The sequence below is a fragment of the Ricinus communis genome, chromosome 9, assembly GCF_019578655.1.
Source record: "Ricinus communis isolate WT05 ecotype wild-type chromosome 9, ASM1957865v1, whole genome shotgun sequence".
Taxonomy (NCBI): Eukaryota; Viridiplantae; Streptophyta; class Magnoliopsida; order Malpighiales; family Euphorbiaceae; genus Ricinus; species Ricinus communis.
The window spans coordinates 6,339,899-6,595,958 of record NC_063264.1 but is presented as its reverse complement, the minus strand read 5'-3'; the positions used below and the strand labels follow the sequence as shown (position 1 = coordinate 6,595,958).

Below are 256,060 nucleotides of genomic sequence, written 5' to 3'. Positions count from 1 at the left end.
GCTCAAAAGGGAATTGTTTTTGGGCAGAAGCCTTCTACCACTTGCAGACAGGAGAATCATTCTGATTTATCAGCAGTTCAACCACCCCAGGCAATCCAAAGCTGTTTCATGTTCCAGCCTGAAGATTTTCCTCCCCTAGGAAAGTTCAAAAATAAAAGATCGGAGATCCTCCCCTCAAGGATTACTCCATCAGGATCCATAGAGCCTCTCACTCCACCAGAAGAAGTCCTAAATTGGCAGACCTCTAATTCCATAGTTCAGAATTATTATCTAAAGAAGATAGATGGAGAATTGGATCAGGCTCTCCATTTGGCTCACAAATTGGACCAGAAGTTGGACACCTTCTCTCAAGAAGTACTCCAACTATATTCTTCTCTAACCACCAAATATCAAGCCTTGGATAGAGAGCTTCGAGTTCTTCAACCGATTACACCAGCTTTCATCTAGAAGAAAAAAGAAATTACAAGGCTCAAAAGGCAGATTGATCAAATTGAACATGACCTTAGAAAATATCAGTCTTCTACAATCCCTTCCTTTACATCAGCAGCCTCTACATTTTTTGCAATTGCCTCCTCATACTATTATGCATTTCCTTTCCTCCCACAGCCAGAACAAGAAGGAACTCTTTACCAACCCTTTGGTACTTTCACACATCTATACCCAAAAGGCTCTATAACCCAACAAAAGAAAATATCTTATCCTCCAGTTTCTAAAGAAAATAAATTGCCAGACCAATTACTCATCAGCCCTTATGATTCTGATTCTTTCTCAAATACCTCTAAGATGGCTGATATCACAGAAATTCTCATAAATACCTCTACTACTGAACCCAATCTAGAAGTAGTGGAACCTAAAGATGGCACAGAGGATGCACAGTCATATTTTGTTCCTACTGGAGCTTCATACCCAAGGTCAAAACTGACAACTGGCATGGGACCTTGGTTCACCTTTGATGATTTGCCTCCATCAAAATGGAGCGATAAGCTTTCTGAATTTTTGGCATGGATTGATCTTCAAATAACTTTTGATGGCGCCACACTTAAAAAGGTTCTTGCTGAATTTATTATGAGATTCACAGGCATTTTAAGGGATTGGTTACAGTCACAGCCTGAGTATACCAGACTCCAATTTGTGACTTTGTCAACTCCATCAGCTGCAGTTACAGTCCTCCATAATCAGTTCATTGGAAGTTATGATCTAATTATACGACAACAAAAACAAGAATACTTTGATCGAAAATGTTGTTCGTTGAAGATCAAGGATCTGAAAAGACATTATTCTGCCATGTCCAAGTTATATTATGTCATTGGAGGGCACGACGGCGATGATACATTGAAACATACTTTTATCACCTCATTACCAGATGAGATACAACCAGAAGTCAACAATATGATCGCCGCAACAAAGAAGCCAGTCACCTCCATTACTCTTGGAGAGATTTGGCAGTTCACTCTTTCCTCTATCAAAAGATTATGTGACCAACAAAAATTGTTCAGAAGACTGTCTCAACGAGATTTGATTGTTCAAAAGGCCTGTAACAAAAGCCACCTCAAGATTAAATGCAAGGCCTCCAATTGTATCTGCTCCAGTCACAAGAAGAAAATCAAACACCATTTTCAAAAATACCCTCGCAGCAGAAGCACAGAATTCAGAGGAAAAAGGCCATATACAAAAAGATTCAGATACTTCCGTAAAAAGAGAAATCAAGACCACAAATCAGACAGATGCTACATTTGCCGAAAGAAAGGGCATTATGCTAAAGATTGCCCTCAAAATCCGAAAAAAATCAGCAAGGATGGTCCAGCAAGTTAGCATATCCATGTCTCTACCAAGTTCATTTGAAGAAGATATAGAGTCTCTCTTATCAGAACAAGACGATCTTACTCCAGAAAATCTCTTTGGAATAGAAGAAGAATATTCATACTCTACTGAGTCTTCAGAAGAGTCCTCTTCAGATTCTGATGATAATGAAATTTCAATTTTGATGATCAGTCTCTCCTCAAAAGAAGAGAAGGATATTCTGACAAATGTGATACAGTACCATTTTTCTCCATCTCCAGTTCCTGAGTTATCTCAACTTGCTACTAAGATTCCTCCAGTTCCTTATGTTCCTATACAAGTCTTACCTTCAAGATATGCAAAACCTGTTTCAGTTATAGCTTTCTTTGACACTAGAGCTCAAAGAAGCATGATGAATCCTGAAGTCCTCCCATCTGAATACTAGAAATCTCATATTCAGTTTTTCAGAGCAACAAATGACCAAACTTTCAAGACTACCTTGATCACAAAATAAAAAATCGGAATATAGTTTTTTCCTGATTGTGTGGTATGGACGCACATTATTGGCTCAGATCTCCCAAACAAAGACCTCTTAATAGGTTTTGATGTTTATCATCAAGCTCAAAGGCTTCAAATTCTTCCTAATAGAATAAAGTTCAAGAGGCAATTTCGTCCATATACAGATACATCTAATCTGTTCTATAGTAGACACAGAACCACAATTCCTGCAATACAAAGAAAAATTCCTTCTTTTTTTGTACAGAATCCCATTCACATTTTCAACACCCTCTACCCTTATGGAAAAATCCTCAGTTCTATATCAACCTTCCTTTCAAGCTCAATGAAGATATCAACCCAACAAAAGCCACCCATCTAGGAATGTCTCCCACAGATCTAGCCCTTGCTAGATCGGAATACCTGACTCTGCTACAACAAGGCCTCTTCGAGCCCACAACCTCACAATGGACCTGTCAAGCCTTTTATGTGGAAAAAAGATCTGAAAAGTTAAGGGGGAAAAAGAGACTTGTTATTGATTACAAGCCTTTGAATCATTTTTTGCAAGACAACAAATTTCCTATTCCTTGCATTTCGAACCTAAAAGTCCACATTCAAAAGGCCCAATTCTATTCAAAATTTGATATCAAGGCTAGATTTTGGCAATTGGGTATCCATCCCTCAGAAAGATATAAAACAGCTTTTTGTATCCCAAACGCCCAATATCAATGGACAGTCATGCCTTTTGGGCTCAAAACAGCTCCTTCTCCGTTCCAAAAAATAATGATAGAAATCTTTGGGCCTATCCTTTACTCCTCCTTTATCTACATTGATGACATTCTCTTATTCTCAGAGACAGCTGAGGAACATCATCAACTCCTGAAACAATTCCTTGCTATCATCCAAAAGTATAGAATTATGCTGTCAGAGAAAAAGAGTATTATTGGCCAGCAAGAGATAGAGTTCCTTGGCATGCATTTTAAAGACGGCCAATGCACATATGGTCCACACTTAACAAAAGAGCTTGATTATTTTCCAGATGAGAATCTCTCTATAAAGCAAATACAATAATTTATTGGGATACTCAACTATGTCAGGGAAGCCATACCACACCTATCCAGTTACACATGTCATCTTTCCAAAATGCTCAAAAAGGACCCTCCCCCTTGGGGAACAGAACAGACTACAGCTGTCAAGAGACTAAAAGAATTGGCTCACAATCCTCCACCCCTCACCCTTCCATCTACAGGAAATCTTATCCTACAGACTGACGCATCCGATCATGCATGGGGGCCATTCTTCTTAAAAATCTCAATAACGAGGAACAACTGTGTGGTTATGCATCAGGACAATTTTCTCCATCAGAAAAGCATTACCATTCAACATATAAAGAGATTCTGGCAGTCAAATATGGGATAAAAAAGTTTGAGTTTTTCCTGATTGGTCAACACTTCTTGGTTTGAATGGATAATTCTTCATTTCTAAAAATCCTTGAGTCCAACCAAAAGACCTTACCAGAACCTCAATTATTGAGATTAAAATCATGGTTTAGCAGATATGATTTTAAGTTCAACATATAAAAGGAATGAGAAACCTCATCCCAGATTTCTTATCCAGACTGTCAAAGCCACAACCAAAACACCAACCTATTGTCCTCCTCACCTCAACAGTTAACTTCCTATAATCTTCATGGCCTCTTTGTCCTCAAAAAACCCTCTGCAACCTCCCTCACCACCAGACCTTCCCACAAATCTCACAACCAAACAGGTTAACAATTTTGCCAAAAATATGATGTTTCATTATTTGGCAACCATCCAACAGACTTTTTTACTACCCATCCAACCCAATATCTTTTATCCAGATTACTCTTGGTGCTTAATCTATCACCTTTCTCCTACCCATCCACAAATTGAAAGTGAATTATGGTTTCTATGGTGCCTTTCCACAGTTTGTTATCATGCTATAGAAGTACCAGTCATGGACCTCCTATACTTCTTCAATATTGAAACAAATACAGGAACATATCCATGGAAATATCTCACTTGGTTCAAAACTCCATACCAATGGAAAAATGATCTCCTCAAAATCATTCACGAAAATAAATTGTTCACAGATAATGACTTCAAGGCTTCAGGATATCATGCCATCTATATTCTTCACAGGCCTTACTTTAAGCTCCCAGAAGATACTTATGCCACCCAAAACATCTGTCATTATTGGAGAACAATTGAAATACCCTTACATCTTGCTCCTCCACCAATGGACTGAACACTCCATTATTGAACAATCCACTTTACCTATACTGCCGACCCCACTAGATGATCCAAGTCTGACCACTGAACAGAAAGATGCCATTATGCAAGATTCTCAACCCATGAACAATGATAGTGGTTCGTGAGCTGGAAATAAAGATTATCTCTCTCCTCAGTAATTCAAAATGTCAAGATATAAAAAGATGAGACTCCAATCTCATCTTTTTCGTCTTATTAGGTGTATTATTTTTCTGCTTTTCTGCATGTGATATGTAAGTGTATTATTAGAAGATAAGTCTTATCCTTTTGTAAGTGGGAAATCTCATCTTTTCTTCTTAGGAAGATATAAAGAGAAGTTGAGAGTAATGGAAATAAACAAGTTTTTTCCTTCATCTATCAAGATAATATTCTTCTTTCTTCTCATGGCTTTCTAAATTCTTCATCTCTTCTTCTCGATCCATTGGCTACGAGCTATTTGCTTGCACGATCTGTTCTTCTATGATTCAAAAGGACTAACTCGACATTAAGAATCCAAAAGAGCACAAAGACCTCTCATGGCAAAGGTGCCTCTATATGGTCTTAGCTTGAGGATTTATCTTTGCCTTGAGTTTACAGTATGAGAATCATTAGAATGAGCAGCTCTCGACTACAATTGAGAGAGAAATTAATTAATTTTAATTTTTTATATAATTGTAGAAATAAACAAAAATAATCAATTATATTTTAATTTTTTTATAAATTAAAAAATTAATCAAATTCAATTTCTATAAATTTCCATTCCTTTCAAAAAAAATATTTATCAAATACAATTAAAACTAATTTTGCATTTATTCACTTTCTTTTCTCTTACATTACCCTCAATCCATATAGTCTATCTACCCTCAATCCATATCATATATAAAAAAAAAGAATTGTTTAAAATAAATTATTAGATATAAACTTTTCAAATATTATGTTATTTTAGTGTTGTTACTTATTAGGTAATCTAACATAATCTTAGTTAAAGAATATATAAAAAAATGTATACTTTTCTTTTAAATACACTTCATCAAATTACTTAAGCTTTTTATTATAGAAAGATAATATATTTTTTTAATTATTTCGTTACATACATAAATCAATTGAAAATTCTTAAGGCATAATGATAAAAGAAAATCAAAGCTATTTACCACTTTGGTCCATTTTCTAAATTTTATCTGAATAGATTAAATTTATAAAAGTTGGTATAATTTTAATTCGATTTTAAATTTAATTAAATTAAGTGACATGAGAAATTAGACGAATTATTTTGATAATATATATTTTTTAAATAAATTAAATATTAGTAATAGTTTTTTACGCATCACATAATTAGATTTTCACATTATGTAAAATAAAATAAAATAAATAAATGAAAACAAAATAAGAAATTAAAATTAAAAACTAATCGAATATCAATAAAAAGAACTTTTATCGTCTGTTCAGGACGGTTTTTTCCTTTCCAACATCAAAACTCATAGCTTGTCGTCTGTAAAATAGAAGAACCTCTTGCCCACCTTCATTAATATTCAGCCCAATCCTCAAGTGAGGAAGAAGACTCGATAAGAAAGAAGGACGAGCCAGTAACGCGAGGGAGGAAGATCCAGCATGATCGCGTGAGCATGATTTATGTCTTTTATCGTCAAAAATTTCAGATCGACACAGAGCCCAAGCAAATAAACTTGTATTTCCGCTACCTTTATTTCTAACCTGACAATTTCTCTATTTGCTGCCCAATTGTCCACTAAAAACACTAATTCAAAATTCTGCTAACACTTCCATGCCCTTAGCCACGTCTAAATTATTGACTAGTATAAGACCTGTCTGGTTTAGAATTCAATGATAAAGATCATCTATTTTGATCTTCCATTATTTATTCCTAAATGCTTCTTTTTGCTTATACTCGGACTGTGAAGCAATTCCTTGTTTATGTTGATTTGATTTTCTTCTTTTTTTTTTTTTTTTCGCTTTTGTTAATCTGATTTTAGGTTGGATGAAGTTATTTATTTGATTTTGTATTTAGTTAGTGAGAATTGGCGAGAAAATAGAAAAATAGGTTTCTTAAATGATGCGGCAATGATGTGAGTATATGACATGGCAAAAGTATTATTAAAATAATTCACATCATTTGCACAATATTATTTGTTTAATAATTAGAATGTTGAAAGTTTTCTATTAGAATATTTGAAATTTATTGAAAATGTGCTCTTTTATTGTTCCTTGTTGTTTTCACCGCCAATCATTGTATTATTTTTGGCACTTCATATTGTCAGGGATAAACTACTTTTTTCTTTATCAATTTCAGGGGTAAACTTGGATATCCACTGTTCGAATACATCTTTACATGTACGTTTGCAATAGGATCGGTGTTGTTGCTGTTGTCTCTCTCTCTCTCTCTCTCTCTCTCTCTCTCTCTCTCTCTCTCTATCACATCGTCTCTATAAATCTCTGCCATTTTCCAATCGCCAAATTAAATTTCTTTCTCAGGTGCGTTTGCTGAAAATCTTTATTTTGAATGACTATATAACGAAATGAAATTAGCCTCAGTTTTCTTTCTATAGGTAAAGAAAACATGGATGTTGAATTGCCAATGGACAAAGTATCTTTTGTACCCAATTCTGCTCAGTAATTTACTTTACCCTTCTTTCTATGTTAAGTCTTAGATTAGTTTCAATGTTAACAAGGTATTATAACAGCTTATGTTACTGAATTCCTGTAGTTTTTTATTATTAATTGTGGACACAGGGATGATGATGACAAGATAAATGCAGTTCTTGTTGCTACTGGTAGTTTCAATCCTCCTACTTTTATGCACTTGCGTATGTTTGGTATGTTCTTTATATGCTTCTTCTATTTCAAATCTCTTCATGTTGTATACTTGTTAATGTTGGATTCAGAATATAGCTTCTTTATTGATTAAAGTTGTACTACTATTACATGTTGTATAGACCTATAACTTTATGTGTTGGACTTAAATCACTTCCATTTTTATGAGTAGAACTGGCGAGGGATGCTTTGCGTTTAGAAGGCTACCGTGTTATTGCGGCTTATATGTCACCTGTTACTGATGCGTACAAGAAGCCGGTACATATTTCCCCCTTTTGTTATGTCCATCTTCATAATTACCATACTAGCTCGAATTTGATTCTCCTCTTACTAGTACTACATCTTGGTTTAATTATCGTCAACTGCCTTGCTAGTGTTGTATGAAATGATTATATGCGAATTTTAATTTACTTTATTTTAGGGCTTGATATCTGGTCAACATCGCTTGCGGATGTGTAATTTAGCATGCGAAAGTTCTGACTTCATAATGGTTGATCCATGGGAGGTATTTGGCTCTGGTTTTTTACCTTCCCACAAATTGCTTTGAATTCCTTTTTTTGATTCACTGGATTCTGTTAACCTTGAAAAGGATCTGTTATGCAGCTGAAATTGATTTAGTTTTTGATACAATTCTTACAGGCAAACCAAAGTTCCTATCAGCGCACTTTGACTATCTTGAGAAGGATCGAGAGTTTTTTTATTGATAATACATCAAGAGGCAAGATTAACTTATTTACTGGCATTATTGGATAGAGAGTTTACTTGATTGGAAGATTTTATGAAGCCATTTAATATTTGTTATGTTGAAATCATTTTCTGAAGACTTGCATTGTAATATTGAGAGTATTGCTCATTGTAGGATCCCTAAAGGTCGTGCTTGTTTGTGGTTCTGATTTACTCCAATCTTTTAGCATCCCTGGATTTTGGATTCCTGAGCAGGTATTTGCCTTGTTTCACTTATTTTTCTAAACTGTTGATGCGAAAATGACTGAAAAGAAATGGCTAAATGGTGGGCCTCATTCAGAGATGTTATCGCCTCCCATGCTGCCTGTCAAAATTTATTTGTCATTAGAAATCACAGTGGCCATCACTTCATGAATGTTGGAGATCGTTCAATAATTTATGTGTAAAAGCTCCATTCACATCAAATTGTGGTTTATGGTGTCAAGTAACAGTTTTACTGGAATATTCTATTAAAGCATGTTGTTGTTTGGCAAGAAGATGTCGATTTGTTGTATTTGGCATTTGTTAATTCACCACTAGCTTAACTTTTCATTGATCATAGGTGAGAACTATATGCAGAGAGTACGGCGTGGTTTGCATTCGCAGAGAAGGGCAGGATATTGAGAAAACCATAACTGATGATGAGATTTTAAATGAAAACAAGGTGAGTACTAATCTTTAAGTGTGCAGTCATGTTATCAGAATCCTTGTTATTGTCTAGTTTGATGTTTATTATTGTTTTTCCACATTCAACAAGTAGTCCAAACTAAGGTACTCAATTACCTTCGTATTTTTGTTTTGAAGTCATGGTGAGCATTCTTGGTTATGTCTAAAGATATTGGTTTAGTCTCGAGGACAAGGTAGAAGAAGAATCGGAGTATTCTTCCAATTCTTAATCTTGTGTTTTCAAAAGGCTTGAACTTAGTCTAAACTTCATACTTTGAACGGTTGGAAAATAATAGAATTTAGACAATCTCCTTGCTTGAGGGGTTCAACAAATTGCATTGACTTAAAAAAGCTTCAACAAATTGCATTGACTTAAAAAAGCTTCAACGAATTTATGTTCTTGTAGGGTAACATCAAAATTGTGGACGAACTCGTACCAAACTTGATCAGTTCAACAAGAATAAGGTAAAAGTACTGACTGATTTACTGACGGAAGTGAAGATTTCATTTTACAACCATTTCAATTTAACAAAAGGCTTCTACATTTTGTTGATACATTTCAGGGAATGCATTTCAAGAGGGTTGTCAATAAAATATTTGACTATAGATGGGGTGATCAACTACATTAGAGAACAGCAGCTGTACATGGACCCTATTGAGAAATGATGGTCGCTTAATCATCATTTTGGAACTGTATATTACAATTTATTGTTATTTGTAATAAAGTCCTGTTAACTCAATTGAAAAGGCAATGGCTTAGGAAGTTAATAATAATATTTGGTCCATTTGGAAAAAAAATAATAATAAACAAATAAGTAAATAAATTTAGTATCTATTAGCAAGTTAATTAAGGCTAAGATGATCGGTGGGTGTGGATTTTGTAGAAAAGGATACTACAAAAAAAAATCTGAAAATAAAAATTATTAATTAAGGCTAAGATTATGAAAATCGGTTTTTGAAAAAAAAATATTTTATATCATGCAACTTATGTATAGTCTTACATATGGGAACTCACCTGAGAGACCATAACTGAAGATATTGTCTTGGCTGCCTCTCCCACTAGTTAAAAATTGGCCAAGTAGTAAGTGAATGCTTTCTCCCACTGGCCAAAGGCCTAGTGGTAAGTGACTGCTTCTTTGAAGTGCTTAACAATTCATGAATTCATCCTTTCCTAAATAGCTCGATTCCAGAATTTGAAGATAGTTGAAAGATGCATATATAATTCCATGAAAGATTGGTGCTAGACTAGCTAAAATGTCAATTCCCCTCCGGCTTTATAGGTTATTGTGATAAGCAATTATCTTATTTTCCTTGGTTTTTGAGAGTCATCAAAATGCTCCTCCACAATCAGAGATTAGAGTTCTTGGCAGCAAATGGCAGAGGCAGTTTTGTTGCCCTACTTCTTCTACCCTTCCTTGTTTGTTTGTTTGTTTTTTTTTTTTTATCAATCCTTGTTTGTTGTTTGGATTCGGTGTTTTACTTTTATTTGTGGGTTTGGGCTATACTCTGTTTGGAGTTTGTGTTGGGCTAGTTTATTACTTTTTTGAGCTTAGATTTAGGCATCACTCTTGAACTTTTATCTATAAATGTGAAAAGTGCTTTCAGACTTAACAACTAACAAATCTTTCGCCCAGACCAATTTCATCTTGGCAGCGTTTGGCATATACCATAGCTAGAAAGAGGAGCTTTTCTTGAACTAGTTCCATATTCAATTTCATAAATATAAACTGTTACTTTCACCCGATATTAAAGGGCATGGTAAACGAACATATAAAGGTTCTAAAGCAGATAAAAGCAACAAAATTTGGAGAAGAATTAAAGCACAGGAGTAGAGCAACCATTGTCGTCTCTTCTCTCACCAGCATTGCCTGTCTATAAAATTCTGGCAACAGCAAGCAACAAAGATGAGAAACAAATGGCATACTATTGTCTCACTAGTGCCCATCTATCCACTCCTTAATCAGCTGTGTCCTTTCTATATAGTTTCTAAAATCCCTTTATTCCTTTTAAAACTTTGAGTCATATTACTTTTCTTGTCTAGCCAGCTCTCGAGAAGATCACTTAAACTGAGCAAATGGATCAAAGTGAAGAAGAGAGTTTGGAGCAGATGAGGCAGCAAGATTAGAGCCAGAAGCAGCGCCGGAAGCACCATCAGGAGCATCCCTGTAATACCCACCAAGCATATTGGAATCAAAGTAGCCTTGTGGAGGTGGAATCATTGGAAAAGTAGGCATGAAAGGATTCATCCCAAGATTTCCATAATCCACAACTCCAACACTGCTACGCTTAAGAATAGGGTCACGAATGGTGCTACGCTCATTCTCCATTTCGCGGTAGCGGTTGAGGAAGAGAGTAAGAGGTTCAACATAGTCGTCAAAACCAAGCTTCCCCATAGCCCAAAGCACATCCTCAGCAGTGATGGTTTTGCGCTGCTCACGCTGGCATCGGTCGTTAGCCTCCCCAGTGATGAAGCTGATGTACTCAGAGACGCATTCTTGAATGGTCTCCTTGGCATCATCAGAGATTTTAGCATGAGGTGGGAGGATTCTGCGCATGATGCGTATCACATTTGCGATTGGCATGTACTGGTCTTGCTCTCGCACCAGACACTGAGATGGTTGGAGTTGCTGCTGCTGAGGGGCTTGTGGTGCCGCAGTTGAGTTGCTGAGGCTGAGAGTGCTGGGGAGATTGATGTTCGAACAGATGGTTGTCTGCACTGAACTCATGCCTGGAATCAAGAAAACATTAAGAGTGAAACCATTCTTCAACATTCTTGTTTGCGCTCTTGCTGTAATGCAAATTTGAAATATATATACACCAACTATCAGATTAAGTTGAAATATATACACCGACAACGAGGCTAAATGTGAACGCATAGGTTTCAGAATGAATGCAATGCAATCAGAAACTAGACTAGAGACAAATTAACAAAATGTGTAGCATCTACGTGTAAATCTCATCTCTTGAATCAATTAAGCCCGTCCAACAACTGATGTTTGGAGACAGCCATTATGAGTGGACTGACCTGACTCAATAGGTCCAAAAAAAGTACTCTTCAATAGAAGCGGTTTCACTCAGTTGTCCTGTTTTGATGCCAAACCAGCACCAAAACTATAAAGGCTTCTGTAGCTAATTTACCCAAAAAAACGACAAGACAGATTAAGGGATAAGAAAAAGGAACGAATGCCACTCTAAGACTACTAATAGTGAAAGAATAAATGCCACTTCACAAGGGTTGCAGGGTGCACGTGCCTTCTCTAGGAAGGAAGTGTGACCTTTGGACCCCACATCCAATGGATTAGGTGGGCTATCTCTCCACCAATTGGGCCGAAGTCAAACCCTTTTTCTTCCTCCTCCCCATGTATGTGTTGTCTATTTCTAGTTATCCATCCATACAAAATGAAATCTTCTGAAATATACTAAAAAAGGAAAAGAAAAAGAAAAAGAAAAATCTAACCAAAGAGTTCCCTTGGCCCCCATTGTATTTTAAATATAAAATATAAAAATCTAACCAAAGAATTTCAAGTATACACTTAACACTCGAGAGATATCATTTTGGAAATTTTTCAGAGATAATTATAGTAGCAAATTTATCATTCAAATCTTTTCATTGGGCCACATTTTAACCAATCATAGAATTTTGCAGATAAATATATAATGCAAAAGCATTTCTTATTTTTGTTACTCATCCATGTTATTAAAATTGTAAGAGAGAGTTTAAAAGAAACACAGAGATCTTAATTAGCTCAATGAAATTAATTAATTCCTTTTTTTCCTTGTTCAGAAAAGGATAGAGACTCCATTGATGGAGTTCCTGAGTGAGTCAGCCAATATTGCATGCATGCATGCCACGATATATATATATATATTCAAATCAAATATATATTAACTATCCAATGAGATAATCATAAATGTGAAGAAAGTATCAAAAAGATGGAAAAATCAACCGTTACTGTTAATTTTTTTTTAAAAAGGACAGATAAAAGGAAATCGAATATAGTCAAAGAGGAGACCTTTTTGGGGTTAAGAATCCGACTAAAAATAGCTATAACATTTCTTGTCCAATTCATCAACAAAAGACCCAACATGAAAACGAAACGTTTTAGTTAATTTTTGGGTAAGGAAAACACAAAAGAAAACACAGCAGATTGAAAAGACAGTTGCATGCAATCCTTTCTTTTTCTTTAAACAAGAAAAAAGGCCATTAATTTGCATACAACCTTTCCCATAGAGAAAAAGAAAACAACAGAAGAAAAACATATCCAAATTGAAGAAATAATACTCATTGCATGTGATTTTATTATCACTGTAGAGCAAACCAGCCCCAAATCAATCTTATATATATATATATATATATATATACACACATATAAACTCAACAAAAAAAAAATGTAAACAACCCAACCAAGAGTGAAGACAAAAATGAAAAAACACAAACATGGTTCTATATCAAACATATCAAGATCAAAACCAAAATGAAATGATGTTTGGAAAGAAAAGGAAACCGAAAAAGATGAAGAACCAGACATGTAAATATATATCGAATAGTATTTGGAATTGGAAGATTATTACCAGGAGAGGTAGAAGCAGTAGCAGAGGTCGTTGGTGTCGGTTGTTTTGCATGCCTGCGATAGCGATGGACCCTACCTCCACGTTCCATAGATTTATTTTTTGCTTTTTTTGTCTCTTCAATGGGGCAACTGCACTGCTCCTTATACTGCTTTCATTTATAGGCTGCTGCTTCCAACACCCATTTCTACACTTGGCACACCGGCGTCTCTAACGAGGAACCCAGTATAGCCGGTTGCAAACTCCTCTCTCATTGGCTACTTACCTTGCCTTTACCGTCAGCAACAGGTGCCCAGTCAACCCCACCTCTCTTTTTCCTTTTTTTGGTCTTTGGAAAAACAGTAATTGAGGCTTGACTACGAGGCCGTAAGGGTCACTAATTATTTAATTTTAATTTGCTGTTTGTTTTATTAATTAATGGCAAACCCAACTATACTGTGGTGACTCAGAAACTGTGCCTCCAATCGGATTTTGCCTTATTTTGATTGCTTTTTCCCGTTGAGAAAATCTGTACAATTTAGTTACTTTTTAAATTAGTATAATTTGATATTTAAAAATATAATTTCTTTTATAATTATCATCATATTTTAATAACTTATAACTTGTAATTAACTTAAATATTGTTTAGCAATTTTATACATAATTTATATTTGCATAAGCCCTCGAGTACATAAATAAAAGTATAATATATGACATTTTCATAAAACTCGTTGGAAAAGAATTGATGACTCAAAAACATCAACAAATCAAAATGCCTTATATTCCTTTTATTGTTCTTTTTTCTTTTCTTTAAAAAAAAAAAAAAATCTTTTCAAGCAAATTGTCAGTTGATAAATACGATAAATTTTCAAATTTTTATGAGCATTTTCTTACCAAAGATTTTATATTGGTTGTCTTCTTGAATTGATACCACAAATGCTCTCCATATCATGGTAGTTTTATCATTACTTATTGACTGATTAAGGTTGTTCAGTAATGTAACACCTCAGATATCGTTGGTTTATAATTTTTTTTAAATTATTTTATTTTAAAAATTATTCGACGCCTAATAGAAATACGCCGCGTGTTAAACTCTTTATGGTTACTTTTGTTACTTACTTTCCATATATATTGGATAAATAAAGTTGACGGAGTTAGTTTCACCTACCCCTTTCCGTTTCTTATTATCTGAAACCTATTTAAGATTTTATTCCTTATTATCCAAACCCTATAGTAGGTATTATCATATATGGATGAAACTATTGAATAATTGTTTTTTAGCACAACATCTTGTAAAAGGAATAAAATGACTTACTTTGATGTTTTATCAATGTTGTTATATTTCAATGGTGATGGTTTTAGATGTAGCAAGTCTACATGGTTATACTTCATCCAAAAATGTTATCTAAATTCATGAGGGGTTTATTTTGAGTGGAATGTCACTGAATTATATGAATAATTACATAAATCATTTGAAACTACAAAAATGAAATATTCCATATTATTATGCATTGCACAATTGAGTATTATCTTTGTTTCCTCTTCATTACAACATGTAAGAACATTTTTATAACACAAAGCACTACTTCTATTTGCACTTCAATATGTTTTCATTGAAGTGCCAATTAAGATATAGCAAACATAATTAAAGACTATAATTACACCAAATCAATATGAATCCAAGTAGAGATATGGCAGAATCCATTAGTTTGTCTGGGAACATCCTATCTTAATGTCTTCTAGTCAACTTTAATTGATTACTTCAGTCCATGGTTTTCTTGGATTTAACATAAAATGTCTTCTAAGGTAACATATGTCTAAACTATACATTAGCCATATGTTAAAGATCTTCATGGTTTTATTCTTTCTGTTAGCAAACAAACAACGGTCATAATAGTCCACCAAAGGCAACTTAGTTTCCATTTCTCATGAGTTTTACCGACGGATTTTATCCGTCGCTAATTGCAACAATAGATCTTATTTGTCGCTAATTGATTTTATTTTTGTTTATAGTGTATGAATTATGAGAATAAATGGTCATTGCAAATTGCAGATCGTATGAGATCTGCAATTTTACATTCATTGGCAGAGATATGATGATCATATAGTGGAAGAAAATTTACCTTCAATGGATTCTTTTCTATCCTATAATTAGTCAAGACATTTGATTGCCATGCTGTAATAATATGTAGATTATTGTTTAATTACCCTAATGCTAATTCTCTATTTTTATTATAATTGCATGAGCTTATTAAAGAGATGGATAAGACTAGCAAACTTTTGGCTGTTGAGATATAAAATATCATAAGCTTTTGTTATAGAAATTTATGTTTCTTATATGGATAAGCATTATCCGTATCAATATAAAATTATTATTATTTTTATTTATAAAAAATCAATACGAATAGTCATTCTTTTATAATCATCACAAAATCAATAGTTTACCAAATACATAGATGAGACCAGACAGATTTATCATTATTTTTTTATTCATAAGAAGTCCACTGAGTTGTGTACTATACAATAAAAAAAAAACTATATTTTTACATTCATCATAAAATTAATAATTCATATAATACAGAGATAAAAACATGAAAAAAATTATTATTATTTATTGATTAATTAGGATTATATGTAATATAACATTTCATATATCAATGATTTATATTTTTTAAAAATTATATTTTAAAAATAGTCGACAATTATTAGTGACGTGTCGAGTATTAGAAAGATTTTATAACTACTTATTTTCTTTATATGTTGCACGGAGTTTAATCTATCATGTTTCGTTCCTAATTATTTCAACTCTATTTTAGATTTTATCAAAACACCTAATAACACAAATTAAATTGCAGTCATCTCACAAGTCAATTACGACACCGTTGCCGGAATCTCCGAATTGCTAGAAACCGCAACTAATCGGACCGCATGCTCTTTGGTGTTTATGTTTTACTACAAATCCAAACAAGTGGTCATAATATCGGCCATTTTCAGATGTTTCCATTTACAGGGTAAAGCACTTAGGCTTATAAAAACAATTGGATACTACCCAAAATCCCACATAGAAAACACACGTGTCAGCTGCTCTGACCGGCGGGCTCAGTGCTCATTACTCCTACACACATACAACCATTTTTATTTATTTATTAAATATTAAATTTCTTTTTCTTTGAGTTTAAATCAAAAGTTTTAATTTTAATTTTAATTTTATTTTATTTTACTTTTTCAAACCCATTTGCCAATTCACATATGAATACTTGGGAAAAAAACCCTTAAAATTACTTCTCAAAAGTAATAACTAAAATAAAATAAATGAAATTGTTTAAGCTTATCAAAATCTTCTTCAGCATCTCAACTCTTGTAGTCTCTGATGATGGTAGACTTCAGCACCTTTGGGGTATTAAGAATTTGAAAACAAAAATATAAACTGCTGAAATATTTGAATATTAGTGAAAATAGCATCTTTTTTTTTTATTATTTTCAATTTATTCAAACATCACTTAATCTTGCTTAACAAGCTTAAAAAAAGAAAAAATGGAAGTGGGATTGCTTGGATTTAGGCATCTAGTGTTTGTTAGAAATATTTGATCTCTTAAGTATCAAATTAAGAAAACTGTATTACAGTTTACCAATTACATGTTTATCAATAGAGTTCTTAATTGCGCTTAACTCTGATAAAATGATCATAAAACAAGATTTCTTGACAATTGATACCTGGACAAAAGAGAGAGTGCATCTAATACAGCATCTCAAGGCTCCAAACGTCAAACCCCTTAGGCCTCAACCTACACCCATTTTGTCCACTCCTCCATACAGGCAGAACAAGCAACCAATAAGAAGTGATCAAAACAAACCCAAGTGTGAAAACATTTGCAGCAACTGGATTAAACTGTTTCCAGCCCTTAACTCCAGCCAAATACCTCAAACCAGCCTCAAGAACAATGCAAACTCCTTGCAGAACAAAGAATTTGGTAACTTCCCAAGTGGGTTTCATCCCACAAGTGATGTAGTAAAACATAAGCTCATGCATTATACCAGAAACAACAAGTGTAGTAATTAAAGCCAAAACTTTTGCTGGCCCATGTCCAACAATACCCTTTAAGCAGTCTTGAGTTGGATTGTAGATAGTATGCCTTAAAATATTTGAAGACAGACGATTCCACCTTCTACCCCAGAAATCTTGTAAAGATGTAGCTAAATAAGGCTTCTTGAATAGTTGCAATAGCTCATACCTTGTTGCCAAGTTAGCACCAAAGGTGAAAAAGAAATAAAATCCAAGAATTATGCCTAGGGCATACAGTAAGAAAATGAGTTCTTGATTGTACTTATCTTTGTACATATAAAGATAGAATATAATTGGCAGTATGAGCGGCCCTATTGCTAGTTCTGGTAAAGATTTTAGGGCTCGAGAAGGGTTTTCTCTTATTTTGATTGGGAAGATGGAAACCAGTACAAAATCCATGTAATTTTCGCAGGCAATAAGGGGACCTTGGTCGAAGCAGAAGAGTAAGAGCTTGAAAGAAGTGATCCAAGTTATAAAGAAAGATAAAATTCCTCTAAGTAAGCTTGAAGATGAGTACCAAGGAAAGACACAGAAAATGTAGAATACAGGAAAAAGAGATAGGACCCTTAACAATCCTTTTGGTAAATAAGTAGCCAAGAAATAAGAATAAGCTAATGAAGCTAAGACAAGAGCTACTGGATTGATGGAGTTGATGCTTTCTTCCCCCATTTTCTCTCTTCTTCTTTTTTTGTTTGGGTTTCTTTCTCTCTCCTCTTGTCTTTGTAGATATAGATAGAAATACTCACTCTACATCCAATTTAGATATATGCTTACTTGTTTTCCTGATATCGGAACAATGCAATTGCTGTGATATAAAAAGAATGCATTTGAGTGTCAGCCAACTTTTGCTTCTCTTGACATTTGCACCTATTTGATGGAGAAATTGGTACTTTTGGACCCACATCAAACAAACTTGATGTGATTCCATAATGATTTTAAGAACTTAATTATGTTCTCCATTCTTTTCTAGTATGGCTGTGGACAATCAATTAATGATACATGATTTTCAGTTTGATAAGATCAATATGAATTTTCTCAATTGTTGAAAGCTTTAAATTTACTTAAATTATGTCCGGTTGAAAATTATTAAGAAATTCATTTTATTTGATAAAAATACATAAAGAAGAAAGTAAAACGAAAATAATAAACTTAAAGATAATATTTGAAATGTTATGATATACATTCATAAACTAAACTAATATGGAATTCATTTAGAAACTCTATATATTTTGATAGAATTTAGTTTAATTATAATCAATTCTACATAAATTTAAATATATAAAATTTTAAATTAATTTTCGTTTCGTTTAAAAATACATAAATTTTAAATTTATAAATAAATTTCATAAATTTTATAAATTTGAATAAAACACGGTATATATATCATTTTTTTTATCTAATAAGATTTAAATTTTATTATCATTTATCTCACTTCAATATAGGTTATAGCACCAAATTGTAAATACTGCAAATATCCTCGCTAATATTTGGAAGAGTATGTGGAGGATTATTATTATTTTATTAAATAAGGCACTAAAATTTAAGGATGTAATCTCTACAAAATATAAAATTTCATTGTTCATAAAAACACATTTCCCTTTTTCTGTATAAGAATTATGAGCCTCTCATTTATCTAAAAAAAGTATATCTCGAAGTCTCATTTAAACAAAAAAAAAATTACTATATTTTTTAATAGCATTGATAAAGCTTTCTAATTCATAACTCGAGAATCAAGTACGCTCTATTTAAAATGTATTTTGGACTAAAATTTATTTTTTAATTTTTAAATCAATCTCGTTATAAAAGTGAATATTATATATAGTTATTTAGAACTTTTAAAATTTTAATAATATTATATATATAATATGGTGAAAATATGTGTTCTTATCTCACTTAAACTTAATTGTCTATTTTTAAATAATATTAACAAAAAAAAAAGAAAATTTTAAAAAAGAAAACACTAAAACATGGGCCTAATAGAACGTGTTTATTGACAAGACCCAAAAGCAAGACACGTAGACTGGATATTTTAATGAGCTAGCCAAAAATCACTATTCATATGGGGGTAATTTAATTTTTGTATAATTACTAGGATTTATATTAAAAGTTATTATGAGAAATATTTGGTAGAATTAAGGATATGTGTAAATAGACTTGTATTTGGTATAGTTTAGCCTTTATTATTTTTTGTGAATCTTGTTATTTTATATTTAGTGAACGATCTCTTTGTCAACATAATTTTATTAGTTTTAGTTGTTATTATTTTTTAACCATCATATTACATTAGTAATAATGATTATTATAAAATTATTTAGATTGAATATATTAGAGATACTATCTTTGCTTCAATATATGTTGATATAAGAAATTTTAGTAATATCATTAGTTTGAGGGATTAAAAAAGAATACCAACACTATCTCATTCATTATATCTTTATTTAGTATTAAAACAAGGGGAGTACTAATTAATAGATTAGACTAGATACTGTTTTATTATATAGTTTTCTCAAATCATTTCATTTGCATATTTACTTTATTAATTTATCAATAAATGAATTCAAGTCGACTCGTCGGGCTCATAGCTTGGTCATCTATAAACTTGTGAGCTAGTTCCTAAATTAGAGTATTTATTAATTTTTATAACACTTATATATGTTTAAACTCATTTACTAGAATATAATTACAAAGCTAATTTAAACTGTTATAAGTTTTCCAATAATTATTTGAAATTTCTTAATGAATAAAATATTTTTTAAGTTAGTCGGTTAAATTTGTTTAAACTTATGTAAATAATTAGGGCAGGGGAAGCCATGCTGTGATCATTGATTTCCCCACATGAGGTGCAGTTGTCATAGGGAATAAATGAATGTCAGGGGGAAGATGGCCACATCCTTATATTCGAACTTAGACTCTCATCTCATTATGTATTATGCTCCCATATCCGCTTCTTCTTCTTTTTAATTATTTATATAATATTCATTAATCTTATATTTATCAAATTTATATTAAATATTTATTATTTAAATGTTAGTTCTTTATTATTTATTAATTTTATTCTATTGAAAAGATATTTATTTGTATCACAATATAAATATTTATGTTATAGTTTTAGCTTGACTTTTTTTCTTGTTTATTAATTGTAAACACAATCTATTGATATTATTTATATTATATTATATATATATGTTTGAATTAATTAATAAAATATGATATTTATTAATGATAAATGTTCATTAATAAATTACTGAATACTATACCTATGGATGATGAGAGTCTATATCAATTATAAAATATTTTAATATCCATCACAAAATAGTAAATTTAATTTTTATAAAAAATCAACACCATTTTCAGATGTGATAAGTAACATGTATAAAAGACTAAATACATATTTATACTTCTAAACTCGTATCGATTAGTCAATTTAACACTTTAACTTCGTTTTTAACTTAACAAACACATGTTTTTTTATGAATATGATGTCCATTATAAAAAATTAACACTTTAGAATAGGGAGACTTAAGTTATATTATAATAATTTTAAAATAAATAATTTATTTTATTATTTTTTAAATTCTATGAAGCCGAAATAATTGAAAAAATTAAAAAATATATGCTAATAATGATATTAATCTTAAATTTTATTTATCTATAATATAAATTTTTACAAATACATACAAACTTTACTTAATATATACTTTTTTATTAATTTTCATAATTAATTTTATCATAATCTTTTCTTTAAAAAAGGACAACCTAATCTAAAAAGAAGTGGGCATGTTGTCCCCGCACGTATCAGCTGGCCCCTGGACCACAAAGCACAGTAGTGGAACAAGGGCATAAATTGGCCCCCTTTAACCGGGATAAGAGCAAAGGTATCTCGAGTTGCTATCGGTAAAACCATATATCTTGATTTGTCACAAAATAATAACACAAGAAAAGTTAATAACAGGATTTCTTTTGGTAGTTACCCCAAAAATCTAAACAGGAAAGATTCTATATTCTGTAGGGTGACATGATCACATCCTTGTGTGGATACTGGATGGATAGCAATACTGACAAAAACACAAGAACTCTCTGCATAAATAGATATGAGCACCAGTAGCTGTAGGCAACCCAAAGATGGAACCCTTGTTTCTTTTTTCTTGTCAAATAACCCTGAGTCACTCCAACCAGCTTTCCACTTGCCTACTGCAGCTGGGGAGACTGAGTGTAATATCTAACAAAAATCACCCAGCCACTATCACTACAAATATACTTACTTACTACGTATTATAATATGCATATATACAGCCAAACACAAGCCCTGCACTAAAACCTTGACTTGCGTTTCCGGCTATTTGATCGCTTTCGACATGTCATTATACCATTTATACTACTTCCTCTTAGCCTTTTCACTTCGCCATTGCTCAAACCATCTGATTCAAATGCTTTGATGTTGGTTACAATGGCATGGACTGTGACCTCACTTCTCGGGGCTATGATGGTCTTTCTTTCAATCATGGCATTTTGACCACAACCGAGAACTTGAATTGCCTTCTCTCTCAGATTTTGTATTACACTGTCCTTTTTAAGGTTAAAACAGTCATTCAAAACCTGCACAAGAATAGGGTGCAATTTTCTTAGGCTTCTGTTAACAGCTATGCAACTGGCGAGCACCGTGGAATTTAAATATATAGCTGCCAAATTTTCAACTGGATCACATCGGCAGGAAAACAAGAAAAGGAAAGAGAAATGAAGACCAATAAAATACATGCCTTTTGCATGCAAGCATAGCATTTAATTTGAACATATAGCTGTCACACTTTCAATCCACTTAGAGCACATTGACCAAAAATTAAATAAATAAAACAAGACTAAAACCATGTATCACATTCGTCTTGCACATACACGGCAAAGCATCTATAGACATGATACATTTACGATATAACATATGTTAGGATATAACAAGAATAATCTTGTTGACAATTTAGAATTGAAAAACTAAAAGGGAAAAGGAAGACTTGCTCACAAACGATGTAAAAGGGCAGAAAAATTTTCGTGTGAATCGAGTCTAGCCACATCTTAATCCATTAATCCATTTATTATGAAAAGAAAAAATTTATTGCGTATAACATTCTACTGTAACTAAAATCAAGGAGTAAAATATATCTAAATCAGTTTCTTCTACCTTCTTTGAAAACACAGAGAAGACGAATTTGATAAGCATTTAATATAAGATTTGGCATTTCCTGGTAGAACGTTACATCCTTCCACAAAAGAGATGGGTTTTCTCATCCCAGTCTAACCAATAGAGGGTTGCCTGATATCTTTTCTGATATATTATAGAAACTAACAAAAAAAATTTACAACAACTAATTAATATACGAAATGAATAGAGAAGGAAAAGGCATGCCTCTCCTTACCTTAAAACCAAAAGGGATATTGATTTGGGTGCATAGACAACCACAGCCATCCCTTAAGTTGAGTTTCAAGAAAATTTCAAATGATTCTGTAGTCACAGTTCTCCTGATGCAAATAATAAAGGAATTGTAAGGGGAAGATAATCCGCGAAAGAACAGTTGCTAAGAAATGTGATATCCAATGCTACAACCCAAGATCAGATTGCATAATGTCGTGGAGTCATTTGATCACCACATTTTGTTCATAAGCAACTAGTAAGCTTCCCAGACAATCTAATTAAATAAAAACACTGTACAAGTGGTCAGAAAGCATTGAAGACATGAGCACAAGGCAATTAGATGTGGCTCATAGGACTGGCACTTCTAAATATGTTAACTTTTCCCTAATTAATTATTGCATTTAGAATGCCCATGGAACTTGCACATGGTTCATGACAGCTAATTTGCACCCGGCTGAAAATAAAATAATACTGCCCTGTCAACATTTATATTCTCATTCATATTTCATAAACAATAATACACCAAAGCCTGTTTGCACCATGGGAATAGAAGATTTGGAATACAAGCCTTCATTCGCATTCCTCAGATGTTTGTTAACTTGGAAGAAAGGTATGGGACTGAGAAATCAGGAATACAAAGGCCTCAATTACCTGTTTATATTAGTTATTGTTCTTCATTCCTAGAATCAAATATCATAATTGTACAGGTTAAAGCATGGGATAGACTGGACAAACCTTTTCAGGTTAAAAGGTTGCTCATGTAGAATTGCTGCTTTATACTTCTGTGTATCTGAGAAGGTAACCTGGGTAGAGCAGAAGTATCATAAGAAAGGGGGCAAAACAACATAATAATCTAAAGATACATTAGCCTTATTCAACTTGATGCAACTTTGCATGAGCAGTTACCAAGTATTTTAATAAGACGAAGTGGAGCAGTTGATAAGGACTTACTCCAAATGGTAAAATTTAATGATATTTAGGTTCACCTCAATGGATTTTATGAATGGCAATGTAGCTTTCAGTGCATGTACGCTTGCTATCCGGAGGGTCCAATTCACAAATCTTTTATCTGTCAAGTGGATAATTCACATCAAAAAGTCACTCCAGACTACAAATAAAATTCAAGATGATCCATACAAGGCCTCTAGCAACAAACTTGGATGACCATTTTAATGAAAGAGAGGCATAACAAGTTCAAGGTTTTAACATGTCGTTTCTATTGGAAAAAAGAAGAACAATAGTAATGAGGCATGGCTCATTTGAATACAACATATCCATCAGAAACTATAAAGCTAAACTGAAAAATCCAAATCATGCATATTGTTAAAATATATGTCAGACACAGGCTTGTCAAAGCAAAATAGGAAAACATAGGCTTCTTTCATATGAGCGAACTAAGACTCTTTGTCCAGAACATGGAAATTACATAAGATTGCTAGGCCCGACTCCAGGCCATGTTTGTCATACTAAAGGTTGGAAGCATTATGAGATTGATAGCATTAGTTTGAATCTCTGCTAAAATACCCATACGTGCATTTTTCTGTGTACTGGGAAAGAGTGATATAATAGCCACAAACACACAGAAAGTTACCTGCACTCAGGGACCGAGTTACAATGATCTGAAGAAGATCAATCCTGACATATGGAGGAATCTGCATACTAAGGAGATGCATGACTCCTGCAATAACCTGTTCTTGTTCAAATTATACACAAGACACAACGAATAACAAAGATATGTCAGAATTAACCATAAGCCAGTTAAGAAGGGGGAAAAGAAAAGATACTTTTGTTCAAGATGTATGTATAGTACAAGCATATAAACTTGAGAGAAAATGAAGTGAAATTTTATAAAAGGCCACCTTATCCTGTTACTATATCCAAGAACGTCTAAGCTTTTCTGATAAGGAAAGAAAAGGGCGAGAAAGAAGATTGAAAAAATAAACCTTATAAAGCATGAACTACCTTATCTACAAACCCATGGATCACCAAACTAGCTTTCTTGTCCTTCGGAGTTTTCTGCAAAGTTTTAATAGAAAATTTACATCAAAAATCTGCATTCCTGAAATAGTAAACCAACAGAATGATAATCCCAATTATTTGCTGGAAACGGAAAGGAATTAGGGACTATAAGGCATTCCCTTGACTAACCAAATATGCACCGATAGTACCTTGATTGCATCTAACAAGTTCACATATATGCATATCACTCTTGATTGCAGTTAAATTCTCTCTCTATCATAAAGGTATGGCTAATTCTACATGATTCTGCAATTGACCAAATGAAAGCAGTATAAAAACAATTCAACTAAAATCAAACATGTTCATTTATGCTTCCAGTACACAAAGGACAGGAAGCATGAATCAGGCAACAATAGCATAGGCCCACTATAATTGATTCGATTCAAAACAGGAATTCCAGAAAAGTTGAGACGGTAAACAGCAGTGGGAGAGCTAAAACCATATTACTGTACGCTTTGCATTTTTAGTAGGAGATATCTAATCCTTCCTCTGCCACCAAATTTTATCAATTCTTTATACACCTATGTCTTTTCCTACTTCACATTCATTTTATTCCAAGTAATCCTATTTTACAAGCATCCTGAATATTTGAGTTTCACCTTTGATACTAGCAAAAGATGACTTCCAACTAAAAGGAAAGAAGAAACATAGTTTCACATAGGATATGATACTTTAGCAAAAGATGACTTCCAACTTGAAGAAAAGGCATATTTGAAACGGTCAAAATCAGCGGCGGATCCAGAAATTTGCTTCAGGAGGGGGCAGATAAAATGGCATACCCATCACGAAGAACGTAAAAGAAAAAACAAAAGAAAATCTGATATTTCTTGGAGGGGCTAAAGTGAAAAATCAAAAGAAACTACAAGGGGATAACAGGAATTTTGAAAGCTACGAGGGGAAATGGCCACCCTTTGCCCATCCTTGATCCCGCCATTAGTCAAAGTTTTATATCAGCAATTTAAATTACCACTCCTGACAGAAAGGTAGTAAAACAAGCTATTTAGCTATACGAGTTCCCAATTAGGTTCCATAACAGGTTTCTGAAGAAAAAGTTTGAGCAAGGGGCCTTCAGTTTATTAATTCTCATGTTGGCCCGGATGACTTGAAAAGAACAGCACTCTAAACGCAAACCTGCTATGAAAACTATGAGCAAATTTGATATGCAAATATGGAGGGAAATACCTGAAGATTCACAATTACAATCTTTCCTCCACCTCGGAGACATTTCAGGGGCAGGTTGCATGCAGGAGTTATTTGCAAACTGCAAATGGTAGTCATGTCACAACATCGAAGAAAAATGAGCAAAAAAGAAGGCACAGTAAAAGGAAATCTGCATTTCTGTTGGAGAAGGAGCTGAGCAAGAAACATAAGAATTGGCTGCCCGTTTAAGTTACACACAGCACTTCACTCATAGGCAGCTGGCCAGTATTAAAACTTAATATTTGTACTACTCATAAAAGATGGATTTTCACCCGACCCTATTCCTTTTCACCCTCCTACAAACCAAGGTTGCACGTTAAACTTCTATTTTATCAACTGTTTTATGTTATTAGTGGTTTTACCAACAAGAAGGTCCAAAGTTCCATTGGAAGCTAGAGAACTAGCTACAGGAAAAAGCATAGCAATATCATTTCACTTTTTACCCTCATCATGGTATTGGAAAATAGAATGTTATTGCAGTTGGCATTTCCTGGCTACAGCAGAAGTGCAAAGAGTATGCTCATGTTCTTTGGTTTATTATATCTGTAGTAACCAAAGGTAGCCTGCTTATTGCATTAAACTGGATATATAATGTCCACAGTAGTTTAAGAGACTCGGTGAATCAATTAATTAAGGCATTGGCAACGAGTCTCACTTCAGTCATTTTTCTTTTAATTGTTTATGTGCCAGCTAGAGAGATGTTCAGTTGTTTGAAAAAGGCCTTACAAAAATTTTAGCAATGGACAGCGGGTGAAGAGCCATAACTTTGATTACACAACTATCGTGAGAACTCAGAAGCATCAGAGTGTGCATTTCAAACAAACACAGCAAGGTGTATCTGCTACAGATTCTAGGTTTGCTTTGTTAAGAAAGTCAACCACCAGCAACATTGTGCATTTCAACTGTAACAGTCAGGTCATGCCAGCTTAAACTTTGAAATGATTTCTTTCTTATTTAATAGAGGATATCACTCTAAAGGAGTCAAGCCATCCAGCACGTATAGCTATGTTAAAGATAGTTTACTATATGATTGGAAATTTGCAGACTGTCAAATGCCAAACTAGAATTCCAGATATTTGGAAATGAAAGACCGTGCTCTAAGTCAGAAATGTTACTGTCAATTAGCAAACCCTTATTACCTTGTCCCTAAACATAACACAAGATCACCCATCCTGCAGTGCTTCTCAGCTGGAAGCATCTCTTTTGGGGGCAATGCATCCTGCAGGGACAGAGGGAGATTCTCAAGAGCAATGCTATTAATTAAACTTTAGCAAGCAATAGTGGAAAAGCAGGCCATTAGAATTAAATAATTCTTGGGATCTTTTAGACTAAATCATTAAATGCTGTATTTGGTTATATGGTTACTGAAATCTGGAGTTCATAATAGCTGTAGCTGAAGCCAACTTGCTCAGTATATAAATTGTCTAAAATTGTCTTTCATGTGGATCCTATCAATCTAAAATCTACAGCAAATTTTCTAAATGCAAAACCTACATTAAGTTTCTCAGTGCAGTCTTGGTGTCGCATAGATGTTTAATCACAGTTTAATATCTAGTACCATCAAAGAAATTTTGCATCTGTTTGACCATAGAATTAGACAATCTGGACACAAATTGAGAGAGAAAAAGTACATAATAAAGGTGAATAGTAATTTCCCTTCATCAGACCAGAGATTGATAAAGCAGTGGAACATGAGAAGTTTAAAATAACTGATCTAGTGTCTCCAAAACCCATAGCTTTCATATTATTGAAGGCTATCCATATCATCTTTCATGCCTATCACGTACCGAATTTGATGCTTTTCAAAATAAACTTTATATTCGACCAACAGAAATAACTTTAAACACCATTAAATTCAAATGGATAACTCTGAGGTACTAATAAGTCATTAATATTATACATTTGTCGAGCCTCAGAAAATTACAGACACCAAATAAAAATAACAATACCTCCCAGTCAAGAACTGTATCCCTTAGTTTTGCTCCACATTTCACATCAGAGCAGCGGCGTGATGTCTCCTTCAATCCAATAGTTTCCACCTCAAAATCCCGAAAATACCTTCACAAGTTTAACAGTGTAATTGAAAATTTTTTACAAGATACACTTCCTTTACTTGAAAGATAATATATAAACAAGTGAGTATTCTGCAAAACCACACAAATGATGGCAAGCACTATGTCAAAGAGAAAAGATCGCATATAACAACAAAAAAAGAGACTGAAGTAGAGATCATTTCTTACTCAGCTCCACATGAAGGGCAACTTTCCATGAAGGAGTTCCCATGTAACTCAGCAAGTTTCTCTCTTGGAATTCCAGACCGAAGATGGAGGCCATCAACATTCTGGCGCAAAAATGTTAGCAGAAAATGGTATCAAGAAAGTCTGTTCTATCTTTTATGAATAAGCATAATAGTGACTCTTTTAAATATGAATGCCTAAAAGAAAGGACTACAAAAGTCAGCACCAGATGATTGAGGCTAGCACAATTATGCAAGGTCAAGGGATAATACATGGCATTCTGGATCAAGAAAAACCAGAAAGCGAGCTAGGAACAAATGCTGATTGTGCTTTAATATTATTCCATAGAACCCAAGGAGAAGGAACAATAGGAGTGAACATGGATGAGTTACAATGTCTAACTCCTTTATTAAGCAACAGAAAGGAAAAAAATCATTTCAAATGACTGATCTCTCTCTCTCTCTCTCTCTCTCTCTCTCTCTCTCTCACCCTCCGCCACTCCTCCTCCCAACCCCCCACCTGCCTGGTGTCCTACATGCCCGACCTCTCCACATGAGATATTTATGTAATGTAATGACTCACATCACCTACTTGAGAGGCATGATTTACATAGAAGCTACTGTATTTCGCAAAAAGCAGCAAGTTATGTGGCTTACAACTAAAAGAAATGATAGAATTAAGTCTACCTGACTAATGATGAACTTTACAATACCAGCCCTCTCAAGTTCAACCAAAGCCATATGAGTGATACTTGGCATTGCTCGATGAAATGGCAGAGATGCTTCAGGTAAAGGTTTGCCCTCACGCTGCATTCAACCAATCAGAATTAAAGTCACCACCCGAAGAAACTCATACATGATTAATTCATCTAAGTTAGGAAAGCAAAAGAAGCACAACGCAAAACAATTATGTTTAGCAGACAGACGATGTTAATTAATCAAGAATAAAAGGAGAGTAAGCCATTCACTGATGATTAAAATGCCATCAAGCAACTTTTACAAGAGTAAAGGAACTGATGCTTCATTGGGTATACAGCCTCTTTCTTAAGTATATAAGGGGGCACTTTTTGGCTTTTTGATTAATTAAAAATTCCGAATGTAATACATCTCCTCTCTCTCATATTTTCTGCTTTCACTAAACAATAGCAGAGAATTCCTCTGCATATATATTTTTCTTCTTTAGAATTAAACCTTGTTCCTGATCTGACATGTTATTAAAACGTGTTCCTCAATAACTTATATGTAAAATTCCTTAGAAAGGAACAAATAAATTATAATGTGACAAAAAAAGTAATAAGTCTCAATGGTTAAAGAGGCCAAGTGACCAACTATCAACTCCCTTGATGAAACACTCAATTACAAATTTATAATAAATTGTGAAGGTAAGTGAAGAAGCACTAATTAAAAGAAGTGATTTTTGAAAGAAAAAGATAAGAGTTCATTAGATTCCTAACTATCAACCAGGTCTCAAAATTTTCACCTGCAACGTCCAGATTCCCTTGGGGCCTCGAAAATCAGGTATGCCACAAGAAGTTGATATTCCAGCCCCTGTAAACACTACTAGATGCTTACTCTGCAAGTGCAAACAAAAAAGCTAAGGAAGCAGATTGAGTTAAATGACATAAATCTATGTGCAATTAACAATATTAGTGGATTTCAGATTTGAACCTTTTGTATCATCTTGGCAAGTCGTTCAATCTGCCAAATCAAAATCAAAGCATGTAGAAGTTAGCAAGAAAAATATGAGAATTTATATGATGATAGATTTCCATTATTTTTTTTTATTTTTTGGAGATTGGAAAAGATCCCAGCTTTGCACATGAACCGCAAATATATAAACCAGATTGATGTGCACAAAATAACATTGCTGAATGTAAAATTTACACTAAATACAGACTTGAACAAATTTAAGAAGTCTACAAAATTTTAGTCGTAGATACGCACTTATGGCATATAAGATCCACTTTACTTGTCTATTGCTCAAAAAGCTTTAAAAGTAGTGGAAATGTCTATTGATGATAATAATATCCAATGCCAATCTCTACCTTCCCTTCCTTCACCCCATAAACCTATTAATAACAATTCTATCAACTTCTCTATCCAAACATAAGAGAATGAACAATTGCACTAGAATGGCTACTCTATTCCGGCCTAAAGGTTACTGAGTTAGACAGCCTCTAGTGTACCTCACAGGCTCCATAAACCCTCCCCCAAGAGCATGTTGCATTGAAGCTCATGCACCTGGACACATCCTTCTTTTCATGCAAATGCAGCAACAAGGCATTACCTTTTTCATCAATATGGATAATGTTGATACAATTGCTCAAGCTATGTGTACTCATAGCTAAAATTGACCACTCTTCTTAGAATCTTAAGCAACTTATCAAACTGAGTCACATGCTCATATTAAGAGGACTTGTCAGAGAATGCTCTTACTCACTACGGCTTGTCGCAGAATGCCCTTACTCACTATGGGAAAATAACACTTCAGAACACATTTGGTTATCAAGAATACAGATGGGAATGAGAATGGTGGCACATTCACTTCTTGATTCTGTCTTTTTGTCCTCATGTGAGTGTAACAATCAAATAATTAAAACTTTCTCATTTTAGTTTTATCAATTCCGTTTCCCACATTTCAAGCTACCAAGCATCCCAATCTCTAGTCTCTTGTTCCTAATACCCAAATGCAGAAGCCATATTTCACGTAAAAATGCTCCCTTTCACCACCATATTGTTCAATGAAATTAAGAGTGTATCAGAAGTCAGAATGTTGCTGCATTGCATTAAAATTCAATCTCAATTAATTAACAACTGATATCTATTTAGACCAGTAATTCAATCCGTCACTTAACTATTCATATTACCATGCATGTCGAAGTTTTAACATCTGGAAATTCAAAAAACAATAATTCGGACATAAGAATTAAAAATCATATAAACCAACAACAGTCTCACTAATCTAGCTCAAAAGCCAGTGAAACAAGCAAAACCCAATTCAAAATTTACAAATGCAAGTACCCAGAAATTTGGATCTCATCAAACAACACAATACAGTACTCTAAACGAATTTTAAAACCACATTACCTGCAAAAAGCCCTGATTTTTCACCAACTATAAGAAGATACTTAAATCCAAATAACACTAACAGTTAGAGGTTTCAGGTGATCACTGAAAGAAATCACTATAACATCAATACAAGACAACAAAAGAAAAAAAAAAAAACCATTTTTATGGAAAATGGAAAAGAAAACACACAAGAGACTCACTTTTTCCTGCAAAACGTAGGATGAATCAAAAAATTCTGCCATTCCAACATTACCCACATCTTCAATGAAGGAAAGCTTCTCAGCATAGCCTAAAGACATGGCTAATTAAGTTTCTCTCTCTAAAACCCTTATCTTTCTCACAGTAGAAAGTTGATCAAAAGACGAGGAAAATGAGAACTGAAAGAAAAAAAAAAGGCCCCTTTCTTGTGTTGCTCTATTCCTCAAAAAGGCATCAGTACGTATTGCTAATTGCTATAGCTTGCCCCTTATGTCGGTATAATTACATCAATGCCCTTCTCTAGAAATCCTGAGTTTCTCATCCTTGTATTACGATTTGGCATCAGAGCTCAGAAAGGCCAGGAATTAACAGGTTTCTTCCTTTCCATAATTAACCTGTGCTGTTTCACAAGGTTCCTACTCCCACTCCATACACCATACGAAACCTTACACAGAAAGGCCTTTCGAGGTCTCTTTTATTAAGACAAAACTCATTCTGAGGTCCCTACACTTTTTATTTTTGTTACCGAGTTCTTATTCTTTCTTTTTATTTTCAAAAGGGTCCCTTTTTTTCAAAGTTAAGACTTAGAATTTTTATGCCAAAAGGTCAAATAGCTTCAGAAATAGTTTTTGTTTCGTGATAAATTCTTTATTATGAATTTTCATATTATTAATATAAGTTAAAACACTTTTAATGTTACATTATTTTTCAATTTAAAATCCTGATATTATATTATTACAATTTAGTTTTAAATTTTTAAATAAATTTTCTATATAGTTCTTTTTATTCAATTTCTTACAAAAAAGGTAAGAGAACAAGTATTTAGCAATTCTAACACATTATTATTAGATTTGATGTCTAATTTATTGCCGTAATTATATCGATGTTATATAATTTTTATTAATAATCTCATTTATTGTATCAATTATCTAATATTATTTTTATTGTTGCTGAAATTATTTTATTGATATATTACAATAATTAAAATTGACTATTTATGAAATAATTATGATCAAAATATATTTACTGGAATAAATTTTAAGGAGTTTTTTTAATAATTAAAATATATTTTCCATCAACATAATTTTTATATATTAAGATTAAATATTGAAGTGTTTTAGCTTGTATATACGATATTACACATTATAATAAATAATATATCGTTTAAAGAAAATTCACTTTTTATAATTATTTGATAATCTTGCTATTAGATCTTTAAAGTTTTATTTTAAGTTTTTGAAAAGTAATAATTTAAAGACCTCTTAAAATACAATAATAAAATAAGAACCTAATAATAAAAAATTTAGAATTTTAGGAACCTTAAAATGCAGCCTGCCCTTGATTGATGAGACCTACATGTCAAGCCATTAATCGGACGATTCTTATTAATTCATTTTAGTTTTAGCATGATGTACTAACTCAGTCAATACTTTTCCTTTTATTTTATTACTCTTTCCTTATTTTTGTAAGAAATCCTTTGGTTGGTTTTTAGTAAAAATCAGTATTTATAGTTAATTAGTTTCCATATATATTCTCAAAAAGGTGTAACAAACATATCCACGGAGATTCTCATTATCTATCAAATTATTTCATTCAAATCTTCATTGTATTTAGTTGTAATTTATTAAAAAATTTGTTTTATTTGTAAGTAAATATTGAATATTTGCAAATAAATTTCTATAATCAGAGAAAATATATGAAATAATATTTACAAGAATAAAATAACAATTTAGTTTTGTTATTTACTTATTTACAGGGTTAAATATGTAAAACTATTTTATATATTATAAGTTGTTCAAGAGTATATTATTTAATTATAAATCTAATTATTAATTAAATTCTGAACTTCATACTTTTTAACAATTTTATCCAATTGTGTTAAAGATTTTAAAATAAATATATATGCTTTCAGGTTATTTTTAAAAATAATTTTCAATGACAATCTTTGAAACTTTACAATGAAAAAAGATAATATGGCAAGTTAATTCTACTTATTAATATGAAAAATAATAAGTCAGTAAAAAAATTTAGTACATATCAATGTGAAATATGTGATAGAATTCACATATATAAAATTTTTAATGGTCATATTATTAAGTGGATGATAAATTATTTTTATTAATTCATAATTTTTATTTTTTTAATAAGATAATTGACTTTTCACGTCATTTTTTTTTTACTTTGAAATTTCAAAAATTGTTTCTGAAATTTTTGAAAACAAATTAAAAGAATGAGTATTTATTTTAAAATTTGGATAAAATTATTAAGAAGTATAAAGTACATGATTTTATTTGTAATTAAGTCTTAATTATAAAAGAATAAGATATATGTTAAAATTATAATATCACAATAAGTGTATGATAAATTAATATAAGAATATTAGATTAAATAAGTCCTAATTGCTAATTAAATCCTGAATTTTACATGTTTTAATAATTTTATCTAATTATTTCAAAATCTTAAAATAAATATCTATGTTTTTAATTTATTTTTAAAAATACTTTTCAGTATTAATTTTTGAAATACTACAATAAAAAAATTGACACGTCAAGTCAATTCTATTTACTAATATAAAATTTAATAAATTAATAAAAAATTTATTATATTTAAATGTAAAATATGTGAAAAAATGCTACATGAAAATTTTAATAGTCATATTATTATGTATAGAATATATTTTATTTTTATTTATTTATAATTATTATTTTTTTAGTAAGCACAATCAACTTCTTATATTATTTTTTGACTGTGGAATTTTAAAAATTAATATTTATAATATTTTTTAAAAATAAATTATAAAAATAAATATTTATTTTAAAATTTTAAAATAATTAAATAAAATTACTAAAAAATATAAAATTAAAAATTTAATTTATAATTAGTCCATTAAATAATATTATTGACAGAAAATAAATAACAATATCTATATGCCTATTTCTTTTTTTTTTTTTCTTTTTTTTTTTGCCGCGGGAGCTTGAGAGTTGCCATGCCGCCCATTTTCTCAGCACTCATAGTTTAGTTTCCATTGTCACACTATGCTGTGCATAAAATAGTGAATCCTCCTTATTTCTATTGGTCACAGTGACGTGACAAATTTGTAAGAGTAATGTAATTCAATTATTATTTATTGATCCTAATGAATAAATTATTCAACAAAAACATTTATTCTTTTACATTTAATTTAATTGTAAGAAAAATTATAATCTCAAGATATTGCTATTTAAAATAATATGATTTATTTTATTGATGGATTTTGTGTTTCTGCAATTAATTAAGAATTTTTTTAAAAAGTAAAAGAAAGAGAAATTGTTTTATGTTAAAAAAAAAACAGAGCACTGACTTAATTAATGAAAAGGTAATATTGCCGATTAAAAATTACCAAAAAGAATTTTTTGAATGAAAAACTTTAAAAAATTAGTCTTTTATCGAATATTATATGATATTTTAAAAAATAACGGCAAGTTAAATATTTTAAAATATTTTTCTTAGTTTTTTAATATATTAATACATAATATAGCCATTATATTAAAAGTATTTATTAATTGAATTTAGTATTACATAAATTAATACTATCAATGTAATTGATGTTACTTTTTTTAGGATTATAAAATATTATACAATCAAGATATTAATTTATTGGTAAATATAACATTAAAACTATAATTTAAAACGTTATTTTCTAAAAATATAATTATTATTTTGTTAGGAAACTAACTTATTAGTTAGTAGAATATTTAAATATAATTAGTATGTTATATATTAGGATTAGAGTCGGTGTTTTATTAGTAATGTAACTTCTTAACTAATAAATTAATAGAAAAATTATAAAATTTCACTTAAGTTTGAATCTCACGTGTCAAAAATAAATATATATTTAAAAAAATTATGTGTCAAAATATAAATAGACATAAAAAGTTAAATATAAAAAATTAGCATATATATATATAAATAGAGAGAGAGAGAGAGATAGATAGATTTATAAATTTAGTTTAAATTCATTGATAAGTAAAATAATAGTCTAAATCCATGAATTTTAAAAAAATTTCTCACCTTTCAATTTCTCTACGTAGAAGGTGGAGAATTTTCAAATTCACCATTTAAAAAAAATGGATTGGTATATATATATTTTTATTTTAATATTATTCCTATTAAATTATATTATTCTAAAACCTATTCTTAATTTTAAATATAGATCATTATTTTAATGTTTAACTCAAACGATATAAATTTTAAATTTATAAATCTTAGAATCTCTAGATACTAGCGGTGTCTATCCTCTTTCCTGCCCATCGTCTTGTTAACAAAGAATACTACGAGTGAAGAGACAAGATGAGAATGATTTTGGATGATTTATTCTTGGATAACAACCTTGTATTTATATTGTACAAAGTCAATAATAACTAATATATATTGCACAATTACAGCAGCTAATAAATACATAAATGTAGCAGTTAATTTACAATGGCAAATCTGGCAATTACTTTAATTTCTGTTTTTTCCTTTCATACTCCCCCTCAAACTGATAATGGAATATCAGTTTGTTGCGATAAAAGTTGTGAGAAGATTTGGTCTGTGATTTTGTAAAGAAATCAGCCAATTGTTCTCGAGATGAAATATGATGAAGAGTAATGAGGCCTTGTTCAAACTTCTCTTGAACAAAATGACAGTCTACTTCAATGTGCTTAGTACGTTTATGAAAAACCGGATTACTAGCAATTTTAGCGGCACTTTCATTGTCACAATACAAAGGAGTGGGGGAGGTAAGGAAAATGCTAAGATCTTGTAACAGTCTTTGTAGCCAAATAATTTCCCCACAAGCTGATGACATAGATCTATATTCTGATTCAGTAGAAGATTTGGACACAGTTGGCTACTTTTTGGACTTCCAAGAAAGAAGAGACTGTCTAAGAAAAATGCAATATCCGGTGGTAGATCGTCAAGTATTTGGACAACCTGCGTAACCAGCATCAGAAAAGGCATGTAAAACTGAAGAAGAACTCGAAGGATAATATAAACCCATGGTTGAAGTAGATCGAAGGTAGCGAATGATACGGTGAACGGCAGTGAGATGTAAAATACTAGGATATGATATAAATTGACTAACAATATGCACAGCATGTGCAATATCAAGTCTAGTAATAGTGAGATATACCAAGCTACCAACAATACTGCGATAAAGAGCTGGATCAGAAAGTGTTCACCATCAGTGCGACTATATTTGACATTAAGCTCAAGTGGAGTATCGACAACTTTATCATCAGTAAGACTAGCCAAACTAATAAGGTCTTTGGTGTATTTCCACTGACTAAGAAAATACCCAGTTGAAGATCTAAAAATCTCAATTCCAAGAAAATATGCAGCAGGCCCTAAATCTTTCATTTGAAAAGATTATTGAAGTAGAGTCTTGAGCTGTTGGCGTTGTGAAAAATCACCCCTGGTTATTAAAATATCATCAATATAGATGAGAAAAAAACCTTCCCTTGAGGGGAGGATTGAATAAACAAGGAGTAATTATTGTGACTTTGTTGATGACCAGCGGCTAGCAACACACCTTTTAATTTGAAAAACCATGCACGTGGTGCTTGTTTCAAGCCATAAAGAGCCTTGCATAATTTGCAAACCATATTTGATGCTGTAGGATATCCAGGTGGTGGATGCATATAAACGGTATCAGATAAATCACCATTAAGAAAAGCATTTTTGACATCCACTTAGGTGATGTCCCAATTTTATACTGCAGCTATGGCTATCAAAGTGCAAACAGTAGTCATTTTTGCAACAGGAGCAAAAGTCTCATCATAATCGATGCCATATTCTCGAGTAAAGCCTTAAGCTACCAGAAGAGCTATATAACGATCTAATGAACCATCAGCCTTAACTTTAACAGTGTAGACCCATCGACAACCCACTACAGGATGGTCTATAGGAGAAGGAACCATTTCTCATGTTTGGTTATTTTCTAAGGCCTTGAGTTCCTCATTCATAGCACTGCACCACTCTGCACTTTCTGCTGCTTGTTTATGAGATCGAGGAATATAAAAAGGATCAAGTGCAGTAAATAAACAAAGACAATCATGAGCTTTAATTACACGAGTGGTTCTTCGAAGTAAAGATTGTGCAGTGGGTGGTAATGGTGGCGAAGTGTGTATTGATGATGGTAGAGTGGATAGTAATGGTGGTGGAGGAGAGGAAGGAAGATTACTTGAATCCAAAGTTGGTGAAGGTAGAGGCATAGTTAGGGGAACTCGAGGCTTTTGTTGGTACGTCAAGATAGTCTGCACATGGTTAGGAAAGCAAGACAAAGGAACACATGTTTGTACAGATGACAAAGAAGAAGAGGAAGTAGAAAAATAGAAAGTATCTTCAAAAAATATGACATATCTAGAAATTCTTAATTTCTTTTCTTCCCAATCATAACATCAGTAACCTTTTTGAGTCTCAGAGTGTCCCAAAAATATACAACGAACAGATTTTGCATCCAATTTTGAACGTTCTGAAAGTGGCAAAAGAGCATAACAAGTACATCCAAAAACTCGAAGTAGATTGTACTTGGGAGGATAGCCAAATAATTTTTGCAAAGGAGAGATGTTATCTAACAATGGAGTAGGTAGATGATTAATCAAGTAAACAGCTATGGAAATACTCTCAGCCTAAAATATCTTGGGTAATTTGGCATGCAGTCGAAGAGCTCGAGCAGTCTTTGAAATATGTTTATGCTTCCTCTCAGCTATGCCATTTTGTTGTGGCTGATGAGGACAACTTCGTTGGTGAAATGATCCCTTCAGAAGATAGATATTTGAAAAATTCAGTAGAAACATATTCTTCCCCAGAATCTGTACGAAAAATTTTAATCTTTTTGTTAAACCGAGTGTTCACCATGGCATGTAAGTTCTTAAAAACTTCCATAACTTCAGATTTGCGACGTAAAAAATGCACCCAAGAAAAACGGGACCAATCATCAATTAAGGAGAACATAATATAATTTTCCAGTTAAAGATGCAACAGGAGATTGACCCCATACATCAGAATGAATAATGTCAAATGGAGAAAAAGCAAAATTTGGAATACGGCTAAAAAGCAATGTATGAGCTTTTGAAAGAGCACAATCTTCACAAGACATATTAATATTTGATTTTTGATTAAATTTTTCCAACACACCATAGGAAAATAAAGAACGTAAATTAGAAGAATTAAGATGTCCTAAAATACAATGCCAAAGCTGCCAATATTTATTAGCTGAGTTCATATCATTGAAGGATGGAGCAAGTAAAAAAGTAGTTGAGTTGGAAGAATGTCCCAAATCCAAGACGAAGAGTTCCCCTTTCCTATGGCCTGTCCCAATCACCTTCCCAGTCCATAGGTCCTGTATGATAGAACCAGAGAAGAAAAATGAGACAATGCAATTATTTTTCACCAATTGGCTTATATAAATGAGATTGGCTGAGAGTTTAGGAACATAGAAAACATTAGAAAGAGATAAAGATGGTGAGCCAGGAGGTCTAATGGTTAGTGAACCAATTCTTTTTACAGGAATAGTTTCTCCATTGGCAATGGTGACAGTTTCACCTCTATCATAAGGAATATAATGATGAAGAGTACTCAGATTACCAGTCATATAAAGTGTTGCTCCTGAATCTAAAATCCATAGAGGTTTTGAAGTAATATTACCAATACCGAAGGCATGAAGAGCTTGAATGATTTGTTGCAATAATTCTGGAGAAAGAGTTGAACACTGACCAGAATTGTTATCAGATGAATCAGAAGGTATGGCTGCAACGGTACCACTGGATGAGGATGAGGCAGCATATGCTTTAAAATTTTATCGCGGCGGCCGTTTTCTGCAATTCTCTATGACATGCCCATCTTTCTTGCAATAACAACAATAAGGAGCTGTTGAATCTTTCTTTTCCTACATTGAGAAGCCAAGTGCCCAATCTCATGACAATTAAAACATTCAACCTTGCTAATGTCATGAGCTTTAGGCTTATAAGTGCTAGCAATAAGAGCCATATCCCGTGTTGAATCATGAGATGATAATGACTTTAGGCGAGTTTCTTCAGCAAGTAATTCAGCCATGATGTCATCAATGCAATGGTTGGTTTTATGATTAAGAATGGATGCACGAATATGTTCAAATTTAGAACGAAGCTTCATCAAAAATTGACATGTTCGATGTTGTTGTCTGAGTTGCACAACTGTTTCAAGAGCTTCTTTAGGAATGTTGTTATTGATCATCTCCATCTCATTCCAAAGTTTAGTCATAGGGAAATAAAATTCTTGGACAACAATCATGTATTTATATTGTACAAAGTCAATAATAACTAATATATATTGCACAATTACAACAGTTAATATACATAAATATAGCAGCTAATTTACAATGTCAAATTTGACAATTACTTTAATTTATGCTCTTTCCTTTCATACGTCTCACGAGGATCGAATCAAGAGGAAGTGTTGGGTGTCTAGCATGAAAAAAGTCAATGATCAGGCTCTTCATTCGTTTCTCCAAGTTTGTACATCGGCATTAATGATCCGTTTCTATCAAAAAGTTTGGCTCTTCGAAATAGCATGGTTTGGACATACAGTTTCTCTTTGATCCAAGCCAGTGGGCTGTTCTATATACAGTAGGCCACATCACATCTTCCATAGTCATTTGACTTTGAATTCACACCAAAAATTTAACCATTCAAATTTGATCATTCTGATGGGTCATGGAAGGCCTTCATTTGTGTAAAAACAATCTCTTTTAACTTTGGATTACAAAAGATATAAATACAAAATGATTTAATTAGATTGAAAAATATCATAGTCATTATAAAAAGTGACCATTACGTTCGGTTTGCCATTTTCATGATTCCAGAAACCACCACTACTACTACTACTAGAGGTGACATCCCATCAGACAATCCTTATTGCCAATAATCTAGAATACATGTCGGCCTTGTCTTTTTCAAAAATTACAATTCACATACTACAGCTGTGTCTGAAATAGCATTTTCTCAATTTGGGTTTTTCCTTAATAATAATAATAAATATTACATAAATAAATAAAAAGAAAAGAGGCAAGTGGTAACTCATCCGACATAGAGGGAAGGGCAGGGAGATGCCCCATGTCTGGACCTTTGTTTTTTTTAGCAGCCTTTTTCTTCAAAGGTAATGATTGACACATCTCAATAATAAAAAGAAAATAATGATTGCTTCAGAGATGAAACCAACGTGGAGAGTGTTCTCAATTATTTTTTATTAGATGGACGTTGATAATAACATAAAAATATATATTAATTGATTTTCTTTTCTTTTTTTAATATTAAATAATGGCTGATTCTGTTAATCCACTTATGGGCAGCCAATAATTGAGCTTCACCTTCCTATTTGGTGGTTTTAGAAAGCTAAAACTCTTTATAGCTGTTAAAATTTGTTCCTTTCAGAGTCGTAAAAGAAATAATTGGTTGAAGCAAACATCAATCATTCCTTTTCCTTTTTTTTTTTTAATATAAATTATTATTTTTTTCTGTTTTATATATCTATTTACAAATGTCGTATTTTTTAAATTTATAAATTACTTTTTTTCACTATATTTTATTTAAAATTTATTTTAATATAAACTTTATTATATTTTTCGATCACAGCTTATTCTTGAATGAAAAATTTAAATAATTTTTATTTATACTTGTCCAAAGTTAAAATAAATCATGACATAAGATGAAGAGATATTTCAAACACATGATTAAAGATTTCTGATAAAAACCTTTTATTTATTTTTGTTTCTATATTTCTTCATCATTCAAAATGTAACACAATTCTTATACAAACATGATAATTCATTTAAAAGAAAATAATACACAATTAAAAAGTTAGATCGCATTGCACATTTCTTTTGATCTTTAGATACATATAAAAAAGACCAATATAAAATAATTTATACAAAAAAGAAAATAGATATGATTCTTTCGATCTCCTTCCAGACTTTCTATATGCTACGTTTATATTCTTTAAAAAGAATATTAAAGGACAAAAATTAAAATTTTATTATTACGTTATCTATAAACATGTCTAATTAAATAAATAATATAAAGTATATATTACACTATAATATATAGATATATAATCAATATAAAATTTAAAACCAATTGTCCCTAAGTGATGGCTCATGTCTATTAAACGTGTACATATACATATCATGGTACATAGAATCTGGAATCTATTTAAGATTTTTCTTTTAAAATAATTTGTTTAGTATTTTTTTTATTACTGTTCTATTTTCAGCTCTATAATAAAATCTCCTCTTTTATTGATTATAATTTATATTTTTTATTCATGAATTCATATACAATATCTATAAATTATTTGATAATAAAAGAAAATATTTATAATAATTATTTGACATTAGACTGTTATTTTAAATCTCAACCATTCAATTATACTTCTTTAAACAACTAGTAACTTGAACAATTGGTTAAAATAATATTAAGTATATATTACAAGATATAATAGATAAATATAAACTTTAATTATTTATATAATTAAATATTTATATTTTATTTTATTAATTTTTATAGTTTAACATTGAGAGTTTTATTTTATATTATTTAATACCATATTAAATATATATTGATAAATTTAATTCTATCAAAGATTTCCTATTCAATACAAATTGTTTACTATAAAAGTGATTTTTAATTTTCAACTCTTTACAGTGGGGAAAAAAGAAAGAAAGTAATGGCTACTTAATTGAATTCTAAATATTAAGGTTCAGCTTTTTAATTCTAAAAAATATATAAAAAATAAATATTATAAAAGATAAACACTTTATAATTAACTAAATTTAATTTTTAATAATTCTAAATAATATTATATATATATAAATATAATTTATTTCATATTAAATTAGGATTTAAACAAAAAAAAAAAAAATTGTTCTATTACCTGTTTCACTTCATACTTTAGGTAACAATATTTGCGACACTGTCATATGACACTAAAAGGTTTACAATATAATTGAGCAGAGTACCGCCACGTAAGACCCTGATACTGGCGGCTGACGTATAGAGCCAAAATGATTGGGCAGCGACAAAATCATAAATCGGTGGACTTACGTCATCAACCACTTTGGTTACACAGTAGATTTTTCGCGTCTATTTTTACACTCACAATATAACTAACTCGACCAATCTCAATTCTTTTCAACTTCTAAGCCAAAACTCAATTTCATTACACTGTAAGTCAATTTTGCTTCTTGATTTAGTGTCCTGCGTTTCTTTTTTCTTTTTCTTTTGTCCCTTGTAGCAGTTGCTCAAATTTAATGTATTTTCATTGAAGAATTTGAGGCAAAGTTCAAAACTTTGTGCATGTATTTTCATTTCTGAGTTAAGCAAAGTTCTTTTTCTGAATTAAGCTGATGTGATTCTTGGAGAAAATAATGAAAATGGGAGAGAAATAAATGTGAAAGATCAAATCTTTTTCTTTAATAGCTACTTTTTGGCTATTTTTGGTGTTTGTATATGCAGGCTTGAAGGGAATATTTGTTGTAATCATAACTATGGCTGGATCAGAGTCAGTTTCTGCACCAATTGGAAATGGGGTCAACAATAATGGTGATTTGCTCCCTGCATCTGATGATGTTTTTGGGGGTGTAATAGTTGATCTGAAGGAGAAGATGGAACCTCAAGTCTTTCTTGCTAAGCTCAAAGCTTCAATTTTGGCTTGGAGGCAACAGGTCTTGTTTGTTGTTTAGAAAACCTCTCTTTCAGATTGTTTTTGAACTGGATTGGATATATCTTTGAGTAGATAGTTGTGTTTCATAATGCTAAAGTCCTTTCTTATTCTTTTTTCCTTATATATTCTGCAGAGTAAGAGGGGAGTTTGGATAAAGCTGCCTATTGAGCTTGTAAATCTTGTAGAGATTGCAGTCAAGGTAATTACTTTCTGCTTCTGTGAGATGAAACATAAGTTGGGATAATTTCCCCATATGATCATCCAACTATTAACCAAAATTGACATAATCCCTTACAAAGTCCATTGTGTCATTTTCCCATATGCTGCAAGCTGTCTGAACACATCCCCCTTATCTGATCAGTGATGCTTTAGATGCAGTATTTCCTCCAAAATCAATTAGCATGTTCATTCCAGAATCAAGATGGAAACCAAGATTTTTCTTTGTCTTTTCTTTCCCCTGTGCAAATTTGTGTAGATTATCATGTATAAGATGGTTTGGTTATGTTAATCATTGGAAATTAGTACTCAATCAGCTTTTGTGTTTTCAGATCCCAACTTGCAGAAAGTGATATTAAGCAATGAGCAGGAATTCTGGTTATTTATACTTGTCCTATTCTAAATCAGGGGATGAAAAGATTCAAGGATGTACTGATCATTATTTGCTTACATGTTATGTTCAATGATGTGTTTTGCGCTGATTTATGCTACACAACAGGGCAAGATATTGACCTCTATTGAGACATCTGTTACGATGATGACAGGAAGGATTCTCTTATCACCATGCTGAGCCAAGTTACCTCATGCTTGTTTACTGGCTTCCTGAAACTCCGAGCACCATTCCTGCAAATGCTTCACACAGAGTAGGAATTGGCGGTATTGTCTTGAATGATAAAAGAGAGGTATTTTTCTACATTACTCCTTAAATTTATCTCTCTTAAATCTCTCCTGTGTTTTCTGTTTTATCTGATTCTACTTTGTCCAGTTTATGTTATTTTCTATTCTCACAAAACAGATCTAACGCCATGCCTCGCCTATGTGTTTGTTCTAACTTAAATGAAAAAATGCCTTTGCTCCATGTTTGTCTCATCGAGAGGCTTTTGGCATATATTATGATCTGTAAAAACTGGCAATTGCTAAAGGGCCACTGAATTTTTTGCTTTCATATTTACTGTGGAGTCTGAAGAATCAATTAGTTAAGAACTGTTCAAACATAAATGGTCCCCGAAAACAGTCGTGATGGCATTGGCAGCATTTATATACACCAAGGTCTGACCTAGAAGATATATAATCCTTTGACACAGAGTTACAGTCTCACAGAAACACATGCACAATCCCTATCTTTTGGGTCTTAAAATGTGGAATCCTCTTGTTTGTTAGATACTCGTTGTCCAGGAAAAGACCGGCGAATTTCAAGGAACAGGTGCATGGAAAATCCCCACTGGAGCTGTAGATGAGGTACATGCATAGAGTGAGCAGTTGTTTTTCATTTTCCAAATCAATTCACTCCATTAACTATTTAAGTGATCTCTTCAACGTACAGGGTGAGGACATCTTCACGGCAGCTATAAGAGAAGTAAAAGAGGAGACCGGTGTAAGTAATAAATGTATTTCTAATGTCTCTAGGCCAGTGCAGATCTGTTTCTAATACCTCATGTTCAATTTCTTTTTGCTCAGGTTGACACAGAGTTTCAAGAAATTCTAGCATTCAGGTTCTTTTTTTTTCCCGGGTTACCAATAAATTGCTTTAAGGAGCATCGATTTTTATCTCATCACTTTTCTCGTTAGTATTGTTTAGCACTTCCTTTAGCCTACCTGAAGTATGAAATAAAGACTTGGTGACTTCAACCAGGTGGATGCCTTCACATAATCTCTCACATATTTATGCCCTTACAGGCAGTCGCACAGAGCATTCTTTGGGAAGTCAGATATATTTTTCGTGTGTATGCTGCGTCCATTGTCTTCCCATATCCAGAAGCAAGAACTAGAGATTGAGGCTGTCCAGGTAATTCCAGGCAATAATATGTGATTTCTTTCTATTTTATTCTTAGTTTGTTTGTTCAAAACACTGATATCGTCTGAGTTTACTGGTTTCTATAGATTCACTGTTTCTTTTATCTCTAAATACATGAGCAACTCCTGAAATCAGCCAATCTATTTTTTGAATTATTTCTTAGCCTATATGCTAGCTTCAATGCAATGAATATGCACAAAGATGATACAGCAACTAATACTCTTTGTGCCTCAGTGGTAGCAAATTCTGCCGGTTGCTGTTCCAAGTGCTCCTCATTTTCTTTTATCTTGTGTGGAATATGAGTTTTGAAAATTAAATAGAATGCAATAACTGATAACAAGTGTAAATTTATTTTCTGTAGTGGATGCCAATCGAGGAATTTGCAGCTCAACCTTTTGCTAGGAAGCACAGACTTTTCAAGCATATTGGTGACTTATGCTTGGCAAAGGTCGACAGAGATTATGCTGGATTTTCTCCAATACCTATACCATTGATTTTTGAAGACCAGATTAGTTACTTGTACACAAACATTCGAGATTTGAAGCAGTCGAGTTCTGCTGATCGCCAATAGAAAGCAGGTTACTATTGTTGTACTTTCTGTAATGTAACTGTATTATCTTATTTATTAATATTTAAACTGATCCTTGCGCACACTTTAATAAGAGAAAGCACTTGCTTGACCCCTGAGAAATTCCGAGGTTTCTGCTATTGATGTGAAGAAAAAACCTGAAGAGTGAAGATATTGAATAGGAAATGTCTAGCAACAATGCCCGATTGGATAAACTTTATGCAGAGTTCACTGTAAGAAATACTAGAAACTATGTTCATCCTCTAGCCCCTTGGAAATGATATGCCCTTTTACTTTTTATGTGCTTTTGATATGTTAGGCAGCTTGAATATGCATAGCATTTTACTTTGTTGGACTTTTTCTTGTTCTTTTTCCCCTGTTTGGACTGTGGCATTAGATAGATAATTTTGCTCGGAAGATTTCTCTGGCTTATTCAGATGGGATTTTATTTCATGCTGAAAGCTTCCAACTGATAAAGATGGATGTTAGATTGCTAATGTGTGTATCCTGTATCAGTAATTCAATATGTATGCACATAGCATGGTTGCATCATGCATATGCCTTATCACTTGTCTGCGCCTGGAGATTTCTGTTTCTTTGTGCAAATACGTTAAGTTTGTAGATCACCTCTACAGAAACACGACAGGTGGTCTGCCATGCGGCACAAAATACGAAGCACAGATTAGAAAGGGATGAAACATGCAAAACTAAATTAGAGAGCCTATGCTTATAAGTCTTAAACCAAGGTGTATTGATTTCTGTAACTCCCTAAACTCGGTGGTTGTCAGCTCTTGTGCCTTGAGAAATTCACTATTCCAAGTTTTGAGTGAGGTCTGTCCAAGGAAAGAACGATATGTCATTAACAAATTTTGCTTTCCTTTCAACACTTTTTCTCTTAGTCCTCTATCCCGAGCATGCAGAGCCGAGGAAACTTTCCAGTGATGATTTCTTTCCTTCACCAACAGGCTGTCTGAATTGCTCCCTTTGTCAATACCCATGCAATCCTCTTCCTCCACCACCTCCATCACTTCCTCAGTACCCTATATATGGAGCACCACCACCTCCAATTCCTGAGTCTCCATCATATGGAACTCCACCACCTCAAGTCAATTGCACACAGTTCCCAGCCCAGTGCTGCTTTTATCCCCCTCCATTTCGATATCAGCCTGTTGCCGAGAACAGTTCTGTTTCTTGTTCACCTTTTTACTTTGTTTCAGCTATGTTATTGGCAATCTGTGTTTCTTTTCTGCTTTAGATTTTACATGCTTTAATATTATTTGTAATAAAGCCTTCCTTACATGCACCGGGCTGCTTCCTATCAGTTGTGTACTACTTCTACATATATAACTGTAGTTCTATGAAACTGTAATTCCTATACAGCTTTAGTTTTCATTATCAAGGAGTACATAGACTATCCGGTATTTATTTGTATATGAAAGCTTTACTAGTCATTTTACTGCTATTTTATTTCTTGTTCATCTGTTTTCTTTTGGGTGTTCATCAGTTTTACCTATAGAATTGCACTTGTACTTCTGAGCAGCTGGCTGGATGGCACAAGTGCCATTATCAGAGGGGCAATAACACCATCACTACGTCTTTCATAATACTGGATTGATCTGTGTAAACAAGTCCTTTCATAATTTGAAGTGGGTAGAGAGAAAGAGAGTATGGTGGATTGTGAGAGAAGGGGTTTCTAGTGGGTGACAAGTAGCAGAAAGAGCAAAGTCTTAATTCCCACCTGTCATTGCGGATCGTTTTTACGTGGGGGAGTGGGACTGTTGCCTTTTGACTTGACTCCCCAATTTGTGTTTGTCTCTTCCTACCTAACTGAGTGAGATGTTTGTCAGATTTAGCAATTAAGACTTATCCCTTTGTAGTTCAATATGCATGTGGGCAAAAATAGATGCAACAATTAGCAGTTCTTGATCAACAATTGCAGTGAAATGACAGTATTTGAACCTGGTAAGAGCCATGGCAAGGTAATAATCCCTGCAATTGCCTTTTTGTCTTAAACTGGCACGAACGATAAGACACCTACAGGACCTGATAATTCGGTCCCAAAAATGCGGTGGTTTTGAGTGTTTTTACTTTATTTTTTCAATTAGCTCCACTTGCTAGCTTTTTTTTTTTTAAATGGGAACCCAACTGTTAATATTGGTTTTAGAAGAAGAAAAGATTTTTAATTATTGGAATTATTTGGAGAATGTTGATTTAAAATCGAGTCCCATCTCAGGACTAGCAAGTCCCTGGCCACCAGGCCAAATTATGATTAAGAAAATCAACATCCAAATCATGTGGTTGTGGCCTTGTGATGTTCAAAATTCCCAACGTTGATAATCATATTGCATGAGATTTTGTGTTTGATGGGGAGGTTTTAGCTCTGATTTTTAGATGCCATACCCTTTCCCTCCTAGTCTCGTTCAAGGGGTAGCTCTCTTTTTCCATATTTAAACTCCTATTCAAGCTCATTATGTCATTTTTGCAGTTCCCTCAGAATGATGTTACTTCACCTTTTGCGATCATGTGAAACTTCACAAAATGTTTATGTGATGAGATGAGAGGGTGATGGGATTTTGCAGATCATATGTCCCCCCAAGTTTTCCTGAAAACAGTTTAAATTTACTGAAATTATCACACTGACATATATTTGTCGTTTCACATAACAGAAACTAAGAATATGTACTGATCTTCTCAAAATGAAAGCACTAAGAAAGCTACAACTATCTTCTGGAGCACAGTAATTTTGAATTGCAAATGACTTGGTTTGAGTAAAAAGGAAATTTTATAGGAAAATTATGTTGTATCTGATACATGGGTCCTTGTTGCTTAACATGAGGCTAATATTTGCTTGCAAAAATATCAGGGCATTCTTGCAATAGTGAGCAACAACTTTTACCTCCTCGTTTCCCATGACATTGGTAGGTTGCTTTTGATGATATTTGAATAGACATCTTTTTGAAACACAATAGAAAATTTGGACCACATTGAATGATTTGCATCTAAGTAGTTCACATAAAAATTTGGAGTGGAGGAAGCATGCTTCCATCCCACCCTGACACCGTAGTTTCTTGTAGCTTACTTGCAATTAATCTTTTGCCCTTTCAAGGGCTACAGACTTTGTGCCTTCTCGTTTTTACCCAACTGACGTGGCGGTTGGCATTATTTTCCATTTGAATCACAGAAACAGTCGGAAACTTTAAAGACAATAAGACATGAATGAATAATAATTCAGTGTAATCTAACATTTCCATGAATGAAGCAAATATTGCACACAATAGTTTTTATATTACTATGACAAAATCTTCCTGATTAGTGACAATAACAGTGTATAAATAGATTTACAGCAGCATCTAGGACAAAATACAAATCACAAACCTCTGGAAATCCTCTTGAATAGAAGAAAAAACGGAGAAAAAAAGGAATAGAAAATTAACACACTAACAACAAGAAGAAACTAAAAAAGGGTAAACACATCCTCAATGAGTAATAAATTAGCCCATGAAGAGCTTGACTTATTCCCCACAAACTTGGTGAATATGAATGTTGATAAAACTTACAGCATGAGAAGTCCTAAGCAGACACTTAATACCTTGGCAACAAATCTTCCACCATTAAATCTCACGCCAGCACTGTCATCAGCTGTTTGATCTGCTGGGTCATCATCAGATGGTGCATCAGCCGGAGAGTCTGATGGAGCTGAAGTGTCATCCTTGCTAGATTTTGGTCCATCTGCTGCTTTCTCCGGAGCAGGCGCTGGAGCAGGGGTTGGTGCTTCTGCCTTGAACAACTCCTTAGGCAACAAGACCTTGTTAATGGTGTATATAGCAAGTGGCTGCTCATCTATCAAAGTCCCAATTATTTTTGCTGTCGCGGTCTTCGTCTTCAATGTCACATCCTCACCATCATTTTGCACTGTGAAATCAAACTTGTTTGCCCCATCAGTAGCCAAAGTGTTCATGACACCATTGTTGGATTTTAACATAGACAAAGATTGGTAGATAGGCACACCAAAGAATTCAAGGAATGACACTTTGCCTGCGGCTGTTAAGTTCTTGTATTTAGGTAGAAAGGCTTTGAATGGATCATCAAGAGGGCAAAACACTGTTAATCCTCCATCAATATTGTCCTGACAATGATAACAATCAAAATTTATGAACATTTCATTGTCAACAAAAGGGAAAATTTACACGGCTATAAAAATATGCCGCTCTGCTCCTATTTCTATTTTATTTTATGGACCACTGCCAGACAGTTTCTAATAAATCCATTCCTCATTTTTGTCCACATATAAGAGCTGGTGTATGCAATGGCACTGCTCCCAACTCCAAAATTTCCTGCCTTTATGAACTTTGGGATCATCCTGAATTCAATTTTTTTTTTTCAAATTTACATCTGTAATATTTGTTTTTCAATTACAGATACAGGCAAATAAATCCCTTCAAAAATTTGAATTAATGCAATTTTCTCTAATAGAAAACTACTAAAAGAAACTATGTTCATGTACCTTTTAAAGCAATACACGTTCCTGATTAAACCAATTTTTCAATCTTAAACAAAACCCAGTTCATCTTTTAATTAATTCATAATGATTATCATTCATTATTGGCAACAAAAGGCAAAAACTTTTAGCTAATGCCAGTGCCTAGTAAGAGTAATATAATCGTTTCTAGAACTGGGAGGTCTCGAATTCAAATCCTAGCCCGAACCCAATTAGCCAAATATATACACACACACCAAACATTTCATAATATCCTATGTAGAATTCTAGATCCATCCTCGCATCACACACTAATTCAGTCAATCATTCTGAAAAGCACTAAACTTTATGAAAATAGTAACAATTGGGTACCTGATAAGTACTAGAAGCTTCAGGATTGGCCAACAAAGTATCAGCAAAGAACTTACAACCATGAGCAGACATCATATCAGTCAAATTCATCCGACTAGGCTCCGGTGTAGGAGCAGCCGCCACGTCAGATGGCAAAAAATTGCTAATCTGGATGATAGAAATATTGTAAGGCACTTCCTCTAAAGACTTAACAAAGAAAACACCGAGATTTCCATCATTATCCTCAGGACCAAACGCCACTTTCCCTCCTTTAATATCAGTGATGTTAACGAACCCAGATGAGCCTGGAGCTGATCCGGTGGCCTGAAACATGGTGGCGGCAAGTGCAGTTCCGTTGGTTATTTGGTGCAGTTTTTTGGCGCCAAAGTAGTCTAAAAGAACGTGAAGAGAAAGCATGTTTTTGATAGTGTAGATTGATGGGTGTTTTGAGAGAAGTGCTGACATGGCAGTGTTGTCGATAGCGCAGACGGTGATGGTTGTGCGGCGGTTGATCTCATCGGCGAGGTGTGTTATTGTGAGGTAATGGTTGAATGTGGAGAATGATGGGTGGTGAGATAGGAGGCGCGTGATGTTGTGCGCGTTTGTGAGAGTGAGAGTGCTGGTGGAGAAGAGGAGGAGGAGGAGGAGGAAAGAAAGTAGAGCCGAGAGCCGCATTGTGCTGGTTGTACGGTGGAGAGAGAGAGGAGTGAAGTAGTAAGAGCACAAGTAGGCGAGAAAGAGAGTGAGTTTTTGAAGGGATCGGTCAAGTGTTTGTAGAGAGTGGAGAGATCTTAGAGTGAGATCTTTTTGGATTTAGTCTTGGATTTTCATTAATTTACAAAATCATGCCACCCTCTTTTTTTTTTTTTTCCTTATTATTATTATTAATATTTATATAAATATTTTGATAACCGAACCGTGATCAAACTGGTTTAAAATCTGAACACCAACTCAACCGGTCGGATTGTTTGCAGTCTGTTAAAACCTTTTTAATTTTATTTTATTGTTTTAACATTATATAATTAAACTGGTCAAACTAGTTGATCCAACCGTTAAATATGATTAAATTAGCCAGTCAAACTTCGGTTTGATCAAACTTTTCGATTTTTACATTCTGACAAATTTATGGTTCCGAATTTATAATTCTTCTTTTTTTTTTTTCTATTGATGAATTTTTGAGAAAAATATAATGAAAGTCTTTGCAATATTTATTGAAAATTGCCGTATTAAATTTAATTTTGGATGCGAATATATTCGTCAAATAGTAACATATCTAAGATTTAACACTAAATTATTTCTAAGATGTTAACATCAATATTGAATATATAGTATCTATGAATCATAGTATAATCAAAATTAAATTTCATAATCTTTTTCAAAAGAAAGTTAAACCATGATCACATATTTTTACAAAATGAATTGGCCTTTTAATTTGATAAGAATTTTGTCATGTCATGTCATGTGTTGTTTAGTATTCTTTGTTGCTTTTGTTTAAATTGTAAGAGGTGTGAAGAAGAGTGAGATTTTGTGCTAGAGAAATAATGCAAGTGTGATTAGTCTAGTTTAGAAGATTTGGCTTTGGAGTGAAGTACATATAAGGTGAACTAAATCCTTTGTGGATATGGTGCTTATGAGCTAGAGAACAAACTCTTTCTTAAGAAAAAGAAAAACTCTTAGGTACATTCATTTGCAAATGAGATCAATTGAGAAATTCTCTATAAAAATCTCCCTTTCTTTGCTTTGTTGTCTTTTGGTTAATGGGAAATAAGCTTTGCCTAATGACATGGAATTGTCTCTAAAATGGGGGGTTGGTTATTTTAGTGTTGTAGTAGAAAGAGCAATTACTATAAGCTTTCAATAATTGAGCTTTGCTTGTATCAAAGCCTTTTTGGTGGACAAACCATATACTTTTTTGCCTGGTTATTATTGTGTCTAGGTTTGTGTTTGAGCTCCTTATAGTCTCCACTTATAATCTTATGGAGATTTAAAAAGAAAATTTAGCTTGTAATAAGGTAAATTATTAAAAAAAAAAAAAACAAGAAACTTTATAACAAGGTTCAATAATTGAGCCTTGCTTATATTATATCAAAGCCTTTTTGGTACAACAAAACCATATGACTTTTGCTTGGTTATTATTATGTCTAGCTAGGGTTAGGGTTAGTTGTTGTGCTCAAATTAGCATATTGAACAAAAACTAAGACACTCGCTAGGAGCACCACCCCAGTGAGTTCAAACTTAAGAAAGTCATTATGAAAAATAACCTTCAAACTTTTGATGTCAGATAATTTATATAATTATTTCTATTTTATTTTCATTTTTTTTATACCACCACATGATAGGATGCTATTTCATCATTTAATAATATTTATTAGTAAAATAAGATTCACTTTGTAAAATAAAGTCGCTTTTCCTATATAATACTTTTTTTAATTATAGGAGGTCATATGAGTAATAAAAAGAAAACAATCATCGTACAGTAAAATATAATATATTTTTTTCATTTATGGAAAGCTAAGTGGCAATAGACTACACAATAATAAATAGTCATTTTCTTATTCGCTATAAAGATGAAAACTCAGAACTCGATTTCTCTCACTCTCAATAACAATCGCTTTTACCTATTAAGATTCTTACTCTTAACTACCGTGAATTATCTAATTAAAATAATTCTTTCTTATTTTAACAAATTCCAGTGTGAAAACAACATACTATTCTTTCATTAGTTAAAAAAAAAAAAATCATTTTCTTTATCTCCCCATAGTGATTTATAATTATGTTGTCTTGTGGTACTAAGGCCAAACTGGGGGAATAAGAAATAAAGAAAGGAAGCAATAAGTTGTAGCCGGCAAAGAAGGGTGTGCATGCAAAGTGGGTACAAACTTCGAGGAGCAAAAATCAAATAAAATAAGAGATTCAGAATTGAGCAAAAAAAAGAAGGCATAAATTGTAGAAAACAGGTCACATGGTTTTAGCATCACTTCATCAGAAGTTAAGGTAAAGGTTCTAAAAAAAAAAAAAGAAAGACAAGTCTCTGCTTTGCCTATTTTTTTATATTTAAATCACAGAAACAAAGACCAAATGAGAAGCATGGTATATATACTATACCCACCCACCTGCGGCACTGCATGCCATTTTTATCTTTTAATTCTTGAAGGGACCCATATGAGATTTTCAGTAGTAGGACCCAACCCTATTTCTGATGTGTGGTGCCTGATATGGTTCCATAGAAATTCTGATAGTCACCACCAATCATTAGCTGTCAAATTTGCTTGACAATTAGATCCTCAGACTGTCAAAAACTCACTAGCGACCATCATGGACGCCCAATATGCATGTAAGGTACTCGTAGTGTGTTATGCCTAGTCTGTTAAACCTAGGACCCAATTGAAAAATAAATTTTCAATACTAAATCAAAAAATAGATTTAGATAAGCTGAAAATTAAGAAATTAAGAAATTATTTAACTTGAAATCCTAATTTAAAATCGATATATTCAAACGACACGGGTCGTATTTCTCATTTAAAAATTACATCCTTTAACTATTATAAAAACTTAAACACCATAAGTAAATAATCCTCTTTCTAAAGGAAAACAATAAACAAACAAAATGAAATTTAGAACACATGGGCGGGTGTTGTAATTTAGAACATATACGGAGGAAAGTTTGGGTATCTTTGTAGTTTATAGAATCAAATAGGGGTATATTAGTAACAAAATTAGAAGAGCGAGGGGGTTTTGTTTTAGTTAGGAAAAATAGTGGGTCCAAAACGTAGTCTTGTGATGCGTGCTCCAAAATAACTACCGCGCTGTCACAGACAAGGCGGAGGATGACACGTGGATAATAGTCAACAGCAGAATCGTTTCACCGACAGTCTTTAGTTTAAAACACTGTTGCTGTTATTTGACGGTTACGATTCTTCAATGTTATAATATGAATATATATATTATTTTCAACCATTGAATAATATGCTTCTTCCTTGCAAGACAATACCATGATTCTCTCTCTCTTTCTATCTTAGATCTGTTGATACTATAAAATCAACAGCCACCAAATTATAAGGGCAAAAGTTTGAATTATGGAATAATTTTTGAAACATTTATGCCTCACAGAAAAAGTTTTCAAATTATATTTCAATTAATTTTTCTTTTCATTTCATCTTAAAAAATTACTTTTGTGGTGACAAATTTAAAAATATATTTCAAGTTAAGTTATGATATTTTAAATATTTTACAATAAAAGAGAATCTCTGTAATTTAAATTTAGTTTGGAGTTATTATCACGGATCGGTTTTAAAAATTTATTTCAATATTATCTTTCTGTTTCATAATATGGAACCAATTTAATATTATTGTAGGATCTTGTTTTCAAAAATTCTAAATTTTTAATTTAATTTAAAAAAATATATATTATTTATAATGTTTCTTTTAAAGTTGAATTCCAAAACACAAATATGAAGAAAACAATTAACAAACTAAAAATAGGCAAAGATGGTCCAATTAACAATAGAAGTTCAACTTTTTAAATATTAATTGATATAGAAATTGATTGAAAGAAGTGGCTAAAAGATAATCTGTAATGAATAGTTGTAAGCATGGAAAAGGTTGGGGTCAATGTCTTTGCACCTACCATCACATGGTTCCACACAACCATAAAACATTAACCAATAAAATAAAATCAAGAAAAATACTAAACCATGAAAACGTCAAATAAGGATTTTCCTGTATCCAATTCTTTTCAACATTTATAGCACCACCACAATTTGACAATGAACCAACACATACATACATGAGCTGTACTTTAGAATGACATTTGAGAATTAGGTTGGCATAATTCTAGGTTTAAATTAGGCTGATGTCTGAAATGGATAATATTCAGAGTTTTAATTTAATCAAACAATCACACTAAGAAAAGCTTTGATAATGAGTACTACCCAGAGGAATGTATTGTGTATCAGAATATAGAAGATAAACAAATGTACTAATATTTGTTTAATGGATGTTTTGTATTTATGCTAATGCTGCTGGTGATTTTGTGGCAGATGAATGTTTTTGTTGTTTTTTCTTTTCTTTTTTTCTTTTTTCTGAAAAGGAAAGAAAGAAATTGGTGGGTTGGGTTGGGTCATAGGCATTGCCCAGTGATTGTTATTGCAATCTGTGGAAGGTCCTCAGTAAGGGAGCAAGGATAAAAATGGGGTCACCTCCTTGCTCCTCCTGACAATCAAAGGCCAATTCTCAAGTGCAATATCAGATCGCTTCCCTGATTTTGTCGGAGGAAAGACTATTTAACTCCAGGGACACCCAGTCTATCTCTTGAAAGACATATGACCCTCAGGCCCCAACTGCACAAAGGAAGTCATTTTCTTGTATAGTTTAAGGTACCTCTTGAGAATCTCTAGACAACAAATTATTATTGTGTAGCTTTGGGTCATAGAATATATGTTTAGGCCTTAGCCCATTAACAGCTCTAAGCCTCATTCTGACCTGGCCATAACAAGTTGGTGAAGCCCAGCCTGATCAGTATCCGTTTCATTTTCACCTGTATGCGCATACCAGATGAAGATCATTTGGCTGCTGCTGCTGCAAAAAACTTTGTATTCACAGCTCAAGTTCTTTGCCTTCTATAGCCATCAGGCTCTCTGGTTCTGTTTCCACGCATTTTACTCTGCATCCATTAAGGGCCATCCTGGACGATTCATGGCGGATACAATGGGGTAAACTTGGTGTGTCTACAGAATCTCAATGTTGGGGATCAGCGGCTATAATGCCTAATACAGTGCCAATAGTGGCAATTTCAAAAACCATAAATTCCTGAAAGAGAAATAAACCATCTACTGGGATCAAAGGCATAATGTCATCCTCAACGAATCAAAGATACTCTGTCTTGTAATGTAATAAAAAGAAACTTATTATTGGGAATCAAAAGGCCTGGCCTGAAAGAGAAGCAAGCCACCTATTCCTGAAGGATTCTACCTCCAATTTTACCAAAAAATTTGTCTATGCAAGATAGAATAAAATCACATGCATTATCGTTTACTAACAATTCTATAGCTTCATATGATTTGTCTGTTGCAACTATAACCATTTGGCAATAGATATTCAAGGTACCAACAACCTGATCATATAAAAGACTGTTGAGTTCATCACCTATTGCATCTCAAAGAAATTATCTACGGAAATCCACATCAATAACAATTCCCAAGTCAATGAAGACAACACACTACCATTGATGCAATCCAAATTACTTCATATGTTCGTTTAATCAGAACAAAGAACAATAACAAGAACAAGAATTGGCAACAATACTGATTTATAGTAAGCATTGTATGATCAGCTTTCTTCCTTTAACAAAACGAATTACAAATTCATAACATGAAAGCACTAAACAAAACCCCAAATTGGGTAATTCAATTTAAAGAACTTGCCTATCCGCAGCCTCAGCAACAATGGGCAATCTAGGAACTTGACCCAGCAGACAAGAGCTAGACCCATAAATCAAACATACTAAAAGATACAAAAACACAGTACTATCCAGACTCATTAATAAATCCAAACCCAATCCATCTCTAGGATTAAAACTCCTCTCCAACAAATCAGGAAAAATCAATAGCACATCAAGCACAATAGCTTGCATAGTATTAAACCTAACATATCTGCTAAAGTTATTATTCCTTACAACAACAAAGTAAAGTGTCAAAAAGACCAAAAACCCATTTAAAGGAAAGGATTTAAAGACTCTTATAGCTGGAAGTAAGGGCTGGATAAGAGTTTGAATTGGAGAGAACTGGGTGATTAAGTATTTGCCATATTGGACACCATCAAAAAAGGGGTAGAAGTAACAGACGGCTGAGATTAATCTGTCACCTGGGTCTGCCGAATCACCGCCGTTGGATTTGGCAGAAACGAACTGCGCTTTTCTGGGTTGGGGTTTTCTGAATGAGAGAAGAGATGGGTTTTTGAGAGAGATGAATAAGGGTTTCTGTGAGAGGTAAAGTGGGGGTGTAAGTGAAGACGAGAGAAGAGCAGACATGGCTACCACTGTTCTCCGCAGATAGAGGGAAGAGATATTCGAGTTCTTTAGCTGATAGAAAGGGAAGAAATAAAAAAGATCTACTCATAAACGACGACGTGTTGGACATAGACTCGCCTTACTTTCTGTTCCAAGACATGCGGTTTAAAGTTTATGACGTGGCTGCTTAGGCTATTGATAAATAAATAAGAAAGGGAAAATCTCCCCAAAGGCGCACATATTTTGAATGAGATTTAGAATAATAAAAAGCCTTAAATTTTGCCAGTTTGTCCTATAAAATAAGGCAAATTCATACAAAATTATCATACCATGAGTTCATCTAGGGATCAACAAAAATACCCGAATGGTCCGGTAAATAATTTATTTTACTTTAGATTCTATAAATAATATATTTTTCTGATAGAACGAATTTAATATAGATTCGTAAACAGATAATTTTTAAGTTATACAAATCTAGTATATAAGTATACATTATTATAATTTTATAAGAATATATAAATATATTGTGAGAGTAATGAAATGGTCTTTTAATACTAATAGAATTATAATACAAAAATATTATTATGAGTTATCTCAATCATGATTATTTTTTCCATTTATCTTGCCTTCCTCTAATTATAATTTATATAACTTTGCAAATATATTAAAAGCCAAGTAGATGGGATATTTAGCATTTTACCTGTAGGGGCAAATAGATACGGTAATAAATGGGAGGGGGTGAAAGAGCTAATTAGGGAGTCCCATTGTCAGCCAATTATGCAAACCACAGCATTGTTGGGTACAAATTCGGAATGAACCAATTACAGACCTACCAACATAGCTACCTGTTCGGTCCGTAATACCTGCTGTCCCGTCATTCAATGAAGAGCTACAGCAAAACCTGCTCAATTTATTACTGCTCCTGCATCTCTAAATAAGCGGTTCTTGCGACTTCAAGCTTGTCACTTTCTGAATCTCCCATCTCTTCAATTTATTTTTCATTCAATTTGCAATGACCAAAAACCAGCTTTTTCGGTGTCATTTAATTCCTACAATCTCAATCTTGCAATGATTTGTATACCACCTATACATTACCCACATGATTAGATTCATTATCCTACTTAAAAACTAAAATAGAATGAAAATTTCCCATTCATGTGCAGAAAATTAATAATTGTAACTTAGTTAATGGTTATGTATTGAGTTATGATAAAGTTTATGCAAGTGTGCAAGTTGTTCCCATGGGAACCTATAAACACTATATAAGCTCAAATCTCTGAACCACCATCATAGTCTAAGTTAGCTTAAAGCTACCCAATCAATGTTGTAGTTAAGCACATTTGCCTCCAAAAAATATGTCAACCTTCTTTCTCCTCTCTCTTGCCATGATCTCGCTAGTCACTTCCATATATTCTAAACATCTAACAAAACAAATATCAGAAGCAACTGAGTGGTGAGAATAATTCAAGCAGTTTCAGTAGAGATTAGGATATTGTAGCTCAAGTTCTGTATGTTTTGAATAATTGTTGCAATGTTTTTATATACAGGAGCTCAAGAAGAAGTCTGCTGGAGAAAGAATCATGCAGATTTGGTAACCCAATTGATGATTGCTGGAGGTGCGACTCCGAATGGGAAACCAACAGGAAAATGCTAGCCGATTGTGCAATTGGATTCGGGCGAAATGCTGTAGGAGGACGAGACGGTGAGTTTTATGTGGTCACAGATTCCGACAATGACGATCCTGTAAACCCATTTCCAGGAACACTCCGTTATGGTGTCATCCAAGAAGAACCATTGTGGATCATCTTTGATCATGACATGGTCATCAAGCTAAAGGAAGAACTTCTCATGAACTCGTACAAGACAATAGATGGAAGAGGGTATAATATACAGATAGCAGAGGGACCATGTATAACCATTCAAAATGTGAGTAGCATCATTATACATAACATATATATACGAGACTGCATACCGGCTGGAAACACAGTAGTGAGGGACTCAACTAAACATGCTGGTATGAGAGGTTACTCAGATGGGGATGGCATATCAATATATGCCGCTAGAGATGTGTGGATTGATCACTGTACACTAGCTAACTGCCGTGACGGACTTATTGATGCCGTATTAGGATCAACAGCTATAACAGTCTCAAACAACTACATGCTGCATCATAATGAAGTTATGCTTATGGGTCATAGTGATGACTTCCTTGAAGACAAGAATATGCAAGTCACTATTGCCTTCAACTTCTTTGGCGATGGTCTGACTCAAAGAATGCCGAGGTATTACAATGTGTTGTTCTATTACCAGTAATATTAATCATGCTTTCACTGCATCATCCTATTTCAAGTTACCTGCAGATAGCTCTAAGCATCTCTATATATTTACATTGTTGCAGGTGCAGGCATGGATATTTTCACATTGTCAATAACATATACACTGGCTGGGAGATGTATGCAATTGGGGGAAGTGCCAATCCGACAATCAACAGCCAAGGGAATGTCTTTGTTGCCAAATCTACAAAGGAGGCAAGTCTCTGTGTTCCAGAGTAACTAAATAATCTTAGAAAGACCAAAAATAATATATAACAAGTTGAAAGCTTATAGTAACTAATAATCAAGTGCTTAACCAAACTAGTTCCTGGACAACTGACTTTATGCAGCCTAAAGTGGAACGAGAACAGTCTATTCCTCCGATAAGTAAAAGAACCAAAACAGAATGCATGCATATAGGTTGAATGGCATTCTTTGAGCACTTCACCTCTATAGATGATTTTTCACTTTATTGGGTTGGGTCCAACTAGATACACTTGACCAGCACCTGGTCAGACCAACCCAACAATTCTTATCCGAGTGAACACCTCAGCTCCCTTGAGTTTTTAAAAATTCACTTCTTATTCAGGTGACAAAGCGTGAAATCTCATCAGGAGATGAGGAGTGGAAGAGTTGGAATTGGAGATCAGATGGAGACATGATGCTCAATGGTGCTTTCTTTACACCTTCTGGTGAAAAGGGTCCGGCAAGCTACATGAAAGCATCAAGTATGGTCGCAAGACCAGCTGCATTTTTAACTGATATATCTCCTTCTGCTGGAGCTCTAGATTGTCAGAGAGGCCAACAATGTTAAACACAGGCCAGCTAAGTATCTGCTTAATTTATTTTATTCTTTTTCATGTTTTTGTTAATTAACTTTTGAAATAAATTTATTGCTTTGAATCCACCACTATCAATTTCAGGTATAAAACAGACAATGAAAATGCAATGATAAATCTGTATAGACTAGGAGGAATTTACATAAGCTTTCACAATCCCTATGCCAGCAAAAAAAAAAATCATAGGGGCAAAGACTACTATTCTTGACAACTTTGTAAAAAATAATGGTTAGATCAGGTTCAAAAGTACTTACAAATCCGAGCTCATCTTTCTAACAAAGGGAACAAAATTATTCCAGTTTTCAACTGCAAATATTTTATCATTCATTCTAAAAAAAGTAAATGATCTTACAGCTTCTGCCTGTGGATGACAACAATTAGCAAGTATTTGCCCAAGTCCTTTCTGCAAGAAAATGTTGACACTATTATATGCAAGAAAAAGAATCAGAACATGGGATTGCATGCATACACTTGCACATACATCTATATTCGTGAAATCAGAATATGAGAAAGAGAAGACAATGAACAAAAGATAGAATAATAGTAACAGTTTTAATCTCATCTTAAAAATATTAATAGAACAGTACAAATGGCAGTTAATAGAGCAGATGAGGATATATATCATTGAAAACCAATCAAAGCATTCAGTCCCTTGCCACATCCACAGCCCCAATTAGACCAAGAACCTAGGGAAAATCCAATAGTTCTTTGTTCATCAACATCTAGCATAAATAAACATGCAGGTGAGGCTATTATTAATAGAATCCAAAACTAAAGTTTCAGGTCCTTCTTATCTTCTGGTTTAAATTGATATAAAACAGCAGCTTTTCATGAATGTGGAATTCAAGCAATGACTATGAAAACTTTCCTGAATATTGGCGAGATTACACTGACGATAGTTTTTTATCACCATTGCAACAAGTCATTCATTTAGGCTGATAAAAACACAAGATCTTACTAAAGAAACTTGAATTCAAGTTTGACAATATATAAACAGGAATGCCTGAGACAGATTGGCCATGTATGTTAAAAACATAGTATTACAACAAACATATACACAGAAATATTAGGTTGATGCTTATGCAAACGGTTCATCTGATAATGCTACCTTAATTTCACTGCTCTAAATCTTGATAGACATTTTGCATGCGTGCCGCCCAAAAGGAAAAAAGCAGTAATAGGTAATTTTCATGGAACTCGCCAAGGTATTGAAAAAAAAAAAAGGCGAGGATGCTAACATGAATAGAGAATTTAACCTGGCTAGAATGAAACTTACCTGATCAAACCGTTCACTAGTATTTCTTCCAATAAAATGTATCCTTTTCTTTGAAATGGTCCTTATCTGGGTGAAATCAAATAAACCAAATTATGGTCATGTAGTTCCACTTGATCAATCAAGTGCTAAGAAAATTCCGAAACATGAGCACATCTCTTGGGGAACACAAACAATTAAAATAGAGGGACATCAAATCCCACAACCACAGAACAAAAATAAAACTGTATTTTATTCATTGAGAAAGAATTCAAACCTGCTGGAGTAATCCTTCAGGGCTGCAACAAAAGGCTGGTGGGGTTTCACTATCCATCATTTCTAAGCAGCTGCAACAAAATAATTCAGCATATGAATATGCTCAAATAGATAATAGCCAGTAAAGTAATTATAATCCAGAACACAAGGAGAAGAGTAATCTGCTGATGTAATGCAGTAAGAAGTATAATGCAAAAAGGTGTGTATATCTTTTCCAAATAACAGACAGAAATACTCCAACCAATTTGATGTTATAATTGCAACTGGTCATCCCTTTTATCCTTTATCCTATAAAATTTCCTCATGATTCGCTAATCTATCAAAAGAAACAAAAAATTCACCATGCTAGTAACCATGTTTCACATGGAAAAGTTGAGTGGTGCAATCCTCCAATCTAACATCAATAAAACAAGATTCCATCAATACCACCAAATTAATGCATATGCAAATCTAATTTTCTTCCCTATTCTAATATATTAGGAATTAAGATTTCAAATCATACGAAATATGCAGAGCAGCTCCATGACGAGACAGCACTGAAGCAACAGCATCATAACCATCCCTTAAAGCTGTGTTGTAATAGCCAGCTGTAAGTTCAGCAGGATGCGATACTGTCTGGTACCACCAATATATTCCACCAATTTTAGCCACTAAAATTACTGGGGTTTGCTTGTTTTCTTGATATTTCTTCAGCAAATTAGATGCCTTTGCCAGAATAGCATCTGCATGACAGATCAGCTTACCACTATACCATTCCTGCAGAGAGAATTGCACCATCAGAATTCTTATGCCATGGATGACCCTTGGTTTTCATTTCATGTGAAACTGGAAATGCCTTATAGAATTTATGGCATATGAGGTGATAATGCTTCGTCATACCATTTCCCACATACAAGTTATGTTTATCACAGTGGAAAGTCCAGCTGATATTTTCAAATTTTCAATCCTAGTTAAGTTTAGAAAAGGAAATTCATGAGTGATGAGCTGTGATTGCATAGTTCTTTACCATTAAAAAGATAAGTGCTTAGTTCTTACATTAATGCTTCTTCTTACATTAATGCTTCTTACATATATCAGACAAATTGAAGTTTTGGGTTTGTGTTATCGAGTAACTATTATCACCAAATATCTTATCAGTTGTTGTTGAAAATCCATAAGTTGTTCTATGCAACGACTCACCAACAACAATAGAACTGAAAAAGAACATAATCAAAATATTGAGAATAATAAATTTGTAGAGGTTACACATATCTATCTTTTGAAGTTTCAATTAACAAATAAAGCTACAAGTTGGGGTTAGCTGCATGCAAGACTTTTTTCCATTGCATTTTATTTAAGGAAAAGCTCCACCCATAACAGATATCAATTTTTACTTTGGCCAGAACTTATCATAGCCAGCTTAGTCTCGACCCCAAATAAAAGAAAAAAATAAATAATTCTTGCATAAATTGATCCCAGGTGAAGTCCAAAATGTGCATGCGTCCTCATATAGAAATTAAACTAGATTAAATCACAGGATACATACGAGGAAGAAACGGCCATAATCAGAAAGAAAGCTCTCCTTCCCATCTTCAAAAAAGGGAATACCAGGTAGAAGACTATTGTAACAACCAGCATTTTGGGGTCCTCTGTCTCCCCACTGAGGCTTTCCTTCCTGACAAGCAGCCATCTTCAAGTCCTCCATCCTGAGAGCAAAACAAACTAGTAAATACTAGAACTATCAGTTAAATACGAGGATGAATAAAAGAGCTTGACATACATATACTTGTCATAACACTGGAATTCACCAATTCCAGGAAATCTCCATCTACCGTCGCCAGACGGATGTGCAGGATACCTGCATGGCATTATCCACAACAAAATTTACAATTGTATCACAATATTGATCATAAAATAACAGCTTTGAAATACCTAAGTTCTCCAGAAGGACCAAGACCAACACTTATTTCTTCGATTACACTTCCAATAAATGAATCAAATTTGTTAACGAAACTGAGCATGAAGTCTTCGTAACACTGGAGGGCAGTCCGGCCACAAAAAAGAGGAAGTTCGTCTACTCCAAGAGTAAGATAATCATCATTGGAAAATCCATTTTTATCCCGGTAAAATACATCCCTGTTGTGATCTCCAATCTGGAAAAAGGATAAGAACTTCCATTCTATTAGTTGAAGTCCTGGACTTGATTAGAATACAGCCGCTATACAGTCTAATGTATATTTCATTTCTAATTCAAAACCCTCTTCTTCAATAGAACTTCATATATCAATGACAGAATCAAGTCAATTTATGAAAAGACCATAATATCTGTACAAGCAAATGGTGATCCCAGAAAAAAATTGATTGTCTTAAATCCTATGCTACCAGAAACCCATATACTTAGAAACCCAGTGACATTGGTATAGTTCACTGAAATAAATTCACTAACATGATTGTTATTTGATTTGCTTTGTTTTGTTTAGTCTTTTTCTCACAAATTATGATCTTGCTAATGATCCAGATTCATATCAGGATTTGTAAGTATAAAATCTGCAGTCAAGTAGGACTGTGTATTAACTGCCCTGTTGTCAGCTAGATTAACTAGCAATTATGCTGGCTGTAAACTTTCATTTTCTTTTTCACCAGATGGAGAAAATAAAATAAAGAAATGGAACAAACCTCTCGAATCCATAGAGGAAGACCCACAACCCCAGTACCTTTACACAGGTCTGTGTTTGAGTGAAAGCACAAAGCAACATGCAACTTTAGCCCAGATTCAGACACCAGTCTAAAAAGTTCTTCATAAAGGAACCAATTATATTCACAGGGCAAAAAGCGCTCAACAACTCCCCACCAAACCTCTACTGCAATTCCATAGACACCTGCCAACTTGAGTGCTTTTAGAGATATTTTTAAGGCCTTGATTCTGAAACAAGGGAAAAGGCAACACATAAAATGTTCGATTCACAAACAAAGACAAGATGGCATGGAAAAAAGAAGTGAGCTATTCAGGTAAAATTACAGTACACAACATTTGGCAATTAGAAATACTATTAAAATATCAGTAAGGTCCACATTAAAAGTTCTACTACAGATGCACTAAAATGATATTAAAGGAGAAGCAATAGAATGAACATGCACAAAAAACATGATAAAGAACTTACTTTCTAATTCTTGGAGTTCCAGAAGAATCGATGGCGAAAATGTCCGCAGGCATCATCACAAAAATTGGTACTCTCTTATGCTTTGATGATTCCAATACCGTTGATCTTGATTTTTCCCTTGCATCCATGCTGCATCGACAGAATACAACACATGTATCATATAAATTCCTCTACCAGTTAAAGTTTCTCACAGACATAAGCATCATATGAATAAGCAATTTTAACCAAAAATATTAAGGAAATCAAAGAAAATAGGAAAAAAAACATTTTGAAATAGCTGATTACAAACTTATTATTTTGATATGCTCTAAATTGATTATGATAAAGTCCATTATTAATTTACAGATAAAAATTGAATAATCATAAATTTCAATGAATGCATGATTAATAAGAGCTCTAAATACAAATAAATACCTAGAAAAACTAGTAAATAAAAAATAAAAGTGAAAAAATCACAAGAAAAAGAAAACAAACAGATAACGAAAAAAGCGGAGAGAGAAATGCCAAAAGAGCAGAAACCTCAAAATGCGATAGTTTCCAGAAAGAGATCGCCAACGAGGATAAAAGAGAGGTTTTATGAAGAGAAGGCTTCGTAGATTAATAATTCGCGTTTTTCTTTTATCAAAAAAGCTTAACTCTTTAAACACGTAACTTCTTCTGGTAGTGCAGCTAGGGCATCTGCTGCTCCGAGCAACTCCACTATCCACTGCCATTTATTATCTTCTTCTTCTTCGTTTGATGATTTATGTACTGCTGCTTCTGCTTCTTCTTCTTCTTCTTCTTCTTCGGATGGCATAATTTGTTACTTATGTGGATTCGATTTGTTGCTCGTTAACCGTTTCTTTTTTCTTTTTCCCCTTTTTCTTTTCTTTTTCTTTAATTTTCACTTTCTATGGCTCATCTTTTTTTTTTTCTTTTGCACTTGTGCCCCTAATATTATTGGACGATATCAATGTTATATACATTTTTTTAATTGCAATAATTAGAGTTTAATAGGGATAAATCTTAACTTTTATCATATCATATTATCTTTTATTTTCTAAAATAAAAATTGACCAATATTTGAGTCTTTTTTTTCTTTTAACTTTAAATGTATGGTCACAAAATTTCTTACAAAATTTTGGGTGTTTAAGAACACTAATCTCTTAAAACATATAAAGAGCTTTCACCAAATATTTTTGTGGCAAATAAGATTTGGCTCCATTTTATTGCTAACGTTTTCTTAATCTCATGTTTAGTAGGATTAATGTATATTTTGATGCATGTTCGAAAATTATAAGTTCATATTTTTTATGTTTAATTAAGTGAACATTTCAATTGAGAATATACTTTAAATGTTTAAAATAATAAATTAATGCATTTGATATGGAAAAATGACAAGAGTTATTTTAGAAATCAAGCTACATATAGTAGTCTTAATCATTATCAATATATGCATTATCCTCTTATGATACCATATAGATATAGTAAAATTAATTATAATAATTGTAAGGAAATATATACAATCAAGAACACATAATTTGATATTTGGGGAAGTTTCCATATAATGAAGTAGTATAGGGTTTAAAAATTAGAATTTGAAAAGTCCTACGTGGATATGGTTATCCAAATGGATAACCATTGAGATGTCATAATTTTTGGAACAAAATTTTGTAATTATTGAATCCTCACTTTCATTTGATTTGCCCAAATCTTTATTAAGGGAATTGTAATTAGTACTAATTAGTAAGTGTGACGGAACCTTCTAAAATGTCCCAAAGTTTAAATTTCAAAACACCGCGGCTTTCCCCTTCCTTGAATAGTGTTTTTATCACATTTGAATCTGCCAATTCATACGATACATCCAAGTACACAAGTATTCACATTGATTTCAGATGCTTAAGGCTGAACCGATGAGTCCTGGCATGGGACATCCTCTTGTCCAGACGGCCTTCTGTCTGAATAATGGCACTCTTTATATTCATTTAAGACTAACAACTAATATAAGATTAATTATATCTCTGATAAAATTAAAATTCTAACGCTAATCTTTTTGAGTGATTTTTACTTTTATCACTAAATTAAAACATCATAATAAAGAGTAATAAGCTAAATCTTCTTTTGAGAGCATAATAAATGAATTATCATTCAAGAAAAAAAAAATAAAAAAAAAATAAAAGAAAGAAAGAGAACAGTGAGGTTAATAATAAGTAATAACCCATAACCCAAAAGAAAAAGAAAAATATTACAAATAAATATGAGCAATGCCAATGTGGAATGTTAAATAACAATAATTAAAAAAGAAAAGAAAAAACTAAATTACCAATCCCAATACCCAACAACCCGCTCAAAATGACCCGACTATCATACAGAGATCCAGTGCCCGAATCATCATTAACCGGACTTTCAGCAGTTTCCGGTGACAAACTCGCCGGAGTAGGGCTAGGGGGACTGCTAGTAGAAGGGAAAACCATAGGAGCATCTGTTGGAGTTGCTGAACTGGAAGGAATACTAGGCGGAATCTCCGGTGAAGTAGCAGTAACCGGAGGTTCCGGAATGGGCGGGCTGGAAACGGGACCCAAAATAGGAGCGATCGCAGGAGCGGAAGAAACAGAGGGCGGGAGGGAAGCTGGGGGTAGAACCGGGGGGGACCCACTTGGAGATGGGGCAGTGGCAGTGGGTGGTGGTGTTGTAGGAGTGATTGATGGAGATGGGGCAGTGGCAGTGGGTGGCGGCGTTGCGGGAGTGATTGATGAAGTGGGAGATTGTGTGGGTGATCTCGATGGTGATGTCAATGGAGAACTGGTGGGTGGAGATGTTAATGGAGCAGAACTTGGTGGAGGAGAAGACGTTGGAGATTTAGTAGGAGAAGAAGCAGAAAGTGGCGGCGGCGATTTCGTTGCTGTCGATGATGGAGAAGGTGCAGGGGCATTGGATGCTTGTACAATGAAAGAAGTAGAAATGGTTAAAGCAATAACAGCAAAAACAACATTGCTTCTTCGATGGATCATCATTTTGAATTTGACGGAAACAATGCAGCAGAAGAAAGTGTAAATTGCTGTTCTGGTTTTCACAAATGACGGTGGAGTGGAAGGAGAATGGAAGAGGGAGAGATGATAAATAGAGAGGCACGGAGGTTTTTGGGCAATAAAAGAGAGGAAATGAGAAAATGTGACCGTTGGAATTGATGGTGTGTGTGTGAGGTGGGGCTGGTTTGCGACGGCTACAGAGGGTTAAGTAGCCGTTACTTGGAAGGACGTGACTGGTCTGACTCCTTCTTGTCTGTCTGATTTGAAGATAAAAGAATACTGAAAATTAAGATATTGGTTCAGGCTTTAAATTACAATATTATTGTTTATTTATATATTCTTTCATCACATGATAGTTTTAGGGTTTTAATATTAATACTCTATGCTTTACCTCTCACATACATAAGATTTGATTAATTTAATATCTGTATTTTACTTTATCTTCTTTTTAAAAAGAAGAAATATTTATTAGCTTATCTTAAGCTCACTTTTACTCCTTCTTCACCCTTAAAATTAATATTAAAGAATGATAATGTAAAGGACTTCAAATATTTATTCAGTTAAATTCTGTAGAAATAAAAGAAAGAAGAACGTTTTTTTGTAATCTTTTTAAAATGGGTCATGTGTGTGCTTTGTCACTCCAAAGCTCCCTCCATTTTATTTAATCTTTTTGCTAGTGGACGCCTTTGCCAAAATGTAGGCCTACTCTTGCATTTCTTCTCCTTCTTCTTCTGTTTGTTTTTATGATTAATCCACTTATTATTATTAATATTATTATTATAAAAATAAGATTCATTAAAATAAAAACTACACAATTCTATAATAATAATAATAATAATACCTTTATTTTTCTCAAAGTGTAGTACCGTATATCACCGGGTTTCTAGTTATATTATGTTTTAGCTGCTATATATGTGTTTGTTTCTTGTTTATTTTTCTTATTATTTCACAAGAAAAAGAAAATGAATTTCTATCTAGATGGACCAGTTCGATGCTCAATTCCAACCTTCTTGAAATATCTGAATTAAAATTAGAGAAAGTACATTAAATTGTTGATAAATCAAAATCCAGTTATACAATCTCCCTATTCATTTAAAATAAATTATTAACATTTATTATTTTTTAAAAATTATTACTTAAATACTAAATTTAAATTTCTAATAAAATCTCAACCACTCGATTTCAAATTAAATATATAATTTATTATATTCAACTTGAATAAAAGAGAATTTTAATTTTATAAATATAATTAGGACAATATTCTGCATATACTAATACCAAGTTATTGCATGCAATTGACATCAAATTTTTGATATAATCATTTCTCAATGTACGATGCTGACTATTTTTGAGCTATTATGGATCAGTTTTATAAGCCCCTAGTTCAAAGCTCACTTCATCCAATTTGCTTACCGACTTGCATATATGAATCCAATTCAGAATGTGAATCATAAAACAAAATATTTATTAAACTAATCACAAAAAATTCCAGTTCACCATTATCTGCTATTTTAGGAAAGATTCTTCTAATAATATGGGTTGTTTATCCTTTTTTTTTATTTTAATAGAGTATTTATATAAAAAATATAGACAAATTGTGTATACTTATTCAATAATATATTTTTGATCAGATTATGGCAATATAAAAATTCCACTAGAAATATAAGATAAACTCTTATTACTCATTCTCAAACTCTAATTGAATACTTGAAATTGTAAAGTTAAGATTGTTAAGAGTATTTGACCTTCGTATTTTGATTCTATCATGCAGCTACTTTCAGTGGAAACTAAGATATCAATCTCATTGAATCCCTTTTGAAGAATCATTAAAACTATTAGAAATGATGGAATTTTAAATGTAACAGCCTGACCTAGAGAGCGGTCCGACGAGGGCGGGAAGTGAATGCTGAGGCAAAGATAGAATGCCTGGACAAGAAGCGGCTTCTGGCATGCTTCTAGGATGGCAGCACTCTAAGGTACGGAGATACATGAATGAATCGAGTTGCACATCAAAATGGAGCGGGGAATAGTTGATAACATATATGTAAAGAATTGGAACTAATCACATGAAGCGCCTTTTGGTTGTTTGGCCGTGGAGTTATAGAAACTCCAAATATACTTTTAAAAAAAAAGCAATATCAGATAATTCAAATTTAATATGTAAATATTTAGCTTAGTGATAGTTCCAAATTATGTATATATATTTAGGATATTTTAGTGCTTTAGTGATATATTTTTTATAATATGATAAAAATATGTGGTTTTTACCTCACTTAAGCTTCATTATCTAATTCCATGTAATATTAACCAAAACAGAAAACATATGAAGCTAAATCTTCAAAAAAAAAAAAGAGTTTAATTGGACATGTTCGTGTCAAGACCCAAATTAAGAGTGTGAACTTATTATTTGTTGTGCTAGTCGAATTATACAAGGCCCAATGTAATACCCGAATTTTTTTTCTTTTAATAATAATAATATAATTAATAATTAATAATGAGTTTTATTTAAATTTATTTTATTTTATTTTTATTTAATTTAATTGGGATGATTTAAATAGAAATTTAATGCTAGACAAAATAAGATGGTATTTTCTGTATTTGATTACTCTGATTTTTAAGAAATTAATTAAGTAAAATCTTTGAAAAATAGATTATATTTTTTGTCATTTAATTTTTTCTCAATATGAATACATGAATTAATTTCTATATTTGAAAGTCATGAAAGGAATAGTAAATAATATTTTTATAAAGAATTTATTGGGGAATGATAAATTTTAATTAGCAAATGGTGTTGATTTTAATTGGAAAACAGTTAGCAAATTGATTAATTAAGTTAAATAAGTGTTAAGACTAAATTGGTAATTAATTTGAAATAAGGGTTAAAAATATAATTTTTTTAATATATGGAGTTTTAATGAAAAAAATTGTGTGGTTGGTATTTTTATAATTAAGTGTGTCGGTAAGGGTATTTTGGTAATTTTGCATTTAAAAGCAAGCGTAAATAAGTAATTCCATATTTTCAATAATTTTAATTTGGCCCAAATTAAATGGTTAGGGGCTTAATTGAAAAGCTAAAGAAAAGTTGGAGGGTTCATAAGAAATTTTGTAGGACGAAATTGTTAGTAATTAAAGAAGTTGAGGGACTAAATGGTAAAGAAAAAAAGTTAATGAACCAAATGTCGATAAGAAAGGAAAAGAAAGAAAGAAAGAAAGAAAGAAAGAAAGGAGAATCGGGGAAGAAGGAGAAGAGAGGAAGAGGGAGGACCTTGATTACAGTGGCCTGAAAGTGGCAGGCGGCCAAGGACAATGAGCATGTTGGCGATGCGGCAACAGCGATAATGAGCGAAAAATAAATTTCAGTAGGAGATTTCCGTGGCGATCGACTCCCCTTGGTCAGAGCATCATTTCGACGGCGGTTGATATGGACATGGCCAAGCTTAAAGATGGACTTGATGGAGAGGACAACAAGAAAACCAAAGATAAAGCTAAGGATCCATTGAGCATGCTACAAGGCCCAATTACAAGGTTAAGGTCCAAGAAGCTACAAGAAGCCTTAATTGGCTATATGCAAGATTGGGCTAGTCAAGGAAGCTCAATTGGTCATGCTAGGATAGGCCCAAGTAAAGATACATCTGAATGGGCTTTTTTTAATGTTTTGCAAGTCCAAATATATGAAGACTAATGTGGGCTAATATTTGGGTTGAAATCTCTTATTTAAGTTCAGAACAATGTTATTGCCTATTTTTCTTATGTGGCGGCTAGGTTTAATAGTCTTACTAGGGTTTCTTATGTGAGGTGGCTATAAAAACGCCTCTTAAGGTGTGTCTGGGGATTCGAATTTTGATTAAAATTATAGTAGTTGTTTCCTTTGCATATTTGCTTGAATTCTTGAATTCTTGTTGAATGCATAAACCACTTATCAAGGAATTGATTTATCCTTGTGGCGTGTTAAGGGTTAGGGTTTAAAGAACTTAGTTTTCTTTAGGTTCTGATCTTGATCAACCATACCTTGCAATCTGATTTAAGCGGTTCTTGGGTTTTGAAACTCAATTTGTTCTTGGGTTTCTAAAATAGTAATTCACGGGTTCATAATCATTAGGGTTCGTGGTTCTAATCTTTGGAGGTTCTTAACATTTGGTATCAGAGCTTTGGCTCTTAAATCATGTTATTTATCCCTTTTCTTTAAGTTATTGTTTGTTTTCCTTGAGTTCTTGATATTGTTCTTGAAGTATTCTTGGTATTCTTGAAATCTACATTGTTTAGTTCTTGTAGTTTTGATTCTGATTAAAAAAAAATCAAATCTGAATTAGCAAAAAAAAAAGGAATAGGTCTGATTGGTTTGATTGTCTTCGTTAGTGGAAAAACGTGTTTGGTGTTGAAATCATTGTTCTTGGAGTGATTATATAGATATTAGGGTTGTTAAAAGGTTCCTATTACAGCTGGTCTTAAAAGTTTCCTAAAATTAAGAGGAAATTAGGGAGATTTTCACAATCCTACACAAATAAGGATTAGGTGGCTGTTTGGGAAGATTCAAAGGGACATTAAATTCCAATGACCTGAGCCCTATACATACCATCCTATTTGAATTAATTCAGCTCTAAATTCGTTTTTGTCCTTCATGTATTCCCTTCTTTGTGTGTCTTTTGAGTTTGGGCAGATTTGACACATTTAAAGTATAAAGAGGTAACATTCTTTCTTGATCAACCTTCCTTGTGATTTTTGCTTCCTAAATCTGTTCCTTACATGTCTTATACATCAAATTGAAGTCTTAATTCATTCTTGAGCTTTAAAATCTTGTTTCCAATGCTGTTTGGTTAGAAATTTTCCATTCGGGTTGAAACTTGATTACTTGGTTCTTGAACTTAATTTCTTGTTTCTTTCACCTTATTTTCGTTCCTTTTACATGCCCATTGCTTCTTTTTGAGTTTTTCATTGTTCTTGATTCATTAAACACTTGTTTTTGTTACTGTTCCTTCTTTTCCTATTTCAAGCTGAACTGCATCTTTCTTGTTTCTTACATCTAGATTGTTTCTTCATATGTCATTTGCATCCGTTTGAAGTTTTCGCTTGTTTGTAGTCCTAATTTTATTGAAAGCGTGACTATTTGTTTAATTTTCTTGACTTTTGCGTTTTGCCTCAACTAAGCTTTTTAGATCATAATTCTTGGTGCATTGCAAGCATAGTGAAATAACTTGATGTGTGGTTATTGATTCACATAAGAATCCTTGAAAACAAGTTGAGTGGTGTGAGTTTTCAGCCTTGTGTGATCATTCTTGATTGTGCGAAACACGAGTGACCATCCCTATTTATTTGAGAGTAAACACATGAGGGAGTGTTGTTGAGGTCCTTAATTTCCTTTGATTTTTTTATTGCATACTAACTTTTATTGCAGCATGTCAAGTGGTTCTAGTGGAGGTAATAATGTGCCAACTGCCAGCATACCTGCAACACAAATGCATGAAAATGAGAGGGTGCAACGAAGCATAAAAAATATGAATGAGCAAATGGAGAGGTTGCAACTTGACATGGCAGCCTAACGAAGGGAAATGACAAACAATCAACAAGCCATTATGGACCAAATTAATGCACTTGCCCGAGGTCTGGGAAATAGGCTTAATGAAGGGGGGAATGTGCAAGGCAATCATGGGCAGCCAATTGGGGTGAATGAGGATGACTTTGATGAGGGTTTTGAGGAGTATGATAATGCAGCCTATGGTGGGGTTGGTAGATGCATGGGTAGAGGAGCTAGGAGATACCAAAATCTTGGTAGAGGTAGAGGACACTTTGGTGGTGAGTTTGGTGGTTATGGGAACTATGATGATGTTGATAAGAACTTGGGTAGTATCAAACTTAGTATTCCTACCTTCTTGGGGAAAACTGATCCGGAGGCATATTTGGAGTGGGAAAGGCGAGTTGACCTTATCTTTGATTGCCATAACTTTTCAGAGGAGAAAAAGGTGAAATTGGTGGTTACCCAATTTAGTGACTACGCTATAGTTTGGTGGGATCAGTTGGTGGTTAGTAGGAGGAAGAACATGGAAGAGCCTATTGGTAGTTGGATTGCACTCAAAACTATCATGAGAAGGCGTTTTGTACCCAGACATTACCATAGGGAGTTACATCAAAGACTCCAATCTTTGCGGCAAGGTACAAGGAGTGTTGAGGATTATTAAAAGGAGATGGAAATACTCATGACTAGGGCTGATTTGGATGAGGATAGAGAAGCTACCATGGCACGATTCATTGGTGGGCTTAATAAGGAGATTGCTGATAGGGTAGAGTTGCAATATTATATGGAGCTTGAGGAGTTAGTTCACCTTGCAATTAAGGTGGAAAAGCAACTAAAACCTAGAGGGACAACAAGGTTTGAATATAAGGGCACTTCGAGTGGGAGGCCACATTGGTCTAATTCTTGGAAAGGAGGTAAGAAAGGTGATGATAAGGTTATTCCCAATGACAACAAAGGGAAAAGCATTTCAGGCAACAAAGACACATCTAAACCCGAAATTAACAAAGAAAAGAATAAAAACATCAAGTGTTTCAAATGCTTGGGGCGTGGCCATATTGCTTCACAATGTCCAAACAAGCGGGCAATGGTGGCTAGAGACCATGGGGAGATTGAAACAGCAAGTGAAGAGAGTGATAATGATGATGAGATACCACAATTGGAAGACGGCAGCGATGATTGCATTGAGGGTCCTATGGGAGGTGAGCTCTTAGTGGCTAGGCGCACACTAAGTGTTCAAATGAAGGAAGATGATACATTGGAGCAGCAAAGAGACAACATTTTTCACACAAGATGCCATGTACAAGGTAAGACTTGTCTTGTTATTATTGATGGTGGTAGTTGTACAAATGTTGCTAGCACTTTAATGGTTAAAAAATTGGGTTTAAATCTAATTCCACATCCTAGACCTTATAAATTATTATGGTTAAATAATTATGGTGAGATGAAAGTGAATAAGTAAGTTGTTGTACCTTTCATAATTGGTAGATATTCAGATGAGGCGCTATGTGATGTAGTGCCAATGCATGTTGGCCATATCTTGTTAGGTAGGCCATGGGAATTTGATACAAGGGCCTTCCATGATGGCTTTCTAAATAGGTACTCATTTGTGAAGGATGGGAGAAAAGTTACTTTGACACCTCTTTCTCCTAAGGAAGTGTATGATGACCAATGTAAGTTGGAAAGAGAGAGGCGTGAGGCTAAAAATAACAAAAAGGAGCATGAAAACCCAAATGGTGAGATTCAGCCTAAAGAGAAAACAAAGGCAAAGGGTAGTTTTTTGGCTAGGGAAAGTGAAGTTAGGCATGCATTTCATTCAAGTCAGATGTTATTTGTTGTTACTTATAAAGATGTATATTTGAACACTACTGAACTTGATCTTTCCTTCGCGAGTGTGTTTGCTAATCTTTTAGAATTTCGATGCCTTTCCCGAGGAAATGCCAAGTGGATTACCTCCTCAAAGAGAGATAGAACATCAAATAGACTTCATACCTAGGGCTTCCATACCAAATAGACCAGCCTATAGAAGTAATCCAGAGGAGATAAAGGAGCTTCAAAGGCAAGTGGAAGAACTGATGTCAAAAGGGTATGTGCGTGAGAGCTTAAGTCCTTGTGCGGTTCCAGTGATTTTGGTTCCAAAAAAGGATGGCACATGGAGAATGTGTGTAGACTGTCGTGCAATCAATAAAATAACGGTAAAGTATTGTCATCCCATTCCTAAGTTAGATGATATGCTTGATGAGTTGCATGGTGCATGTTTGTTTACTAGATTGATTTGCGTTCTAGTTATTATCAAATTCGCATGAAAACTGGTGATGAGTGGAAAACGGCTTTTAAGACTAAGTATGGTCTTTATAAGTGGTTAGTTATGCCGTTTGGGCTTACACATGCATCTAGTACTTTTATGAGGTTGATGAACCATGTCTTGTGTGAGTGTCTTGGTAAATTTATGGTTGTGTATTTTGATGATATCTTAGTTTATTCCAAGTCCATTGATGATCATGTCAAGCATGTGCGTAGGGTTCTAGACATTCTTAGGGTAGAAAAATTGTATGCCAATTTGAAAAAGTATATTTTTTGCATGGATAAAGTTAATTTCCTTATTTTTGTTGTTAGTTCAAAGGGGCCCGAGGTTGATGTGGAGAAAGTGGAAGCAATTAGGGAGTGGCCAACACCTAAAAACATTAGCCAAGTTAGGAGTTTTCATGGCTTGGCTAGTTTCTATAGGAGGTTCATTAAGGACTTTAGTAGTATAGCTGCACCTTTGAATGAAATTGTCAAGAAAAATGTTGGGTTTACTTGGGGTGATGCACAAGAACATGCTTTTAATATGCTTAAAGATAAGTTGTGTGTTGCTCCTTTGTTGGTTTTACCTAACTTTGACAAAACCTTTGAGATTGAGTGTGATGCTAGTGGCATTGGGACTGGGGCTGTTTCGATGCAAGAGGGCAGACCTATATGCTATTTTAGTGAAAAACTAAATGGAGCGTACCCTTGACCTATAACAAAGAACTCTATGCTTTGGTTCGGGCCTTGCAAACATGGCAACACTATTTATGGCCCAAAGAATTTGTCATCCACACAGATCGTGAGATTTTGAAGCATCTTAAGGGGCAAGACAAACTGAACCGAAGACATGCTAAGTGGATGGAGTTCATTGAGACATTCCCATATGTGATCACATACAAGAAAGGTAAGGAGAATGTGGTTGCTGATGCACTATCTTGCAGGTATGCTTTACTTACTACTCTTGATTCTAAATTGTTGGGCTTTGAGTTCATAAAAGAGTTGTATGTGAGTGATAATGATTTCAGTGGCATGTTTACAACTTGTGCTAATGGGGTTGTTTCTGCTGATTTTTATGTGTTTGAGGGGTTTCTTTTCAAGAAGAATCGCCTTTGTATTCCTAATTGTTCTTTACAGGCTGTATTGGTTAGGGAAGCACATGGGGGCGGTTTAATGGGTCATTTTGGGGTGCAAAAGACTTATGATATTCTGATTGAGCATTTTTATTGGCCATGCATGAAACGTGATGTGCATAAAATTTATGGTCAATGCATTGTGTGTTTGAAAGCTAAGTCCAAATTGCAACCCCATGGGTTATATTCACCTTTACCTATTCCTGATGTTCCTTGGACAGATTTGTCTATGGACTTTGTACTTGGTTTGCCGAGATCTAGGAAAGGTAGAGATAGTATATTTGTTGTTGTGGATAGGTTTACTAAAATGACTCACTTTATCCCTTGCCATAAAAGTGATGATGCTGTCCATATTGCTGATTTATTTCTTAGGGAAGTTGTGCGTTTGCATGGAGTACCTAGGACCATTATTAGTGATAGAGATGTTAAATTTCTAAGTCATTTTTGGCGTGTGCTATGGGGTAAGTTAGGAACTAAATTGCTTTTTTCTACTACTTGTCATCCACAGACAGATGGACAAACCGAAGTTGTGAATAGGACCTTGGTTCAATTGCTTCGTGCTTTGATTTCTAGGAATTTAAAATCTTGGGAGGATTTGTTGCCATATGTTGAATTTGCATATAATAGAGCTGTTCATAGCACTACACACACTTCACCATTTGAAATTGTATATGGCTTTAATCTTTTAACTCCTATTGATTTGATTCTTTTGCCTCTTAACAAGCTTGTTAATGTTGAAGGTTCTTCTAAGGCAGATTTGGTTAAAAAGCTACACAAACAAGTTAAAGAGAGAATTGAGAAGCAAAATACAAAAATGGCCGAGAGGGTTAATAAAGGACGATTGCCAATGGTATTCCAACCTGGAGATTGGGTTTAGGTGCATTTTCGAAAGGAAAGGTTCCCAAATCAAAGAAAGTCTAAATTAAGTCCGAGGGGTGATGGTCCATTTCAAGTCCTTGAGAGGATCAATGACAATGCCTACAAGATTGATTTGAAAGGTGAGTATAATGTGAGTGGTACATTTAATGTTGCTGATTTGAGTCCTTTCGATGTAGGCGATGAACTTGATTCAAGGACGAATCATCCTAAAGAAGGAGGGAATGATATGGACATGGCCAAGCTTAAAGATGGACTTGATGGAGAGGACAACAAGAAAATTAAAGATAAAGCTAAGGATCCATTGAGCATGCTACAAGGCCCAATTACAAGGTCAAGGTCCAAGAAGCTACAAGAAGCCTTAATTGGCTATATGCAAGATTGGGCTAGTCAAGGAAGCTCAATTGGTCATGCTAGGATAGGCCCAAGTAAAGACACATCTGAATGGGCTTTATTTAATGTTTTGCAAGTCCAAATACATGAAGACTAATGTGGGCTAATATTTGGGCTGAAATCTCTTATTTAAGTTCAGAACAATGTTATTGCCTATTTTTCTTATGTGGCGGCTAGGTTTAATAGTCTTACTAGGGTTTCTTATATGAGGTGGCTATAAAAACGCCCCTTAAGGTGTGTCTGGGGATTCAAATTTTGATTAAAATTATAGTAGTTGTTTCCTTTGAATATTTGCTTGAATTCTTGTTGAATGCATAAACCACTTATCAAGGAATTGATCTATCCTTGTAGTGTGTTAAGGGTTAGGGTTTAAAGAACTTAGTTTTCTTTAGGTTATGATCTTGATCAACCATACCTTGCAATCTGATTTAAGCGGTTCTTGGGTTTTGAAACTCAATTTGTTCTTGGGTTTCTAAGATAGTAATTCACGGGTTCATAATCATTAGGGTTCGTGGTTTTAATCCTTGGAGGTTCTTAACAGCGGTGGTGATGCTTTTGGCGACCGGAGTTGAAAGTTTACGGTGGAGAGAGAAAGTGGAGGCATCAGGAGTTTTTGGGCTTTTCCAGTGAGTTCCGTCGAGTTATGGCCGATTGGAGGGCATATTCGGACTCTCATGAGCTTAAGCTTTCCAATGGCACCGGTTTCGCAGCGATCGAACTCCATTTGAAAATCGACGGTCGAGATTGTCTATAAATCTCTCTGGATGATCAGGGGTCGGATCGATAGACTAGAAGCTGGGATCGTCATCAACGCATTGTCTCGAGTTCGTAAGCGTGTTCGAATTGTTGATCGGACTCCGGTGGCTGGAGGCGAGTCGACCGAGTAATCAAGCGTCTCAGTAATTCTCTAGCCCGATAATTTTAGAGTTTGTTGAGAAGAATTATGTGATTAATTATTATTTTGAGCATTAGAAAAATATTATGAGGATTATTAGTTAAAATAATATTTGTCGGTCTTTCTACCAATAATCGTGTTTTGTGTTGTGTGGCGAAATTGAAAAAAATAATAAAGTCCTGGTGACCCGACTCCCGTTAAACAAATGGTTGAAATATTTAGAATTTTTTCTGGCAGGTCCTGGACCCGTTATTCGGGGATAGATGTCCGTGTTTAGGGGAGGTTCTGCCAAATTTTCGGTAGAATTTACCCGAGTTGAAATTTTTAGACAGTTAGTCCTAGGAGTCTAGACATAGGATTAATTGTCAAATGTTTTAATGTTATTGATTGAATTGTTTTTCGTGATTAGATAATCCGTCAGTTCGGCTCGCTCCACTCGAGGCATCGGAGTAGAGCTAGGAGGTCGTCAGAGCAGTGAGTTAAAGTCACATGTCTGTTTACATGTGTCATGCCAAGATTTTACGAAATAGTTTTGATTACATGATTTAATATTTTAATTATTTATTTATTTACTATTTATATATGTTTTATTTTCTGCATTATAATTTTATTGATTGCGTGTTGACTCGGGATGGGACGACAATAGAACAATGCCATCTGATGGGTTGTATCAGGACCGCATGCGCATCGGTGGGAATCTGAGATAGATAGTAAAAATGGTTAATTTAAAAAGGTAAATTTAGGACTTGCCCTAATCGAGCATTGCTCTTTGGGCGCCGACTTATTTGAAAACTTAAGTGACCAGACTGGACTTAAGGACCCTGGTCGAGCTTCGCTCTCTAGGCACCAGTCTTATTGGAGTAAGAGAGCCGAAAGGCTAAGACTGTTAGTAATAATTAAGTGACCGAACTGGATTTAAGGACCCTGGTCAAGCTTCGCTCTCTGGGCGCCAGTTATATTGGAATGAGAGAGTTGAGACTGTTAGTATTGGAGCTAGGGTTCTACTGAGGTACTCCGTCCCGTAGTATGAAATAAAATTTATTTTATTTTACAGAAGCATAGCATGACACGTATTTTATCTTAATTAAATAAATATTTTATTGAAGTATTTATATTCGTTTTGGTTTATATGATTTTAACTCACTCTCGAGACTGACAGTCTCAATTTCACTATTTTTCAAGTGTGGTTAATTTTCTAGAGTTCTTTTCTCTAACAGCGCCACTCTTTCATCTTCGGGTTAGATGTAACTGATTTCATTAGTATGTTGACTTTTAAAATTCTAGATTCTCGGCAGTAAAAATTTTAGACTTATCAGTTTGTAATTTTATGTAAATTCAGGTCTTGCCTAATTATGCTGGCAGACCGAATTAAATATGTAGAATTTGATGGTTAAGGTTAATTGTAAATCAGTGCTTTGGATTGAGTTTGAATTTTAATTTGATTGAGTTAGTGTATAATCAGGCTTATTACGGGATTTGGTAGACTTTAGCCTACCCAGTCCTCAGTGCCGGTCAAGACCCACAGATCGGATCGTGACACCCAAAGGAAGCATTTTAATCATTTTGTATTATTATTAGAGTTTATATTAAGGATTACTGTAAGATAATATTTGGTAGAGATAAATGTACCTATAGTCTTATATATTATATAGACTTATATTGGGTATATTATCTTTAGATAGACTTATTTAGAGGAGAACTTTTATATATATATATATGTATATGTAAACCTAGTTCTAAAAAGAGAATGAGAGTTTTCTCTTATCTACTCTTTACTACATCTCCCATCTATACATGCCAACCATTCTATAATTCTCCACAGTTCTTAATAATCATTTAGTCTTGATTTTCATTGTTATTTTAAGAAATAAAGAGTTTTTCAAGAAGTGGAGAGTGATGACCAATTATCTTCCTACTTGAAGAATTCTGAATCTAAATGGAGCTTTTACTTAATTGTTTTATGTCTTGACATGTATACTTATTTATTTTGACATGTGTACTTATTTTTGACATATGATATTCAAATTTTATAGTTTTTTTTATCAATTTATTGATTAATCAATTACATTCCTAATTAAATACTGACTCTAATTCTAAAAAATAACATATTAATTATATTTTAATATTGTATTAACTAATAAATAATTTTCTAATCAGATAGTGATACTAATTCTATCTTAAAAAAATAACATATTAATTATATTTTAATATTATATTAATTAATAAATTAATTTTCTAATTAAATAACACTTTTAATACTAGAAAATAATATATTATCTTAAATTTTTAATATTATATTCAATTATAAATTAATTTTTTAATTATATTATAAATTTTTACTTTTAAAAAAATACTAATATAAATTATTTTAATAATATTAATTTATATTATATTAAAACTAGTTAATAAATATTTTAAATATAATTTCAATATTATTGCACTAATAAAATTTTTAAAATTTTAGAAAATCAAATAAGATATTTTTATTTTTTAAAATATTATAAATTAATATTAATATTAAAAAATTATTAAATTATATCTATCAACTTAATTTTATAATTAAAATAATAATAACAGCCATACAACGTATGGATAAGCGACTAGTTGTTTTAGATATAGTATAAACAGTTTAATTTTAAAAATAATATAATTAAAGAAAATCTAAAACAAACACTTAAATTCATAAAACTAGTCAACGGTTTAATTAACGGAATGTATTTACCCCTAACCGTAACCATAACCATAACCACAACGCTTGGAGGGTTTTAATCCGAAAAAACGAAAGGCGCATGAAGCACCCAAGCGCAGGTTAGCCAATAGAAGAGACACTAGAAATTTCCCAATCACTCACAACTTTCCAGATTAGGGTTTCTCTCTCTCTCTCTCCATATTATTTTACAGGTGAGATCTCTCCATTGCTATTACGACATCGTACCTTATCTACACCAAACCCTAAAAAACCATAAAGGCAATGGAAGGAGGAGAAGGAGAGGATCAGATGGAGCACTTTCAACGTAACGAAGCAATCTCAGCCGTTGCTGATGAGGGGTTTTTAGGCGAAGAAGAAGATGATGATTACGAGGATCTTTACAACGATGTCAATGTCGGTGAGGGTTTCTTGCAATCTCTTAGAAAAAACGATGATTTAGGGTTACAAAATCAAGAAAATACCAACAATAATAATAATGTTACTAATTATGAGAAAAAGATTGAATCACCTGCTGTTGTTGCACAGAACCTCGGTGCTACTGCAGGAGAAACTAGTGTTTCTAGGGTTTCTTCTGGTTATGATATGGTGCAGAAAGTGGGTCCCACCAGTGGGTGTGGTGGTGGTGGTGGGGGGCTCAGGGTTGAATTAGGGCAAAGTTCTAGTAAAGTTAGCGAGATTGAGGAGCAGACTGGTAATATTAATATCAAAAGTAATAATAGTAATCATAGTAATAGTAATGTTAACAATAACAACAACAGCAGTGTAAGTGTTGTTCAAGGGAATGTTATTAGCCAGCAATCTCAAGTTGTTAGTACGGGAAATGCAGTGAATGAGAGTAATATGGTAAGGAATGTCAATGTCAATGGAGGAAGTTATAACAATATGGTTGGTAACGGTAGCAGCAGCGGTGGAGGTGGGAGCGGGACTATATTGTTTGTGGGGGAATTGCATTGGTGGACAACGGATGCAGAGCTAGAAGCTGAGCTGTGTAAGTATGGTGTTGTTAAGGAGGTTAAGTTTTTTGATGAGAAGGCGAGTGGAAAGTCAAAAGGGTACTGTCAAGTTGAGTTTTTTGACCCTGCAGCTGCTGCTGCTTGTAAAGAAGGGATGAATGGACATTTATTCAATGGAAGGCCGTGTGTTGTGGCTTTCGCAACTCCTTATAGTGTGAAGAGGATGGGTGAGGCTCAAGCTAATAGAAATCAGCAGATGGCTCAGGCTTCGCTTTCACAGGCAAGAAGGGGGAATAACGACGCTGGAAAGAATGCTGCTGCAGGTGCTGCTGCTGGTGGTGCCACTGGGAGTGCTATTGCAACTGGTGGGAATTATCAAGGTGGGGATGGAAATAGAGGATATGGGAGAGGTAATTGGGGTAGAGGGAATGGGCAAGGGATGGGCGGTAGAGGGCCGGTTGGTCCAATGAGGAATAGGGCTGGTGGTGGGATGGGTGGGAGAGGTATCATGGGGAATGCTGGAAATGGGTTTGGCCAAGGCCTTGGTGCTACCCCGCCTTTGTTGCACCCCAATTCAATGATGGGGCAGGGTTTTGATCCGGCATTTGGTGCACCTATGGGGAGAATGGGGAGTTATGGGGGCTTTCCTGGGGCCCCTACACCCCCATTTTCAGGGATATTATCTTCCTTTCCACCTGTTGGTGGCGTGGGATTGCCTGGAGTAGCTCCTCATGTGAATCCTGCATTTTTTGGAAGAGGAATGCCAATGAATGGAATGGGAATGATGCCGACTACTGGTGTTGATGGGCCGAATATGGGAATGTGGTCGGATCCTAGTATGGGTGGATGGGGAGTTGAAGATCACGGTGGTGGGAGAGCTGGCGAGTCTAGTTATGGTGAGGAAGCTGCATCTGATCATCAATATGGTGAGGTTAGTCACGATAGAGGAGGTTGGCAGAACACAATGAAGGAGAAAGATAGAGCTTCAGAGAGAGACTGGTCCGGATCTTCTGATAGAAGGTATCGTGATGATAGGGAAGCTGGATATGACAGAGATATGCCTAGAGAAAAAGATATGGGTGGTCACGATCATGACTGGCCAGAGAGAAGGCACCGCGAAGACAGAGATGTTGGTAGAGAAAGGGATAGGGAGCGTGAGAGGGATAGGGAACGCTCTCGAGATCGTGAGCGAGAACGAGAAAGGGATCGTGATAGGGACCGAGATCATGATCGTTACAGGGAAGACCGTGATAGATATGCTGATAATCATAGGTATAGGGACCGTGAAGTAGAGCATGATGATGATTGGGACAGGGGTAGGTCATCAAGGACTCACACTAAATCAAGATTATCACAGGAGCGTTCAAGATCTAGGGATGCTGATTATGGGAAGAGACGACGGCTTACATCTGAGTAACCTAGTAAAATGATAATTCATGTGGAAACTTCTCATTAGAAGCAAATATCAAAAAGTAAGAAAGCTTTGGGTCATCAAACTTATTTGGATTCTTACAAGAGGTGTTCTTGGGTACTTCATTTCCTGAATAGCAGTTCTCAGTTCATTGTCTGAAGTTATTTTGTATGCTTCTGCACATGGCAGTATGGTCTCATTATCATGCAAAAAAGAGTAAGTCGATTCCTTGCGTATCTGGATGTTGTTGATGTGCAAAAACTCAAACACATGCATAGTTGTGCATGTAGTTCAGGATTTAGTGATCTTCTTTGAAGTCCATTTTTCTTGTTATCTACATGACTCATAGTTTATGCATCATTTGAATTGGTAACTAGAGGCTGTGCCTTGTGATTTCTTTGCATGATTGTAGTTTACACTGTCAACAATTTCTTCTCGTGTATGATACTTGTAAAAGTTTTTAATGCTCGTTACTTTGAACTGCATCTATAAATTGGATATGTCAAACATTTGCAATGTGTTGAACTTTCTTTGTTGCTCAAGTCTTTCATTCGGGTGCATGTTGCATGTTAAGACCTTTCACTCCTTACCCACCAAATTTTTTTATTTTGAGTACGAACCCTTGTCCATGTGGTTGCTGTAAAATGAGAAGGTTACGAGTGTACTGCCTTTTACATTTATAATATTATTGCCTAATATGGTGCATTTGTTCTAATTTAATAATGGGTTAGTGTTTTTCTTCTTCTTGCTTTTCATATTATTTTTTTTTCTCTATAAAACATGTTTTTTGACTGCAAATATCAGCTATCTAGGAGTTGGTGTCTGCATGTCTCTCACAGGTCTGTTTTACTTGTAGCTTAAAGGGGCATATGATCTCGAGAATCAAAGCTGTTCGATGGAGTTCCAGGTTTTTCTTGGAGATGATGAGGACCTCAATCTTCTACGTGAGAGACGATACATGGGACCTACCCATTTGCCTCGATTGATGTAGAAGTGGAACTTTTGGTTTTAAGTTATTAGTTTTCATATGTCATTTATGTTTTAGTTGATTAACACTTTGCTCAGACCAATGTTGTGGATTATGTAATGGCTTGAAATTGCTGAAGTCTGGATGTGGTAGATTATAACAGAACTTACTGTTTTGAATGTGATGTAATAGGAGGAATTAGATTAGCAGATGTTACTGATCTGCCTTTTCTGATTAGCTAGTTATTGTATCTCTTTTAGCTCCTCTTTGTTTTAGTTTTGAGCTCACCTCCAGATTAGCCATGCAGTTTTTGTGAAGAGCTTGTAGAATCTTTGATCATTTAGTCAATGGCGATTTTTTAAGCCCTGAGATTTGTACAAATACGATTTTGTATATATGAATATGGCTGATCGGATTTTGTAAATATAGAAAAATATGTTCATATATATTTTTTTCTCACTTTGAGTGCTGCACAAAATTATGTTTCATTTGTTTTTTCCCCATATATTTGGTTGTCATTATCAAGTAGGTCTTATGTATTTGCCACCATGTGGATGGTGATGGGCTTTTAGATAACTTCCATTCTCAATCACATTCTTGATTCTCTGCTACCTGTTTTTTTTTTCTTTTCTTTTTGCATGATCATATGCTCATGGCTTTCAAGTTGCGCATTTTACTAATGTAACGAGCTGTTTCAATCGCTCTTCCAGACGATCAAAGCTTTGAAAATTTTGTCGTTTGGGACATTTGATTTCTTTGCAACGGCCTATATTTTCTGTTTCGGGTGTAAATCTTTCAGCCTTTTCTTGGTTTTACTTTTTCTTTTTGACCTCCTTGAAATTTTTTTCTCGGTACAAATTCTGGTCAAGGTGTCAATTTTTCTGTGAATTTCGATATTCTCATATTTGATGTTATGGAGAACTTTTCAGGGCTTTGTTCTTGCATGCAAGTACCTTGGCTTGGCTGTCTGCAGTGACTTTGGATTTTGTGAATCTGGATAACCGAATTTGCCTGTGAACATGACTGTTTCGATATGAATTGGATGTTTAGTTAGGTTAGATTATTACCTAATCCTATGACTGCTTGTTTGGACGTACTGTAAGTAGGGATGCTCGTCTAATGCAGGCTGCTGCAGCACTGTGTGGGTTTAGAAATATAAATTTTCCTGTGCGAGAATGAGAGGTTTACAATACACAAAACACAAATCCACCCAGGTCACAAATTTTCACATAATTCAATACGATTTCTAGAGACACTTGATGCTGCTCTTGAACCTGCAGCAGTGGATCTTCCTGTTCAAGTTGACTCTTATTTTATTTGTAGGAATATGTGGATTTTGGGGAGTCCTGTTTTACACTGTACTGATGATACTAATGCAACATCCTTCCACTTTACTGCAATTTTGGTCCTGGTCCCTTGCTTGCTTCACTGCTATTTTTGTTAATTTTTCAGTTTAGTCCCTGCAAATGCTCTGTTAACATCCTGTTAAAGATTTTATTGAAGTGAAAGTTTCTGGTGCAACTTTTAATTTACAGAAAAGAATACACCCCTAATCACGATTACATTACAAAACCAAAATAAAATACCAATTGACACAAGATTTCTTGAAACAAGAAGAAAATTTAGAACATAGTTCTCCATTGTAAGATTGTCATCACCACATGTATATCTATATATATATATATATATATATATCAGAAATGCATCAGCCGTCACGTCAACCGGCCATGGTTCTCCGATGAAAGCCACCGGAACCGTACACATGTAAGTCGATGCACCTCATCAATCCCCCTTTGCATTAAGATCACCGATTACAGCAACATGAGCCAAAATTATCATATCCTGTTCTAACACAAGGGCTCATCTTCTAAAATCACCTGGGCCTACCCAAACTAGTACCAGGCCCACCATATTCCGGCCCACCACTACCGCCCATCTGATTAAAGAACCCGCCACTAGAACCGTACACGTGTCCTTGATACCCACCATATCCATCAAAACCAAACCCACCTCCATTACCAGGCGCGTCTTTTTCACGCACTGCAGCGTTCTTCTCTCCTTCCAATTCTCTAAACCTCTGCAAGTAAACCTTCAACGGCTCCACATACTCTTCAAAGCCTAAAGTAGTCATGGCCCATAAAAGATCATCGCCATTGATGGTCTTTCTCTTCTCTCTCTGGCACTTATCAGAGGCTTCTCCTGTGACAAAGCTTATGAACTCAGACACGCATTCTTGAACTGTTTCTTTAGCATCTTTGGAGATTTTAGCGTTTGCTGGAAGCGCTTTTTTCATTATCCTGCTAACGTTTGCAATTGGTAAGAAGCGGTCTTGTTCTTTTGGGGATAAGAAGTCGCTGTTGTTTGATGCGTTTGCTGGGTTTTGGGTTCCACCTGAGTCGTTGTCCGAGTCTGCCATTAATAAGAGTATTGAAGTTTCAAGTTGTACTGAGTTCGGACCGGTAATCTCACAGCTCTAGGAACAACATCCAGCAGTAGACCATATATATGTTTTCTGATCGTTGAAAGTCTGTTTTTAAAGAATGATACAGCGAAAAGAAGAGGGTTTTTGTTTTCGGAGGAAAAGATGGAATAATTTAGAGGAAGGAAAAGGGGTAAGATATTATTATTATTATTATTAATACGAGTAATGGAGGAGAGTTTCAAAGGGCAATATAATAAAAATAGTATAAAGTAAGCAAGAATGATCAAGAATGGCAAAGAAGACACCACTGTGACACAGAAGGAATCAATTCAAGAATGAAAGATACGTATCAATGAACTCCTAATTATTATTGACAAAATCATGGCATGCAAAGTTTAAAAATGAAAGAAAATTTTTGAAAACTGAAGGATTTCAGAGCTTGAAAATAAAATCTATAGTCCTTGTTTAAAGAAAAGAAAAATGACAAAATCTAAAATAAGCTGAACTGTTTTTATTTGGGTTGTGCAGCACAGAGATTTCAGAGCTTAAAGATTCATGGAGTTTTGGGATGGTAATTCTTGGGAGCGAAATGAGATGGGTCCGTTAGATGGATCAGTTTTTTTCTAAAATAACGACTACAGTTTATGACAGGTGGCTCGTTACAGACCGTTGTTTGTCGATAAGCGTGTTCTTTGTACGGTCTGTTTCTACGCCGCACGATTCATTTGGAAGTTGATAATCGTAACCGTTTATTTCTTTTTATATGGCACGTGGTCGGTTACTTTCTCTTCTTAATCTATTGAAGCATATTTTTTTATTACTCCTTCCATTTTCAAATAAGTCAATCTAGAGAAGTTTTTTTTTTCCAAATTAAGTGTGGTTTTAAGAAATCAAATAATATCATTTTCAACTTTATTTTTATTTATTATGAATAAAAATATTAATGGAGTAAGAAAGAGAAATAAAATAGCAATTCTAAGTATATTAATAAAAAAAGTATTTTAGTCATATTAAGTTACTTTTTAATATAATTCAAGCTACTTAATAGACTCTTTAATTTTGTATAGGAATTTTAAATAACACTTATTTTGAAAACCACAGCTATACTCTAAATTAATACTGTTCATTGTATAATAATTCATCAATTAACAAAATTTATTAATTCATTTATAGTTATATTTAAGAAAAAAATATTATTATATATTTATAAATAGGTTTTAGTTTTATATATTTATTAATTGTATATTACAAATAAATTTGATGTAGATCCCCAATAGAAAGGGCTCTTGTCTTTAACCTTTTTATATGTTATTAAAAGTTAACATTTCTTCTAGTGTCTGATGAACAAGAAAATTTAAAAAATTAATTTTAAAAAAAGTGATAGGATTTAGTATATATCTCGCAACTAATATTCTATATATTAAATAATTAATATATACTTAACTAAAATATTAATTATATATATATTATTTATTTATCCACTCTAATGTATAAGTCATATTTTCCTTTTCTATGTATACAATATAGTTGAGATATAATAAATTATTTAATTGAGAACATAGGTATTATTCAAATAAAAACAGAAAATAATTGCATATGTGGCTATAAAGTATAAAGTACATAGTGGATAAATGAATGTTAATTTTGGCAAGGAAGTGAAAGTGGGTTTACCTCTAGGAATTGAGAAATGTTAATTAAAATTTAATTAATATACAAAGCAAAAAAAAAGAAAAAACAAAGAATTGATTAAATGAAAGATGCATAATATATGCCTTATGAAAGACACAATTCTATTCCTCAATAAATGAGTGAATTAATTTAGTCACTAGACCGACCTTTTGAATATGACCCTCCATCATTTATTACTTTACAATTATCTCTTTTCTTCAACTCACTTTAAATATTATAATTTATCAACTCTTTACTCATAAATATATCAGCTCCGTTAAAATTAGAGATTTTATTATATAATTTTTCATGATAAATTAAGCTTTATATGTTTATTTTATTTAATTATATTTCTATTATATTATTGTTTATAAAAATAACTTATTTTAATTAAATAATTATATTTATTCATTTTAAAAATAACTTAATCGTATTATTTTATAATTATTCATAGAAATATTAAAATAAAGTTCTCATTTTAATAAAGAAATATGGAAAAGAGATCAATATTTTAGTTTTAATAGAAAATTAATATTTACTTATAATATTTAATATTTTTTTTATTAATTTATTGATTAATAAATTACATTTTTAATTAAATACTGCTTCTAATCTTAAAAAATAGCATATTAACAATAAATTAGTTGTCTAATTAGATAATGATTATAATCTAAAAAATAATATATTAATTATATTTCAATATTATATTAACTAATAAATTAACTTTCTAATTAAATAATAATTCTAGACAATACTATTTTAAATTTATATTTACTAATAAATTTATTCTTAGTTATATAATAATTTTTAATTCTAAAAAATAGTGATATTGATATAATTGATAATATTAATTCATATAATATTATAATTAATTAATAAAAAAATTTAACACAATTTTTATATTAAATATAAAAAATTATTAAATTTTATTTATAAATTTGATTTTGTAATCGTATAAAAATAACGATCATAGACAATTTTAAAATTTTTTTAGTCAATTTAAAAATTTGACCTTTTTATGCTTTTATATATCATGGATACAAAGTAACTTAGGAAGTTATTTGGGTTGATAAATGTTAGACAAAGAGTTTTATAAAAATTCATGTATTTAGCTTAAATATATTATTCGTAAGTAAATAAAATGGTCTAAATTTATGAAATTTTAAAAATCTCTCGGTCTCTAGAATTTATTATTTTTTAAGATTTTAATTTTCTATTTAGGTGGTGGGAAATTTCAAAAATCACCATTTCATAAAAGTGATTGATCGTTGTATACTTTCTTATTCTAAAATCAATTTTAAACTTTAAATAAAAATCTCTTTTTATGTCTAATCCGAAAGATAGAAATTTTAAAATTTATGAATTTAAAACTACGAATTCTTAAACTCTATAAGATCTAACAAAATTGTAAATATATATTTTATAAAGTGAGAAACTATTATTTTGAATATTAAAACTATAAATAAATTATTCAAGGGGATATAAATTTCTTTTTATTATTAACAAAATTTGCTCACTTAAATATTATTTACATTGTGTTTGGTTAAATTAATTAAACAACTCAGTGTAATATAATTTATTTCAGGTGAAATAAAGTTTGTATTTAAAATTAATTATAAGAAAAAAATTATAAAAAGAAGATACAAGAGGAAAAGGAATAAAATGATAAAATAATGAAATGTTATAGTCTTATAAATTATTTAACTTGTCAATATGAACTCATTTAGAATTTATATTAATTTTGATAAAACCTAATTTAGTTATTATTTACACTAAAATATATTTTTGTGCATGCCCACTAAATTTTGACATAATTTCAAATATCAAATCCATTTACATAATACTTGATGCAGTCCAATTACTACACTGAATCAAATAATTGAGGTAGTGCGGTATAATGATTATGTCATTGACTCAGATACTTGAGACGATGCAATAATTATTTTATTGACTTAGTTAGTTGAGGCCTTACGGAATAATAATTACTGTACTGATTTAGACACTTGAGGCGGTGCAGTAATTATTTTGCTGACTCAAATATCCAAGGAGGTGCAGTGAAGAGTCATTATGTAAGGATATTGTTGTGTCCATAGTATTTATTGCAGTGACTTGATTAACTGAGATGGTGCAGTAATTATTTTGCTGACTCAAATATCCAAGGTGATACACTAAAGAGCTACTATGCATGGATTTTGTTGACTTTATAATATTTATTGCACTGACTTAACTATTTGAGGCGGTGCAGTAATTATTTCATTGAATCGGGTAGTTAAGACAATGCATTAATCTTTGAAATACCTAAAGCGGCACGATGGAGTACTTTGATGGAAAGATTTTATTGAATTACCATGTGCAAAATATAGAGAATAAGGAGCAGGTTTGAGAAGTTGAAGGTAGTGGAAAGATGTTTTAGAAAAAAGTATGGAAAAAAATTGTTATGTAGCATGGAATTAGAAAATTCCATTGCACCACCTTATAGATAAGAACTTCACATTCAACTTTTGAGAAAATTGGAGAGTTGATGGCACCATTCACTAAAGATGGTTTCACGTTCAACTTGCCTAAATAAGTTGCTTCATTAAGAATGTGGGTTGAATCAGTTATTAGAGACGTAATCACCAAGCTGAGGAAGTCTATAAATTGATGAGCTCACTTCAGAATCAGACCAACAATCATTTCAATAAAAATATTACCGACAAATCAACAATACTTGGCAATATTTTATATGTAGTACTATAGTTGTCTACTTATTCAAGTTTTTTTCAATTCTTTAATTCATTTAGCTTAGATTTATTTTAGTCTTCATAAATACTGTTTGCTCAGTTTAATTTCTTTAGCTTTCAATTTTATTAGTCTTGTTTTCTCAGCTTTTAGTTGCAGTCCTTTATCTTAGATTTAACAAAACTTTTAGGAGCCGAGTTAAGAATCCAAAAAACTTTAGGTCTCTTAAGTCTTTTCATATAATAGTTCTGATAGAAGTTAGATCGGCACAATTAATATATTTTTCATCAAACACATTAATTTTGAGATAATTCGCCTCTAGCATGCTCGAAATACTAGCGCACATAAATGACCAAATATTATGTAAACCGTTGTAATCTATTTTATAAATTTAATTAAGTATAATTCTAAATAACTTTCAATTACATATAAATTCTAAATTTGAAAATAATTTCTAGAATCCTATTGAATTCATTTCAATCAAACATAATAAAATCTAATTTTCAATTTTTAAAGCTTTCTAGCGAAAATTTTAATTATTATCATTAAAGTGTCACATTGGGAATTACAATTATAAATTTGCCAGTTTATGATTATTGCTATTATGTTTGACTTATATAGAGGCAAACCAAAACCCTAAACTCAAACATGACGCACAGTAGATTTACTGTAATAAAAATAGTTTAAGACAGCTGAAATTCTTAAATCTGTATCACCTTTTTAATCGAAGAGAAAGAAAAAAAAAGGGTTAAAAAGGAATTGAGCGATTTGATAATGGAGACTTTTGATTGCTAAACAATAATTAAGGAAGAGTAAAGTCGGTTGTAATAAACATTATTATCAGCTAAACACAAGTTGACACACAGGCAATTAGTTTTGATTTGTCTATGACCTTTTCATGACTAAAGAGACCTTCAGTGCTCCACTACTGAGTGGACCGTTTGTCTTTATTTCCAGGAGTATGACATTTTTATTTTTTTATTCTTCATTTTTTAGCTCCCTGTTTGGACTCTTGGAGCAAACATTCACAAGTTGCATGATAATACTTTTTTTCTTCTTTTATCTCCAATCTTGGACATTTCTTTTTTTAACTAATTTCCCTTTGTTCTTAAGAAAATGGTTTATTTGATATTATAGATAATTGGTTATGGAGGGAAGGCCCAATTTGTTTTTGTAGGTTGGTCCGATCTATTGCTCTTTTTCGTTTAATAGTTTATATCATAAATTCTACATATTAAATTTCAGATACATAATCCTTACTTAAATTTCTCCCTACCAAAGAAAATGTTAACTAATGATGGATTTTGTAAAATGGCATACCTCACTTTTGTGGGTCACATGATCAAATGCAGAAAAAGCACAATACCTTTGGTAATCCTTAAACCTTAAAAAGTAAGTTAGCTTTATTTCTTTTGTGTTATTTTCTTTTGCCGCTTTCCTTTAACCCAATGCTTGTTGGTTGACAAGGCAGTGCAAATTCTCAACCATGAAAAGGACAGTCCATTTCTTGCACTTGATTGGAAAAAAGAAAAAGAGAATGGTGTGGCAAGAAGACATTTCATTTTGATAATACTTGTCAAACCCTCCAGTTAGTTCTCCAGAATGTCTCTCAACCTCTCCTCCTAATCTTATATTGTGTTGTCATTTTCCCCACAGCCTAAGGGAAAACTGCCTTGACCCTTCCACTCAGGCAAATGCTTCCAACAATAAGTTAACAAGCATGGAGCTGATGTCAAGTTAAAAAGTGGCCAAACATATTTGTTGGGCGATGCTTGCACATGGAGTTACGGGGCCGACCACCCACCGTAGTCATCAACGACTCTTCAATCAATGGGTCACAAAATTATTTATCAATAGTGATACCCACATACAGGGCAGCAAAATAGGATAGACTAAGCTGTCTGATTCAAACATCATCAGTCAGTCACCAGCCACTGTAACCAAGATCAAATTCAATCTTAGGTAAAAAGAAGAATGAGGAAAAAAAAAAAAAGAATAAATATTGATGGTAATTTTAAAACTGTTAAATTAAGGGGCAAAAAGATTCCTACATCTTAAGTTAAGGTCTACCACAACCTGTGCTATCCAGCAGTACAGCTCGAAGAGCTTCGTCCCTTCTACTTTCCTAATAAATACTAGTTTTTTCTTTTCCAAAAAAAAAAAATACTAGTTTTTTCCCCTGCCAGCAAATTTTAACACTAACAGTAAATTACATAGCTGGCTGTCCTAACAGACTAAACAGTACATGTGTGCACAACTAGGTAAAAGCTACAGAGATATATAGCGTAAATAGCTGCACAGTTATGTTGCAATCATTTTACAAGTTTCAGGCTTCAACCTCTTGACCAGCAGATTGACTTTCATCCTTCTCAGCATTGCCTTCTCCATCTTCATCCTCAGCCTCATCCGCTAGTTTGGTGAGCTCGTCCTGAATAATTATCTTTATTGACGACTTTCTTGGCGTGAGATCAGTATTGAATTGCCGAGCTGAAATGTAGCAACTTATCTTTCAGGCAATCAATCATAAAATCCAAACAGAGGCTTATATATTCATTTGAACTTACAAGCAATAAAAGAAATAAAAATAAAGGAATTATCATTCATTTTGGTGGTAAATACTTCCCAAGATCGCTTGTAGGTTCAAATCCTTGACTAAAATCTATTTCAAATCAAGATCCAGGCCAAGCTTTTTTAATAAATAAACCACCATGAACACTTCAACGCACTTGGCTTGGCCACAAACCAACTCAAGTCCAAAAAAATCAACTGCATGCGCTTCGAGATAATTCCATTTCTTTCGAAGTGAATAAAATTTCTTTTTGTGCAACAAATAAAAAATGTCAGGACTCCTACTTTTTCCAGGAGCAAACAAGAAACTTCATTGGTGCTCATTCTTCCAAATGTGAAGCATGGCTAAGTGATCCTACTAACGCTGGACCTAGCACCCAAGTGGTTTGGCCAATAGTAGATCTAATAGAATTATTTTGTTACATTCAGACTAATATCAACCCAACCCATTTCACTTATATCAAATCTAAAGAAGAAATTAGATTGGATCGTAAAATCTGGTAGTGGGTATAACGTTTTAAAGTTAAAGCTAATGTTTTCCGTCCAACTCTAAGAAAGACATAACCACAGTTTATTCAAAAAGCAGAAATGAATAGCACATACCAAGTTGCTTCAGAATGTCGGTGAATGTAGCCTGCAAAAAAGCAGTTGACAAATTAAAAATCATTAGAGAACATTTAAAGGACATCTAAACACAATCAAGATTTATCCAGCTTCCAATGTGGGAAAAGAGAACCAGCAACTTTCATCACTAGGATGTGATTTGGGGACATGACAGGAATAAGTCTACTACCCTGCGAGAGGGATAACCAGTCCTAAAACTTCTGCATCTGTCCTAAATGATAAAATAAAGTTTTCAAATACTAACTTTTCACATAAGCCTCATTGGATCTCTATGTTTTTGCCAATTTCTCAGTGTGTCATAGATATAGCTTGGGAACACAGAAAAGGTTATGCAGCTTCATGCAACAGCAGAGGGTGCAATTCAGGAGACGAGAACAAGAAACAGACATGTCTAGAAGATGGGAGCTAATGTTGATGATAACCATTGACCTTTCTGAACTGTTCAGGAGGAGAATAGAGAAGCCCATGTGAACAATCATGCAATCAATATACAGACTTCAAGGTTGAATCCAACTTTGCTTTATATATTACCAAGCTCAATTGAACAGTAGTAAATTAGTAATATCATATCTTACCGTATTGAAATCAACCTCCTTGAGGATTTCACAAATGGCATCTCTAAGCTCATCATCAGATGGTTTCAGCTTCTCCTCTTTCACTTTAGTCTTTTCCTTCCCTCTAGAAGCCCTTTTACCTTATTAGCACAAATTATTTTTCAGTATGCTCTCAATAAGAAAAACTACAGTGCTTAATCTTCACTTCTATATCCCAATAAACAAGAATTAACCTAAAAAGAATTAGAATTACCTGATCTTTCTTTGGAAGGAGACTTTACAGGAGTGGAGGACTTCTCCTTCACTGCATTTTCAGTTTTCTTCTTCCTCGAGAAAACCTTTGGACTAGCATCACTATCATCATCAGTTTCGGAGCGTTTTGATGAAGATCTTTTAGCTACTCTTTTAGGTGGAGAACTAGATTTACTGGAACTTCCAATTTTCTTGGAATTAACTTTTCCAGCAGATACCTTCTTCCTAGAGGAAGTCTTTGAGCCTCTTCTGCGTTTACCACCATCTTCTTCAGATTCCTCTTCAGATTCATCTTCCTTGCTTTCAGAATGTTCAGACATTTCAGAATCAGATTTCTCCGGAACACCATTTTCATTTTTCTCTTCTACATTTTCTTTTTCTTCTTCTACTTCTTCTTCCTCCTCCTCCTCTTCTTCCTCCTCCTCTTCCTTTTCTTCTTCTGATTCATCTTCTGTATCAGGTGTACCCTTCTTATCAGTCTTGGAAGCACCCTCAGCCCTCTTTTGATTCTGTGAAATACGAAAGAATGAAATCACAAAATATATAAACAACATCACCAAGTATAAGCACACAATAACCAAACTAGATGAAGGGATGGCTAGTAGAATTGCACAAATGATAATCTGCAACATCAATTCTAATTCCAACTGCCATCTAGAGTTCTAAGGAAGAGATTTCACAGCACCAGATAAAAGATAGCATCTTGAAGATATGCCATATCCTAAGATTAAAAAAGAAGGCTATTATGAAGTTGCAATATATGTGTATGAAGTTGCAAACTTTATCAAGCATGGCCAGGAAAGTGAAGTCCTTAACTAAGCTTAATAAAGAACCACCAACAGTTGAAATATATGTGTATATATACAAACAGAGATAATGGGATTTTTTGTCGATACATTATGTTGACAGATTTACAGAAGTAAAACAATTTGTCTAACACTATCAGAAGAGATATACCTTTGCTGAACGTGTCAAAGATAAATTCCCAGAGGCTGCGCTTTTGGTTACCCTCTTGCGCTTTTTGCTCTTACTTGCCTAAAAATCAAATAAACTTTTAAATCTGGAAGTAAAAACCAGAACTGGAAATAAAGTGCATCTTAAAGTTGAAGTTGAAACAAATGAGAAATAGATGTAACAAACCTTCTCTTTTTCTGCAAGTAGCACAGTAGTTGTAGCATGAGGCGACACCAAAAAGTCTATCAGTTTTGAGACTATATCTTCCTGCATGTACATTTCAACCTCATTAAGAAAATATCTTACTCCAACAAAAAAGAAAAAAAAAGGAAAGAAAGAAAAGCAAGCAAGCATTGACAATTAGGGCCAAAATGCAAAGTTAAACTGCTTAGACCCTTCTGCACTGTAAAGATAGCAGGTATCAACAAGAAAGCACGTGACAGTATATCTACAGATCATTAAACCTGTAGAAAAATTGTCCTACCAGCTAGATTGTCATTCTTCAGTTTGTCTGTTTGCTGGTTATTACACGCAGAAGTAAAGTGATTGACTTGACTGATTTGCTAAATCTAAGGTTGAGCAGATGACAGCATCAAATATGGAGCACAAAACTCAATTACGACGCATTAACATTTGATGCATAAAATGAGACACAGGTTAATTAACTCACCTTCTTTGTGGTAGTCTTGGCAATTGATATATCGAGCACATCACAAAATTCCAACAATTTTTCTTTGTTACACTTGTCAAATTTTTCTTTCACTTTACTCTTTTGCTTTTCCTGCAATGATGATAGAAGACCGTAGAGAATAGTTCTATCATGATACCAACATCAAAAATAATGACAGTGATGAAATTCCCTAAGCCCTGTAATACTAATACATAGAAGGAAATTTTCTCTTTCTCACAAATGTAATAACCCTTACCTCATTTTCACGCCAAACAAAACCAGAGAACCGAGATATATTGCTCTTTATCTGAACTGCCTGCAAAAGCAAGGAGCTGAAATTGCATAAAGGATAGGTAGGAAGGCCATGAATTGTACCTTCTGAATTTGGCTTGAAACTCATATGTCAAGTTACTCTCACAAAATGCATTTATATACTTTTGCTAACAGTAGTTGGGTTACCTTCCCTCTCCTTCCAAAGAGAATTGTATGAAGCAATTTAAAGGTTTCATCGGTCTTCCTTCTGGATAACTTGAATGCAACTGAAGAGCAAACAGATATAGAGGTCATTTACTTCATCCAGAGTTTCTGGATAGATAGATTAGTACATGCATCTTATTTGAAACATAAAGAAAAGAGAAGCTCCCATGTAACTTCAACCACCTTGTTACAATCATAAACCTAGCTAAAACAATGTGAAAGAAAGACAAAAGCAGATATGTAGAAAAAGTGAAGAAGTAATACGTTTGCAAGCAATCTGTATAAGCCTAAACCCCACAACATAACACTAACATCGAACTATCACCAAAACTTCCCAGTTGATAAAAGAGTCTGCCAAATTCTGGAATATAATTAAACATCGTTTGCCAAAATGAGACTGCATCTGATGAGAAGTTCTGGGTAAACAACACAATTATTTGACCAATCATTAGCGTGTCATGTATAGGTCTGATATTTTTGTGGCTCAATGGTAAAATTAGAACCATAACCATTAAGATTTCATAAGTTAATATATGAAAAATGACATCTTTTTATATTCCATGAATTGCTTATGCTGCCAACTGGGACAATGGAGTGACCTAAATGTGTCATCTTTCAGACCAAACAACACAAAGGCATCACTAAGGGTCAGCATGCAAAAACAAAATAAGGATCACACTGAATAAAGAAATGTGGCAATAGCTTCCCTTGACAAACAATGCAGGAAATAAGACGCAAAGCCATACCGTTTGGTATATCTTTCAGAGGCGTGCCACTGCCCTGCAATTTCCAACGGTGAATGATGAATAAATTTGAATTCCCGCATGATATTTAATTTAAAGTTTCATAGGAAGATGGAGTTTGGAAAATAATTTTGAAAAAACGAACACCTTTTCAATGTGAAATTCCTTGGAGGCATCTTTGTCAATAGTTGCCACCAGCCTTTCAACTGATTTTCTCTCACGTTGGGGTCTATTAGTGGTAGGGGTCCTTGGCTCTGGATCCTTCTTCGCTTCTACTACCTTTTTCTTATTTTCAGTTTTGGCGCCACCACTCTTCTTATCCCCATCACTCTTTCCTTTCCCACGTTTATTTAACCCCTTCTCCTTATTCTCTTCTGCCTTCCCATCTTTCTTCTTGGACGCATCAACCTTCTCCTCCAAATCTTCTTCAGTCTCCTCCTTCTCTTCCATCTCTTGATCCTCCTTTGAGCCAGTTTCTTCAACTGCTTCAGTTTTGGATTCCTTCTTTTCTTCTTCTTCTTCTTCTTCTTCCACCTCTTCCTTATCCTTTTCTTCCACTTCCATCTCTTCCTTATCTTTTTCTTCCTCTCCCACCTCTCCCACCTCTTCCTTATCTTTTTCTTCCTCTCCCACCTCTTCCTTATCTTTTTCTTCCTCTCCCACCTCTTCCTTATCTTTTTCTTCCTCTCCCACCCCTTCCTTATCTTTTTCTTCCTCTACCACCTCTTCCTTTTCCTCATCCAACACTCTCTTTTCATTTTCTTCCCCTTCCACCATTTCCTTTTCTTTTTCTTCCCTTTCCACCTCTTCCTTTTCTTTTTCTTTCTCTGCCACCTCTTCCTTCGTTTTTTCTTCTTCCCCTACCTCTTCCTTTTGCTTTTCTTCTTTGCTTTCCTTTACTTCAGTCACCTTCGGATCTTCATCCATCTTCTCACCGTGACCTTCTCCATTATCAGTTTTATCTTCATCCATTGCTTTCAGTTTATCGCTTTCCTCTTCCTTTTTACCTGTCACAACTTTTCCAGATTTCTCTGGTGTTGCGGTCCCATTGGCTGCTGCTACCTCATGAGCTTCAGTTGCTGTTTCTTCCTCACCCATCAGCAGTCCAATTTACGACAGAAAAGCAACCTTTTGTTCTATCACTTGAATATCCTGTTTGATGTAGACAACGAGAAGTTGTATTCATGAGATGTAACCACTCCATTAGGAAAAGGGTAAATGTAACCCCTTTAAAAAAAAAAAAAATTGAATGCACTTAAGAAAAATTTCAACATTGTAGACTTTCATATTTTAAGAAGAAAGATATTCAGGTCCCCATTATTTCCTTGGCAGAGGATATTCCTACACTTGTTTACAATAGAAAGTCAGGGTCCTATAAGATAATACTCCCTAGAGGTGATAAATAATTGTCATGAAAAATACAGTTAAAATTTCCCATAACACTAAGCAACATCTTTGTTTGCACAATTCCAGTGAACCATATTTGCCCCACGTGTCCCCACCCACATAAGAAGGAGCAAGAAAGATAGCCTCATGAAAAAAAAAAAAAAAAAGAGAACATTCAAATAAATTAAAAACGAAAAAGACAACATATAACGAATTTGCCTGTAGAAAACAAAATTCTGATCCCACCAACATTTACAATTAGAAAAGCAAATTTCAGAAAGAATGAGCTAACAGATCATAAAAGCATAGCACGAGATCTAGAAGAGCTTAAACAGATTCTTACAAATGACAAGATTTATAACATACATCAAAATTCTGAATTTAGCAGAAAATGAAACAGAGAAGTCAAATAACAGGCCAAAGCTTCAATCTTTGAGATTAATTTCACCTGTTTAAACAGAAGCGTAAAACCTAAGCTAAATTAAGGCAGAAATTACTTAATTAACCTCAATTTAGCATAAATTCAAGTTTCATGCAGGGTAACTCTCAATTCAAAATCCAAAATTTTCTTCAATTTCAGCATGTTAAGAGCAACCAAACAGGAAAGACACAGAAACAAAAAAAAAAAAAACACACACACACACACACACACACACAATTTGACATTAAGGGAGCAATTCCGTACCATAACTAAAAGAGAAAATTTGGCAGAAAACACAAACAGATAATAATTTGAGACAAATTCGAAAAGAAAAAAAAAAGAAAGTAAAAACACGTGTAATAGAGCAATAAAAATCGAAAACTTACAGAGATTTTGGAAACCCTAATTTGGTTTGATTTGAAAAAGCTTAATAGGCAAGTCTTTTTGAGCTAACACAGACACAAAAACAGAGACACTCTCTCTCTCTCTCTCTCGGGGCTCAGTTTATGAAACTTCGATTTCTCGTCAGTGAATAAAATTTAGGAAGAAAAATAAGAAAGGGGAAAAGTGATATTTATAGGACGGACCTGAAATCCGGATTTAAAATGCGGTTAATTGACACGTAGGACGGGAGGGCGAGACGTGGGGAGAGTGTGAGGATCGAGATTGGGGGAAGCGATGGATGGCTGGCGATGGCAATTAGATAAAAATGAACGGTGGTGATTTGAGATTCGCCCGCGTCTGGGAAGGGAAGTGAAGTGAAAGTGGGCATCTTTTTGGATGAGAGGGTGGGGCCCATCGAGTTTTGAAAATCAAGGCAAAAGTGACTTGAAATTCAATTCAATCTGTGTGGAATTAATAACTCTTACTACCAAAATATATATATATTATAATTATATTCATTATACGCCACTACAATAATGTCATTTTCTTTGTCTTTTAGCCTACTATTTTACATACTAAAATAATAATTGATACTAATATTCTTTTTTACTTTGTAAGAAAATATATTAATAAATAAAATTTATTTTAAAAACAATACATAATAAGACTTTTAAAATATCTTAATTCAGTCCAACCTAATTAAATTTTAAATTGAAACTCATATGCAAGAGAAGAAGCTAATATTAATTTATTATTAATAATTTGATATTAAAATCTAATATTAGTTTTGGATAGAAAATGTCCTCCTCCACCACAGTAGATCGATCAGAATTCACACATCAGATTCTTGGTCAACCATCAAGCCAAAGCTCCCTCTTAAACTACACATGCCACGCCATGCGCTAATTCAAAAAAAAATTCTTACCCCAAATCTATATATACATATATATATATATATATATATAAAAACAAGATTGTATTTCCCCTTTTTTATAATTTTTTAAACTTTTAAGTTTTTTATTTAAATTGGTGATGAATATAAAAATTTATATGAAAATATTATTAAACAATCAAAATTTTATAAATATTAAAATAATATATTAACTATTTTAGAAAGATATATATTAATTAATATTAAAAAATTTATAATTTTATAACTAATTATTTAATTATTTTAAATTATTTTTCCCACTCTATTATTATAAGAATTGTTCTATAATATATATTTAATCTAATTTTTACAAAAGAAAAAATTATAATTTTTCTCTTATTCATTTAATTATTTTGAAGTCTTTTTCTTATTTTCTTTCATAAAAATTTTAGTATTTAATATTTTAATTTAATTTTTATATATTTTTATTCAATTTTACAAAAAAAAATTATAATTTCATATTTTAATACGAAAATTTATATATGTATCTAAATAATTTATGATTAATAAACCACTATATTTATATTAATTTCTAATTTTCATAAATATTTTATGGCAAATACATAAAACGATCGTTGAACTTGTTCGTTTTAGCAATTGCGTTTCCGAATTCAATTTTGATTCAATTTGGACTTCTCAACTTTATAGGTAGTTATTTTTAATCCCTCCACTAACGGTAGTAATAAAAAAATAATATTCTCATAATGAATTTACTTATAAGAGATAAAATTCATAATTCAATTATTGAACTTTTCTTATTTCGTAATTGGCCCCTAAACTCAACTTTGATTCCATTGACCTTATGAATTTCACGAATTGTTATATATTTAAATCTTTTATAGATAAAAGTTAAGCACTTTAGATTAATCTTTTGTGAAAAATATGTTCTATTAATTCTAATATATTATTTATTGTATGTTAAAATTATTTTATTAATTTATTAAATAAAATAAAAAATATATTTTCCAAAAGATTAAAATATAGCATTTTAATCCTTCAACTTTTTTTCATCAAGTTCTTCTTTTTATTCTCAGAGGCTATGCCCACACCAATAACTATAATAATAAAATATTTAACATATATCAAAAAAACGACAAATTTTGTTTGAGAATTAAAATTTATTATTTTACTTTTTTTATTTTATTTACTTGTTTTATATTTTAAATATATTATTATTTTATTCGAACTTATTTTTTAGATAGCATAAAAAACACGCCCTTAATGTCTCTGATTGAAGAATTTGAAAATAACAACCAGTAAAGTTGAAAGTTTCAATTAAATTAAAGTTGAGTTCAAGAGTGGCAATTGCAAAAATAAGACAAATTCGAGGGCTATTTATGTATTTAGCCGTTTTTTATATTTTAAATATATTATTATTTTATTCAAACTTACACGTTTCTAGATGGTATAAAATATACACAGATAACGCCTATGATTGAAGGGTTTAAAACTAATAATCTATAAAATTTAGAAGTCCAATCGAATTAAAGTTAAGATCACGAGACAAATTGCAAAAACAAGACAAGTTCAGAAACCCAATTATATATTTAGCCATATTTTATTCGTATAAAATGACTTTCGCCTAAAGAACGAATACTACACTACTTTATTACTGTAATCAATTTATTAAAGACTATTTTTATTCATATATTCTACTTTTATTTTCAAATATAATTAAAGTCCAAGTAAGAAAGTTTAGAAAAAATATTTCTAAAATTATATTACAAAATTTATAATTTTAAATAATAAAACTTTCGATTTGTAAAATAATTCATAATTATTTACTTATTCTTATTAAAATTTAATACTTTTTATATATATTAAAAGTTCAATTTCACATATATATATATATATATATATATATATATATATATTTATATCTAAATAATTGAATAATACTGTAAATATTCATATTAATTTTAATTCATATAAATACTTTATTTATATAAAATGACTTTCGTCCAAAGGACGAGTATTGGGATAATATATATATATATATATATATATATATGAAGTAAGATTATAACTTATTTTCTCTCTCTTCACAAGAATTTTTCTGTGATTTTTAAGTTATTTTTTTAGTATTAAAAGTTTTATAATTTTACACTCAACTATTTAATTATTTTAAATTATTTTTCTCATTCTATAATCATAAGAATTATCCTAATATTTTTAATCCACTTTTTATAATTATAAATTTAATTTAATTTTTATAAATAAATTTCTTTAATTTGGCTCTCAATCATTTAATTACTTCAAAGAATTATACAAAAATTCTTTTCCTTACTCTCTTTCATAAGAATTATACAAAGATTCTTCATATATTTTTAATTTGATTTTTATATATTTTTTATTCAATTTCATAAAAAAAAACTCTAATTTTATATTTTAATTTAAAATTTTATTCATATATCTAAATAACTTATAATTAATAAACCACTACATCTATGGTAATATCTAATTCACTTAAATATTTTATGTTAAATACATAAATAGCTCTCTAGATTTATTCTATTTTTACAATTAGTCATCTGAACTCAATTTTGATTTAATTGGACTTCTCAACTTTTCAGATTGTTATTTTTAACCTTTAAACTAGAGTAATAAAAGAATTAATATTCTCACTAACGACATTACTTATAATAGGCAAAATACATAATTGAACTATTAAACGTATTCTATTTTGTAATTTTCCTCATAAACTCAACTTTAATTTAATTGGGCGTATAAAATTTACGAGTTATTATATGTAAACCCTTCATGGATGGAAGTTAAGCACTTTGAATTAACCTCTTGTGATATGTTCCATTAGTTTTAATATATTGTTTATTATACTTTTAAATTATTTTATTAACTTTATTAAATAAAATAAAAATTTATTTTCCAATAAACTAAAATGAACCATTATAATCTTTTAGCTTTTCTACTGTCAGGTACTTCTTTTACTCTCACAGTCTTATCCACACCAGTGACCATAGTAAGCAAATGTTTAACAAATATCAAAAAATTGACAAGTTTAAGAACTAAAACTCATTGTTTTATTTTTTATTTTTTTGATTTACTTATTTTATATTTTAAATATATAATATTATATTTAAACTTATGCATTTTTTAAATGGCCTAAAATATATGCGTATAACATCTGTGATTGAAGGAGTTAAAAATTACAACTCGTAAAGTTGAAAGGTCTAATTGAATCAAAGTTAAGTTCAAAAGGCAAGTGCAAAAATGAGACAAGTTTAGGAGGGCTATTTATATATTTAGCAATTATTTTATATTTTGAATATGTTCAAATTTACACTTTTTTAGATGGCGTAAAACACACGTGTATAACGTCTATGATTGAAGGGATTAAATAACAACCTGTAAAATTGAAAGGTCCAATTGAATTAAAGTTGAGGTCGTGGAGCCAACTACAAAAACAAGACAATTTGACGGTCCTATTTATATTTTTATCCATATTTTATTTGTATAAAATGACTTCCACCCAAAAAAACGGACATTAGACTATTTTATTATTATGATCAATTTATTAATGACTATTTTTTTGTTCGTATATTCTATTCCATCTAAAAGTATAATTAAAATGCAAATGAGAAAATTTCTAAAAAAATTATTTCTAAAATTGTGTTGCAAAAATTTATAATCATCAAATAATGAAATTTTTTAATTTGTAAAATAATTCATAATCATTTACTTATTCAAATTAAAAATTTAACACTTGTTCTATATATAAAGAAAATTTAGTTTCATACTTTTATATAAATTTATATTTATATCTACATAATTTATTTTTAGTAGTACTGCAAACATTCATATTAATTTTAATTTACATAAATATTTTATTTATATAAAATGACTTTCGCTCAAGGGGGCGGGCATTGAGATAGTTTCATCTATATCTCCATCTATATACTAAATAAATTCATGATTAATGCATGTATCTATTAATTTTTTTAAAATCAAAATAGAATTTCATTAAGCAGAAACATTAACATTAGTTTGCAAAAGGTCCCTTATGAGTAAAGGAGCCTCATGCCACTCATTGCAACAAGCACCAAAATGAGCCGATTTTGCCAAAGCATGAGCGACTGCATTTACTTGTCGCTTTACAAATTCAATACTAATAGAAATACGAGAAGCAAGATTTCTGCACTGCTGAATTGAAACATCAAACTCTGAAACATCAACTGCATAACCATTGAAGCTGTCAGCAACAAGTTTTGAGTCTGTCTCAATCAAAATATTGCCTAGATCCTTTTTTTCACCAAGCCTCTGTAAGTCGAGCCTCCCACTTGCTAGCCACCTGCATCGTCACACCAGCCATAGCTACTCCTTCATGATCACGTAAAACCCATTCAAATCCAACAGTGCTTGAGCTCAAATCTATTGCAGCATCAAGGTTGATCTTGAAAACATCAACAGCAGGTCTGGTCCAATGCATCGTTCCAGAATTGGAAGTCTCATGAAAACTAGTATAACCACTCTTCCTAGCTTCCTTAAATTGCAACAGCAAACTCAAACAACCATTTACAGTTTGAAGCGATGAAGGCTGCACATTTGACCATAAAGCATTATTTCTAGCACACCAAATCCTCCATAAAATAATATAGACATGCTCCACATACTTTAAATCATTTGGCAGCAGTAAGCCATTCATCCATTCCATTATATTTGATTCATGTATATCAGGCAAATCTAGGCGCATTTTCTGCCAACATTCTATTGCAAATCGACAATTAAGAAAAATGTGAGGGGCATGCTCACCAACACCATCATAGAATACACACACATTAGACACATGTACACCTTTAAGCAACAACCTCTCTATTGTAGGCAGGAAATTTGAACAAAGCTTCCAGATAAAGACTTACTTTCAGGGAGATATCAAGTTTCCAAACCCGAGTCCAAGGCAAGACATCGAATTGTTGATCAACATAAAGAACATGATTAGTATAAACCTGGTAACCTGTTTTCACCGGGTACAACCCTCGTGTATCATAACTCCATATAAGCTTATCTTCTTGTCCTTGTAAATCTGCTGGCAACTTCAAAATGTCTCCCACATCGACCTCTTCAAAGATTTCATGTATCATTTCAACATCCCACTCATTCGTTCCAGGAATTAGAAAATCTCTAACTTTAATTCCTTCTAAAACCCGCTTCACTCTCGTCCTAAATAAGAATAGATTGTCATTCAAAATCCATAGATCCTGCCACACACTAATCGACGACCCAACCCCCACTCTCCATCTACACCCATATTCAAGCACTGGCTTTGCACACCAAACTGAGCTTGGGTTACTACCCAATTGAGCTGAAATAAAATCTCCCCTTGGGAAATATTTAGCTTTGAGAATATGACTAACAAGAGTATATGGTTTAACAGTTAGATTCCATGCTTGTTTTCCCAACATAGCTATATCAAAAGAGTGAAATGTTGAAAATTAAGGCCTCTAAAATCTTCTCTGAAATACAAACGATCCCAGGGTGCCCAATGGATTTTCTTATCGCCATTCGGCTTCGATACCCACCATAAAGAATTCATAATATGTTGAAGCTCATCACAAAGTGACACGGGTAATAAAAAAGTACTCATGCAATAAGATGGTATTGCTTGAGCTACAGCTTTTAAGAGAATCTCTTTACCCACCTGAGACAGAAGGTTGTTATGCCACCAAAAAAAATGCTGCCACATATGAGCTCTCAAATAACTAAAGACACGTTTATTCTTTCTTCCAATAAAAGAAGGGAAGCTACCTTCACGTATTCAACGGACTATCCGTACCTAACTCCACTTTAATTATGCCCTGCAAATTCTAATCAACATTCAAGCTAAAGAGAATCCCAAACCTAGCCAATATATCCTTAATTTCCCTGCACTCATTAGAAGTAGCTCTAGAAAAGAAAAAGCTATCATCCGCAAAAAATAGATGAGAAATACTTAGAGCTCCTTTACTAACTCTCACCCCATGAATAGCACCTTCAGCTTCGATATTTTTTATCAAGCTTGACAACCCCTCTGCATACAAAATGAAAAGATAGAGCGAAAGAGAATCTCCCTGATGCAACTCCCTAGTAGGAGATATCGGCCCTACTTCCATGCCAGTAACAGACACATTGTACCGAACAGAGGGCACACAGAGCATCACCCACTATACCCATCTATTATGAAAATCCATATGTAACAAGACAGCTCTCAAGTAAGACCATTTAATCCGATCATAAGCTTTACTAATGTTAATTTTCAAAGCTATATCACCCATTTTCCCTCTTGTATTCCTTCTCATGCAGTGAATAGATTCAAAAGCACCGTTGACAAATAAGGCTAATAATCATGGGAATATAAATAAACAAGCAACAAAAATAAGAACACAAAAATTTAACAAGGTTTAGCGCTGTGCTTATGTCCTCGGGAGCGATGAGGGGCTGTATCTATTATTATTAGATAATAATCCAAAAAACTAGATTATAAATATAACATATATATATATATATATATAACCCTTAGTACAATTACAAAGATACTCTACACCGTACCGCGGGCGTTGCCCCCGCACTCCAAACCCACTTAGACTGTAGCCTGCAGACTAACTACGAAACTCCCCCAACCCATTTAGGCCGTATCCGTGGGAGTGTCGCTCCGCTCCCGTATCTGTCCCTTAAACTAGTATATGAGCCATACCTAACAAATCTCCACCTTGGCGAATATTAAGCCCCTAAAGAGATGAGACTATGGAGTTTCTCACACACCAAAGTGGGTTAAGCTACCATGCTTGTCTAGCAACTATAAACATTCAACAAGTCCAAGCAATGCATGAACTTGTTGGTAGCAACCGGCTTAGTCAACATATTAGCTGCATTCTCACTAGTATGAACCTTCTATAACAGTATCTCACCATATGTAATCAACTCTCTAATCTTGTGATACCTCACCTTAATATGCTTAGTTCTAGCATGGTACACTTGGTACATAGCCAAATGAATAGCACTTTGACTATCATAATGCAACTGAACTCCACCTTGCTGAACATCCAGTTCCTTTACTAGCCCAGTAAGCCATAAAGCTTCTTTAGCAGCTTCAGCTACTGCCATGTACTTAGCTTCAGTTGTAGATAATGTCACAATGGACTGAACTGTTGATTTTCAACATATAGGCTCTCCACCAAGAGTAAAAACATACCTAGTTGTAGACCTTATATCATCCAAATCACCAGCATAGTCTGAATCCACAAACCCTACAACTAAAGGATCATCCTGCTGACTAATGAAAACAATTTCATGCTCTATAGTACCCTTCAGATACCTAAAAATCCACTTGACTGCTTCCCAATGCGCCTACCTGGTTTAGACATGTATTTACAAACTTGATTAACAACATGAGCTAAGTCAGGGCAAGTACATACCATTGCATACATCAAGCAGCCAATTGCATTGGCATATGGTACCTTTGCCATGTTTTCAATTTCCCTATCTCTCTTAGGACACTGTTATGAAGAAAGCTTAAAATGATTTGCCAATGGAGTGCTCACTAGCTTTACTTTGCTTATCTCTAACCTGTCTAACACTTTAGCCTTGCTGAGATAACCACAGTTTCCTTAAGCCTCTATCTCTGTGAATCTCTATTCCAAGAATTTTCTTTGTAGCACATCGTCTGTAGCCAATCTGAATCATGTAGGAGTCGAACCGCTTGTACTATTGTTTTAGAGACTGTTTCAACCCATACAACGATTTCTGTAACCTGCAAACTAAATGCTCATGTCCAGGTTGAGTGAACCCTTCTGGCTACTGCATGTAAATATACTCCTCTAGATCACCATGCAAAAAAGCAGTTTTAACATCCATCTGCTCTAAATGCAAATCCCAACTAGCTATTAATGCAAGTACTGCCCTGATTGAAGTATGCCTAACTACAGGAGAAAAATTTCATCATAATCTATCCCCTTCTGCTGTGAAAAATCCTTTGCTACCAATCGAGCCTTAAACTTTTCTCCTTCTTTTTCTGATACTGCTGATTTCCGTTTGTGCACCCACTTGCACCCAATAGCCTTCTTTCCCTCAGGAAGCCAAACTAGCTCCCATGTATGATTTTTCTGTAAAGACTCCATCTCCTCAACCATTGCACCCATCAATTTCTCTTTCTCATGGCTAATGAGAGCTCCTTGGAAGGTAGCTGGATCATCACTACTAATGAGAAGTGCAAAAGAAACCATGTCTTCAAAACCTAATCTGCTTGGAGGCTTTACATTGGTGCGTCTCTCTCTATCTCTGGCTAGATTATAATTTTGCAGATCAACTGTATTAGAACCACCAGATGTTGGAGCTGTACTTTCAACTCTCTCAGCTACTACTAGATGTTGTTTTAAATCCATCTGCAATGTATCTGAACTGGAACTATTTTTTGGCACCTTATCTTGGTGTTGCTGCAACATGAACTGTTCATCAAAGACTGCATCTCTATTTATCACCACTTTCTTTGCATTCGGATCCCAAAACTTGTATCCTTTGACACTTTTCTTATAGCCCAGGAAGATGCACTTCTTGGACTTTGGATCAAGTTTTGATCTTTCATTACCAGGTACATGCATATAAGCAGGAAAACCAAAAATCCGTAAGTGATCAAAGTCAATTGCATTACCTTGCCACCCAATGATGCTCGTGGTGATCTATTGATAAGGTAGCACACCATACTCACAGCCTTTGCCCATAAGCTTTTAGGAAGCCCTACATTCAGTCTCAAGCATCTTGCCCTTTCAGTTAAGGACATGTTCATCCTTTCTGCAACATCATTCTGTTGTGGTGTCTTGCGCACTGAAAAATGCCAAGACACCCCGTGCTCCTCATAAAATTTTTGAAATTGAGAATTTGTGTACTCAGTGCCATTATTAGACCTCAAATACTTGATCTTTCTACTAATTTGGTTCTCCACATCAGCTTTTCAAAGCTTGAATTTGGCAAAAACTTCAGATTTCTGTTTCAAGAAATACACCCAAACTTTCCTAGAAAAATTGTCAGTAAAAGTAATATAATACAGAGATCCACTCAATGACAATTCCTTAGTAGGGCCCCACACATCAGAATGCACATAATCAAGAATCCCTTCAGTTTTGTGCTTTCCAATCGTGAAACTAACTTTAGTGTGTTTTCCAAGAACATAAAACTTACAACAATTGAGCTTGCAGCTTTTAACACCATGCAACAAATTTCTTTTATGCAATTCAGTCATTCCATGTTCACTAAAATGACCAAGACGCATGTGCCATAATTTTGTATTATCATCATATGACTCAATAGAATGAACTCCACCTACAACTGTCCTGCCTAATAGTTTATAGATATTCCCTGCAGTTATCTTTCCTTTCATCACAGTTAATGCACCCTTAATAACTCTAATGGTTTCCTTATCTTCATCTGCTTTAGGAATAAAACCATTCTTATGCAAAGTGCCCAAGGAAATTAGATTCTTTTTCAAATCTGGTATATGCCTAACATCACGTAATGTTCTAACAGTACCATCATACATCTTAATTTTGACTTCACCAATACCAACAATATTGCAACATCTATCATCACCTAAATAAACAAAACCAGAATTAGCTGACCTGTATGATGTGAACCACTCCCTGTTAGGCGTTATATGATAAGAGCATCTGGAATCAAGAATCCATGCATCCATGAACTGAGTCGTTGAAACTGAAAGTATATCACCATAACTGCAATCTAAATTTTCACTCTGCACCACATTCACAAACTTGGATGATTCATCACGTTTCTCATCAGTCTTCTTTTTCAATTTTGGACAATCTCTCTTTATACGTCCCGGCTCTTTGCACTTGTAGCAATGAATCGCCTTTTTGCCCTTAGACTTTGATCTGGAATTTTGTTTTCCAGAACCCTCCTTCTCTAACTTCTTTCTGCAATCCTGATTACCCTTAACATATAAACTGTCACCATGTGAGCTTTCCCCTGCATTCTTCTTCCGCTAGTTGTGAGCCAACAAGGCTACAGTATTCTCTTCAACTTTGATTGTTTCTTTCCCATATGTAAGAGTAGCCACCAGAAGTTCATAAGAGGAAGGCAGTGAATACAACAGAATCATTGCTCTGTCTTCATTCTTACTGCTCACATCAAGTCGAGCTAAATCTGTGATTATTTGATTGTAGACATTCACGTGCTGCTCCAAATCAGAACCTTCCTACATCTTCAACCCATACAGCCTTTGCTTCAGATACAGTTTATTCGTTAAGGATTTGGACATAAACTGACTTTCCAATTTCTTCCATATTTCTCCTGGAGATGTTAGATTCATTACGTGATACATAATCTCATCTACCAGACATAACCATATGGTTCCTGCTGCTCACTGCTGCAGTTCTTCCCAATCTTCATCTTCTATAGTTTCTGGTTTCTATGGTCGCAAAGCCTTCAGAATCCCTTGTTGCGCTAACAGATCCTTTACCCTTGTTTGCCACAATTCGAAGTTACCATGTCCATCAAACTTAACCACTTCGAATTTTGCACCTCACATAACCATCTCAACCAGGCTCTGTCCCTTAAACTGGTATAAGAGCTATACCTAATAAGCATAAATCACATTATTAGTAATACTCATGTCCTGAACAAAAGCTCACTGCTCCTCAGAAATTATCTTCGACATAATCCTCTTCAATCTATTAGCAAGGACTTTAGCTAAAATCTTATAAATCATATTACATAACAATATTAGTCTAAGATCTAAGATCTTTCATAGTCACATGATTCTCCTTTTTAGGAATCAACATAATTATAGTTTGGGATAAGACATCAAGAAAACTATAAGAACTCAAAGCAAGAATTACTGAAAGAGAACATCCATACCAATACTCGACGAGAAGAACTAAAAAAATGTTGGAATTTAAGCCATATGGTCCTGGTGCTTTATTAGGATGCATATGGCAAATAGCCATTTTAAACTCATATGCATTAAAGGATGCGAGTAACATATCATTATCCTCTGCAATGACTCTAGATGACAAATAATGCACTTCAGGTGGCGCATTCAGGCCGTCATCAGAAAATAATTAATTTTAAATATTAAAATATATGTCAATTATTTTATATTAAAATATTAAAAATTTATAATACATGTCAATCTCTTATTTATTGTGATGTATATATTAAATTTAAATAAAAAAATTGTAAAAAAATAACTGTTAGTACTATTATTTTCTCTTAATTATTTTCTCTTAACACAAAAAAAGTAAAAAAATATTAAAATTTAATTCGAGCATATGTATAATGGCTAAATTATCTCTGCTGCTCCTCAACTTTGAACCTAATAACATCAAAGTCCTTAACTTTTAATTTATAATATTAAACTCTGTGAGTTTTAATTTTTATATCAATAAACTCCCTATCCTCAATGTTTGTTAATTATCATAACAAAAAAAAAACAACATGGCAGCATGCGCTTTGAAAATTTAAAATAAAAAATCCGCATCAGAATATAAAGCAATATAAACACAACCCATTTGTTTAAAAGAACTGGATAAGTAACTAGAACAGTGTGATATGGTGGTGCGACGTCTTGCGATGGTGCAGTGGTGCCGTTGATTCACAACTGATGTTTTCTGAACAAAATCATGGGCCATTGATTCATATGCATGCGCCATCAATTTACATGAAAGCAGCGAAATTTTGGGATCAATAGATTGTAAATTGGTGTTTTAATTCGGTTATAGTACAAGAACAGATACTTGAACAATTGGTCAAATGTGATTTCTTGGAAGAGACAAAAAAAAAAAAAAAGAAGAATCAAATCCTAAACTATGGACAAAATGAAAGCTGGACTTCGTAATTTAGCCGAGGATGCTATAAAAAAGAAGTTTCATTCATGGTGTATTTTTCTCCATGGTAGAGTCTTTTAATTAAGTTATAAACTTAAGAACCTCCTTAGTTGTGGCACCTTAAGAAGATGGTGCATCCAAGTTAAAATAATTCAACAAGTTATTATTGTTATTATTATTATTATTATTATTATTATTATTAGAAAACAGAGAGAGGAAATTTAGTGGTTTAGATTTCTTTTTGAAAAAATATAAAAATAATTATATTTTTTTTTCAGTTTACAATATTATTTTTCATTTTTACTATGTTAAGATACAGAAATATGATTTTTAAATTTTATTTTTTAAATTCTAGTTTTGGTTTTTTGGGTAAAAAAATCAAAAAACAACTGAAGAACAATCTCAAAATTAGAGCTGCAAATGAGCAGAGCCCCTCGCGAGCTACTCCAAACTCAGTTCGATAAAAGCTCGATTAAATTCGTTCGTTAGGATAATCGAGCCGAGCTCGAACTTCATTCTCGAGCTTGTTTATTAGATGAGACGAGCTCGAGCTTAGTAATGCTCGACTCGTCTGAGCTCGCGAGCTGGTTCGTCTACGAAGCTCGCGAACTAACTCGTGCATTAGTCAATAAATAAATAAATAATTAAAAATACATTCTAATTGAAAAAGAATAAATAAATAGAATAAATAAATAAATCATAAGACCTCAATTTTTATTATATTAAAGGAACAATATATACAAATAAATTATATTTTAATTATAAATTCTCTAATTAAATAAATTTAATATACTTAAGCAATTGCTAGTTTAATAACATTGTTAATTAAGTTAGCATTTGATTACGTGTATTCAATTATTAATATCCTACCAATTTATTCTATTCATAAATTAATTTAAGTAGAATAATAAAATAAATACTATATATGAAAGCTATATAGTTTTGTGTATGATATACTTAACTTAAATCTGTATAAACTATGTTGGTTTACTATAAAACTATGTAGTTTTAGTGTTAAATAAACAAATATATATTATGTAAATATTTAAAGATATATATTGTTTTACTATAAAACTATGTAGTTTTAGCGTTGAATAAACAAGCATATATTATATAAATGCTTGAAGATATTTGCAAACTATAATTTTTATATTTGTAAATTAACAAAACATAACTAAATATTTTTACAACATATTTAATGTAAAGCTTATAGATAAAGTAAGAACTATCATAAATTAACATAAAAAGTACTACAGTTGAGTTAATAAATGAAAGGTACTAGAATAAGAATTATTATTAACTAACTAGAGTAAGAATTATTATAAACTAACATGAGTAGATATTCTTACAATATACTTAATATGAAGTTACCTTGACTTATTGCACCCATTTCCTTATTGAATTATAAATGGATTTGAAACGAGCTTGAGATAGAATTCTATGAAACTTATTGAACCCTTTCTTTTTTTATCAAGAACTTAGTTTAGTTATTTTAGTTTCTGAATTTATATGTATATTTTACTTTTGTGTATAATTTATTTATAATTATAAAATTTATAACTACATATTTAGTAAATCAAGCTTGCTTAACGAGTTTGAAATTGAGCTAAGCCCGAGCTTAACTCGTTTATATAAATACACGAGCTAATAACGAGTCGAGCTCGAGTTCAGCTTGTGTATATATTATATCAAGCTAATTATGAGCCAAGCTCAAACATATCAAAATTATAATGAGTCGAACTCGAGCTATAAAACATAAAAAGTTATTGAGCTTGGGCTCAGTTAAATTTTTACGAGCCGAACCTAAATATTGAAAAGCTCGACTCGATTCGGCTCGTTTGCACTCTTACTCAAAACAACTGAAAAAATAACCAAAAAACAACTAAAAAATTATCACATCATAAATTTGAAAAAAAGAAATTATATGGTAAAATGATTTTTTTATATTGATTTTACGATATTTTTTAAAATTCCCTTTCTTTTTTGTATTTTAAAAAAATAAATTTGGGCTTGAACCACTACATATAGATGGTCAGTTGGGTATGGAGGGGGGAATAACTGGTATGGAGGAGGGCTTCAACCACTTCATGGCTCATAGCATCACAACCCTAAAGCCTAAACCATCCATTAAGGTAAATTCCCAAGCATTGGGCAATCTGATGCTTAGAGTTTAGGACAGCCTAGCCTAACAAAGATGGGAACCATAGCACCAGTTAGGCTGCTATGGCTTTTTCATTATGTCACACGGGGAAGCAGATCTCAAGATGATTTAAATGCATGAGAATTCTCAGAGGCATAACATAGCCATCAAGGCTGGTAAAGCATTACTGGCCTTCTTGTCAAGTGTCTCGTGTTTAAGATCTCTAACGTAAGCCCTCTCCTAACAAGGGAACAAAATATATGAAAACCTGCAGAACAGCTTGATAACATAACATGGATTGTCATGCTTTGTCTAGATAAAAAGGCATAAGGGTTACATTGAGATGAAACACTGAATTCTTGAAGTTGGTATTCAATGCAACATGATTTACCCCTGTAGTTGGTGCATTTTGGATTCAGGAATAGCACCAGCAAGACAAATATTGTGTCACCGGATGCCATGTGAACTGATTCTGAGTAGGATCGGAGAAATAAGATCCATTACCTTTATAAGTTCGGCATTAGCAGCAAGAAATGGTACATTTGATGATCGATTATTGTCATAATACATGACTTCAATAAATATTATGTGATTTTGAACTAAGAGTAGGCACCAACTACTAGTCCATTCACTGAGAGGACCACTTCTCAAACTCTGATTCATGGCAATGTGGGTCTAACCAGTCCCTAAGAGAACCCTTTGCCATATTGGGATTTCCCCTTCCACTACCCACTAGCTCTCGCAAATTCTCCAACTTATTTTCCCTCCCTGTTCCACTTATTCTCCTATCTGCTTCCTTCAGTTTCTGCTTAAACCGCTGTTTTCGACCAGAAGGGTTCAGATCTTGCTGCTTTGATTGTGACGGAGGAACCCCGTGAGGTCCTAAGTATATGTTCTCTTCCTTTTTAATCTGCGGAAACAGGATAGCCAAACAAATTGTTTATAGCAATTATATTCATGTCCAGAAACATAAAGACTAAATCAGTAAGATGCAATTTGAGCAACTAATGACTGTTGTTATTGTAGCTGACCTTTGGAGAAGGAGGTTTTGATGCTTCTACTTCAGAAGCATCAGCTGCAGTATGATTTGGGTCTTCTATTCCCAAGCTTGGAATCACAAATCCATCAGTGTCTAGCATAAAACATGCAAGTTTAGAGATCGCGAGTATAAACCTTCACAACTTTCACAAATTATAAGATGCAGATGCACAAAATTATGTCCATGGAATTTGACAGACGCCTACCTCCCCATCCCAAAGATGACAAAACTCATCGAAGTATCTTAAAATTGTATCGTAGTTAAAAGCAAACTACACACAAATGCAATATTCATTTCCGCCTTTCCAACAGGTCTGTACAATTTCAAATGACAACGCAAGAAGTCAAACAAGCTAAAGCGGAATTATCCAAGCTATGGACTTGCTGGTCTCCTTCCAAAAACCAAATGCCTCTAATAATCCTGGACATGATACAATGTATAATATTCTCAACTAAATAATTAACTTCACATCCATTTAGCAAATGTACATTATCATTCAAGGATTTGTAATTGCTAAAATAACCAAGTCCAAAACCATGTTTGTTTATCCAGCTACCTGTAACTGATGCATGCTTAGAATAGGAGCTGGAAAAGGGCTTGACAAAAAGGAAAAATGAAATATGCAGGAAAGATATTGAAAAAATGGAACGGAGGCCAAGACGATACAAAGTTACATAATATATGACAAACACAGCCTTCAAGCATCCATTCATATGAAGAATAAGAAACACACATGTAGGCATCTAAATCCTAAAGTCTAACTTTAAACAAGTGCACTATGATGTAACTTGTTTAAGAGAATTAACTATCATGCTAAACCCATTCATCATATTGACATATCTTGCAATTAAATAATGGTGATCACCGCAAAGAACATATAATAACTATCCATTTAAATTGTGATCAATAACACACTAACTATAATGAAGTGCTATCATTGCCAGTGCAATATTTGCTGCATCCATACACTGGATGCAACACTTGATTTTGTAATGAATTAGCATAAAAAATCTGTATCATAGAATTTCCCTCTACAACACTGTGCAGATAATAATTGTATCTTGCATAAGCTTTATGTCTAGCATTTCGCAAGAAATTTCTCCAGCCAAAAAAAAAAAAGCCTTTTCTGCATCAGTGTAACTTGCCTAGTTCAAACTTATTTTTCCTACATATAAAATAAATGCCTTCAATAACCATTAACCAATAAAACTTCTCTTAGTCCAATCTTCTTTTGCTAACTACTCTAGTCCATTCGTCAATATAATTGTCTATTTATCAGAAGTCAAACCATTAGTTGTTAATTTTCCCAAATTGCCCCTTATTATGAATAATTTATAGAAGGACAAATTATTAATTAATAAAGGGGCTCGCCGAAAAAAACAAATCCAAGATGCTCAAAGCTCAATTTATTGTTTGTAGGTCACTGTTTATATTTTGCTATTGTTAAAACCTTGTATCAAGTCATGATAAAAAAGGACGAGTCTTTTACAGAAACAAATTGCTTATCTTAGCTACAAAACAATATTGCCAGTTCTTCAAATTCAAATCCTGAGCATCTGAAAAAGAACTGGACAACCACTCAAATGAAATTCGACAGTTAACAAATTTCATAAATTTAGAGAAGGGAATAAAAATAGAAGTAGAAACTAAAAAAGAACATGACTAAAAATCTGAAATGACAACCAAATTGCAATTTTAACCACCACATTCACAATTTAAACACAAATCATAAAACCCAACACACCCAATTCAGATAATAAAAAACTCGACGAGATAATCAATTCCAGCAAAACCGAAAAGCTTTAAAACCTAAGGAGATGGAAACTTTTCCCTTCTATCTCCGAAAACAAACAGAAAGTGAGAGATAAAATAAAAATACCCCATTCATCTTCTTGATCATTGAGTGGAGAAGTAGCATGATGTTGAGAGGGGTCCATGAGACGCTGACGATAATGGATTTCAATGGCGACAGGGCGCTAAAGCCCAGATGAATCAAGATCAGACGGTAGAGATTTCACAGCGTGAAACCCAAGAAAAAAAATTCAGTGATCTGTGAATGTAATGTGAACAAAAAGCACTGAACTTTATTATATAAATATGTAATGTTTTCGGTGCAAATTGAAATTGCATACAGATTTAATGTTTAATTAAAATCAAAAACCCTAACCCTAGAAAGGTAGAAAACTAGAAACCTGTGCGTGTTAATGGCTGTGAAATTTTTGTGTGCAATTTTTCTATTTCCGGAATTGCCCTCGAATGTTGCGATGGTATTGGGTTTGAGTGGGAAAAAAGGGATTGAGGGTTGTTTTGTCATTATGGTAAGGTTCTGAAGGTCTGTGTTGATTGGATTGGGCATATGCTTGATTTACGGTTGTGATTAATAAATGCCATCATCAGCTTAAAAATCAATGTTAAACTTGATTGATTAATTTTGAAAATCTTTTAATAATTAAGCTCAGCTGTAATAAATATTTTAACATTTTTTATTTTTGTTTATCACACTTAGTTTAAAATATAACTGACATTTTATTGATAAATAAATATATAATTTCAGAAAAATGAATAAATTCTTACATAAATTTAATTTTGTAAATAAAACTTTTATTTAACATGTGCATCTAAGTATGATTAATTGATATATAATTACATATTAAAACTGCTGATTAACATAATGAAATGCTCTGTGCAAGTTGCTGAAAGTATAGAGAGATTGAAATTTAGGGTTTGAGGATGGTCAAAGTTTTGCAGAGGCCATAAAAATCTTTGACAGTCAAAATTACAGGAACCTATGTTTGATTTTACTTTTGATTTTGGAGACTAAGTAACTTTGAGAATTACCCATATGCTCTCCACAAACACATAATTACAAGGAGTGCACGAGGAGATAATTAAGCCAGCAAGGCAAAAGGTAACCTTTGCATAGGTCAAAAGAGCAGCAATACTACTTTTGTTTTCCTTTACCTTTCTTTTTTTTTTTTTTTTTTTTTTTGGCCTTCAACTAACCATACCATAAAGCAGATTTGAGAAATTTGGATCCCTTCAGTTGCAAGATAGCAATTTGTTGCATACCCACCATTGAATTATTGAAACACTTAAAGCTGCAATTACAATTTCATACAAACATGCAATATATATACAGTATATTAATTTTAAATACATGCATGATTTTACTTTTCTTGGATTGTTATTGGTTGTTTTTTTCTTTTTTTTTTTTTTTGCAAATGGATGATAAAATGTTTTGGTATATGTGCAGACCAAAATAATGGCACCTATAAGGCAGTGCCATGCATTCAATGTCTTTCCGCAGTGCCTACCATGAATCTGACCATCTTGTTTCACTAGCTCTGATTTACCTGTCTGAAACACGAGATTAATGGTGCTTGGTATTACAAGCCAAAAAGGTCTCTTCAAAGTAATGGGACTCCATTTAACCTTCAAGGGGCATGCAGTAGCAGAAATGGACTAATATAATTACAACATTTCACTTTGATGGTATAATTGCAGACAACAGAAAATGGGTCATCATTACTTATTACTGTTCCCTTTTTGGTAATTAGGTCCCTGACAAAATTTCAGAAAATGGCTTTACTTTTACTAGCCATGAGGATTTTTCACTTGACTTGAGCTCAAAAACTGTGTTTCTTTCTCCATTTTATCTTTATCGAGACACCCTTTTGAGGATAAAGATTTTGAGTTTGTTAATAGGTTTTGTCCGATTGTTAGTAAAAAGAGAATGACAAAAGAGAGGACATTGTTAAAAGCATGAAGATTTTAGGTTTGTGAGTTTTTTTTTTTCTTTTGTGTTGATGGGTTTCATGGTGCCATGTGGAGAGCACATATGTGTTGTACTAGAGCACATGGATTTGGTCATTCCAGAGCTTTGAGATTGAGAAATGATACTAGTTTTATTCTTTTCAAGACTGGAGAAAATCAGTAGCAAATAAGAACAAACAAACAGTTTGGTGTCAAGAGAAAACAGATGGCCCTGATTTTGTATATTCCAAGTGCAGCAACGAGTAGCTCTGTCATTTCTCATTCCTTTTAACAATTAGATTCTTGGGTTCTGCCTTGATAACTCAGTCCAGGTATGCTAGTATGGCTTTTCAGCTTTTCTCCTGTATCCAATTTTCTTCAATGCAGATTACCCTTTTTCTAAATATAAACAGCTAAATCAGCTCCTGTTCTAGGTAGTTTCTTGTCACAAATAATACAAAGAGAAGAAGCTTTTTGATAGTCTTTTATATAGAACTACTCTTTGCCCATCATCCCATCTCAAAGATTGTTTTCGATCCCTGGAAAAATGTGGAAAACAGCTGAGAAGCAAATTTCTTCTTCCCAGTGTTTCTTCATACTATCACTACTCTCTTTTGCAGTCCTTGTTTCTTCTATAGTCTTCATTTGTTTCCCAAGTTTTGGCCTCTTTCCTTTTCTTGCAACAATCTCTATTTTGCTCTTTTCAACTGTTTTCGTTGTCACATTCTCAAAGCAAAAGGTGATCACTGGTAAGAATCCTACTCAAGATGAAGAAGGTTCCATGAGTACCCCTAACAACAACTTACTTGAAAATGAAGTTGAAGAACAGAAGCTGAGTGCAGAACTGGAAGCTGTTACATTCAATAATTCTGCACAACAGAGTGAAGTTAGTGACATCCATGAGTACCAAGTTGAATCAACAGATTTCCCGTCAGCTAGTGAAAGTAGTGATGATTTCTCAGCAAGTGACAATTTTGAGCTTAATTGGATGTCTTTCAATAATGTGGGTAAAAATGTAGCCATATCTGAATGTTCAATTTCTTCTTCTGATGATGATGAAGATGATAATCTCATAGAAATCAGTTTTCCAGATAATAATTCTTCCGAGTTAAATGAAGAATCAGAGGAAAAACTGCAGACAGAATTGCCAGAATACTTCCCTGAATCCATTTTCAGGCAAGAAGGTCTAATGGAGTTACTGGCAGAGATTAGTGAAGTGAATGAAGAAGAGAACTTGATTGAGATTGATCTCTCCGTGGGCTCCATCAAGGGTTCAGGGTATACAGATTGAAGCACATGAAAACAATGGTATACACATTTTCAGCCAAGCTTCAAGAAGTCAATGGTATTTTGAATATGAATCTTTGTAACTGAGAATGATGATGCTAAGAGATGAGGTTTAGGTTTAGATACCAAGTTCTTTTATGTATTTATTATGTTTAATGTTTCTATGAAGTTTCTGCAATATAGTTAACTTGGTTTATCTTAGAATGTTTGATAATTTTCTAGCATGTGACAGCATCCTTACTAGCAATTTTTAGCTTATAAAATTCTACCATTTTGCCAGTAAGTGAATGGAGTTGAGAATATGAAACCTGATTTTTCATAACCAGGAACCAAGCTTTCAGCAATGTACTTGCACCAAGACCTTTCAATTGATCCCAGCGGAGAGGAAAATACGAGACATGCACATAAAATTGACCCCATAAACAGGAAAAAGAAAAACATCAGGACTAAAGATTTTGTCATTGGTGCAATCTCAAACCTCAATATGTTCAAAAAATAATTTGAATGAATCTACAGAATTCTCTTCTTCAACCAAAACTATAAATTAACAATTCTATACGCACGCTGTGTTGCGAATATGTCCTAATCCTTTTAAAATGAATGGTGATCAATCTACCTGATACCACTGCTTCATTATCTAATTGCTAAAACCTTCAGGCCGAACTAAATCTTCATACTACAACCTTCACAAAATTTTGAAACACGAGCATTGCTCCAATTCCTTCTTCAACTCTTGACAAAAATCTCAGCCAGCCCCAATCTTCACTTGATTCCAAGAAACTCTAATCCAGTGGCTGTGGGTGTTAAACCATGCTGGGACAGATACTCAGCATTGTGAAACTTACTAAGATGCCTCATCCCGCTATCACAAAGAATGGTCACTATCGTGTGACCAGGGCCAATCGCCTGTGCAACTCTAACAGCCCCAACACAATTCATGGCTGAAGAACTCCCCAGAAAGAGGCCATCATTCTTCAAAAGAAACCTACAAATAAATTTGAGTTACATACAATTGTGAAAACTTAGTTTAGAAAAAATTAGAAACAGTTTTTGTCTGGACATTGACAAGTAAAATAATAGGGATAGTTCTTTAGGAGCATGGTTGAACTGGGCCCTAAACAGGAAGAATTTCAAGCATTGAAAGAAGTCATTTCATTCCAAATGCTAAGGGTAGTAGTAACTCATGATTTTCGACAAATAATTCAGTGATAACTGCCAAAACGTTTTCCATTTAAGGTTAATAAGAAGAAAACAAAGAAAACAGCTAAGACACTAGCAGGTGTGGCAAGAATTGAGAGACTAGGAAATTGGCATATCATCACCGGCGATTATAATTTCCTACTGCTCAGTGGAAAAAAAAAAACCAAAAGAAAGAAAGAACCACAGCGAAATAGATCTCAAGAGCAGATCAAGGGCTGACCTTGACATTTCCACTGCCTCCTTATCTGTGCCTCTAAAAGCACCATCAAGTTTTGCCATCATAAAATTCTGAGTTATTCTGTTAATTCCAATTCCTTCTGTTATAGTGTCAAATGGATTCTTTAGCCTTTTCCCTTCAGCCTCCTCTTTAGTGTACATAACCCCCCTTGTTATCTTATTGAACAAACCAGAACCTGGAGGATCTATGAGAAAGCATTTGATAATTGGATTCTTTTCCTGTAAAGAATGTAACAAGGATTTATAAGACTATCCTAGCAAAACATAAATGACAAATTTTGAAGAGTGAAAAGAGTTCGACCTGCAGAAACCTAGAAACACCAGCCACAGTCCCACCAGTGCCTGCAGCTGCCACAAATGCATCTAAACTACCATTTGTTTGTTCCCAAATTTCAGTCCCAGTACCCTCAAAATGGGCTCGATAATTGGCCAAATTTTCAAACTGATCAGCGAAGAAACCCCCATTGCAATATTTTGAGAAAACTGAACCTTGTTTTTCTCCCTCAGATCTGTAACCATTACTTTTTTCGCCATCAATTTGATCATATTGTTTATGCTTTGCAGCTAATTCATTTGCTTCAAGTGCCCGTCGCCTAGCAACATTGACATAGTGGTCTCTGTGTGTAATTGAAACTGGTCTTACCCTTTCAACAGTAGCTCCCAATGCTTCAAGAATTTGGGACTAGCAAAAAGGTTCATAAGACACCAGTTTAAGATTGTTGCAGCACATAAAATATGCTTTGAAGGATTTAGGTGCTCATTCAATTTGTTGCAGCACATAAATGATGATACAAAGGACAGGTACTCATACCCAAACATGCCAGATGCACAAGTACACACGTAGCTATTTCAATAAATGCCAACAAGCTCATTTAGAACTTCTAAAGTTTATTGTTGCCTTTCTTTTGAATCTCACCTAGGCTGCAAGATGGAGGTATCCCCGAAAGCCGGAAACCATTAAGAGGAACATTCATCAAGGAATATGCAAATCTTAGGCATTTCCTGAAAGATCTACTATCTACATGAATCTTTCCCTTAGTCCATTCTGCCTTCAGATATTAACGATGTGAATATGTGATCACATAATACAAATAGTTCATTCAAAAAACATTCTATCCATACCTTCTCAATAGCAACATCATCTGGGATGACCACATGGCATTTGCATCCATAAGCAGGAGCCACTGTAGCAAGGCTGATAGCAGTGCTTCCAGCACTTCCCTCAGTTACAACTCCACCCTGAGATAACTGGCCAGATTCCAGAGCCTAGACGAATCCAGAAAGCAGGGAAAAAAATTATTGAACTAGTAAAAAACCTTAACATAAAATACAATATATTGACAGCTTTTTCAGAGTCAATAAGAATGCATTTTATGCAAATATGTAAAAGAATTTAGATGCGCTTCTGTTTCTCATAAATTCGCAATGGAAACAGAGAGTCATTAAATGTGGGAACTGAGAAGGCAGATGTAGAAACTTTCTGTAATAAATTCATGTTCCCATTGATATAAGCAAGAAAAGACTATCATTTAGCTTCTGATTTGTGTTGGATAAGTGCATTATGAAAAATTATGTGCTGTAGACATCCAGCTCTAATATCAATAAAGAATTTCCCGCTGCCATCTATATTTTGATAGAAACAGCTAAATGAGCCCCAGCTCTAAGCTCTATACAAGGGCTAAATATGTGGTGCAATTATTTTCCGTTCTATTCCTGCTGTCTAAAGTTGATTTCCCCATATATTCCCTCACCTACATGCCTAAACTATTGAAACTATAGTTTCATGTTTAAATTGACACAATTGATGAACCAAAGTTTCAAGTAGTTTACCTCTTCAATTATCTTCACAGCAACCCTATCTTTCACACTGCCTCCAGGATTCAGAAACTCACATTTCCCGAGAATCTAAACAAAGAAAAAGAAATTCATAATCAACTTTCTTTAAAAAGAAATCTTTTTAACCATGGAAACATGAAACATCCCTCAATCAGAAAAAAGCAGAACACCCAATTCACAACATGAAAGGCAATTACAAGAGAATGGAACAGCAGAAAGATACTCAAATTTAAAAATCAGTGACTTGAAAGAAGCTCATGAACATTACTTTCAACCAATCTAATCAAATTAAAACCATAGAATGATAGAAAAAAAGTCATCATTCATCACACCCCGAGTCTAATAATTGAAAACTTTACTGCGCCAAATACGTAAAATGAGAATTTAAAAAAAAAAAAAAAGACTCAGGTCACAAGATGAAGAAAAATTGGAAAAAAGAAGAAGAAGAAGCACTTACTTCACAACCGGTAGCTTGAGAGAGGCTATTGATCCTAATCAAAGGAGTATTGCCGACAGCATCAATGAGTCCATTTCTTGGTTTTTTCTTTTTCTTATTAGAAATTTCCAAACGGGTATTTTTATTAGATGTGTAACTGCAAAGTATGTAAGAAAGAAGTGCCATTGACACAGAGATCGCAGCTACAATGGCTCCTGTGGTTTTCACAGGCGCCATTGTTGTGGCGGTTCCAGCCTCAGAGCTAGTAAGACTAACGGCTTACTGTTATAAGATAGAGGCGGCCACTTCCGTTTTGCTATGGTTGGGTTGGGCCCATGGCTCGGTCCACTTTAGACCTGTATTTTATCGAAGAAAATTCAATTTATGCAGTAGCATTTTCAAGAAAAATCTTTTGTTAATATAAACTTTTATCGAAGTTTAAAGCTTCTATGAATTTCTTCTTTAACTTATTAATTTATTTCATTTACTTATGGAATCAATTTTTCTTCCCATTTAAGAGTGAAGAATGAATTTTAATTTTAATTACTTGTATAATTAAAGTTATAATAATAAAAAATTAAAGTTATCCTTTCTTAAAAAAATATTATAATAATCTTAAGAAACTGATGTGTAAATTTATGCAATTTTTGTTGTATCTATCTATATATATTAATTTACGAATTTTTTCTTTTACACGTGTGCTTAATTTATGACACATAAAATTATTATTTTGATATGTGTATTTATCTTTTACACATGGGATTCAAGCTTACGTGTAATTTGTAATTTTTTCTATTAATTTATTGATTAATAAATTACACTTATAATTAAACACTTATTCTAATTATAAGAAATAACATATTAATAATAAACTAATTTTCTAACTAAATAATTATCATTTTAAAAAATAGCATATTTAATTATATTTTAATATTATATTAACTAATAAATTATTTTTCTAATATAATAATAATTCTAATTATAGAAAATAATAATATCAATTATATTGATATAATTAATTTATATAATATTAGAATTAATAAATAAATATTCTAAAGTTATTTCTATATAATTGTACTAATAAAATTTAAAAAACAGATTAAGAATATTTAAAATAGTTAGTTTACTATTTTTCTAAATATTATAAATTAATATTAAAAATTAAAAAAAATTAAATTGTATTTATAAACTTAATTTATAATTAAAATAATAATAATAGTCGTGTAACGCACTATTAAACAACTAGTTTTCTTCTAATTTAACAAAATATGCATATATGAATTTTACCAGTAAAGGGTGGCTGAAAACTCGCACATGTGATAGTATTAATTTATATAATATTAGAATTAATAAATAAATATTTAAAATTTTTTATATTATTATACTAATAAAACTAAAAAATTAAGGACATCTAAAAATAGTTAGTTTACTATTTTTAAATATTATAAATTAATATTAAAAATTTAAAAATTTATTAAATTATATCTATAAATTTAATTTTATAATTAAAATAATAATAACGATCGTGGAACATATGGATAAACGATTAGTTTTCTTCTAATTTAACAAGATATACATATGAATTTTACCAACAAAGAGTGGCTAAAAACTCCCACATGTGAGATTAATATTACGTAATTACATCTCATCGTGACAAAAGAAATATCTTACAATTAAAAATTTTGATTCGTAAAGAGTCTAGTCATTTTTACTTTAATAAGTCATTATTATCATGTGTGCTTGCATTTAAAAATGTGAGTTTAGAGATTAACAATTTTTAATTTTTTTATTTGACCATTAAATTATAATTCAAAAAGTTACTAATTTGATGAGATAACTCAACAGGTAAATAGCGACATTCTGAATTATTAAGTTATAAATTTATATTATCAAACATGTGCAATGTGATAATGATAGTTGATCGGCATACAAATAGCTAAATTCTTATAAGTTTATATTTTTTTGAGAGCGAAATATTTTATATCACGATCTGTAATCAAATATATTTTTTAATAAAAAATACAATATTAAAAATTATAAAATAGTAAAAGTAGGCTATATTCTTTTATACTTTATCCCTAAATTTATTTGTTTCTTCATAAGTGTTTTCTCTTTGAAATGCTATTCCTATAATTTTTGATGGAGGTTTTCAATTGTACCAAACAGGAGCAAAGTAATTATAGAAATAAGAGAAGGAGAAGGTCACATGCCTAGTAAACTGAAATTTGAAAGGGTTTGAAATGGAATCATTCTCTCGTACGGAATAAGTGAATCACTGCATATACCACGTTACATCTTATCTTCCCCGGAAGCTTACAAAATCTTTGGTTAATGCTAAATTAAGTTTCCATTTAATTACTATTTATTTTAGAGATAATTTTTCAAATTTTTTTTTTTAATTTTAAAAATTTCAGTATTTTATTTTAATCAAATTTCTAAACTTATTAATTTATATATATTATAGTGTCTCTTGCATGTTTTAGAGATTAAGGTAATAATTTAACTCATTTTAAATATAAAATGACCTAAATATCCTTATTCATCTTCACTTGTAATTTTTTTTATTTATTCTTTTATCTTTTTCTTAATTTTATTTATCTTTATTCTATTTTATATTAATTTTTTTAGCACTAAAAGAACTATTAGCTTAAATTCTTTTAATTTCATTCATTGGTTAAAAAAACAAAAGAAATTCATTCATCATCTTTTTATTTTTAAAAGTTATTTTTTTAAAACATTTAATACCTTATTCTTTTTTTTTTTTTTGAAATAAGTGAGTATTTTTGTTTTTATTTTTTGAAGTGAATATATAAAAATAAAAGAATCTGTATAACATTTAATTCTTAGAAATTTTATTTGAATGAATGAAAAAATAAAATAATTTTATTTTTTCTAATTTTTTGAAATATAAATAAAATTTTAAAAAGAAAAAATGAATAAAAATTAAAAAATGGAAAGAAATATAATATTATTTTAAGAGATGGTAATTAAGTTAATTTATTATTAAAATAAGTCAAATAAGTACTTTAATTTATAAAACCGGCTAGAAACACTATATTGAACATTTTTAGCAGGTTCAAACAACTAATTAAATAAAAAATAATAATTTAAATTCTAAAATAGAAAAAAATATAAAAATTAAAACATCAAATTTTTAATTTTTAATTATGACTTCATTTTTACGAATAGCTTTTACTAGCTCATAATTCAAATTTTATTTTTAATGTTAGAATACCGTAAACTCTCTCATCCTCTTTCTCATTATTATTATTATTATTATTATTATTATTATATCAACTTATATTTCTCATGTAAAAACTTATAACAACCGACAATCATGGGTTAACTTAATTAAAAGTTTCACCTGTAAGAGTTTAGATGACCTCAAGTTTAAATTGTTTCATCAACCATGAGCGTTAATGGGAGTTTATCTCTATAACAATTCTCATTGTATAACCTAAAGTTTATCATTATCAGCTTCAAATGAATAAAAAGATATTTTAAAATTATTAATATTGTATTTAATTGAATTTTTTTTAGTAAATCTTATTTCATTTGAAAGAAAAATTAAAATAAAATCACTAATATTTTTTAATTAATTATTATTTAAAAAAATTTACTGGATCAAAATAGAGAAACTTAGTAAGGATATAATCGTTGGAATAATAATTTTAAAATTTCCTCTCCTTTTTGTGACTTCCAAACAGTTTAATATTTTTATTTCTCTTTTACACTATTAACAAGCATAAAACAGTTTTTAATTTAAGTATCAAATTGACATTAAAAAGTGTATTTCGTTGGACCATATATATCCAATAATTTTTAGCCATAAAACGGACTATAATTCAAATTATTTGCATATTCTTATTTAAAAAATAAAAGTTATGGACATGATATGATAGCCAATATCTCTTCAGCTCCAAGTAATATGTTCCCCACTATCATCACTCAATAATTTAAGCTGCATAAATTCAGACTCCTAAAACTAAGATTCTTAACCATTTTGTTATTTATGAATTCCTTTTTTTTTAAAGTGTAGTTTAATTAATAATCACAATATCAAATATACCTTTTTTTTAAATAATTAAAGTTATTATTTCTAATCTATACTTAAATAAGAAATGTACTGAATTAAAAGTGTCAATTTAATATTTAAAGCTTAAAAATGCAATAATTCCAATAGGTTTTTATTTCTTTTTCTTAAAAAAACATATATAGAAATTATTTCCATAATGATAAAAAGTAAAATATGAACAGATGGGTACTTTAGGAAAAGAACTTTTTCCTCAAAAAGCAATGAAACGACGTAGCATATAGACTGATTAAAAAGTTTACCAAAAAAACATTTACGGTTCTCTCAAGTCTTAACCCTCCAAAACAACACAAAAAACACTTAACTTTTTCCCCCCTTCAAAGAATCTCTGCACAAGAAAAAGAAACAAAACAAAAACATAACCCTCCGTTCAGTTTCTCTTTCTTCAACCTCTCTCTCTCTCGCCATGGAGATCCAAGAAATGGTGATGAAGTACAAGTACCTCATAATCTTTACCTTCACCGTATGCATCCTTGGGGCTGTAATCTATGTAGCACCGAGTTTTATGACAATCTTGGCATACTTTTGGCCTCTGTTTCTCTCCACAGCTTTGTTTCTCGCTGCTGTTGTTTTCTTTGGTAAAACATCTTTACCGGGTACTGAGCTTTCCGGTGATAAAGCTGGTGAAGGTCTTTTGGATTATGTTGCTGGCCAACCTGTTGGTGATGAACTAGTGGTAGAAAATTTCAAGAATGAGTAGTTCTTGGTACTTCTTTCTTTAGTGCCATACTTGTAATCTTTTTTCTAACTTTTCTTGGTTTCCTTTTCTTGAAAACTCTTTTCTTTTTCTCCATTAATTTATGGGAAGAGCAGTAGTATTAGCAGTAATAGTCTTTTTCTATGTTAGCTGTTAGCTATTGATGATAAATCATTGGACTGATCCATATCTCTATCTGTTTTCTATTTTTATTTTTTCATTTATTATGTCTTTTTCGTAGCGGAAATTACTTTTTTTTTATTAAACTGATGATGGGTCATGAGTGGTGACTCTGGCTTCTTGCCCTCTGAGTGGGCATACTGTGCACCAGAGGACATTGCTGCTGAATTTGTGATTTGAGGGGTACTTTTGTCTTTTGAAACATCAGCAAATGCATTACATTCATGAACCTAAGGTTGATAATTTTGACTATGTTACCGTAATTGAGGCGGTCTGATTTTGTATCCTAACAGGTAAAAATTGAGACTGTTTGGATTTTGAAATAATTTTTTATGAGTTATTTACTGGGTTATTATTTACTTTTATATGTGATTTTTAATGCAATTGCTACTATTGTAATGGTAAATGATTTTTTTCTTTTAATATAGGATATCAGATTAAGGGTTTAAATTAAACAGTTTTTGTTTATAAAATTAATTGTAAGGTTAATTTAATGCCAGAAGTATTGACTTTGAGAGTGGTCAAATCACTGACTCTAGTTAAAGATATGCTTTTTGGTTATTAGAATATATTTTTTTTTAAATTTAGAAATTTTTATTTAAAATTGATGTATATATTACAACTAATAATAAGAGTAGCATGTATGTATATATATATATATATATATATATATATATATATATATATATATATATATATATATATATATAAATATTTTATATTTTAATATTTATTATTTTAAATGATGAAATATATGTCGATTATTTATTAATTTAATATAAAAATAAAAATATATTAAATTTATATAAATTTTTTTAAAAGATTTTCCTCTCTTTCCAAATAAAAGGTCAAATGATAACATGAATTGTAAGATACCTTAGGTTATAAAACCACTAGGCCTAAATATTCTTTCTTAGGTTATAAAACCTCATGTTCTTATAATATTATTCATTCTTAAATTTTGGACCATCAGTAATAAATAAATAAAGTTTCATGTCCAGCTTCTCGAGAGCTCAAATTTTTGTACCATACATAAATTCACTCAAAATTTCATATAATATCCTTTGCACCGACTTACATTATTTTTTCTAAAAAAAATACACTATAATGAAATTTTTGATTATTTATTTATTTCTAAAAATAATTTGGTATTCTGAATTAATAAATTACATCTAATTATTAGATGAATGATATATATTTTAAATATTTTATGTAAAAATATAATGTTTTAAATCTTAAAGCTTTAATGCATAAAATATATATTTAATCGTCGGATCCAATGATGCTGAGAATATTATTATTTTTATCTATGATATGATTCTGGGTTTAAGAAGAGAAAAGAAAAAACATAATTAAAGGGTCAAGATCTTGAGAGTTGAGACACTTGTACGGTGGATTTGCGCGTCAACATAATGCAGTGTCAATGGGAAGTTTTGCTCACGTGCTATCGTAGACAATCAATAATATTCCTCGACAGTGAATCAGGAACGTTTAAATTTCAATTTGTGGGTCAGTAGCTCCACAGACGGGAGACATGATAGTCATGGACGATGATCGTTGTTGTACGGCTAACAGTATATCCAATGAGGTTTTTGCTTTTTCCGTGCATATGATAGATGAGGTGGATCTGTGCTATTTTATTCGGTGGGGCCAATCCTTATTTGATTTTTTTTTTTTAAATGCTCTTGGTAGATCTGATGGACATGATTTAATTACTTCAAATAAGGGCCCAATCTTTTTTCTTTTACTTGATTAAGAGATTTAATAGAATATACTAAATCAAAGAATAATACAAGGAAAATGTATAATTAAAGTCTTGAATTTTTAAGTTTTATTTTGTTCAGTTTTTTTAATTTTTATTTTATTTTTATTGAGAATTTAATAATTTTTAATTACAGTAAAAAAATAAAAATATAAGAGATTAATAAAATAAATAAAAATCTGATAAAATATGTGTAAAAATACGTTCATAAAACTAAAAATAAAAATATTATAACACAATAAAATAAAATAAAAATTCAAAGGCTTAATAGAATGGAACTAAAAAAAATTCAAAACCTTAATAATAATTGCCAACAATATATTTCCTCCCTTGAACTTTGACAGATGATTTACACAAGAACTATAAAATTTCATTTTTTAATTAATATTACTTTTAACTATATTTTTATTAAAACATTTTTAATAACTTTTTAATATAATGCACCATATTAATACACTTGCCAATTTATCTATAACTTTTCAAATTTAAATAAAAAAATTACATTTGAACTCAAAAATCTGATATAGCAATTATAATTTTAAAATCAAATAATTAAAAAATTAATTATAGGTATTGAGATTTATATTTAATTGATTGAGGATATTTAAGACATTCAATCATTAAACTAACAACTAAAAAGAGAAAGTAATCTATATTTTTTGACGGATTAAAAAAGAAGAAGAAAAACAAAAATGACTTATATTTTTGGATAAACAAAAAAGAAAAAAAGGGCTATCAAAGTTGAAGGAAGGAGTAATTATTCTATTTTATCACCCCAAATTGGTTACTAAATTCAACAACTGGAGAAACTAAGTCATACTATTATTAAGAAAGCAATAGATAAACTCTTATTGGATGTGGAACATGTGGTAACATCCAACCTTTCATAAGCCTTAACCATGCAATTGAAGAACATGGTTTACATCCTATAAAATAATAGAGATACTACGCAAACTTGAAATAGAAGAACATTAATTTTACATTCAAGCCGACAAAGCACTTCTTGTAATGGTTCTCAGATGATCAAATTCACCTCTTTGATTGAGCAAGCACCAAGTCTGATACTGATAAGGTTCCTGATTCATCAACATCAAGCTTCTCAAACTCTTCCATTACAATTGAGATATCATCTTCTGTAATCTTCCCCATCTCTTTAAGCTTGTACAAGATAAACTCAGCAGCCCTATCAGCAATTAGAAAGAAAAAAGAAAAAGAGAATTAGTAATAGAACTAAACAATTTATGTATTAGACAGCATGACAATCAATATGAATAAAACTTATACTTACCCAACAACTCCATTGTTGTCAATATCAGCCGCCTCCAAATCTTCATTGGTAGTCTTTCTAGTAAGAACCCAGTTCACTAATGCCCTTTGTCTAGTTTCAGTGAATACCTCCGCGACATAGAGAAAGACCTGGCCTAAACCAAGAGTACTGATCAGTATCCATACTATGCCAAAAGCACGTCCCGTTCTAGTTGAGAAGCTCTCATCTCCAAAACCTAGAGTAGTGACAGTTGAACATACACAATAGACAGCGTCAATCATGTCCATCTTCTCAATATTAAGTAGGAATATTGTTCCAACCATCATAAGCAGTGAAAGAATTCCCATGGCCAAGTAACACTTGTATCTCACTCTGTTGGTTTCAATATCCTTCATGGTTTCTAATTGACCCATTTTTTTATGCTTGTTTAAGGCTTCAACAAGCATAATTTCCTGCTTCTCTACCAGGTAGTCTGCTGCTTTGCTTAATATTAATCCAACAATTGCCACACCTGTGAAGACAAACACGCATGCAAGCATCTTCACAAAGGCAGTATTTGGCACCAAGTCCCCATACCCAACAGTAGTCATAGTCACAACACTGAAATACATAGCATCAAGAATTGGGTTTGTTTTTGTCCCTTCGATATCATCCCTGAAAATGTAGAAGCACATGGTGCCAACACCCAAATAGCCAGCCAAGAGAATAGCCACATTCCTAATACTCGGCTCAATTTTCCTGAAAATGGATTCAGGATGTTGAAGTGTTCTATCACTACAAACATCTGAAAGAATAAACTCTGCCGCAGGAGCACTTTTAACCCGGCGAAATCTTCTTTTGCTGGGAGCTTGTGCACTGTTTGATTGAACAGTGGAATCCAATAATCCTGATAGCAAGGGCTGTTTTGCACCATTGGAGGCCATTGAGATGGTACAGTGAAAGTGGAAGAGTCTCAAGAGACCTGTAAATTATCAGATACAATGAGATATAATCTAAACATGCAAGTCAGATTGGTTAGGAACTATTCCAACAACATCTACCTTAGGCGGGTCAGATACAAATTTTAGCCTCTTTGATAAATAGTCACCATCAAAGCAAGCATTTACAGTCATATAAACATATAAATCCTTTAGATAGAGGGCATTCTGTGCTTTATTTAAAGGTTGTTGTAAGGATAATTTGCAAGCAAATACCTTCAGCAATTCAAGACCACAAATGAAACGATGAACTGAAGCATGAAGAATTTCCAAACTTTTCCATCAAAGTCATGTTATTCTTACACGAGACATTTAATGTTTTCAGTATTTCTATGCTTGCTTACTCTGGCACCCAATTAATTCTCTGATAATCACTGTACACATCTTTGTACAACTTTGAGTTCAAAGATTTAAAGGGCAAACTGAGTAAAAAAAATGCCAGTGAACTAATCCATGTTTGGAATTCTAATAGATTGCAACTCGAGCAAATTCAATATCCTACAAGTTATCATTTACTTCTATTGTAACATTCACATTTGGTAACAATAAAAAACAATGGAAAAGTATTACTATCATGAATCATGATTATACCAAAGCAAATTATGAAAAGAATGAACAAACTCACAGCATTAAAAAAATAAGAACAACGAAGGAGGAAAAACCTCTGTGTGAAATTAAGTGCAGAATAGGTTAAAAATACTCACTAACTAGTACCAAGAATACTCCACTCTACTGCACTTGAACTCCCAGAGTGATTTACAAGTAACTGCTCGTGAATGCAGGTTTGGATCCAATTTAAATTGCTATTCAGTAGGGAAATTTCTTTGCAAATTCCTCCCTGTAACAAACCCTATTGGCAAAATTGTCCTTTATATCTTAGCTCCTTCTCAAAAAAGAAACTGAATTATGTTATTTTCTGTTTTTGGCCTATAATCAGTAATCCACCCAGACGGTATTGTAAACATGTGGTCAGAGAAGTTTCCTATGCCAATCCAATGCCAGTAAAAAGTCAAATTCTTTGGACAATATGCACTTTAGTTTTACTGTCTATGTCCGATTATTTGTAAATGATACAGATGAAAATCATGAAAGAAAATTTAAAAAGAAAAAAGAAAAGAAGAAGACAACATGGGTTTTCATCCAAATTGCTAACTGGATTGGTTCCTTCGAGAAAAAAAGAAAACAAATTTTTGAGCCAAAAGATCTACAAAAGAAGAACCAGGGGGTTTCCTACGGATACCGGACTTAATCTTGGAAACTTCGCATAACAAGACTCAATACATTCATTTACAAGGCAAATCAAGAAAGTTGCAGGGAGAGAAAAAGATTACCAGAAGAAGCAGAATTGCATTAATTTCTCAAGGATTGTTAACGTTTGATCAGCAAAAATCTTGAGAATATTCTACAAGATTAGTGGGTGCTCACTCACTAGCGAGTTCTGATTGATGGGGTGGGAACTTGTTTCGGATGCTCTGTCTGAAAATGGGATTCATTATTTTAGAATGTCCTTTAAAAGTAGAAGGAGGGAATTGTGTCTCAGAGGTAACTTTGATCATAAATATGAAATAGCAGTTTACTTAGTTCGGACTTCGTTCTCTTCAATGCTGATTTAGAATCATGCTTTAGTTAACAATATTTGTATATTAATGATTTTTCAAGTGAAATTGACATGCATCCACATATTTAATTAAATATAAATATAGGTAATAAAATACTTGGCTTCTTGTAAATAATTAAGATACAATTAAAAAAATAAAAAAATAAAAAATAAAAAATGTTGGTACGTTTATATGATACGCTGCAAAAGAAATTTTTTAAGAAAGTAAACGGTAAGAAATAAGTAGCTCCATATATTTTGCTAAAATGGCTGGACAAACTTCTTTATTTTAATTTTGAGCTATTAAACATTTTATTTAAAATATAAACACCTAATAGTTTATATGTTATTTGACTGTTATTTTTCGCCGCCGTCCTATCCGGTGTCTTTTCAGATTTGAACGCCCATCGTTATCTCGCATCTCCTAAAAGTATAAAAGAATGAGTCACACAAGTTTAAAATAAATTATTAATAAAAAATTAAAGGATGCAACACGATAACTTCATAAAAAGTCACTCATCTTAATACTACTTTCGCCTAAGTACATTTAACTTCATAAATCTTTATTTTGATTTTGAGCTATTAAACACTTTATTTAAAACATAAACACCCGATAGCTTACATGGTATAATATATTTACTAATTTCTTGCATGCAAGTAAAATATATTTTATAATTTAATATGTAATAAAATAATTACTATAATTTTTAAATAAATATCACTTTTTTTTTCATCATTTTCTTCTCTTTTAATTCTAATCATATGTGGGATTTTCCAATTTTTCTATAAGATTTAAGTGGTTTACCATGCAAATGGGAAAGAATGATTTGCATATGAGAATAGCAATTAACAGATATTAAGAACACTTGGAATCCATGTTTTATTTGAATTTAGAATTATTTATTCCTATATTTAATAAGAAATGCCTGATAAAATATGTTATGTATTTCATACGCTTGGGTTTATAATTTTATATAATGCTTTATATTTTGTTAAGATTATAATACCAATTAAACTAATTTATTTATAAAAAACAGTATCAAACTACATTAAAGGGTTATCAATAATAATGCCATTCTCATCACCGAGAAGAATAATAATAATAATAAGGAGAATATATCATAGTCAATCTTAGCAAATTTCAAATTGTCTTTAAAAGTAAATTTTTCAGCATTAAAATAAGATTGTCAGTCTGATAACTTAAATTTGTAAATAGATTTTATGTATTATATAATGTTTGGTTGCAATGTACAAAATTTAGATGTTTTAAATGGAATAAAAATTAATTTAACATTTTATATAATTAAAATTATTTTATATTAATTATAACCAATAAAATAGATTTTATATTAGTAAATCATACATTATATAATATTAAAACATCTTTTTCAATTTTATTATTTTTATTTTATTTTTATTATAATATTATAAACACTTTAATTAGAGTACACGTTAGAAGGCCTAACTATTTAGATTTTTCTAGAAAAAACATTAAGATAAAACCTTTTAGTGTGGGCAGTAATGTACATTGTTATTTTTTTGCTTTTTTACAACTAAATGTACCAAATAAAAATGCAGTACAACTTTTCAGTAATAAATATTTAAATTATTTATTAATCAATTGAATATTATCAGTCCTATAAAAATTCTTACATAAACCCGACCTTAAAACTTAAGTAACCGGTAAAAAGAAATGGATACATCTAAACCTGATCCGGGAAGCTCAAGTACTCTACTTAAGCTCCCAGGTTCAACCCGAACCCGACCTGAAACTAATATATATATACCAGCAACCAACAAACAGTATCTGCTTTCCTTGGAAAACGCAAATCAGAAATCAGAAATCAGAAATAGAGAAAGAAATGGAGGGAAATCGACTGACTTCAAAAACGCACAGTGATTATTTACTTCAAAAAATCAAAGGTCACCAGATTGATACCAAAAAACAGTTTCCGTTTCAGATTTTTTTAATTCTAAATAAAAAAAGGAAATCATTTTAATAAAACAATAATTTCATGTTTAGTTGCAGATTTCACTAAATCGTTGGTGAGAGATGTAAGCGTGGGAAAATCTCCCGCCATTTTTATCGATAAATTCAGAAATTACTGCACAAATCCAGAAGCTAATTGGTTTCTATTTTGTTTCTTTGCAAGATTTTTATCTATTTATTCTTTTTGGGTTTTAAAAGAATGTGTAATTAGTTTTTTTTGTTTTTCAATTTTTTCTACAATACAGTTTTTGCATCTCTGATTTGCCAAAAGGACAAGAAATTCTCACTTTAAAGAAAGAATGTAATGCTCGTCGAATAGGTGAATTCTTCGACTGTTTTTAATTGATGCAAATTCAGTTTAGTGATTTTCCATTTTTAATGTTTTTGTTATATTCTTCAGATGTAATGTTAAGAGTATTAGTCATTGTTCAGCAACTGTTGCAAGAGAATAAACATGGATCTAAAAGAGATATATATTATATGCATCCTTCTGTTTTTTCAGGTGAATATCATTATAATCAAATGTAAATTTATTGATGTAGGTTATAGAATTGCATATTAATTTTGAACTTTTGAAATTTTGTATCAAGATATAATGGCTCTCTTGGTTGTTTCGGCAATGCAGATCAGTCAGTTGTAGACCAGGCAATCAATGACATATGCATCATTCTTCAATGCAGTCGTCACAACCTAAATGTGGTTCGTATTTTCATTATTGTATTAATTCTTCATTTATTTACTTTGGTTAAAGGATTGTTTACTATGAGGCGGTTGGTGTTTCGAATATGGCGTCTCTTGCCGACTCACGGCAAGGTAATCAACATTGTTAATTACGACAGAGATGGAGATTCGAGAATTTTTAGGGTACAAAAAGAGTTAATATTGACTGTTGTAAGAGCCTATTTCTTTTCAGTTGCTTAACAGGCTATATTTGATTCATCGACTCAAACCAGTAAATAGTGCACATCGATCATGTAAACATACTGTTAAAGAAGTGTGACTCATCACTCATTACTCACCCTGTTCAATAAAATCTTGCTAAAGTTATGGATCTAGTGAATTCTAGTCTTCTAACTAGTCAATGTGGGAACGTGATTAAAATTTATTTCATAAAGGTTAGATGGAAGTTGTCCAGAAATTTTTGGTGTTCCACGATTTACTGTTTGTTCACTTTTTTGGACAGGTGTCTGTTGGAACTGGGTAGGTACTTCTAATCACTCTCAGCTCTTGGAGGATATGAAGAGCATTCAACTTTTTCTCACCAGCTTAGAATTTAGTGATGAGTGACTAGTACTTTCTGATTTGATTTCCCTTTGTGTTTGATTGTTCAAAGCAATTATTTGTTTCAAGGTTGATGGAATTGCTTAAGCCCGTAACTAGATCCTAACATGGTATAATAGCATTGGAAGCTTGAACCAAATTGGGTCTGGAAAAAATTAACAACATTGATTAAACAACTATAAGGTAAAAGATATATATTCTCTGCTGGTGTCGTTAGCTAATTCAAGGGACTAGAGATATTCTTTACAATGTTGACTAGAAATTTCATTTATTTGGGTTTTCTTAATGATATTGAGTGGCCAGCATAAATTGATTACTATTTTCTCCCTGCATTCCTTTCTGATGTTTGATTTATGATCAAGGATCTGGTTTTAGATCAAACTTATACATCTTGTATGAATGATTTCATTTTTTTTTATGCTTGTTCTATAGGTTGGTGATGGGCTGGCTGCGTTTTCTGGAAGCTGGAAGGAAATTTGATTGCATAAACAGTCCCAACAATGTAAGAATGGATGAAAATGCATTCCAATAGTTGCTTCACATTTTGAATATGACTGTATATCTGATCTGTTTTCAGGTGCATCCCATTCCCATTCATGTTGAGGAAGTCAAAGGTATCTGAACCATCAATTAGGCAATTGCTACTGATAAGCTTAACTATGCATGGATGGAGGATAGAAGTTTTGGGATACTTAAACTTTTAACTAATCTAAAATTTGCTTGTTATCATTTTATCGGAAACAAAAAATCTCATGCATTTGGATTATTTGCTTCCTGAGATTTTTCTTCATTTCTCTTTTTTGGTCAAAGGCTCTAAAACGTTTAAGAATGGGGTTCAAAATTTCCCTTAAAAATGGTAATTCTGAATTTGCTCAATGCATTGGATGCCTGATGAGTAGGTTATTGCTTAGTAGTTTCCCCTAATTTTTGTGTATAGATATTGTTAGTGTTGCAAAATACATACTGGTTGTGGAGAAGGAATCAGGTGAAGCTTCGCATCCACGATGTTCTTTTCTCAAAAGAGAAACAAGAAATTCTATATTCATATTGATTTTACCTGGCTGAAATGTTACTGTGAACCCCTTGGAAGCAGTGTTCCAACGGTTAGCAAATGACTGGTTCTGCAATGCACACCGCTGCATTGTCATCACTGTAAGCGTTCATTTTCTCCAAGTCCATTTGGATAGATATGTCTAATTTACTTAAATAGAATGCTTAGATTTTCTTTGCTCCATTGCATTCAGAAATTATATTCACGAATATGGTAGTTTGTTTCACTTAATTGTTATCTGAGTGTATAGATTTTCTTTGGTTAGGCACATCCAGAAATGTAAATAATATTTTTAATGTTGAAGAAGACTTGTGTGAGTTTAAATGCACCATCTTTCTTTTTATCCTTTTTAAGTCTGAATCTTCACATACATTTCAACTAAATTCAAATTTATGTCCTTGATTTCAAGTTCTCTTTCTATATGCATTCTAAAGTTCATACTAGAGTGAGTTATTTTTGTGTAACTTTGTAGGGAAGAGGCTATCCGGATATTCCTACAAGAAGGTAGCCTTTCCATGCTTGAAGAAACATGGTGATCGTATTTATGTGGACTGCACACACTACTCTTATGTCGTGTTGTCTTTTTTATTTTCTTTTTTGGAAATGACTAACCAGGTTTCTGCGACTCCTCCTTGAGAAGTTGGGCTTGCCTGTCTATTGTTTGGTTGATTGTGATCCATATGGCTTTGATATCCTGACTACCTACCGATTTGGTTCTATGGTCAGATTCTCAATTACTTATTACGCAAGATTTTGGTTTTATTTGCAGGTCCAAGTCAGCCAAATAACAGTATACTAGCTGCTAAAAAATTGATTGCCCATGTCCTCCATTGTGAATTGATTCATTTTTCTTTACCTATGCTTTAGCTAATGGCCTATGATGCTAAATTTCTGCGGGTCCCTGAGATACGCTGGCTTGGAGCTTTTCCCTCCGATCTTGAGAAATATGGCCTTCCTCAACATTGTCTGCTTCCTTTGACGGATGAGGGTAGGGGAATTTGTTTTCTTTTCAGCATAAAATGGGCTTGCTTGTTTCTCATCAGCATTGATCTAGCTTGGATTGCTGCTTTTCTTGTCAGATAGGAGGAGAACTGAAACCATGTTACTCAGATGCTACCTGCAAAGGGAAGCACCAGAATGGAGGTATTATTCCGTGACATCTTAGGATTTCTGTTCCTTTTCCAGCTACATAATGAAGTGGTATTATTTATTCCATGAAAGGCTGGAACTGGAATCGATGCTTCAAAGAGGAGTGAAATTTGAGATTGAAGCATTGTCTGTGCACTCACTTTCCTTCTTGTCAGAGCTGTATATACCATCTAAGATTCAAGGTGGACTTCACATTTAACATGCTTGATAATTATAGGTACAAGAACCATTTGATGCAAATAATATTAGTTTATGTGATGTTTCTTTTCTTAGATCTTGCAAATTGATTGAAAGGCCTACTATTGCAGAAAAAAGTGTTGATGTAGTGACAATGCCTTTGTCAATTTGCCTTAATTTCATCTTGGAATCATGGAGCCTATGTGTCAAACCTGCCCGTAAGTTTGCAATCTGTCAACAAAAGATATTTGGCAAAACTGATTATTAAATTTCTGAATTTTTCTGTTTTATTTTATTGAGGGCTTAAAATTTTAATTTACTTTATTGAGCCTTTATATTTTTATTTTTATTTTATTAAGAACTTTTTTAATACATGTTTCATGAGACTTTTGTTTGTTTTATGGAGTCATTGTATTTTTATTTTTGATTTTATTAAAAAAAAATATTTATATTTTATGAGATTTTTATTTATTCTACTGAGCTCGTGCACTTCTTTTTTATATTTTGATCAAGGACCGTTAAATTCTCAATACAAGTAAAAATAAGAATATAAGAGCTTAATGAAATAAAATAAAAATAAAAAATTTAAAAAACTTAAAATTACCTTTTGCCAAAATATTTGGATAAACATGTTCTTAAACAGTGGTCAAAAGAAGAGGCCCCATCTAATCTCCATGTCTTCCCAAATTCTGAAATCTCTGGTTTCTCTAGTTTGATTTGTCTGTTCACTTAAATCCTAAAATGTCTTGCCAGATGTTAACGATTCACATTCAAGAGATAGCTTTTAATGTCGAACAGTCTGCTGAGGAATGAGCAACTTTAAATAGCTGGAAGGCAGTTCGTTGGCTCAAAAGAGAAAGTAAGTTTTCAGTTGAACCACAAGAGCTCCAACAGAAAACATTATTTGAAATCCCAAAAATAATCTAGGTTAGCCTAAAACAATGGCACTAGCTACTCAGATGCATGCCACTGTACAGGGAAACAATACGTTTTGTAAAGTCACTCGAGGACTTTTATCAAACTTGCATAAGATCTCCCTGTCAGCTGTTGATTAACATGCGAGAGAGGATGAAACGGGAATCAAGTTGAAATCGTCTTTCCTTGTTACTAAAAAGCGACAAAAATATTTCACTAGTGTCAAAATGTATCAGCTCCATTCAAAACAATCAATCAATAGTTTGTGAAAGAAAACTCGACATTAATTACTGTTAGTGCTTTTGTCATTGAGGTTATTAATTTGCTCTCTGGCTTTCTATTGAATGACACATAAAAAAGGAAAGGAAAAAGAAAAAGAAAAAGACAAAATTATAGATATACATATATATATGAATATGAAGTATGTTTGAAAGCCTATTTACCCCAAACTAACATTTCTGGAGGCTCTCTTGAAACTTTACTTTACAGGTGGAGGAAGGAATGGCATAGGAATTACGTAGAGGTCACTTTTCCTCTTCACTACAGCACCAAAATCTTCAGTCATGTCAAAAGTTTCTGGCTTCACTCCAGTGGGTAGTTTCCAATCAAAATGGTACAGCAACTGCGCTAGTGGAAACTCCACATTTATAATGCCAAACAATATTCCTGGACACATCCTTCTTCCAGCACCAAATGGGAGAAACTCAAAATGAGTCCCCTTATAATCGATGGGACAATCCTGGAATCTCTCCGGATAGAACTTCTCAGCGTCCATCCAGCAATTGGGATCCCTTCCAATCGCCCATACATTCACAATTACCTTGGATTTTACTGGAATGTCGTAACCATTAATCACGCAGCTCTCTCTACATTCTCTTGGAAGTAACAAGGGAATAGGAGGGTGCAATCTTAGAGTTTCATTGATTACCCACTTTAAGTAGTTGAGCTCGTGGAGTCGTCCTTCATGAACATTTCCTTCTTCACCAAACACTCTCCTCACCTCTTCTTGTGCCTTCTCCATCACTCTTGGATTTTTAAGTAGCTCAGACATTGCCCATTCTGCAGTTGTAGATGACGTCTCACTACCGGCGACGAAAGTATCCTGAAGTCGGAATCATAGTCCGCATTAAATGTTTATTTTTGAAGAAAGAGGATCAAAATCAATGCTTTTATACATAGCAACATGATATGAAAGAAAAAAGGCACTCACCAGGATAATTCCTTTTATGTTGTCGTTTGTTATAGGGACCGCAAGGTCTTCCTGAGCCTGGAAATTCAAAAGGACATCTACAAGATCTCCTTCACCCTCAACACTGGAATTTGCTGCTGCCCTTTTAGTTCTATGGTCATCGATGATGTTCTGGAATATGTTATCTACTATGTGATGGATTCTCTTGAGTCTAGGCGCCATCCCACTAATCCAATGAAGCAATTTGACAGAAGGATAGACATCAGCAAGAGTGAAACCTCCAGCTGCTACTATCAGTTTCTTAACAATTGGTATGAATATTTCTTCCCCCTTCCAAATCTTACCGAACGATGCTCTTGAAATGATGCTATAGGTCAAAGAATTGAACATCCTGCTAAAGTTGATAGGTGATCCTGCGCTTGAAGACAAGGATCTCATAAGTCTTGATACTTCTTCTTCCCTGATTGATCTGAATGACTGCACGCGTTTCGCAGTTAGTAGCTCAAGCGTGCAAAGTTTTCGCATCTGTCTCCAATAATCACCATAGGGTGCAAATGCAATGTCGGTGTAATTATAACTTGTAACACTGGCAGCAAGGAGATGAGGCCTTTGTGCAAAGACAACATCATGGGTTTTCATCACTTCTTTAGCAATCTCGGGTGAAGATATCACGATGTTGGTAAGTTCCCCGAGTTGAAGGTGCATAAGAGGTCCATATTTTTTGGCCAAATCTTTTAGGCGGTGATGGGGTTGGGAGCCAACTAAATGGTGCATGCTGCCTATTAGAGGTAGCTTCCATGGTCCTGGTGGAAGATGTGGAGCTGGGTGGTTGGTTTTTGACTTCTTCCATATTCTGAATACCATGAAGATGAAGAGAAGGAAGGTGAAAAGAATTGGGAAGAAAGGGAACTGATATTCCATGGCGAAGATAGACAACTTTCAAGGAACGAGACTTACGGGCAGAGTAGCAGTTCATCCATATTTATGGAGGTAAATACTTAAACTAAGTATCAACTTTTATTTTTAATTCTTGAGTTGTCTTATACATGGATCGAATCTTCATACTACCGAAGGAAGTATTGATTATGATTATTGGTACAGTTGGACACTCAACATGTGTGTCTGTAGACATGAAGGAGAATCATTAATTAACTTGAGAAAAAAGTAAATAATCAAGCATGATCTCAAGGATTAATTAATTAATCGATTGACTAATCATATGCTAAATTAATTAATTGATCGATTCATTAATCATATGCTAATGCATCATAGCATTTACTAGTCTTTTTGTTTTTTTCTTGCATTTGATCTCTTTGTTCAACATGAATGCGACTCAGTCCCTTGCATCAGATTCATCATCAAGTTTCTGTCTTTTTATATTAAAACAAGCAAAGGTGACAGCAAGCTTTAAAACGTGTCAAGTATATAAAAAATTTGTGCTCATTGAAACTTGAGTTTCCAGACACTTGAGAGACTTTAACTGAATAGTATATAATAACTCTCTTTGATTGAGTTTCTGAACTAGAAAGCTTATTATAATTGATTGCCAAATGCATATCTTAGCACGTCAAACAGATCATAGATATCAGAATAGGCCAAGTTTGAGAGGTTGAACAAAAAGAGATTTTTACCCAGATTATAATCATGCCTAAAAGCTTATCCTAGAAAAGATAAGTGAGTATCTAGAAATATTACATATTCAAGAAGAATATTCCAAAGTTGCTTATAACTTCAAACTCTATATAAATGTACGTTTACATGAACCCGACATACAATACTTAGGCAACTTAGAGGGTTTTCGATAATTTAAAATTAAAATTCTTTATTAGTTTTAAATTGATTTGATAATATATTACAGACTCAAATTAAAAGTTTCAATTGGGTTAAAAATATCAAATAAAAAATAATAAATAAAGATGTCTAACTTAAAATTTCTAGTCAATACGTTCAATTATTGAATTTCTAAGATGTTTTGTTACAGTAACTTTTATAATTTTGATTTTTTTTTTAAATTTCATTATGACAAATTTGAGACTCTAAATCTTAAGATTTTTTTATAATTACTTACGGTTATTTAACTCTTAAATTTTATAATTAAAAAATCTAAACTCTAAATTTTTATTAGTGACAAATCACTCGAGTTAAAGTTAAATTTTCAATTCCTTCGTCTTATATAATTAAAACTTTATTTTATTATTATTTGTATTATACATTTAAGATTTAATAATTTTCTTTTAAACATTTATTATAAATATTACCTTCATATTATAGTTATTTTTCCTAAATACTTTTATTTATGATTTTTATTTTTTAATTATTTTAAAATTGTATTAATAACTAAAATTTAAAATTTAAAATCAATAGCACAAAGTTAAATATGTTAAATTAACAACTTTAATAATTTTAATACTGACAGTTATTAAATATATTAATTAGATTGAACAATTAAATCTTCGGTATTTAATATATTTAGCTTTGAAAATTCAACTTTAATTTTTCAGCATTTAAATTTCAGTTTTATCAAACGTCACCTTAATTTTATTGTACTTTAGTACTTTTACTGACCTAGCCATTGGGACGAAGGGTTTGGTAGCGTTCTCTAGTACTTTTATTAATTTCCTTGCAAAAATTTAAAATTTAAAATTAATCAAAAAATTTATCGTTGATAGCTAACTATTTTTCAACCAATACTCTTTGAATTAAAGAATATAGTCTAGTTGCCTCGTGTTATTTAGAGCATCCAAACAACTCTTAAATCATATGTTTCTTTATTATAATTAAGAGACTTTTTGATTTATACTCTTTAATTAAAACTGTTTAAAAGAGATATTTTTTGCTTCTTAAATTTAAAAATAGGAAAAACACCTTTAAGAATATTTTATTATTCCTCTTTTTTTTCTTTAAAAGTCATATTCTCTCATATTTATTTTTAATTAATAAATAATAAAATAGAGAGTTATTCAAACATATAAATATTTAAACTAAAAAAGAATTTAATAAGGAAATATATAAGAAATTTTGTTGAAAATGCTCTTTATGTACAACCAACAGGATCATTTTCTTTGATAATCAGGCCTGTTGAACTTGAGCTGGATTTTGTTACATGTTTGGGCTAAGAAATTTCGATGTATAGCCCAATATAGAGAGTTGGGCCTGAGCTTTAGTTGGCTATATTGAGCCTAAGTCATATCTTTTGGTAGGCCATTGAACCAATTGTAGCTAATTATGATGGACCAGAGAATGTATATATTAATCACATTCATATCAAAAGGTTTTCCAGATTTTGCAAGATCCATTAGTCATCGAGGACTGGAGAAAGTATTAGATAGGACCGAACGCATCATAATTAGCTGGTACTCCGGTCCAGTCTTCTAGTTACCAATGAAAACTGTCTTTCATGTTTTACGTTTCATTTTTATTTTAAGTTTGGAAAATTTTTAAATTTAGATTTGGTATATACATCATAACCGATAAAAGAATAGTATATATGTATGAATATTATATTTTGATACTGTCACTTATTTTATTATTTAAAATAAATAAATATATATTAATCATCTACCGGTCTAATGTATAAATAGAAATAAACACTTAAATTCATAGAAATGAGCATAGTTTCAAATCTGAACTAAAGTCCGAATATTTTCAAATAGCCTATTTATTTTTAGATTTATTTTTATATCTTTCTATTTAATTATCATGATGATTGGGTTAAATATATTAGACTAATTTTTTTAAGTATTTAATTTAGCCTATTTATTTATGTATGAACCTTGTTATCTTTTTATTTGATGAATGATTTCTTTACTTTCATATATTTATTTATTTCAGTTATTATTGTTATTTGGCCATTATATTAATTTAATAATAATTATTATTATAAAAATATTGAAATTAAATATATGAGAAACATTATCTTTATTTCAATTTATGTTGGTAAAAGAAACTTTAGTTACATGATTAGCTTGAGTAATTAAAGAAAAAAGAACATCATCATCTCGTTCATTAGATATATGCTTATGATTAAATAAAAAAATTACTAAGTAATTGACTGAAATAAATATTATTTTTATCATATAATTTTTCATTGATCATATCATTTGTATATTTACTTTATAGTTTAATTCATTTATTTTATAAATATTAAACTTTCTCAAATTATTAATTTAGAATATTTATATTATTTTTAACGTTTCTCTGTGATAATTAATCTATATAATAGTAGCCTTATAATTTTTTGAAAGATCGACTTTATATGAATTTATCATTTTCTATAAAAATGGTTCATACACTTATAAATACTAACTCACAAACATTACAAAACATATTTATAAATAAATTTTTGTAAATTTATAAATTGCAACCCAACACAATGTTATTTATGCTAAACTTCTTAAATTAAGTTAATTATGAATTTCTTGATTTTATACATTCGTTCACTCATTAAGATATCAAGATAGATTAATTTCGAAATTTCTTATAAGAGTTTTATATTACATGGTAGGAGTTTCTGTTGGACACGTATTGAATTTTTTTTATTTTTTATTTTTTTGGTTAGAGGAATAAGGAAAATTATAATAAAGACATTCACTATTATTGCACAAAGTTATATGATTAGTTGGATGAATATATATAGGAAGAAAAAAAGTGACATTTAGTGAAGGAAGTCACAATTAGCACCAAAAATTTGGGTCAGGCCACATGCACTGATGCTGATTGTACGTAGATTATGATGTAGCCTCTCATGGTGATTACTTATACCTACAAAATCATGATGAAACCAAAAAAGAGAAAAGAAAGTTATTTTTAATAAATTTATGTTCTATTTAAAAAAATATACATGGGTAGAAGAAATGAGAGAGAGAGGAGAAGGCATATGGCATAGAAGGAAAGGGAAAGGTAACAAAAAGGTGGAGAAGATAGAGAGAAAATGAAAAGTTTTTTTTATATAGTAAGAAATTAATGATGAAGTAATTATATTTCTATTATTATATTTTATTATAAATTTAATTTATAAAAAAGTGTATAAATCTTGAAATATCTTTAATTCAAAAAATTCAAATTTATCTTATTGTTTGTGATTTGTTTAATATAATAATATACTAACAGATTAATAAATATAAGTAACATATCAACTAAGATGAAAGAAGATAATAATAATAATAATAATATTTTTTGTATACACATAAAAAGTTGTAACTCAATTAATAGAGACTTAAATTCACAATATCCACATTTTAAAAGTAATTAATTAGATTTTTAATATCGAGGAAAATATAATACATTTTTTTATGCACATTAGTTAAGAAAGTTTTATTAATTACTTTGATTAACACCATTAATAATAGTGTCCGTCTTTTCTATTAAAAAAAAAAAGAATTTATAAACTTTCACCATATCCTTCAATTCTATAGCTCATACATTTAAAAAAATTTAAAGAAAATATCCTAAATATATGAAAGTTATTAAATTATGACAAGATAATATTATTTTTTATTTATAAACTTATTTTATTATATATTTATTATTGACTATATAAGAAGCGTAATACAATAAATTTTATCACTTCTAATTTCATAATATTTGATAATTATAAAAGACCTTATGAGTTCTATGATAATATTTCGGTCGCAGTATATATTGCTAAAATGTCTGTCTCTCTATGGATGAAAACTACTCTGCCATCAAAAGAGGGGCAATGGCACTTGATTTAATTTTACTCCTTTTATGGTGCTTAAATGCTTACTTATCATGTTGCACAACATTGATTTTCATCTGCTCAATCTCCAAGTGGTTTAAGATGTTGTGGTCATACATGATTTCATAGTAATTAAGTTGCCCTTGATACCAATTTCCAGAACTTTCATCACCACAAATTCCTACAGCCAAAAATCATGTTGGTTGACACCAAAATAATCGACGTGTTAGATGAATAGAAGAATTGGGGAGAATAATGATAATAAATGTGCCCATAACTAAGTCCCAGGACTAAATTGAAACCCTAATTTAAAGGGTGTTAAGAATTAGGGTTTCTGGCTCCAAATGGTTTTCCTTTCCATACCCAATATCATTTAATTTAGGGCTATAATAAATGTTCTCAACAGGAAAACGGCAGGACCTAATTTGAACCCTTTCATGAAGGTTTCTGCAACCTTCATGAAAGGGTTTCTGCAGCCATATATCTTGAAATTTAGCAAAAAGAAATTATTATGAAAAGAAAATGAAGGTTTTCCTCGCCATATGTCTTTATTTCTTTATTGTCTGAATCTACTGGAACTACTGTTTGGTATTGAAAATGATGGTTTATCTTTCTATGTTAGAGTTATTCTATATTGCTTTTATGTTCTATGGCTTTCAGAATTGGATTGTTCTTATTATTTCTGGGCCCTCGTTCAATTTCTTAACCCCACTTCATAAATTATCATTCATTGCCATTATTGTTCAATGAATTGGAAGATCATATCTTACATGCATAGCCTATTGCTTTTCTTGCTTTTATGAAGTGTATATTCAAGAATATAAAGCCAGATTATTAGAACCAAATGCCCATTTCTTGATTCCTGATCTTTTCCAATCTGATACTCATCACCATATTTTGATGTCACTTGTAGGTACACTTAAAATTGGTACACAAGTACAGATTTTCTTTCTTTCTTTCTTCTTTCTTTTTTTTTTTTTCTTTTTTTGTTTTTTCTTATCGATTACCTCAGGACAAGCACTTTTCCAAGAAGAAGCTAAAAATGATACTGTTCCTATGCTACAGCTATGCTAATTTGATGTCTTCAAGTGATTATTGGCTAGCTCTATCCTTTTCACTTAGCAATCATTTAATTAATGTATTATGGGAGAAGATTATCAAATGTGAGATCTGAACTCCAATACTACCTTTAAATAGACAATCCATTGTCATCAAATGAATTAGACTGTCACTTAGAAGAAAGATTAATCCAGATAAGAGATTAATCTTAAATGCTTAGAACCCTTCTCTGATAAGTTAAAACATTATAACCATCTACTCTAAATAGTCTAACCATATGCAAGACTTTTAGTTCTCCATGAAAGTGGGTATATTACGACAAGTAGATCACCGCAAGCATACTCTCAACACAAAAATGGCTAATTATACTTACCAGATTGCAACATATAAGAAAATAATATGTATATTTTAACATTCAATAATCAGTTATTTAATATTAATATATATCAATCACTATTGACAGTTTTTCACAAAAATAAATGAGTCTTTTGAAATTCACTCATCAATCAACCTTCCAATATTATATTTGATGTGTTATAGGCAGGCCGGCTAGCTAGCTAGCTAGCTAGATAGAGAGCTTAAGACATTGATGAGTTGATCGAACAATTATTTCTTTGAATCGAGTGATTGAGGCCAATATTGAAGAAGAGAAGGGACCCTTCCAAAGATATGGAAACAGTGAACTTTGTGTTTTGTGATGTGAATCCACAAAGAAGAAATGAAAATGAAATGTGTTGGGTTTGTATCCACATAAGTGGAAAGAAGGCAGACAGATTCTTCAGCCACATGTTGCCGTACAATAGTCAGTGTGTAAGAGTGGCATTGTTCTGTCGTCTCTTTCAAACTATATACAGACAATTTTTTATTTTTATTTTTATTTTTTCTTAATGTTTTGATGCTCTAGAAAACTAATAATAGAAGAAGCTTTTTGACATATATGGGGTTTTTGTCCATGATTCTTCAGATATTTTCTTTAAAAACAAGAATTAGGCTTTTACAGTTTAATCAAATTAAACTATATTATTTTTAAAATTTGCTGGAAGTTTACTGAAGATAAATTCTACAATAAAGATAATAATAATTATTATTATTATTTTTTTACTTTCATCATAGATAATAAGTTTCTATTAATTTAACATAATTCAATGCTCCACTGATGTTTCAATTCTTGTAAAGATTAAAACTCGATTTATTATTCTTTCTTCCTCATTATAAGATTCAAGAGTGGCAGTCGTTAAGATAAAAAGAATTGGCTGTTGAAAGATGTTATATAAAATGGGGGAAATTTGAAGGGTAAGATTCCATTCCAAATGATTGGTGACATGTGTCAATTTGGAGGGTTGAAATTTTAAAAATCATGAGCTTTTTAACTTTAATTTTAATTTTTATGGGTCACATTTTGGGGTTATTTTTTTGTCACCCACATATACTTTATCAAGTGGAAGTGGAAGTGGAAGTAGATTTTGATGTTTGTCAATGGAGGGGTTGTTTGGATTCAAGAAAACGAAGCACGTGGAAAGCTTTATGTGTTTCCTTACTTTACTTCTATTTCTTGCAATTTTGTTTTGATGGGTCTTGTTTGCAATTCTATTTCTTTATTCTTTATCAATTAACTCAATTGATGATATATAAATGTTTAATCTGTTTTCTAGAAACAAATTTATTATCAACCTACTTTTGATATATACATCTTATAAAGACACCATGGTTTATACAAGGATTAATTGTGTAACTATTAACAAGTCCATTATTGTAGCATGGTACTCTACTACTTATAATGAAACCTTAGAATCATGATTTGTTCCCACAAAAAAGCATTACTATTTGCATAGTGTTTCGACCAAAAAAGATCAAGTTCCCGAGACAAGGGGGCCAATTATGAACAAGCTTTACATGGAGTACGCACCTAAGGAAAAAGAAAACCTAAGGATGATAGACAAAAAAATTAACTCACAAATGTGGCATTATCTCATATTTAAGCTACACTATCATTGTCAAAATGGGCCTTTGATGTCAGTCATAATCACAACACTAAATTGATTCCTAAGCATCATATGTACCCTTGTGTGGCTTAGCCCTCCAAAAGGGCAAAACATTAATTCAGAATTAATTTATCATGAAATATGAACCATATGTTTAGTTATAACCATCAATAACATTTATATATATATAAATAAATAAAACACATTAAATAAACAAATATAATGATTGACTAATTACTTGATGTAATTAGTTTATTTTTTATTGGTTGACTTTGTAGTTAATCATCCTGATAATGAATCAAATGTAGTCTTGTTTTTATTTTGTTATGATGAGATTGAAAATGAAAACAGATCCTGAACCATGCCATTGCTTCAATACTAAATATATTAATTTCTTTATGATTTTACAAGCAAGATAGAATATATATAAAGTCCCAATTGAAAGGAAAGAAAAACAGAAAAAATATATATAACTTTTGATAGAAAATCTAGCTAATTTCTACAAAAAGAGAACCTGCTAGAAATGCTTAATTTACAAGCTTTATAAGAGACAAATTACTAGCTATAATGTTGCTTGCTTCTTTATTTTCTTGCTTGATATTTTTGCTTTCAGATGATTATTAATTTAATTAACCAGGACTAGTTGCTGTTGAGCTTCAATCCTTATTTCTTCTTTCATCTTTCTAATAAATTCTTCAAATTTCTTGTTCAATTCCTCAACACTCAACATGCCATGTTCATCTTCATATTCTTCTTCTTCCTGATCAAGGACAGGAAATTTGTCATCAAACTCTATAGCCTCTTCTTTATCATTTTCTTCAACAAAAAAAACTTCACTTTCTTTCCCTTCTTGTTCAATAATCAAGAACCCATTCTCCTTTTCTTGATTTCCTCCATCTTCTACATTCAACTCTTCTTGTTGGGTTTCTCTATGATCTCCTGTTTCTTGATCATTTTCACCATTAACATTGTTATTTTCTTCCTTCTCAAGCAATGTCACTTTTGACTCCAGTACCATTGGTGAAGCTTCATATTCCTCATAGTTAATCTTGATAGCCTCAATGTTGTTATAAGAATTCGTTGATGATGAATTGACGAAACCTGAAAGTTTCGCGACGAAAACGAGGAGTCCATTGCAGAGAAGGAACATACATTTCTTGTCAATGTTGTGGCTGAAAAACTGGACAGGGACAGTAGAGAAGTAGTAGAAGTTGAAAGAATGGAGAAAAGAAAGACGAGAAGATAAGTTGGATAGCAGTAAAGAAAAAACTGAAAGCGAAACTAACAATTGGGTCATTTTCTTTAGAAACTGATACTTTGAGAACGGGCCTAAGGGTCTGAGATTCTGATGCTCTATTTGTTCCATGTTCTTTGCTTGAAGAAGAAGAAGAAGAAGAAGAAAGAAAGAAAGAAGTTATGGTGGAGTTTGCACTTGAGAGGGTTAATTTGGTGGTTGAGTATGTTATGGGTTTGGTTGGTATGTCAGAAATCCTTCAAGTTTATGTCTTTATATAGAAGAGCCACTCAGGGAACTCAAGAATCTTTCGGGTTACAAATTTACTAAAATAGCCTTTGTTTTACATGCATTATCCAAGGACACACAATAATATCAGTCCACATTCTTAACCATAATATTTTTTATATTGAAATGGAAACAGTTAAATGTATTCTGCAATTAATATATTTTCTAATTTAAGTTTACAATATTTGTAAAATTAATTTATATATATGTTATATATTAAGAAATCACTTACCATAACTGTTGGAGTTAAAAATAAAGGTACTTATTATTAGAATTAACTGCGGAAAAAAAAAGATAAAAATTGAAGAAACCACAAGGAATGTTTTCACTCGAATAGATATGATGATTAATTGATTATTTCATTTTTAAAATTTAATACACGATAGGTTCAAATTATATATAGATATTTATGATATTTTAGAACTTCAGTAATATAATGTTTATATATAATATGGTGAAAAAATATTTTTTGATCTCACTTAAGTTTAATTGTCTATTTTCATATAATATTAGCCAAGAGAGAAAAATATGGAGCTAAAATACTCGAAAAAAAATTTAATTAGATATGTTTGTGTCAAGACCCAAGATTAAGACCCATAGACTGCTATTTGCAAGGTCTGGCTGAAAAACATTTTAGTTATTTTATATAATTATTAGGATTTATATTAAGAGTTATTTATGGGATAGTATTTGGTGTATATAAGGATACCTATAGTCTTATCTATTAGATAGACTTATATTAGGTATACTTATTCTTAGAGATATTCTTCTCTATATATATCTCTGCGAACCTAATTCTATAGGAGAAGGATGAGAGATTTCTCCTATATGCTCTCTACATTTGTACGCTATTATTTTCTCTATAATTTTTTTATAAATACTTTAATTTAATTTTCATCACTCTTTTTAAGATCTAAGGAGGATTTCAAGAAGGGGAGAGTGATGATTAATCATCTTCCTACTTGAAGAAATTTTAAATCTAGAGGAAGCTTTTATTTTATTATTTTATATCTTTCTATTACCATGATCATTGGGTTAAATATGTTAGACTAGTTTTTATAAGTGTTTAGTTTAATCTTTTTACTTTTGTGTGTTATTTATTTATTTAATGAATAATTTTTTTACCTTCATATCTTTAATAGTTTCAGTTATTATTGTTAGTTATTATCATATTAATTTAGCAATAGTAATTGTTATGAACATATTTAGATTAAATGTGTTAGAGACACCAACTTTGAATCATTAGTTTGAGTGACTAAAAAAAAGACACATCACCATTACATCCAGACTTAAAGTAAAATAAGTAAATTACTAAGTAAATTGCCAGACTAAATACTGTCTTTAGTATATAGTTTCAAATCATAAGCATTTGCATTGCATATTTATTTATTGTTTGATTACTTTACTTTATGAATATTATTCTCTCAAAAATACTTATTTAGAGTATTTAAATTTACTTTTATTATTTTATATTGATAATTAGTCTTTATAAAAAGTGGCATCATAGTTCCTTGAGAAATCGACTTCGTGATGAACTTATCTTTATTATAGAAACGGTTCATACAATTGCGAGTACTAACTTAGACACATCAATACATAAGAAAAGAAAATTAAAAAATTTCTAAATAATCAACACTTAACTCTGTTCTATATAATACCTTGTTTACTAAACTTGCTCCATACTTTGCCGACTATAATCTAAATTAGTGTCCGGAGGAATCTTGTAATTTCACGTGCTCTTTGAATAAACAAAAAAAAAAAAGAACTTTAATTATATGTAAAAAATCGATTCATGGGAGTATTTGGTACTTATTAAAACAATAAATCACAAGCAGTAATAAATATAATAATTAGTTATATAAATAATTTTATAACGACTAATTAATTAAAATATAAATTTTTATGTGAAATTTATCATTATTTTATTTTTGTTATATTAAAATTAATATTATGAGTTATAATAACAATAATAGTTGGGAAATTACATGAAAGTCTGGTGAGAAATAAAAGGTGGCCATATGGAGGGGTATCTAAGGTTAGAGAGTAATTTTGAACATTCAAGGTTCATAACTAAGGCACGTAATAGTTATCTTATAGTTTGGCAATTGAAAAATAGACTAATTTCCACTTGAGAGATGGGTCCACGAATGAATAATTGTACAAATATTTAAACCACATTGCTTAATTAATATTATACACTACAACTTAAATGAATTTTGGGCTGCATTTTCGATTAAAGAGTCAATATCATATTATTCATATGTCTTAAATTTGTAACATCTTTTTTCTTTCTTTTAAAAAAAAAAAACAAAATTCCAGTCTAAACTTTATGGTTCTGTCATATGCTTCTTTTAATTCCCTAAGGTAATTTTCCATACCTAAAATACAAAACCTTTTGAAAAAGAGTTATCCACATGCCTCCATCTTACTTGGAAAGGACATGAAAGAATATTCAGGTTGTTGGGCATGGCAGATTGAGATATATAGGAGAATATAATTAGAACAAAAATAAATTTGAGAAAAAGAAGAAGAAAGAAAAGAAAAGAAAAGAAAAGAAAAGGGAGAGAAGCTTTCAGTGATGGGTGCATGAGATTGTTATAATAACCACATCCAGATTACGTATCCATCAGGTGAAAGTAACCCATTTACCTATGCATACATATATCACTTGGAAGCATAGTTTGAATCTTAGTGTGCAAGTAACTTGACTAAGCATGAATTCTCAATTTCAATCAAGGAAGATATATGGATTCTTGTTATATACATAGCCCCATTTGGAAGTTGGTCCTGAAGGAGCACATTCGTTTGTTAATCTAGCATTTCATCCTTTATATAATTTACAAATGGCGATGATGCAGTCTGAGAATACATTTTCAGATTTTCATCTCTGCTTCATAAAAAAATTGGAATAGTGAAGATAGTTCCCAGAGCCGGATTGAAGATGCTTTTTATAATTTTATTAATTTTAAAATTAATAAAGAAAATAGCATATGTGGAAGTTTGATCTCCATGATCAGTTCCTGTGGTTGCTGCTAGTGGCTTTCAAAAGATTGGAGATTTATAAGCTAATAGTTTGCTACTACTTTCTTATAGAAATTGGTATTTGGACTGAATTTGGGTCATGGGTTAAATTTAAAAATATTTTTCAGCTTGTATCTTTTCTTATTTTATGGGCCTATGAGGGGTTATATTTAGTATTTGTTGTATCCTTTTATTTATTATTATTAATTTTATCTATGAATAAAATCTAAAAATTCTGTTAAAAAATAGAAAATCAAGTATGACCATACGTTCAATGGATTTATATAATTAAGATATAAAAGAGATGAAATATTAATACTCCTCATTCTTGCTATAAATATTATGCTAAATTTGCTAATTGGTTATTATAATAAGAAAAAGTGAGGAAGATGACAAACATATGGTTAATAAGTTGCTTGTCTTACAAATTACATAAAAGAAATTCCAGAACCGGACCCTCCTTAACTGCTAATAACCAGGTAAGGTCCTCCCCCATAATCATTTCCAATACCTTTCCTTTATTCATCATATAACTCATATACGCAAAAAGGTCCAACTCCATATTAATATAATTATTTATTATTATTATCATCAGGACTTATAATTTACATTAAAATTGACTTTGCTTCAGATTAACTCCTGTAACCTTCTAGCATGCACTAATTACGTATACAGTAAAATAATCACCAAAACTAGAGCTTATAGGCAGGCCAGTCTCTTCAATACCTGCGCTTTAATTACCATCTGTGACGTAAATCCTCCATTTCAAAGTTGGTCTGGCCAAAGGAAAGAACCCATAGCAAAAGCCCTTTTCTCATCAAGGGTACCCTTAAAGCAAAGGCCATATTCATTGAGAAGCATGTCGAGTCTCCAATCTTCCATCTTCTCATAATCTGCCTTGGAGTACCTTGGGTAGTGTAGTGGCACCTGAAATCCACCTGGGTAGTCTTCTTTCTTCATCATTCTTGCTTCCTTCAAGTTACTGACACATTCTTGATTATTTGGACATGCTGTAACTTCGTTCCGCTGCACTGTTGTTATGGTGCCGGTATCCATGTGTCCAAAAACTTGAGTGAACGCTGAGCTTAGAAACCATTTTAAAGCAGCCATCTTTTGGCTTTTCTTTTTCTTTTTCTTTTTCTTTTATTCTCTTCCTTAACTTGAAAAGGGAGAGATATATAAGAGAAAAAGAAGACTAAGAGCTCAAAACTTTTAAGCTATTTAGCAAACTAACTTGTATCATGTATATATATATAGGTGTTCATGTACATCAATTATATCTATAGAGAGAAAAAAAAAATGATATACAATATCCCTCTATTATTGGGGTTATAAATGCTGTTTTATCTAGAGAAGGTTTTGTAGGGCTACTCATTGTCCAGCTCAAAGATTAGGGTTAGGGTAGTTGGTAGTCGCTTTTGATCATTGAATTCACATTTTGAAGTTGCCAGAATCGTAAGGAGAATGTATTAGCCACTGGTTAAATTCAAGTGTTTCAAGTTGTTGCTAATAATGGATTTTTTTAATTAAGAGAAATTAAATATGCCCAATAGGGTTGCCAATTCATATAAATTAAATCTATCACAAACTAAGTGAATTATATAATGTCGTAATTTACTACGTAATTCTTTTAATATTTTAATATATCTATTTAATAACAATTTATAAAATTTTAATCAAATTTATATATATAAAAAATTAATATATAAATTTTATATACTAAAACTTTTTTATATAAGTTGCTTAAAGAAAAAAAATTGTGTAAATTTTATAAATTTTTATTAGATAAACTTATAAATAAATTAAAAAGAGATTAAGTCACCATGAACTACGAAATCTTAATATGAAATATTCAAATTAAATCATTTATTTCTGTCAGTTTGATTAATAGTCGTGTTATAATAGATTAACTCTCATAAAACAACCCGATTTAGAATATTTATTTTCGTTCACTTTTAGTCATGTATTTTAATAAATTTAACTTTCTATAATTATATAATTTTTCATTGAGTGGGGTGTTAGGAAGTTGAGATCGGTGCTTATCTATGTATTATAATAAGTGAACCAAAAAATTTGATTAATATGAAGTCCAAAAATTATAAGTGCTTGCTTAGTGTAATAGTTCCTTATACCTACCTATATTCAATAGTAGATTTGGGAGTTCTTGCATATTTTTAATTGAAAAAAAAAAAAAAAAAAAGAGGAATTAAAATTGTTAGATCTTGCATATTTCTTTCCATGCTATGATCACACTTTGTATTTTGAAGTTAAATTATAAAGGAAAAAATAACAAAAAAAATATTATTCATATTTTTTATTTTTTATTAAATTTACAGTGTTAATTTTTCATTTTTATTTTTACTATAATAAACCATTATTTTTTTTTTAATTTTTTGTAAATTATTTAATTCTAATGTGATTGTTTTGTTATTTTACCCGGAAAATTAAACCCAAAAGGAAATCTGGTATGATTTGTGAAAGCTGACAGACATTGAGGTGGGCTCCTGTAGTGTGCATGTGAGGGAAAGAGGCTTACATAAGAAAGGTTGGAAATCAAGTCCATCGTATAAAACGATTCTCAAGCCCAAACCCGTCCATCACTCTATATGGACGCAAATCCATAAACACGTGAGGGTGGAGAGAGCTAAAATGCACGTTTTATTAATTAAAAATATGAACGTGAGAAATAAATTAGTCCCACATTTTCATCCTAAAACATAAATTTAAAAATTAATATTATATTAAATAAATATTTTTATATATTTATAAAAACTTATTATTTATTTATTGTAATATGACTGTTATAATTATTTTAATTATAAATAATTATCAAAATAATTATTTTCTCATTTTTCTATTTTAATTTATTTCAGTTTGATTCATTATAATTTTATAATTATTTTTAAGTTATATATTATATAATATATTTGAGATAAATTTTTTGACATACATCACTATTTTGAAGATATTTATTTTGACATGTATTTATTTTTGATATATGAAATTTTTATTTTTTTTAATTATAACAAAATAAATTTAAAAATTAATATTATATTTAAAAATAATATATTTAATAATTTTTTATATATTTATAAAAACTAGTTATGTCGTAATTATTTTGATTATATATAATAATATAAATTGAATTTATATATAAATTTAAATAGAATTTATAATATTTCATAATTATTATAATATTTTTAAAAATAATAACAAATTAGATATTCTTATGTCTCTCTTAATTATATTAATGTTTTAAGCTTTTATTAATATAATAATATAAAAATCATTAATAAATTAATATAAAAAATTATAAAATTATATATAAATTTAAATTCTCCGTGTCAATTATAAATACACATATTAAAATATAAATATAAAACAATTCTTAAATTATTTGGACTTATGCATTCTTTATAATCCTCCATTTCTCATGGCTTTCTTTGATACGTGACAACTGATAAAAAAAGAGCTTAGATATAATTGATCAACAGTGAATTAGTGATGATGGAAATGATAGTGGTGAGTTTGATGATATTTTAATTATTTATTTTTTTGATAAAAATAATAATAAAAAATTAAAAGAAATGAAAGATTAAAAATTTAAAATAGGTGCCAAAATGTCAATAAAATCTTACTTTTTAAGTCATTTGCTCCCAAAAATATATTAGGGGCCAATCTACACCCGTGCTAAGGGGTTAAAATGCACCTTTCCCCTCATTAAAATTTAAAAATTCAATAAATTGAATTTAAAAATTTAAAAATCCAAAAATGCATTTTGCCATTTATTTGCACCCTCAACTTAGAGGCACTTAAATTTATTATTGTTCATCTTTTGGATTGTATAAAAATTAGAAATAAAAATAATTCCACGGCATATTTGCTTTTATTCGCTAACTTTAAATTTGTGGATATTTTAGACTACACAGGCAGCAAAGCAATCTACAGTCATAAAATGGAACATTGAAACGCAGCGTTCCAAGGCGATTCTTCCAAACTCCATCAATTTTTTTTTTTTTTTTGTCTTAAAAGAAAAATTAAAACCCTCTGAGAGTTTGACCAAGCACTCTCAATTCAATTCTCTCTTTAAACCCTAAATTCTCAAAAACCCTTAAAAAAAAAAAAGTTCTAGCAAATGGCTTCAATTATACTTCGATCTCGCATTTCATCAATACTTTCTAAAAGCACTAAGCCTAATCGTCGGTTCTTTAGCTCTAACATCGACAAGGAATCCATCATCTCTTCTCAATCTATTATTTCCGATCAAGCCGCTGATGCCACATCAGCTTCTGTTGGCCAAACACCAGCTGCTGCCGCGGGCATCGGCAAAGAATCCATCATCTCTTCTCAATCTATCATTTCTGATCAAGCCGCCGATGCCACGTCAGCTTCTGCCACCGAAACACTAGCTGCGGCTGCGGCGGCAGCGGAGGAGAGAAAAGGGTGGGGTTTCTTGAAGTTTGCGATCATTGCTTCTCTCGCTGGCGCTTCTGGTCTGGCTGGTTATGCAACATACGGTGCGTTTAGAATCTATTTATTTAATTTATAAAATGCTTATAATCAGACACTTAACTAGATTAGATTAAACTAAATGTATGTGATGATAGTTAAGTATCTAAGTTTTGCGTTTTTATTTTTTGTTAATGTGTTGGTTTTGCAGCATATACATTGAATGAAGTAGAAGAGAAAACAAAGGCATTGCGTGAGTCGATTAACTATAAGACTAGTGAAGATGCATCCTCTGCTGAGGTACATAAATTTTATCATGATGTTTGGTTTTGCGAGAATTATTGATATAGCATATAGACAAATTTTAACAACTAGTAGCATAGAAACTTTAAATAATGAAGGTTGTTATAGCTGTTGAATGGTTGCTATAAACCCTGTCTGGGAAATCGTGATTTAATTGCACTAAATTTTGTTATGATTTGGATAAATAAAAAAAGGAATGCATTTTGCAAAAAGAAGAAAGAAAAAATGACATGATTTTGTAAGAATTTAGTTCAATTGAACTCTTGGAAATGAATTATTCCAAGCAATACCATAATGTTCTTATTAATGATAATTCTCCTTGAATGAATAGCCTAAAAGTATCTAATATTCTTTAATCATTCTCATGTGCAGAAATATAAGGATTTGCTTTATTCTGCTGCAATGACTGGTGAGACCATCCTATATATATATATATATATATATATATATATATATATATATATATATGTTTATGTGTGTGTACATATGCTCCTTACAATTCTTGTTCAATATATCCAATGAAGTTGGCTTAGGTGTCATCCAATTCGTCTTATTTATTGCTTTCTGTTGCCGGGGGTGGTTTTACTTAGCCACCAAATTGAATTTGGCTTACTACATTCTATGTGATCTCTTTTCTTTGTGCGACTTGAATTATCAGCTGTTTAGCCACCAAATTATTTTGTCTTTTGATTTGAATTTCATTAGTGGTGTTAGGTTTATCTTTTCTTTTTGACTAATTAGTAGAAGAAGAGATTCAGCACCTTTGTAATCTAGGATGCTGCATAGTCAGGGTCAGCTCTGGATGACTTGTTTTGGAGTAGATCCTGTTAACTTCAACATGAATATGGCATTTTATTATTGTACGTTACCAACGCCACAAGTTATCTGCAACTCTGTTGGGGCAATAACTAAGCACCGCATTGACTGAGTGTCTGCTCGGCAATTAATCTGTGCATCTTGTGGAGGCTTTTCTATCTGCACTTATTTTAATTTGTAGAGGTAGATCACCTAGTTAACAATCAAGTTTAGAAAGCAACCTAGTGAAGGTTTTTCCTTAATGACTTCTCTGGGCTGTTAAATAACATTTAATATTTTTTAAATTCCATCTAGTAGTGCTTGCATATGCTACTTTTTACTATCATGTGGCAGATGCAGTTTCTTTGCTTCTTTTTATTTTATTTTAGTATCTGATTAATGGGATTTCACATTGTGCTATTTGCTTGCCTGTAATAATTCAGTTCCTGCTAAAGCTGTTCAACTTTACTTGGATCTAAGGAGAAATATTGAAGAACAAGTTAAAGTAAGCCTATGAATCCTTTGCACTTCCATTTTACCTATAACCCATTCTTATAATCTTTTAACATTATTGGTCATGAATAATTTTTCTCGTGCAGGGTTTTACCGAACCATCCTCAGATAAGCTTCTTCCTGATTTGCATCCAGCTGAGCAACATGTTTTTACTCTTGTCTTGGATCTTAATGAGACGATAATATATAGTGATTGGAGGGTAAGTCTTCTGATGAAGATAGATATATATGATAAGCTGATTAGATTGGTTCTCTAATCTTGGTAACTGTCATTTGTAGACCTGTTCAAAAGCTGGGCCAGGCAAGTTTGCTTGGTTGGACTTGAGCTTTTCGAGCCTAAGCCTGAGCTTGGCCCAGCCTGACTATTAAGGCTTAAGATTTTGACCAAGCCCGGCCCACAACTAAAAATATATAATTTCCTACATGTAATCTTATGTTCGGATAGGGCTTGTCAGGCAGACTTTAAAAAGCCCTAAGCCCGCCCAAAAAATAATTGGGCCCTTTTAGGTTCGAGCTTGGGTGGGCCAAACAAATATATGTCCAAGAATTATTTTTTTTCAGGCAGATCATTTGGAACTCATATGCCATTTCATGAGGACTTGTCTTTAGAGAATTAAATTGTATATCGTCTCTATTTCTGTTGCATAAAAGATTTAGCTCTTGCAACCAGTCTTTTTGAATGTGCGTAAAGCAATTGCATCTTATATGATGTTTTTTTGGGTAAAGCGTGATAGAGGCTGGAGAACTTTCAAAAGACCTGGAATTGATGACTTCTTGCAGCATCTTGCAAGGTTATACGAAATTGTGGTGTTTTCTGACCAGCTGAATATGGTAATTTGATTTCTATTAAGTCACCTCACCCTATTTTACTTGTATGTACTCTGTATTCCACAGATTTATTGTCACTATGAGTTATTCTTTTTCTTTGGCTTGTGCAGTACGTTGATCCTGTTGTTGAAAGGCTGGATCCCAACCATTGTATACGATATAGGCTATCAAGGGATGCTACCAAGTATCAGGATGGCAAGCACTATAGAGTGTGTTATAGTTTATTGCTTTCCTCGTGCCATTCCATCTTACAATATTTATGCTTTCTGTATTGCTTATCTAATTTGTATTGAATATAATATCCCATTCTTGATAGCTCTTCCGACTCCTTTTTTGTTTTTAAGGTGAGGTGGTGGGACCCCTGATAAAACATCAAGGGTCTTGTGGAGGAATATCACTTTTGACACTTATCTCACTGATCTAGTCCATTTCTTTCTCTCTTTCTTTGAATGAGATTTGAACTTGAGACCTAACGGGATGCCATGTTTCCTTGGGACAATGTTTCTCCAAAAAAAGGTTCTCATTGGGGGTGATACAGTTATAAAATGTGACAGCATATCGCATGGTTGCTTTTACTAGTTATGCTTGGCACTTGGGAGACTACATAAAATATTTGATTATTTGATTCAAATGATATAATGAACAATTCCATAGACAAAAGTGATCGCTAAGGTGTAGATCTGAATTTGAAATGAGCTTCCTAGCTGCCATGCTGAGCCTATGAGCTGTTTTTGAACAGTTCTCACTTATATTTTGTAGCGGATTGCTGCTGCTTGTTAGAATGCACTGTAACTTTAAGGTTCATGCCGTATTTGCAAGACATGCACGGTACACATTTGGAATGCTTTCTGAAGTTTTCTGCATTTCCATTTTTAGGGTTTTATTTTGCTTTATTTTTATTTTGTCTTTTTTGGTTGTAGATGCTTCTTGCTGTTCTTATGGCAGTGACTTTTTTCTAGAGCTTTTTGATATTTATTTTAGAAGTGATGATTGTAGTTAATGTAAAATATTGTTTGCAGGATCTATCGAAACTGAATAGAGATCCAGCTAAGATTATATATGTGAGTGCACATGCTCTTGAACATACTCTTCAGCCAGAAAATTGTGTCCCAGTCAAGCCATTCACTATTACTGACCCAGACGAGGAAGTTGTGGATACAACACTTTTGGACCTCATTCCATTTCTTGAATGTAAGCTTGTTATATTTTCATTGACTCCTCATGTTAGGGTCATATTTGTTGTCAGTGTGGAACTTAAACATTCATGATTCTGTTTTTATTGCATCTGAGGAGCAAATCAACTATCTAGATAGGCATCTGAAAGAACAAATGTAACCTCCACTGTAAATCACAAAATTGGTTTATTTTTAAAGAATGTCACTCAGAAGGGGAGTACAAGAATAATGAAACACTGCCTTAGGCTTGTATGGTAGGTAACTTTCAGGTTTCATGTGCAGATGTTGCTCGTGCTAGTCCATCGGATATTAGAAAAGTATTAGAATCTTATGAAAGAAAGGATATTGCAAAAGAGTTCAAGGAACGCTCTAAGGAGACTCAGAGGTAAATTATGTCCTTCCCTATCAATTTATCATCAGGATGCTTGAAGGCCAATGTTGATGTAGCTTGATGTGAATGAAACATACAAAATGACTTTTGAACTAATTGTTATTTTAATGTGGTTGAATGATGAATTAGGCGAATGCAAGAACAAAGGCAGCAAGGTTTTTTCCGGAGACGCTGAGGTTGGAGCTAATGTAAAAATGTACTCGGACAGGGTTTTAGGAAGAGATGCATGTGAAGCTGCTGAAGGCGTTCACTTCCTGTTCTCCCCAAGAAGTCATTTCTAGTTAAAAGGTTTTGAACTGAGGAAATCACTTCCCTTTTGAGCACTAAATCCCCAAAATGAGATTTTCATTTTTGTCTCGGCTGTTAGTATTTTAGTATCATAATTGTTACTCAGTTATCTTGACCATGAAGGATATTTATTCTTTTGTTTTTTTTTTTTTCTTTCTTGATATAGCAGCAATTTGAATATACACGACCAGTTCTCTGGTATTGAAATAACTATAGTGTCCTTACCAATCTAGGTAAGTGAGTGTAGATTGCAGAAAATCAAGATGGACAGATCCCTTCTGTTGTACAATATCATGATTCATGAATGCTGATTAAATTTTTTTGTACTATCTGTCAAGTTTCTACAATGGATGTTCTTTTGCTACAAGTCCCATTTCGATTTATGTTCAGATTGAGCTAAATGCAGAGTTGTGTTATAAGTCTTGAAAGGGCCCTTTTTGGTTCTTATCTGGCAATTAATTATGATGTGATATAGTCTTGAGTAGCTGCTACGTTATTGTTTCCAAAGCCAATTACTTGTAGTATAAACTTGTGAAGTCTTCCAGTCCTGACCCGGCTTGACGTCAACGCCAATTTTAAGTGGTACCCACCTGGAATTTTCTTGTTTACTTGTACTGGTAATTGATCAAAAAAAGGACTGGGTGTATTATACAGACGAATAATGAATATCAACTGCATTATTATAATTTAATGCTTCCATGCTGTTACTGGGACATTATTTCCATATATAACGAGGCATTCAATTATTGGACTGGCATGATTGTAAGAAAATAGGTAAGTTCTTGTTACTGGATTCACTGTACATATGATCTATCATCACTACCATGATAAGTTAATGTTGTTTCAGGGTTTTCTGATAGATTGACAGTAATTCTGGCCAAATCAGGGCGAGGAGTCCACAGTGTGAAGTGTAGATGACATGCATTAAATCCAGAAACAGGAAAGTGGGAATCTGAATCTTTGGAATCCAACAAAGGATAACTACAACAATATCTTACCCGGCACGGATGCTTAGATTTGGACAGCAAGAAGTGAATTTTCTTTTTGGCAAAATTCACTATTAAATCTCCAAATTTTTCAATTTTATTCTATTAAGTTTTTAAATTGTTATTTTATTTTATTAGTTGTTATGTTTTTATTTCGGAATAAGGTTGGATTTTTGCCTTTTCAATTTATTAGGAAATATTTAATTAACTCTTTGTGACCTTATGGGGCAATTTAACCTAATTTTTTTAATTTTTTTTTTTATTCAGTTTAACTTCTTTTTTTGAAGAGTGTGTTTTCACTCTCTGTAACAAGAGATACATTAAAAGAAAGTCAAATTAAAATTTTTAATAATAAAATATGCATCTCTACAGCCTGAAAGAAATCTAAATGTTACCAAATATATGTTTAGGTATCTGAACATTTTCTTTCTCCCTGGTTGGCTCTCTCTCGCCGTCACACTCTCTCCCCTATTTTTCTTTTTCTGATTACCGTTAGATATTAAACTTCTATCTTAGGCTCTCCTCGATGTTACGAGCTTTTCTTTACCATTTATATCACTAGAAATAGCCTCGATTTATCAATTTATGTGAAAAGAGATCGCGCCACTTGTTGTCGTTCGTTAAAAACCTATTGGTGAAGGACGACAACCCTTGATGCTAGCGTTTCGATCAATTAATTTTGTTGCGCGCAAAATCCTTGGCCGCTTGATACGCCGTCTAGAGCTGTTAAGGGCGGCGACAATAGTAGTGCTGGTGTAAGACAATTGAGTTTGTTTATTTTAATTTAAACTGTTTTAAATTATAAAATATATTTTTAAAAATTATTAAATTACTTTTTTTTTTTTTTATTTCAATCACTCTATCAACTAAGGAGATATTGAGCTAAAAAAAAAAGTAAAGTCTTATACTGATTTGAACAAAAAAAATAAAAAAGGATGAACTAATTTTTTCCAAAAAGTTCAAGGGCAAATTGAACCTTATTCTTCTGATTTTTTTATCTAAATTAAAGCATTTGTTACACATGCATGAACTTGTCGAAAGGATATCTTAATTTATTTATTAAAAAAAAAATCATTAAAAATGTATTTTTTTCGTATTCCGTTCAATTGGAGTTGAAACAATTGTAGGGAGGTGCTGACAGATCTTGAAGTATCAAATCCTTAATTAAATATAAGATTAGGTAAAACTTAAGAGATTAGGTAATTTATTTGATTTGTAAAAACATTTAGTGTAATTAAATCTCACCATCTTCTTTATTAGCTCATCAAATAATATCCGAGAGGAAAACAACCAACGATGTTACAATGACCTGTCTTTGTAACAGTACTCTCTCTTTCTCTTTCTTGGTCTTTGTTTCTCCTCTTTCTCTTAGTACAACTCTCTCTCTCTCTGTAGTACAAAAATACGACAAAAACAAAAGAAACCAGCTTTTGTCCTTCACCTATATATATATTATACATGGAAATGAAAGATTCTCCATTTACATTTTCTTTCTTCTTATTACCCATGTCTCGTTTTTTCCTCACTCTTGCTCTCTTGCTCTCTCTCCTCCTCCTCGCCACCGCACACGGCGGTGGTAGCAATGATGATGATGCTGATGCTGGGTATCCTGTCAATCTAAGAGCAAAGCCTTTAATCTTGGTGAAAATATGGTGTTTGATATTAGTGTTTGTTGGGACTTTTATTGCTGGTGTGTCCCCTTATTTTATGAAATGGAATGAAGGTTTTTTGGTGCTTGGAACTCAGTTTGCTGGCGGTGTGTTTCTGGGTACTGCCTTGATGCATTTTCTAAATGATGCAAATGAAACTTTCCAGGAATTGACCAGTAAAGAATACCCTTTTGCTTTTATGTTGGCTAGTGCTGGCTATTTGTTCACCATGCTTGCTGATTGTGTTATTTCTTATGTTTATGGGAAAGGAAGCAGCAACCGGGGTAGTGGAGATTTAGAGCTTCAAGGTCAGTATTTAATTGGTTCAACTTTGTTTTTCCTTTTTTTGGCATTGACTACTTTCACCCAAGCGTCTAGAACTTGGAAAGATATCGAGATGACCATATATGGAAATGATATGTCATCTGTCCTTGAAAAAAATTTCATGTTTTCGAGATAAAAATCTGTTTCAAAAAAAAATCGTACGAACTTTTGTTTATTCTGAGAAGATTTGGTACTGACTTTACTTCTTGCTGATCGCATCTAGTTTAGGTGTTCTTGTTCTTGATCACCTTATTTATAGTATTTGCTTTAGCAGTCGGGATTGTGGTTTTCTGACATTGAGACAAAATCCATCACCAAAAGATTGTATTGCAGATGCGTTTTCTTGTTGGTTAAGCACTAGGGTTTGTATGGAAAAGGAAAAGGATACATAGTGTGAAATGATGATGAGATAAAGAACTTCTTTGCTAATATGAATTTTCTTTTTTGACAAGTCAAGGGAACTGAATTATTTTGTTTCTAAAAATAAGCCAGATCACAATTTGTTGAAATTTAGCACAAAACATATCAATTCAGGCTTGCTGTTCACGGTTAATTGTGTGATAGATCTAATTTCAACAACCTTATCGAGAAAGAGAAAAAAAAAAACAGCTGGACCAATAAAAGCTTCTTAATCTCTCAAAGTGGCAAGAAATCATGTGTTTATGCATGTCATTTAACTCTCTTTTTTTCACAGCAGAGAGTGTGGAGCATGTAAAAACAAGTCACCATGACACTTCAGAGTCACAAGTTCAGGTATCCAGGAGAGCTTAATATATTTTCATATATTTGGTGGCTGATCTTTGATTAGTTTTATTTTGTTTGGTGATGGTTAAGATTTGGTGCATTAACATAGTGCAAATTGATGTGCAGGCTGCCTCTGCAGATTCCAAACTTTCAACTCTCAGCTCATTTGGGGACAGCATTTTGCTAATAGTCGCTTTGTGTTTCCACTCCATCTTTGAGGGCATTGCAATCGGAGTGGCAGAGACTAAAGCCGATGCCTGGAAAGCGTTATGGACTATCACTCTGCACAAGATATTTGCAGCCATTGCAATGGGAATAGCTCTTCTCAGAATGATCCCTGATCGCCCATTCTTGTCGTGTGTTGCCTATGCTTTTGCATTTGCCATTTCGAGTCCAGTTGGTGTGGCTATTGGGATTGTTATAGATGCTACAACTCAAGGTGCTGTGGCTGACTGGATCTATGCCATATCAATGGGACTGGCATGTGGAGTATTCATCTATGTAGCAATCAATCATCTTCTATCAAAGGGCTATATGCCACAAATTTCGATCTCTGTCAACACGCCGTTTCACAGATTCTTGGCAGTGTTGTTGGGCATTGGGATAATTGCTGTTGTAATGATATGGGACACCTGAAGAAAGACATGGGGAGACAAGAAAAGTTTTCTTGGTTTCCGTTGAGAGCTGCATCTGTCTGCTTTACAGAAGGTCATAGAATTGGTCTCAAGATATAGTTCAGAAATTTGTGTTAATTCAGGAATTTCAAGATCTCTTTCAGCAGACAAGAAAGGGCTATAGGGTTTTTTTTGAACATGTAGCAGAGCTCCAGAATATACAATGCCATAAAGCCTCTGAAATCGAATGAAACCTCTTCAAACAGAAAACACTATTGCTTAACAGAGAAAAGCTACAAACAATGCAGTACCAACTTTCTTATTTTCGCATTATACAATCAATACCATCTCAAATGAAAAAAGAAGTAACAGCTAGTTGAAATATATTAGGAAGGCAAGTAACAATGGCCTGAAGGGAAAATTCTAATGGAGGGCTCAAGAAAAAAAATCTGAGAGAGGGAATTTCTTTTATAAACATAGATTGACAGCTTTCAGAAGAGCAATAGTGGCTATGCAGAATCAATGTAGGTCTAGCTGAATTGGTTAAGGATTCTTGCTCTTGAAGCTAGAGTTTTCGGTTTTAAAACCTCCCTCCACTTATGTTCACGGGATTAACTTTCCATAAACTAAAATTAGGTAAAGTGTGGGATCCATAGCGGTCCACCTAACAAATCTCCCCTCCCACTAACACTAATAATAAATATTATACTAATTATATCTCTGGATTAAAGAAAATGATATTGATTATGCATAACTATATAACGTATACTCAAAAAATTGCTAACAACCAATCAAGTTAGACGCAGGGGCAAAAAGTACATCAAATTATTTATTGGCAATGCTCTAAAGGTCATTATGGAGAACTTTTTCAAGGCAAAATGTGACGACAACTGGCCCAGACAAATCCCCAAGAGCACAGCCTGCAAAAACGTTCACGATTAGCTCTGGGGATAACATAACGTGGGACCAAATTTAGACATTGTATGCCATGCTACAGAGAAAACAAATTATATTTACTTACCAATCCACTGGCCTGCTGAAGGACGAATTAGGGCTGCACCAAGCCCTGCCCCTATGGAAGCAAAAACTAGCGATGCACTACACCTGAGAGTAACACCAGTAACCTTTTTGCCAAGAATTTTAACCTGTTCTGCTTTATCATGGTTATTGCTTTCATCTTCAGACCTTGTTAGTCGAGAAAAGAATCGGTAAATCTCAATACCAACTTGTACGAACCATGATGCAGCAACTCCTAAGAAGTGTCCTGTTTAGAGATGCGGAAATGAGACAATGAGAAGTTGGCTTGAAAAAAAAAAAAGCAGTTGGCTCGAAACTGAACAACTAATTGCAAAGAGGGAGAGAACTTATGACCTCTAAAAGTTGTCCTTCCAACTTTGAACATGTAGACAATGGCAGGCATTCCTCGATCAGCTTTGCGCACAGCTGATTTAGGAACATCTGCAAATATTGTTACAATCTGTTAGATGCTCATGATATAATCAGCAAGTTCAGATTATGAAAATTTGTCTTTGATTAGGTGATGGATAAGAATATTCTAAGACTAGATTCAGGGAAGAAAGCACCTTTTAAAACATCAGATTTACTATGCTACTTGAAGAAAGTACCTTTTAGAAGTTTCCATGCCATCCGCTGTGAAACATAATGCACGGCAAGCCTTTCCAAAATCCTTCTTGTGGTCACAACAGTAGTCTGACATAGAAAACAAGACATAGTTCAGTTAACTTGTTCAAGAAACTTCAAAAAAAGAGGTTATGAAAGAGACAATTTTTTCAAAGGATAGATGCATTGTTTTCTAATGGTGGTCACCAACTAATTGTTGCACAATGTAATTGTAAAAGACAATAGCGCATTTCATCAATTCTTAAATTATGATTCTAGAAGTTTAATGAGAAGCAAAATGAAGTAAGAGGATGTCTTCTTGAGTACAGAAAAGGACAAGCCTGCTTCCTTGGCAATAGTTTAGAAAATCAGTGAGTAGGGTAATAAATACAATTATGCAGGGTTTACAAAGAACAAAAACTAGGTAACAACTGGAATCAATCAATTTTTCATGCTAGCATTGGGGCCAGAAGTGGAAGATGCATGCAAAGCCAATTGTCAGTCATGGTTGATGTTTGAATATTGAGAAAGCAAAAACAGGTTGACAACAACAATTCATGAATTTGGATGTACTGACGCCAGAAAATAGCCACAGGAGCATCCATGAATAGGCGCTCCGAAAATGCAAGCTAAATCAAAATTAAAACTTTAGTGACTGTAGATCATCATCAAGAAAGGTTCAAACCAAAAATCTAGATATAAGATTTCAGATATAACAAAACAATGCTACCAACAAAGAAGTTCATATAGTAAATTAGATTGCCCCTAATATGATGATCAAACTTCTAAGCCACCACTAATTTCCTATAGTTGCAATTTCATGCAATACAAACAATGGCCTGCTCACATACTTGCAACATATAACAAATTTTTTCCTCTTATCTGTGTGTTTATTAAATTAACCCCTGAAGAAGATTTTGTTTAAAATCCATTGGTTTTAGACGCTTCTATTACATTCATGACCAAAATTACAATCTGTGATCCTAATCCCAGTTATTGCAGTAGAAACACTGAAATTAGAATGCATTCATTTTAAGCTGATAAGAATCCAAAATGAAATTGTCAAAACTAGTATTCGCAAAATAGTCGAGTAATATAACTCACCTCACGAACAATTTGCTTCACTGATTTTTGGAAGGGAACAACTAAATCTACACGGCGATCTTCTGGAACATCCTGCAGAAAATCTTCATCATCCTCTTCTGCATTTGAAACAGGCTCCAGAAGAGGCAAATAGAACAACAAGAATGACCTTAAGGATGTAATAGCTAGCTGCTTCCATTCAAAAGCTGAGAGGAGGGGTTTTAACTCAAAATAATACTCCTTAGTAGTGTATTTCAAAGAATCATGCTGAAATATATCTCCAGATGCCTTTCGTATATTAGAAATGTAATCATCTGACAACGTCGCACCAGCATCACAATGAGCAACTGGTATCCTGGAAAAAATGGAATGATAACAAAGAGTCAAGTCTTTGGCAATAGCTACACTAGAGATAGTAAGATATTTTTATAGGCATCACCAAAAACAAAATAGCTGCATGAAATATGAGCAGAATAACATCAAATAACTTTTAACAGTAGTTCCAGAACCAAGAAGCTCAAATTTTCTGTCTGCATCTTTTCCCATGATAATACAACAGAGATATGTTAACTTGGATGCTATAGCTTAACCAAACTATATAAGATCACAAGCTTTAAGCTTCTACTAAACATAAAGTTGAAAACAAAACAAGAAGATATACATAACATGTGAAGTAAACTACTCAAGGTCCAATTTGTATTCATACTATAATCTCCAACAATAAAATCATAGAGGCATTATATTTCAATTCTAAACTCCCAATTGACAAAACCATTAAGATCATACACACTAAAATTAATCCCATTAATCTAAATGCTGATTGATAATTCAGGCAGCAACCTAAATTACAAAAAGTATTCAAGCTCCACTCTCTACAATTAGCAATATCCACATCAAAATCATACTTCTGCTAAATAAACTACAAGCATTCAAGCTAAAAATAAAAGGGTATATAAAAGCTCACTTTCACCAAAAATTCAAAATAAAATAAAATTGAACCACCAAATAAACCAATCATCATAATGAAATTAAAGTACACACTCCAAAACTACCCTGTAATCCATATCAAAGCTACCCAAATAAGTAAATATTATATCAAGCGAGGAAAGAGGTTGTACCCGAACAAGAACCTAGAGGCAAAAGGAGTGCCGGCAGCTGCCACAGAGGCGGCGGCAACGGAGACGGCGGACGAGGCAGAGAATTTGGGTGAATAAAAGTTGGGATTTTTCTTTAATAGATCTAATACTATAGCTATACCCGCCATTGTTATTTGCTCAAATTACAAATAGTGAAAAGAATTGAACTTTATGGTTTCTTTGAATAAAAGAACCAATAATCCTGTGAAAGTTATTGTGGGGTTTTGATAAAAGGGTAAGCCTTTGATTTAGAATACCAAAAAGATTAGTACTTTTATTTTATTTTATAGAATACTATTAATTGTTCATTTATTAGACAGAAGTGAAGGAAAGGTTAAGGAGGTGGTAATGGCTGGTATTTAGTGTAAGCTGTAAGGACAATGGCTATTGGGCAAATAAATTCCACCAATTAAATCTGGATTTCTTTTAAATGAATATTCCTACATTCAAAATCTTGATGTCTAAAGCTTATAGAGATACACTGATTAAATAAATATTTCTATTTATGGGCTTGTTAAGCTTATAATCATGTAAATCTATCTATAACATATCTATTTATGGGCTTGTTAAGCTTATAATCATGTAAATCTATCTATAACATATAAATAACGTCAAGTATTTTCATAAAATTTTATGAAAATAAAATTTTATAAAATGTCATATGTTGTTTTTCAAAAAAAAAAAAAAAGAAATGTAACATTTATAAAAATATCAATATAAATATTCCATAAAAAATTAAATATAATCTTAAATGCTAATAATAAATAAAATAAAAATTTATGATTTATTTAAACATAAAATTATTATATTATTAAAAAAATTAAAAAAAAGTAAAATAATTATTATAGCTATTACATTTTAGTAATAAATTATATTATTTTTATAATAAAATATATTATATTTATATATGTAAACATCTATTATAATAATAATAATAAAATAGTAAAATATAAAAATATTAAATTTAGAACATAAAAATAATTAATAAAAAATTTTGAGAAGTTGAAAAACTTATTAATATAATATAATCAATCGAATAAATTTTAAAATATATATATATATATAATATCAAAAAATAATAATAATAAAAAGATAAATAATAAAAGTTCTAATAATTTAATTTACTAAAAATAATTATTACGTATAATAACTTATTAGTGTATGAAATAAATAAATAAAATAAAATTGATAAATATATACTTTTTATATATATTTATTTTAATATATAATAAATATAGAAATCTCACATAAATATATTATAAAAATATTAATATACATGTAAATAAAAATATTATAAAATAAAAATTATTTCTTATATTAATGTAATTATAAATTAAATTATATAATATATAAAATAAATTTTTAAATATAAAATAATCATATAATAACATGAATAAATTACTAATTAATATAGATGGAATGCAATGGTTCCCTTTTAGCCCTAATTTAAATAGATTATCCATATAATTTCAAGGGATAATTATCAAATTTCTATGAAGCTTAATTCTAAGAATACCTAAATACATTGATATATAATATGAATAGAATTAATTTTTGAAAGTTGTATAATTTAACATACTATAATGATTTATCTAATATGAGAGTATAAGAATTAGAATAAATCTTCTTAAAGAAAAAGTAAAAATATTTTAAGATCACATAAATCATAACATAAAATTTTAAAAATTAAAATAATAAGCAATTATAAATTAAAATTTATCAAGAGAAATCATTTAGTTATTATTTTTAAGTTAAAAAAGAATTGAGAGATTTTTGAAAATGGTTTTTTATTTCTCTTTTATTACTATTCATAGAAATTTATTATTTTTTATAATTAAAAATAAATGCAACTATATTATAATCCTAAATTATAACCTTCAAATAAATTAAAAACTACCTACATAGTTTATAGGTCTAATAACTTTAAAAATTCCAAAGTTTTAGCTTTTTATTAATCCTAAATTACCTAAAATGCACCGTTTTTGCCTAAGATATTCTCAAATCATCTTCTTAATCGAAAATCAACTACTGCAAATTTGGATCCCCTGTAACATTGGATCTCTGGCTGTTGAAGCTTCATTGGATCTCAATGCTTCATGGGATTTATTATTTTAGGAATATCCACCATTCATTGCATTCTAAGAAGAGAGAAGACAAGTTCCTCTCTACCATAGCATCTAACAGAGACCTAGCACTTAAAAACATCACCGACATTGCAATACCTATAGATCATAAGAGATCACATTCCGAGCTAGCATCTTATCAAATAAACTTTGAGCGAACTCCATATCTCCCACTTTAACATAACCATCTAGCATTACATTATATGCAGCAGAATCTTTCTTAGGTATCTGATCAAAAAGTATTCTCGCACTACCCATATCCCCAGATCTCATACTTCCATGATGAGAGCTATCCAAGAAACTACGCTTCTTTCAACCATTTCATCAAACAGTTTACTTACCATACACAACTCTCCGAATTTTGTGTACATATGAACCAATGTTGTTGAAACATATAAATATAAACCAAATCCCATCATCAGAACATGATTATGTATCTCAATACCTTCCCAAACGGCCATATTTAACCCACAAGATTTTGCTAAAGCAGTAAATGTGAAATTATCGGGAAGGAAACCCGTTCCCTTCCTAAGATCCTGATAAGGAGTGAAAGACTCATAAAATTGGCGCATGCCCACATGGGATTTAATCATGGAATTGCAAAGAAATTTATCATCTCTCTGCGGCCTATTATCAAACACTGACGAGCATGTCAGATGATAGCAAGTGGTTGTGATGGGAATTGTAGGTTTCATCAATTAACTCCCCAATAGCAAAAATACTATGATAAATTGAATTAGAAGAAAACTAGAAATTACCAATTTAATCCACAAATTCGGATCGTTCAAAGATTGAAGTAAGAAGATGAATGCTACTTAACCCCTTTACCAACAAGGATAAAGTTACTAAGATAGACTTTGAATTTCCTCTTATGCCACAAACAAGAAAGTTTGATAAATAACAAGAAAATAAAGATTTAGATTTTGATACCACAAGTTAGAATAAAGCTTAATAAGTCACAAAGTTCAAGCAAGAAATTAAAGACAAAATTCCTCACAATAAAACTCAAACAAAATTTCATATATCAAATTTAATCATGCTCCAAAAGAAAGAAAATGACTTATTTATATAGAGTACAAGTCCATGCACACACTACTAAAATAGACTCACACACATAGGATTACTTTTACTCTTAAATGGACTTAGTAACCACTATCCACACTAATAGCCATTACTTGGTATTAATTACCCCATTAACTTGTATATGGTGGCTCTTAATAACCACTACCCACATTGCCATTACTTGGTATTAATTACCACATTAACTTGTATGGTGGCTACATGTAACCCTAATTGTTATTAACATGAAAACAAGTTAAATATTATTCCTTGGGCCTCCATGGATGCCTTATTGGGTTGAAGTTCTTGGGCTTTCCAAATGTCCCTAATTAAACCCAATATGGCTTGTTGAAGCTTCTTGGATTTGGACCTTGTGATTAGGCCTTCTTGTACTATTAATGGATCTTGGATCTCTTTAAGCTTTGAACTTGGATTCATATCATTCCCCCTTTCTTCAAAAGGATTTGTCCACAAATCAGCTCCATCATCTTCATCACTTGGAAGTTCTAGCTTGTAGGCATTGTTGTTGATGCGTTGAAGCACTCTAAAAGGACCATCTCCTCTTGGCATAAGCTTTGATTTCCTTTGGTTAGGAAATCTTTCCTTCCTCAAGTGCACCCACACCCAATCTCCAGGCTCAAAAATGACTTGCTTCCTCCCTTTGTTGTGTTGCTTTTCATATTGGAGTGTCTTCTTCTCAATGTTTGCACGCACCTTCTCATGCAAAGTCTTGATGAATTCAGCTTTTTGTTTCCCCTCTAAATTAGCTTTGTCCAACGGCAATGGTAGCAAATCTAATGGAGTCAATGGATTGAATCCATACACAACTTCAAAGGGTGAGCAATTTGTTGAACCATGCACACTCCTATTGTAAGCAAATTCCACATGTGGCAAATATTCTTCCCAATTCTTCAGATTTCTTTGGATGATAGCCCTCAAAAGTGTTGCAAATGTCCTATTGACCACCTCTGTTTGTCCATCTGTTTGCGGATGACAAGTTGTAGAATACAAAAGCTTTGTCCCCATCTTTCCCTAAAGAGTCTTCCAAAAGTGACTTAGGAATTTGACATTCCTATCACTCACAATGGTCCTTGGCACTCCATGCAGCCTTACAATCTCCTTGAAGAATAGATTCGCAATATGGGTTGCATCATCTGTCTTGTGACATGGAATAAAATGTGCCATTTTGCTAAACCTGTCCACAACAACAAAAATAGAATCTATCCCTCCCTTGGACCTAGGTAATCCTAAAACAAAGTCCATAGAAATGTCTACCCAAGGTTCATTTGGTATGGGAAGAGGTGTATACAAACCATGAGGCATTGCTTTGGATTTGGCTTGTTTGCAAGTAATGCATTTCTCACAAATTCTCTCAACATTTCTTTTCATGTGTGGCCAAAAGAAATGGTCACCCAATATATCCAAAGTTTTCTTAATCCCAAAATGTGTCATTCAACCTCCACTATGTGCCTCTCTCACAAGTAACTCTCTCAAAGAACTTTGTGGCACACATAATTTATTTTCTCGAAAAAGAAAACCATCAAACTTATAGAACTTATCAAAACCCCCTTTCTCACATACCCCATAAACATTAGCAAAATCAGGATCATTAGAATAAAGATCTTTTATGTATTCAAATCCTAATAATTTTACATCAAGTTTAGAGATCAAGGCATACCTTCTTGACAATGCATCGGCCACCACATTTTCTTTCCCTTGCTTGTACTTAATGATGTATGGAAAGGATTCAATGAATTCCACCCATTTTGCATGTCTCTTGTTGAGCTTTCCTTGTCCTTTGAGATACTTCAAGGACTCATTGTCCGTGTGAATTATGAATTCTTTGTAGCCAAGGTAATGCTGCCATGTCTTTAGAACCCTCACTAATGCATAGAACTCCTTGTCATTTGTAGGGTAGTTTAGACTTGCTCCACTTAGCTTTTCACTAAAGAATGCTATGGGCTTGCCTTCTTGTATCAAAACTCCTCCAATACCTATGCCACTTGCATCACATTCAATCTCAAAAGGTTTAGTAAAATTTGGCAAAGATAACAAGGGTGCAGAACTTAATTTGTCTTTTAGCAAGTTAAAAGCCTCATCTTGTTCAATTCCCCACTTAAAACCAACATTCTTTTTTATGCATTCAGTTAAAGGTGCAGCTATGGTAGAAAAATTCTTAATGAACCTTCTATAAAAGCTAGCTAAACCATGAAAAGCTTCTTACATCACTTACACTTGTGGGTGTTGGCCATTCTCTAATTACTTTTACCTTTTCTTGATCAACATGAATACCCTTGTCATTGACGATATATCCAAGAAAAGTAATTTCATTAGTGCAAAAACAACATTTCTTTAGATTAGCATACAACTTCTCTTCTCTAAGCACATCAAAAATACAAGTCAAATGTTGTACATGCTCATCTAAATTTTTGCTATAAACCAAGATATCATCAAAATAGACAACAACAAATTTGCCTATGAATGCTCTTAAAACATGATTCATCAATCTCATGAAAGTGCTTGGTGCATTAGTTAAACCAAAAGGCATTACTAACCACTCATATAAACTATGTTTAGTTTTAAAACCTGTTTTCCATTCATCACCTTCTCTCATTCTAATTTGATGATAACCAGATTTCAAATCAATTTTTGAAAACAAATATGAACCATGCAATTCATCCAACATGTCATCTAGCCTAGGAATGGGATGTCTATACTTCACCGTGATTTTATTGATGGCACGACAATCAACACACATCCTCCAAGTTCCATCTTTCTTAGGCACTAACAAGACGGGTACGACACATGGACTCATGCTTTCACGAACATAACCCTTCTCCATAAGCTCACTCACTTGCTTTTCGATTTCCTTGGTCTCCTCTGGATTACATCTATATGCTGGTCTATTTGGAATGTTTGCTCCGGGTATGAAATCAATTTGGTGCTCAATGCCTCTTTTAGGTGGCAAACCATTTGGAATTTCTTCCGGAAATAAATCTTCATAAACCTGCAAAAGATCAACAACAACACTAGGCAAATAATTGGTTATTTCGTTAGAAATATGCAAAATCTCCTTGCACATAAGTACAAGCATGTGTTGCCTCGAAAACATAGCTTCCTTCACATCACTCATTTTTGCATAAACACTCATTTTCTTTCATTTGAACCTTCCTTGTTTTCTCTCACCTTGTGTTTCCCATTTTGGTCAAGAGAATTGGTATTTTTAGGTTCACTCATCTCACCTTTTTCTTTACTCTCAAAGGTTTCCCTTCCCAAAGAGTTTTTCAATGAAGAACCCATTTCTTCATATTGTTGCTTGATGCGCATTTGGTCTTCAAAAATCTGTTTTGGAGTTAATGGTCCAAGGTTAAACCTTTTTCCATCCATAGTCAAAGTATACATATTTTTGAATTCATCATGACTAGCCATTCTATCATATTGCCAAGGTCTCCCCAACAACATATGTCCGGCCAACATTGGCAACACATCACACAACACCTCATCCTTATATCTACCAATTTGAAACGAAACTAAAACTTGCTTATTTACCTTTACAACTCCACTTTCATTAAGCCATTGCAACTTGTATGGTCTTGGGTGCTTGGTAGTAGGCAACTTCAATTTCTCCACTAGCAAAGTGCCTGCTACATTGGTACAACTTCCACTATCCACAATCATGTTGCACAACTTGTTAGAAATCAAACAATGAGTATGAAACAAATTTTCCCTTTGCTCCCTATGGACATCATGTTTATTTTGCAAACTCAATGTTCTTAGAACAACAAGATTATCTCCCTTAGCACATTCAACATCACTACAATCTTCTAAAGAAGGCATATCATCATCACTATCCCCCTTACTCTCCAACTCAATATCACCATTCCTTAGAATCATAGCTTTCTTATTTGGACATTCCCTAGCAATATGCCCATGACCCAAACACTTAAAACATTTGATTCCCCTAGTTTGGGTTGGTTGATTCTCACCCTTTCCCTTATTACCCAAGTCAATTTTAGGTTTAGTTTCTTCCACTTTTGACTTAGTAAAAGGTTTATCATCCTTTTTCCCCCAAGAATTTTTCCAAGAAGAATAAGAACCCATATTTGGTTTAGAATCATACCTCTTTCTTTTCAATTGCCTTTCCACTTTCATGGCCAAATTCACGATATCTTCAATCTCCACATAATGTTGTAAATCAACAACATCAGCAATGTCTTTGTTTAGCCCTCTCAAGAACCTTGCCATGGTAGCTTCACGATCTTCTATCACATTTGCTCTAATCATAGCCTTCTCCATTTCTTTGTGATACTCCTCCACACTTATAGATCCTTGAATTAGAGTTTGTAATCTTTGATGAAGCTCTCTATAGTAGTGGCTTGGAACAAACCTCTTTCTCATGATTTGCTTCATTTCTCTCCAAGACTCCACGAGTCTTTCTCCATATCTACGTCTTTCCTTGCAAAATTGATCCCACCAAACAATTGCATAGTCACTAAACTCAACAGCGGCAAGTTTTACCTTTTTCTCCTTCGAATAATTATGACATTCGAAGATGAGTTCCACTTTCCTCTCCCATTCAAGGTACACATCTGGATCATTTCTTCCTTGGAATGAAGGAATCTTCATTTTGATGCTTCCAAGGTTGCGATCAACATCATCATTTGGATGTCCTCTCCAAGCTTGTCTCCTAGGATTGATTCGTTGTCCCAACAAGGTGACTTGATCATCATCTAAATCATCCTCTCATTCATAGTCCTCTTGGTCAATTGGTGGACGTCTCATTTGTCTAGGCTCTCCATGTAATTGGTTAAGGATGCCATCATGCCTTTCCAATTTTTCATTGACTCCCGCCATCATACTAAACATTCTTTCGAATTGTTGTTGCATAGCTTGAATCACATGATCATTTGTAGAAGAACTTGTGTCTTTTGACATGATTGTAAAACCTAAAATTTTAATAAAAGAAAATAGAAATAAACGATCTCACAACACTCCCTCACGTGTTTTCACTCAAAATTGATGTATACCACTTGTGTTTACACTCAATTTTGGCTTCTTTTTTTTTTTTAATGATCTCACACTCTTGCCTTTTACCTCTCAAATTTGCCTTTTGATTTCTTAGATGAACTAAGTTTCTCAATCAAACAAAATTTCAAGAATGTAGTAATCAATGATAAAAAAAAAAGGTAGGCTAACAAGAAAAAATAATAAGGTAGGCTTAAAGAAATGAACAATTTGTAACAAATAGGCTAATAGAAATTAATAACAAAGATAGATCATCAAGAACACAAATAGACAGAATTATAAAGATAGATCTCAATGGAATATGAAGAGTCAATTTTTTTTTATGTAATTTGAGATCTAACACAAGAATATCAAAGATATTTTTTTTTATGGACGAATTTTTTTTTGATATATGCAAACAAAATCTTGAGATAAAAAGAATAAAGATAAAAAAAAATAATAATAACAAGAACAATAGATGGCAAAAGGTGCAAAATATAAGATGAACACAAGATATTGGGAATTAAAAGATAGTTTTGGATACGCAAACCTCAATCTTGAGCCAATGCTCTGATACCACTTATGATGGGAATTGTAGGTTTCATCAATTAACTCCCCAATAGCAAAAAATACTATGATAAGTTGAATTAGAAGAAAACTAGAAATTACCAATTTAATCCACAAATTCGGATCGTTCAAAGATTGAAGTAAGAAGATGAATGCTACTTAACCCCTTTACCAACAAGGATAAAGATACTAAGATAGACTTTGAATTTCCTCTTATGCCACAAACAAGAAAATTTGATAAATAACAAGAAAACAAAGATTTAGATTTTGACACCACAAGCTAGAATAAAGCTTGATAAGTCACAAAGTTCAAGCAAGAAATTAAAGACAAAATTCCTCACAATAAAACTCAAACAAAATTTCATATATCAAATTCAATCATGCTCCAAAAGAAAGAAAAAGACTTATTTATATAGAGTACAAGTCCATTCACACACTACTAAAATAGACTCACACACATAGGATTACTTTTACTCTTAAATAGCCTTAGTAACCACTATCCACACTAATAACCATTACTTGGTATTAATTACCCCATTAACTTGTATATGGTGGCTCTTAATAACCACTACCCACATTGATAGCCATTACTTGGTATTAATTACCACATTAACTTGTATGGTAGCTACATGTAACCCTAATTGTTATTAATATGAAAATAAGTTAAATATTATTCCTTGGGCCTCCATGGATGCCTTATTGGGTTGAAGTTCTTAGGCTTTCTAAATGTTCCTAATTAAACCCAATATGGCTTGTTGAAGCTTCTTGGATTTGGATCTTGTGATTGGGCCTTCTTGTACTATTAATGGATCTTGGATCTCTTTAAGCTTTGAACTTGGATTCACATCAGGTTCATATACGGAAGGTATAAGAGCAAGACAACCAGAGATGGTTATGAATTTGGCGAGAATATTAAGATTAGATTGAACGACGCTTCGAAGCATGAGAGGGTAGATTGGCAGGAAGGTTTCTCCTATCTTTGTTCTTTGTAGAAGGGAGAGGCATTTTCTTTTTATCGGAATCCGTAGAACATCATGTTGCTGATGCTGTATAAGTGCACAGAGCTCATCCAATTTTCGATTAAGAAAATAACTTAAGTAATTTGGTTGACTCGGCTTTCGCTAAATAAGCCGGCATTTTTCAAAATATTGCAAAACAAAACAACTTCAACTTTTGAATTATCGTATTTATTTTGTTGTGAATTGTCGGATTGTATTTTAGTAAAAAGATATAAAAAATAAGTATTTGTGAAATAAATCTTGTAATATATATTGATAAAATTATTAAAAAAAATTAAATTTTATATTTTAAAATAATTAGGTCTAATTTATAATATCATTAAACTTTTTTTTACAAAAATAATCCATCAAATTCCAATTTCTCATACTTAAACTATATTAAATTAAATTAAAGTATTAAAGACTACTTCTAATATTATATTTAGTTAAAATTTATTAAAAATATCTATTTTATTCGGAAAAAAAAAGAAAAAATTAGATAAAAATGATAAAGTTGAAAAAAATAGTTTAGTGTTATGAAATGTATCATTTTATTAAAATTTAATTTGATTACAATTAATTATATTTAAATATAATTCGTATAAAAAAATTTTGAATTAATTTTTATTTTATTTAAAATATTTAAATATTAAATTTGTAAATGAACTGCATGAATCAAAATCAGTATAAGAGTAATCTACCATTTTGTAATTTATAATTTTTTCTGGCTCTTTATAATCAAAATCCTCTCACGAATCCTCGTTACCAAACACCAGCACATAATAGAAGCTTCGCCCCCGATCTGACTCTGTTGGTGTATTCAAAATCCCGCCAACCCATTTATTTTGTACATTTCATCTTCTCCAAAATTCCCAAGTTTTACATTATCAATGTAATTCCTTTCTCTTGCAATTCATCAATTCGCAACACTATCTACAGCGAAGACAACGCATTTTAATAAGCAAATTTCCATTTCTTAGGGTTTTTTTTTTTATAAAAAAAAAAATCAGTTTTTCAACTGAGGAAATAGGAGAAAGAAAATGAATGTAGGAGATCTCAACAAAGTATGGGAAATTAAAGCTTTAAAGAAACCAGGAGAAGAAGAAGCCAAAAGAATGCTCGAAAAAATTGCCAAACAAGTCCAACCCATTATGCGTAAACACAAATGGCGTGTTAAAGTCCTTTCCGAATTCTGGTATTTTAATTTTTTTTTTTAATCTGGGTGTTGATTTTTTAACTGTAAAGTTTTATCCTTTTTACTATTGAAGTGTATTTTTTGCCCTTCTTTTACTGTCTGTATATTCTGTTTCAAATTTGAATTGTATAGTTTTTCTTTTTTTGTCAACTATCTATTTGAAGAGTAATTTTTTTTTTAAGACAAATTATGTATTTGTTTGTTTCAAAAATTTCAATTGGTTGATGGATGCAAGTGGGTAGTTAAGAAAATGGATTTTGTTGTTGCAGTCCAAAGAATCCAGCTCTTCTGGGATTGAATGTAGGAGGTGGAGTGCATGTCAAATTGAGGCTTCGGAGGCCGAATAGAGATTGGGATTTCTTTCCATTTGATATGGTTTTGGATACTATGCTTCATGAATTATGTCATAATGTTCACGGTCCTCATAATGCCAATTTCTATAAGCTTTGGGATGAGTTGAGAAAGGTCATGTTTTTTCATTATTTTTTTAATCCAATAATTACACTATTACTTTGCTTTTTATGATTCCTCTATCTGGAGTTATCAATTGTGTAGATTTTACAATACTTCTGCATCTTTAGTAGCTAATTCAGATGGCTTTGCTCATTTGTGTTTTTGCTGCTTTGAACAGGAATGTGAGGAGCTGCTTTCCAAGGGAATAACCGGCAGTGCGGAGGGATTTGATATGCCTGGGAGACGTTTGGGTGGGTTTTCCTGTCAGCCTCCTCTTTCATCTCTTCCTAAAACTGCCTTAGCTGCGGCAGAGAAGAGAGCAAAATTGGGATCTTTGCTACCATCTGGACCTAAACGTCTTGGTGGCGATAATACCATTATGATTGCACTCAGTCCAATACAGGCTGCAGCAATGGCTGCTGAAAGGAGGTTGCAGGATGAGATTTGGTGCGGTTCTCAGTCTGCTGAGGTTTCCGAGGATGGAGAAAATAGCACTGATATTGCAGAAGACCTTGTAGATGCGAGGCAAACTGCAAGAAGCTCAAGGCCAGACAATGGTAGAAAAAGAAGTCGTGAACTAAGTAATACTACAGATTCTCAATCTTTTAATGGCCATTTAGAGTCCAATATTGTAGATTTATCTACAGATGTTTCAACGTCTGGTTCAATTCGTGACCGTGGCACCAACCCTAAAAAGAGAACTTGGAATTTATATAAGAGTGCATCTTCTGATTCTGCTTTTATTAATTTAATCGGCGGTTCATCTCTTGGGTCAATAGCTAATCATGAAATACATAGTTCAGAGGAGCTTGCTATGTGGGAGTGTGCAGCTTGCACATTATTGAACCCAGTAAGTGATTGGTACAATTACCTTAATTCATTTAGCTTGTCAGTAGGATGTCTTTTGTTTGGGCATATATTGTGGGTGTAATTTTTTTTGTATATATAATGTGCCTATTTGAGGTTCCAGTTGAGGTCGCATAACTTGTTCTGTGTACTTTGAAGTTTGAGCATACATCTAGAGTTTAACTTTGAAATTTTTATTCTTTTTAAGATGTCGTAGACCTAATATTAATATGCTTAAATTGAATTTTCGTTTAATACAGTAGATTTGCTTGAGATGAGCACAGAGCTTTATAGACATCAAAAGAATTGAAGGTTTCCTTATTATAGATTCCTTATCTTAGATTCCAAGATTATACCCATATTGTCTATGACTCGCACTAAATATCATCTCCTTCATTGCCATTGTCTTTTTCTTTATTGCTCATTGTCTTTTTCTTTATTGCTCTTGCTCCTTTTTTCCCTTCGCTTTTTCTTATAGGTCCAAGTTATCCTACTTTATGGTTTTGCTCCATTGTCATTATGTCTATAAGCTGGGAGGAATTTCTTATCTTCCCCCTGAATAAATTACTTTCTACAAGAGCTAATATAAAGTATTTTTGCATGTGAATAATGTTGGGTCTATTGCAGCCATTAGCCCCAATCTGCAACCTGTGTAGCACAGAAAAGCCCAAAGATGCTAGTGCCAAATACAAAATATGGTCCTGCAAATTCTGTACATTAGAGAATAGTGTAAAGTTGGACAAATGCTCGGCCTGCAGTGAATGGAGATATTCATATGGTCCACCAGTATCAACTCCAGCACCCAATCATGGCACCTGAGAGGTACGCTCTGGATGATCCTGAGCTCTTAAGTGTCCCAAGTAATTGATATTTTGGGTTAATTGATTAGGAAATTTTGGCAATGCTGTATCTGCCCACTTTTTAAAATTGGCATAGTATATGTCGTTCCTTCCCTCAATCTTTGCCTATCTCCCAAAAGGTGGTTCTCCCTTTTTGTTGTTGGTTAATCATTGTATAACATATGTCCTTTTAGAAAAGAAAATGCAAACCACTAAATACTAGCTGGGCATGCATTTTATCTTGAGAAAATAGTTGATTAGATCAATACAGTCAATGCCTTCATTAGCATGTTTAGATTTCTGAAAAATGAGTTGCTTCCTGAAACACTGTCAAGAGCATACAATTGCTATGTCATGAAGAAAGAAAATCAATCAAACTGGTTTCTCTTGTTGTATAAAGAGACCATGCTAAGTTGGATCAGGAATGATTATTATTCAGGAACAATCATAGTGCATCTTGAATTCGTATTATTCCTGGTTTTAAAGAGTAGCAATGATAGACCGCTTTCATGCTACTGTTATGCAACATAGAAATAACCACTAGCAAAGAAAGTCTTAACATTCTTTGAGAAAAATCCACGATGGGAAATATCTTTTTCTGCGTTAACCCATGAAAAACATGTATCCTCATATGGCACCTGAATTTGCATTCCACATTAGTTAGCATAATGGTTTGGATTGTTCAACTTGTCCATTTGAGGATGGGACCTGTCAGCTTCTTATTGTCCATTTGAGCTGCAAGAGCTTTCCAAACGTTTGAGGTATTTCTCCTGAAAGACAATTTTGTGACAAATGTAGACTTTATAAACTATCCATATCATCCAAAGTTGCCGGTATTCTGCCTGAGAGATTGTTGCATGAGATATTGAACTGCTTTATACTTTTTCAGACTTCCTAAACTTTCAGGATTTTGACCTAAGAATTGGTTCTTGATAGATCTAGAAGAGGGTAGATCTCAAAGTGCTGTCTAGGAAGAACTTGCTTAGATAGATTAGTAAAATTGTAATTTGTATTAAGTTATCAAGTCATATATGCCATAAAGAAGATTAAAAGAAAATTTACTGGAAGCAATGTTGGAATAGCGGGCAAATATGGGTGTCGAGATCAGGAATTTAAAAATTAATTGAAACATTGAGCTGGGAATCTCAAGATTAACTGGAATTCTTTTAACTACTTGTAAAAGAAAAATGTCAGAGGTTAAGTAATAGTTCCATGAATGAATCATGATGTAACGTGAATCAATATATGGATGAGTTTTAATTTTGCTTTTTTGTTACAGAATGAGCTTTCTATGCTGTGCTTCTTCTAAAGTTAAAGCTAACAATAATATGAAATAATTTTATAAACTAACAAAGTAAAAGCTTAATCTCACGTATACTCAAAAATAAATAAATAAATAAATAATTTCAGGTCTGATAATAAACATCCAGCACAACCTACGAGCTTAAAGAATTAATATATACATTCAACATTATTAGAATTTTTACTATTTTGTTGTTCAGAATTCTTAATTCAACTATGTGGTCTTTTCATAGCTTCTCAGGTATTTCCAATCTCAATTTCTATCTGTGCCCGCCAATGATCATTCTAATTCCATATAATAAAACATATAATAAAACAAGACACTGATCTCTTCTTTAACATCTGCCTTAACTAGGAAAATAGCCGTAGCAGTTTGTATATGATAACTTTCTACTACCCGAGATCAAGAAGTATAAGACTGATCTGAATTGAAGCACCACAAAAATGAAAATAACTCCAATTTAACAAACTTTAGTTTGAGCCGCCCTAAAAGAAACTGAAAGAGAGACGATATTGTTTGTTATTGTGTTTCTTTTTCTTTTTCTATCTATCTTAGGTTGGGGGCGGATGAAAGAGTCCCTCCATAGCCTTCAAAAGAGATGTAGCCATTCCTCACTGTGTATCATTGACATAATTGGTCATCTGCAACTGCAAAATTGTCATTTCTATTAAAATCTGACATTATACAAAAAATTCTCAGTAATAAGATACTGTATTTCGACCCTAATAGCAAATGTAAATGGCTTTGATCAAAGCATGTACAACAAGAATATACGGATCAGCCCAAAATCACAAATTTGTAGCTCTAATCCTTTGGTCTTCTGCAGCATAAAAGGAATCGATAACCTGATCACATGCTGATCGGCCGCTCAATAGATCATCTATGACACTGTGATCGCCTGCATTGCTCTTTTTAGTAGAAGCCGATTTAGTAGTTCTTGCATCTTCTTTATAGAAACTGTCTTGGTGTTGGGACTCTGCATCTATTTTGGATTCTACCAACTTGGTCTTCCAGTTGATACCAACAGCCGCTGCCTGATCTGCAAAACGAACTTTGGAGATGGGTGAACTGCAGATCTCTTTATAAGTTTCATAATCTGCAGCACACGTATTTCCACCATCCAACAATTTTGATAGAGGATGCAAAACAGATATGGGATCATTACTTCGATCCAAGGATTCTTTCAGGACTAGAAATTCAGAGACCAACTCTGCCTTGCTGAACTGAACAAAAACTGCAGTTTCATCCACATGATAGATTGATGTAACAGAGTTTAGGCCAAAGGCTTTACAGATGCACTCTCTTATCTCCCCAGCCTTGAGTCTGGACGGAAATCGCCATATTAAAACAATATTCTTAAAAAGAATGTTAGGACGTTGCTTTCTGAGGTAATTAAATCCCAAAGACTCTGCAACCCTATTCCCAGTTCTTAGATCAATTATGTCCCAATTAATCCAACTGATATAAAGAAGGTTGATGAGCTTCTGGAGCTTTTCATTATGAGCCAGATTCTCAGAGGATGACTTGAGCTTAAAATCGACGCCTAGATGATTGCATGCCTGAGCGAAGACACACCCTGTCATGAAAGCATCATAACCAGCTTCATGTTTGACTCCAGAACTCCAATTGGAGGACCTGAAAATTAATATTGAACGGTGGCTTAAAAGAGAAGCTTTTGAGATGTCTCCTCAGCCTCAGCACGGAGGAGTAAGACAAATAGCAATCAATTCACTCCTTTTGCCATATCAGATGAAAAAATGCCTAAAAAGACAGTAATTTATTTCAAATTATACCTGTGTATATTTTGACTTTAAGATAGCAGTACAAGGTATGATACAGGCTCCAAGTAGATGCATCTCATGCAAGAACTTATTTAAAAGGTTATGTTTTTCGATAATTACTCAAGTATAATGCAGGTGCTTATGTGAGCTGTCTAAGGGAGCTTTGGTGAGGACGGAGAGGGGTAATTTGTGCAATTCCACATCATAATATCAAGAAATGAACCATATCCACTTGGATCGAACTGAAAAGTATATATAATTTCATTTGTGAGCCTTCCTTTAGAAAAAGGAGATGTTGCAATCAAAATGCTCAACCAAGTTATAATAAATCATAGACAGGGAAAACATGAGGAAAACAAACCTTGTATCATCCACTTGAACCTCCACATTCACACATGGACGAGAAGCCCAATTAATGCCCTTATTTGAACTTGTAGCTAGTTGTGGACAGAGTAGAGAAAAGGCTGCTGAGAGTGATGTTCCTGATTTCTTCATCCTTTGAAGGAGTACATTATTAGCGTTCAAGAGAATTTTGGTATCAATAATGTGTGGAAAATACTTGTTAACAGCGGAAACAAATTCTTCCGCGGTTGGAGGAAGAGGACCTAGAAATTTGCTGTGTATGTGCGCAATATCTGTGGCAGAAAAATCAAGCATCTTAATAATTTAGTGGATCAACACAATGTCCTCATTAACTACAAGAACAAATGCATACCCAAGAAGCAATTGTGACCAACAATCAACTTCTGTGCAGAAGAAAGAAGGTCAATAACATGGCGAAAACCAATTGCATTTTTTATTTTCATCTCCGCCCCTTTACGGTACTCATCCTTCACCTCTTTCTGCAAAACATCAAGTCATAGAAGTATGAATCTTACATCTCAAGTAATGATGTTAAAGCTACTAATTTGATTTTTTTTTTTTATTCACAAGCTTCCTGCCCACTGTCAGCACTTGTCTAAATTCACATCTAAGGAAGTAATTCCCGTCGAAAGTTCTCAAGCTGGAGTTTTACAAAGTAAAACTCATAAATAGATTTTATTCAAAGTGAGATATATCTGTATGTGCTTTACCATAAGTAAGTCCTTGTCATTCTCGGAGTCTATATATACAACTAATTCTTGCAGAGAAGAACTTTGACCACAACCAACATAAGCAAGATTTTCAAAATGCTTCCTAGTGACCTGCATATATTTTCATTTTCATCCATTAGTTTTATAAAGAGAAACTCCAGGATGCATAGCAAACTTTTATAACTTGACAATGTGTAAAGATGCAGTATATTACCAGCTGAATCAACTTAAGCTGATGCGAAGTAAAACCACTCAAACAAAGAGCTGGACGCATCTTATAGAAAATAGTTTGAAACTGAGAATCCCCAATCCCATTTCCATTCTTCAATAAACCATCACGCCATTCACTCAATCTGTTCTTCATTCTTTCACTGAAAAGAATATCAGTAATACTGGCCAATGGTACGTCTCCAACATCATTCAAATTACTATCCTCATATCTTAAATTCAAGCGTCTAAGTGCCTCCTCCTCCTGCCTTCTGGATAAATAAGACATTCCTGATATTAACCAAAGACAATGAATTTCGCAAAAATAATTGGCATGAATCATTTCTTTCAAATTGCCTTATTATCGGCTTTTTATTTTTTTATTTCTTTTGCATTATTTGGAACAAACTCATTCACTAGAACTCAATTCTATCAAAATCACGTCACTTCTGCCATTTAAAAGAACAAAATTGAAAGAATTGGATTTCAGCAACTGTCATCTTTCCAAACACGAGAATTGAAATGAATTAAATTCTTGTATTTTTAAACACTGTGTTTAAATTGAAAGAAGAATTTCTAGCAATTATGACCTTTCCAAACATAAAAACAAACTAAATAGAATCCGAAATTGACATTTTGCATATTGTTTACAGAAAATGAAACTGTCAAATAATGAAGAAAGAAAATACCTTCGAGTATACAAGTATTGAAATCAAACTGATATTTAGCTAAGAACTCTAGGGACGTGGCCTGGCATAAAAATTCACAATCCTCGCGAAATATAAAGAAATTATACCTGCTCAAAAATACATTTCATTATTCATTCCACTAACAGAAAACGCTGTTGTTTTCTTATAAGGAAATGAGAGAGAGTACTAACGGATGAGCAATGAAGGAGTGGTGATCGGAATCCCAACGGAATGGACAAACGCCGAACTGAACGACGGCGAACTTCTCGGCGGAATCTTTGACTTTAAGGTAACGGACGTCAAATCTATCGTATTCGAATGACTCGCGCCATGGAGCTGTGGTGATTCCGGTCATTTCAAGGTCGATAGCGATAAAATCGGCGGCGATGACATGACGTTTGAGGTCAGCCAGCGAGGAGTTGAAGTTTGATTTCACGACGTGTTTTAGGGGAAACGACGGCGTAGAGTTGGAGGTAGAGGAGGACGAGTATGCACGCGAGAGAGCACGCGAGAGTGCTTTTAGCGGCCATTGCTTGGTCATGTTATGAGCATGTCAGGGGTTTAGAGGAAGAAGATGAATAGATAGATGATTGTTTCAGGATTCTAAGCCCTTGCTTAAACGCTGTCGTTCCTTTTTTTAATCTTATTTTACTGTTATATCCTTATTTTTGTTTTTATTTTTGCTCTTTTCTTTTCTATGGCACAAAGAAATTGTGCATGAACCTATAAATTCAGGACCAAATATATATATTTTAACAATTGAATTTTTTGATATTTTTTTATAATATTTAAATATTCTTTCTGCCTCATCATTAAGTAAAAGATTACAAATGATCTGATGATGGATTGCCTCCTGGTAAAACTGAGCCCCTCGAACAGTTTGAATTGGCACATATTCAGACATTATATCTGACCCTTTCTTGTTTTCATTGTTACATATGATTGGACGTCAGCCAATTCTGATGGCCATACAACTATCATGCTCTTCGAGTATTGAAGCAATTTATGAAGGCTGCTCTGTGAAGTGTGCGTAACATCCTGCTCCTAAGGCTCCGAAAATGGACCTGTCAAGCACAAGGGAATTCTATCATGCAGGTAAAGAAAGAGATAGCAGGGTTACATATCTGGAACTGCATCCTAAACATCTTCAAGCCAGAATTTATTTGCCTAAATAATTCTCGTATTCAACAATGACAGTACTTGCATACTGATTCTACCCATTCCAGTATAAGACACTCTGAAGTCTGCAGGGAAGATGAAAAAGGGCATTTGAGGAACTAAACCTGTTGAAATTACGTACCGAAGGATCTTTGTATTGTCAGCCTTCACCATATTCAGGAAGAATATTGATCTGAAAAGGCCTCTAGAAGTCAGAAAGTGGTCCCAGCAAGGATTGCAGTGGGTTTCAAGAGAATATATGTGAGTAGATTCCTATTTCTTCACAAGGCCTTGACAAGACGAGCGGCAAATGCCCCATCAATTGAATGTTTTACTGGGCTAGAAGAGTAGAAGCCACGCTCAGTCACAAGATCTGGTGGCACATATCTGTCAACAGGATCTATTTGAAATTCCTGGCACAAAAGATGACAGAATAAGGCAGTACCCATAACCATTAATTTGATGGTAAATTATTTCTCAAATGCTCTTTAGTTGAATGAGAAGCAATAAAAAAGAAAAAGATCTTCCAGCTAGATACTGATCTAATTTGATTCACATTGTCAAAAATATCCAAGTGTGAGACACTTCGCATATCTTCAAGCTGCATATGCTTGAAATACAGTAATGGATAGTTCTTACTGGGTGCCTGAGAAGAAACGCGTCCACTCTCTCTTCATTCTCTTCAGGATCTATGGAGCAGGTACTATATACTAAAAATCCACCAGGCTTTACCAATCTACATTGCAAAATAAACTTCATGAGGCAAAGACGTAAATAATAATAAGGTCCTAGCTTCTGTGGTAGATACCATTTTCACATCTTATCAAAGTTCTAAATTTAGGTGGTCATATATTCCACCCTAGAAACCATGGCATAGTAGTCTTAACAAGAATATGCACCCATATTTTGTATTTGTAATTCCATGCTAGAGTCTGTGCATAAGCATAAAAGGAATAAATGAAAATACTCTATAAGCAAAGAAGAAAAATAAGATCTCACGTGGAAGCAGCATCAAGCAGTTCGTCCTGCAAATTCTTTAATTCTTCCAAATCTTCCACTCTTCTATTCCATCGCAGGTCCGCTCTCTTGAAAGACATAAATTCATAATTATTAAGTGGATTTTGTATTAAAAAAAGAATAGAAAGTGACTTGCATACTAAAGTCAGCACTATATATATAAAAGATCCCAGCATTATCAAAATTTGTAGGTGATGCCAAATGTGTCAGTGGAAAAATACCTTAGAGAGAACACCAAGCCCAGAACAAGGAGCATCTAACAAAACTTTATCAGACTTCATCGGGTAATTTTCCTATGAGTTTGTCAAAACAGGAAAATTAATTTAGGACTACTTCCTATAAGTTTCAGCTTTTTTTCCGACTGATAAAAAACTTACAGCAAGGACACGAAGATCTGAAGGAACTGCAGTGATCACACCGTCAATTTGGTGCAACTTGGCTGTCTCTTGAAGGATTCTTAACCGGCCTTTGTTTATGTCAATTGCATACACCATGCCTATGACCCAGAAAGATATCACCATCTAAATCATTACTCAACTAGGAATCAAGCAAAATTTAAAATAATAATTATAATACCAATGATAATAAGAAGAGTTATTTAGCCGGCACAAAAGATGAAAGCTTGGGTAGACAAAAGGCTTGGCTGTTATGGAGAAAGCTTGTGTTATAGAAAGGTTTAGTTAAAACAATATTCAACATCAAAAAGATAATCTTAGTAGAGCTTAGACAATATTAAGGAGAGAGAATGCTTTGTTATTGGAGAAATTTTTATATGTTGCAGCCGCTCTTGAAAATCATGAGCTACATAAAGAAATGAATAACGGGTGAAATTGCAAGAATATCTAGAGCACTAAATATTGTCTTACACCTCTAACATCCTTGATGCCATTTGCTTGTGCATACAAGACCACATTTAACAACATGCACTACCACTAACACTAACACTTTAACCATAGTGAAAGATAAAGCAGGGCCATTAACACAAGAATTTTATGGATAGAGCGAAAAGGGATAAAAGCAATAACGTAAAAGCGAAGGATACATCTGCCAATCAACATGCCAAATGCAGCTAATTCAAAAGGCAAAACTACAGGATGTAGATGTCTCGCCTACAAGCCCAATTCAGTTGGTTTGGGTGAGAAAGGCTATACCGCTATAGATTCTGTTGAGAAAGCTCATAAGAGGACAAGAAAAGAATGCAACAACTCTCAAAATACCTTGGCCTTCCATTAGAGATGCCATGTACACCGTCTTTCCTCCAGGAGCAGCACAACAATCAATAATGCTGTCACCAGGTTGAGGATTCACAATGGAAACTACCAAACCTGTGATGAACTTGCGTCATAATATTGAAGGAAAAGAAAAGGACCAGGTGTTTTAGTTATCCATTACTCTGTTTACTTCGGCATAAGGAATAAGAGACGACTTTTAGCCTTGATGAGTCCATCACAAATAAGGTTAGGCCACAGATCAGCCCCACTACGCAGAAATACTACAGATGTTTTAAGGTTTCTTATTGTGTGTATCCTAATCCAATATCAAGCTTTTAACATTTTTTATTTCCTTTCAGATCAACTGTTAAATTGATGGGAGAATGAACATCAACCTGCACTCTCATCCTGAACTGAACAGAAACCTTCTTTCAGTAATCCAGCTTGTAAAACAATCTGAAATTAGAAGCAAGCAATCAGGACCCTAACCAGTGCAATAAAACAACGCTGAAAGTTATAAATAGCAGCAACAAACGCATCATTGCTTCTCCCTTTCTTTACTAGCCCGGCCACTTGGGTAGCTGAAAGATGAATATGAGCTAGGTGCGCATACAGGTGATTGTGCATGTTCACATATTTTATTTGTGTCTTATTACATATTTTCAGTTCATGTTAAGCTGTTTCCAATTGGAAATTTAGAAAAGTATAAACTGTAAAAATTGCAAATAAATAAGCAAAAGCAGCAATGACAGTTTTACTCTTCATATTGCGACAATATGACTCCGACTCTAAAGTATCATCTGAGGCTAACAATTTAAGTTACTTTCTCTATTTACTTGTCTTATGCAGAAGTGATGTCTCCCAACTAGCACCTAGAGAGAACAACTCTTTTTGTTTGTTAGTAAGTCCAACGTATAAGGAAGATGACTTCCCTGTTTTTTGAAAAAGACATTTATGACCGAGAATATCATAAAATACCTGCAATCCTGTTCTCATACGAACAAAGTGATCCGAATATGGAGAAAGCTCATAAGGAACCTGACAATCAAAAATGGAAAATCATGGCTGAAAATAATTATTCAGTGTGAAGTCATAGACAGAACAGTCAATCCTTCTTCAGTGTCTGCAGCTATCATGCAGTCATTGAAGAAATAGGCATTATGTATTATGAGTAGAATGTTTGGACGCAAAATATCATACTCCAGATTTTAAGATAAAAGCAACCCCACTAAAAAATTGGCAAAGGATACTGCTATGAGCCATCTCCATAAAACACTTTAAGCATCTTCACAGTATTAAAAGATTTTATGTTTAGGTGTGCATGCACGGTTTAAATTTGCCAAGCACCTTCAACAAATTAAGCCTTGTCACAAGGTCATCTCTTGTCACTCCTTTTCCCCCGTTTGCCCTGAGATCAGCGTTGAAAGAGGAAGCTATAAGAGCCATATGACATGATCCTCTGAAATTAAAATAATAATAAGAGGGGAAATGCTAGCAGAAAACCTCAAACTGAAACTGGGGTCACTGTTATTCCATATCATCAACCTAATTGCCTCTTCTTGCCCAAGATACTTTGTCCAGCGCCTTACCATCCACTACAACATTTAGAAAAAATATTAGGGCAAATATGAGCACAAAAACCACATGTCCTAAATTATTGTCCTTTCAATGGAGGAAATTAGCCTATCATTTGCCTTCATCTTGTTTGGAGAAAGAATAGTGGGAGAGATAATGTCACAATATAAACCATGTTTTATTCTTAAACCCACATCAAACAAGATGCTTCTTCCCAAGTTATCAAAATTCAAAAATTCACTTATCCTCAACCTCGGGAACTTGCTCGCATGAATGACAATTTATGCACATAAAATTTAACTTCATGTTTAGATGACTTGCCTGGGCTCTAAAAATATAACAAGCTTAGTAGGAGTGCGAAGTCTATTGAAGTTTCTCAACTTCCACTTCATTCTACACTTTCATGCACAAACATCTTACAGGATCAATTGTTGAGGAAAATCATAATGGAAAGTTGCCTTTTTTTGAGGATAGGCGCATAGATAAAATGAGTTGTTAATGGTGCATCAACTATCACTCTGACTATTCCTATGTAATATTATCTTCTAAATATTAACAAACATGTCCTTTCTAGTAATAAAGTTATCAAGGCAATAGCAACTACAAACTCACCACAGGATGAGAATGTAGAGTGGCAAGAGCACGTGCTTGTGCACGAGCATCGCCTTCCAATTTGGGGAGAGGAAGAGAGTTATTTTCCTACAAAAATAAAAAGTCAATTATTCATAATACGTTGAACCTCACAACTTGCTCTAACATGTCAAAAAAGATGTCGACAATCTCTTCTCCCTTTGGCGTGATACCTTGAGCAAAACTAGCTTCCGTAAAATCCCATTGACCATGTTACCAGCACCAGGCCTAAGGGCAACTTTTGCAAGTCTCACATTCTGCAGTTATAATGCGCAACAAAAAAATAGATACATGGTAAACCATTTAGAAGATGATAATATCCAAAGACCAAAAGAATAGGCAAAATGTGACATTAAGACACAACAAATGACTTAGATTCTACATATAACATTCCCCAACACAGTAAGCTCCCAGAAGTCAAATAGCAAGCCATGCTGTTATAGCAAAATCCACATTTACAATTCTTTGTCCCACTGGCAAAGTACGTTAATACAAAGTTATATAGAATCATCAACTGACCAATAATCATTTAGAGTCACACTCAATTGACATATAACTTCTAGGCAAAGTAGTATTGCAAGAACAAGAACAAATATTAAAATAAAACCTCAAACAATGTAGAACCTTTTTTTATGCCTTACTTGACCTGATCGGACAAAGTGTATAAGAGAAATTGAGGATAACCGGATCCCTCTGCCCCACGCCAGAGAGGGAAAAGAAAAGCTATTGAATTTACCTCATCTACAACAGCATATGGCGGCATGTCTAGCTTCACAATTTCATAAGCACCAATACGAAGAATCTAAAAAAAAAAAAGAGGAGGGAACATATAAGACAAAGCCAAGTCTCAGTATCAACATCATTATTAATTTCTCTTGTAGCAATTTTACAAATGAAATGGTTAAATAGTTCACTAAATTCACAACTCCCTAGGGAGACCAAGTGCAGACATAACAAGTGGACATTATGTCTACCTATTTATATTGCAAAATGAATAGTGTGCATGTAAACAACAATAACCATAGATAACAACTCTTATAGAAATTGATTATACACCTCAGTCCGCCATGACCGTTCTTCTGTAGACTCAAGTCAGAAATTACATTTTTTTATTAACAGGTTCTTCTGTTTTGCACTTCCCTATTTGTTCTTTTTAAAGAATCTTAGGCCCTCCTTGGCTATTGCATTTTTTATCAATATTGTACCCTCTTTTTCTATTTGGTTTTATTTTGTTGAGGTTTCACTCCTCTCCTTCCTTATATTTTTTGTATCCTAGGAAAAAGGTCATGTATCCAGACAAAACTTGGTTTAGTTTCCTTATGTCAATTAATGGAAATTATCTATATATTTCCTCTGCTTTTGCAAATAAATTTGCAATATAAACACCATATGCGTGGAAAAATACCTGGGAGATATTATATGTATTCCATGCCTCTCCCATATGAAATATTGAATAAAAAATTTAAAGAATTTAAATAAATAAGCAATGTAAAAGTACCTGCAAGAGAAGAGGTTCCATGCTCCGAAATGTATTCTCATCATGGAACAATGAACAAATCAAATGATCAAGAAATCTCCTCCAACGAATTGTGCCACCAACAACGTCTGTGACCTATTAGTTTTAAAAGTGAAAAAAACTAAGAAATAATGAATTCCAAAAAGCTTAATAAATCAAGTAAAGGTGGATTTGTTGTTTGATATTAGCTAGTTTTGTCAATTACAGGCTCAAACGTTACATGAAAGACCTTTGATAAATGGGTTTGGGTAGAATTCATTCCCAAAAGCTAGCTCAAAGGAAGATGGTGTCCAATCCACATATATACTCCATAACAGCCCAATAACTTAGCGATGTGGAATAAATACAACTTTCAACAATCTTAATTTTCTTCTTCTAATGTTTAAAGCAAGTGCCATAAAAGAAAATAAATGAATGAAGAATTGAGACTACAGATTACCAATCTTAGATCGCGATCATCCAAATTTTTGGTTCGAAATCCAAGAGTTCTTTCAACATATCCCATTTCATTTTCACCAGAACCTTTCCCTTTCTCATTCAAGAGATCAGCAAATGCACCACCCATCTCTATTCTCATCAGCCTCACAGCAGAAACTGTTTGTATAAACCACAGAAAAATCCACATAAGCCACCAAAAACTAGAAAGCAACAAGATTCCTATGGTCTATTCCTAGCAGCTAATTATTCTCACCATCAACAAATACAAAGCAAGCACACAGGGTGAAATATAGTATGAAAATAACCACAGTCCTGAACTCAAAAATAAACATAAGCAAAGCACTAACTTCCAGTTCTAAAGACCTGCACTGAGGGATGCAATTACCAGCTCTATGAGGGGAGACCTCCAAATTCAATTTCTGGGTTTTCTTCAATGGACTGACAGGGCCTGGAAAATCACACCTTTTCTTTAATAAACAATGAGATTGAACAAAATTTACTATTACCAGTGACACCTATAACATAATTATGACAGTACTAGCAGCGCAACTCCTAATGAATTCCTATAACAGCATCAAAATAATAACTGGAACAGCCACAGAACCACATAAAATTGCAACCGGACATGCTAAACTGTTCACTTTCTTTTTTTTTTTCTTTTTTCCTTTTCTGCATTTTGTAGACAAGCAAACAAAGAACATACCTTTCCTAGGAGCAGAAAGAGACTTCTTGGGTTTGTTTGCTCTCTTGGAGAACTTAAGTGGCATACAACGAGCAGTTTTGCTTGTATCTGCAGAGAGATAGACATGGAGGGAAAGCACGTGCGCCATTCTTTACTGTTGATAGCAGCAGAGCAGAAGTGAAGTGCTAAGAGTTAACTTTTCTTTTTTCTAAAACTGTATAGCGCTCCCACCATTTTTTTTCTTTTTCTTTGTCTCTTTCTTTTGGGGCCTTTCGGCAAATTACTAAAACCATTTTACTTATGTAAAACTTTTACTTACATCCTTCAAATATGGGAATGTTAGTCGGAATATTTTTCGAGTACCTAACTCGACCGAACCGTACTGAGATATATTTGAAAAGTAACGAAAAGTAACGAATCAAAATGAAGATAGTAGTAAACAGATTGGAACAATTTAGAATTTAAGTTTATTACATATGTCAGATTCGACCACACGGATACTCGTTATCCGAATTTGATCATATAGACGGATAAGGGTACAGAATACCGAATCCACTAACCGTTTATCTAAACAGGTACTTTATGAGTATCCTTGGATACTCTATCCTATTAGATCCGTTAAATTTTTTTTTGTTATTTTGTTCCTTAGAAATATGGATACTCGTTATTGAAATTTTATTATATAGACGGATAAGGGTACAAGACACCGAATTTCCTAATTGTTTTCTAAAAGGATATTTTATAGATACCCACGAATACCCTACCTTATTAAATCTGTTAAATTTTTTTATCATTTTATTCTTATAAATTTAAATCTTAAACTTTTTATAAAAAATAAAATCATTCTACCATTAAAGCATTTAATATTTTTCAATAGAAAAAAAGATATATACATATACATGCACATTACATACATACATATATATATATATATATATATATATATATATATATATATATATATATATTATTAATTTTTTTAATAAAATCAATATTGCATCATCAATCATCATAACTGCTAACAATGTATTTATATAGTACTATTATACTAAAATATAAAAAATATTATATTAAATTATGTTAAAAAATTATTATAATACTCTACCTAATATATTAGTATTATTAACTCATGATTATATAGTGCTAGTATGACATTAATCATATTTATTAAATAATTTTAATTAGTATTATATTTTTAACTAATTAATACGATATAAAAGAATTTTATTATATAGACGGATAAGGGTACAAGACACCGAATTTTCTAATTGTTTTCTAAAAGGATATTTTATAGATACCCACGAATACCCTACCTTATTAAATTTGTTAAATTTTTTTATCATTTTATTCTTATAAATTTAAATCTTAAACTTTTTATAAAAAATAAAATCATTCTACCATTAAAGCATTTAATATTTTTCAATAGAAAAAAGATATATACATATACATGCACATTACATACATATATATATATATATATATATATATATTATTAATTTTTTTAATAAAATCAATATTGCATCATCAATCATCATAACTGCTAACAATGTATTTATATAGTACTATTATACTAAAATATAAAAAAATATTATATTAAATTATGTTAAAAAATTATTATAATACTCTACCTAATATATTAGTATTATTAACTTATGATTATATAGTGCTAGTATGACATTAATCATATTTATTAAATAATTTTAATTAGTATTATATTTTTAACTAATTAATACGATATAAAAGAATTTTATACTATATTCTTATATAGTAAAATTTAAATTTAAATATTTTACTTCTAATTTTAATTAATACATCTTATTTTTACTATTAAAATTCTATATTAATAAATATATATTGTGTTATTATATTTAAAAATATAATATAATTTTTTAAAAATTTAAATATATTATATAATCATATTCATGTCCGAGTTTCCTCGAATCGACTTCAATCTCTAGTCCTTAATAGCTTTATGATTTTATTTTTTATTTTATAATATTAAAACTTAATATTTATATAAAAAATATATATATATTTAATAAATATTTTATTAATAAAATTTAAAAATATTACATATAAATTAAAAATATAACTATTTATTTTAAAACAAAATTATATATTTAAAATTTTATAATTTTAAAATAATTCATATAGTTTATAGTTTAAAATAATTTAATATAATTTTAATAGAACTATATAATTTTGAATAAAACTATGAGAACACAAACTTAAAAAAATATAAAACAAGGTAAACCTAATTCTATTATCTCTTCTCATCTCAATCTCACATCAGCTCAGCCTTCTCTCTTAAAAAAAAAAAAATCAACCGTCTGAGAGCCTCCACCGCCCACCCTCTTCTTCACGTCGCTGCTGCTGCGATTCACGCCGCTGCTGCCGTTCAAGCCGCCGCTGCTGCTGCCGTTCAAGCCGCCGCTGCTGCTGCCGTCGCCCTTGCTGCCGTCGTTGTCAGCCGCTGCTCCGTCTCAGGTAAGGCTAGCCAAAAACCATTTTGTTTATACTGTACTTTCACATTACCAATCTAATGATATTTTCCTGCTGTTAATATCTTTTAATTTGTAAATTTTGATGTTTCTTCATGGAATTGCTGAAATTAAACATTTTTCTATACAATTTAGTTGCCTTCATTTTAGGAGGGAAATATGTGCGAGATGGTGCACGTTCATTTGGAAGTAAATTTGTAATTTAGTGTTAATGACTTTTAACTAGCTAAATCCTCTTTTGTGTATATTTTACTTCATTTGGAAGTTACTATACACTTGGCTTTTGCACTGCAGATACATATTGTGGTTGAGAGATATGGATATTGATATCGATCACTATGAGGTTTTAGGGTTAGCTTCTGGTGAGGAGGGGGCTAAGCTTACAGAAAATGAAATATCGAAAGCATACAAGAAAAAGGCTTTGGAATTGCATCCTGATAAGAGACGCGATGACCCAGATGCTCATGCTAATTTTCAAAAGCTTAAATCCTCATATGAGATTCTCAAGGATGAGAAAGCTCGCAAATTGTTTGATGATCTTCTTCGAGTTAAGCGCGAGAGATATGTACACTCGTTTCAAAGGGATTCCAAGCGACAGAAGATGGTTTCTGATCTTGAAGCGAGAGAACGGGCAGCCTTTGCACCTGACCCTGTTGCTAAGGCTCGGGAGGAAGAGGACATGATTGCTAGGAAGCTTAAAGAAGAAATAGAAAGGATTCGTGCAATGCATGCAAATAAAGGAGCACATGCAACATCAGCCTCAAAGAGAGAGGCGGTAGGAGTGGCAAGAGAGAGTGTGAATAATACTGATAGGGAAAAGATGCTTAAGGTTTCCTGGGAAAAGGGTGGTGAAGATTATAGTGCAGAAAGGTTAAAAGAATTGTTTTCGAAGTTTGGTGAGGTTGAAGATGTTGTAATTAGCAGTTCCAAGAAAAAACGTTCAGCACTTGTTCAAATGGCAACCAAAGAAGCAGCTGTGAGCATATTATCATATTGTTATTTTTATTTTTGCAATTTCTGAAATGCACTTTGGTGTCTTTTTAATTTGTCACCACTTATTGAATGTTGTTTCGTGATAGGTGGCAGCTACAGGAAGCGTGTCTGGGGATCTAAACAATCCTCTTCTAGTTTTACCTGTTAAACCTGCCATTGCAACAGAGTTTCCAAGTTTCCAACAGCAGTCGGAGTCTGCTCACGTGAACAACTTGGTTGGCACAGGTTATAAGGCATATGAAGATTCTATCTTAGAGAAACTCCAAAAGGTTAGATCTTTGTTTAAATTTCTGTATTAATTGTGTTTGTTTTCTGAGAGCTTATTATATTCTTTTATAGAATTGTAGTTTGTACGGAGGTTTTTTTTTTTCCTGTTTTCTTAATTATGCTTTTCCATCAACTTTATCCCACTTCAGAGTTTATAGATGTAATTTTTAGAAAAAAAATCTATGGTAGATCTAATGAATGAATCACATATTAAGGTACCATCTGCTGTGATGCCTTTGGCAGGATTTAAAAGGATTTTCTCTTTGGAAGTTGTCCATTGCAAACTTGTTGCTCTAGTGGCTGGTAATCTGTTTGTGTACAAATATTGGATGCAACTTACATAGTAATATTGAGGAAAAATATCTTCTCATGATTAGGCGAGGGCTTTCTCACACAATTGTAGTTCAGATGAGGTATCTGTCAATATATCAATTAATGCATCTATGTAACTTTTGAGGCATGAGGTAGAAGCTTTCTGCCGTGATTTATGGATGATCAGATATGTGAATGCCTGCAACGGAGTTTTAATCAGGACTCCACTGTAAGGGAATGATTTGATTCGCTTGATAAGTAGAAAGAAAAGGTTGAGATTAGGAGGGTTGAGAAAAGATTGTTCATTGTCAAATTATTATCTCTTAAAGTAGACACAGGCTTAGGCTTCCTTTAGCTAACGTTTATTAGTGGCTAGGATAACACTGCGGATGACTCTTTTGGGTGGTTTATTTTAAAGTTCCCGTTATGGCCCCTCTCTTATGACACATCAGCCGGAAGTATATGACACTATATTTATTAAAATATGGCAGCTTTGTAATTTGGTGTTAGTGCTTGTGGTAAATTTATCTTTTGCATTTGGAACTAAAGTTGATGTGTTAAAGTTAGATTATCACATATAGGGACAATAAAGCTAGATCGATAGCCACTAGGTCTTCGGCCTAATGGTTGGCTTAAACTCTGTGCGCCTTTGATGTGGACCTCGAAGCCCCTTGTCCCCATGTGGCAGTATTTTTTCCACAAGCAGTGTCAGGCTGTCATGCTAGGAGCTATGAGGCTCCCTCCCTTGCAAACTACTACAGACAAAAAAAAGAAGTTAAATGGTCAATTATGTTGCAGCAGATAACTATTTTTTTTCATATTATGTTTCACTGTAGGCACATGGAAAAGAACACATGTTTTGGTTCTTCGGGGTGCCAATTGTTTCTTTTTATTATTTCTGACTTTCTAATGACGGGCCTCTACTTTTTAAACAGGCTGCAGCAGCAAGAAGCCAAAAATGAGATACTGAAATATGTTGAACAAGGTCCAGTACTGTAATCTGTCCTGGTTGATATGTAAAGGTAATGAAGGAATGATGTGGTCCATCATTCTCCAACTTCCTCACTATATTTGCATATGAGCTTGGCTTTTTGCACTTTATAGTTTTGCTTACTCAAGCTCAAATTAAAGTTCAAGTAAACCCTAGAAATATAAGATCAAGAACAAATTTCGGACAATGAAGCGGCGTAGTACTGTCCATTTCTGTTGGGGGGATTTGGGCTTAAACTTTTCTCATCGAAAGGCTTCTTATTTCAGAAAAGACTAATTTTTGCTGTTGGATACGCAGGACAGAATATTCAATTGTCTGCTTGAGATCATATTATCAAGATATAAAATGAAGAAAAACTGAAAGATATGTTCAGCTGCCATTGGAGTAGATGTGTGATAATCTGATTAAAGGAGAATGTGCGATAGCCGGGCCATAGTCTCGAATTTGAATAATTAAGACAGAAAAGAAAGATGCCATCCTTTTCTTTTCAGCTAAGGAATTATTAAATTTCTGGACTTTATAGAAGAATAAACGTTCATTTCTTTTTTCTCCACGGCCAACGGATGATGACGCAGCCCTATGCACGTGAGTGGCCGAATGTTCATTGAAACCAAAAGCAAAGCAAGGAATCACCTGCTTTAAGGGCTATCCCCCTTTTCTTCATTTTCCACAGATCAGAGAAAAGAAATTCCACTGCAATCTAAACAATATCTTCCAGGTTAGTAGTAGGATACCCACTGACGGGTGTAAGCTTGGATGCTTGGAAAGTGGAAACCTATAGCAGTACTCCACCTTCCTTTCAGATCAAAGGTTTTCTTATATGTTAAGGCTTACATTTGATCTTTTATTATTTTCTTTTAGCTTTGTTTTTTGTTTTTCCTTTTTTGAGCTTGATGCTCTTTAACTTTTGCCGTCTGCTCTTAAAGTGAATGTATTTTACAATTAGATTAAAATATTATCTTATTTTCTTAGCTTTGCTATTGGTCATAATGTTGTTAATTGTATTAATATAACAATTAAGGAAATGAATCTGAAACTTCAAAAGCTAAGAATTCCTTTTGAACCCACTTATCTTCAATGTATTTTTGGATTTGTTTTTGTCATAAGTCAAGCAAGAGTCAATGCTTATGTATACTTTGTTTTTGATTTAATTTAGTCTTTAATTTTTGTTTCTTCTTAGTCAAGCATATGTCAATGGGAGGGCAAGATTCTGGCTTTGGAGTATGGAACAAAGTTGCCACTCTTCCTTACCAAGAAAGTTCCAACAAATTCACATGCTTCTTTTCATACAAGTTGCCCCACAATTGGGATGGAACTTGAAGAGATTTGAAGTCCATTTTTAATATGCAAATATTTTTGAACTTTAGGAGGAAAGTTATAAAATTAATGATGTTTGAACTTTTTCTAAAGTGTTTATTAAATTATTATGAGCTTTTCCAGGTGATATTTCATTAGCAAGTATTAAGAATAAAAAAATGGTAAAATAGTACAAATGCCTGATTAAAAAAAGTTAGTGATACCATAAAAAGAAAAGATAGTAACTTTATTTGACAAACTTGTCATTTAGTTTGTTTACATTCAGGTCATTAGTATTAATATATCCATATCAAAATTGCCTACTCTGAGCGGAGAACTTCTTTCTTTGACATGTTTAGTTTGTAATTACGTTGAAATTCAACTTATTTCAACTTTTCCTTTTCTTTTTCTTTTTTCTCTTATATATATATATATATATATTAGTAGGTCGAATTTTCTCATAAAACTATGAAAAATGATAATATTAAATTCAATATAATCCTAAATACTTACTAAATAAAATGATAATTAAATATTATTAATAAATTAGTCTACATAGTGCCGCTGATATAGACTTTTGAAATATATTATCTATTATGCTTTTCTTATTTTTTCTCTTATAATCATTAAATTTTATAATTATTAAAATAAAATGATAGTAATAAATGCTTGTTAAAATTAAATAATAGCTAAATAAAATTATTTTTTTATAATATAATATATTTATAATCAGAATAAAATATTTGAAATTAAAAATTTAAGTTATAGAATTATCAGTGATTATAGTATATTGCTAATTTAGAAAGACGTAATTTAGAACAGTTATTCTTTCATTTTAAGCGATGTTTAATAACTCAATTAAATATTTATACTATACTTGATTAATTTTTATTAAAAAAAATTTCATTTATAAATGAATTTTATATAAAAGTTCATTTCAAAAGTATTAAGTTCTATTTTTGTGATAATTTAGAATTTAATATATATTTTATTTGATAAAAAAATATAAAAAGAAAAATATGGAATAAAAATAAATAAAATAATAAATTTACAAAATATTTTAGGCTTATACTATATATTAGCTTACTAACTTAAAATCTAATCGAAAATTTTACCATTTTTAATTAAGTATAATTCTAATAAATCTTAAATTTATAAATAAAATTATACAGAATTGTACGAAATCAATTTTATTAAGCACGGTGTTGAAATTAAAACTTCTAATTTTTTTTAATTTAATAATACATTATCATTCCAACTTAAAAAGTTTCAATCAATTAATAAATATATTAAAAATGATAAATCAAAATATTCAATTTAAAATGAAAATTTATTAGATTTTTATAATTTTTTATTTCATTGATATTTATACTTTTATTATGATGTGCCTAAGTTAGTACCCACAAGTTCACCGTTCCTATAGTAAGGATAAGTTTCACTACGATGTTGATCTCTTAATGAACTATGAGGTCACTTATTATAAAAAGTAATTATCAACACAAAATAATACAAATAAATCTAAACATTCTAAATTAGTATTTTGAGAAAATAATATTCATAAAATAAAGTAATCAAACAGTAAATAAATATATGCAATGCAAATGCTTATAATTTAAACTATATGCTAAAAGACAGTATTTAGCCTAGCCATGTACTTAATAATCCTTTTGTTTTACTTTAAATCTATAGATCTAATAAATGAGATGGTGTTGTGCATTTTTTTCTAGTCACTCAAACTAATAATGTATCTAAAGTTTCTTATACCTACATAGATTGAAGCAAAATTGATGTCTCTGATACATTCAACCTAAATATGTTCATAACAATTACTATTGCTAAATTAATATGATGATTAACTAACAATAACATATGAAACTAATAAAGATATGAAAGTAAAGAAATCATTAATCAAATAATAAATAACATGGTTCATACAAAAGTAAAAACACTGAATTAAACACTAATAAAAACTAGCATAACATATTTAATCCAATGATTATAGTATTAAATGGAAAGACATAAAATAATAAAGTAAAAGCTCTATATTCAAGTATACAAATGATTGATCTTCACTTTCCACTTATTAAAAAGCTCATTAGATCTTTAAAAAAATAATGAAAACTAAACTAAAGTGATTATAAAAAAACTATAGAGAATTGTAGAGAGAATTGTAGAGAGAATAAATGGTGGACAGATGGAGAGAGCATATAAGAAAAAACTCTCCTGCTACTGTAGAATTAGATTTGCAGAGATATATATAGAAAAAAATCTTCCTCTAAGTAAGTATTTCTAAAAATAAGTATACCTAATATAAGTCTATATAATAGATAAAACTATAAGTATATTTATATCCACAAAATAATATTCAATAAATAATTTGTAATATAAATAATAATAATAATATAAAATGACTAAAATATACATTGAGTCTTGTAATTTTCGGCCAGCCCTTGTAAATAGCAGTCAATACGTCTTAATCTTGGACCTTAACACGAACATATCCAATTAAGTTCATTTTTTAATATTTTTCTCCGTAATTTTCTTTCTTGGCTAATATTATATGAAATTAGACAATTAAACTTAAGTGAGGTAAAAATACATATTTTTAGCATATTATATATAAAAATATATTATTAAATCTCTAAAACACTTTGGACCTATCATATACTATATTTTAATATATGATTTTTTTTTACTTTTATTCGTAGTAAATAAGTGACATTTTTAGTTAACATTTTATCTTAATAATTTTGTAATACTTATTTAAGATTTAATTGGAGTTATTATTTTTATATATTTATACCATTTTCATGATTGTTGTTATTTCTAAATCTCTTTCTTATAATTTCATAATATAAGTAATTTTAGGAATAATCTTGACAATTAAAACTTAGAAATTACATAACTAAATATTTTTAATAAGGAACCTTAATAATTCAAAGAACTATAATTATCAAATTAATTTGATTTTAATAGTATAGTATTTCAATTTAGTGGGTAATTATTGGGTGTTTAATTTCCTATTGTATCAAAAGCCAATTGCTCTTTAATAAGATGAATTAAAAAAAACAAACACAGAGAAGAGAAAGAAAATAAATAAATGAAAGTGTTACTCTCCAAATACATTTTTGTATATTCTCATCTCAGATAATATAAATACAACACTTTCTTCTTTCAATTGGAGCTTTCTTTCTTCTTTTCTCAGTTAAATAGAATTCCTCTCAAGCTTCCTTTTTTTCTCTCTCTAAAACACCCATTTTTTTTCTCTCTCCACATGTAACCCCAATTCTCCTTTTATATAAAATAATAACAGATATAACACTTATATTCGATCTCACAAGGAAAAGAAACCCCTAAGTTTCGATTGCAAAATATCAATTTCTTTTATCTTTTTGGTCTCCGATCATTTGTGAATAGTGATTGAAAAACCCTACTTTACTAATTCCCTCGCTGTTATTGTTTTATCGATCGATTCCCGGTTTGGTGAATTTGATCGGTCATTTTAATTTGTGCTATTTTTTTGTTTGTTTTGGCAATGCTTTTTGATTCAATATGAAGCTTAAAAGGAGGAGGTCTTTAGAAGTGGTCAGTTTTATTTTATTCACTAATTACTATGCTTTTTTTTCTTAAATTTATTTAGTGTTATTAGTTTATGGTGCAATTCATTATGAAGTGGTCAGTAATGAGTTAGTGATGTAAAGATTATTATTTAGAAACTGAATTATAATTTCTTCTTTTTGTTAATTTTTGTATAACTAATTTTGCTGTAGGGCTATTTGTCATTTCTGTTTCTATCTCTAGGGTTTTTTCTTCTCAAATTTTTATTCTATATTATATTATGAAGAATGCTTTTGTCATGTTAATTTGCTTTATTATACTGGAGCTCTTGTTAAATGGAATTTAAGTTGTTATATATATATATATATATATATTTGATTGCTTATATGATTGAATCCTCATGTACCTTTTGCAATTCTGTTTTCTGACTGTTTGCTTGACTTGAAAATATCATAGTTTCCCAATGTGACAATTTTAGTGTTTATGTTGTTTGAGCTTGATAATTGTGTCATTATGTCACTTTTTTAGGTTATCATTATAAAGAGCTTATATGGAATGACTGCGATTTTATGCATTAGGCTGTCAGCGTTTCTAGGTTTTCAGTGATCTGTTTTCAGTGATCTGTTTTAATCTTTCATTTCCTTCTCTTGTCTGTTGGAGAAGGTCTTAGAAACATAGGAGAGAGTCCGAGTGTTTATTTTCTTAAAAAATATTTTTGAGAGCCTAAACTACAAGATTGCTCAAAATGTTATGAGAATGTTGTCTGTTCAGATAACTAAGACCTATATTTGGGTTGCTTTTGTATCTTACTGCAGTTAAAACTATTATGAGCTTGACCTTTTTTCCTGTCAATATTTGACATATTGTCTGTTATGAGAGTCTCTGTGCATAAAGACAAATTAATTGCTTCTCTAGAGAACATTTATGTGAGGGTGGATTATAGGATTGAGTATGGTGATAAGTTATTTTTCAGTACTTCTCTTTTTTTTTTGTTTTCTTAACTTGTGCTCCTTTAGCATCAACTAGCTAAATTCTTTATGTCTATATTGTACCTTCACATCGCCAATGTAATGATACTTTTTTGTTAATAACTTCTAATTTGTAAATTTTTGACGACTGCAATTTGTTTCTTCATAGCATAGCTGAAGTTGAATATTTATTTCTAAACAATTTCATTTGGAAGGGATGTAAATAAGTTTTGGAAATGCTAGATGGTGTTATGTTCTTGATGAGTTGGCATTCTCTGTCGTTTTTTTTCCTTTTGTTCTTTGAACTTCTTTTCCTTGATCATTTTATTCCTACGAGTGCTTAAACCATTTTTCTTTTTTGGGTGATTTTATCAGCCTCCCAAAATCAAGTCCTTCATCAATAGCGTTACTTCTACTCCGCTTGAGAATATAGAGGAACCGCTGAAAGGTTTTGTTTGGGAGTTCGATAAGGTGACTATATAGCCTTTATATGATCGAGAATCAATGCCTGCTGTTATGCAGTTCCAGTGATGCTTTGTTTTACTTACATTTGTTTTATGTTGGTGCAGGGGGACTTCCATCACTGGGTTGATCTTTTTAACCATTTTGATTCATTTTTTGAGAAGCACATAAAACCAAGAAAAGATTTGCAGGTTGAGGACAACTTTTTGGAATCTGATCCTCCCTTCCCAAGAGAAGCTGTTCTTCAAATTCTCCGTGTTATCAGAATAATTTTGGAGAATTGCACAAATAAGCATTTTTATAGTTCTTATGAGGTATATTCTTGCCTGTTATTATTATGTGATTTTCTTTTTCTTCGTTTTCTTTCTGTTTTTATTGGTAATGAACTTGTGTAATGATTATTTATCAAGTATTTGTGAACTGTTCTTTTCTTTTCTTTTCTTTTTTTATTTATTTTTCCTTCTGCCCCATGAACCCTAAAATTTTGGCTTTCTGTTATTTGTGTTTTTGCAGCAGCATCTTTCTTTTCTTCTTGCTTCCACCGATGCAGATGTAATAGAGGCTTGCCTGCAAACTTTGGCTGCTTTTTTAAAGAAAACTATTGGAAAATATTCCATTCGAGACACTTTGTTGAATGCAAAACTATTTTCACTAGCACAAGGCTGGGGTGGAAAGGAAGAGGGGCTTGGATTGATTGCTTGTACTGTGGAAAATGGGTGTGATCCTGTTGCATATGAGTTAGGTTGCACACTTCATTTTGAGTTCTATCAACTGGATGAATCATCAAATGAGAGCCGTGCCAATGGACAGTCAAACCAAGGTCTAAAAACCATTCATTTGCCCAATGTGAATACCTGTCAAGAAACTGATCTGCAGCTCTTAAATAAGTTAGTTGCAGAATATAAAGTACCTTCCAGTCTAAGATTCTCTCTGTTGACAAGGCTGCGGTTTGCAAGGGCTTTTGGCTCTTTAGCTTCTCAACAGCAGTACACATGCATTCGACTGTATGCCTTCATTGTTCTTGTTCAAGCAAGCAGCGATGCTGATGACCTTGTTTCTTTCTTTAATTCCGAGCCAGAGTTTGTGAATGAGTTAGTTTCACTACTCAGTTATGAAGATGCGGTTCCTGAGAAAATTCGAATCTTATGTCTCCTATCATTAGTCGCCCTTTCTCAAGATCGGTCCCGCCAACCTGCAGTATTAGCTGCTGTCACATCTGGCGGGCATCGTGGCATTCTGTCTAGCCTTATGCAAAAAGCCATTGATTCTGTTATCAGTGGTACATCAAAGTGGTCTGTTGTATTTGCTGAGGCATTATTATCTCTCGTCACTGTTTTGGTATCATCATCTTCAGGTTGCTCAGCAATGCGTGAGGCAGGGTTTATCCCGACTCTTCTACCTCTCCTTAAGGATACTGATCCTCAGCACTTGCATTTGGTTGGCACAGCTGTGCATATTCTAGAAACTTTCATGGATTTTAGTAACCCAGCTGCTGCATTGTTCAGAGAGTTGGGTGGCTTGGATGATACCATCTATCGCCTGAAGGTAGAAGTATCATTTGTAGAAAATGGCTTGAAGCAACAAGGTGAAGATTCTGATTCTAGGGGGAGAAATTTGCAAGCACTTTCAGGCGCCTCCTCTGAGCTAGATAATATGCATCCATTATATTCTGAGGCATTGGTTTCGTATCATAGACGATTATTGATGAAAGCTCTGTTACGTGCTATATCCCTCGGAACGTATGCCCCTGGTAACACTTCACGTCTCTATGGATCTGAGGAGAGTTTGTTGCCACAATGCTTATGTGTAATATTTAGAAGGTCAAAAGATTTTGGTGGTGGGGTGTTTTCACTTGCAGCGACTGTCATGAGTGATCTAATTCACAAAGATCCGACCTGTTTTCCTGTATTAGAGGCAGCTGGTCTTCCTTCTGCTTTTCTAGATGCTATAATGGATGGTGTTCTCTGCTCTGCAGAGGCCGTAATGTGTATACCTCAATGTTTGGATGCATTGTGCCTGAACAATATTGGCCTTCAGGCTGTAAGAGATCGTAATGCTTTGAGGTGCTTTGTGAAAATATTTACATCTAGAACGTATTTGCGTGCCCTTGCTGGCGAGACACCAGGGTCCTTGTCTACTGGACTGGATGAACTAATGCGCCATGCTTCCTCATTGCGTGGACCTGGAGTAGATATGGTAATTGAAATCTTGAATGCCATTTTGAAAATTGGGTCTGGAGTTGATGCTTCTTGCTCATCCTCAGATCCTCCTTCCTGCTCAACTCCTGTTCCTATGGAAACTGATGCTGAAGAAAGGGGTTCTGCTCCATCAGATGTTAAGGAATCTACCAGGATGGATAGTTCAGAGCATCTTAGTGATCTTTCTGATGCTTCAATAGTGAGTATTGAGTCATTCCTCCCTGATTGTGTAAGCAATGCTGCTCGTCTTCTTGAGACAATTCTTCAAAATGCTGATACATGTCGTATATTTATTGAGAAGAAGGGGATTGATGCTGTTCTGCAGTTACTTAACTTGCCCCTCATGCCTCTTTCAGCATCAATTGGTCAGAGTATCTCTATTGCTTTTAAGAACTTCTCACAGCAGCATTCTGCTTCTCTGTCTAGAGCAGTATGCTCATTCTTGAGAGAACATTTGAAAGCCACAAATGAACTCTTAGTTTCAGTTGGAGGAACTCAGCTTGCTACAGTTGAATCTGCTAATCAAACAAAGGTTCTGAGGTATCTTGCCAGCCTTGAAGGTATGCTTTCTCTTTCCAATTTTTTGTTGAAGGGGACTACTACTGTTGTCTCTGAATTGGGTACCTCAGATGCTGATATTTTAAAGGATCTCGGAAAGACATATCGGGAAATAGTTTGGCAAATTTCTTTGTGTAATGATTCTAAAGTGGATGAGAAGAGGCATGCAGATCAAGAAACTGAGAGTGCAGATGCTTCTTCCTCTAATGTTGTTGGAAGAGAGAGTGATGATGATGCAAATATTCCAGTTGTTAGGTATTTGAACCCAGTTTCTATTAGAAATGGTACTCAATCCTTTTGGGGTGGCGAGCGTGAGTTTCTTTCAGTTCTTCGTTCAGGTGAAGGCTTACATCGTCGTACTCGTCATGGAATAGCTCGCATACGTGGTGGGAGGACTGGTCAGCACCTGGATTCTTTACACATTGATTCTGAGGCTCCGCCAAATGTACCAGAGACTTCCTCCCAGGATGTTAAAAAGAGGAGTCCTGATGTTCTTGTTCTTGAAAATCTGAACAAGCTGGCTTCCACCTCGCGCTCTTTCTTCACAGCCCTTGTGAAGGGATTTACATCACCAAACCGTCGTAGAGCTGATGTAGGGTCATTAAGTTCAGCCTCGAAAACCCTTGGCACTGCCCTGGCTAAAATATTTCTTGAGGCTCTCAATTTCTCTGGGTATTCTACTTCTGGGCTTGATATGTCACTATCAGTGAAATGTCGATATCTTGGAAAGATTATGGATGATATGGCCGCACTTACATTTGACAGTAGGCGTCGCACTTGCTATACAGCAATGGTTAATAATTTCTATGTACATGGTGCTTTTAAAGAGCTGCTCACAACATTTGAAGCCACAAGCCAGTTGTTATGGACTTTACCGCACCCTTTCCCTACACCCAGTGCTGATAATGAAAAGGCAGTTGAAGGAAATAAGCTATCTCACAGTACATGGCTGCTTGACACATTACAAAGCTATTGTCGTGTTCTTGAGTACTTTGTTAACTCAACTTCACTCATTTCTCCAACTTCTGCATCCCAGGCCCAGCTGCTTGTTCAGCCAGTTGCAGTTGGTTTATCGATTGGTCTCTTTCCTGTCCCAAGAGATCCTGAAGTCTTTGTTCGCATGTTGCAATCTCAGGTTTTGGATGTGATACTGCCTATTTGGAACCATCCCATGTTTCCAAGTTGTACTCCAGGATTTGTTGCTTCTATTGTTTCTGTTGTTACACATATCTATTCTGGTGTTGGTGATGTCAAAAGGAACCGTACTGGTGTTTCGGGAAACGCAAATCAAAGGTTTATGCCACCACCACCTGATGAGGGTACCATTGCAACCATTGTTGAAATGGGTTTTTCTAGGGCAAGAGCTGAGGAGGCATTAAGACGGGTAGAAACAAATAGTGTCGAACTGGCCATGGAGTGGCTTTTTAGTCATGCTGATGATCCTGTGCAGGAGGATGATGAATTGGCTCGAGCACTTGCTCTGTCACTAGGTAGTTCATCAGAAGGGTCTAAAGTTGACAATGTGGACAAGTCAGTAGATCTACTGACGGAAGAAGCGCAAATGAAGGCACCTCCTGTTGATGATATTCTTGCGGCATCAGTAAAGTTATTTCAGAGCAGTGATACAATGGCATTCTCATTGACTGATTTGCTGGTGACTCTTTGCAATCGGAATAAAGGAGAGGACCGTCCGAAGGTAGCATCTTATCTTATTCAGCAGATGAAACTGTGTCCATTAGACTTTTCAAAGGATTCTAGTGCATTATGTATGATATCTCATATACTAGCCTTGCTGGTTTTTGAGGATGGGACTGTAAGAGAAATTGCTGCGGAAAATGGTATAATACCTGCTACAATAGATATCCTCGTGAGTTTCAAGGCCAACAATGTATCAGCCAGTGAGATTCTTGTCCCAAAATGCATTAGCGCGTTATTGCTTATCTTAGACAACATGTTGCAGTCCAGGCCTAGAATTTCTTTTGAAGCTGTTGAAGGAAGTCAGACAGGATCTCTGCCAGATTCTTCAGTCTCTCTATCAGTTACAGAAGGACAGTTGGCTTCAGATGGTCCTGAAAAAGAAAGTGGCTCAGCATTTGAGAAAATATTGGGCAAGTCTACTGGTTATTTGACTGTTGAAGAGAGTCATAAGGTGCTGCTACTTGCTTGTGACTTGATGAAGCAGCATGTTCCTGCTGTCATTATGCAGGCTGTTTTGCAGCTATGTGCTCGCTTGACAAAAACTCACTCACTCGCACTGCAATTTCTTGAAAATGGAGGGTTATCTGCTCTTTTTAGTCTTCCAAGGAGTTGTTTTTTCCCTGGATATGACACTGTTGCTTCTGCTATAGTTCGACATCTCATTGAAGACCCCCAGACTTTGCAAACGGCCATGGAATTGGAAATACGACAAACTCTGAGTGGAAACAGGCATGCGGGGCGTACTAATCCTCGGACATTTTTGACAACAATGGCACCTGTTATCTCTAGAGATCCTGTGGTCTTTATGAAAGCTGCTGCTGCAGTTTGTCAGTTGGACTCGTCCGGGGGCAGGACCCTTGTGGTATTATCAAAGGAAAAGGAGAAGGAAAAGGACAAGTCAAAAGCATCAGGTGCTGAAGAATCTATCCGCATTTCTGAAAACAAGGTACATGATGGATCAGGTAAATGTGCCAAAGGCCATAAAAAGATTCCTGCCAACCTTACTCAAGTAATTGATCAGCTTCTTGACATAGTGTTGAAATTTCCTGTGCCGAAAAGTGAGGAAGGTTGTATAAGTGACTCAACTTCTATGGAGGTGGATGAACCTGCTACCAAGGTGAAGGGAAAATCCAAGATTGATGAGACAAGGAAAATGGAGTCTGAATCTGAGAGATCTGCTGGTCTGGCGAAGGTGACTTTTGTTCTCAAGTTATTGAGTGATATTCTTCTTATGTATGTACATGCAGTTGGGGTTATACTAAAGCGAGATTCAGAATTATGTCAACTCCGTGGGTCTAATCAAACAGATAGTCCAGGGCATTGTGGTATACTTCATCATGTCTTACACCGGCTACTTCCAATATCTACCGATAAATCTGCAGGGCCTGATGAATGGAGAGACAAGTTGTCTGAAAAGGCCTCATGGTTCCTGGTGGTTTTGTGTGGCCGTTCTGGGGAGGGGCGGAGGCGAGTAATTAATGAACTTGTGAAAGCTATGTCTGCATTCTCTAACTTGGAGAGTAATTCAAGTCAAAGCATGTTAGTGCCTGATAAAAAAGTTTTTTTACTGGCCGATTTGGTGTACTCTATATTGTCCAAAAATGCATCCTCTGGAAACTTACCTGGTTCTGGGTGCTCACCGGACATAGCAAAGAACATGATAGATGGTGGAATGGTTCAGTGTCTAACAGGTATTCTCCAAGTAATTGATTTGGACCATCCTGATGCTCCAAAGATTGTCAATCTTCTACTAAAGGCACTGGAAAGCCTGACTAGAGCTGCTAATGCCAGTGAGCAAGTTCTTAAATCTGAGGGTCTGAACAAGAAAAAAGGCATCGGGTCAGATGGAAGACCTGATAATCAAACAACTACATCAGCTGCTGGTGCAGGGGAGCATAATCAGAATAGCGGTGAAACAGCAGAACTGCCAAATGCAGAGGACAATGAAGAACAGGAAAATGAAGTTCCTACTCAAATTGAGAGTAATTATGATACACATCCAGATCTGTCGGTTCAGGAAGAAATGAGGGTAGAAATAGAAGAGACAATGGTTGCCAATCCACCCATGGAGATAGGGATGGATTTTATGCGTGAAGAAATGGTAGAAGGTGGTGTGTTGCACAATACTGACCAAATTGATATGACTTTTCGGGTTGAAAGTAGGGCAGATGATGATATGGGTGACGAGGATGATGACATGGGAGATGATGGTGAGGAGGATGAGGATGATGATGATGGAGAGGATGAGGATGAGGATATTGCTGAGGATGGTGCTGGGATGATGTCTTTAGCAGATACTGATGTGGAAGACCATGATGATACCGGCTTGGGGGATGACTACACTGATGAGATGATTGATGAGGATGATGATTTTCACGAGCATCGCGTCATAGAGGTAAGGTGGAGAGAAGCCCTTGATGGGCTAGATCATTTGCAGGTTCTTGGCCAACCTGGAGCTGCAAGCAGTCTAATTGATGTTGCAGCTGAGCCTTTTGAAGGGGTGAATGTGGATGACCTTTTTGGCCTTCGCAGACCTTTAGGTTTTGAGCGGCGGCGTCAGAGTGGTAGGTCTTCCTTGGAGCGATCAGTCACAGAAGTGAATGGATTTCAACATCCTCTGCTCTTAAGGCCATCACAATCAGGAGATCTAGTTTCTATGTGGTCATCAGGTGCGCATTCATCTAGAGATTTAGAAGCACTGTCATCTGGAAGCTTTGATGCAGCTCACTTTTACATGTTTGATGCTCCCGTCCTTCCATATGATCATGTGCCGAGTAGTCTCTTTGGTGATCGTTTGACCAGTGCAGCCCCTCCGCCTTTAACTGATTATTCTGTAGGTATGGACTCATTGCAGATGCAGGGCCGAAGAGGTCCAGGTGATGGTCGGTGGACTGATGATGGTCAGCCACAAGCAAGTAATCAAGCCGCTGTGATTGCACAAGCAGTAGAGGAACAGTTCCTATCTCAGTTGCGCAGCCTTGCTCCACCCAGTGGTCATACTGAAAGGCAGTCTCAGCATTCAGGACTGCAAGAGAGTCAACCATCTAATGATCCACCATCCAATGATGGCCAGGTAGTTTTGGAAGGTGATAACACCAGCAGTCAGCAAACTGAAGTTCAGCAACAAGAAAATGGTAATGAAGAGGCACGTCAACTTAATCCTACAGTTGAAAGTGTTTCTTTTCAAGAGCAAGTTAATCCCTCATCCTCAGTTGAAGATGCAGGTGAATGCGTACAGTTGCATGAGTCCATGTTAGTTCAAACAATTTCTCTGAACAGTACACCAAATGGTCATGATAACATGGAAATTGGAGAAGGCAATGGCATTGCTGCTGACCAAGTAGAGAGAATACCGGAGCCTGTCAACTCATCCACAGAATATCATGCTGCTCCGCATTGTGAAGGGGTTCCAGAAGAGCCTGCAAGTCTCCATGGCATGCCTGTTGAGGCTGTGGATTGTGATGTTTCTGCAAGAATGGATGGTCAGTCCAGTAATAATGTCTTCCTGGATTCTGGTTTGGTAATGCCTAATCTGGATCATACAAATGTTGATGTTGATATGAATGGTTCTGATGCCGAAGGAGATCAATCCGAGCAACCGATTACTGCTCCTGAACATGGTGTGGATGAGCCATCATCTAGGCAAGAAACTCTGGTTGCTCAAGAAGGTAATCAGACTGACCAAGCTAGTGCGAATAATGAGGCTTCTGGTGCAAGTGCAATTGATCCGACCTTTTTGGAGGCGCTACCTGAAGACTTAAGGGCAGAAGTACTAGCATCCCAGCAAGCTCAGTCTGTACAACCTCCAAATTACACGCCACCTCCTGTTGATGACATTGATCCTGAGTTTTTGGCTGCCCTTCCTCCAGATATCCAAGCAGAAGTTTTGGCACAGCAGAGAGCACAGAGGATTGCACAGCAGGCTGAAGGTCAACCTGTTGATATGGATAATGCTTCAATAATTGCTACTTTCCCTGCTGATTTGCGTGAAGAGGTTTGGAATTTTGAACTTTGCCTTTCCTTACTTGTAGAGCACCGATTATCCTTTGGTGTGTTGTTTTTTTATTTTTCGATTTCTTAAAGTTTTTTTGTTCCAGGTACTTTTGACTTCTTCAGAAGCAGTATTATCAGCATTACCTTCTCCATTACTTGCTGAAGCACAAATGCTAAGGGATCGGGCAATGAGTCATTATCAGGCTCGCAGCCTGTTTGGAAGCAGCCATAGGTTGGCAAGTCGTAGAAATGGTTTAGGGTTTGATAGGCAGACAGTGATGGACAGGGGTGTTGGAGTTACTATTGGAAGGAGAGCAGCTTCTGCTATGGCAGATAGCATGAAGGTGAAGGAGATTGAAGGTGAACCACTTTTGGATGCCAGTGCTTTGAAGGGTTTAATCCGTCTGCTTCGATTGGCACAGGTAAAGGGATATTTCAACACCATGGCTCATAGAGAACTAATCCTTTCTGGCTGGATAGTTATTTTTTGTTTCTATGCGTCTGTTCTTTATTTCAATAACTATCCTGCCAAAGTGGTTTGGAATTCTTGGATAAATATTTGGATTCGATGCAAGTTCATGCTTCCATGATCCAATGCATGTAAAAGAGGTGAACACTGTTATATTGGCCCTCGACATGTTACAAATCACGGCTTTTACCTATGGTTGGGACTGGCTAGACCAGGTATGGAGACATCATATATGTGCAAGGTTTCCATGAAGGAGGTTGATATTTGGGTTATCATGTTTAGATATTTGAAAGACTGACATATAGAAACAGTACGTTTATGCTTTTGAAGATATTTCAATTAATAATTAAATTTGCATTTGATCAATCATTCAAGAAATCTTAGATTTATGTTTCAAGTCAATGTTCTAATTTGGATTTTGTTGAACAAAATGGTTGTTAGCAAACACTTCAGTTCAGTAGGAAGCTGTCAGTTCAGTGATTGAATACAAGCAACAGCCCTGTATGTAACGGATGGCTTGCAATATTGAAAAATTTGATTGTGGAGTCTAGTATTAACAGTTTAGATCTCTCCTTTGTATCATGTTGTCAAGCCATGAGTTAACAAACATGAGTGGAAGTGAAGGCACTAACAAGCACGATATGCTTACCATCTCCGCTGCTGAAGTACGTTAGACACGTTGCCTGTTGTTTCAAAAAGTTTATGCTTAAAGAAATGTTTCCCTTTATCACTTAGTTTTGACCATATTGGATATCAAAGAGAAACCCAAGGATATACTTGACCATATTGTTCAAAAGAATAGAATACAGCTAATATTGCTCTGGTTTTCTTTTTCCTTTTTTTTTTTTAAAATTCTGGTAGTGTGTGTTTTGAATTTTATCTAGAACAATTTCTTGTTTACTTTTCAGTGTCATGGTCCTGAACATTATTTTAATGTTTTGCTAACTTACATATTGTTTCTTTCTGTGTGCCTAGCCGCTTGGGAAAGGCCTTCTGCAAAGACTTCTGTTAAACCTTTGTGCACACAGCGTTACAAGGGCTACTTTAGTTCGTCTTTTGCTCAATATGATCAAACCTGAGGCTGAAGGGTCAGTTTGTGAATTGGCTGCAATAAACTCCCAGAGGCTTTATGGCTGTCAGTCTAATGTTGTTTATGGTCGATCACAGTTGCTAGATGGTAATTCTCTTCTATCTTTTGGAATCACTATTTTCTACGCCCTTATATTTTTTTTACCTCAGTTAATCTTTGATTTTGTTATTTACAGGGCTGCCTCCTCTGGTTTTGCATCGTGTTCTTGAAATTTTGACGTATTTGGCTACAAATCATTCCTCCATTGCAGATATGTTATTCTATTTGGATCCGTCGATTGTCTTAGAGCAATCAAATCCAAAATGTTTGGAAACTAAGTTGGGTAAGGGTAAGGAGAAAATTGGAGATGGAGGTGATTCATCAAAACCTTTGGTGAATGCAGATGATGTTCCATTGATACTGTTCCTGAAGCTCCTGGATCGACCACATTTTTTGCGCAGCAGTGCACACCTTGAGCAGGTATAACTGATTTATTATCAAAGGGATTCTAAAATCTCTTGGACCTCTTTTAGTTTAATGACAGAATTATCAGGCCATGTTTTGATGTCATATATATCTTATAGCTTTGGTTTCTGTAATATAATTTATTCTCTATTGGTGGCAGGTTATGGGATTGCTTCAAGTGGTAATTTACACAGCTGCATCAAAATTAGAGTGCCGAGCCCTGTCTGGACAGGCAACCACAAGTTTGGAAAAGCAAACTGTTAGTGAAGCTTCAGGTGATGCTCAAAAAGACACTCCCTCAGAACCAGAATCTAGTCACGAAGATAAGCCTGCCAGTGTGAAATTATTTGCTTCAGATGGGAAGAGGAGTATTGGTACATGTAATATATTCCTGCAGCTTCCGCTATCTGATTTGCGCAATATGTGCAGCCTTCTTGGCCGCGAGGGGTAAAATCGAGAATTCTTCTTTTTATATCTGAAAATGTTAATTTGTGCCATCCATTATTTCTCATGCTGCATGTTTGTTAAATTTTCATTACCAATTCACTTTCATCTGTGTATGTCGTTGCTGTAATTTTCTCCTGTGATCCTCCCCTGTTCTTTTAACCAATGAATTGAATCCTAACCTCTTATATTGACCAATTCAGGTTGTCAGATAAAGTTTATATGCTAGCTGGGGAAGTGCTGAAAAAGTTGGCATCAGTTGCTGCATCACACAGGAAGTTCTTTACTTCAGAGCTTTCAGAATTAGCTCATGGTTTGAGCAATTCGGCTGTCAGTGAACTTGTCACCCTGAGGAATACACACATGCTGGGACTGAGTGCTGGTTCCATGGCTGGGGCAGCAATTCTACGTGTGCTACAGGCACTCAGCTCACTCATCTCATCAAGTGCTAATGAAAATATGGTGTTGAAGAGTGATGGAGAGCACGAGGAGCAGGCCACCATGTGGAACTTAAATGTTGCACTTGAGCCCTTGTGGCGAGAATTGAGTGAATGCATTACTGTGACAGAGACACAACTGGGTCAGGGCTCTTTCACTCCAACTGTGTCAAATATAAATTTGGGGGAGCATGGGCAGGGCACTTCATCTCCTCTTCCTCCTGGAACCCAGAGATTACTGCCTTTTATTGAAGCATTCTTTGTTTTGTGTGAAAAGCTGCAAGCAAACAACTCCTTTTTGCAGCAAGATCATGCCAATGTAACTGCAAGAGAAGTCAAAGAGTCTGTTGGGGATTCTGCTTCCTTGACCATGTGTAGTGCTGATTCTCTGAGAAAATTCGATGGTGCTGTCACTTTTGCTAGGTTTGCAGAAAAGCATCGTCGGCTATTGAACACGTTTATAAGACAGAATCCCAGCTTGTTGGAGAAATCTCTTTCTATGCTGCTGAAAGCACCAAGACTGATCGATTTTGACAACAAAAGATCATATTTCCGCTCAAGAATAAGGCAACAGCATGAGCAACATCTCTCTGGTCCTTTGCGTATAAGTGTTCGACGAGCATATGTTTTGGAGGATTCATACAATCAGTTGAGGATGCGACCTAGTCAGGATTTGAAAGGACGGTTAAATGTGCAGTTCCAAGGTGAAGAGGGTATTGATGCTGGAGGTTTGACTAGAGAGTGGTATCAACTGCTATCGAGAGTAATATTTGACAAGGGTGCATTGCTTTTCACCACTGTGGGAAATAATGCAACTTTCCAGCCAAATCCTAATTCTGTCTATCAGACTGAACATCTTTCTTATTTCAAGTTTGTTGGTCGTGTGGTAATTCTCTAGAACTAAAAATACCTGAGCTCTTTCTTCGTGTTTGTGGGTTGACCGGTTTGTGTTAGGCACATCTTTTGAACAGTTTATGCTGTGGAAATCTCTGTAGGTTGCAAAGGCATTGTTTGATGGGCAACTTTTGGATGTTTATTTTACACGGTCTTTCTACAAGCACATTCTTGGTGTGAAGGTGACATACCATGACATAGAGGCTGTTGATCCTGATTATTACAAGAATTTGAAGTGGATGCTAGAGGTTAGTGAACTAAATCATGGTCTTCTTTTCTCAACTTTCTTTATCGTGCTTTACTTACATTTGTTTTCCATGGGCAAGATTCTTGATGAGGAATGATGCATTTTATCTCTTACTGAATATCTTTTGTTTCAGAATGATGTGAGTGATATTCCTGACTTGACATTCAGCATGGATGCTGATGAGGAAAAGCACATACTTTATGAGAAAACTGAGGTACTCTACACGATAAACATTTAATGTTGTTTTGAGTTTGTATGTGTAATATCTAATCTTTTGCTTGAATATGATTACTCTGTTTGAATTCTTATCTGGTTGACAAGCTTGTATTCATTGATAGTATTTTGCTTGAATTAGGTTACTGATTTTGAGCTTAAACCTGGAGGAAGAAATATAAGGGTTACAGAAGAAACAAAACACGAGTATGTGGACCTTGTTGCTGACCATATTTTGACAAATGCTATTCGTCCTCAGATCAATTCCTTCCTGGAGGGGTTCAATGAATTGGTCCCTCGGGAACTAATTTCTATCTTTAATGATAAAGAGCTCGAGCTACTAATCAGTGGACTTCCCGAAATTGATTGTGAGTTCGCTTCTTTATGTTTGTATTTTTTGTTTGTGGTTTATTTACTTTTCTTTGTTAGTATCTGAACACTACTTTACTGCTTGCAGTGGATGACCTAAAAGCCAACACAGAGTATACTGGCTATACTGCAGCATCTACTGTTGTTCAATGGTTTTGGGAGGTTGTTAAAGGTTTTAACAAGGAAGATATGGCAAGACTGCTGCAATTTGTTACTGGAACGTCAAAGGTAGTTTGTTGAACTACTCATACCATGCTACTGTACAAGAGTACAGCTATACCCGTATCTGATAAGTTTGTGGGTTATTTGTATTCTTATATTTAAATATGCTTTAGATTTAGGTTTCTGTGACTCTAATCATCAACTGGTGGATTTTCAGGTTCCATTGGAGGGTTTCAAGGCATTACAAGGCATCTCTGGTCCTCAACGGTTTCAGATACACAAGGCATATGGAGCACCGGAGCGGTTGCCCTCAGCTCATACATGGTCTGTTACGAGTAAATGATGGATATTCGATCTTTTTTTTTCCATCTTTTGTTTGTGTGAGCCTGGCTGCTGGAAATGCGAAATCTGCCTCTGATTTGGGTTTTCTTTTCTCTCGTTCTTTTTTTTGATTATTCAGCTTTAACCAGCTTGACCTTCCTGAGTATACCTCCAAGGAGCAGCTGCAAGAACGTTTGTTGCTTGCTATACATGAAGCAAGTGAAGGGTTTGGATTTGGTTAGCCACTGGGTCAAATACCATGCAGTTAGCAGGAAATCCCAGCATTCTGTCTTCGGATTTTATGTACATGTCAGTTAACGAAAATATCCCATGATTCTTAGATCTGTTTTGAGTTTTTATTTTTACCAGTTGTGAATGAAGATAGTGATAACTGACGATTGTTTTCTTGTTGAATTCCGTCCAGATAGGGGATTTGATTTACAGATGGATAGGGAATTAGAATAACAGAAGGAAAGGCAACTGTTGAGAGGGTACGAGGCATTGTTGCTTCTGCATTGTGGAGGTGGAGGTGGAGGTGGGCAAGCGAAGCTCTGTGGTGCAGTATCAGCATAATGGGGTTTTGGCTAATGTATATCATTTTTGGGTTTTCTTGCCATGTCAATGTTAAATCTTTTTCAGAGCATACAAAAATGTTGATAGATAAAATATGTCATTTTCAATGTTCATATATTAGCCTTCTCTTTTATTCCTTAATCGATAAGCTCCTATTGGCAATTATAAATTAGAATGGGCTTGAAAAATTTCTTAAGTGGTTTGGTTGTTAATTACTTAATCACAAAGTCTCATCAGACTTTTTTTTTGGGTCAAATTATCTTGTATGGTTACTTATTCATCGAATCCTACCAATTAGTTTCTGAGAGCAGTTTGAGTTTGTTTTATATTTACCAATTTGCAGCAAAGAGTGAGTGATCGTTTGATGAAATCTGAAAATAAAAAATTAAAGATTGATCCGCAGCAAAAAAGTGAAATTTGGAGAAGTAGTAAACTGATAATCCGAAAATGCTATAAGTAAAGCAAACGACATATGTTTCCCGCATAAAAGTGTCGTTTAGCTTAACAAGCAGTGGTTTAATTTTAATTTTACGCTTTGTAGTTCACAACGGCTCAAAAGATCGAATTAGAGAGAAGCTATTCTCCGCCAAATTCAAAACCGGATTAAGGACTTGCTCTCTTTTCAATTGAGAGCAGGAAATCTGAGAGAAGAAAAAAATAAAAAAAATAAAAAAGAGTGGCAGTGATGATATTTTGTTCGGTTAAGCTTGTTGCATCCCACCCAGTTGCTTGTTGTATTTCCCGAATGAGAATTGGTATTTGTCAGCTTTATATTGTTATAACCAAACAGACAAAACCAACAAACAAACACTTCACTAACAGGATGGTGCCCCCATGTCTAACTTCTTCAAAAACCAAAACAATCTCCCAGTTCCTCCATCAATTATCAAAGTTTAAACCCTTTCCACTTTTGGGTTTCTCTGATTATTCCACACAGCGATTGGCAAATGATCATAAACTCACCCCAGGTATCTCCTCTTCTTTGTATCAACATGTGTTTTATGTATATTTGTGCATGTGATTTCACGAATGACAGATTAATATGGCAGTGCTTTCTTTGTGTGAAATTTAGATTTTGTTTTTTCAACTTACAGATACGGAGCAAAGCATATACACAATGCTTACGATAGACCGTTGGGAGTCACTGAACCACATGGAATATAAGCTAGCTTCACTGAGGCCAGTCCATGGGAGGTTAGCTTTGAAGTTCCTCAATTGGGTCATTCAACAACCTGGTTTGGAACTCCGTCACCTTACTCACATGCTCTCCATTACTACGCATATCCTTGTTAGAGCTAGACTGTATGAGAATGCCAAATCAATTTTGAAACATCTCTCACAAATGGGTGTTGGTTCAAAGTCAGTTTTTGGTGCATTAATGAACACTTACCCATTATGCAAGTCAAACCCATCTGTATTTGACCTCTTGATTAGGGTTTATTTGAGAGAAGGAATGGTTGGTGATGCTTTGGAGACATTTCGTTTGATGGGTATTCGTGGATTTAACCCTTCTGTTTATACTTGTAATATGTTGCTGGGTAAACTGGTGAAGGAACGGAAAGTTGGGGCAGTTTGGTTGTTTTTCAAGGAAATGCTTGCTAGAAGGGTTTGTCCTGATGTTTCCACTTTTAATATATTAATCAATGTTTTGTGTGTGGAAGGGAAGCTTAAGAAAGCTGGTTACCTCTTAAAAAAGATGGAAGAGAGTGGTTATGTGCCATCTGTAGTCACTTATAATACTGTGCTCAATTGGTATTGCAAGAAGGGAAGGTATAAGGCAGCTCTTGAGTTGATTGATCAAATGGGGTCTAAGGGCATTGAAGCAGATGCATGCACATATAACATGCTTGTTGATGATTTGTGTAAAAACAATAGGAGTGCAAAGGGTTATTTACTCTTGAAAAAGATGAGGAAGAGAATGATTTCTCCTAATGAGATTACTTATAATTCTATTATTAATGGTTTTGTTAAGGAGGGAAAGATTGGAGCTGCTACCCGGATTTTTCAAGAGATGTCTATGCTTAACCTATTGCCGAACTGTGTAACCTACAATGCTTTGATTGATGGGCATTGCCATGATGGTAATTTTGAACAAGCTTTGACAATTCTGGAAATGATGGAAGCAACAGGGCCAAAGCCTAATGAAGTCAGTTACAGTGCTCTTTTAAATGGTCTATGCAGGCATGCCAAATTTGAATTATCCAAAAGTATTCTTGAGAGAATGAGGATGAATGGCATGATTGTTGGTTGTATAGCATACACAGCAATGATTGATGGCTTATGCAGAAATGGATTACTTAATGAATCTGTGAAATTGCTTGATAAGATGCTCAAGGATGGTGTAGTTCCTGATGTTGTCACATTTTCTGTGCTCATAAATGGATTTTGCAGAGTGGGGAAAATAAAAAATGTGAAGGAAATAATATGCAAAATGTACAAAGCTGGTCTTGCCCCGAACAGTATCATTTATACTACTTTGATCTATAATTATTGCAAAACAGGGGATGTTGTTGAGGCATTTAAAGTCTATGTAGCTATGAGTCGCATTGGCTATGATGCAAACTGTTTTATATGTAATGTGTTAGTGTCATCTCTTTGTAAAGATGGAAAGGTTGGAGTGGCAGAGTATTTCTTCCATCACATGAGTAAGATCGGCAATGTTCCTAACTCCATTACTTTTGATTGTATAATAAATGGTTATGGGAATTCAGGCAATGGGTTAAAAGCATTCTCCATGTTTGACGAGATGATAAAAGCAGGTCATCATCCAAGTCATTTCACATATGGTGGTCTACTTAAAGCACTATGCAGGGCTGGAAAGTTCAAGGAGGCAAAGAGATTATTGGATAAACTCCACTATATTCCTTCTGCTGTTGATACTGTTACTTATAATACAATTCTTGTGGAAACATTTAAATCGGGGATGTTGACAGATGCAGTGGCCCTTTTTGATGAAATGGTTCAACGTAATGTGCTGCCCGATAGTTATACATATGCTATAATCTTTGCTGGATTAATTCGGAGGGGCAAAATGGTTGCTGCTCTTCATTTCTATGGGAACCTGCTAGGAAAAGGAGCCGTCTCTCCAGAAAAGGTCATGTACACTACTTTCGTTGATGGTCTTTTCAGGGCTGGTCAATCAAAGGCTGCTTTGTATTTTTGTGAAGATATGGAGAAAAATGGCCTATGTGCTGATCTTATTGCAACTAATGTAATTTTAAACGGATATTCAAGGATGGGAAAAATGGCAAAAGCCGGTGATATCTTTACAATGATGTGGAGTGGTATTACAATATCCCCTAGTTTGGCTACGTATAATATACTCTTGCATGGGTATGCAAAGAAAAAGAATTTGTCAAAATGCTCTAACTTATACAATATCATGATGAGGACAGGCATTTTTCCTGACAAATTGACTTGCCATTCTCTGATTCTTGGATTTTGCAAATCTGCTATGTTGGATGTTGGTCTAAAGCTACTTAAAAAGATGCTACTGGATGGAGTTGCAGTTGATCAGTGTACATTTAACATGCTTATCATGAAGTATTGTGAAACTGATGAGGTGGGAAAAGCCTTTGATTTGGTAAATATTATGAATTTGTTTGACATTTTTCCTGATATGACTACCCACGACTCCATAATTAGTGTACTCAGCAGAGTCTCTACTGTTCAAGAATCTCATCTTCTATTGCATGAAATGTTGGAGAGGGGTTGTATTCCAGATCGCAGACAATATATTGCTTTAGTTAATCGTATGTGTAGAATGGGCCATATTCATGGAGCATTCAAGCTAAAAGATGAAATGGAAGCGCTAGGTATAAGTTCCGGGGATGTTGCTGAGAGCGCTCTGGTAAGAGGGCTTGCCAAGTGTGGGAAGGTTGAAGAAGCAAAGCTGGTTCTTGATTTTATGCTTCGGAAGAGCCTCATTCCAACTATTGCTACTTTTACAACTCTAATGCACATGTTTTGCAGGAATGAAAGCCTTGTGGAAGCTTTAAAGTTGAAGGACACTATGGATTTTTGTGATGTGAAACTTGATGTTATCGCATACAATGTCCTGATATCAGGGCTTTGTGCTGATGGTGATGTTGCATCTGCATTAAAATTGTACAAAGAGATAAAACAAAGGGGCCTGTGGCCCAATATGACAACCTATTGCATTCTTATAGATGCCATTTTCACAAATGATATTAGTCTTGCCAAGGGTGAAGTACTTTTGAAGGATTTGCAAGAGAGGGGAGTAATATCAGGGCACTGGTGTGGAGGCATCAGACAGGGCTTGATAATTGCCATGGATAGGTTGAAGTCCATGAAGGCAAACAGAAGGGGTTGATGCCAAAATCTAGCAGGGTAGCACAGTAAATGACTTGGGAACAGAAAATGTACCATATGTGAGAGGGCAGAGGAGGCTCAGATGGACTTCTATTGTATAATCAGTTGTATTCGTGAACTGGTCTGTCTCACTCCTGCCCAAAATAATGTCTTTCTTTTTGGTTCTCTTGTTTTTCTCTTTTCCGTGTTTGTGATCATTTATAATTTGTGCCATTCAGGTCAAATGCCCTATGATAGATTCCTTGGGATCATAACTCCTCTTTTAAATTTTGGAAGGGCCTTACATCAAATGTTTGGCCATTTAGACTGTACACAGCCTTCAGTGGGCTTTGGTAATACCAACATGAGGTTACAGCAGTTGGTATTCTTTATGTAAGTATAATATAACCTTTAGAATTTCTTATCTTTCTTCTTAGTTATACTTTTATCTAGCAGGTACCTGTATCAGCACCAGTGGCTGGATGTTGCTGATAATACTTACCCTTATGAAATAGTTGATGAGGTGACTTTCTGTAGTTTCATATTAATATCTCTAGCTTTTATGTTATTGAGCGATTTCTTCTAGACTTTAGTCAAGTGGTTGACTTTCAATAATTAATTAATCTTAGATGCTTGCTAATTTCCTAGTTGATTTGTCTATCATCTCTGATACTCCATGACAAACTGTTATCTTTAGTGCATGTTACAGTTAGGAGTATCATAGCAGTTGTGTTTTACTGGCTGGATAATATGTCCAACTGACAATTTTTTGTCCGGATATTAGATGATGAGGTGGAAAGCTATTCTCTTGTGGGAAATGTGGGACTGTTGAAGTGAGGCATAATATGAAGAGCAGTCTTCTTGCCATTGTTGATGTTCTTTTCCGCCTAAACAGCAACAAGTTGGTGAGCTTACAGGCATGCAGAACAAAGAAGAAAGGACCAATGCAAATTTTTTTGCATTGTCCAATGTTGGTGTGTTTGGAGCAAAAACGTTTAGGAACCTGACCTCACTGCATATGGTGTGGGTGCCATCTGGCACATGCAGCAGATCAAACATCTATTATTAGACTGAGGATATTCTGATGGGCACTGCCTCATGGTCTGGCAATCATGTCTTTTCAATCTGTGGTGACAAAGTAACCAAACTGTGATTGCTTTGTCCCTAGTCATAGTTTCGGGGAAAAGAAAATTATTTAATCTATTATCCCTTGTTATGACTTCAGGGGAACCAAATCTCTATGTAGATGACAGCATAATGAAGGTGTAGGAGGAAGCAGCCATTTGCTGATCAACGATAAGAGGTGGCCACTGAGGGAACCAAATCAAATGGTGTGTCTGAATCTCTCTTTTCCATTTGCATCAGATATGTGGGATCATGTAGAAAAAGGCCTCATAAAATTTGTTGATGGCATGACCACAAATCTGGCATCTCATTTTAGAAAACATAATGCACTGTTGTTGTTGGCATGGCAAACAGAATCTAGCGACTCTTATAATTGACTTTGTTAATAATTTGAGAATTGCTATCACCAATGCTGGTGGTGACTATATTTCCATTGCATGATGTCCAGTTGACTCTTTGATGCAAGGGGGGAGCCCCCATTATTATAGAGTCTAATGATAACAACTTGAATTCTAGAAATACTTAAAATCTAAATTCAAGTAACAGTTTTGCATTAATAGGGACAGGGTCATATTAAAGAAATGATGTAGGCTTTCTTTACAAGGTAAATATGAACAGAAAATGTAATTGGGAGGAATCTTGTAAGCCACAGCTATGAATTTATGATTGTGTTTTAGTGTCGGATATGAACTTAAAAATTTGTAAATAGGAGCTTTGACTTGGGACAAAGAACACAGTGAGAAAAATTAAACAAGACTCTTAGATCTCAAAACTTGTTGAGTTGGCCCTTTAAATTATTTTATTTTTAGGTCATCCTGGCAACTTAGTGTTCAAACAAATGCCAAATTGTGCTAGCTTGTCTTTTTCTTGCCTTTGTTTTGTCCTCCTCTTATACAAACAATTATTTGATTACATAAAGTTTGGACCAACCAAATTTATTCTTTTCTTCATTACTTAGTTATTAATTTAAGCATCTTTGCACACCCTTAATCATCTCTATAAACCAATCTCTCTTTTAACTTTTCATAAATGTAGATTCCTCCTTAATATCTTTTTGCCCTTATCTTAGATAAGCTTATTCTACAGGCGGTTCGGTTCCTATAGAAAATGCATGATTAATAATTTATCTTGCCATACAAAAAGATTAAAAACAAAAAAAGTGACAAAATCAGAACTATAGAAAAAGAAAAGATGTTGATTATGTTCATATTTCAATTTTCAGCAAACAATAATTAGTCCAACAATACAAATTATATTCAATTGCAATATTTTGACATTTTTATTTACTCTGAAAATGAGTGGCACTCTAATATAATAATATTTTTCAGGTAAATGCCTGTAACTGCTATTTTATGAGAAATTATATAATGAAATCGTAATTTTAACTCATGCTTGAACTGAAATGATAATTTTATAATTTAATTTTATATTTTTGTATATATATATATATCTTTCAGAAAGAGGGTGGAGAGAAATTTTTTCGAATTTTAAAATATAGTTATTTCGATTGTATAACTTTTTACCTTTCAGCCGCATGACTAATCTACCAACTCAAGTTTTTAAATGATTTATAATTTCTTCTTTTTTAACGGGTATAAAAAATAATAAAAATATTTATATTTTTAATTTTTTTATTAAAATACAGTAAAATTTTTAAATTTTACTATGTAAAATATTAAAAATATAATTTTTTAAAATATATTATTAGTTTTTTTATTTTTAATTATTTTTTGGTAAAATAACTAAAAAAATTATAAAATAATAAAAACAACAACTACATCGTGTATTTTTATTTAAAAATATAATATTTTTTAAAAAGAAATTTATATGCTAAAAACGGTATTTTTTTATTAATTTTAAAATATTTTTAAAAAAATTTCGTATAATTAATTCGAATATGACACTAAAAAAAAGTCGGTCCAAAAAAAAGAAAAGAGTTAGACACTAAAGCTTGCTTGTAAAAATACAGAAAGAAAATAAAATATATTAAACCCAGAAAGAAAAAAATGAAAACAGTGACAGCAAATCAATTGTTTCTGTGCCACCATCTAACCCGACATCTCAGTGGAGCCGTTTGCCAGATCACCCTCCGCGCCGTTAACAGACCTCTAGTCTTGGACTCTTGTCACGTCACTGCTGACATACTCACTAACGGCGACATTTGACCTTTCCGTTGCCGTTACAAACAACGGCCTCCCCGTTTAAATATTTTGGACATTAAAATAAGGCCCATTTCGGGCCCAATTAACACAAAACTCTCTCTCTCTCTATTCTAAAAAAGAACACACACTCTCTCTCTCTCTTTACTTTTGATCAGTCATTTCATTTCCTTTAGCCAGAAAGCAAAGACCTTTCTCTCTTGAATTCATGTCGGTATGTTAATTTCTCTGTTTATGTTTAGATATTTATTTGTAATTATTTGTTTAAATTAGTATGTTTATGGGATAAAGTTTTGTTTCTTAAAGCTTTTGTACTGCTTTTTTTATATTTTATTTGCGGTCCATCTTCGGATTGATTTGTGTTAGATTTTTTGTGCTTTAATTTCTGTTGATGATTTTACTTAATGGGTTTTATTTATTTTTTTTGAATTTTATTGATTCGATCTTTGGGGGTTTGCTTGTTTTGTCTCTGGAGTATACAGAATTTGATTAGTCTATTTATCACTAATTTATTGTCTATTTTCTTTATTGGTAACTCTGATTTTTCGATTTTTTTTATTGAAACAAATTGCTTGTTTCTTTTGTTCTATTGGATGATAATTAGTTGATCGACTGCTGTTGATTATGCATAAGCATTCAGGGTAAAGTAAAAGGGCGTAAGTTGTTGCATTTTTAACACTTTATGTATGTTTAGCAGTGCCTAAGCAAATTCTACTGTTGCTTAAGTATGTTTGTTTTGTTGAGAAAGCTGATGGTTTGTTCCATGGAACATGTAGAATCTGAAGACCCTTGGTTATGAGAGTTTTTCTTTGTGGTGTTGGATAGTGGAATCCATTTGCCTGTTTAATTTCAGGACATTATTTTGTTGTTTTTGAGCTTTAGTTGTAGTAGAAATTACGAAACTGCATAATTAAGAAATGTAGCTTGTAAATGGAACTAATTAGCATGCTTGAGAAATTATAAATGGTTTATTTTGTTCTCTCATGGAAAATAATTTTCCTTTTTACAGCCCAATACTATCCATTTACTTCTTTTATTATTTTGGTACAAAAGAAACTTGATGATCTCTTTGGAGATGATATGTACAAGCATTGGATGCTATACGGGGTATGACTCTGCCATCTGAGTTCAGGTCTGGTAGTTCTAAGCTATTGAGGGATTGCTTATACCTATATAGGTATTAAACATGGTTTGTAATTGGGTTTGAGCCCTTGCTGTAGCATATATACTGGTTGTTACTGGAATTGAATCTAGATATTCACAAATAAATTTGGTTTCCTTTGCCTTGTAAGAATTCTCTGATTAGAACTTTTGGTTTGTTGTGTGTGATATTTCTGGATGGTTGCTTAATTATTTCCTCTCTTTACAAGAGTCATTGTTGGATCATTGTGTATGAATATCTGGGTTCATATTTTCAAATCTTGTCAATGGTATTAAAGGTGTATTAGCCAGAACATACTGCATGATATAGCACAATTGACCTTATGTAGCTTCAAGCATGCTGATGGGAACTCTTGTCTTGCTTTCCCAAACAGGATACAGGTCGACCATTGCCAAAATTTGGTGAATGGGATGTTAATGATCCTGCTTCAGCTGAGGGATTTACTGTGATCTTCAACAAGGCTAGGGATGAGAAGAAGACGGGCGGCAAACCTGACTCACCTGGAAAGGCTGATTCTCATATTAAGTCTGGAGTGGATTCTGGCAAGCCTCAGGGTGTAAGTTCTTTGATGTTCATTACATTAACAGTCTTTATTTTCTGACTACTCAAAATGCTGGACATACAGTTGCAAGCTACCTGCAATGCATTATTGGTGCTAGCTTGTTATTCATGCATTTTTATTCCTTTGAAATTGTTTTAGTGGATATTCTTTCGATTTTGACTCTTGTTGTATTTGATTATGGTCATGTTCCAATTTGGGATGTTGTTTTGAGATGGGACCCAATTGAGATGCCATCTTAGCTGTAATAGAATCTACAAAAATAAATTGTAACTTGAAAGAGAAAAGAGGAGAGGATGGGTAGAGGGCTTTGAGGAAGGGAGCATTACATGACTCAAATAAAATGAACTGATTGTTAGTTGGTTTTATCCAGATGGCTGGAAATGAACTTCTGAAAATCACAAAAATATAAACACCAACTGGATTGGCAGGCTGTAATATTTTCTGCCCAGGATTTCCTTCCTTGGTACTTGCCATTCTTTTCTGACATGTGTAATGCTTTGATTTTCAGAAAAAATGGTTTTGCTGCATTCAGAGTCCGACTACAGAATCTTGACAATGCTGTTCCCACGGAAGAGCTTCAATGGAGTAAGTTCAGCTGTAAGTGGCCCCACTATATATTTATTAAAGAAGATAGAAGCTGTAGAGCGGTGATGGATTCTGCTGCTATTTGTTGTGTGCTGTAAGACTGAATTGTGGGGGGAAAAGAGCAAATACACAGTTATTGTATTTATCAAGATGCACTGATATGCTTTTCTATGAGTTGTAGAGCTTTTATGACACTCTTTCTGTTGTATTGGTAAATGGGCTGTTTTGTGAAATATACATATTCTCAAATTTCTCTTCCAGCCAAAGTTGTTCAATCCTGGCAGTGCAATTAAGGCTAACTTGTAGATATCACATATATCTACAATAAGCATTCAAGAATACTGACGGGTGCTCTCTCTTATATACATCTCTACGTTGTACTGGTTGGAACATAGATTAGAGGCTGTCTCACTCGTGCAAACTAAAACTTAATCTGCTTCATCAAATCAAAAGCTTTAGAACAAAACAAAAGGGACAAAGCTTTTTTAATAATTTAAAATAAAGGGTTTCTAATTCTATACATGTCCTCTTCTTCCTAAAGCAATTAGGAAAGAAATACAAGTCTAATATGAGAAAACTTTTGCACGATGCTACAACTATGCCGCAGGGGCGTATAAGTTAAACTCTGGATATTCCAAGCTTCCGTTCAAATAGGCGGCGGAGAAGGTAAACTTGCAGAACGCTAGCACCAATTAATGCTGCTGATTCATAGAAGGCTTTGTGAACTGCCCTCCGGCTCATTGCTTCATTAACTGCATCGACATTTAAAAAGAAGAGTCAGCACACATATTGATAGGAGAAGCTAAATCACTTATTGGCCTACTAGGGTAAGATAAAGCAGAAAGAGGAACAGCTCATGTAATGACGAGAATTCAGAGCTTGTTCAGGAATAGGAAGGTCAGAATTGGCTTTAAGTATGATATCTCAAACAAGTCAGGTTAATTCCTTTCTAGTTAAAACAGTTTAAAACTGTACTTGCCAATCTCCCTCGGAATATATTGTCCTGCTTTATGGGCACTATACTAAGTTCAGGTTTGACCTAGTGACTGCACATCATTCCTGAGCATGCAAAATTAACATTAAATGAAAACAATTGCCACCCAGCTGATTATTACCTAATTAGGTATATATAGTTACATGTCCTTCAATAATCATGAATTAATTAACAATTCTTTTCAGCCAATTCCTGTGTATCCAGTTTAAAATATCACCTTCTTTTCATCTACCGAGAAAAGAATTTAAGATTTTAGGTTCTTGATACCTCATTAGGATAATTAAAGCACTATTAGTGAAGTCTAATGCATCAAAAAGGGAAAGAATAATGGCAGGACCATATATCTCAAACAATGAAAGACTACATAAGCAAGATCAGGAACGGACCTATCGCCTGACGTTCAGTCTGAGCCTCCAGCCAATGCTGTTCAAATTGAATGTTATAAAGAGCCTCCTCTAGCTTCCATATCTGATCTAGCAAGGGTTTGAAATGCTCTGCCAAAATCAAGGCAATCTTTGTAAGTCTGACTCTTTATTCCCAAGGATTGGGTCACAAAAGAAGACAAAAGCATGCAAGACTCACCATCTTTTGCATGCTCGTCATAGTATGAAAAATGGCCAACATGTACATCGAAATCGATGGTTTCATGGTACGGAGACTTGTTGGTGAAGCAAAAATGGTGGACGCCTTTTTGTCGTGCCATGAACTCGTACTTATCACTTACCTTGTCTCGAAAATCATGAATTTGATCTCCAGAAGGTCCCTTTATCTGACAATTCAACACAGCTGAAGGATCAGAAGCATGTAGTAGACAATGCAATAAAGGTCAATGGAACCGAGTCCACTGATTAAATCCTCCACGAAGATTTTGAATGAATACTAGTCATCCCTAGGTTCAATTACAGCCACAACTGATACAAACTTCACATAACAATATACTTAACAAACTTGGCCAAAAAGCAAGACTTAATAATAACAATATAAAATTTAAAGAAAGACGAAGTAGACTTTTTGGATCATTTGCAAATAAATCATAGATCCATTTTCACCACCCTGATTTACTCTAATGAATAAAAGAAAAGGTTGGACTTCCACAAAAATATTCTCTTTCAAACTATTAAAATCTAGATACATAAACTAAATGCATGATGTCTACTAGGCCAGTTGAAGGAATTCAGCCATATTGTATGTGGAAAGTAAATCATGACTTAGGGCTTTGAATGACCAATGTGCTAAAACAGAGGCACAGGGTTCTATCTTAAGAATCAGCTTTGCCAGCTTTCATTATCTTTCTGTATGTTATGAAGGCAGGTGCTTGGAAATTCTTCTACTTGTCATGTTATAAACTTCATAACTGCTTCTGATTGCTGGCCGCCAACAATGCCTCAAGAAATTTGGTTCTTTTCAGGAAAAGCAACCAGAGATTCTGGTCATTCTTCCAACATTCATATATTCCAATTACACAAATGAAGAGATCCAACCTCTACAGTTCCTACTACTTCAAGTAAGCTTCCATGTACTAGAAACTAAAAATATCCCAAACCACATTATTCCACAGCCATATTTACTATAAAATCGATTGAAGCACACAATGAGTTAACCATTTCCTGGATTAACTTTCTAGTTTGATTCATAATGAGGTTCAAAATTTAGTCTTCCTAGCTTCTATTTTAGCTGTTACCTCTTTAGTCAATTATAACACAAGAAAACATGAGATGATGCAGTATAAGAAGCATCCGTTCAGTGTATAGAAAATTTAAAGATGAGGTTTGTGTACAAAGTAGCCTAACAGAATGAAAAATTTAGGCAGAGGATAAAAAAGGGAATAAAGCAAATCCCCTAATCAGCTTGCCAACCATTTCTACTTCTATTCCAACATAATAGCCATACGCATTCTACTATATAATCTAAAGATGCAAACAATAAAACTTTAAACTTTTGGGTTACAATTGAACATGATGAGTATTCTACGTTTAGATTACACGATAGTACGACGAATGAGCTTCAACATTGCAACTGTGCTTATGATTGCTAAATTAATTACTTGCTCCAAAAAAATCAAGATGGAAATAAGAGCAAACAGTAATCTAATCAAAGGAAGATGACACTTACTACGAGATCAACACCATCTTCAGTATAATGCCAAGATGAGTCAGTCTTGACAACAACAAAGGAAACATGAACTGTATCCCCTTCATATTTAACATCATGAGAGAAGCATTCCTCCCTATCAATCACAAATCTAATCCCCAAAGCTTCTCGTGCGCTCAACAGAAGTGCTAGCAATACAAAAGAAAATAACTCCTTCATCCCTATTCCCATCTGTAAAACAACAAAGGAAAAAAATTTCCAAACATTAAATAATCAATCAATTTACACAGCATAAGAATCTTAAGCATAACCAAAACCTAATAATGCACGAAATCAAATAGCAAACACGCACATTTACAACCAAACTTTTGTTCCAACACCAATTCTAAATAGATAGGCACACATGTGCTCATATGGATCCTAAACGATTAGCCTAAAACTACATTGGTCAGATATAGACGGGAAAAAATTAGAAAAGAAAGAAAGAAAGAAAACTAAAAATTTCACAAACATTCAAAAGGGTTTTCGGTTACCAATCTTCAAAAAGAAAAACTGGAACAATAAAGAAGAATAAAAATTTCAATTCCCATCAAGCAATCAATATAAGACGAAAGATGAATTGGATAGAAACAATCTCCATCCCAAAATGGAAAATTTCAAAAGAAGAAAAAAATTGAAGGAAGAAAAAACAGAGAAAAAGGGGTTACCTTTGGAGTTGAAATTGAAAGAAATCGACAATGAGACTTTGCGACTTTTAAGACTTTTATTTGAGGCTTTGATGTGTTGTGTTGAGTTGTATTGTGTTCTGTCGTGATGGGCTATGATTCTCTATGCTTCGGTACACTGGACCCTTTTTTTTTCTTGATTGATAAAGCTCCACGTACGTGCCAGCTTTTGGTCAATTAGAGTTATTACTATCTAATTAAGAATTTTATTTTTCCCTCTACCCTCAAAATTAAAAGTACAACAGATGTTTTGTTTTCAATCAAAATAATAGGATTTGATACATTTTCTTTTTATATAATTGTTTCCTAATAGAATTTATGATATTTTTTATTTTTTAATAGTATTATTTATATATTACCTACATTTATAAATTAATGACAAATGTATTTTAAAATTAGAATTATTGCTTAATGAGCTTATTATTTAGTTATATTATAAATTAATAATTTTTTTTTATATTTTAAGAATTATTGTTCTGTACATATATAGAGTAATTTTACAACATCAGTAATTCGTCAATGCCAATAAAATAAGTTAGAGACATATCAGAATTTTGGTTAATATGTTTCAAAGCATATCAAAAAATTTATATTTGATTTTAATAACGATAGATTAATTGTTTACGTTAGATATTATTATTAATTTGATTATAAATAATAATTTAAAGAAATTAAATTTAATCAATTATCAAAACATTTTTAATTTGTGGTTAAATTTGTATTAAATTTAATCAATTGTCAAAATTTTGGTTAATATGTTTACGTTAGAAATTATTATTAATTTGATTACAAATAATAATTCAAAGAAATTAAATTTAATCAATCTTGTCAATTATCAAAACATTTTTAATTTGTGGTTAAAAATTTTAATATTATAAGCAAAAGATTCGAATTTTTTGAGTGATTAGAACTAAAGGAAATTATAACTGTATATATAATTAATCTTGTCCAACAGAAAGAACGGAGAAATTATCACAGGAACCTGAAACTGGTACAGAGAATAAAAGCAAATACAAATGATTTTACAGCTAGAGAACCTGGTAACTTGCCCTTGTCCTTCCTTAGGAAAAGGCCCTGGTACAAAGGCCAGTTGATGAGAACCAGAGACCCACAGAGAAGAAACTGACAAGGCCTTGTCTCATAGTAATGCCTGAGAGTACTTTCACTCAGGATCACTTTCTTCATCACTCCAACAAAGCAAACCAGATTGAGCATGGCAAGTGTAGCTAATACTGTGAACATTGGAGATGAAGTCCCAAACTCCATCATCTCCTTTTCATATCGTTGCAACACATCTTCATCAGCAACTTTGGCAGTGATTACGAATGTTGAATCTGTAAATCCTAGCTTCTTTAAAGTGGTGTCAATGAAGGCAAAGAGGAAGGAGCTTGTTCTGAGGTACAGCCACATCCTCTGCGCATTCCACCAGCCAAGCAACGTGCCTCCAGAAGACAAGTATTCAGCTAAGCTGTAAATGTACTTGGCTGATATCACATAAGCAAATGGAAGGAGCCATGGGCTTGAGACCTGAAACGAACAAAACATGATTTGTTATGTAAGTTTGCATTCACAGAATTCTGATAAAGTTAATGCAAATAGGGAGAGCTTGCACCTGGGGATACAAGGATATGCCTTTAAGGAGATATACTGAAGGAAAGATGGTGTAATAAAGGGTTGCCAAGCAGTTTAGAGCCCAAAGGTTATAGATGCAATAACCCAATTGCAGGCCGAGACTAATCTTTCCATTTGCATATGCAGGGCTATGCTTAGAAAGGAAAACCTGCAAATGACCTTCGGACCATCTTTTGTGCTGCAACAATGACTGAGGCAAGGTGGTCGGGGCAATACCTAAGAAGGCCTTCCTTTCTGGATTCAAATACACAGATTTCCATCCTTTGCAATGGATTGACAACCCTGTAATCACATCTTCTACTGGGCACCCGTATTTCAATCCCATCTGCAATTGGAAATTCTTTAACTTTTAAGATTAAAGAAATATCAAATACTTATATTACTCGAAAGTTAAATGAGAAAAAGGCTGTTAGACCTCATTTCCCCATGCAGTGTTTTGCTCATAAGTAGAGCTTGCAAGAGGCTTTGCTTCTTCTTCTATTTCGTGTACACTCTGTTGCTTCTTGTTACCGTCATCTCTGTTCCATTCAAACTTGCAATCTTTAGTGAACTTTCTTCCACAAAGGGCATCTCTCCTGTGAAAACATCCAGTTCCAATGTATAAAGGGCCTCCAAAACCATCCATACCATGCAATTCCACCTTTATTCCCCAAATTTAGCAAAGAAGCAAAATGAACTGTTAAAATCTAGCATGACAAAACTATATATATATATATAACGTTCATTACAAATTCACTTACATTGCGAGGTACTAAAAGTAAACTACCATAAACATCATTTTTAGTTATGTTGTCAAAATCCTGCGGGAATTGTACAAAAGCAATGTCATGGCTCTTCTTTTCATCCATGAAGAAGCAGAGGGCATCCCGCACTGATAGTGAATCGTTAGAGTACATATCGCAGTCTACATTAAGGATAACGTCTCCATTGCTAATCTTCGACGACACCCTTATCTACGAATATTTGCACAACAATCAAAACAAAACAAAGAAATGATTCTTAAAATTGCGTCAGAGGTCAATAGTCGAGTGTCTGCCGAGCAGCAGCCCAGGAGGCTAGCGATTCAACTCCTGACAGCTCTGAAATTTCCAGAAAATCTAAGAATACGAGTGCATGTATATATGACTCACTAGTGCGTTCATGGCCCCAGCCTTGAAGTTGTGGGGATGCTGAGGTCTCTTCTCTCTAGCGAGGTATACCAGAGTAGGCAATGCAAACCCATCAGCATCTCTTGCATCTACATCTTTCCCATCCATCAGAATCTGGCAAAAGAACATGGGAACTCAAATCATGAAACAGACATACTACAGTTATGCAAGAAAGGGAAAACGAGTAAGTAATGGTATATAAACAGCAGGTGGTTAAATTTACTTGAAGGATGGTGCCATGATCACGTTGTGAAGAGGACGAATCCCACTCAGAAAATCCTTTATGATTGTATCGTGCTTCTTCAGGAATTCTACCAAGCCTTGTCGCAGTTTCAATTCGAGCTTCCATTTCTTCATATAATTTCTGCACCAAGGATTAGCTATATATTCACGGTAATAGTCATCTTCATAAGCTTTAGATACGTTGATCATCATCAGCTATCCATTTTATTTTTTATTTTTTATTTTTATAATATTTACAATTTAGCCCCTCAACTTTAATTTGATACCGTTGTATCTTCAAATTTTCACTTTACGCATCTAGTTACGTTTTCTTAGCTACTCGAAACGCATTATATTTTATGATTGAATCAATGATATTATAAAATTATTATAAAATTCAAAACTTTGTATTACTTTTTCAAAAATAAAGTAAAAACAAAAAAAACAAAAAATTCAAAGTCAAAGTAAATAAAATATGAATAATGTTTTCTAGGAAAAGAATGAACAATTACTAGATATTATAAACATGAAATAATATTTCTCAAAGTAACATACATTAGTATTTTCTAATTAACTTTTACTTTCTCCATCTCAAATCGGTAGTCTTTTTCTCATCGTCTCTTCCAAATATAATTCGTTTTTCTCTTTAAATTATTATTATTAATTTAGTAAGTAATAGCGAGGTGCGATTAAATGAGATTATAGATGCAATGCAAAATGTTCAAGAGTGATTTACCTTAATAGCTCCAAACTCCATATTAAACCGAGTAGATTGAGGAGGAGTGGAAGAATTGGAGCGAAAATAAGCCGAGGGAGATGTTGGTTCCACCTTAAATTTATTACAGAAGGGTATCCATTGTCTTGCAAACTTGGAGGCCTCTAAAAGAGCATAGAATGTAAGAACAGAGCCACCATCATCAGACAGATACACACTCAGCTTTTCTGATGGATAATCGTAAGCCATCACTGATAATACAGTATTAATCACCATTGCAGGTGGCTCTATCATAGGGTTTGCGGTGCACACAAATATATCCACTTGTGGCAAGTTATTTTCATATCTGTTTTAAAGAAACAAATTACATAAAATTAATTCTTTTCGGTATACGTAAATCTAGAATTAATATAGAGTTTAGCGGTAAAATATTTTTTTTAAAGTTCTAAACAACTGTATATCTAAAATTCGAATTCGAAATTTGATTAAGCTAGAAGAAATTTTTACCGTATAATCTAAACCGTTATCAATTCTGTAACATGATTTTGGTATTTTTGTAAAAATAGAAATAAGTTTAATTTTGATCGATTTATCTAAAAATGTAAAAATTTTAATGATTTAGTCAATTCCCCATGATAATTTTCATTTGTCAATCCCAACAACTAAAGTTATTGCTTTATACCAAGCATTAATAAACTTAAAATTTATTAATTTCTAATCTATTTACAAATAATGATTTTAGGTTTATCAATTTACTGTATGAATATCAATGAGGTGTCAGTTGGGGCTCTGTTGATATGATCAATGAGGTGTCATGTGGAGCCTATGTACTCTTAACACTAACACCAATGGATGCTTTCTATCCCATTACATAAAACACGTCAACAAATTATTTTACCTGACTTAACTAATTGGCCAAAATTATTAAAATATTTATATTTTTGAATAAATTCATCACAATTAAAATAAAAAAAAAAAAGAATTATGTAACAATCAAAATACCATAAAGTGAGAACCAGCCGCCTTTTTAGAAGAATGAACTTTCATAAAATGAAAACTAACTGTGTAGAATTGAATCAAATTCTTGCAAGAAATTCTGTCACTTTAACTTTAGTTGTGGAAGCATATAAGAACATATGATCTGGTCTGTATGACAGTTGCAAAGAGAAGAGGACTGTTGAATCATATACCTATGAGAGAGCCTGTCCTTGAAAGGGAACCTGTAAACTCGGTTCCACCTAGCGGCTTGAGTGAAGACCCAGTAAACACTGAACCATAGCTCAGCTGCAACCAAGCCAATCCAGACCCATCTCCCCTCTTCTCCTTCTCCTTCTCCTTCTCCTTCTCCTTCTCTTGGCATGTGACTCAATCTATACGTCCATACTAAACATATAGCCCCAGCCACAGACCCAGCGTAGAGCCTGTATAGGACCCTTCCCTTAGCTTCTTTCGTTTCAAACAATGGAACATACTCGTTGCTTCCCATCTCTCTTATCTCTTCTCACAGGTGGAGAGAGATGCCAATGTCACCCTTAACCACTATTATATATTATAGGGATAATTACTATTTGCCTCTCCATTTTACTATATTATATTAGTTATCTCTTAACACTTAAACCGTCTTTCATTAAACAATCCTTTAGTTTATACTATTTATCGTTTATTTTTGGTGTAATATATATTCATTCTTTATATTTTATTTATTACATTCTAATTTATAAAATTAATAATAAAAAATAATATTTATCATATATTAATAATTTAAAATTAAATTTTAATATTTATGTAATATAAATATTCCGAAAATATTAAATTATACCGTAATTAAATTAGACTTAAATTACAACAAGTAAAAAATCTATGATTAGGTAGAAATTCTTTTATTAATTTAACCATTTTTAACTCTATATATATGGGATAATAGTTAGTTTTATTAAAAAAAATTAAATATTTTTAATATAATAAATAAATTTTAAAAAGCAATCCGTCTATTATATTAAAAATTAAGAAAGAAAGAGTATAAAATTGAATTTAATTAACAATGATTTAACAGAAGTATTTTTTAATACAAAAAATTATAAAATAAAAATAATAACTTTTAATTAATTAATATAATATTTAATAAAATATATGGGTAAATAATAAAGTTAAAAATATATTTTATTTATTTATTTTATTTTGTGTTTTTTTAGGAAGAAAGATAATTTAAAGCTGAAAAGCCGACAAACATGTGGGACAAATTTTAGTTGAAAATCTTGGCATCAAATGTATTTGTTTAAAGTTTATTTGAGAGGCACCATCTCTGATGCATGGAGATATGTCCTCCTCTGTTTGTTTGGTAGAACTCAACTCATAATGCACATTAAAGATATTGAAATTTACATTCCTTTTTTATTTTCTTTTTTTGGATAAATTGATTTTCAATATTTAATATATTTCATTCCCTTTGTAATTTTTACCATACATGGGTTTAATTGAGATTGTTGTTAGATATTAAAAAGATAGATTTAAATCCTTTTATTTAATTATTAATTTTTTAGTAAATAATTTTATTAAATTTGTTTTTAAAAAAAATATTAAATCAAAGTTTATATGAAGCTTGGTCTAAAATTTCTGAAAAATTAGCTTTTTATGGTTATATCGGCAATAATCTGGCAAAAGATGGATTGTTCAGAGCAAGTTCAATAAATAACAACGTGTGAATTATCAAATCGATTCATCGTCGAGAATTAAATAATATAACGTAGAAAGAAAGATCGTTTATCCATACTAAATTCAAAATAAAAAAAAGTAAGCTGGAAATAATTAGAAAATAACAAGCTCATTCTGCTACTTCAATATCTTAATGGAAAACACAAACATGTATCGTTAATAATTTGCCAAGAAAAATAAGAAAAAAGGACCCAAGAAATCATTACAGGAAAGTGAAGCTGGTACAAATAACAAGAGCTAATACAGATGATTTAACAATTAAAGAACCTGGCAACTTGCCTTTATCCTTCCTTACGAAAAGGCCTTTGTACAAAGGCAAATTGATCAGAACCAAAACACCACACAGAAGAATTTGCAAAGACATTGTCTCATAAATCCTAATCACTTTCTTCACCACTCCAACAAAGCAAACTAAATTGAGCATTGCAAGTGTAGCTAAGATGGTGAACATTGGAGAGGAAACTCCAAACTCCATAATCTCCTCCTCATATCTTTGCAGTACATCTCCATCAGCAACTTTGGCAGTGATTACAAAATCCAAATCAGAAAGTCCTACTGTCTTTAAGATGGTATCCAGGAAGGCAAATAGGTAGGAAGTTGTTCTTTTATATAGCCATATTCGTTGTTCGTTCCACCATCCAAGGGATGTGCCTCCAGACCACAGAAATTCTGCTAGGCTATAAACGTACTTGGCAGTTATCACATAAGCAAATGGAATGAACCACAGGCTTGAAACCTGAAACACACAGAACAAAATTTGAGGGAGGTTTTGCATCCAGAGAAGAGAACTGTAACTGTGTGTGTGACAGAGCTAAATCGTTGTAAACAGGATGAAGATTCACCTGTGGGAACAAGGATATGCCTTTTAGGAGACAGAGTGAAGGAAAGATGGTGTAGTAAAGGGTTGCCAAGCTGTTTGGAGCCCAAAGACAATAGCAGCAATAACCCAGTTGCAGGCCAAGGCTGATCTTCCCATTTGCGTACCATGCTGGGCTGTACTTAGAAAGGAGAATCTGGAGATCACCTTCAGACCATCTTTTATGCTGGACTAAAGTCTGAGACAAGGTGGTTGGTGCGACACCTAAGAATGCCTTCCTTTCTGGACTGAAATACACTGATTTCCATCCTTTGCATTGGATTGACAGCCCTGTAATCACATCTTCCACAGGACAACCATATTTTAATCCCATCTGCATCAAGCATTCAAGTCAGAGTTTAGTTATTTGTATCATTTAGTCTCAAGGTTTTCAGTTTCCAAGTCTAAATGAGAAATAATTTATAAGATAAGGCAAACTAGCTGGTAGACCTCGTTTCCCCATTGAGTGTTCTGCTCATAAGTACAACTTGCAAGAGGCTTTGTTTCTTCTTCCAGGTCCTGTATACTCTGTTTCGCATTAAGAGCTTCATCATTCTTCCATTCGAACTTGCAATTTTTACTGAATTTCCTTCCACAGAGAACATCTCTTCTGTGAAAACAGCCACTTCCAATGTATAGAGGGCCTCCAAAACCATCAACGCCATGGAATTCAACCTTTATTGGCACATCGAGGCAAAATTGAATTACACAAGTTACAAACTAACACGAGAACAAATAATCTACAGTATATCTTGTACATGTATGAAATGAACTTACATTAGCGATTACTTTCAATGAACTACCATATAGATCATTCTTGGTAATGTTTGCGAAGCTTTGTGGGAATTGTACAAAAGCAATGTCGTGGCTCTTCTCTTCGTCCATGAAGAAGCAGAGAGCATCCTGCACAGACTTTGAATTGTTCGAGTACATATCGCAGTCTAGATTGAGAATAATCTCTCCATTGCTAATCGCTGATGAGACCCTTATCTAGACATAATTAATGAAACACAAAGAAAACAAGAAGAATAAGAAGAAGTGGTCTTTAGGCAAGCGAGGACATTGAAAATGTGCATGAACACACCAACAAGCTCTAAGAACATATATCAAGTTTACCAATGCATTCATGGCCCCAGCCTTGAAATTGTGGGGATTCTGGGGTCTCTTCTCTCTAGCAAGATATACTAAAGTAGGCAATGCACATCCATCAACGTCTGTTGCATTGGGATCCCTCCCATCTATCAAAATCTGACAAACAACGTGGAAATGCAAACGTCAAACAGGTGGGTCACTACTATACTAATTGGCTATGTTTATACGTAAAAGACAATCATTGCTGGTAAACTTATCCTGTTATAGCAAGAAACAAAAGTTGCGTGTGTGTGTATATATATATGATTATGAGTAAATTCTTTACCTGAAGGATGGTGTCATGGTCACGTTGCGAAGAGTATGAATCCCACTGAGAAAACCCTTTATGTTTGCGTCGTGCTTCTTCAGGGATCCTACCTAGCTTTGTTGCAGTTTCAATTCTGTCTTCCATTTCTTCATATAACTTCTACAAGAACGATAGCAAACAAACTACTCAAAGATAGATTCGGATCATTATTTCATAGTAGAGGAAATTAATAATATAAACCCTTTTAACTCATTATTTCAATTATGAGCCACATTATCATGTTTTTTGATATTACTGAAGTATACATATATATATATTACCTTAATAGCCAGAAACTCCTCAGTCCCACCAAACTCATTATGGTGATTAGAAGTGGGGACAAAATAAGCAGCAGGTGATCTTGGTCCCACATTGTATTTCTTACAATAAGGTATCCAGATTCTTGCAAACTGAGATGCCTCTAGCATTGCATAGAAAGTAAGAACAGATCCACCATCATCAGATAAATACACACTGAACCTTTTGGATGGATAATCAGAAGTCATGACCGACAGAACCGTATTAATCACCATCGCCGGTGGCTCTATTGTAGGATCCGCTGTGCACACAAATATATCCACTTGTGGCAAATTGTTCTGATACCTATTCACATCATAAAATTATAAAAACTCGCACAGTTCTTATTATAAACACATCCTCCAGAAAATAAGCACGAGAAGGGTACCTGTTAGAGAGCCTATCCTTGAAGGTGTGCCTGTAAACCGGTTGCCACCTAAGAGACTGAGTGATGACCCAGTAAAGACCAAACCACAGCTCAGCTCCAAGTAATCCAATCCAAACCCATCTTCCATCTTCTCCTTCTCTTGGCATATGAATCAATCTGTAAGCGCATATCAAGCATATTCCGACAAATACAGTCGCTGCAAAGAGCCTATAAAACACCCTTCCCTTGGCTCTTCTTGTTTCAAACAGAGGAGTATGTTTATCACTTCCCATCTATCTTCTTCTTCTGCTTCTTCTTCTTCTTCTTCTTGGGTCAGATTCCCTTTCTGTTTCTTACATGAAGTGCAGCAAAATTAGACAAACTGTCTGTCTGTCTGTCTGACTAATATATAATGGACAAAATCTCGTTCTTACTTAAAATCTTTTTTTCTTTATCTTTCTGATGCCTATTATTGTACCGCATTAATTCTTCGCACCTATTTTATAATTTGGATTCCTTTTCGGTGGCACTTGGGCATAATTGTTTGTGCTAATACAAATGGAATATTTCGGACTAAGGCACGGCGGGTAAATATGTTCTTTGAATCTTTTCCTTTAGCTTTAAAACTTATTTTCTTAAGAAAATAAATTTGATTAAAATATTTTATAAAAAACAACTAATTAAACAAAATAAAATAAAATTTATCTTTTAGCATTTAATAATAATTACAAAGATGAACTCAATGCGAGTTTGAATTGAATCATATCAATAATAGTCAAAATTGACGTCCCATGAGAGTATTTTAATTATTTTATAAATCATTGAGTATGTGTAAAAATATATGGAGACCCATACAATTTGAGCCTAACCTATTATTTTATTCTCTTGTGATATTATTCTATATTTTTAATATAAATTTATATATAAAAAATAATTATTATTTCTGTGGTCAAATATATTAATAGTTAAGATGTTTTAATACATCTTCCTCTTTTTATAATTTTTTTTTGTCTTTTCTAAAAATGATTTTTAATGTACGTAAAGTTTGGATTACAAAATTGACCATTGAGAGGAGATTCAATTCATTCCTTCGCCCTTTTTAGAGAACTGAAAAAGATTTTCTATATATAAGAAAAGAAAAGGAATGTAATGCCGGCAATAAAGTGGTCCAAAGGCTGAAAGCAGTTCAAATTTTTGTAGCTACATATTTGATTGGTCTAACTAAAAGTTATTATGTTAGGCCAAATCTTGCGTCACAATCATTTTTTCTTTTCAGTTATCTATAAATTAAATCAATAAATAATTATTATATTCTTAATTTAAAAAATTATATATAAAAATTATTTCCAAATTAATGAAGCTAAAAGTTCTCTTTCGTTTAAAATTTATTAAATTCAGGCTAATAAGTAAGTCGGACATCATCAAACTCAATTCTGACTGGCTAGCCACAGCCACAAAAAGAAATATTATGAAAAAATACAAAAACATCAAACAAAGAGACACAATGGTTTAAGGTAAGCCAAAAATCCACATAATTACAAGAAAGTAAAATCAAACGGGGATTTAGCTTCCGGTGGCCAAAGTCAATGTTCGACACAAAGGAAAAAGAAAGAAAAGAATCAATGTTCAATTCTACTAGTTTTCCAACTAGTTCAATGTTCATCGGATACCAATTAGAGTTTAGGCCTTACATATGTGACACATCAGTTATAGTTTTTGGCAATTCAAGCCAGCCATGATACAAGTATTAAAGTTTATTCATTGAAAAAAATGTTAAAGCTAACGAAGTATCACGTACATTCTTTCTAATTCACAGGCATCAGGCATGCAAAAGAAGCTATAACAATGGACTTGAGCATAACTTCCCGGGGCATACGCCCCTTGTCATGGCGGAAGAAGAGAGCTTGGTACACAGGCAAATTAACCATAACCACAAGCCCACACAGAACAACTTGGGGTACCAACAATTCTATAGCCTCCAAGGCAATGACCCTCTTCGCCATTACCCCAACTAAACTGAAAAGGTTCAACATTGCTAGTGTTGCTACAATGGTGAACATTGTGCTCGAGCTTCCGAACTCTATGACCTCTTGCTCGTACCTCTTTAGCAAATCATCGGTCACCACTTTAGGCGTAATGCTGAATCCTGTCTGTGACAAGCCTAATTGTTTGGCGATTGTGTCGATGAACGCGAAGAAAAAGGCTGTTGTTCTTCGGATCAGCCACATTCTTTGAAGGTTCCACCAAGCTTTAACTGTGCTTCCACAAAACAAATCCTCCCCCGTGCTGTAGAAAATCCTGGACAGGAAAACGTATGCAAAGGGTACAAACCATTGGCTTGACACCTGAGACATGCATACAATAAAGATTTGATTTGATTTGTATATAAGATCTGTTTGGAATTGCTGTTAAAAAAGCAAGTTAAACTTGAGAGCGAGATACCTGAGGGAATAAAGGAATGCCGTGGAGCATGCAAAGAGGAGGAACAATGACATAGTATAGTGTCGGCAAGGAAAGGGGAGCCCATAAAAAATAAGCACAATATCCCAATTGTGCACCTAATTTTAACTTGCCATGGCCGTATATAAAAGGGCAATACTTGGAAATGAAAATCTGAAACAATCCTTCGGACCACCTCCTGTACTGCATTAAAGCCACTTCTAAGGTATTTGGAGCTAGACCCAAGAAGGCTGCCTTTTGCGGAAAGTAATTAACTGATTTCCATCCCCGGCATTGGATTGTCAAGCCTGTAATTACGTCTTCAACTGGACACCCATATAGTAACCCCATCTGCAAGTCCATAATTATGATCATTTTCATGACTAGCTAGATAAAGTATAATTAATCAGATAAGAAAAAGTAAATGCTAAGAGAGAAAGAAAGAAAGAAGGAAAGTAGGGAAAGATTAGAGACCTCTTTGCCCCAAAGAGTGTTTTCCTCATAACTGCAACTAGCAACAACTTTTGCTGCCTCTTCTAGCTCATTTTTGGGTTTTACATCTTTCTTTTCAGAATCAATGTTCAATTTTAATTTTCTGTCCTCAGAGTACTTTTTCCCACAAAGGGTTTCTCTTCTATGGAAGCATCCAGTGCCACAATAAGGTGTTGCACCATGTCCACTCATGCCGGCATTCTCAACCTTCAAACATATATATAACCAGAAATATCTATAGATATGAGTCCATTTAAAAGACCCATTTAAAATAAAATATTTTAGTGGATTTGTTAGTCCAACATAAGAAAAATCCAACAATATGAATCTAATTGTTGAATTACCTTATTAATGACTTTAAATGAAAGTCCATAGAGATCATTCTTGGTGATATTTTCAAAGACTTGAGGATGTTGCACGTAAGCAATTTCATGGCCTTTCTCCTCATCCATGAAGTAACATAGTACTTCTAAGATTGTATCTGAATCATTTGCGTACATATCACAATCTAGATTGAGAATGATCGGTCCATCGCTTATCACTGATGACACTCGTATCTGCATATAGTTCATCATTGAGCTTAGACTTAGTTTTATTGAAACTGAATTCAATGAAAGATTACGAATTCAAATTCCAGTCCGAAGCCAGTTAATCAAAAAAGAAATCATTAACTCTATAATACGCGAGAATTTCCTATGTTCTCCTTTGATTTGATAGCGAGGATTTGTAATGATTTAATCTACATCATACCAAAGCATTCATGGCTCCAGCTTTGAAGTGATGAGGATACTGGGGTCTCTTCTCTCTTGCCAAGTATACTAGTGTCGGCATTCGACATCCGTTGCTATCTACAGCAGTTTCATCCCTTCCATCAATAACAATCTGGAACAAGAATACATTAATTAGGGTAAACAAATTTAAGCATGGTCATGTCCTTTTAATTTTTATGTTACATAATTGAGTTCTACCTGCACAATGGGTTGGTGATCTTTCTTCGTTACATTGTTGTTCCATTCTGAGAATCCTTTATGTTGGTCTCTCATTTCCTTCAAAATGTTACCTCTTTCCACTGTTGATTCGATCCGCTTCTTCATTTCTTCGTAGAGTTTCTTTGATAAAAAAGAAATAATAAGCAGTGACAATGCAATTTAAATATAATAATCCCATCTATAGAATACAAGTTTATTATAATTTATTATTAATCATTTGTACGAACCAAAGAAATTAATTATTATTCACTTAATATTAATTTAATCACTAAATTTTAATTTATTTAATTTCAATCATTTAATATCAATTTTGTTATAATTTAGTTATTTTCATGAACGAGGAAAATTAACATATCACACAAATAACCATTCCAAAAAATGAGAAGAAATCAGTTCGAGATATATACCTTAACAGTTGACCATTCTTGAGGATGTATGATATCTTGCGCATTACTATTACGTGCAAAATATGCCTCAGGAGATAATGGTTGGATTTTATTTGTTTTACAAAATGGGATCCAATATTTAGCAAATTGAGAGGCTTCAAGGAGAGCATAGAATGTCAAGTCCGATCCACTGTCGTCGGAGAGATAAACAGCCAGTTTCTCCGTCGAGTAATTGTATGACATCACTGCTAAAACTGTGTTGATCACCAAAGTTGGTGGTTCTAATATGGGGTCTGCCGTGCACACAAATATGTCCACTCCTGGTAACTTGTCTTCGTACCTGTAATTAACACGTACATAATTAATGTATCAAGAATGGTGCTATTCATTTTTTGAAATAGTTGACAATCTAGTCAACTATTTGTTGCATTTTCACTTTTGCTGCTCACACATTTTATCCAGAGTAGCCATTGTAAATTGCCAAATCTCTCCAAGAGAATCCCAACTAGTTCTCTATTTCAGAGGTCCCACTAGACTTTGCTTTTATCCTTGCATTTAACTTGCAAATAATCCCGATTGCAGAGATTTTTCAATAGTGCTTCTCCTTTTGCAATTTTCTTGCTGTTGGAAGTGCATCATGACATCACTTATTTTGTCTGTTTGTGGACCCACATTCTGAGTAGTTATCATCCGAGTCAAGTTTCTGATGTGCAGGATCCTCTGACGAGGCAAGCACAGAGCATACATCTATAAGTTTCTGATGTGCAGGATCCTCTGACGAGGCAAGCACATAGCATACGCTTAATAGAAAGGTGATAGACAGAGAAGAGGGTAATAAGATTTTGATAACTGTAAATCTGTAGTGACACTCTTTGTAAGGGCACTCTTCCTTTATCAGCAACTCAATCTCAAAGCCAGCCCGGGAGCTATTCACTGTACTTCACCAGAAAGTACTATTGATCATCATCAATCTCTAAACCAGGTTCACACATACGCAACCCCACAGCCAACAAAGCCTCTCCTGGGCTACAAATGCCGTTCTAGGTCTTTAATATGTATAAACTTGCTTAGCAGACGAAAATCGAAACTCAAAATTAGAGTTTCATAGCTTTACCATTTCTAATGGATACAGGAGACAGACCGGAATGAAAATGGAAGGAGAATACTGTTAAAGAAAGAGTATGAAGAATATAGAACGCCATCAGAGATATGAAAGAAAGATAAGAGTTTTATTTCTCGCAACTTGTATTTTACAATCTTTACTCCAAACTTGACCCTCCGCCCTCTAAGTGAGGAGAGCTCTTCTTTATATAGAAGAAGAGAAACTCTTTAGAAAACCACACTAACTATAAGAGACTGCCACCTGGCAATCTTATCTAACACGACTCGGCAATCTTATCTAACACGACTCTTAGTGCTTATCTTTATTCATGTGAAGGAATATATTCCTTCTTATAAGACTCCAAAACAACATGACATATATGTCCAACCGACTATAATAATGGAGATCATAATAGAGAATCTTGCTGTTGGAAGTGCATCATGACATCACTTATTTTGTCTGTTTGTGGACCCACATTCTGAGTAGTTATCATCAGAATCATCTGAGTCACTATCTTTATAGCTTCGACGTCTTCTTCTTGATAGGCTGGGCTTGTCAGATGGACAAGGCTTAGAAGACCTTAATGGCGCCATTTGGGCCAAAAGCTATGAGGCTGATAGAAGAGATTCTTCTGGTTGTGACCATGGCTCCTGAAAAGCTAGATTCATTGTTGTTGGAGATGTAGCTTTAGATTGTTGACTAGCTGGAGGTTGTTGAGTAGCTGGTGATGACTGTGTTGAAGAAGTAGAGGTGAAAAGTCGTCTTTGATCTGAGGATCGCCTTTGCATGTTGATGACTGGAATTACTTCATTGGCTGTATGATTTAGCTCATTTCCTTTGTGAAGTAAAGCATGTTTAATGACAAAGGGCATTTCTTCAAAACGTCCAGGGAGAGTTCTCCATTCTGTAATAACTGTTGGAACAGTGTCATTCAAATTGTGTCGTTGATGGAGAAAGAGTATGGTATGATAGGTCAAAGCCTTATCATGATCTGCCATGTGTAGAAGACCTGCTTGATGAACCAACCTTCTGAGTCGGTATTGCCATGCCTGTTGGTTATCAAATATTAGGAAGAAATGCCAGGCTGGATGAGATTCATTCTCTTCTCTGTGTAA

At 33.2% G+C, this 256,060-nt stretch overlaps 38 protein-coding genes and 2 long non-coding RNA genes across 76 annotated transcripts in view; 16 read left to right on the top strand and 24 right to left on the bottom strand.

Moving 5' to 3' along the window:
- The first annotated feature begins 5,967 nt into the window (after nt 1-5,967).
- Nucleotides 5,968-9,499, top strand: LOC8284400 (nicotinamide/nicotinic acid mononucleotide adenylyltransferase). 5 transcript variants are annotated; one of them, XM_048379483.1, is made up of 11 exons: nt 5,975-6,228; nt 6,850-6,890; nt 7,106-7,169; nt 7,290-7,330; nt 7,543-7,628; nt 7,792-7,875; nt 8,010-8,088; nt 8,230-8,309; nt 8,656-8,757; nt 9,166-9,224; nt 9,323-9,499. In XM_048379483.1, exons 1-11 carry the CDS (start codon nt 6,167-6,169, stop codon nt 9,423-9,425), a joined length of 801 nt encoding a protein of 266 aa, XP_048235440.1. In that variant the 5' UTR covers nt 5,975-6,166; the 3' UTR covers nt 9,426-9,499. The 5 variants fall into 5 exon arrangements, with proteins under 5 accessions (XP_048235441.1, XP_048235440.1, XP_048235439.1 ...); XM_048379482.1 differs by having other exon boundaries at nt 6,850-7,031; nt 7,092-7,169; XM_048379485.1 differs by having other exon boundaries at nt 5,976-6,160; nt 6,850-7,031.
- Nucleotides 9,500-10,366: 867 nt separating this feature from the next.
- LOC8286825 (nuclear transcription factor Y subunit B-9) lies at nt 10,367-13,558 on the bottom strand. 2 transcript variants are annotated; one of them, XM_048379486.1, is made up of 2 exons: nt 13,332-13,558; nt 10,367-11,547 (listed from the first exon to the last, which is right to left on the bottom strand). In XM_048379486.1, exons 1-2 carry the CDS (start codon nt 13,417-13,419, stop codon nt 10,817-10,819), a joined length of 819 nt encoding a protein of 272 aa, XP_048235443.1. In that variant the 5' UTR covers nt 13,420-13,558; the 3' UTR covers nt 10,367-10,816. The 2 variants fall into 2 exon arrangements, with proteins under 2 accessions (XP_048235443.1, XP_002522740.1); XM_002522694.4 differs by having other exon boundaries at nt 10,367-11,487; nt 13,332-13,536.
- Nucleotides 13,559-16,696: 3,138 nt separating this feature from the next.
- Nucleotides 16,697-18,213, bottom strand: LOC8286826 (probable long-chain-alcohol O-fatty-acyltransferase 5). Its single transcript, XM_002522695.4, has one exon. It carries the CDS (start codon nt 18,037-18,039, stop codon nt 17,044-17,046), a length of 996 nt encoding a protein of 331 aa, XP_002522741.1. The 5' UTR covers nt 18,040-18,213; the 3' UTR covers nt 16,697-17,043.
- A 3,046-nt stretch (nt 18,214-21,259) lies between these two features.
- LOC8286827 (NAD-dependent protein deacetylase SRT1) lies at nt 21,260-31,959 on the bottom strand. 3 transcript variants are annotated; one of them, XM_048379487.1, is made up of 14 exons: nt 31,496-31,958; nt 29,895-29,924; nt 29,707-29,820; nt 28,914-29,033; nt 28,231-28,331; nt 27,940-28,048; nt 27,130-27,209; nt 25,973-26,051; nt 24,734-24,787; nt 24,363-24,459; nt 23,758-23,840; nt 23,507-23,574; nt 22,776-22,878; nt 21,260-21,966 (listed from the first exon to the last, which is right to left on the bottom strand). In XM_048379487.1, exons 1-14 carry the CDS (start codon nt 31,592-31,594, stop codon nt 21,682-21,684), a joined length of 1,422 nt encoding a protein of 473 aa, XP_048235444.1. In that variant the 5' UTR covers nt 31,595-31,958; the 3' UTR covers nt 21,260-21,681. The 3 variants fall into 3 exon arrangements, with proteins under 3 accessions (XP_048235444.1, XP_002522742.2, XP_048235445.1); XM_002522696.3 differs by having other exon boundaries at nt 29,707-29,799; nt 31,496-31,957; XM_048379488.1 differs by having other exon boundaries at nt 21,925-22,701; nt 31,496-31,959.
- Nucleotides 31,960-42,574: 10,615 nt separating this feature from the next.
- Nucleotides 42,575-47,221, top strand: LOC8286828 (nudix hydrolase 10). Its single transcript, XM_002522697.4, has 9 exons — nt 42,575-42,714; nt 43,004-43,212; nt 43,345-43,410; nt 43,973-44,110; nt 44,589-44,666; nt 44,752-44,802; nt 44,886-44,920; nt 45,105-45,213; nt 45,584-47,221. Exons 2-9 carry the CDS (start codon nt 43,036-43,038, stop codon nt 45,791-45,793), a joined length of 864 nt encoding a protein of 287 aa, XP_002522743.1. The 5' UTR covers nt 42,575-42,714; nt 43,004-43,035; the 3' UTR covers nt 45,794-47,221.
- A 1,834-nt stretch (nt 47,222-49,055) lies between these two features.
- LOC8286830 (fasciclin-like arabinogalactan protein 1) lies at nt 49,056-51,420 on the bottom strand. The gene is made up of 2 exons (XM_002522699.3): nt 50,640-51,420; nt 49,056-49,916 (listed from the first exon to the last, which is right to left on the bottom strand). The coding sequence occupies exons 1-2, from the start codon at nt 51,291-51,293 to the stop codon at nt 49,344-49,346; spliced, it is 1,227 nt and encodes a 408-aa protein (XP_002522745.1). The 5' UTR covers nt 51,294-51,420; the 3' UTR covers nt 49,056-49,343.
- Nucleotides 51,421-56,908: 5,488 nt separating this feature from the next.
- LOC8286831 (protein TIC 20-v, chloroplastic) lies at nt 56,909-57,745 on the bottom strand. The gene has a single exon (XM_015721539.3). It carries the CDS (start codon nt 57,643-57,645, stop codon nt 57,028-57,030), a length of 618 nt encoding a protein of 205 aa, XP_015577025.1. The 5' UTR covers nt 57,646-57,745; the 3' UTR covers nt 56,909-57,027.
- Nucleotides 57,746-58,363: 618 nt separating this feature from the next.
- Nucleotides 58,364-60,079, bottom strand: LOC125371115. Its single transcript, XR_007217370.1, has 2 exons — nt 59,979-60,079; nt 58,364-59,365 (listed from the first exon to the last, which is right to left on the bottom strand). It is a non-coding gene; the product is annotated as an uncharacterized LOC125371115 (long non-coding RNA).
- Nucleotides 58,936-60,843, top strand: LOC8286832 (probable pectate lyase 22). The gene is made up of 4 exons (XM_015721552.3): nt 58,936-59,077; nt 59,172-59,906; nt 60,023-60,152; nt 60,526-60,843. Exons 1-4 carry the CDS (start codon nt 58,980-58,982, stop codon nt 60,748-60,750), a joined length of 1,188 nt encoding a protein of 395 aa, XP_015577038.1. The 5' UTR covers nt 58,936-58,979; the 3' UTR covers nt 60,751-60,843.
- A 31-nt stretch (nt 60,844-60,874) lies between these two features.
- LOC8286833 (inactive beta-amylase 4, chloroplastic) lies at nt 60,875-66,577 on the bottom strand. Of its 2 annotated transcripts, none has more exons than XM_048379411.1 (10): nt 65,963-66,571; nt 65,444-65,572; nt 64,959-65,205; nt 64,215-64,435; nt 64,063-64,140; nt 63,829-63,988; nt 62,806-63,059; nt 62,305-62,374; nt 62,052-62,117; nt 60,875-61,178 (listed from the first exon to the last, which is right to left on the bottom strand). In XM_048379411.1, exons 1-10 carry the CDS (start codon nt 66,154-66,156, stop codon nt 61,026-61,028), a joined length of 1,572 nt encoding a protein of 523 aa, XP_048235368.1. In that variant the 5' UTR covers nt 66,157-66,571; the 3' UTR covers nt 60,875-61,025. The 2 variants fall into 2 exon arrangements, 1 of the variants encoding a protein (XP_048235368.1); XR_007217369.1 differs by lacking the exon at nt 60,875-61,178 and adding an exon at nt 62,645-62,697 and having other exon boundaries at nt 62,051-62,117; nt 65,963-66,577.
- Nucleotides 66,578-67,596: 1,019 nt separating this feature from the next.
- LOC8286835 (vegetative cell wall protein gp1) lies at nt 67,597-68,606 on the bottom strand. Its single transcript, XM_015721538.3, has one exon. The coding sequence runs from the start codon at nt 68,434-68,436 to the stop codon at nt 67,717-67,719; it is 720 nt and encodes a 239-aa protein (XP_015577024.1). The 5' UTR covers nt 68,437-68,606; the 3' UTR covers nt 67,597-67,716.
- A 6,024-nt stretch (nt 68,607-74,630) lies between these two features.
- On the top strand, nt 74,631-76,955 carry LOC125371163. Its single transcript, XM_048379689.1, has 6 exons — nt 74,631-75,264; nt 75,454-75,755; nt 75,871-76,152; nt 76,227-76,318; nt 76,574-76,649; nt 76,740-76,955. The coding sequence occupies exons 1-6, from the start codon at nt 74,631-74,633 to the stop codon at nt 76,953-76,955; spliced, it is 1,602 nt and encodes a 533-aa protein (XP_048235646.1).
- Nucleotides 76,956-82,289: 5,334 nt separating this feature from the next.
- Nucleotides 82,290-86,005, top strand: LOC8286836 (uncharacterized PE-PGRS family protein PE_PGRS54). Its single transcript, XM_002522705.4, has 2 exons — nt 82,290-84,830; nt 85,471-86,005. Exon 1 carries the CDS (start codon nt 82,512-82,514, stop codon nt 84,618-84,620), a length of 2,109 nt encoding a protein of 702 aa, XP_002522751.1. The 5' UTR covers nt 82,290-82,511; the 3' UTR covers nt 84,621-84,830; nt 85,471-86,005.
- Nucleotides 86,006-87,048: 1,043 nt separating this feature from the next.
- Nucleotides 87,049-88,609, bottom strand: LOC8286837 (nuclear transcription factor Y subunit B-3). Its single transcript, XM_015721534.3, has one exon. It carries the CDS (start codon nt 87,995-87,997, stop codon nt 87,455-87,457), a length of 543 nt encoding a protein of 180 aa, XP_015577020.1. The 5' UTR covers nt 87,998-88,609; the 3' UTR covers nt 87,049-87,454.
- A 5,785-nt stretch (nt 88,610-94,394) lies between these two features.
- Nucleotides 94,395-101,605, bottom strand: LOC8286838 (DEK domain-containing chromatin-associated protein 4). Of its 2 annotated transcripts, XM_048379059.1 has the most exons (13): nt 101,428-101,605; nt 99,958-100,386; nt 99,382-99,828; nt 99,238-99,271; nt 98,474-98,553; nt 98,271-98,330; nt 98,015-98,125; nt 97,531-97,611; nt 97,348-97,425; nt 96,392-96,899; nt 96,160-96,278; nt 95,564-95,594; nt 94,395-94,879 (listed from the first exon to the last, which is right to left on the bottom strand). In XM_048379059.1, the coding sequence occupies exons 2-13, from the start codon at nt 100,330-100,332 to the stop codon at nt 94,719-94,721; spliced, it is 2,085 nt and encodes a 694-aa protein (XP_048235016.1). In that variant the 5' UTR covers nt 100,333-100,386; nt 101,428-101,605; the 3' UTR covers nt 94,395-94,718. The 2 variants fall into 2 exon arrangements, with proteins under 2 accessions (XP_048235016.1, XP_002522753.1); XM_002522707.3 differs by having other exon boundaries at nt 99,382-100,386.
- A 4,702-nt stretch (nt 101,606-106,307) lies between these two features.
- On the bottom strand, nt 106,308-107,848 carry LOC8286840. Its single transcript, XM_025158023.2, has 2 exons — nt 107,231-107,848; nt 106,308-106,908 (listed from the first exon to the last, which is right to left on the bottom strand). Exons 1-2 carry the CDS (start codon nt 107,771-107,773, stop codon nt 106,621-106,623), a joined length of 831 nt encoding a protein of 276 aa, XP_025013791.1. The 5' UTR covers nt 107,774-107,848; the 3' UTR covers nt 106,308-106,620.
- An 8,955-nt stretch (nt 107,849-116,803) lies between these two features.
- On the bottom strand, nt 116,804-119,675 carry LOC8286841. 2 transcript variants are annotated; one of them, XM_015721517.3, is made up of 4 exons: nt 119,553-119,675; nt 119,240-119,410; nt 117,353-117,453; nt 116,804-117,231 (listed from the first exon to the last, which is right to left on the bottom strand). In XM_015721517.3, exons 2-4 carry the CDS (start codon nt 119,295-119,297, stop codon nt 116,950-116,952), a joined length of 441 nt encoding a protein of 146 aa, XP_015577003.1. In that variant the 5' UTR covers nt 119,298-119,410; nt 119,553-119,675; the 3' UTR covers nt 116,804-116,949. The 2 variants fall into 2 exon arrangements, with proteins under 2 accessions (XP_015577003.1, XP_002522756.2); XM_002522710.4 differs by lacking the exon at nt 119,553-119,675 and having other exon boundaries at nt 119,240-119,543.
- A 552-nt stretch (nt 119,676-120,227) lies between these two features.
- LOC8286842 lies at nt 120,228-122,596 on the top strand. The gene has a single exon (XM_002522711.4). It carries the CDS (start codon nt 121,661-121,663, stop codon nt 122,402-122,404), a length of 744 nt encoding a protein of 247 aa, XP_002522757.1. The 5' UTR covers nt 120,228-121,660; the 3' UTR covers nt 122,405-122,596.
- Nucleotides 122,597-122,825: 229 nt separating this feature from the next.
- Nucleotides 122,826-126,400, bottom strand: LOC8286843 (cysteine synthase 2). Its single transcript, XM_048379315.1, has 6 exons — nt 126,131-126,400; nt 125,668-125,742; nt 124,960-125,103; nt 124,139-124,519; nt 123,821-124,056; nt 122,826-123,385 (listed from the first exon to the last, which is right to left on the bottom strand). The coding sequence occupies exons 1-6, from the start codon at nt 126,344-126,346 to the stop codon at nt 123,163-123,165; spliced, it is 1,275 nt and encodes a 424-aa protein (XP_048235272.1). The 5' UTR covers nt 126,347-126,400; the 3' UTR covers nt 122,826-123,162.
- Nucleotides 126,401-130,361: 3,961 nt separating this feature from the next.
- LOC8286844 lies at nt 130,362-131,126 on the top strand. The gene has a single exon (XM_002522713.4). It carries the CDS (start codon nt 130,609-130,611, stop codon nt 130,900-130,902), a length of 294 nt encoding a protein of 97 aa, XP_002522759.1. The 5' UTR covers nt 130,362-130,608; the 3' UTR covers nt 130,903-131,126.
- A 2,516-nt stretch (nt 131,127-133,642) lies between these two features.
- On the bottom strand, nt 133,643-136,705 carry LOC8286845 (two-pore potassium channel 1). Of its 3 annotated transcripts, XM_015721513.3 has the most exons (4): nt 136,417-136,705; nt 135,790-135,935; nt 134,130-135,069; nt 133,643-134,024 (listed from the first exon to the last, which is right to left on the bottom strand). In XM_015721513.3, exons 3-4 carry the CDS (start codon nt 135,029-135,031, stop codon nt 133,871-133,873), a joined length of 1,056 nt encoding a protein of 351 aa, XP_015576999.1. In that variant the 5' UTR covers nt 135,032-135,069; nt 135,790-135,935; nt 136,417-136,705; the 3' UTR covers nt 133,643-133,870. The 3 variants fall into 3 exon arrangements, with proteins under 3 accessions (XP_015576999.1, XP_002522760.1, XP_048235610.1); XM_002522714.4 differs by lacking the exon at nt 135,790-135,935; XM_048379653.1 differs by lacking the exon at nt 136,417-136,705 and having other exon boundaries at nt 135,790-135,942.
- Nucleotides 136,706-138,505: 1,800 nt separating this feature from the next.
- LOC8286846 (meiotic recombination protein SPO11-1) lies at nt 138,506-143,872 on the top strand. Of its 5 annotated transcripts, XR_007217480.1 has the most exons (18): nt 138,506-138,605; nt 138,712-138,811; nt 138,918-138,991; nt 139,073-139,174; nt 139,298-139,371; nt 139,856-139,872; nt 140,386-140,455; nt 140,531-140,567; nt 140,891-140,938; nt 141,047-141,105; nt 141,477-141,508; nt 141,620-141,725; nt 141,872-141,992; nt 142,084-142,147; nt 142,226-142,335; nt 142,462-142,548; nt 143,084-143,189; nt 143,735-143,865. XR_007217480.1 is itself a non-coding variant. In XM_048379659.1 (17 exons), the coding sequence occupies exons 1-17, from the start codon at nt 138,545-138,547 to the stop codon at nt 143,764-143,766; spliced, it is 1,194 nt and encodes a 397-aa protein (XP_048235616.1). In that variant the 5' UTR covers nt 138,506-138,544; the 3' UTR covers nt 143,767-143,872. The 5 variants fall into 5 exon arrangements, 3 of the variants coding, with proteins under 3 accessions (XP_048235616.1, XP_048235614.1, XP_048235617.1); XM_048379659.1 differs by lacking the exon at nt 143,084-143,189 and having other exon boundaries at nt 143,735-143,872; XR_007217481.1 differs by lacking the exons at nt 143,084-143,189; nt 143,735-143,865 and having other exon boundaries at nt 142,088-142,147.
- On the bottom strand, nt 143,627-145,568 carry LOC8286847 (premnaspirodiene oxygenase). The gene is made up of 2 exons (XM_002522716.4): nt 144,456-145,568; nt 143,627-144,347 (listed from the first exon to the last, which is right to left on the bottom strand). Exons 1-2 carry the CDS (start codon nt 145,353-145,355, stop codon nt 143,724-143,726), a joined length of 1,524 nt encoding a protein of 507 aa, XP_002522762.1. The 5' UTR covers nt 145,356-145,568; the 3' UTR covers nt 143,627-143,723.
- Nucleotides 145,337-151,189, top strand: LOC125371161. Its single transcript, XR_007217482.1, has 2 exons — nt 145,337-145,424; nt 151,046-151,189. It is a non-coding gene; the product is annotated as an uncharacterized LOC125371161 (long non-coding RNA).
- Nucleotides 151,190-153,625: 2,436 nt separating this feature from the next.
- On the bottom strand, nt 153,626-154,654 carry LOC8286849. Its single transcript, XM_002522718.4, has one exon. It carries the CDS (start codon nt 154,537-154,539, stop codon nt 153,799-153,801), a length of 741 nt encoding a protein of 246 aa, XP_002522764.1. The 5' UTR covers nt 154,540-154,654; the 3' UTR covers nt 153,626-153,798.
- A 3,625-nt stretch (nt 154,655-158,279) lies between these two features.
- Nucleotides 158,280-158,954, bottom strand: LOC8286850. Its single transcript, XM_015721542.3, has one exon. The coding sequence runs from the start codon at nt 158,824-158,826 to the stop codon at nt 158,482-158,484; it is 345 nt and encodes a 114-aa protein (XP_015577028.1). The 5' UTR covers nt 158,827-158,954; the 3' UTR covers nt 158,280-158,481.
- A 2,761-nt stretch (nt 158,955-161,715) lies between these two features.
- LOC8286851 (mitochondrial import inner membrane translocase subunit TIM50) lies at nt 161,716-166,787 on the top strand. Its single transcript, XM_015721516.2, has 10 exons — nt 161,716-162,233; nt 162,377-162,465; nt 162,841-162,877; nt 163,707-163,768; nt 163,863-163,976; nt 164,503-164,607; nt 164,715-164,813; nt 165,624-165,795; nt 166,062-166,164; nt 166,300-166,787. Exons 1-10 carry the CDS (start codon nt 161,852-161,854, stop codon nt 166,343-166,345), a joined length of 1,209 nt encoding a protein of 402 aa, XP_015577002.2. The 5' UTR covers nt 161,716-161,851; the 3' UTR covers nt 166,346-166,787.
- Nucleotides 166,788-168,428: 1,641 nt separating this feature from the next.
- On the top strand, nt 168,429-171,097 carry LOC8286852 (zinc transporter 11). Of its 2 annotated transcripts, none has more exons than XM_015721568.3 (3): nt 168,429-169,401; nt 170,112-170,170; nt 170,288-171,097. In XM_015721568.3, exons 1-3 carry the CDS (start codon nt 168,903-168,905, stop codon nt 170,795-170,797), a joined length of 1,068 nt encoding a protein of 355 aa, XP_015577054.1. In that variant the 5' UTR covers nt 168,429-168,902; the 3' UTR covers nt 170,798-171,097. The 2 variants fall into 2 exon arrangements, with proteins under 2 accessions (XP_015577054.1, XP_015577055.1); XM_015721569.3 differs by having other exon boundaries at nt 168,430-169,401; nt 170,115-170,170.
- A 403-nt stretch (nt 171,098-171,500) lies between these two features.
- LOC8286853 lies at nt 171,501-175,029 on the bottom strand. The gene is made up of 6 exons (XM_002522722.4): nt 174,597-175,029; nt 173,500-173,833; nt 172,401-172,485; nt 172,147-172,233; nt 171,797-172,039; nt 171,501-171,695 (listed from the first exon to the last, which is right to left on the bottom strand). Exons 1-6 carry the CDS (start codon nt 174,740-174,742, stop codon nt 171,619-171,621), a joined length of 972 nt encoding a protein of 323 aa, XP_002522768.1. The 5' UTR covers nt 174,743-175,029; the 3' UTR covers nt 171,501-171,618.
- A 10,064-nt stretch (nt 175,030-185,093) lies between these two features.
- Nucleotides 185,094-193,523, top strand: LOC8286855. Of its 2 annotated transcripts, XM_015721547.2 has the most exons (5): nt 185,094-185,560; nt 185,830-186,025; nt 186,192-186,863; nt 187,487-187,681; nt 192,922-193,523. In XM_015721547.2, the coding sequence occupies exons 1-4, from the start codon at nt 185,406-185,408 to the stop codon at nt 187,676-187,678; spliced, it is 1,215 nt and encodes a 404-aa protein (XP_015577033.1). In that variant the 5' UTR covers nt 185,094-185,405; the 3' UTR covers nt 187,679-187,681; nt 192,922-193,523. The 2 variants fall into 2 exon arrangements, with proteins under 2 accessions (XP_015577033.1, XP_002522770.1); XM_002522724.3 differs by lacking the exon at nt 192,922-193,523 and having other exon boundaries at nt 185,095-185,560; nt 187,487-187,984.
- LOC8286856 (poly(A)-specific ribonuclease PARN) lies at nt 189,639-193,292 on the bottom strand. Of its 2 annotated transcripts, none has more exons than XM_002522725.4 (7): nt 192,943-193,292; nt 192,752-192,858; nt 192,070-192,353; nt 191,856-191,966; nt 191,498-191,624; nt 191,144-191,417; nt 189,639-190,636 (listed from the first exon to the last, which is right to left on the bottom strand). In XM_002522725.4, the coding sequence occupies exons 1-7, from the start codon at nt 193,290-193,292 to the stop codon at nt 189,790-189,792; spliced, it is 2,100 nt and encodes a 699-aa protein (XP_002522771.1). In that variant the 3' UTR covers nt 189,639-189,789. The 2 variants fall into 2 exon arrangements, with proteins under 2 accessions (XP_002522771.1, XP_048234927.1); XM_048378970.1 differs by having other exon boundaries at nt 192,070-192,334; nt 192,943-192,974.
- A 64-nt stretch (nt 193,524-193,587) lies between the features above and the next one.
- Nucleotides 193,588-201,229, bottom strand: LOC8286857 (probable ribosomal RNA small subunit methyltransferase B). 2 transcript variants are annotated; one of them, XM_002522726.4, is made up of 18 exons: nt 201,000-201,229; nt 200,682-200,744; nt 200,298-200,452; nt 199,841-199,954; nt 199,079-199,144; nt 198,516-198,599; nt 198,325-198,411; nt 197,641-197,732; nt 197,485-197,545; nt 197,116-197,175; nt 196,533-196,593; nt 196,144-196,251; nt 195,304-195,422; nt 195,148-195,219; nt 194,909-194,994; nt 194,549-194,645; nt 194,052-194,322; nt 193,588-193,815 (listed from the first exon to the last, which is right to left on the bottom strand). In XM_002522726.4, the coding sequence occupies exons 1-17, from the start codon at nt 201,124-201,126 to the stop codon at nt 194,191-194,193; spliced, it is 1,584 nt and encodes a 527-aa protein (XP_002522772.1). In that variant the 5' UTR covers nt 201,127-201,229; the 3' UTR covers nt 193,588-193,815; nt 194,052-194,190. The 2 variants fall into 2 exon arrangements, with proteins under 2 accessions (XP_002522772.1, XP_048234928.1); XM_048378971.1 differs by lacking the exon at nt 201,000-201,229 and having other exon boundaries at nt 200,644-200,744.
- A 1,994-nt stretch (nt 201,230-203,223) lies between these two features.
- Nucleotides 203,224-207,486, top strand: LOC8286858 (dnaJ homolog subfamily C member 17). Of its 5 annotated transcripts, XM_002522727.4 has the most exons (6): nt 203,233-203,465; nt 203,774-204,455; nt 204,559-204,741; nt 205,987-206,073; nt 206,340-206,760; nt 207,223-207,486. In XM_002522727.4, the coding sequence occupies exons 2-4, from the start codon at nt 203,796-203,798 to the stop codon at nt 206,011-206,013; spliced, it is 870 nt and encodes a 289-aa protein (XP_002522773.1). In that variant the 5' UTR covers nt 203,233-203,465; nt 203,774-203,795; the 3' UTR covers nt 206,014-206,073; nt 206,340-206,760; nt 207,223-207,486. The 5 variants fall into 5 exon arrangements, with proteins under 5 accessions (XP_048235354.1, XP_048235352.1, XP_015577059.1 ...); XM_048379395.1 differs by lacking the exon at nt 207,223-207,486 and having other exon boundaries at nt 203,229-203,465; nt 203,745-204,455; nt 206,340-207,013; XM_015721573.2 differs by lacking the exon at nt 207,223-207,486 and having other exon boundaries at nt 203,232-203,465; nt 206,345-207,013.
- Nucleotides 207,487-210,522: 3,036 nt separating this feature from the next.
- Nucleotides 210,523-226,577, top strand: LOC8286859 (E3 ubiquitin-protein ligase UPL1). 2 transcript variants are annotated; one of them, XM_048379146.1, is made up of 16 exons: nt 210,523-210,923; nt 212,240-212,335; nt 212,434-212,640; nt 212,843-220,774; nt 220,878-221,195; nt 222,218-222,419; nt 222,508-222,791; nt 222,937-223,223; nt 223,424-224,543; nt 224,653-224,799; nt 224,932-225,012; nt 225,154-225,379; nt 225,469-225,608; nt 225,760-225,866; nt 226,003-226,172; nt 226,288-226,577. In XM_048379146.1, the coding sequence occupies exons 1-15, from the start codon at nt 210,891-210,893 to the stop codon at nt 226,103-226,105; spliced, it is 11,283 nt and encodes a 3,760-aa protein (XP_048235103.1). In that variant the 5' UTR covers nt 210,523-210,890; the 3' UTR covers nt 226,106-226,172; nt 226,288-226,577. The 2 variants fall into 2 exon arrangements, with proteins under 2 accessions (XP_048235103.1, XP_048235102.1); XM_048379145.1 differs by having other exon boundaries at nt 212,840-220,774.
- Nucleotides 226,578-226,712: 135 nt separating this feature from the next.
- On the top strand, nt 226,713-235,652 carry LOC8286861 (pentatricopeptide repeat-containing protein At5g55840). Of its 10 annotated transcripts, XM_048379148.1 has the most exons (6): nt 226,713-227,404; nt 227,531-230,889; nt 230,987-231,270; nt 231,532-231,848; nt 231,973-232,078; nt 235,041-235,652. In XM_048379148.1, exons 1-2 carry the CDS (start codon nt 227,122-227,124, stop codon nt 230,767-230,769), a joined length of 3,522 nt encoding a protein of 1,173 aa, XP_048235105.1. In that variant the 5' UTR covers nt 226,713-227,121; the 3' UTR covers nt 230,770-230,889; nt 230,987-231,270; nt 231,532-231,848; nt 231,973-232,078; nt 235,041-235,652. The 10 variants fall into 10 exon arrangements, with proteins under 10 accessions (XP_048235105.1, XP_048235104.1, XP_015577042.1 ...); XM_048379147.1 differs by having other exon boundaries at nt 231,532-232,078; XM_015721556.3 differs by lacking the exon at nt 235,041-235,652 and having other exon boundaries at nt 230,987-231,100; nt 231,204-231,270; nt 231,532-232,299.
- Nucleotides 234,093-236,600, top strand: LOC8286862 (protein NOI4). Its single transcript, XM_015721566.2, has 3 exons — nt 234,093-234,245; nt 235,567-235,749; nt 236,264-236,600. Exons 1-3 carry the CDS (start codon nt 234,240-234,242, stop codon nt 236,306-236,308), a joined length of 234 nt encoding a protein of 77 aa, XP_015577052.1. The 5' UTR covers nt 234,093-234,239; the 3' UTR covers nt 236,309-236,600.
- A 211-nt stretch (nt 236,601-236,811) lies between these two features.
- On the bottom strand, nt 236,812-240,275 carry LOC107261534 (transmembrane emp24 domain-containing protein p24beta2-like). Of its 2 annotated transcripts, none has more exons than XM_015721564.2 (5): nt 240,133-240,275; nt 239,447-239,656; nt 237,917-238,103; nt 237,721-237,828; nt 236,812-237,092 (listed from the first exon to the last, which is right to left on the bottom strand). In XM_015721564.2, the coding sequence occupies exons 2-5, from the start codon at nt 239,654-239,656 to the stop codon at nt 236,959-236,961; spliced, it is 639 nt and encodes a 212-aa protein (XP_015577050.1). In that variant the 5' UTR covers nt 240,133-240,275; the 3' UTR covers nt 236,812-236,958. The 2 variants fall into 2 exon arrangements, with proteins under 2 accessions (XP_015577050.1, XP_015577051.1); XM_015721565.2 differs by lacking the exon at nt 240,133-240,275 and adding an exon at nt 239,778-239,966.
- Nucleotides 240,276-241,061: 786 nt separating this feature from the next.
- On the bottom strand, nt 241,062-245,411 carry LOC8286863 (cellulose synthase-like protein E1). The gene is made up of 8 exons (XM_015721512.3): nt 245,058-245,411; nt 243,889-244,213; nt 243,154-243,294; nt 242,913-243,044; nt 242,523-242,735; nt 242,198-242,422; nt 241,763-242,107; nt 241,062-241,677 (listed from the first exon to the last, which is right to left on the bottom strand). The coding sequence occupies exons 1-8, from the start codon at nt 245,351-245,353 to the stop codon at nt 241,123-241,125; spliced, it is 2,232 nt and encodes a 743-aa protein (XP_015576998.1). The 5' UTR covers nt 245,354-245,411; the 3' UTR covers nt 241,062-241,122.
- A 1,261-nt stretch (nt 245,412-246,672) lies between these two features.
- LOC8286864 (cellulose synthase-like protein E1) lies at nt 246,673-250,127 on the bottom strand. Its single transcript, XM_002522733.4, has 8 exons — nt 249,559-250,127; nt 249,155-249,476; nt 248,853-248,993; nt 248,552-248,683; nt 248,213-248,425; nt 247,886-248,110; nt 247,422-247,769; nt 246,673-247,315 (listed from the first exon to the last, which is right to left on the bottom strand). Exons 1-8 carry the CDS (start codon nt 249,828-249,830, stop codon nt 246,782-246,784), a joined length of 2,187 nt encoding a protein of 728 aa, XP_002522779.2. The 5' UTR covers nt 249,831-250,127; the 3' UTR covers nt 246,673-246,781.
- Nucleotides 250,128-251,140: 1,013 nt separating this feature from the next.
- The window catches only part of LOC8286865 (cellulose synthase-like protein E6), a 14,314-nt gene continuing 9,394 nt past the window's right edge, over nt 251,141-256,060 (bottom strand). Inside the window, exons 2-8 of one of the 2 annotated variants that reach the window (XM_002522734.4) lie at nt 253,865-254,183; nt 253,437-253,577; nt 253,219-253,350; nt 252,813-253,025; nt 252,451-252,675; nt 251,980-252,327; nt 251,141-251,882 (exon numbers count right to left, since the gene is read on the bottom strand). In XM_002522734.4, the coding sequence (XP_002522780.2) occupies nt 251,343-251,882; nt 251,980-252,327; nt 252,451-252,675; nt 252,813-253,025; nt 253,219-253,350; nt 253,437-253,577; nt 253,865-254,183 (1,918 nt within the window). In that variant the 3' untranslated portion in view covers nt 251,141-251,342. The remainder of the gene's footprint in view (nt 251,883-251,979; nt 252,328-252,450; nt 252,676-252,812; nt 253,026-253,218; nt 253,351-253,436; nt 253,578-253,864; nt 254,184-256,060) is intronic. The other variant, XM_025158022.2, reaches the window with a different exon arrangement.

Bases quoted from the DNA above. Each gene is read 5' to 3' on its own strand.
- LOC8284400 (XM_048379481.1), top strand. From the start codon at position 6,889: ATGTACGTTTGCAATAGGATCGGTGTTGTTGCTGTTGTCTCTCTCTCT. The intron at 7,876-8,009 runs GTATTTGGCTCT...CAATTCTTACAG, and splicing joins TAATGGTTGATCCATGGGAG to GCAAACCAAAGTTCCTATCA. The intron at 9,225-9,322 runs GTAAAAGTACTG...GATACATTTCAG, and splicing joins ATCAGTTCAACAAGAATAAG to GGAATGCATTTCAAGAGGGT.
- LOC8286825 (XM_048379486.1), bottom strand. From the start codon at position 13,419: ATGGAACGTGGAGGTAGGGTCCATCGCTATCGCAGGCATGCAAAACAA. The intron at 11,548-13,331 runs GTAATAATCTTC...TTTGCATTACAG, and splicing joins TACTGCTTCTACCTCTCCTG to CAAGAGCGCAAACAAGAATG.
- LOC8286826 (XM_002522695.4), bottom strand. From the start codon at position 18,039: ATGGGGGAAGAAAGCATCAACTCCATCAATCCAGTAGCTCTTGTCTTA.
- LOC8286827 (XM_048379487.1), bottom strand. From the start codon at position 31,594: ATGTCTTTAGGCTATGCTGAGAAGCTTTCCTTCATTGAAGATGTGGGT. The intron at 26,052-27,129 runs GTAATAAGGGTT...TACCATTTGCAG, and splicing joins GTGTTATGTTTAGGGACAAG to TTTGCAAATAACTCCTGCAT. The intron at 21,967-22,775 runs GTAAGGAGAGGC...ATTCTTGTGCAG, and splicing joins ATATCCCTTTTGGTTTTAAG to GTTTTGAATGACTGTTTTAA.
- LOC8286828 (XM_002522697.4), top strand. From the start codon at position 43,036: ATGGCTGGATCAGAGTCAGTTTCTGCACCAATTGGAAATGGGGTCAAC. The intron at 43,411-43,972 runs GTAATTACTTTC...CGATGATGACAG, and splicing joins TTGTAGAGATTGCAGTCAAG to GAAGGATTCTCTTATCACCA. The intron at 44,667-44,751 runs GTACATGCATAG...TTCAACGTACAG, and splicing joins CCACTGGAGCTGTAGATGAG to GGTGAGGACATCTTCACGGC.
- LOC8286830 (XM_002522699.3), bottom strand. From the start codon at position 51,293: ATGCGGCTCTCGGCTCTACTTTCTTTCCTCCTCCTCCTCCTCCTCTTC. The intron at 49,917-50,639 runs GTACCCAATTGT...TATCATTGTCAG, and splicing joins AAGCTTCTAGTACTTATCAG to GACAATATTGATGGAGGATT.
- LOC8286831 (XM_015721539.3), bottom strand. From the start codon at position 57,645: ATGTCTGCTCTTCTCTCGTCTTCACTTACACCCCCACTTTACCTCTCA.
- LOC8286832 (XM_015721552.3), top strand. From the start codon at position 58,980: ATGTCAACCTTCTTTCTCCTCTCTCTTGCCATGATCTCGCTAGTCACT. The intron at 59,907-60,022 runs GTATTACAATGT...ACATTGTTGCAG, and splicing joins CTGACTCAAAGAATGCCGAG to GTGCAGGCATGGATATTTTC. The intron at 60,153-60,525 runs GCAAGTCTCTGT...CTTCTTATTCAG, and splicing joins TTGCCAAATCTACAAAGGAG to GTGACAAAGCGTGAAATCTC.
- LOC8286833 (XM_048379411.1), bottom strand. From the start codon at position 66,156: ATGGCAGTGGATAGTGGAGTTGCTCGGAGCAGCAGATGCCCTAGCTGC. The intron at 65,573-65,962 runs GTTTCTGCTCTT...CTGTCGATGCAG, and splicing joins GGAAACTATCGCATTTTGAG to CATGGATGCAAGGGAAAAAT. The intron at 62,118-62,304 runs GTTTGAATTCTT...GATTTCACCCAG, and splicing joins CTGAAGGATTACTCCAGCAG to ATAAGGACCATTTCAAAGAA.
- LOC8286835 (XM_015721538.3), bottom strand. From the start codon at position 68,436: ATGATGATCCATCGAAGAAGCAATGTTGTTTTTGCTGTTATTGCTTTA.
- LOC125371163 (XM_048379689.1), top strand. From the start codon at position 74,631: ATGGAAATACTCATGACTAGGGCTGATTTGGATGAGGATAGAGAAGCT. The intron at 75,265-75,453 runs GTAAGACTTGTC...GTAGATATTCAG, and splicing joins CACAAGATGCCATGTACAAG to ATGAGGCGCTATGTGATGTA. The intron at 76,319-76,573 runs GTTAGTTATGCC...TTTTGTTGTTAG, and splicing joins AAGTATGGTCTTTATAAGTG to TTCAAAGGGGCCCGAGGTTG.
- LOC8286836 (XM_002522705.4), top strand. From the start codon at position 82,512: ATGGAAGGAGGAGAAGGAGAGGATCAGATGGAGCACTTTCAACGTAAC.
- LOC8286837 (XM_015721534.3), bottom strand. From the start codon at position 87,997: ATGGCAGACTCGGACAACGACTCAGGTGGAACCCAAAACCCAGCAAAC.
- LOC8286838 (XM_002522707.3), bottom strand. From the start codon at position 100,332: ATGGGTGAGGAAGAAACAGCAACTGAAGCTCATGAGGTAGCAGCAGCC. The intron at 97,426-97,530 runs GTTTGTTACATC...TTTGATTTTTAG, and splicing joins TACTTGCAGAAAAAGAGAAG to GCAAGTAAGAGCAAAAAGCG. The intron at 94,880-95,563 runs GTATGTGCTATT...GCTACATTTCAG, and splicing joins CGACATTCTGAAGCAACTTG to CTCGGCAATTCAATACTGAT.
- LOC8286840 (XM_025158023.2), bottom strand. From the start codon at position 107,773: ATGTTGGGAAAACAAGCATGGAATCTAACTGTTAAACCATATACTCTT. The intron at 106,909-107,230 runs GTAAGTCTTTAT...TCAAATGTGCAG, and splicing joins AACTTGATATCTCCCTGAAA to CCTTCATCGCTTCAAACTGT.
- LOC8286841 (XM_015721517.3), bottom strand. From the start codon at position 119,297: ATGGACCCCTCTCAACATCATGCTACTTCTCCACTCAATGATCAAGAA. The intron at 117,454-119,239 runs GTATTTTTATTT...GTTTTATGCTAG, and splicing joins TGATCAAGAAGATGAATGGG to ACACTGATGGATTTGTGATT. The intron at 117,232-117,352 runs GTCAGCTACAAT...CTGTTTCCGCAG, and splicing joins CAAAACCTCCTTCTCCAAAG to ATTAAAAAGGAAGAGAACAT.
- LOC8286842 (XM_002522711.4), top strand. From the start codon at position 121,661: ATGTGGAAAACAGCTGAGAAGCAAATTTCTTCTTCCCAGTGTTTCTTC.
- LOC8286843 (XM_048379315.1), bottom strand. From the start codon at position 126,346: ATGGCGCCTGTGAAAACCACAGGAGCCATTGTAGCTGCGATCTCTGTG. The intron at 125,104-125,667 runs GTAAACTACTTG...GGATTCGTCTAG, and splicing joins CTGTGAAGATAATTGAAGAG to GCTCTGGAATCTGGCCAGTT. The intron at 124,057-124,138 runs GTCGAACTCTTT...CATTCTTTACAG, and splicing joins GTGTTTCTAGGTTTCTGCAG to GAAAAGAATCCAATTATCAA.
- LOC8286844 (XM_002522713.4), top strand. From the start codon at position 130,609: ATGGAGATCCAAGAAATGGTGATGAAGTACAAGTACCTCATAATCTTT.
- LOC8286845 (XM_015721513.3), bottom strand. From the start codon at position 135,031: ATGGCCTCCAATGGTGCAAAACAGCCCTTGCTATCAGGATTATTGGAT. The intron at 134,025-134,129 runs GTAAGTATAAGT...AATTGCTGATAG, and splicing joins GACAACAATGGAGTTGTTGG to GGCTGCTGAGTTTATCTTGT.
- LOC8286846 (XM_048379657.1), top strand. From the start codon at position 138,545: ATGGAGGGAAATCGACTGACTTCAAAAACGCACAGTGATTATTTACTT. The intron at 138,812-138,917 runs GTTTCTATTTTG...TCTACAATACAG, and splicing joins ACAAATCCAGAAGCTAATTG to TTTTTGCATCTCTGATTTGC. The intron at 138,992-139,072 runs GTGAATTCTTCG...TATATTCTTCAG, and splicing joins ATGTAATGCTCGTCGAATAG to ATGTAATGTTAAGAGTATTA.
- LOC8286847 (XM_002522716.4), bottom strand. From the start codon at position 145,355: ATGGAATATCAGTTCCCTTTCTTCCCAATTCTTTTCACCTTCCTTCTC. The intron at 144,348-144,455 runs GTGAGTGCCTTT...TTCCGACTTCAG, and splicing joins ACATAAAAGGAATTATCCTG to GATACTTTCGTCGCCGGTAG.
- LOC8286849 (XM_002522718.4), bottom strand. From the start codon at position 154,539: ATGGAACAAATAGAGCATCAGAATCTCAGACCCTTAGGCCCGTTCTCA.
- LOC8286850 (XM_015721542.3), bottom strand. From the start codon at position 158,826: ATGGCTGCTTTAAAATGGTTTCTAAGCTCAGCGTTCACTCAAGTTTTT.
- LOC8286851 (XM_015721516.2), top strand. From the start codon at position 161,852: ATGGCTTCAATTATACTTCGATCTCGCATTTCATCAATACTTTCTAAA. The intron at 164,814-165,623 runs GTGTGTTATAGT...TATTGTTTGCAG, and splicing joins AGGATGGCAAGCACTATAGA to GATCTATCGAAACTGAATAG. The intron at 166,165-166,299 runs GTAAATTATGTC...ATGATGAATTAG, and splicing joins CGCTCTAAGGAGACTCAGAG to GCGAATGCAAGAACAAAGGC.
- LOC8286852 (XM_015721568.3), top strand. From the start codon at position 168,903: ATGGAAATGAAAGATTCTCCATTTACATTTTCTTTCTTCTTATTACCC. The intron at 169,402-170,111 runs GTCAGTATTTAA...TTTTTTTCACAG, and splicing joins TGGAGATTTAGAGCTTCAAG to CAGAGAGTGTGGAGCATGTA. The intron at 170,171-170,287 runs GTATCCAGGAGA...ATTGATGTGCAG, and splicing joins CTTCAGAGTCACAAGTTCAG to GCTGCCTCTGCAGATTCCAA.
- LOC8286853 (XM_002522722.4), bottom strand. From the start codon at position 174,742: ATGGCGGGTATAGCTATAGTATTAGATCTATTAAAGAAAAATCCCAAC. The intron at 173,834-174,596 runs GTACAACCTCTT...CATTTTTTCCAG, and splicing joins GCCTCTAGGTTCTTGTTCGG to GATACCAGTTGCTCATTGTG. The intron at 172,486-173,499 runs GTGAGTTATATT...TTTCTATGTCAG, and splicing joins TGAAGCAAATTGTTCGTGAG to ACTACTGTTGTGACCACAAG.
- LOC8286855 (XM_015721547.2), top strand. From the start codon at position 185,406: ATGAATGTAGGAGATCTCAACAAAGTATGGGAAATTAAAGCTTTAAAG. The intron at 185,561-185,829 runs GTATTTTAATTT...TTGTTGTTGCAG, and splicing joins AAAGTCCTTTCCGAATTCTG to TCCAAAGAATCCAGCTCTTC. The intron at 186,864-187,486 runs GTAAGTGATTGG...GGTCTATTGCAG, and splicing joins CTTGCACATTATTGAACCCA to CCATTAGCCCCAATCTGCAA.
- LOC8286856 (XM_002522725.4), bottom strand. From the start codon at position 193,292: ATGACCAAGCAATGGCCGCTAAAAGCACTCTCGCGTGCTCTCTCGCGT. The intron at 192,859-192,942 runs GTTAGTACTCTC...ATTTTTGAGCAG, and splicing joins CACTCCTTCATTGCTCATCC to GTATAATTTCTTTATATTTC. The intron at 191,418-191,497 runs GTATGCATTTGT...TTTCTGCCACAG, and splicing joins TGGTCACAATTGCTTCTTGG to ATATTGCGCACATACACAGC.
- LOC8286857 (XM_002522726.4), bottom strand. From the start codon at position 201,126: ATGGCGCACGTGCTTTCCCTCCATGTCTATCTCTCTGCAGATACAAGC. The intron at 197,546-197,640 runs GTTTTCTGCTAG...CGCTGATCTCAG, and splicing joins GACCCCAGTTTCAGTTTGAG to GGCAAACGGGGGAAAAGGAG. The intron at 194,646-194,908 runs GTGAGATCTTAT...TTTGCAATGTAG, and splicing joins CTGCTTGATGCTGCTTCCAC to ATTGGTAAAGCCTGGTGGAT.
- LOC8286858 (XM_002522727.4), top strand. From the start codon at position 203,796: ATGGATATTGATATCGATCACTATGAGGTTTTAGGGTTAGCTTCTGGT. The intron at 204,456-204,558 runs GTGAGCATATTA...GTTTCGTGATAG, and splicing joins TGGCAACCAAAGAAGCAGCT to GTGGCAGCTACAGGAAGCGT. The intron at 204,742-205,986 runs GTTAGATCTTTG...CTTTTTAAACAG, and splicing joins TCTTAGAGAAACTCCAAAAG to GCTGCAGCAGCAAGAAGCCA.
- LOC8286859 (XM_048379145.1), top strand. From the start codon at position 210,891: ATGAAGCTTAAAAGGAGGAGGTCTTTAGAAGTG. The intron at 222,420-222,507 runs GTAATTCTCTTC...TGTTATTTACAG, and splicing joins TCGATCACAGTTGCTAGATG to GGCTGCCTCCTCTGGTTTTG. The intron at 224,544-224,652 runs GTAATTCTCTAG...AAATCTCTGTAG, and splicing joins TCAAGTTTGTTGGTCGTGTG to GTTGCAAAGGCATTGTTTGA.
- LOC8286861 (XM_048379148.1), top strand. From the start codon at position 227,122: ATGATATTTTGTTCGGTTAAGCTTGTTGCATCCCACCCAGTTGCTTGT. The intron at 227,405-227,530 runs GTATCTCCTCTT...TTCAACTTACAG, and splicing joins TGATCATAAACTCACCCCAG to ATACGGAGCAAAGCATATAC.
- LOC8286862 (XM_015721566.2), top strand. The intron at 235,750-236,263 runs GTAAGTTCTTTG...TTTGATTTTCAG, and splicing joins ATTCTGGCAAGCCTCAGGGT to AAAAAATGGTTTTGCTGCAT.
- LOC107261534 (XM_015721564.2), bottom strand. From the start codon at position 239,656: ATGGGAATAGGGATGAAGGAGTTATTTTCTTTTGTATTGCTAGCACTT. The intron at 237,829-237,916 runs GTGAGTCTTGCA...TGATTTTGGCAG, and splicing joins TGACGAGCATGCAAAAGATG to AGCATTTCAAACCCTTGCTA. The intron at 237,093-237,720 runs GTCCGTTCCTGA...ATGTCGATGCAG, and splicing joins GACTGAACGTCAGGCGATAG to TTAATGAAGCAATGAGCCGG.
- LOC8286863 (XM_015721512.3), bottom strand. From the start codon at position 245,353: ATGGGAAGCAACGAGTATGTTCCATTGTTTGAAACGAAAGAAGCTAAG. The intron at 242,423-242,522 runs GTAAGTGAATTT...TGGGGAATAAAG, and splicing joins TACTTTTAGTACCTCGCAAT to GTGGAATTGCATGGTATGGA. The intron at 242,108-242,197 runs GTCTAACAGCCT...TTCCAATTGCAG, and splicing joins ACACTGCATGGGGAAATGAG to ATGGGATTGAAATACGGGTG.
- LOC8286864 (XM_002522733.4), bottom strand. From the start codon at position 249,830: ATGGGAAGTGATAAACATACTCCTCTGTTTGAAACAAGAAGAGCCAAG. The intron at 248,684-248,852 runs GTAAAGAATTTA...GTTGTTTGTCAG, and splicing joins ACCATGACACCATCCTTCAG to ATTTTGATAGATGGGAGGGA. The intron at 248,426-248,551 runs GTAAACTTGATA...AATTATGTCTAG, and splicing joins CTGGGGCCATGAATGCATTG to ATAAGGGTCTCATCAGCGAT.